At 42.4% G+C, this 288,358-nt stretch overlaps 1 protein-coding gene across 1 annotated transcript; it reads right to left on the minus strand.

The window, feature by feature from the left end:
* Positions 1-52,515: 52,515 nt before the first annotated feature.
* MED13L (mediator complex subunit 13L) lies at positions 52,516-220,101 on the minus strand. Its single transcript, XM_021549848.2, has 31 exons — positions 219,973-220,101; positions 201,002-201,239; positions 140,437-140,521; positions 136,020-136,103; positions 98,745-98,890; positions 97,470-97,664; positions 96,892-97,083; positions 92,795-92,957; positions 91,864-91,968; positions 88,860-89,588; positions 87,976-88,198; positions 87,436-87,541; positions 86,546-86,670; positions 85,327-85,426; positions 81,849-82,069; positions 78,599-78,804; positions 75,399-76,345; positions 74,556-74,735; positions 72,776-72,999; positions 71,981-72,173; positions 70,008-70,455; positions 68,478-68,697; positions 65,978-66,166; positions 64,368-64,591; positions 63,785-63,927; positions 62,444-62,602; positions 61,050-61,226; positions 58,809-58,963; positions 56,814-56,975; positions 56,397-56,509; positions 52,516-55,372 (listed from the first exon to the last, which is right to left on the minus strand). Exons 1-31 carry the CDS (start codon positions 220,042-220,044, stop codon positions 55,240-55,242), a joined length of 6,657 nt encoding a protein of 2,218 aa, XP_021405523.2. The 5' UTR covers positions 220,045-220,101; the 3' UTR covers positions 52,516-55,239.
* Between the last annotated feature and the right edge of the window lie 68,257 nt (positions 220,102-288,358).

The following is a 288,358-nucleotide window of genomic DNA, read 5'->3' on the forward strand; positions in this document are numbered from 1 at the left end:
TGCAGATACTTTATTTTCTCTCAGGAGTCCACAAAAATCTCTCTGTGCAGGCACTAGAGAGCTGGGCCAAGACACCATGTTAAAATAACCAAGCTTTGGGTTTTAGTTTTCACCCAGAGAAGGAAGTACGTCCCATGCTTTGCTGTTTCCAGGCCTTTCTCTGAAAATCCTTTATTTTCTTTAAATAACAAGGGGTAGCAGTCAAGTGAAAGCAAGGGCTACTTGATCCATTGTTTGGCCCCCAGCCAGGTTCTGCTGGTCCCGCTTTCCTACTCAACCACCCGTTTTTCTATCGGTCCTGTAATTTGGGGAGATTAAGATGTATAGCCTGTAAATTGGCTAAACTTTTCCAGGCTGCTTTAATGAGACTTCATATAATAGGGTTGGCTTTTTTTTTTTTTTTAATATTTTCCTTAACGTGACCCATATGGAAATAAAAAGATATATTTTTTAATGTATGCTAGATTACGGCCGACATTTTCCTCAAATTAAAATCCATGCTTCAGCAGCAGCATACATTTTCAATGATGTCAAATATATTTTTTCAGCCAACTGGCTGGGGTCACCCTTATAACTCAAAGTTTAAGTGTGTTGGATAATCAGTAGAACATGCGAGACTCTGTAGGGCACTGTGGCTGCCTCGGTGCCTGCTCAGGAGCACACAGGGCCTTTTCTACTCCAAGGCACTTGAGGCAGGAGATACGGAATAAGACAAGGATAAAACTCTGCCTCGGAATGGGCTGACAGCACATGGCTCACAGCAGGAACCATGTGGCTCCAGCCCAGGCTGGCATCAAGCTCTTCCAGCAGAGATCACCACACTCAGCTATAGGCTAAGACTGAATTTACAGGCTGAGCTAAACCCACCAGCACTTCTCCATTGACAGATGGAGTGTCCTCTGTTCAGAGATGCCATACAAACCTTGTCAACCATTCCTGTTATCATTTTATTGGGGATGACTCCCAGTGGGAGCAGTCACAACCTAAACAAGGGCTGTTCCTAGCTTTGTTCGTAACATTTACATCACAGAAGTACTTATCTACCTGATCTTCCCACCTTAAGAATACAGTCAGAATATTACCTACAGCATAGCAAATGTTTAAGCACTGTGTTGCTCAAACACTATGTTTTTAAACCTTATTTTAAGGTTTGACACTATGTTTTTAAACCTTATTTTAAAACAATTGCACAGAGTGCAACTAAGGCTGAATCATCATTTAAATAAATTAAATAAATTTAATTAAATTTAATTAAACAAATTTCAACTGACATATCTGTAGAGGCTAAATTCAAACAACTTGGAGAAACATTTTCCAAATGCTAAAGCAAAAGAGAGAACTGTAACAATTTCCATGCAGAAGTTCAGTTTTCTAACAACTCTTTTAACTTGCAAGTAGATGATAATGAATCCACAATTGCGTGGGGAACCACAAGAAACACTGGGCTTTCAGCTTCAAATGGGTTTCCCTCTTTGTTGTTTTTTTTTTGTTGTTGTTGGTTTTTTTTGTTTTGTTTTGTTTTGTTTTGTTTTTGGTTTTGTTTTTTTTTTTTTTAATTCCACACTTTGTGGTTAGAAATTGCATTGTCATACAATTCAGTCCAAAATTTCCCATTTCCATCAAAAGGATGTCCATTCAGCTTTACAGAAAAATGTGGTTTAAGTCATTTTATAGCTAGCACAGGTAGCAATAGCTTAGAATGGAAAACTGAAACCTGGCCTACATATAAAAGTTGCATAAGAATACTGGTATTGACTGGGTGTAGAGAGCTACTCCTGTAAACCTAATATGGATGAATTAAAAAATGGGCAAAAAATCCAAAAGCAAACCACCAAAGTCAATTTGCTTCCAGGGCTTGCCTCGGGCATGAGGAAATCCTTATAAACTATGTAGACAAATGGTTCTTTTAAGGCCGTGGCTCCACTCAGAAGTTTTGGTGATACAATTGTATCAGGGCATTTATGGCAGAAAATACTTTGTAGTTAATACATAAAAACCCACCAAAACCTCATTTACAGTTGAAATGACAGGTAATTAAGGTACAAGGGATTGTGTCACTTCAAATAAGATTCAAAAAGGTTATGGGATACAAGTATCAGGCTTCCCCCATAAATAAATTTGTTCAGTCACACCTGGTTTGCCCAACCCCATCTTCCCATCACTATTCTGTTCCTCTTCTGTTTAAAGATACATCCTGTGAAACATTCATTTTTAGCACAGATCGCAGAGAAATTGAGCCCTCTGGAGCCTTGCTCTATCACTCTAGAATTCTAATGGTGTTTTGACTAAACAGCAACGAAGTTATAACTAAATGACTGTACTAAGAATATATTTGTGACTGCATAGATTCAGATTTCCTGGAGAAGCCAGTGCTGCCTTACTGTTTCCCAGATGAGCCACCAAAGGCTCTGGAGCAATTTTATCCCAGGACGCAGAGGACACAGTGGGAATTAAGGAGAAAATCACATCACCCTAAAGTATGGATGTGCTGAACAAGAATAAAAGAGTTTTGATATAAACTCTCTATAGTTATAAGCAGAAACAACCATAGTTTTGGAAATGCAGACTAGGACACAACCAATACTTTAGGCAGGTTTTTACTGAAATGAACATGAAATTGACTGAATACTGAAACAGATAACGAAGAATTTCAGTCATTTGTAGCATTTCACAAACAATACCTACACAAAAGGCCATAAACTACAACACAGGAAGTTCCACCTCAGCATGAGGAAGAACTTCTTTCCACGGAGGGTGGCAGAGCTGGAACACCTGAAATCCCTCTCTGGAGACATTCTAAACCCACTTGAACACGTTCCTTTGTCACCTGCACCAGGCGATCCTGCCTTGCAAGGGAGTGTGACTGGGCGATCTGCAGAGATCCCTTCCCACCCTAATTTCTGAACCTGTGAAAGCCGCGTCTACTGATTCATTCCTTAACCTCAACCTCCTCCCGCCGCCAGCGGTCCCTGAGGGGCGGCATCACTGCTGCGCCTCAGAGGTGTCCCTCCGCGCCTCAGGGCGCATCACCGCGCCTCGTGTCCCTCCGCGCCTCGCGTCCCTCCGCGCCTCGCGTCCCTCCGCGCCTCGTGTCCCTCCGCGCCTCACGGCTTCGCGCCTCAGGGCCGCATCACCGCGCCTTGTGTCCCTCTGCCCCTCAGGACCGCATCACCGCGCCTCGTGTCCCTCCGCGCCTCGTGTCCCTCTGCCCCTCAGGACCGCATCACCGCGCCTCGTGTCCCTCCGCGCCTCACAGCTTCGCGCTGTTGGGCGTCAGGGCAGCATCACCTGAGTCCTTTCGCCGCCGTCGCATTGCCCTCCCTGTCCCAAACAGGTCACCCGTGTCCTGCCAGGAGCACATTCCAGCGCTAGGGATATCCCAGGTCGGTTTGACGAAGCGATCCTCTCGAGTGTTAGAGAGTCACAGAATGGTTTGGGTTGGAAGGGATCTGTACGTTTCATCTCACCCAAAGCCCTGCCATGGGCAGAGACACATTCCACTATCCCAGGTTGCTACAAGCCCCTTCCAGCCTGGCTTTGGGCATTTCCATGGATGGGGCAGCCGCAGCTTCCCTGGGCATCCTGTGCCAGGGCTTCACCTCACAGGATTGGGCCCTGGAAAAGGTAGGAGGTGAGGGTGACAATTATTTTCCAAACTCAGCTTTGTGGCATTCTATTAAACTCACTCATGGCATTGAGTCAAATAAAATAAATTTAATTCATTAAATAGATTTGTCACCAGAAAGTAACAGAAAATGCCTTGGTTTCTTCTCCCATTGTGAGAGCTTGAGTGGCCTTTCCCCATCTCCTGGTCTACACTGGCACTAGGAAGATTGAAGCATTCAGATAATACTAAAGGCAAAAATTAAGGCAACTAACAAGAATCTAAATTATTCCAAATAAAATTAGCTCCACTCTTGGTTACAGCTTTGTTTCAGTAACATCAAGGTTGTAGGGTCTATCCCTGTACTGGCCATATATATTTAAGTATCGGACTTAATGATCCTTGTAGGTACCTTCCAACTCAGAATATTCTATCAATCAAAATCAGTGTTTACTCTATACTGTCATGTTTGTTGAAATGAAGCAAAAATACAGAAGGTAATTCAGGCAGTTTCCTGAAAATCAGAAAATTCTCCCTGGGGTTCTCATTGTTCTGAAGTTTGTTCTCCTGTGTTTCGCTCTAAACTCTGTATTTACTCAACTTATTGTCATTGATCAGCCATACTAAAGCAAGGCTGCAGTTCTGATTGGATATTACTGCATTTTAGCTGAGCACCAGAAACATTTCTTCATGATAAGACCTGTTAGACAGTTGAACTCTATTCCAATGGAACTCACATAGGCCCTGTTATTACAGACAGTGGTAAATCTATTCTACAAAATACTCTGTAGGCAGCAGTTTCAGGACAAAACTAAACTGATGTTCTCTCTCCAGGATTTTGGAGAGTTGTTCTATGAGCCATGGGAGCCTTGAAAAAGCTGGGATTTCCTAGCTGCCTTGCCTAGATTGCTTACACCTGTGAATAATTAAGAGTTCAGGTCTATAAGCTCTTCAGAACTTTCTGGAAGGTTATAAGAGCTTTGGCTTACCAAATCATTGAAATTGTTCAATTTTCAGTGGCAGAGAAGGGTTATATCTACAGAATCAGGTTCCTAATAAAATACAGGAATGGGCAAGAGCAGTCTTGATTCAAAATTTGAATATAGCATTGATATATTTATTTTGATAGTGAATATTTTCACACTCTACAGTAATAACAAAAGCGTTAAATGTGCATTTAAATCTCCTTATTCCATAGCTAACACACTGAACTGTGAAAAATATTCCAGGCTATTTTTTCTCAGATCGTTTCTAGGTGTCCTGTATCTGCTGGTTTCATTTAGGAACTGAAGGATGAAATGGAACTAAAAACCAAGAGTGGTATCTTGAAATTGCCTGATACCCAGATATACCAGAAATCTCATTAAAATCTTATGTATTAGAGTTCCATGAAGTGTTTTCAATCAAACAGGTCTATGGAAATATCCCTAACTATCAAAGTAGGGTACAGAAAAGGGTGAAGGAAGTGGAGGATGCAGATTTTTAAAGAACTTTGGGAATGCTGAACAGAATAAATCTCCAGTAGGAAACAGGAAAAAAAAAAAATCAAGTAATTATTTTTGTCTCAACACAAATATTACAGAAATACCCTGCTTTGGCTGATGAGAGGAAAAGAGAGGGACACAGAAGATGTTTTGAATGTTCACTGCCCAGGCAGTGGAGTGATTTGAAATGTGCTCTGGTGCAGCTGTGTTTTGTCACACAGCCATGTGCAGGCAGCTTTGGCCTGACTGCCAGGACACGCAGGTAAGAGTGAGCAGTGTCACCTCCTGCCACCTCCCAGCCCTGGCTGTGCACAGCAGGTGCTGCAGGCTCCTGCCAGCTGAAAGCCACTTTGTTTTCCCAGTTAGGCATTCCACAGGGTTACTGGAAAACTGCTTCAAGTGGCCATCCAGTTCTAGGGAGTGTTTTTCACAACATCAACTGATTCTAATGCACCCTAGAGGGCAACTGGTACTTTCTAGTATTTGCTATGGTGCTTCAGGAATGAAGATAACTCTTGCCAGACTAAACAAGGCTAAATTAAATGAAAAAAGATCCTGTCTCTAGGACAAGTGCCATAACTTGTAGTTATAGGGCAGTGGAGGAACTGACAGAATAGTTTCTTTTGGATATGATGATGTCACATTGCACAGCTTTGGTCTGTTGACTGAGGTGGATTTTGTATTCCCATGTATCTTATCATCAGCACTTTCAAATCAGTTTTACCCCTGTGAGGAAGGGAAGTGAGAGTTGGAGGTTGGATTTTTATTAGGCACAGCTGGTCCAAGGGACGTCATTTATTCCTAAAGCCGGGGCTGTCTTTCATATGAAGCCATTGGGTGGATGGTGGGCAGGGGGAATCATTCGAAGTAGTTTCAACAGCTGGGGGTCAAATTATAGGGAAAAGTGGAGAGAAGGGAAATTTATAATCTATAATTTGAAACCAAAATAAGAATGAGACAAGCTTATTTGAAGGACTGGAAGGAAAAGGATGTGATATATGGCCTGATACAGCCAAGCAAAATGAACACTGCCATTGCACTATTACTTTGCAGACAATCCAAAAAAACCAAAAGGGCCTATTAAGGCTGTCTCTGTGGAGATCTAATTAGGTCATACAAACAATCTCTGTTGTTAATAGGACCCTTTAACGATACATGGACACCTTAAGAAGTCTGTAGCAGATATAGGAAAGATTCTGATCCATGATGGGAATAAGAAGTGAACAAAAGTAAAGAAATAACAGATGAGAAATTGGCATAGGAATAAAAAAGGTCTATAAATAGAATTATTGAAGTAGGAGAGGAAAATGTGAGCCTTATTCTTCCCTAGAGGTGATATCCTATTCTGTGAGACATGATTTGCTTTGTTTGCTTGAAGTTAAGGGAATGGAGAAGAGGAATTGGTAGGAAACAATGCATTTTGAGGGGGAAGAAAAAGCTTCCAAGGGAAAGTGTGGGAAAGATCATGTTGAAAGAATGTGTTTGCTTAGGATGACTGATAGCAGTGACTACCTGTGTCATCCTAGTGAAGGAGATCTAGAGGACAGTTGGGTGTAAATTAAAATAGAATCACAACAAGGGCAATGGGACCATTTCTGGCTTCAGGACATCATGTAAGGAAGTGTCAAAGGTGTGTGGGTCTTCACTCAGTGCAGATTGGACTTGCCGAGACAACAGCACCAAGTGACCCACTCACCCTTACACTGAAGGTGTGGTCTCTCTTTACACTTATCTTCTCTCCCTCCTAAGTTTCCTGGTAGCAAATAACTCTTTCACACCTGTTATTCCCATTATGTCTCAATAATATCCTGACCTCTTCTCTAGCACAGAACCCCACTCCTGTACTTTTTATAGCTAAGGGTTGAGTAATATGTTTATGAACATATCCCATAATCTTGAAAGAGTTATGGACTTAATCATAGCAGGATACTCCGGGCCAGCAAATGTTTATTGTATATAGCAGTGTTACCTGGATAAGGGAGAATTTAATATCTGAATTTCTGCAGAAAGCACACACTGAATGAGCAGTTGTTCATGGTATACTTGGAATGTGCTATTCAGTCACCAGTAGGTGTACAGTATTTCTGTCACCTCAGTCCTGTAACTGGCTCACTTGGGGTGAATTTGCAGGTGGGATATTCACAGTGGCCTGGTTTGAGCTATTTGCAACAAGCAATATTGCACACTAACACTTACAGGTAGTAAAGCATCTGAAATTTCAGAATGTCACAATCCACTTACCATTGGCTCAATACTATAAAGAGGCTAATTCAGTATTCAGACAGAATCTTCCCTTGGGTATTTAAGTCCCACTGAATCAGATGCTAAGAGAGTCAAAATTATGAGGAAAGACCACTTTGGACACCTTTATATGCATTTCAATCCAGCAGTGCATGGCCCTACAGCATTTTATCAGCAGTATTTAAGCTCAATACCCATATGAAAACCAGAGGGGTCATACGGCTTTGCTTAGGCTGTGCTGAATAATTTCCTAAAGATTGTGTAGGTAACCTGTAGTTTAGCAGTAAAAAGTATCCCATCCCAATCCTTCACTCCTCATTGAGGAAGATTACAAGTAGAGCTGTCCCACGGAAAGAGGTGGCTTAGGACATTTGTTAGGCTTCCTTTCTGGCCTGTTTTCTATGACTCTGTGCTGTGTTCCATAAAATAATTCTGACACTCCACTGCTTGGATTTTGGGGCAGCCAAGTTATAACTAGTTGAAAAATCCCAGTGAAGGGACTGTGTCTACTCATCACCCTGGATAGTTTTTAGATATGTTGCCTAGAACCAAGGGTAAGATTGGAATACTGCTACTGGAAGCCAGGAATTTTAGATGCAGCATTGAAAATAAGATGAGCTACCTGTAGCAGAATTTCTTCAAACTCAACTACATCTGCATAGGAGTCTACAGAAAAGTATCCTCATTTTAGATCACTTTATTCACAAATCTGTCATCTGTTGCTGTATATGCAAAGGAAGCAGTCAAAGAGCTGCCTGGGAGCTCACCGTGCCACAACTGAGCTGCATATCACTTTAGATTGGGATGGAACTTCTTTACAATAGATCTCTGTCTACTGCAAAAGTTTGTCACCAGGGGTTTCAAGAAGGCTAAAAAAAAAAAAAAAAAAAAAAAAAAGAGTTCAAAAGCTAATTTTAAGTATTTATTACAAAATAAGTAATCTATATTCCAGTTATATACAGGTACCCTGCATATAAGCAGGTGCTACCACATACAGGAAACTCAAGGCAGTGATTTGGTAGCAAACCAACTGAGCTGATACTGTGTTTTGCTGGTGACATCATCACTGCTGGATGGCTCTTTGGGATAAATAACCTCTTCTACATGTCCCTAAGCACACAGCTCCCAAAATAAATTTCAATTGCTGTAAGGCTCAAGGACATCCTAAATCACCTTGGGTTAATAAGCAGCAGAAATAGAGAAGGAAGGAATCCAGGATTTGTTTTTATTTCACTAGAAATACTTCAGATGAAGCAATTGTTAAATGCATTAAATACTAATCAGGGCAAGCAGGAAATAAAAGCATGAAGGTGGGAAAGATGTTTATATCAGATTAAAATACTGAAAACCTGGCAGGAAATACTACTCTAACTTGTGTATTGCCAGACTGCTTTGGTGAGTCAAAGCAGCATTCAAGATAGGTTGAGGTTCTATAACTGTTTAATGAGCACTGGTTTTGTCAGGAGTCTTTGCAGAGGGTTGTGTTAAATATTTCAGAGTACAGAGGAAGTTTAATGTGAAACTTCCCTGAGGAGAGAAAACCCCACAAGAATACTTGCATTCTCACTCACAAACAGCAAAATTAATTCCCAAGCAGATGATCAGTGAAGGATGAACAAATATAACTTCCACTTAGACCTAATCTGTAATTCCAGAGTGTAAATGGTGCCTTTATCTCTTGCTCTGAACAAGGAGAATTCAAGTATGAATAGATGTGTTATGGATGAGTAATGCCAGCTTATTTAGAAGTGTCCAGAGCAGTTGATCTTCCAGGAACTAACAGGTGAAAATGAGTCCATAGCCAATTTATGCTGGTTCTCTTTATAAAGGAGTTGGATTTAATTATTCTGATGTGGTCTTTGCTTATCAGTCTGTAATACTGTCTAGAGACACTTTTGCATTTAACATGCCCTGTCATTGCAGCAAAAGGTAAACTCTATTTTAATACTCAGCTTGTGTTTCACTGAATTTTTGAGAATTTTGGCTGCTGCTTCAAGCCTTGTACATCTGTGTGATGCACCACAGAGAATAGCATGGTTGCATTCCCTGAAACTTTCTGAAGCTGGAATTTTATTTAAATAATAATTTGAATGTTATTAATATTAAGTTCCAGTTTCTAAAGACATGCAAAGGATAAGGATTAGAGGTGTAAATAAATTGTGAGTGCACAATATACAAAACATCTTGTCCCTAGAGCTAGAGAAGAGATTTCTCTCTGAATGTAGTGGATGCTTTCTAAACATCAGGTTTGCCTTCTCTCTATGCCCCGCTATGGTTTTTTTCTTCTTACAACAGATAATTACAAAACATAAAAACACAAGAACCTGCCCTGAGTAGTGTTTTACCTTAAGACTTATAGAGAAACCATTTACAGGAGTTGCTACTTCTGTACAAATCTAAGAAGGAAATAAAAAGCTCATGAAATTGGAACCATCTTTCTGCTTTTTGTGAGAAAAACCAGGCTTAGCTTACAAATGAAATGGGAGAAGTGACCAGGGTCCAACACAGATTCCCTTCTTCTTTTTTACATGTTGTATTATGGAGCACAACACCATTTTGGTTCATGAGAGAAAGTTAAAAAGAAAGACAACAAATGTAAAAAAACCACTTGCTAACCTAAGTGGTGGGTGGATTTTGATTGGTATCATTTGGCATGTCTGATGGTGTGCAGCTGAAATGGACTGAGAAGCTGTGACAGGCAGGCTTTCGGAGAAGCAGCACATTCAGAAGTCCCATTACACAACTCATCTCTGCTGATTATTTCCTCACAATGCAGTGTTTTCTCTTGTTCTTTGTTCGGTGCTGTCTTAAAACAATTTGAACATCATAGTTTCACAAGTCCCTTGCAGACTGCACTTGTCATTCTGCATTTCATCCCATCCTACTTGTTCTACTCCCCAGAGAAGCTGAGGCAATCCCTTCCACTGCCTGGTGTGTTCCCCTTGCCCACCACGGCTGGGGCAGCTGCCAGAGGTGGAGGTGAGCAGGAAGCAGTGATGGAGAGAGCAGAAGGGAGCATCTGGCACTGTGAGATCACACTAGTAAGAGCTGGTTTAAAATTTCTGTCGATGACAGGCAGTTCAGAGACACTTGACAGTTTTATCACAGCAGAGCACACTGTAATTTCACTGTTTACATGGTGCATATGCTTGCATTTTACTGGCATTTTTCTCCCTCCCCACCACAGTTACCTGAATGCAGTGACTTGAGGCACAAAGTTACTTTGCTCTCATTCTCTCTGTCCTATACCACACCACACTGAAAATCCAGTAGGGAAGAATGCTATCTATTTGTCCCGTCTCCCAGGAAATACTGGCAAAGGCTGGATATTAAAAACTCTGAATAGCACAGGAGTTTTGAGTGTACCACTTAAGTGGAATTTTCATGTCAGGTGCATTTTTTTTAGAGACTTGTGCCCTTTATGAGCGTTTCACCGCATACTTGCTGTGTAGAAATGGTTTTCCCTGTCCCAAATCCAACTTCATATCCTTTGTCCCACCTCTCATGTTTACAGAGAATGCCATAATTATATGGTGCTAGTATTGTGCCTGTCACAAAGCAGATATGTTTAAATGGCAGCCTTTCAGGCTTTTAGCTCCCTTTTCTAGAAAACTGCAGTTGCAATTGTTTTCAGCTGCATATCCTCAGCTCAAATTAGCTGAGATAGAGACCTTGGCAATCATTTCTCAGAAGTGCCAAGAATGCCTGCATTGAGGCAGATTTTTGTAAGCCTTTATCTGTTCCACAGTCCTTCCACACACAGTGAGGCTTGTGTGGCAAACTCTAAATATGTGAGTCAAGATTATTAGCATCTGACACCACCCCCATGCTTTTCCACAGCAGCAGGGCACAGTGCCTGGGACACTGAGGGAGCAGAGCTGGTGGCTGACCAGGGTGTGCTCCCTGACCTCCCAAGAAGAGACCCCAAGTAGTCTCTGACAAGCCTCGTCCTTCACACCCCAAGACCTTGCTGTAAGCACTGTTCTTCCAGACCAGTCAGGGCAGCAAGAGGAGGGCTGGGACAGAGGACAGCAAGCCCAGGGAAGTTTAGTTTAGCAGGCAATAAATCCTCCTTCCCCTCCTCCCTTCTTTATTGCCTGTCTTTGGAAAACACAATCCGATATAAACCAGAGAGAGTGGAAGCAGGGCAATAAAACTGTACGGCAGGAGCACGAGTGTCACAGGGGTGTTAAATTACTGGCATTCCAAGTGGCTGATGTCAGGCAGTGAGCAGCAGGACCCACAAACCCACGAGGGAAAAGAAATGTCCCAACTGTCCTTTGTGGCCCTGTGACATCCCTTTCCTTCAGATCCATTCTCAACTCTTATACTATTCACCTCTCCTGCCCTTTGCTACTCCTAAGTCCTTGCGTTACGGTGTCAGGGATTCTGGTTTTCAGGCTGTTCAAGTTGAGCACTCGGGCCTTTTGACCAGGAGTTAAGATACTCTTGAAACGCATGGTGTGTTGTCTGATCCATGGGTAACGGGATCAGCAGTGCCACACATACAAAAATGATTTATTGATGTGCACATGGCTGGATTAAAATATATGTGTACTGATTTATTTTAAAGTTAATTTATGCAAACTCAACTCTTTTTAGATAGGGTCAAGAGTATCAAAACTGGTTAGCAGTTCTGAATGCCCTACATGAGTGATGGTTTTCACAGGACTGGTTTCCAGCATTTTCTGAAAACTAGATCCCTTTAAGGTACAATTAATTGTGCACTTAGAAGAGTTTTCAACTGTCTTTTCAATGTTTGCTGTGAAAAATTGAAGGAAAGACGCTTAACCACAAGTTCCAAGGTATAAATATTGTTCAGAAATTCAGATGTACTTCCATTCATAGGAGCTGGCACGAGTACGATTTCTTGGGGCTAAGTTTCTTTCTCCTCAATTCTCTTCAGTTAGGTGTTTTCTATAAATTAATTTGCAAAGCTCATAGAATTGGTAGACTGAAAGAAATATCTCTGGCAAAGAATTCATCCTGCCTTTTTTTTGGATACGGTCGCACAATCAAAATTAAGCCAGCTTAAGTCAAGATGCATAACTTATGTTTTTCTCTCTCTTCTTGTTGTTGGTATTGTTTAGAGTTGGTTTGGGTTGGATCAGTTTCCCGACTTGATTTGTTCCGCGGCTGTATGAATGCTTGCTGGCACTTGAAACATGGGGAAACATGCAGCTAAGGACAAGGGAATATGAGGTGAATTTTGGGGACAACCTCCCCTTATGTGGATCTACAGCAGCCTGTAGACAACCCTGTAACAGCAGCTTCAGAGATGTCTGCCATGATGGCTTTGTCATCCTCTGGGTTTGCACATCTTTCTGTGGAGTTAGGACATGTAACAAACTTAGAAACCTCACTCTGGGCAAACAAAGTTTGGTGAGGTGAATCTCACCATATATCATTTAAGTATATTCCAGTTCTGAGGGCTACTCAGCAGTGCCAATATGCTTATTGAAATGGTATATTCTGAGTGTAGATTCACAGAGCCCTGTGCTTGAATTTTCCTGCCATTTTATAAATATATCACATGTACTCTGGGGTAGCTTCGGAGCATGTTAGGAAAAAATATCCAAATTAACTTTCGAAGTGGACCAATTAAAGTATAGTAAATCCCTGTGTAGACATTCTTCCTGAGTGTCAAAGAGGCATTAATTCAGGTCAACCTAATTTATTTTGTATTGAAGTAAAACAAATCAAATAAAGGTCCCTTTAATCCTAAATGAGAGTGCCTGTGCAGGCGGGTGGAGGGGGCTTAACGCTATTCAGAATTTAATGGCATTTGATAGCAATTACTTAGAATAATCTCCTTTATGAGGTTTTTGGACACTCCTCTCAAATTCAGTTGCACTGTTTGTTTAATTATATGAAATAAAGTTGACATTGAAGAGTTAACATTGGAAATTGAATTCCAAAGGGTTTGCTGTACATAAAATGTTGAGATTTTGAATGATCAAGGAAGAAGGAAAAGGACGTGGTTATCTCACAATTATAGATATGCATTGCTCTTCATCTCATTTATTTCTACACATTTCCTCAAGTCTGCATAGCACTGATTTTTAGATCTCAGTTAACTTTTTGGTTCAACACAGCACTGATAAAAGAAAACTATTAGATTAATGATTGAATTTCCTGGTCTGCATATGAAGGGAGGTTCTATTCATTCCTTCTCCATCCAAATTTAATGTACAGAGTACCATGCTATTTTGCATAAACATGTAACACCTTTAATCCTGTGATCCTAAAGGGCCTTCCAAATGTCAGTGAACAAAGTCTCCATGCTGCTCCTGAGAAAATCAGAGAAGTGCCATTATCCCAGACTTACAGATAGGAAAGACACATCCTAAGAAGTGAATTGTCTTGCCTAAGGTCACACACAAGGACAGAATGACTGCACAGAATAAAACCAATTCTTCTAAATCTCTGTCTTGTGACTCAGTCACAAGACTGCCTTTCTCTATTGTTTTATAATAATAAACACAAGCCTTATTTCCACTATCTCCCCTTCCAGAAATTCTGCTGTCAATACAGTCCTTTCTGTGGTAGCCACATTGTCTGGCAGTATCTATTAGTAAAGATGGAGAAGTTACTGGTGGTATGCTTTAGGGCTGCCATGGCACTTGAGTGTGGTGGGGTCTTTCTGCTCCTAATCCATTGTATCAGCTCCTGGCAATTCAAGCCCTGTCTACTGAATTGCTGGGGGTGAAAGGTCAATGCATTAAGCATAGCAGATTAATACACTGCAGTAAATCCCAGAACCAGCACTTTAAGGAGCCAGTAATATTTCACACGTGATTGTTCTACCAATTGATTGCACCATCTTGTGAGTGTGTTGTGTGTGTGTATTTCTTTGACTCCATTTACGAGCTTTCCCAAGCTCCCCTGTTTAGTGGAGATTGCTGTGTCCCACACTGGTTGCACTTTGATCAGGGAAATTCAATACCTGAGGTCTGGGCTTTATAGGAAAGCAAGGTCCAGATTAAGGGAATTAGCCACAGTATATCACAACTAATAAAAGAGTGATTGAGCCCCACCACAGTGCTGCCCCAGGGGACGGGAGGAAAAAGGAGGGGGGGCAGTTAGTGGAGGGGGAGAAAGACTTGCAGATAAAGCCATGTCCATAATTAAAAATGAATAAACCTGCTATCACATCATGCCTCTTACTGTGCTAGCAGCCAAAGCAACATCTTTTCACAAAATGTTACAGCTATAGCCTTTACTTTTTTTGTTTCCTGTTTCTTCCTGTTGACCTTGTCCATTCCCACATTTTCAGTGCAACTAAATTACAAGCATTTTTAGGAATTTTGTGGAGAAATAAATTGCATATTTGACTGATTCTTATGTCCATTTCATGGCAGTGATTAAATGACTCAGGTCAGTAGGAGCTACAATTTCAGACACTTGACCAAAGCAGGAGTAGGAGCACCAACTATTGTCTGGATGCTGGGATTTCTCTCAAGATACGCCTTGAGAGTTTTGTAAAGGGCTGCTTGTTATCGTGAACCCAACCAGAATCATCAATCTTTCTTTATCCATACTGCTTTAAAGAAAATTTTAAAAAATCAAGCCAGATAGGAGCATGTAGTTTGCTCATGGACTAAGAAAATTACTGCAATAATTTTCTTGGAAGGTTTTCATAGTAATATGTCAAGACACAGTGTAACATCTGAATATCCAAATCAGAAGAATATAGGTTTCATTATTTTATAGACAGTGACTGAGGGAAGATTACTGATCATTCTATCAGAGGGAATCAGACTGCTGCAAAATCCAAACTGTTCAGTTGCAAAAAGATTTTGTATCTACTGTCTTCACTAGGGCTGTGAGCTTCACTTTGCTCTAATTTCCTTGTCCATTTTTTTCTGAGTTCTTAATCCAGTCCAAACTTCCCTTGAGTTTTTCTTATTATTTTTAAAGATATTTGCTTGAACTAGGAGTGGCAGAAAGACTAGAGAAAGACCCAACACATAACACATGTGTCTGGCATCTCCTTTGTCATACATACAGCTGGGGCTGGGTACACTGTTAGAATATGCAGTTGTACATGAGCTGCCCTGATTTGTTTCCAAAGCTAAACACTTGGGTTTTCATACTCTTTGTCTACAATATTTGTTTGGAAAACAAATATAGAAAAATACCTAATTTTATAGTATCTCTTTGCATTTAGAAGTCTGATAATGTAATGAATTTGGAGCTTCCTAATTTGAATCTCCAAAAGCATTTTAGCATATACATTATCTGACCTGTCGTGTGTTTTAGTTTTCCTGCAGTCAAACACAGGGCTAAGAGCTTCAGTGAGTCAGAGCCACAGCCATTTAAACTAGACACATAATGAAAGGAAGGGTGTGTTAAGCATCCTTAGTGCCTTGCAGAGTTTTAGGATTTCTGAGTGTTGGATAAACATCAATATCATCTCCAATGATAAATTCCTATCTTTTTTACTAAATCATTCCATTTCAATACTCTCTAGCATTCCAGCATGAACAATGGTTCAAGCCAATGAAGCCAATGGAAAGAGTCTGTTCAACTAAATGCATATTTGGTCAGGTTCTTAGAATCCATTTTCACCTATTATTTATTATTACTGTTTATTATTAAGGTACAAAGTAGATGGCTACATAAACAGATATTCTGTCTAATTAGGCTGGTCTGCCTGAAATCATCATTCATTTGCCAGGTAATGTATTTTCATGCAAGCAGCACAACAGTATTGATTAATCACAGTAACTCTTGACAGTGTTTTTAGAACACCTGACCATGCACAGTACTTTGAAAGCATACGCAATATTTTTTGTCCCCTTGTGCCAGCTAATTAAATTTACCCCAAGTTTTCAGAAGTACATAAAGTAATTTTCTTCCAGGATCAGGATTTCCTGCTTTCTAATACTTCTGTTTTCCTTAAGACCAGGAATTTTCATGCCAAAGCACACATTTGTGCTTGTCATGATCTCTCTAAGCAAACCAGCCTCCTCAGCTTTATTACAAGAGGAGATACAAAAAATGAACAGAAAAGAATATTCAATTCAAGTTTGTTATGTTATGAAAAGCTATCAATAATTCAAGACAAACGGTTGACTTATGCAGAAAATTTTGGTTAAATATCAGGTCCTAGAAAGATTTTTTTTTTCTGACACAATTGAGCCATCTCTTTGAATTGTCTGTCAAAAGTGGGCTAGACTCAAAAGCAAAATTATATGTATGAGTTGAGACAGTGACAGCTCTGAAATGTATTTAACTTGCTCAAATATGAGCAAACCCATTTTACTGTGGTACAGAAGTTAAACACTCAGGGACATACTATTTTATTTGAAATTAAAATGTAAATAAGATGGAGAATTTCAGTTTTGTAATCACCTGCTGTTAAAAACTTAAACCTAAACTTTGTGTCCCATAAAATCTTATTAGATCATGTGCTCTTATGTAGTCTGTTACCTCACAGTAATTAAAGACCAGCTCAAGCAACTTTGTGACAGCACAGCAACTCTTACTGAAGATGGTCAATGCTGAGCAGTTTTTCTCTCTCTAATCCCCCACTGTCACCTGTAATTTTGCTAGTTTAGATTATCTATTATTTCATCATTCACCTGCCAAATAACAGGGAAAAAAATATAAACCCCACTTTCTCTAAAAAACCCTCTAGCTGTCACATGAGAAGACACCATTAACCCAGTGTCCTCTGCATGAATGGATTGTGGATTTGGGTATCAGTGAGACAAAGTTGTTTAGGGAAATCATGTCAGTAAACAAACAGGGCAACTTGTTTGAGAAACCCATTTTAAATTAAATCAGCAATCAATGCACCTAATGCAGTTCAACTTTCCTTAGCATCCCCAGCCCAGTCCCTGATACCCCTCCAAGCTACAACTAGTATAAGTTCACTTCACAGTCCTGAAACTTTAACATTCTAATGAGGCAAAGCTTTATCCCATAGAAACTAAACTCTACCAGAAATGCCTAAGTAAGAGCCTGAAAATTTTTATGTACACAATAATTCTTTTTCATACAATACTGCCATACAGCTAAGAAATTTATTTCTTTCAGAAGAAAACAAGAGAGCAGCACCCATTAGTTCTTAGTTAAATATTAGATGAAATTACTTAAATGCAAAATTTATGGCATTCATTCAGTACAGGATTCAGACTAGTTTTTTAACTGCTTTGTTACTTTTTCCAATCCATGAACAATTTACATGGTGAGGGATTAGCTACCACTTCTTTAGGCATTTATTCCTGCTTCAAGTGAATGGTAAAATTTTGATAGGTTTGAACAATGAAGAATCAAGGCTGATATGAAGATTCCATCAATCCCCATAATCTTTGCAGCAGGATTCCACATGAGTGTAAACTTGAAGCAGCTCACTGGAGTTATTTAGAATAACCCAAAACAAGTCTGTTACTGTAACTTGAGCCTGGTTTATGAAGTGGCAGGAAATGAAGACAATGTTGATGGGCAGAATTCAGGAAATAGATTAAACCCCTCAAAATCTCTCTTTTGAGATCCATCTCCACAAGCAGCAGATGAATGCTACAAGTGATGATGAAATGCCAGTGAGCAGGGCCAGCCCACATCAACTGTTTCATGACTGCTTGCCAGACAAACAGACTGGTTGTCAGAGCAGCAGGAGAAATACTTGGACTGCCAATAACCAGAAGTTGAAAATCTGGCAAGGTCAGCTTCTCCCTCTGATCCCAATGCTCAGATACTGACTTCTGATCCCCCCTGACAATGTGATAAAATTCATATAAACTAAAACTGCTTTTAAAGTAGTTAGATAGGTAGCAGCTAGGCATTAAAATATATGTATGAAGATATCCTAAGCTTTGCCAAACAGAGTGCACATTGCTGTATGAAAGCTATCCAGACAGGACATTAAAGTTATTATGCTGTCATCTCCACATAGTCACTGAAGATACTTTTATGAGACTTCCACATGCAGCTTAGTTAGCATATCCCCAGTTCCAACTAGACTGTACCTTCCAGTAATGCTCTAAGTCCAGTCTCAGCTATCCAATAACTTTTATCTTTCATTTTAACACTTCTTATCCATTTATGTCAATATATGCCTTACAAAGAAAGCCCATTTGTCCTTATCATTTCATAAATAGGGACAAAATTATTTACTCAAAACACTCCAGTGGTAGAGCCAGCAGTAAATGCAGTTTCCTGCTCAATGCCCTTTTGCTGAACCACATTGTGCTAGTCTAACATTCCCTAATATCTGCAATCTTCTCCAGTAGCCTGGTTATCAAACCCCCATTATCTGTAACAACACATACTGCACTGTTTGGTTCTTCTAAGAAATGAGAGACTAGCAAATATTAGGTATAATTTTATGATTTTGATTACCATTGGTCTAAATGGATAGTATCATAGTTGCCACCTCCCCATCTCTCTGTTCCTACTCAATCATGTATTTTGCTAAATAAAACTTAACTCTACCAAAGGGTCTGGGGAGATTTTGGCCTATACAGTACTACTATTCTTTTTTATTTAAAACAGTCCCTTATTAAAAATGGGAACATCTACTTCAGTCCAGATTATCAGTATGGGTTCTATGTTCCTTTTACCTGCACTCCAGGTGTCTCTTCTCTGTATTTACAGAAACTGTAAACAGTTGTCACTGGGACAACCCAATGCAGACCTTTCGTCCATACAAGTGGATTTGTTCATCCTTCACTTGAGCTGGTACCACTTGTCGTCCCACTGTCACTGTCTGCCACAGCACATGGGGTACTAATGTTCTATAGGAACAGGTTCTCACTAAGCCCTCAGGCCTCCAGTTTTTCCTAAGGGACAAAGAACAGAACAGTCAGGGCTTTGGTTAATAGAAGGTGAGCAAAATGCTTCCCAGATCAGCTTGAAGTAAAATGTATTGAGGAATATTTTATTTGAATGTGTTCCCACAAGATACTCAGAATGTTTTCAGTGCTTCCAATGGCATAGTGTGCAAGGAGCTTCCTTGGCAATCACAGAATAGAAATCTTTGGTTTGGGAAGCTGACAGATCTTAAACCTTAGAGATGACTATCATTTTACCCTGGCAGCTTGTAGTTCTAGGCTGCCACATTTGGCATTGTTTCTTAGCACCATTATGCTCTGGTAGACAAAATACGTAACATTTTTAGTCAGGCTGCTGTGATGAAAAGCCTTTTCTACACAGTGATTCTGGCTGATCTCCTCTTGCCTGGGGTAATCCTAACAAATGAAGTGCTGCAGTCAGGAGTGAATGTCAGTATACACATGTTCAGAAAGGGCAAGTTTATTGCTAAAGGTAACATGGAAGCAGCACAGTGAAGTCAGTATCTAAGTGTGGTGATGCCCCCAGTATGGACTCCTGTAACTGCAGACTCAGGCACACAAAGCCTGCTATAACCTTCTATTAATTTGTTTTCATCTGGTTTCATTACCATTTGGCCCATGAGAACATGTGTATAGCCACAGACAGATCTGGTTTTCCTATGATTCTGATGATGTGGAGGATTGTGGAGTTTAGGAGGTTGCAGAAGAATCATCACAAAGGGGTGAAGGTTGTCTGACCTGAGCAATCTTTGATATTCTGGATGAGAGGCTAGTTTGAACTGAAAACAGAGATACAGGTGACTATAAAAAGCAGTCGTAGAGAGAGAAAAAATCTGCTCTTTGGGATCAATGTACTGGGATTTGCCATGGTGCTGTGTAAACAGCTAGAGAAATCCAATTTCCACTGTATAAATGAAGATAGCTTTTCCTGGGGAAATCTGGCCTGGCCTTCCATAGGCATGGAATGCCTTGAAGCAGCAATAGGAAGATGATAGAAAAGTCCAGTGAATAAAAAATTTAGATAGATACACCAAGAATTCATGTGATTGCACATGGGACATCAGAGGATCTGGGCAACCTTCAAAACTAGGAAAGCATGGGACAACTTGCAAATTGCCCTTCTGTCCTCCCAGTGGCACTGTGTCTTCTCCCTACTCCACTGTTGGGTGATGGCACTTCCACACAGTTTCCACAGAAGTTGGTTGCCCAAGAGGAAGACTCAGAGAAGTGAGTCCTCAAGGCCATACTGAGATAAACTGAGTGCTTACCACTTCACTGTGATTCTGTGAAATTTTCCAGCAGGTACTCAGAAAAATATTTCACTGCCCTTAAGGCAGGTTCTTAATTTACTTCCTGCCCTGCACGGTGTCTCACTCTTGCTTGTGTTTTTCTCTTTATTTTGAGAGTAGGGGACTGGGTTTTTATGGTGGCCATGTTAATCGTATCCCTGGTGGTCACAAAGGAGTTTAATAAAAGGGGTGGGTGGCTGGGTTAATTATTTTTTCCATCTGTCTTAGGAGAAGAGTGTTTTAAATAAATACAGCTCTGTTGGAGCAGAGGGGTTGCAAGGGTAACGTTTTTTGTTTGCCTTCCTTTGTCAATCCACCACTCTCCTTCTCACCCCCCACTTTATTTCCTGCTGTGGAGACAAGTGACTTAATAAACTATTATTTATTTGTTAAAGATGTCTCTTTCCAGCACTAGCTTTCCTGCTGGAGAGATGACTGTCTATAAAATATTTCCAAAGGTGTACCTCCTTTAAAGATTTAGTGTGTTTCCCAATAGCTTACTCCAAGTCCTGCTGCTGTAAAAGTTGCTGGCTGTTTATTTTTCAACATGTCCAAGAAACTGAGTGATGGAACAAAAGGAAAGTTTTGTTCTTCCATGATTTTTTTAATCTGCTTCTACTTTGAGTCTCAGTTCTGTACAGCAGGCGCAAACTGCCAAGCCAGCACTGAGCCCTATTTTGTTTAACAAGGCTCTGGTTTAGCTCAACTTTATACCATGCAGATTTGCTAAGCAGGATTGAGACCTTCATTTTAAACAACTTTGTGAACAGTTGCTGAGCAGGGAGGCTTGAAGTTAAACTCTGGGCTGGAAGGCGCTGGGCCACAGATCTCAGTATCACAGTGGCCAACTCAGTTTCTTTAATGTTGCAAGACAAGTTATATTTTTACTACACCAGCATCTACAGAGGAGACTGAATACAGTATGTTCCTGCTGGGAAAAAAGTCAGCATGGACTTTTTTTCACCACTGACACATCACTTAATTTTTTAAAAGCAGACTTTAATTTCTAGTTTTTGCTCAAAAATTCATTCTGTCATGCTTAGTGCTGTGTCCAGCACCTTTCTGCTTTCCTGATAGAAATCAGTTGAATATACTACATAAATACTGCATTCTAAGAGTATATATCCTCACAAATCATATACAGTTTCTTCTCCAATACAACAGATTTTGGAATTACTACTGTAGGAATTATGCAATGTGTGTAACACAACCTTCAGATACATACAGCATTACAGCCTGGTGGCTAGACAAGTTTAACCTGCCAACTTCAGGAGCAATGATTCTGTACAATATCATCCTATTTGCTTTTTATAACCTCTCTGTATTGCATCAGTTCCAATGCTAGAGATGAAACCCCACCTTTGGGTCAATTTTTTCCTTGGGAGAAACCCTCAAAACTAATAGATTGGAGCTATGAGAACACCAACCAACCCAGTGTCTCTTTTGAGTGAAAACTTCTCATGTGGGGTTTTGGTCCAAGTTCTGGTTGTTCATTGCTAATGTTGGGCCTGTCACAACTTTTAAGCCTGGAGTTTGGCATATTTAGGAGCTACCTGAAGCAGGAGAATACTCAGGAACCTTCCAAAAGTAGGGAGCTCAATGTGGTTCTCTGCTTCCCCCAGGTGGAGGTATCTGTGCTGGCATCGTTCTGAGATGGGCATGGCCTCTGCTGAGAGCTTTCCTCAGCACAGGGGCGAATAAATCACTAGGGGGTCCATGAGACAAACTGGGTGGGAAGAGGAGGCTGCTGAACAGAAGTCTACTGGAGACATCAAGAAGGAAGAATTCCCAGCTTGGGAAGTAGGTAAGACTGAGATGCCCAAGGTATGACTGGGTATGACCAAGGTATGACTCTGTCCACTGTTCTTGGTGACCTGTATGTGAGCTTCTGCCTGACATCTTCATTGAGCAAAAATGCCATCTTGCCATCATAAGATGGGCTCAGCATTCTCTGTGTTTGTACATTACTGCTGAAAATGTTCCAAGAATATTTGTGTTCACCACTTAGATGAACTAAGAGGGAGAGAGCTATGCAGAGAGGAGATAGGGGGAGTACTAAGAAGATTTGAGAGAAGAATTGAAACATCACTAGAAAGAGGCAGACACTGCATTTAGTTCTTTTAAACCTGGCCTTACAGAGTTTGAGACAGCACATAGGACTCCTGCATCATCTCGCATTGTAAGATGGGCCTACTGGATTGCCTTGAGCTACAGGTCCACACTGGGCAGGTCACTCTGAATGTAGCTCCTTGGGACATTAATTCCTTCCAGTTTGTGAAAAGTTGCAGAGAGGTTGCTTCTCCACTAGGTGCAAGGGGAAGGAAGGATCCTGCAGAGGGAGCAGAAGATAGTTCAGGAGTGTAACTACTGAAAAGATGCAGTGGAATCATCTTGGGGAGTGCAGGGCTCAGTCCCCTGTGTAGATGACCTTGTGTTGAACAGAAAGAATGCCGAAAAAGTAGAGAAGTCTTGGAAGATGGTTATTTTTTGACATCTCAATTGTCTAATCTCAGGAGGGCCCTGAAGAGAGATGAACCAGTGCATGATAAGAAACCAAGAGAGTGGGTGTTGGAAGCAGACTGTTAGCCAGCAACGACTGACAGCTGTATAAAATTCTGGAGACAGCTAATTGGAATCAAGATTCAGTCCCACAGAGACCATTAGTTATGTGAATACAAACCAGAGCACAGATAACTGAATGGAAAAGAAATATTTCATTCCCGTATAAGACTGAGAAACAGCTAGGGAAAGTACATGAAGAGATGTCCTATGTACCATGAATGAAATTATTATGTTATTTGAAACTTCTAAGTTTCAGGCATTATTCAGCACTCTAACTATGTATACATCTACTCAGAGTGGCCTTATCTGCAAGGGCCACTTAGAGTTTGTGGTTTTACTGTTGCTCCAGATTTGCGTTATTTTGCTTACTCAAAACACGAGTGTGAAATTGGAGAATTCTGAAACATCCCTGGATTTAAAGCAGTGGAATCTGAAGTCAGGACCTTCCCTTAGCTTTGGCATTACCTTTCTCATTTTGTCCTCATTGATTTCAACAGTATTGCATGTGTAATAAAGTAAGCACGTTGAGATTTGGCCCATAGCAGGAGTCATAAATTCTTTGTTTTTGAAGGCCTGATCCTTCATCCACTGATGTTAATAGAGGAATTCTTATTTGACATCATTTGGGAGGAACAGATCCCAAGGCGTTTGTTCTTAGGCATATCAAAGCAACTATTTTGTATTGAAAGTAAATTAAAATGCAATATCCCTACATTTGCCAGGAGTGTAAATCTGAGCACCACAAATCAAATTAATCGTATATCTATGTCCAATATTTCAAATGAAACCTGCGACAGTCAGACAAGTTGTTCAATAATTGATCTTTTAAAAAAACATCAGAGCAAGATTATTCAAAGGATTACTTCAAACTACTCTTTAGTGACTGAAGCACAAAACGGTCTCGATTTAAAGTTTAAGTGTAGCAATTTAATTTGAAGTTTCTCTGTATTTTCTCAAGGATGCTTGAGGACAGAATGTCACCTGAATGAGCTACTCCCTACACTAACCAGAAGGTGACTGGACAATTTAATGTGTACTTATTGAAAGGAAGGCTAAAGAATCATTTTTGTTGGTGAGTCTTGCAACAATGTTATTATGTACATGTAAGGGAAAAAGAGGAAAAAAATTCTAAATTGTCTCTGATCATATCCAGCTTCAGAACAATGTGAGGATATCCAGGATAAATCTTGATGCATCATTTTTAAATCATTCCCCATTTAATTTAGCAATACACCCCCACCTCACTTTTGTTCAGTTTTTTTATAGAACATTTCTGTAAGAAACACTATAAATTCACTATTTAGGGTTGCATCCTTACTTCAGGAAGGAATAATTCCTTTGCTTGTCATGCTAATTCTTGGCTATTTTACATGATCTATGTGTTTTACTTGTTGTGGAAGTCTTAGTCTATTTGTGTGTATACACATACTACATCTATATATATATATAAGTAAATGAGTTTCTTTTCTGTTTTTCTGTAAAGTTTCTTTCTAGGGAAGGCTACTCTTTCTAGGTTTTTATAAGCTGATGGAACAGGCTTGTCAAATAGTCTTTATGAGAGAAGAAACAGGAAGATGGCTTGGTTTGCAGACAGAGGGTTATTGGGCAATTATGTTTTTTATAGAGCTGTTGTAGGACAAATCACGGGCCTGCTTTTGCCTTTGATGCTATGAGGCAGACGGCCCAATAAAGATCAGAACAAGGGAGGGCAAAGGGGGTCAGGGACAGAGCCTTCCCTTGGGGTCCCGCTTCTGCCGCTCGCCTCAGAAACCAGACACCCCTTCCAGATGCACCATAGCTCCACTGTGACCCTCCTGATGGGCTATGCTGGGAAACTGGGAAGTGTTCACCCTGCACAGCCAGCTCCAGGATTACATGGATGCTGGGGAGAAAGCTGCCCTCTGCGGTGTCCTGGCACACCCACAGAGATTGTTTGCTCCCATAACTATAAAAAGCCAACATAGAAGAAACTTTGTGTGGGAAAAAAACCAACTTAGCTTATGCAAAGTTGTATAACTGGCAAGACTCTCCCTGCATTTGTCCCTTTCTTGATATCTTTGTACTATTTCCTTTTGTACTTCTGAACCTTTCAGCCACTCTAGCTTTTCACAATTAAGAAGAATTTTCCTTGGGGTGAGTTGTCCTATCGATTTTTGTTTGTTTCCCCTTCATCTGTAGCAGTTGGGCCTGTGAGAGAATTATGGCTTACAAAAACTACAAGTTATTTGTCTATGCCAATTCTTTTATATATAGTTTATTAGCAAGGTGTTTTTATTTTGATAATGGAGATTCATCATATGCCCATGTAGGGGACACTGGGGAAATCTCATCTCTGGAGTGTTCCTAATCTTCAAACATTTCTCCTGCTATTTAGAGGTATTTCAGTTGGGCAGTTCATTCCAAATACAAAATAGATAAATAAATCTGGAAAAAAAAAGTGGTTGCACATTTTCATCATCTTTTTCTCATTATTCAGAGCACCACATGATATGAACCTGAGCTATTTCTGTTCTATTTACCTTTGAGACACGTTGGTGGCATTCATTAGGTAAAGACTATATCCAAATAAATGCTGTGAATATTGTACTGGAGTTATCTTTGGGAAAACCATGCTCTGCTCTCGGGGAGCTGGTGACTGGGATAAGTGTCAGAGCCTAGAACTGCATGGAAAGGAGCTCTGTACCTCTAATGCTTGACTGGCCAAAGCTATAAAATAAATACATGCATGGCAACACAGGTCCACCTAGGAAAGCTTGGGGCAGTAGATCTGTTAGAACCAAATTATTTCATAGGGTTAAAATTGTGGCTCAGTTACTTGAGACAGTTCCTGCACTAACACCTGGCACAGGCTTCCAAATTATCTATTTTGATCACGTTCACCAGTTTTTTCCTCACAAGGAAAGTGTGTTGTGTCATGGATATTGGAGAGACCAGAAAGAGGGGACTAAGGATGCTAGAATCACACAAGTAGATTCAGCGTACATTATGTCAGGGAAGATGGAAGTACTTAGTGTGCAAGTATCAGATTTTGACCCCTGACTTTCTCTGCAAAAAGTATTGACCCACCCTGCATCCTAAGGCTATCACAAAATTAGCTGTTTGGAATGAACTGAACTTAGAAAAAGGTAGGATTTATTAAAGACAAAATTGACTGACAAGGGTGGAAGCTCTTTCCCCTTCCTTCATGCCACTGATCTACTTGAATACCAATGGAAAGGGAAGAAAATTTATTGTTTAATGAAACTCACCAGTGTTTGCTGTTTATTTCTAAATGCTTGACCAGTTACAGAGAAAGTAGTGCACTGTTGAATTCTTATTCTTACTACCATTCTTAATCTTAATACCAGTGAGATTAGCTAGGGAATACCTAAAGATGGGTCATTCTGCCTGCTACACTTCCTTTTATTGTGACTAGTTTTCTTGTTTGATAAACCTGTAAGCTTTCCCTTTCCTCCACTACCAGTAACAATTAGGCTTTTCCAAAGACATCTGCTGCTTGTTTTTTGAGGAGTTCTTCAAATGATTGTTGGTCTGTGGCTATTTTCAAATGTCTGCTATAAAACCATGACATAACTAGCTGATGTTCATTGTTGTTATTCACAACTCAACATCAAAAATTAAGTCTCATTCTGCATTCTGACAGAGAGAGAGTTTTGAACCACAGCATTGGAATTGCCACCAGATTCAGAGCCCTATATCAGGACTCTGCAGGATATACGGGATTCTGTTTTCCATGTTTATAAGAAACCTAACTACTTCAACAGGTAAGACTTTATGGACAACTAATTAACATGTAGTGTATAAGAAAATAAAAGTTTAGGATTCAGAAGGGCGTCCTTAATGTGAACATTAGACATCTGAAGTCTAGAAGATGGCTCAGTACAGGGTTTACATCTTTTCCTCCTAGAGCTGAGGAATCCATATGCAGCCCATTGGCTGAGCAGCTGGTCCCTGACAATCAGGAGAATTCCTAGAGCAGTTCCTTAGGCCTCTTCCAGTAGAGTCACAGGCAAGAACCAGGCAGAAGCACCAAGCTCTGTGCCTGAGACATATTGAAGACTTAAATAACTGCACATTCCCTGCCTTCCTCTCTGCCTCTTCCCCCCAGTCATATTTCACCTACTTTGGGAAATCTGCAAAATTTCACCTGTGACAGCTCTGCTGACAAACAGGGCAGATCAGAGCTTTCATCTGGGTGATGAACTGCCAGGCTGTCAGAACAGCAGAGTATCTGTGCCGTGGTGAGACAGGTCAGGGCTGCCTCAGGGGCTCTGCATCCTGACCTTGGGAAGGCTCAGGGAGCACTCGGCTGTACCTGCTCCTGCCTCTCAGAGTCTGCAGGACAGTCATGGCGTGTGTTCCCTTACAAGGACACAAAGACAAACCAGAGACATCCCTGAGCACACACGTGGCTTGGAGAGTTGTCTAGGAATACACGCCGTTCCTCAAAGGAGGGCTTCCTGCACTGGGGGATTAACTGGCAGGTAGGTTAGAGAAACTGATAGTGAGGCAATTACATGTAAAATTAGGCTTTTTCATTTGAATACCTCACTGTGAAGCCATAGCATTGTATTTCCCCAGCTGTTATTCACCACAATTTGATGCACCTGAATTTTGGTACATTTATAAAGCACCAAGAACAGCAACTTGTTTTTCTGCATGACACCATATACAGAAGAGGACTATGTAAGTATTTAAGGAATTTCTCAATACGTCCTCTTCCAGCTTCACTGCATCTGATCTTTGAAAAGAGAAGAACATTTTGTGTCTACTTGTCTGGACATTTTGCTATCTACTAACATATATGTGGACTGGGTTGGGAAAATCCTGCATGGTTGTAACTTCCTGGATCAGTCCATAAAATTGGAACAGAAAAAGAATTTAGAAACCCCAGTTTCATGCCCCCTTTCTGTTTGAAGTAAGCTGAACCCATAGCTAATTCTCTGACTGGCCTGAACAGTGTACTTAAATCTTTCTTGTGCCTAGGCTAAATATTATATTTTAAAAAATGGAATAGAACTAAACCTGAGGATCAAGAATATCGCTATGTCCTCAAATATCCAACAGCCTTGTGTCAGTGCTTTAAGGAAGATGCAAGATCCAGGGTTCAGTCAAGAAGCAATGAGGGCTTTTAAGCCAGCTTATTAGTTCCAAGGATGAAGACTTTCTCAAGCCCTGAACTTTAACTCCTCCCTACAGATGAAGTCTTCTGTCATCTCAACATTAATTTCTGTCAACACATGGGGGAATTTTGCTGAGAAATTTTCCTATCTTAACACATTACAGATGCATTTTTCTGCAAACATCTTGACCACAGGGTAGCAGTTTCAAAGCAGAGACGAGAAGGTAGGAAAGGTGGGTCTCACTGCAGTGAAAGCCAGTTATGAGAACATTAGTCATCTAATCTGTAATTCCTGAGGGGACTGGGTTGGTATAAGATCACTTTATACTTGCCTTGTTTCTTACAAGCTTTCCATTTGCATCTACTAATGACCATTGTAACAGACAGGATGCTGGGATAGATTTAACTGTGATCTAATCCAATCTGACCCCTCTTGTGCGATTTGATAGTGGCTCCAAGACACTGTCTCTCCAGTGAGAAGATTTACAAGGTTTACCCAATTTGAGTAGTCCCCATCAGTGGAGTTAGGGAGCTGTGGTGCCTCTAAGTGCTTGACAGTAGGACACTGACTTCGTTCATCTGAAGTGGGACTGAGAGGCCTCTCGAGGCAAGTGCCTTAGTGAAGAGCAAGTGCTATCATTGTTCCCTTCTTGCTCCCTAAATTGAAGACACTGAACTGTTAAGATCAGTTGCCTGAGGTGAGACTGTTTCTCGGTGCTATAACAGGATTCTCTTCTCCTGGGGAAAGTACCGTGTCAGACCAGTTAGTACCTCCTTGCTGCTGGCAATTTATTTCTAATGGCAGGAGCCGGAATTCCCCTTTTTCCACAGGAGACAAGGAAGACAGGAGGCTCTGGCTGTTTGTTGGGTTTTCTTGCCTTTTCAAAATACTGTTTAATACTTTCTAGATGTAGTTTTGCTCATTCACAACACAGCAAGTCCTTCTACACCTATGTATGTTTCCTCTCCCCCATTCCTTCAACTGTACCAAGGAAATTCACAAGTGAATTGCAATTAGAGTGTGGATGCCAGGTTAGCTGGACCAGTAGTAAAATACAAAAAACCAGGATGCAGCAAGCTGTTGACTGCAGAGAGAATCGATGACCAGTAGAAGGTAGAGAGGGGAGAAAACCTTAGCATTGCTGATTTGTGTCTTTAGATATCACAGAATAGCCTCAATGAACTCTTAACTGCTTAAAATTTTAGAAATAGACTCTCCAATGTGTTTTGAACCTCTCTTCTGCTCTGTTGGCACATAATACCCTTGCAGGACTGGCAGTAAGGGCTCAGGGGCAGATTACTGCATGGGGTGCTCTCTCTCATCATCCAGTCTTGTATGAAGCTCTCTGAAACTTAAGAGTAATGGTAAAACAAGAGGAACACTGGAAAATAGGAGTAATACGAGTGTTTGGATGGTTCTACACTAATGCTGTGGAGCAGTCCCTGGAAATATGGTATAGTTAAAATGGAATAATGTGCAGGTCAGTGTCAAGGGCAAAGTGTAGTCTTCTGCATCTGTCCTTGCATTGGCAAAGGAACAAGAAAATCTGCTGAGCATCAGTTAAACATTTGGGTTTTTATTTTCTTTTCCAGTCACCCCTTGAATTTAGATATTTCAGATTTCAGATACATCCCAGAAATACTGCAGAATAGTGAAATACCATACTTACAGTGTTTGAGGAATCAAGGGGAAAGTGCTTAAACTGTTCAATTATCTGTTTTTCCTCTAATCTCCCTCCTTCTTGCTAATGTAAATTCCATCATATCAAACTCCCTGTTGCTGTGGGGACAAAGCTAAGTGCATAAGGGAAAGAGAGGGAAGGGAAGAGGAAGGGAAAGAATGAGATATTTGTGCGCTACTAAGTAAACAGGTCCAAAAAAGTCTTACATTTTACAGGAAATGCACAACATGCCAAGTCACCTGTCCCCTGCCACCTGCCTGCCCAGAGCACAAAGGGGAATCTCTTTACACACTCAATTTTATTTTGGGTTGTGTCACTAGACCCAAAAACTGATGGGAAGAAGACATAGGTAAAAGAACCTTTATCTTAAGGCAGGCCTCTTTATTCCCAGCTAAAAGTATCAAAGAGGGGCTTTCCTCTCTTTGTAGAGAGAGCAGAAATCCCATTTCAGCCTCCTGTTCAGAACTGCCTGCCTGTACCTGCTCCTCCTGCCTCTGCTGGTCTGCTCTGTGTGTTTGGAATGAAAGATTTTCCCTGCAAGCCCTGAACATCTTCCCTGGCCTGTCAGGCTCTTATCAGCACAGGTTCCTCAGTGGGCCACAATGATTTACTGTCCAAATAGTGCTGTTCTTTGTCAGAGATTGTGATCGGAAAGCCTTGCTTTGCAGCTAATAAGAAACTCTTACCTTTGCTTCATGTTTTTTTACCTTTCTTCAAATATTGTTTTACGAGCCCATTGCTTGCTATCTGCCTGACACAGAAGCTGTGCCTCAGGGCATCATTTTCTCACCTCTAAGCCAGAGGGTTGTTGCTTTGATGCTGGGTTTGAAGAGCTTGGAACAGCTCCATGAAGGGTATCTAGCCTGTCTCCCCAGGGCAATCTGCTCAGGTGAGGAAAGTTGCCTTCATGGTTCACACTGGCATTCTGCACATTGCTGTTTTGTTTTGTTTTTCCCTGACACAAAAGGAAAAACTTTTTATAAAGGGAGAGGGTTTGACATTTATCAGATGTTTGAAAATGGCAACATGAACAGGAATGGGAAAATGCCTGTTATTCACTGCATGTTTCTAAGGTTAAACTTCAAATGCTTGAGTACTTTGTTCTTAAGAGGTCAAAGTAGCAATCAGAGAAGGGAATTCTGGGCTGCAGTATACTTGCAAAAAAAATAGAAGACAACTATCCTTTCACTAGTCCACAACTTCAGTTGCTACTTGTCAACTTTCTTCCCATATAAGAAAGGTGATGTTTTCTTGTTGATATCAAGCAAACCAGATATTCTACTGCTTCATTTTCATTAGAAACTTCCTATTAATCATGCTATTTTCCAGAAAGATCCCATTTCCCATTAAACTAAGTCCTGTCCTGAGATGCTTTCAACCATGCAGGAGGATTTGATAGCATGAACACTGCAAATGCCTTTTCTGTTTAATTCAAGCACAAATACAACAAGACACACTCAGCTGAGATTATATTTCAAGCACAAGGCAATAGAGATGTCCAGACTACTCACAATTCCACTCTGAATTGATTTTTTTCCTTTTTCTTCTTACTTTACATAGAGACGCACAAGTGTGTATTTCACTATTTATCTTCATACTGTAGAAATGTGTATTTTACCTTATCATTTTTCTCAAATGCATGTTATTATCCTGGTGTACACCTGAATGGTGACTTGACAGCCTATCATTTTCACATGTTAGAACACATTTTAAAGTGTCTATCAAAGGAGCCTGTTCTTAGCACCAGCTCTGTCACCCTTCAGCAGGGCTGCTTATTAATCATCATTCACATAAAAAGCTGTTTCCTTTATGCAACAAACATGAGAAAAAGGGCAAAAAGGTAAAGATGCATAGATTCTTTGAGATTTAGTGAAGTGCAGTTGAAGTTTGCATGCCACCTCAAGATATCTTGATAGATTCCATACATTTTAAAAAGAATTCCAGAGCAATAAGCGATAAGAGCTCCCAAATCAATGCAGCACTGCAGGTAGTGAGGTAGACCAGCAGGATTTCTAAACATCCTGCAGCAGTCTTTGCAAGTACAGAGGTGCTAAATCTGACAACCTCTCCAAATTCCAGCTGTAATTGTTTTCTTTCCATTAATGTCTCATTGCATTTTCAATGGAGACATCATTCCTTGCTTTGTCCTGAGCTCATATGTAACATTCCTCCATCACATTAAACTGCTGCCAATTTCTGCCCTTAAGGGGGCTGCAATTAAGTGGAGGATTAATACTACTGCTTGTTTGACCCAAACACAAGCCTGGGTCCTTGATGAAGCAGAAATCTGCTCTGAATATACTCTTGAATTCATTGGTTCTTGAAAGAAAAAGCAAATGTGGCCTTCACACCTGGCTCGGAGTGTGTTCATACAAGAAAGTCCAGGGTACCTGTGTATACTCTTTGCTGTTTAACTGGAGGCCCAGAGGCTTCCTATGGTCCAAAATGGGCAAATTACTGATACAGAGTGCCAAACTTGACAAAACAGATCAGATTTAGCCATTTAGCTTCTTCTTCAAAGGAGTACTAAAACAGTATCTAGTGCAAGAAGAGCTCCTTCTTATACTCTTCATGTAGCTTCTAAGTCAAATTAAGAGCTTTTGGTGGCAGTGGAGTTTTGTTCCTTCAAGTCAGATTTAAATTTGATTTGTGTATGCCAAGCATTCGTGTGATCTGCCTGGAAGTGCTCAGCATCAGTGATTTTGGTTGAGAGATAGTTCTGTTTTTGTAGCTTTCAGAGGTGGTATTTCTCACCCTTTCCTGAACCTGAGCAGCACTTGAGAACCAAGACTTTAATTAATGATGGCATCTCAGGCAGCTGCTGGTGGCTGCCCTCTTGGAGCAGAGTACATCTCTGGTCACACTGACAGCAGAGGGGGCAGGGGAAGGGAAAACAAGGACACCCATGTGCACAGAATTGGAAACCTATCTTCTGCTTGATTGTGTTTTAGTAGTTAGAACTGAACTGTTTAGAACTGCTTAATTTTTTTAGGTTCTTAATTGTTGAACCAGCAGTTCAGCATTTCAGTCTCCTCTGCAGTTTTCACATTGCTTGTGTCAGAAGGGATGTCTCTCATCAGCCAAGTGCCCACTGGCACAGGCACCGAGAGTGTCCAAAACGCCAGCTGCAATTAAGCATTTCTGCTGTGAAGCTCCACAGTTTGTGCATGGTGAGAACAACTTCCCTCCCTGAGCACGAACTGGAGCCTACCAACCTCAGCAGCATGAAAACCACTCATCCTTCCTCAGGTACTCACAGGCACACAATACAGAGGCTCACATGTGGATTGAGCAATATATATATGACCATCCTGTGCATCCATCCAGTGCTCACAGAGTACAGAGGCAGAACTGACCTCAGTGCTGTCCTTAGATTTCTCTCTAAACTAATAGTCTACTATGTGACTGCTTACTTGACGGCCTTGCTCCCTCTCCATTACCAGTTGTATTCAAATTCAGATTTTTTGTTTTATCTTAAACCCCCGTTACCCCTGAATAACAAGTACAGTCAAGAAAATATTGCATTTTTTTCACTGAATCTTTTGCTGATGTCACAGAGCTTACACATGTTTTACTTTTGTCCATAACTTTGTACACAGACAATATGTGATGGTGTAGTTTGGCACCAGACTATAAATCTGAGCTGAGGGAGGCTGAGGCAGCTTCCCCTCACATTTCAGTGTGAAGCCCTGCTCATCTGCATTTAGCCTGAGTTTGCAGAGCCAGCAGTTCAAGTTGCCATCACTTCAATTACAGAGACAGCACATTTGAGCTGTGGTCTATGGAATGCAACACAGAACAATGATCCCTTCTCACTGGGGAATGGGTCAAACGGCTCCTGCTCAAATCTCAGGGTTTATGTGGGACTTAGAATTATCACCTCAGGTGGCTTGACCCACTTGGTTGTGACCTCCAGCTAATACAGTCCTTCATCCTACACAAACAGAGGGTTTTTCTCCTTGCTACAGAGCAAACAGGTTTAGATAGTGCAGATTTGCTTCTTCAGGGCTGAAGGACACAGAAGGCTGGAGCAATAAAATCCATAATATATATAATTTTGTATCTCCTTATCATGAACTCCTAAGAAAGGGACCTAAGAGGATCACTACTGAGAAAAGCACTATAATTGTATCTCCTGAGCACCACGTGGAGAAAATTGCCAAGGCAACCAATCATTCCACAGCAAGGGCAGAGGTAGTTGAGTTAAGATGAGGTTGTTACAAACCCCTGCTGTGCATAATCATATAGTAAGCAAAATTTTTAAAAGGCTCTTGTAAAAAATAGGATAGAGTGGAAAGGAACAAGAGAAATTAATTTGTCCTATTTTTCTGCTTGTTCACTGATTGAGGTATAAGAGCAAATTATATGTGTGCCCTGCACCTGATGACACTGGGGACTAGCAGGGAACAGCTGCTTCCTTCAAAACAATTCAGATCATCTGACACATAAGCTGCTGGGCTGGTTTTACCTGAAAAAAAAATATACATTTGTTTCTAATGTATTTTAAAATATGAAATCTGGACAAAACTGCTCTTCTAATGAAGAAGCTTAAGTCTTGGGGGATTTGTTTGAAGTCAACAAGACCTTTATGAATAGGATTTACTTCTGAAGGAAGAGATTTGCAGATCAAATCTTTGAAAATTAAAAGGGTGTATCCACAGCATCCTTCCACCATCAGCAAACTCCTCTGAAGCAAATCTTTCCCTGGATTCCTCCATCCCATTACTCCAAGCTATTTATCTGAGCTGCTAGAAATCAGCTGTATAGCAGTACAGCGATTTACATGGCTGGATCATCAACTGAAGTAGGTAATTTTATTTTTTGTTTAAATTGACCTTTCCAGGCAGATGTATCAGTGGTTCAGCCTGTACTGCTGCCCCACAAACAGTTAACCAGGACAACAAAGCCATGGCCAAGGCTAGGTACCCCAAGTACAAACAACTGCCAAAAAAATCTGCCGCAATAGTTCAGTGAACAGCACTTGTCACTTCTCCAATTCTAGACAGTGCTTTCCTCCAGTGACCTTCTACTTACACAAGGAATAATTACTGCCTCACAAATGCCTTTTTCCATTGGGTTTGCTTCTTTTTTGTTTCGAGCCGTGCTGGCTCCTGCTCAATAGTTTGCAGACCAGACTGGAAGAGTTCTAGAACCACTTGTGCAGATTCCAATTTCCACAAGGTGAACTGACCCTGGTTTCTGTAGCTGAAACTGTGTCCATCATACATGTCAGCATCGGAAGTGGGGGTTCACCTGGGACTGTCCCACAGTGATTTGTTCTTGTAGCAGGGAACAAACCAAAAACATAACCTACAAAACAAAAGCTCTATTATCTGTCTTTATTTGTATGACCTGAAACCAGACAACTACAATTAGTACACTCTGAAAAACTGAGCATAAAACTTTGTGGAAGATCAGATGCCAGCTGGAAAGCTGAAGAACCACACTAGCCTGTGCTGTTGTGTGAAATTTTGCCTCAGAAAAGTCACATGTGATAAATACAATACTGATCTTTGCTTTATTGGCAATTAGCAGGGGTGATTTTTATTCAGGCTGGTATCTAGTGGCAGACTACAGAGCTCTCCTGCAGTGTGGTCTGATTTAGTGATGTTACAGCTAAAAACCAAATAACACTTGCCCAGACCTTTCTTTTACTAAAATTAAACTCCAGCTCATTCCTAAATAAGTTTGAACTCTGTATGTTTGCCCTTCCATACCCTCCAAATGAAAACTGACATTCAAGGAACTGAAAAACAAATCCTTTAGTTAGTACAGGACCCTCAAACAAAGTGTTTTTTCCATGCACATGAGGTGACCAGAGAGATGGATGTCTCTCTTCTGTGATATTCTGAACATATGGAAGGATGTTTGCTTGTCCTGCCATTCAGGATTCACTTCAATATTGATGTTTTAAGCCCCCACCCCTTTAATGGTCCTCACACTAATCTGTATATCTTTTCATTGATAGATTCAGCTCTTTCCCAACCTTCATTTCAGTAGATGAGTCCCAATTTCACTGTTTCACTCTTGCTTTTAAAATATCTTTCCTGTTTTATACATTGCCTTCAGCCTGCAATACCACATCTTTCCATAAAGAATTTAGGTGTGGGGTTTGTTTGGTTTGCTGAGGAAGGATGCTTTTATGTCAAGGCAGACAACTGCAGTTGAGGGTATTTAGGTTGTGCCCACAGGGCTTCTCACAGAGTGAGCAGTGTGGGTAGCAAGTTATTACTTGACTTCTATGGTATTGCTAAAAAAGATAGGGATAATACTTCACTATTTCAAGGTGATACAAAACTAGAGTAGCGCTTGAAATCATGCTGAAACAGCCTCTTTTCCCTCAAATAGAAGGTGTAATGGAGGCAGCAGTTTGTTATTATTATGTATTTACCCAATCTCATCTAGATTTTACATGTTTTTGCCCTGTGGTTATGTCAAATAGGGAAGAATACAGGAAATATGATTATATGCTGTGAAGTAAATTGCTCTTATCTGCTGTTTTATCCATAAAAGCTTCCTGGGGGAGCTAGGAGCTCACAGGTAATTTTAGCTATGTCAGAGAGAGGTTTGTGCACCAATGAAAGCATTATCCTCTTCCCTGTCCTCTTTGCAACCAGAAAGTGATTTGGGTTCCCCCTCTCCTTCTCCACCAGGTTGGCAGGTTGGCGGGGCTAACTGAGCTACTCAGAGCTAATTTGCTTATGAGCTGCACTTGCAAATTCATCTATGGAAACACAAGCTCAGAACTTGGCATGACCCATCTTTGGGACACAATGACTCTCCCTTTGCTTGAAGCTGACCACAGCCAAGTTTCCTTCTGGTATCACTTTGAATTACTGTGTTTGACAGAAATTGTATAAATAGTATTTGTACAAAACGGTTCTGTGCCCACCTTGTTTTTCTGCAGCCTTAGGATAAGAATTGGACATCACTACAGTCATTGAGCTGGTGCTGCTTGGGCACTTCTGGAACTGAGCCATTGATCAGTGGGCTCCTTTCTGGCAACCTTTTGCCACCCCTGCTTAGTTACTACGCTTTGCTTTACTCCAATTTCCACACAAATTGTGCCTAAGTGTGCAGAAGTCTTGAACAAAGCTAGAGAAGTCATGCCTGGTTTTTCTGGCTTTACAGTTCCAGTCCTACACATGTGTTCCTGGAAGCCTGTCCTAGTGGCTTGGACTGAGGGAGCAAGACTCTCCTGGAGGCCTGGTGTTACAACTTTGGCTTGGCTCAGGGAAGTCAAGAGATTGTCAGTGCTCCTCTTGAGGCTGAAAACAGTATTCCCAGTCCAAGGAGCAAAGAGTGAGAGACAAACCAAGGTGTTGTACACACATCAACACAAGGCACTTTGTTCAGATTATTCCAGACAAAGAGCGTTATGTTTATGCCTGTGAAGTTTCACCATGAAATGAGAACCTCTTTCCCTTCCCTTAGATTTGAAACAATGCAGATGCAGCTCCAGGTTATCAGTCCTGAGATGTGCAGACCTGTCTTTTTTATCACTTCAAAGCTGTACATTCTGATGTCTCTCAGGTCAACCTTTATCTCCTGAAATATATTATAGGAGCAAAAGAAGTTATTAAACTCTGGGGAGAAACTGGTTCCTTTCCTGTGAGACTTTGTTCACTCTCCCATTCCCTATGAATGTCATTGTATCTGCTGTTTGCTGAGCAGGAAATGCATTATTAAAGCAGTTTCTCCTCCATAAACTGCTTTGCATCTGACTGTCCCATTGTAAATCTGTAGCCACAAAGTCAGGCCACCTTGGGATAACCCAACATGAAATCTGACCTGATGAAAATGGTTCATGCCTCCCAGCCTGCATTGCAACCTGTGAGAAGGGCTTTTATTATTTATTCAAAACCTGTTTAAATCCCCCTTTTTCTGAAACAACCATTTTAAAAATATTAAAACACCACAGCTAAGCTGGGAGATTAAACAACTTTAAACCTTATCATTGCAGGTGGGATATTAGTCCAATAAAATGAGGAGGGATGGCAGGCTGCATGGTAACTGGAGCCCCTTCTACTCAGTAACTAATCACCGAGAAAGCATTTGGGGAAGGGGGGGAGAGGGGATGAGGGACTGACACAAACAATGCATCCAGGCTCCTGACAACCCTCTCTGTTTACCATGGTGATGCACAAAAGGAAGAATGCCACACAGAGTAGCAGACCTGGATCTGTCCCCATAACACTTGCCCTAGATTCAAGTGCTCTGAGAGGCTGAAAATGTGACCTTCAGATATTTTTTCTGATGGGTGATGCTGCAGCTGGACAACACTGTTTCAAAGCTGTCAAAAGGCTGCAGAATATTTGCCTACATTTCTTCCATTACACATTTTTCTTTTACATCTTTAGCTATCAGTGTCTCTCTTCCACATTTCCACTCTTGTACTGACACTTTTTAAGGAGAGCCAAGTCTTTCTGTGGGCTTTATTCACTCAAAAGTGTAACTTCATTAAAAGTATTTGAATTAAAACCCATCAAAGTCCAAAGTTTTCAGGTGAGGGATGGCTATTTAAAATAATATTCTTCTTTCTTGAGAGTAGTATATTCTAATAGGCCATTCATGTTCTAAGGTACCCTAACTTCTGTTTTCCAGTCAGGAGTAGATTATGGGAACAACTTCAGTGTTCTACAGCTGGATCAGCCCTTCCCTCCTGTCCCCAGACTTCAGTCCCATGATGCAGGAGGACCACAAGTGGAGGTACAGCCTGGGGAGCCCCAGCAAGAGATGAGGCACTTCTAAACCTGAGGCACAAATGTGCCAAACAGGAGAATCCTGAACTGCTCAACAAGATGATAAAAAAGGAGTTTATCAGTACAGGTACTTGACCATCTGAGTGGTGAGAGAATCATTTAATGCTAAGAGAAATAACATTGGTTGCTTACAAGTTTAATCTCTTTTTGTCACCAGCATTGAGACTGATGAAGCTGGTCCCTTTCTAGGGCATCTTTACACAGACATAGACATACAGTGGAGAGGATCCAATGTAAAAGAAAAAAAAAAACAAACAAAACAAACAGTGCAAGCAAGATTTTCAGGGCTATATAATTGTCCTGAATGAGGGGCAGTAATCACTCAGTGATATTTCAGTAATTCAAGTTAGGGAGGCAGTGTTCACTGTATAAACCCACATCATAAAATGGCCCTTGGCCACTGCTTAAAGTGAGACAAGTATCTGCCTGAGCTATATACTTAAATGTTTAAGAGAGGAAAAAAAGAGAGACAGAGTTAATAGAAATCTCAGAGCACCAATAATGCAAATGTAACTCCTAGAAGGTGAGCTACTGAATGGTGCATCCAGAAATACTTAGGAGGAATCTAAAAATAGTGAACAAGGTGCTTTGAAGGGGTCACCAGTGGGTGTGAAGGACAAACACAGTGTTAAGAGACTGATGGGGAAAACCCTCAAACCTTGCTAGGTTGCCTTAGACCAGAGCCAGGGGGAGAACAGATCCAGAGCAGGTGTGAGATGGTCCAGCTTTCAGGTATTTTTGAACACACTTGCCTGTAAGCCTGCTGCCCATGTTCCCAGCTCTTGATGATTGCATCTGCGTCTCCTTGTCATTAACACACTTCGTTTGGTGGGAATTGTAAAGAAACATTTAATTGTGACTGAAGGAAGTGTGAGTGTGAGAAGGGAATGTGAGAAGGCTCATTTCATTGAATTAGAGATTTCCATGAGATTCTAAGGAGTAGCACAGAAGTGAATATACAGGGATGGTCTATATGGGCCACAGAACATCTATTCCTTTTGGAGGACGAGCTTTCTACTCATTATGTAGTTCAGGTATGTTTCTAGCTCTCAGCTCCAAAAGATTAGAGTGATTCCCAGTGGTTTGGGGTTGTGTTAGCATTCTTGGATTCTTTGGGGTTTATTTAACCTCCCTCCCACTAAGTATGGCCTCTGCAGTCTGAGATGTTTCCTTTTTCTGAGAGTGAGCAGGCAGTTCATCCCCTTTCAGTATTCCTATATACAGTTAAATTTTATGTGAGGCATAATCATCACTTTCTATCTCAGCTACATTAGTCTCTTCCTGTGTATACCAACTTATAATCACTATACGTTTGGGATATAATACAAGTTTAAAGCTTGCTGCTAAAATATTCTTGCATCAGAGGTGTACAGAAAATGTCCCAGTCTGATGTGTGTGGCTACATGTTCCCACACTACATTGTCCAGTAGTGCCCAGTTTGTACTTTGCAAACAGCACCAGACCAGCCAGTGCTGAGCCTCTGTTCCACTGGCTGCTGTATTTTCAAGTATAACAAAGGGGTACCTTTGATGACCACAAACACAAGTGCTTGCATTTATATCTCATTCAAGTCTAATGGCACTCAAGATGCCCAAAAATCAAGTTAATTATATGGTGCACAAGATGCTCAATACTGCCTTCCCCTCTCAGGACACAGTCCTAATATTCTACACCAACCATGTCTTCAGTGAAAGCCTCTTTAAATATGTCTTCCTTAATACAACTAAGGCAGCTCCTTATCAGATCTCTCCGTACATGTAGTCTCAGGGGTTTTTGGGGTTTGTTTTGTTTTGTTTTTGGGGTGTTTTTTTGTTTTTTTTCCTCAGACCAAATCCAAAATCCCTCTGATTTTGAACATTTATTAGCGCAAAGGTCACCCACAGAACACAACCCAGCTGGCTGCGGGGAGAGCCCCTCGCCCTCAGCCCTGCTGCAGGTGAAGCCCCAGGTGCGCCCGGGGAGCGCTGACAGCGGGGAACGTGGGAATGAGATGGGAATGAGATGGGCAAGGGGAGCCTCAGCTTGCTGCTGCCAGAGATCACGTAGGAGGTGTCGCTGGAGTCTGATTCTGCCACCTGAGGCTGAGGTGTCCCCTCAGCCAGTGTCCCGGCACAGTGGGGACGCAGCATGTGAGGATGCAGCCATTGTGTCCTGCTCCGTCGAGCCTTGGGCTGCGGCGACACCTCCCGGGAGCTGATGGCACAGGAGCAGCACCCACTGCTCCTGTCCGATCCACCCGAGACAGCCTTTTGATTTTTAACATGGGGTCCAGAAACTTTCCCTGTTTGACATTTGTTACGTTCATTCCTCAAAGAATTCTCCCTTTGTTTTACTACCAGGAAAGCTCCTGATCTTGCACACAACACCATTATTAAGCTTGTAGAAGACAAGATTCTAAGCTCTTTTCTATAGAAGGTACCTGGAATTTAACTGCAAAGTGGTGAAAAGTGTTTGAACAGTGGTAGTTAAGAGCCCTTTTTGCTTCTTAACCCAGTCAAATATGCCTAGAACATTTACCTGTATGGACAAACGCTGGCGCTGGTGGTTCCTGGAAATGGATCATAGGAATCAATAAATACCTGCACTCACTAGGAAAGCTGTTATGCCCCAGTTCAGCCCAAAGACTCCCCAGATTATACAAAGCCTTTGTTCTGTTTATGATGTTTGAAAGGTGATGTGTGAGAAAGGAGGACTCTCTTGGGGAATCCTTTGGTAAGTCAGTTGTGGTATGACTGGGTAAGCATTCCCACTGTCACACTCCAGAGAGTACTGAGAAATTAAAACCCCTGCAAAGGCAGAAGCTTCCAAAATCTAAGCAGCAAGGAAGAACACTAAATGACCTTATCTTACTGCTGATGACTTGGGCTCAGTAAAACAAAATGCCCTCTGTAGTTCCTCACACCCCAATGGGATGCCAGTCCTTTACCAGGGGAGCAGCCTGAAAACTCCAGGACAGAAGCCTCACAGTCCTAGCTGGCTCTTTGGGGGAATTCCAGTGTTTGTACACCAACAGAGATCTAAGGATGCAAAATTATCCTGCTAAGCTCCCTTTGTAAGCAAAACCTGGGATTTCACACAGACTCAAGTTGTGGGGACACCAGCAACTGAGAACAAGAAATAGGACTGACTTCTTCATGTCACTGCAGAGATCCCTCCTATCAGATCAGTCACATCCTGTCTCCTGAGCATGTTTCATTCAGGAAAGAATGGTTCTTGCTACACTTCAGAAACAAATACATAGTGGTATCATTACATTCAGACATAAAAAAGCAGATTAAATCATCTGAGTTCAAGCTGAAGTGGGACTTTAAAGTGTTCTACCAGGTTGGGCTCTTGCTGTCAGTTGCTGTGCAGTGGGCAGTGGGACAGGACAGTATCTAAGCACTCTCACTACCTTTTCCCCAGAAATGAGTGCTAGAGATGTAACAGCAAGAGTATTCCTAGATGCTTGTTTTTCAGTCTCAGCTCTTGGCCATAAGGGGTTTTTCCCCTCCTTAACAGAATGGCACAGTCTTCAGCCTCCTCCCCTGGTTCCCATCTTCTTTGGAAAATAAACAGCTCTGATTGTTGTGCACTTGAGATTATGAAAACATCAAGTCCATTAGTATTTGGCAAAGTGCTCTCTCATTTCCTTCTGATGTAATAATTGAGAGAGAGGGAGCGGAGACGGCAAAGATAGCACAAGGCACAAGTTAATGACCTTCTCGCATGTATGTGTGGGCTCTTTGAGAAGGAGCCTTTTCCAAGCCCCATCTCGCCTCCACTCATACTGTTTCAGCTGAAATACTGCTTCAATATGGCTTTTATTATTTGATCTGATGTCCCTTGGCCAGCCTTCAGAGGCAGCTAAATGGCAGGCAGGTGTGGGGGGCTAAGAGACAAAAAGCAAATGGAGCTAAATGTTCCAGCAGGCCTGCTGCACACAGGCCCTCAGCTCCAGCTCCACCAGCAAATGCCACTGGTGCCCAGCTCCTCTTGCCTGCTTTGGTTTCACTTACACATTTAAGTCTAGAGGGGGAATGCATCCTACTTCGCTCTCTGAGGGAGATTCTTTGGAAGACTGAAGGCCTGATAAAAATCAGGACGTGGGTGGAATGGCTGAGTGTAGAAAGAGATCAGTTGTAGAAAGAAAATTAACTGAGGTCAGTGATTGCTACTCTGTAGGTGTTGGATTGGCCACCCACTTGATTGCCAAATTTGTGGCTTCACTTTGAGTGCCTAGAGCCAAATTAAAGTGGGATAGATTCCACAGAAGGGTAGTGGAATTTTTCCATGTCCATAGTGTTCCTTGCTGACTTTCTCAAGACTTTACTTTAGTCTTTTGAAGTGCTTCTAGAAGCCTCCAGAGATGTGTAGCTTTCCACATTAGCTTAACTGGAACCTTAGCCAAAAATCTCATTTTATTTAAAAAAATAATCTGAATTTGACAGCTGAAGTTTTAGATTAATAAAAGAAAATAATGATTAGCCTTTGCCAAGTAGTCCCCTTTGAGGGCCCCACCTTAAAGTGACAAGTCCCTGGGCTACCTGAGGCAAAAGGTGATAATATGGATACTGCTCTTCCTCTAGGACATTGAAGCCAAATCCTTCCCTGTACCAAGTACCCCTCCTCCCACTGGATTCACACAATCAGCACTCTGGAAAGAGGAAGCCTGTGAAGGATCGCAAAGGGATTTCAGTGGGGTATTCCCTCCTGCAGCCAAGGGCTTCTGTCAAGGACTGACTGGAACTCTGAACAACCTCGTGTAGTGGAAGGTTCCCTGCCCATGGCAGGGGGATGGAACTGGAGGATCTTTAAGGTCCCTTCCAACCCAGGCCGTTCTGTGATAAAGGATTACTGATTTCTGTGAAGGATTGACAGCAGTGCCTGAGGGCAATTCCACACTTCCTGGTGCCAATAGAAGGAGTCCTTCCCCTTTCCCCACAAGTAAGGTTATCCACCTCTTCCCTCTGTACCTGAAAGTGTTGCAGTGGGTGAGTTAAGCAAGTTAATTTGATGTAATCCAAGTCTCAGCAGGTTTGAGCTGGCCCCTGTTTGCCACCACAGCACCCTGGACTTATGTTCCAAAGCAAACCATGTGTTCTTTGTGCAGCAGCATTGGAAGACTGCTGGGTGGGGATAAGTTTTACCATCTTTTCACCTCCCATTCAAAAAGGAACTGACAAATGAATTATAGGTTTGATCGGTATCAGAAGACACATTATTTTTAAGAGGCCCTTTTGAAGGTCCCCTAGTTGGTTTCTGGGATTTGTAGCAGTCCTTCCCTGTCAATCTAATACACCTTTATATTTGATAATAAAAAATTTCATATCACAAAAATATGCTTTTCCAGACCTAGCTGCAAGGATAGCTGTTTCCTTCCTCCCTGTACATTTCCTCCCCTCATATTTTATACATGCAAAGGCATATACATTCTTACTCCTTTCTGCCATCCTTACATGGCTATAGTTTTGATTTCATTGATTGCACACACCAGTGTCTGCAGAGCTACCTTAAGTAAGTCAAAGCCCTTGGAAATTCAAGGTGAATACATTTTTCTCCTTCAGATACTTTGTTTTAGTTAAAAGCCATTGCGGCTGCTCCATAACAAAACCAGACACAGTGGGCCCCATTGTCCGGCTCTTGGCCAAGGTAGCATGTATGGATTAAGTGATGAATTGCAAAAAGGGCCTAAAAGCCAAGCTGTAACTTCACAAAAAGGCCATTAAAGGTGAGCACTGTCAGTGAAGTGCCCATTCAGAAGGGCTTTTATGACCCTCGGTGTTCCAGAGATGCTCAGGAGCTACAAATGGTTCAGGCTCCCAGACTTGCTGTCCAAGTGACACATCCTCAGCTGAACCTGGCTGGGAGAGCTGCTCCTTGCAGGGATGGGGATGGGACACCGGCACTATCTACACCCAGCAGGTGAGGAAAAGCAGCACTTTGGTCCTGCTCAGACATAAGAAGTCATGAATTTAACCTCAAGGTAAAAAAACTGGGGAGAACCAAAAAGAACAGAAAATGAAAGCACACACTTTTGGGGATACTTTTACCTCCTAAACTTCACCCTCATCAATTTTGAATAAAATCTAATTTTGTCTCTTTTCATACATTCCTTCATATGGTTTTCAGTGTGTCTCTAAAGCATCATCATTTCAATTATTGACACTTATTTAAGCATGTCTAAGAATTTTGTGTAGAGTGGAGGGGTCTGCATAGCTTAGGTGACAGAAAATAGCTCACCTGTGGACTGTGATGTGCACATCCTTTAGTGGCATAAAGCTGCTAGAGGCAAATTGTGCCTGAGTTCCCTTACACTCCATATTAGTCTCTGAAAGATGAAGGAGAATTAATTAAACTTGAGCCTGATTGTTTCTATCAAGCTTTAAAAACACAGTTCATAGAGCAGCAGATTCATTACAAATATTTTGATTGATCCCTGAAAGAAAAACATGCAACTTTATTCTTCATAGGGGAACTGAAAGGAGTGGTTTGTTGACTTCTTTGTGGTGCTTTGAAATCTGCAATTCAGTGCACTTGTGAAATGTTGGATGATGGTGGTTTGAAATAATTTCAACTCAAAGTAAGTAAATCTACCCAGGCTGGAGCATTGGCTACCTCATACAGCTGAAGTGAGCAGTCATTTCTCACCTGGAATCCAAAGCTGAGAGGTGTTTTGGGGCAACTGCAGTTTAGCTTGAACTACATTCAGCTCTTGGCTGAATTTAGTGTTTCAGACAAGACATTTATTTTCTCCACAGCAGCGGCTGCTTTTCTAGTACTGCTTTTCTGAGATCTGAGCTGCCTTTGCTAAGATATCCTTACTTGGGCTTGCACTGGCCCTTAAACCCCAAGCTCCTGCTTTAGTCCAGTTGTAATGGTGAGCTGAGCTATCTCTCTCTCTTTGGCTGAGAAAAGACAAGGCTGGAAGCAGCTGGGTGAACTTTTACCAGTTTGGTTGCAGTTATTTGCTGTGATGCTGCTGCTCCTCCATCAGCAGCTCTCTCCCCAGCACCCAGCCAGACACAGGCTCTGCTCAGCCCTGAGGAAACAGCTCCCCTGGCAGTGTGCCTGTGTTTGGGGCTTCACTCTGACATGTCATAGCCTCACACATTGCTGGGGAGGTGTTGGAAAGGCACCGCAGCCTCTCTCTGAGCGGTGCTCTTTAAACTTTCTACTGATTAGGGGCCTTTTAGCACTCAGCTGGCTTTTCCTAATGGATTTTGCCTTTTCATTGAGACTATTTTTTTTGCAGGCGTTGCCAAAGTAAACAGTCATGGATGGCTATTTGGAAAGCAGGGGAGAGAAGAAAGGGACACAGAGTCAGGACTGGTCCAAATGTGTCCAGACAAGCACTATACATCAGCTGATATGTGCTGGGGGCCAAGTGCTGCCAGAGTTAAAATTTCTGAGAAAAGGAATCCATTTGTTGAGAGACAGGCACAACAGATACAATTGCAAGGTCTTCTTTTGGATCAAAGATGCCATGTCTGAATTCTTGAGCCTTTAGGGGGAGCAGGGTGTGAGCTTGGCATTAATCAGCCCACCTATGATGTATTTCCAAAGTCTTGAAGTCAGAGGAGGTGTTTGAGTAATTCCAAGTTTACAGAGTTCAAGCATATCAATCCTTCACTGCTCTGAAGCAGATAATTTAGCCTTCAGCCAGCTCACTGTGTGGGAACCTATCAGACACTGTCCTAAATGAAACTCCCTTCCTCTGCACTGTTCTGGTCCGTGGATATTGCACATCTCTGCAGAAGTTCAGAATTTGATCCAAGGCAGCAAAGAAAACTGGGTACAGTGGCTCTGTCCCCAGCTGGATCAGTGTACCTGGAAACTTTTGTTTAGGCTCTGGATGCACTGCAGAAGTGTTTTAGGGATGTAGTATATTTATGGCCTGCATTTTATATCAGGCTCTGAAAAGAGCTCTGGATTTTACAGTTCCTTCTCTGCTGCCTTGATATGAACTATGAGAGGAACAAAGCAGACCTTTTGTGTAGGAATATCTTCTTTTCCTGTCCCATCTCTGCACTGATTTACTCCTTAGTTCAGCCAGCTACTGAATGTCTGCTCTTCTTCCTCCTCAGATTAACTACAAGAGTTCAGCCTTCTCGCCTTCAGCTGGGACGTGTTCCTTGCTGGAAGCTTCGGGTTTGTTTCATCTTACAAAGCAGTGAGGGTTCACCTGGCTCCTTCTGGTCAGATGAGCATAATTCATGGACAGAGCTTGGGCTACTGACAGCTAGACCTGATCTGATGTCTCAAGTGCTTAGGAGTCCTGCAGCCTCCTCTCCCCACAGCAGAGTCACCAGAACGTCCAGGGGCAGGCTCTCATGTGACTTTGATCCATGCCAGGGATGGATTCCAGATGGATACTTCCCCAGCGTTGGCCTACAGGCATGTTTCACACAGCATTGATGGGGTGTTAACGATGCTAAAATTTCAGCCAAGCTCCTCAGACATGCTGGGCTGGGAATGAGGAGAGGAGCTCTTTAATAAAAACCTGATGTAGACTGGGCACTTCTACCTGTAGTGCAGCCAGAGGAGCCATCAGGGCACCTGGAAGAGGGAAGTGAAGGTGTAGCCCCTGCCTGTCACCAACTCACTGAAGCACCAGTGGATCTCGGCATTCCCAAGACTCTGGCTGGAATCAGGTCTGGGATGAAACCATTTTTTGGATGGTGCAGGGTGGTGTGCAAGTGGTGGCTTCATCCTGTGGGGTCTGGAGGGGATTTGCCACTGGGAGCTGCGAGGTGGCCCAGGGAAAGGGGAGCTGAGGGAAGGATCAGGCACATCCCCATGGAGCTGTGGCTGCAGTCCTGCTTCCAGCTCCCCACAGGGCCTGCAATGCTCTGGGACATACACAGAGCTCAGAGCAGTCCGGGGAAGGGGCTCAGGGTTTGCTTTCCCCTGCCCTCAAGTCCTGCCTGATTCCTGGAGGGATATGCCCCAGGTAGAATGGAGCTGAGCCATTGGGCTGGGCTTGGGCTGCCTCAATGGCATTACCACACACCTGCTGGGGTAATTTTTGGCTCAGACATCCCACTTCTTTTTTCATGGAGTGAATGATCCTGATCTGCATCCTAGTTTAGAGGCCATTCCACATTTATGTGTTTGGCTTAGTGTTTTAGGTTTTGTGTATATGTGTGTGTGTGTGTGTGTGTGTGTGTGTGTGTGTGTGTGTGTGTGTGTGTGTGTGTCTTACTATGAATTCCTTCTGATATTTTATTGGCCAGTTCCACAATATTCTGGGATCTCTCTGTAAATCTTTGCAGAAGGCTGTAGTTTTTGTTGTCCTAAATAATTTTATATGCTCTTGACTAAAGTGCAAGCTAATGCTCTGCTTTCTGCTGCCTGAGAGCCTTAAAATGAACCAGAGCTCCAGTGAGCCAGTGGCATTGATTGTTACACAGGCAAGGAGTAGCAAAGTCAACAGTTTGCCCAAAATCCTGCATTGGTTTGGGCAGCTTTAGAGTTTTGATCTTTCCTCTCCTCTCAATCCCTTTAGCGTGCCTTCCTTACTTGCTTATTAAATCTGGAGCTGGTCTCCTAATTAACTGCACCCTTAATAACTACAAAGCCATTGCTTAGGAGGTTGAAGGGGTGGCAGTAGTTGCACAGAAACCTGGAACAGCAGTTCCATTCCATGAATGCTGGCCTCAGGCATTCTGAGGTTATGCATTAACACTGAGTGCCAGTGCCCCTCACCTGCACAGGCACTCCTGGCTGCCATCTCCAAGTCTCCAAAGGAACAGGGAACTGGGGTGGAGGAGCCTACACCAGAGTGCTGCACAAGGAACAGAGGTCACCCAAAGTACCCCTCTCTGATTAGGAATCTGTAGACTATACAGCAAAGGATTTGTGCTCCCAAATGGACAGGGCACTCATCCAAGTCACCTAAATAACAAAAGCAAAGAGATTATGGGAAAATGAGAAAAACATCCTCTCAACTTCTGGCTGAATTTGTTTAGGGAGGGAAGGTTGTATTTTGTGGAAAGGGATGCTCACTTGTGTGTGATATTTCTTTTAAATAAAAGTAATATTTCACTACTGAAACGTCCCAACATCAAAAAACAAGTCAGCAACACAAAGTGCAAAGTGAAGGGCAAACCAGTGATGATGAGGGGAATCTCCAAGCAAAAGAGGGGTGTCTGTCCCTCTATTGCCAAAAAAGCAAAAGGGCCCTTGGTGGTATGAGTTGTTTTCCACTTGGGTTCTCCCTGTTCTTTACAGCTCAAGTCACCCTGAGACCAGGCTTGGGCCCATGCAGATCCCTTTTCTGTCCCCTGCCTGTCCCTGGGTACTCAGGCAGTGCAGCAGTGCCATTCCTGAATGGAGCACTGCAGTGTGTGCCATTGCAGCGTGGGGCACTGCAGCATGGGGCACTGCCATGTGTCCATTGCAGCATGGGGCACTGCCGTGTGTGCCATTGCAGCAGAACCCTTCCCCACACACTGCAGCCTAACAGGGGGAAAGAAATCCAAGGGCAATTACTTGGACCTGAAATGTTGCTGAAGCCAGGAGGCTGGAGAGCTGCTCGCAGCACCATTCTTTTAGCACTTCCATGGGCCATTACCCTGCTGGGTTTAAGAGCCCCCTGCCCTGCCATGCTCACCCTGCCCCATCACCTGCGTCTCCCAGCCTCTCTTTTCCCCAGGCACTAATGAAATTACCACCGAGACTGATTACAAGTGGGGTGGAGCACTTTGACCAATGAACCCACACCTGCTCGCGTGGTTGACCTTTAACGATGCAGCTCCGTAGCTCTGCAGTTTAATTTGGTTTTTTAAAGCCTAGTTTAGGGAGAAGCTGGAGTTTCATTTGCCATCAAAACGTGACCCCTGCTGGAGGACCGAGGATGTGACTTCCAGTTATTCATATGGACAACCCCACACACAGAACGGCACAGATGTGATTAATGTGATATGATACAGCTGTCACTGGCTGCAGGCAATCACAAACAACTAAAGAAAGGTTGGCTTAAAGAGACTTCTTATTCACCCAACTGCAAAGGTAAAAAAGGTTTTCTGGATATTGTTTTTTTGGTTGGTTGGTTGGTTGTGGTTTTGGTTTTATTTTTGTTTTTTTTTTTTCATGCATGGGATTGTGTTTTACAGAATTGCAGGAACCAGTGAGTTTTTCCTGCAGGGCTCTGTGTGTATAATCTTTTTTTTTTTAATGGGGGTTCTGGATATCAAATTTTCTGGCAGAAAGTTCTCCAAACACTTGTAGTAGCAGCAGTGCATTTGAGGATGTAGTTTGTTCCTAAAGTTATACCAACCTGACATTTTTCCAAAGGAAAAATATTTAAATAAAAACAGAGTGTCAGGCTGGTAGGAGTTTTGTAAACATATGTCTAATTTAGTGTGTAAGGAAAATAAATTCCACTTGTTGGGGCCTAGGTCTGCCCTGGTTGCCACGTGGGCTGTTGCAGTTCCCTGCTGGCCTGGCTGTGTCTTTTAAAAGGGCCAGCTGGAGTGAGCATCACTGCCTGGGGAGCAGCTGATGTTGCTGAGTAGATGACAGAAGTCCTGCAGGGGCAGATGTTGCTGAAATGAAACACCTGTCCAAGAGGAGAAGGTGCGTGTGCTACGGGAAGGAGCCCACATGCCTGGGATGTGAAGGTAGAGGTGGCTGGGTACCAGGGGTTGGCTAAGAGCTGAAATCTTTGGGGAACAGAGGTGTCAACCACAGAGGCTGCTGTAGTATCCTAGAGCCACATGAGAGTGGCAGTGGGATGGGACCAGACCCTGTGGAGCAACCAGAAGGAGCCAGTGAATTCCAGCAGGTGTTGCAGGACCACAGAATGTGTTCCTGTAGAGAGTCCCCAACAGTGCCATGTCCTGCAGGTTTGCTGCAAAGGGGCCCTTGTGCTAATCTGGTTTCTAACCATGATTCTGAAAGGTTTCAGTTAGTAGCTCTTGTAGGGAAAAGCTGATGTTAATCAGATAAAGGAGCATGCAGTATGGTTTTGTACTGGAGATGCATGCCCATGATTGCAATGGCTGACAGGGCCCAGTGTGGTAGTGGAGCAGGAGCTGCTCATTCAGAATGGCTCAGACTGGAGCCTGCCCTGCCTGGAGCAGAGCTCTTGTGAGATCCCAGCACTGACAGCTCAGGGCAGCCTGAATTCCCAGCTGGCCTCACACAGACACTGGGGCCATCCTCTTCCAGGCCTCTGTGGAGTATTTCAGGTTGCAAACAGCCCTGAGGTTTCCATATCCTGTGCAGTGTGCTGAGGGATCGCTCCTTTGGTACCTGGCAGGGGAACAGCCACTGAAGCACAAACCAGCAGTGCCACATCAACTTTTGTCCAAGGGTTAAGTGTCAGAACAGGGAAGTGGAAGCTGCATAATTTTATAAATCCTGCTTTGTTGTCAAAAACCAAATACTTCCTGTTTGGGGATGCAGGGCTGTTTCCATTTCCATTGTAAATGGTGAGAGACTGCCCATAAACCTCACGTTTACTTCACTATTTCTGATGCTTTCTACATGTGCTGAAACAACTTTCAGGTGGCCATGACATTTTGTCAAAAATAGAGATGGCAGATGGGAAAGGAAAAGTAGTTTCATGTCAGCCTAATTTAAAAAGCATTTTCTTTATTGGAGTTAAAAAGAGTTGAGTCCATCACCAGTGTTGTACATTTGTTGTAGAAATTCTATTATTGTTACAAAGCAACTGAGATTTCAGTGTTTTCATTAGTTCTTCCTTAAAGTCCTCATGGAATGGAGTATTTAATTGATGTTTTGTCTGTGAAGCCAGTGAATTAGCCACAAAGTAATCTCCATGTAACAAATACTGCTCTGCAGTAATTCTAGGTACTTGCAGCTCTCACAGGAGAAACCAAAATGTAAATGTTCTGTACAAACTTGGATAGGGTAATTGAACAGTATCATTTAGTACCATAATTTACAGTAATACAGTGAACTAAAATATACAAGCTTGAAAGTTTTTTAAAAAAAGGTAAAATCTTAGGGACTATTTCTGTAACTATCTGAATTCAGAACTAAGATGCACAAAAATTCAAGTGGACAAGAATGAACATCTACTGAGGAAATCCCAAATGGCCATTAAAGAGCCATGGAGTGGCAGTTCCTCCATCCAGTCACTGGAACTGTTATGGAAAATTAGTTTGTTTAGGATACTTTTTAAGGGAGTAAACCACAAAGATCAGCTGTGACACTCTTGGAGTCTGAAGAAACTCCCCCATCCCCTTTTGCCAATCATCACTGCTGTAACAGGGGCTGTCCCTGCAGCCTGGGATGGCACAGCTGGCTCCAGCCACCCCCCACATCCCAGGCTGGCACAGCTGGCTCCAGCCACCCCACACATCCTAGGCTGGCACAGCTGGCTCCAGCTCCCACCCCCACATTCTGGGGTGTCACAATTGATCATTAAATGTCATTTTCGGCACTTGTGTGTTTTGGAATGACTCTGCTAAACCCAGTGTGTCTCACTCTGCAGAGACCAACCCAGCCCTGCCCACAGCAGTTACACTTAGCACAGAATTCACAATTAGCACAGAATCTCAGAGTATGCTGAGCTGGGAGGGACCCACAAGGATCATGGAGTCCAGCTCCTGTGGGCTGGGGATTCTGCAGATGCTCTGGGAAGCCTGAGGCCACGTCTCTGCTCCCTCAGCCAGGGCTGTCCTGCAGCCACCACGGCCCTGTCCCTGTCCCTGTCAGCTCCTGCAGGAGACTCACCTGCTGCACACGGAGTTCATCCAGCACTGATGGAGCCCTGCCTCTGGAGCTGCCATAGAAAGCAGCTCCCGTGGCATTGGATTATCCCAGGCTGCTCCCACCCACCCCTCTGCAGGATTTTCCATCCTTACCACTAGTGACACCCAATGTCCCCTCACAACAGCCACAGTTTGAAACATTTCATTTCAGTTCCATTCACATTCCTGGATCTGCACCTTGCAATTCCTTTCCTGGTAATGCCAAAACTCAGAGCTCAATACAAGAATAAAACTGCACCAACAGTTTCAGTAATTCAATAATTTATTCATCTAAAAAAGTGTGTAAAAGTATATAGCTCTCATCCACAAGGTATATATGAATGACATTTAAAATGGAGGTCTTTTATTATTATTGTTTCTTTTTATCAAAGTCTTTTTTAGTGTATTGTACCAGCGATATACTGTAGATTTAAAATGAACTTCACATTTTTTTTTGTTTTCTTTCAAATTGTCGGCTATATATAAAAGAAGCTCACTGCAAAATGCTCAGAGGAAAAAAAAAAAAAAAAGAAAACAAAAAGAAATTCAGAACTCCCCAGAAATGTACAGCTTTTACATTTAAAAAAGGTTCTGAAATATACATACAAGCATGCTGGACATTCCCCACCCTCCCACTCCCTTTAGCTCAAACAACTGTAATAATAATTCTGATTTAGGCATGATTTTTCAAAGTTAGAAATAAAAAAAAAAAAATAATAACTTTCTTCACTCTGTAGGAAAGCCAGGGCTTGTACATTTCAGATTAATTCAGTAAAAAACTCACAAGTAAAATAATGCATATTTAAGAGAAATATTATACAGAACTTCTCACACTGAAGTACATAAGAATTTTCTTTAAAATCTATTGCCATTCATTTATTTTGCACAAAAACGTATAAATATGTCACCAGCTTCTCTTAACTTAAAAAAATTAAATAAAAGACACCAGATGAAAACTACTCCTTGCTGCCCTTTTTTTTAATTTCTAATTTTTGCTTAGAACCAGGTTTGTGGGGAAGAAACACCCCTGGATAAAAACAGCCCATTTAAAAACAATAAGGAAAATAATAATCCAAAGTTCAGATGAATCCTGGGAACAAATAACCCCCAAATGGTAAAAGTTTACAAATGTCTACTTTACATTGTTTTCCTCCCCAAGTTAAATTTTTTTATACAAGTTTACAATCTTCATCTTTTTATGCTCTTCAAAAGGCCTTGAGAATTTTCTTTTCTGATTAAGAAAAAATAGTACTGCAATATTTTTAAAGTCAATTTTACACTGTACACATTAGATACAAATGGTTTGATATCAGATTTTTTTTAACCTATACATTGCAAAGAGGACACCCACACGGAGGGGTGGAGCAAGGAAAGAAATAATCCATTTACAGGTTCCTCTCCTGCCTTCACCTTCTCATTACACAAGCAATTCTTTTTTTTTTTCTTTTATTATTTTATATAATTTGTTTTAAACGTTACATTATCTCAAGAAAAATACTTTTTAAAATCATAGAATTTCATTTTTTTTAACCAGAACATGAAAGTCTTTTGGAAGAACTCTAAACTTGGTAGTTTTTCTTCACAGCCAGGGGAGGGGTCACCCAGCCTGGTCCAAGTGCCTGACCCTGGCCCCCTCCTGCTGCCCAGTGCACCCCCAGAAATGAGGGAAGGGGCTGGAATAGGAACCCCTGGGAGCCTGGAATGAAGGAGTCATAAAAATACTTCAATTAGCCATTAACTTTCCCAATGGCGATCATTTCACAAAACAAAGTAACTTTGCCACCACAGTGGTGTAACTTCAAGTACTAATTTAATGATATAATTTTTAAAAATTATTTCTTTGAAATAATATTCCTATAGTCAGAAAAAATACACCAGATTTGTGACTGATTTAGTGTAAACAAAAACCGTATTTTTGGATATGTACATGGACGAGTCTGCCCAGAATTAAAGGGCGACTTGGCTTGCAGTAAATACTTTTCTAGCATCACTAAATTTACTGGAAATATATTTAAATCATAGCTTTACAATAGATTAATCTGTCACTTTCCACTTGCCCTGAACTGGGCTTTAAAGTATTTTTTCCTCCCTACCTCCCTCTCACTCTTCTCCCTTAGGTAGTGTTATCCTTCATTAAACACTGGCCATTCCTTGCTTTAACCAGGCTAAACACAGGGGAGAATTCCTTAAAATACAATATACCCTTACCAGAACATGCTTCCCTTCCCCAACTTTGATTGTTATGAGCTTCTTTTGATTTCCAGGTCAGAAGAGTGAGAGGTCTGTAGATAAATAACCCTACAGTGGAACGGAGCTGGATTTTTAAGGTATTTCTACTGTTCCTGGTCCTTTATAATTTAATCCCTCCCCTCCCCAAACCTAAAAATAAATAAAGTATCTCCAGACCATTCATATCTACATGGACAGGTAACAAATGCATGCATTCATCCCAATCCACTCTGACAGGAACTCCAGGTAGACAGAAAACTCCAATATTTATACGAGACTACAACTGTGTGGTTTTGTGTTTGTGGTTTTTTCCTCCTGCAAAGTCCCAGTTTACAACGATCAAACAAACAAAACACCTGAACTGGTCACTACAAGGTGGTTTTTACTTGGAGGGCTGACACTGCTCATGGGTCTTTATCAGTTCCTAATGCAAAAAGATCCTGTAGTCTTCCTTAAAAAAATAAAATATTAAAAAAAATAATCACGCTGACCAGCAGTTACCGAGCCACCAAACTAACACTGGCTTGAGGTTACTCTGTGTTCACTGTTCTTGGATGTTCCCAGATTTTGGACTGAAGCTGCCAGAGATGTTAATGGGTAGTTTAATTTTGAACACTGCAGAATTCACATGTGCTTTTGGAGGAAAAGAAGCACAGCACAGGACTGGTCTGAAGAGAAGCAAACGGAGCTCTTTGCAGGTCGTGGCACGTTCCCGGGCAGGGGGGAGAAGCAGCCAGAAGAACAAGTGCTTGTGTGTGTCCTACAGGATGTTCATGATGGCGTTGTAGAGCTGGGTGAGCACCACGAAGTGCACGGGCAGGCAGGAGCTGCGGTCCTGCGTGGCCGGGTTACACGTGAGCCAGGACAGGGCGTTGTACTGCTCCAGCACGAACCTGCACAGGGAGGCACAGACATCACAGCCTGCCTGGGGCTGTTCTGTTAATGGCTCTCCTGCACCTACACCCTGACAGAGCTGCCAGTGTTTTGGCAAAGGAGGAACCTCACTGAAAAGCAGGAGGGTTTAGCTTTGCTATGTCTGAAGTATTTCCATAAAGGCCCTCCCAAACACACACAGATTCTGGACTCACAGTGGTTCAAATGACACTGCTGTCAAAGTCTTGGGGATTGAACAGCTCTGCCTCTCTGGGCACCCTGTACCAGTATTTGCTCACACTGTTCCTGTGATCCTCTATCTAATTGCAATTTCTCATCTCGTAACTTTTGTCTGTTGCCTCTCATCCTTTCCCTGTCCACTGCATTCTTGTTTTACTCAATACCTGGGACACCTGTGAGAGCTCAGTCCTCCAAGAGGACGCAAATTCAGATCTTCTAGAATAGTACACCCCCAGTTTCCTTAGATTAAACATTCCTGTTCTTTGCTGATCTTTGTACACTGTGTGCTCTCATCACACAGATCTGCGTTCAGTCCCCAAAGGTGGGATGGAGGCAAACAGGCCCCACATCATCCTGGACAATAAAACACACACCCTACCTGCATTCAGGAACAGTGTCTCCTTTATAGCCCAATGCTAGCACAGTAGTATCAGGGAGTGCTTTTATCTCCTCCTACAAATCCACTGGGTTCCATGAGGTAAGATAATGAGTGGCACAGCTCAGATTAGATGCCAGGGGAACAGAGCAATCTGGGTAGGGGGCAAACCATGATGTTCCCCTGGCAAGGCTGAGCTGTTCTGAGTTTGCTTGGCATCATTATGCACAGCAGAGGGAAACCCACAGAATTCCCCCTCAAAGCCCTGCTCTGGCATCTTGGAGGAGGAAATGCCCCAAGACATATAGGGCATGGCGGGGCTAAAAAGTGCTGATAAGTAACTGTGATAGGTTGGAACGGTTACTCTGAAACCGCTGAGCTCAGTTCCCAAATGTTTAGGGCAGAAATGAAAACCTAAAGGGTGTTACCTCAAGACATCTGATGTAGTTTTAGAGTCAAGGGGGTGAGGAACTCGCTGAGAATTTCTGGCAGGTAGAAGCTCGTCTGTCTGCGCTACAGAGATGTGGTGATGGAGAGAGGCCTGCACAGAGGGAAAGTGCAAAAATTAACTCCTCATACAGGAGGTACTACTAAGGATTCCCAAGAAACATCCGTTGTGCATCACCTCAGGACAGCGTGGGAAGTTGGCAATTCTGCGTTGAACCCCCCCATGACCACGTGTATTTCCAAATTAACAGTAACATTTTTAAATAAACGGACTGGAGTTCTGCAGTTCTGGCGTGGAATGTCTCAGGTTCACTATGGCACTACAGACTCCAACTGCAACTTTTACAGGCATGGAAATAGCAATGGATAATGAGTGCTCCATGTGGAGCATGACAGACCTTCAGGAAGAGGGGACACTGGTTCTGTGCCTGAGGACAGGAGGACCAGAACCACTGCGGGAGGTTCTCCGCTTTGGCAGTTGACACGAAGTACCCCAGAGCCAGAGGCTGCTGCTTCAACTCTTCGGGGGCTTCTCTGGAGAGGAGACGTTCACCTTGGCTCTGCAAGACAAGGAAAAGGCAGCTCTGGGGTGTTGTCAATACAGCCTACTCCTGGAAGGGTGACTTCATTTGCTAATTACTCAGGAATCTTAGTCAAAGTTACCCAGGCCGTGCCTTATTCCCCTGTAGTTGGGTCCCCCAGGCTTATGCTTCAGAAGCACTGTAGATTCCCAAACAGCTGGGAAAGCAGTTCACTTCATCCATAAATGTCAACAGGTTAAGAAAAAAAGGCAAAGATTCCACTGCACAAAAAGCAGCTCAATTACAAATCCTTCCCTGCCAATCTCTTCCAGTGGGTCTGGAGAGGAATCCAAGGCAGGAAAAAAGCCTGGAGCAGGCAGCACTGGGAGCCTGGCACAAGGGGCTGGTGCCCAGCCATCAATTATTGCCCTGACCCTGGGCCCACGGGGGGATGATCACACACTGCTGCTCTGCTAAAGCCAAACATTACACTGCAATTACCAGGCCTGGCTTAATGGTTAATGGGAATTACTCGGGTTCAGCTGGAAAGGGCTTGTCCAGGGCTCTGGGCTCAGGCCATGAACCTCCCAGGGCTATTCCCAATGGATGCAGCTCCATAGAAGTGGCAAAGAATGGATTGCTGAGGGAACTGGGGAGAGGGAAAGTGAGGAGTTCTGATTTATGGCTGCAACGTTTGGCAGCAGAATTTAGAAGTTTTCATTTGCCCACACACCAGTTTGAAATAACTGGGACAGCAGTGTGGTGGTACCGAGCCTTTGATGGGAGAATTGCACAATCCACACAAGGTGGTTGTGGACTGAGCTCACAAAATACAGGATTAGTATTTCTGTGGCTAAGGCAGGAGGTATTTCTCCCTCACTGACTGTATTAAAGCTCCACTGAGGCATTTTGGCAGACTTTGCAAGGGAAATACAGGTAGGACTTTCTACTTCCAGGGGTGAGACTACCACCATTTAGTCAGTCATGTTCAGGAGTTAGAATTCTGATCTGCAGACATCTCATTGATGTGTCAAAAATGGTATAAAAGATACCCTGTTTCTCTCATAAAATACTGTATTATTTAGTAAAGAAGTAATATGCTACTACTTCAAAGTTAGTATTTCTAGAACAAAACTTCACAGAAACTTGCAAAGCAGAAAACTTCAATCTAATTGTGATGGAAACCATTTTAAGAGAACTGCTCAGTCTTACATGATTAAATGTAGGAGTGAAAAAGTTCCATCAAACCTGATCCAAGCTAAGCCAATTCAAAAAAAATAACTTGAACTACCGAAAACAATTTGCATTTTAAGTAATCAGTGATGTTGGAACTGACTTTATAAAAGCCACTTCAAACAAAAATAACTGCCAAACGCTGTGTGCTCTGGGCTAAATATTCCTAAGAAAACAACATCTGCATAACCATCCAGCACCTGCAGAGTTTCCATAGGCAGAGTTTCATCACAGGGAGAATTCTCTCCCTCTTGCCTCCCCTGAAATCCATGGGAACAGGGCTGTCACAGCTTCCCTTCTCTCAAAGACTTGTCACTTCATGCCAGAGACATTCCATAGGATTTTCCAGGAAAGAAAGGATGAGTACAGATTAAATCTATGCAGGGTCATCAGCTATGGATGTGCCACACAAAAATAAAGCTGCTCTCTCCCCCTCAATTATCGACCAACAATTAACTTGGAGGGTGCAAACAGAGACATCTCCAGCAGTATTTAACCTTCAATTTCAACCTAATTTTTGTTTGCTGTTGAGCTAATTATGTGTCAGGATCTAGGAAGGAAAAACATTTTGTTGGAGGATTTGGGTCTTTTTTTTGTATTTTATTTTAAACACTGTTCCCTATGGTCCTCCAGCCTTACCCTACTGTGATGGTAGTGAGATCCCACTCCAGTGCCAGATGGTGATCCAGGGGAAGGAACTGGGGAGGAATTTGGTGAAGAGTGAAGATTCCCTGTTATCAAAATTCTAATGTCATTGTCCATGTCATCTGGAAATGGGAGGTCAAACATGTCATCTGAAAAGGAAAAGAAAGGAAAATAATTTCCAATGTGCTATACTATTTTCTCCAAGAATTTTTTATAATTTACTACCTTTCCCTTTAATTTATTGTCTTTACCTTTTTTCTTTAACATACTCCCAAGACAGATGAAAGCAGAGATAAAGATTTTAATGTTTAATCCCCCCTAGAACCTTTGACTGCAACCACACAGACATGAAAGGGAGAGTTGGCAGACAGCTATTGGGATAATGAATTTTTAGCAGTGGCCACAGAGTGAACCGAATTCCCATTGTAGCAACTCCATAAAATCCAGACTGAATTTTGTAACGCAACAACTGACACCTCTGCAGCTGGCCACAGAGACCCCTAAACAAAACACTTGGAATCATCACACACAGCTCCAAGTGCTGCTCCTCAGGCTCCCAGAGCTGCGCACCAGCTCCAGCCTCCCTGCACAGGGAACAGCCCTGGCAGCTCCAGGGAAACTGCCCCTGGAATCTGTGAGGACAGCAAGGCCTTCCTCACTGCACAGCACTCCTGATTCTTTCAGGTACTGCACCAGGATCCCCAACAAAGTAGCCCTTATATCCCCCTTTCACCTCAGGAGTTCCACACATCTCAATAGCATAATTGGCTGGATTAATTTGGTTTATGTTAATACAGGGGTAGGGCTAAAAATACAGAGAAGATGTGTTTGCCTTATGCATTCCATTACTCATCATCTGCACACAGGTTACAATACTCTGAGTAAGTTATGGGAGAGAAAGACAAGGCACCATCAACACAGCCAAAAATTACAGTATCACAATATGGTTAGAGGGGTTTTTCTTATCCAGATTTCTCAGCAGGCAAAGAAATCCAAGTTTATAATGACATTTAAAGTACATTTTAGTGGGTAGACAGGGACAGTGGGAGCTGTCTGAATTAACTGTATTAATTAGAATTGTAAATAAATTTATACTAAAACACGTAGCCCTAAATAGAAGTCATGCATCCTACATATAATAAACAATACCAATTTCTCTTGAAAAAGATGAATTTACGCCATATAAAATGGAAAAGTATCTGTGTTCTGAACTAATTTCACCTGAAACCCCAGTATTGAAAGAGGCAGGTGGTTGTTTTCCTTCATCTCCCAAAGAGAACCTCTGGATTGCTGGAGCAATGCTTTAACTGAAGTTTATTAACTTGTGTCCTACGGCCTCAGTAAACAAACCAGAGCTAATATCATGCTCTGCTTGGCCCCTAGAGCAGAAATGAGCTGGCTAATGGCAGCAGGAAGCAGCTTAATCATTAAGTAGAGCAGAGTTAAGAAAATTAAATTTAACACCATTTTGGAAAAGGCCATTCTTGTACCTGACTCTAATTAACATCTGCAGCACCAACAGGCAGGTTAATGCAGGTTAATGTTTGTCATGTTCAGGAGGGATCCCGGTGCCTCCTGGGACAGGGATTGAGAGGGGCAACTTCCCTTCAGAGGCCCTGGGACATCCCAGGAGGGACAGATCAAAGCCTTAAAAGCAGTAGCCTGCCTTCCTCTCCAGCCCAACTGCCCTCCTCATTAACACAGCCACTGTACGTGTTCGCAGCTACTTTTAGTTTAAATTGCTTTGCACTCATTTAAAGGATTTGGGACAAAGCAGGAAAATGCTTATTTGGATATAAAGCATTAACCAGAGTCTTGCTGACTCAAACTGCAGGTTTAGTGTAAAAGCACTCCAGGGGCACCAGAAAATCTCAGGTTGGGATATTTTCCCTACTCAACCACAAGTGCCTCCTTCGTGTCAGCTCTGCACACAACAGGGCACGATGTGAAGCACGACTGGAAAACAGCGGCTGGTCTGAGCAAGTCACAACAAGACAAAGCACGTTGTGGTCTGTGCATGTGGTGCATTGCCTGGTCCTTGTCCCTTTGGGAATAAACCAGTGTGACTCTGAGAATACACTAGGGAGAGCACCGTGTAGCTAAAGCCCTGCATGGTTCCCTTGCTGGGGTGGTGTGGGGTCTGTGCAGAACCCCAGCCCCCTCAGGGTTTATTCCTGCCCAGCTCAGCTCTGCTGATGCCCTGGAAAAGCCCCAGGGGATTTCCCCCTCACTCACCGTTGGTGGGGCTGAAGCCATCCTCGTTGGGGTAATTTGCAGGTGCCACCTGGATGGTGGCAGAGGTGGGGAACACCAGGATGTGTGTGCAGGAGGCGTCCTGGGGGGTGTTGAGCTGGGACGACTGCAGGTTCAGCGCCGTGCTGCGCCCGAACACCGAGCCCATCGTCACCGCGTCTGTGGGGACAGACACAACGGCACAGGTGGTCACTGCATCACCTCCCAGACACGTGCTCTGTGCCCAGGGACACCTCTACCCGTCCCACTTGCTCTGCAAACGCACAGACACAGCTGAAAGGCCTTATCTTCAAAGATTGCATTGCTGCAAGAGCTTGACATTAAGATCACCAGCCCCACCTCTCCTGTCATTCTGCTGGCCCTTAATCAAATATTTACTTGTAAAATGAGCACGTTAAATTGATTTTTCGCACACATCTCTGTAGAATTATGAAATACACCCCACTTTGGTCGATATGAACACGAACACAAAAATAAAGCCATACAACAATAAAGTTTCTCTCTCCTCCTCCTTTATTCTTCTCAATTATCCTCCAGCAATTAACTTGGAAGGTGCAAATAGTCAATGCAGAGACACATTCTTCAGCAGTATTTAACCAGCACCTTTAATTTTAACCTAATTTTTGCTTGCTGTTGACCTAATTATGCATCAAGATCTAAAGGAAAAAAAAAATTCTGTTGAAGGATTTGGGTCTTTGTGTTTTACTGTGATACGAAAAAGCCTCATTTGCCATCTGTTTTCTCACATTACAAAATCTCTGCTTTGAAAATATTCTACATGATAAGTAATTTTCAAGCTCAATTAATTCTGCTCTGTATTAGTCTTTTCTTTCTAAAAAAACCCCATAGTGGTTTGTAAGGGTATGTTAAGGATGTGTCACCACATACATTAAAAAGTAAATGCTTGGGTAAAACCACAAAAGGAACCTCAGCATTAAATTTCACTTCAACTTAAGCCCATGGACTGCTGCTTCTAAGTGAACACTCTAAATACCTTCAGCATGTGAGAAGGCAAGTGGGCTTATTCTGATTCCCATTTCCACAGGCTCCTACTCATTCCCACTGCAGCCTCCTCCAGGCACAAGAGTCTCTGACACCACTTCCAGCCCATGGGAACTGGGCTGCCTGAGCCCATGGGCTCCCCAGGGAACACATCAGCACTTTGGCAGTGGTCTGCAGCAACCTTCCCTCAGGAGACTGCTCTCCCCACATAGCATCTCTCCATGATATTTTGGGGGATTCTGCTGGCTCAACCTATTTTCTGCCACACATAGCCATGCTAGTCAAGCTCTTCACAGAAATCCCAAGATTAATGTGCCTAGGTGTGAAATGTGATAGGAGTTTTGCTGGCATTGCCATAGTTGGCTAAAACATACCTGGCATCACCACGAATGATCCCTGTGGCTCCATGGCAACGAGGCAGGCACTGAGGATGGAGGGGGAATCTGCTGCAGAGATGCCACACATGCGGCAAACCTCCTTCAGCTGTTTGCTGATTGTCTGCAGGGAGCACTCCCCGAGCAGGATACTCCAGTCTGCAAGGGAAAAGCATCATGGGAGGACAGAGCTGATGCAGAGCCAGCACCCACCTGGAAACAGCAAAACATTCCCAACACTTGGCATTTCCCTAATCCCAAACTCTCAAGGACTGACTCCTGTGCACACGAGGGGTCTGGCCCCACAAACTGAGTGCTCAAGGAGTTCCTGTGGAATGTTTTTAGTCCATTGCAGTCTGTTGGCTTTTCTTTGTTCAATACATTTTTTCCCAAGGCTTTTTTGTATGTTTACTGATGTTTAAGTTGAGGAATCACAACTGAATCCTATCTCTACCCCTGTGTCAGGATAACTTTGTTCAGAACTTTCTCTAACCTCTGATAAGGCCCCCAACTTCCCTTGGAAGGACAGTGTGCAAATCCTGCACAACACGAGGGAGCAGCATCAGACCCAGGGCACAAGCAAGGAAAGGTTTATGGAAACCAATACAGGAATTCAGTGCCAGGGCAGGACTGCAGCCAGCTCCCCTGTAATCCATGCTGTCATGGCCCAGGAAATTCCAATTTGGAGGATCCTGGTGATTTCTCTGCCAGGTACTTTACACTCAGATCCACTTGTTCAAGTGGGCATCACTATCAAAACAACAATGGGGACAAGGGGAGAGAAAGGACTTCAGCAGCTCTGGTGTTGATTATAGACTCCTAAGGAGCCCTGCCTGGGAAGCCTGGGTATCTGGCTTCCCATCCATGTTTGCCCTCACTAAACTCTGGCAAAATAAACAACAGTCTGTCCTGTCTCTGATAGAATTTGGCACACCTTGTTTACCTTTTGTAAGGTCATGACTCTAGGAAGCAGAGACAGGACTTGGAAAGGGTTAAGCCAAATTCACCCCATCTAATGACACTGTGTGATGGCAGAGTCTCAGCAAGTCTGGAGGTGATACAAAACAGAGGAATGGCTGGGTCCCCATCCCTGGAAGTGTTCAAAGCCTGTGCAGATGTGGCACTTGGGGACATGGATCAGTGGTGGCTTCAGCAGTACTGGAGGACAGTTGGACTTCATGAACTCAGAGGGCTTTTCCAATCTAAACAATTCTGTGGTTATGTGATTATCACTCTCCATTTTGAAAGGTTTGTGATCAGGTCAGAACAATCCTGCCTTGCACCCCGGGTCTCCCTGTTGCACTCCACACCTTGGGAGTGGCAGCCCTGACAACTGCACACCTTTCAGCTCGCCATGGCCCAGCCGGCCCAGGCGCCCGATGACGACTCTCCATGGCAGGGATGTCATCTGGACAATGCCAATGCACCATTCCCAGAGCTTCTGCAGCCCGATCTTCCGGGCAGACAACTTGCTCCTCCTGGACCTGCAGGGGAAGCAATTAAACACAAGAGTGAGACAATCAAGGACAATATTCAGATTTCTGTTCTCTCTAATTGCATCACTGTTTACCACCTACAGAGTTCTGGGCAGTCCCTATCTTACCTTTTACTACTACTAACAAGAAAAACTATGTCTGCTTTCAATACTGTTACTGCCTGTGCCATCAAACTGATGAGCAACACACCAGGTGTTCCTCAAGGTAAGATTTGTAAGCAAAATAAAATTAAAACAGATTGTAAAACAAGTGTAACTCATTCAGTTTTCCCTGTGCAGATCTGAAAATCTGGAAGTGCCAAGTGAAGTATTCTCACTCTAACAGCAGCATGATCTCCTGAGCGGAAAGGGGATGGAAGGGATGTGCAGGGAGCTGGTGAGGGATGACTCCAGACATGGATCCATGGAGAAGCCAAGGGCAGTGAGTACCTGCTGGGCAGGTCAATGTTGACGATGCAGGTCTCCAGCAGCTCCCCGTGCAGGTCGGTGCAGGACGCCAGGAGCCAGCGCTGGTCATGGGACAGGCAGTACCCGACAAAGAGCACGTTGTATTTCTGACTGGCCTCTCCAAACGTCTCTCCCAGCTCTGTCTGCTTGTCTTTGATGGGGGCCAGGATGAAAGGAGGTGAGTACAGCTGGATTGGGCTGGGCCTCTGCAATAGAGTCAGCACAACCATCAGGAGATAGATCAGAAACTACTGAACACAAGGAACACACACACACACACTGGCAGCAAGTAAAGAGACAGGCAAGCGTGAAACAATGAGTAAATTCAAAGCATTCCTAGTCAGGAGGGAGACTGAGAAAAGGGGGGTTATAGACAATTCACTGCTGCCAGTTAAAGCTGATGCACTTCATACCCTATCTGAAGATTTCTTTTTATGTACACGTAACTCAGGGTATGAAAGCAGTCTTTGGACCAGTCTCTGACACAGGCAGGAGTTTAAACCCCCTCAGCTGTCAGATCCTCCTTTCCCTCAATCATCTTTAGGCCCTCAGCTAGATTTGCTCCAGTGCATCCGAGTTTCTTGTTCTGAGGAGCCCAGAAGGGAGGAGGACAAGACCTCCCTAGCTGTGCTGCAGCACCTTCCTAAGGCAGCCCAACTGCTGCTTCTTGGGAGCATCCATCACGTCCAACAGGACCTCCAGGTCATCTTCTGCAAAGCTGCTTCCCACATGGGCACCCAAACCCATCTTTGCCTTGGAACTTCTCTCTGAAGAGCACACAGGAGGAGCCCCACCAAACATGTTTCATAATTAAAAAACCATCTGGATGTTTTCTTAATTCTTCAGCAAAGTTTGGGAGTCTGCAATGCAGACTGAGAGACAACGTATAAAATGCAATAAACAGAGATTAATTAAATGCAGTAAGTAAATGCCAATAGGTTTGGCTTTGCAAGTAGGTTTTTAACCCCCCCCAAGCAGCTCTTTATGCCAAGGTAAATGTTTAATTATTTTGTTGGTCCATTAGATCTAATGGATTCACAGTTATCTTTCAAAGAATGCAAAACCTTCATAGAAAGTAGGATGGATTAGTCTTCCTTTGAAATCCCTGAAATTCCAGAATCAGGGCTTTAATATTTACAGTTTAAAACAGATAAAAGATAAGCCCATCGAAGAGGGGGATTTCTCCATTACCTCAGGGAATTAATATAACATCTGCAATTAGGCACAGGAACTTATTTCATATATATGCATATATATGTGAATAAAGGTTGGGTTTAAACTCTGGTTGGAGCACTATAGATTGAAACCACAAAATGACTCAGAATCCCAACTAGCAATGTTCATTTTCCTTCACACTTTAACTTTTTACTTTATGAGTCAAAACCAAAAACTTAAAATGTTTTGAAAGCAAGTTAGCCTGATGTTTTTGTTACTATTTTCTAGTCCGTATTAGCTTGCTTTTTCCCTTTATATCATCGTCTCCTATATCTTGAAAAAAATCCCCCAACAAGTAGTTTCTCTACTCTTTGATATTTGAGGAAAGTGGTTACAGTTTATGAACAGACTTTGATTTTCTTGCCACCAATACCAACCTCAGGATTTTTGAGGGTCATCTCAATGCTGGCAGCTGGCCCAAAGCCTGTGAGGGACTTGATGTGGATCTGTGTGGGCAGGGGCCTCCTGCACTGGCAGTACACAGAGAACGCCAGAGACTTCAAGTGCTGAATGTAGAAAACCTGTTCATCCTTCATTGTCTGCAGCATGTACTGGCAAGGCACAATCTGTGGAATTCAGACACACAATAAAACAGGGCTGAGAGGCTTCCAGGAGCTGCTCATTAATATCCAACCAGATCTACACAGTCATTAGTCACCAAACACCCAGCACACTTTGGGATGCTCCACGATTTGCATTACAGGTCCCTTGGCAGGAGTGGCTGCAGCAGGCAGGGACTGCATTCTCTGGGACAAAACTGCTTCCATCACAATGAAAGCGAATTTTAATCCATAAAACCCAAACATTTGTATTCAAACTCCCTGAATTTTTTACAAGTGTTTTTCTGGGCAACATCTTCACTTGCAGGTGGCCTGAACCACACAGTCCCTGAACGTTGTGTTCAGGTGGGTTTGGCTCCATGGCTCGTGGTCAGGAACTGTTTGCTGTCCTTGTGAGAACTGGCACTATGGTGTCATCCTTACAGAGGGGTGTAGAGGGCACAATTAAGATTCTGTCACAATGATTTGTGTGGTTATTTCCCCTTTTCAATTTAGTGGCCAGTGGAAGCTCGGCAGCCTCAGCTGCTGCTCCGTTTCAAAAAGTCAAGGGAAGCAGCCCACAAGGATTCAGAGTTTCAACCAGCAAGAACTAGAGTACAGGGAGATTTGCCCGGGAGATGAGTTTGGGGGTTAAGACCCAACTACACAACAAGAGCAGGAAGGAGAAATGGCACAACACTCCTTCAGAAGGAAACAAAGCACAACAAAAACCTGGTTTTCTGATCAAACCTATTTTAAAATTAGAATTTAATCACTGTAACCTCACTGTTTTTATCTACTGGTTTTATTGTACAAGTCCTACTTGTGGCTGTTAAAGTGTCTTTCCTTTTACAGTGAGATCTTTGGAGCAGAAGCTGTCCATATAAAACATTTACATTGTTGCCAACACTACAGGACCCAAACAAACTCTTTCAGCAAATATTTTCAGTAGTAATAAAACTTAAAGCATCACAAAACTTTAACTACTTTATAGTTCTTGCTTGAACCTTCAGAACCTTAGCAGCACATTCTGCTTACTAAATGTGCCTGTGTGTTTTTAAAAGCCAGCTTTACCCAAGGATTTCAGGAGCTGGGCCTTCCCCCTCTGTACAGGAACAGTAATAAAGCTGCAAACATTTGGGTTTGATTCATTTTGAAATAACTGCATGTTGAATGTGCTGTGGTACAGCTGTGAGAATACAGGGCTGGAACTGGATCACGTTTCCCTTGACTTCAGAGAAAATTGCTGTTTTGACTTCAACTGGCAAAATGTATTTTGAGGAACAAAGAGTGAATGTGGAAACAAACAGCACTGAGGAAAAGGGTCAGCATGCTACAGCCCCAGCTCCAATGGCAGTGCAGAGGTTACACAGTTCTTGTGTTTCAGACACCATGGTAGCAGTGGCTGCTTTGGTTTTAGTGCCTCTAGGTCTGGATCAATCAGCTGCCTGCAGCCTACCACAGTATGAACTTGTGGATCTGATTTTCAGTTCACTCCCAAGCCTGAAATATTTTGGTGACAGTTTGCCCCATCCTTTCAGGGGACAATGAGGTCAAAACTATCAAAAACAACAGTTTTCCTTGGCCAGCTTGAGACACAAGAACTTCCAATTTTTTTTTTTTTTAACTAATTTGAAATACTGTTAAACCAAGGTGAGACATGGATTAGGTGCACAGAAATCCTTCTCACACTGTTCCTGCCTGTGCCCTCTGGCCTCCCATTCCCCCCACATTTATGGAGGCTCAGCCTCTGTGACAGGAGGCCTGGCAAAATGCAGCCAGCCTGGGCAAGAGGCCAAGAGCTGCCTCTGGCTACACAAATTCTTCAGCAATTCCATAGTAAGTAACTGTTTTTATATGCCAAGTTACATGGTAAATTATTTTTTAAGAAGCAGATAATAACAATACAATAGTTATATTATACATTAAATGTCTGGTTTCACATACTTATTCTGGATTAAATAGTATAAATCAAGTATAAACAACTCAACATGTAAAGCAATCAAAGGAACAACTGGCCAGTTTTGGCAATGGCAACTCGAGTTACAACTTAAATAATTGAAATCCCTCTCCAGGAAGCACCGAGCAGATAGGATTGCTAGGACCATGGGACATATTCGATGCAGGGATACTGTGGCTGCTCTAATTAATTTCCTCATCAAAACAAACACAAGGGGTTGTTTTTTTTATAGACTTGCACTCTCAACAAAATAATTTGTAAATGCCACCTACATTTCATGCATTATCTGTCATTTATCTGTTTTAGCACAGTGTCCATATCACAGGTGTGCTGTGCCACAGAGACTCAGTGTGAAGCCACAGAGGAAGGCAGAATTACCTGGAGAATGAAAGAATTCCTCATATTCTCAGGCAAGTTGTCCAACATTTCTGTGTAGCATCTCATGAGGCTCAGGAGCCAGAAGTTGGTGGAGGCAGACTCCTCGTCAGCAGTGTAGGTGAAGGGGTCCACCATGTAGATGACCACGGCGGGGGGGTAGGCGTTGCTGTCCGCAGCGTCCGGCTCCGTGGGGACCCCGATCCGCTCCCGCTCCGACGTGCTGGGGGCAGAGCCACAGCGTCAGTACTGCTTGTGTCTGGGGCCAGGCTGAGCCAGAGGGAGGGAAAGCACGAGCAATTCTGGCACCCAGAAACAAAACCAAAACCCATGAGGACAGGCATTGAGATGAGCTGCGCTCACAGCAGCTCCTAATCCAAAATACCTGGGGTTAATCAGGCATTAAAAGTACCCCACAGTCTAACATCATCTCACTGAATGCAATCAGACCGGATTATACCTGAAGAATATGGAATACTCCTTAGCTGTGTATCTTTTCATGTAGGTGTGTGTCTGGGTTTCAGTGCAGTTTAAGGTTTGCTTTTGAGAGAGATGGAAGGGGAAGAGTAGGAGTTTAGAAGTGCCAAAGCAATTCATGGAGCCTGGGGTCCTGCTCAAGTCCGGGGAAGGCTCCACTGGCAACAGAATGAGCAATTGAGAATTTCTTACTTGGTAAAATGCCCCTCCCGTGCCTCAGCCAGGAGAGCGAGGCTCAACATCTGCAAGTGATCAAAGCACTCAGCCTCTGTCAGAAGCCCCTGCAGCTGCTCAAAGGGTGTTTTGCACAGATCAGGGAACAGATGTCTCAAGGACAAGCCCAGCTACAGCAGGATGTGGGCATTTCCCTCTCTGTAACACACACACCAGGACCATCAGCAATGTGCACTATTACAAGAGTAATGAAAAACATGCTGCCTCAGGAAGTTACTTACATACAATGCTAAAAACCTTTTCTTAATTTTTATGTGATGGATGGCTATTCATAATGAAGTCTTTAAAAAAGTTGTGTTGCCCAAATTTGTTTTAAAGTAACAGGACTACGATTGTGTCTCCTGACCTCAGTGTGCTTGCCTGAAAAACAACACCTAAAATGCAAAAAAATTAGGAAAAAAAAAATCCATGGTTTGCATTTTGCATGTGTTAATGTTGTAGGTGTGATGGAGTAAGAGACACTCAGCTCCTTGGGGTACCTGCAAGTGCCAAGCCACAGGTGTGGCACAGGACCTGACATACCCCTGTGCTCCTGGTTCTGCAAGGACAGGGCAGGTGGAGGGTCCTAAGGCAGCTCCACATCCATGCAGCTGAATCAGGCTGGGATTCTTGTGATGAAAAACCAGAGGGGTGTTTTTCCCAACTCCCCTTTGTCAGTGACTGCTTTACAGAGGAACAGGCCCTGCTCTGCTCCCACCTGCTCGGCTGTGCTGCACCTGTCAGAGAGGCCTCTCCTTCAAAGGGTTTCCCTAAGGCTTAGAGGCTGGCTGAGCACCGGACAGGGGATTAGAGAGCAGCACTCTGAGCCAGGTGAGCGCTTACCCTTCCTGTCCCTCCTGCTGCTGCTGTGGCAGGGTGGGGCCCGGCTCGGTGTCCGCCCCGGAGCCCGCGCCGCCCTGCGAGCGCTCGGCTGCGCCTCCCGCGGCGCCGCCGCCCTGCCCCGAGCCGGCGGTGCCGCTGAAGCCCGGCGTGGAGGAGGTGCCCATCTGGCTGGCGCCGGGCGTGGCAGAGGACGCGGAGAGCTGTGGCACCGAGGAGCCCGAGGAGGACGCGCTCCCTGCCGGAAGGCTCGTGGTGCCCGCGCTGGGCGTGGAGCTGAAGGAGCTGCCCGTGGCGGGGGCCCCAGCGGCGGCCGAGAGACACGAGGAGGCGCTGGACGGAGCGGGTCCCGAGCTCCCGGGAGCTGCCTGCGGCTGGCTCGGAGCCGGCGTTTGGTACTTGGGGGGCAGCAGAAGGCTGCTGTCCAGCTGCAGGGTGGCCAAGTAAGGTGCTGGAATGGCATGGAAAGAGGGATTAGTGACAGATCAAAGGAACCTGCATCAGCCTGCAAATAGGATGACGTTCCCTGCACTTTTACGACATTGTAAGAGTACACAAATGCTAAAAGAATTGACTCTCCATGACCACTGTTTGCTTTGGAATCCATTTCTCAGGGTGTCAATTCGAAGTAATATATATCATCTTTAAAATCAGGATTGACTTTGCAGGGCTTTGTAACTTTAAGCTGGTACTGACACATTCTGCTTTCTGGCCAAACTGTGGCAGTAACAGCATTGTACAGTACTCAGCTCTGCAGTCTCTGACAAGTTATCTCTGTCAGGCTGAAAACCTTAAAATCGTTTATATCTGAGCTACAATCATGGCAAACTTAAATGTAGTGATTTCTGCTGTGAGATACCACAGTGATAAATGAATATTATTTATTTGCTCCCCGAGGTGGTGTAAATCACCAGCAGGGAAGTTCCCAATGCTGCCCCTGCCAGATGCCTCAGGTGTGAACCGAGCAGCCCAGTTCTTTACCTGGCTGTGCACATGCTGCTGCATTCTGTGGGGATGCCTGAGGTACTTTCTTGGCTTGCCATAATTCCTGTGTCTCATGCTAAGATCCCAATTTTCAGTCACATACAATATATGTTGACTCTGGACCATTCTGGGAGGAAACAGCCATGTCTGTCCCCAGCTGAAATCAGGTGACTCTAGGGACTCAGCCAGGAGCACTTAGCTGATCCTACCCCAGGAAATGTTACACTCTTCCACACCCTCAGGTTCTACAGTCCCTCACTGAACAAGTGTTCCTGAGGTTGGTGTAGAACAGGGCAGGGTGCCATAACAAAACCAACCAAACTGATCTGTTAAAAGCGTCACTGTTTCAGGGGGGGAATAAGCATGAGGTCCACTTCAGAGTCATGTGGTTTCAAGGATCCACACACAGCAGACTGAGGCCGCAGGCACCAAGGACACCAGCACTTCCTCTTCTGCCCATGTTAACTGACTGCCTTTGCAGAGACCCAGTGACCTCCCCTCTCCTGTAAATACACCTTTACACTGGAAGGATGCATGACATGGCTCTGTCACACAGGTATGATGAGATTGTGTCAGCAGCAATAAACCAGATCCATGGACACCTTCAGTCTTGTGTGGAACACCTGCCCCATCCTGGGAAGTATTCAGGGCCAGGTTGCCGAAGATTTGAAACAATCTGGTCTGGTGAAAGGGTCCCAGGGGGTGGAACAGGATGAGTTTTATGGTCCCAACCAGACCAGACTGTAATTCTGTGATCTTTGTGATACACAAACACCTTATACCAAATTGACTTTTCTAGAAAGATAAAAATTTGAATCTATGACACAATTCCCCAGAGTGAAAATCAACTTTCTGAAGGAGGCAAATTTAACATGGAAGAATTTAATATAAAGCCTTGTAATATCTTTTAAATATTTAAACAGACCATAATCTGCACCCTGTGGGTTTGCACATGGCCCTCGCAGTCCCCAGAGCCGTGGGGCGTCACTCACCGAGGTGATGGCGGCAGACCTGCGCGTAGAGCTTGAGCCTGGAATGATTGTCACAGTCCTCGGAGCCCCAGGGCTGGCTGAACCACTCGCTCACCAGCTCGTCCGTCAGCTTCTGCGCCACGCTCTTGCCCACCCGCATGATCCCGTCCCGCAGCACCTTGCAGATGGGCTTGTGCTGCCCAAGTCTGCACATCTGCCAGGGGAGGGAAGGACAAATACCCGTAAGGAGATGCCAACCACCCCCGGATGGTACAGAGACTGGTTTGTGGCTTAAGCCGCTCATTCTCAGCACACAGCTAGGAGCTTCCTAATAAATATCTTTTAAAAAAGGGTTACATTTATCTGTTGGCTTGAACTGCACAGCAAAACTAAGGTTACAAAGGAATCAGACATGTTGGGGAGTACAAGCTAAAGAAATAATGCTGTTATCCCCAGCCTAGCAACTGTGAGAAAACAACACCTTCTTTAATGTGTTCCTTGCTCTTTAGGCTTAGTAGGGCCATCACAGGGAGGCTGCAGCTCTATTAATGTCACTGCTGCCTCCTCTGTGAAATTAATGTGTGCTGGGAAGAGCAGACAGCAACAAACACCCCAAAACACCCAGAGAATCCCAGTGTCACTCAGACAGCATTCTTGGGACTCTGAAAGTGCATAAAGCCCAAAATGAAAAAAAAAAAAAATCCCCTAATTCTAATAGTTGTTACTTTAAAGCCCATAGATTTTTCCCAGTGGACATGCACTGCAACAGCAATGACACTTAAGAAGCAATAATTCAGTGCGGTCCCTCTTTCCAACCTCGTATACAGCACTCAAGTCCCTGAAGAAAGTTTTGGCTCCGTCGAGCAAGGCCTCATTTTCCGGACACACCACGATGTAGGCGACATCCCGATGGCCCCCGTAGGGGTCCAGCAGGAGCCTCTCCCAGAAGGGCAGGGAGAACGGAGAGATTGTCAGGAAGTCCTTGTCATAGCCCACCAGCAGCGTCGGGATCGGGAGAGGCTCAGGAGATTCCTCAGAGCCTTCACAGGAGAAAAAACAAATAAAGAAAAAAAAGTTAAAATATCTGGCTTAACTGCAGTGGCTCTCTGTGGCCCAGGAAGTGGGTTCTTTTACAGGAATATTGGAAATCACTCATCCCTTTCTGTTCTGAGTGTCCTACACGTTTATCATGGAGTGGAAATGGTTATCAAGGGTGTGCCATGCCTGATAAACCATGTGCTTCCAGCCTTTCTTCTTGGAAAAGATATTTAATAAAGGAGAGGGAAGATTTATATCGTACTTAAGGAATGTCATATAATCAAAGTTGTTGGCCGAAGTAGAGGGAGCTGATCCAAGCACCACTTAAACTTTCCTAGAAAGCTGCAATAAAACATCTCCCAGTGTACTCCAAGCTCGTGTACTGCCCTTCCCAGGCTTCATCTCCTGGTTTTCCTTTGTCATATCCATAACCATAGCCATAGAGTTCCTGTTCAATCACAAGTAATAACAGGAACACAAAAGCTGACCTTACAACTCTTCATCCACCTCCACCTGGTTGTGCAAAATTCCCGATGCTTAGAGAAATTCATTCCCAGATATATAATACTACACAATGTTATAATTCTAAAAATTGCCTCCTGCCCTTCTCCATAGGATGTACTCCAAGCACTGCTGTCCCCACAGAGAGGATTATTACCCAGTGTAACAGGGTCTCTCCCAGATACTGCCTCAGTAGAAGAAATATTGCTGAAAATGTCAAGCTAAAATATACCCAGTAGCTCCTGCAGAATATAATTCAACTTTATTAAAAAGTCAGCATCCAGTAAAATTCACCGACTTTCCATCAAAGGTTCTGCTCTGCACTCTATGGGAATTTTGGTGCTACTCTCTGGTAACAATTGACAAATCCTAACTCTTCAAATTACAAATTCTGGGAAAATTATTAGAAGTGCTGCAGATGGGGCACAACAGCTTTAGACAGGAACTGGAGTTACCCCCAGTTGTCCCAGCCCCAAGGAAAGCAGAAATATATTATATACCAATAGAGAGCAAAATGTGGTAGAGCTGTAAGAAAAACATTAAACCAGACTGCACTGGTTAAGCCAGGTTGAAATGTCAGATGTTATTCTGCAAACCTACACAGTCAAAATCTGGTTTGTTACTGTGCATTTTACAGAAGTGCGAGGAGATACTGAGACTGAAATGTCTCATTAAGGCTACAAGAACCTGCGTGGAGAAAGCATTCCCAGTTTTTTGGGATTTGTAGTGTTCACACAGACTCTGTTCCCATTATGATGTGGCTCAAACAGCTCCCTCTGTTCCCATTTTCTCTATAGCAGATTGCTTTGGTCTGAGCCAGTCCCCCTTCAGGTTGTGGGGGCTGAGCCTTACTCACAGCTTCTGCTGCCTGTAAATGTGCATCACCTGGAGGGGTAAAACCTTCAGCAGGGTGAAGGCCTTTTGAGGCACTTTAAACCTCTGTGATGAGCCTCCCACCCCATGACCATATGAACAGCCCCTTTCTATCATTTCCAGGAGAAAGTGCCCATTTCTAGGAAGCTGCACTCTAACTTGGCACCAAGCCCAGTGTAGGTACCATAGGTCCCCCGTCCTGCCATCTTATGGAATTGCTGCCAGGTGAGTGGTCCCTGCACGTGCTGGATATTCTCCCAGGTCCTTCCTGTCCGCTTCTTCTGGATGGCATCCTGGAGAAAGGGCTGCAGGGAGAGCAGCATGCGCACCACGTCCTGGGAGGAGAGCATGCTGATGTCCAGCACTGCAAGGGACAAGGAGCAGCAATCACTTCAGGGAGGGACAGCAATCCCTCAGACACAGCAACAGCTTTTGTGGATTGTTCCTCGCATTGCTCTGCACATTGCCCATGGAATTTGGACAACTCTAATTAGCTGGATGGATGGTACTCAATGTGCAATTTCATGGCATTTTCAAAAACATTGCGGTCACCACAGCAATTTACACACACATTTCAGTATCACTGGTGTCCAGCTCAGGTCACAAGATGTCAGAGCTACATAGCTTCAGTATACAAACAAGTAATTTTTAATTCTAATTTCCCTCCCCCGCCCCGGACATTTTCCCCTTTTCCCCCTCTAACTCAAACAGAGCAATTCTCTTCTGCTGACTGCTTATACCCGTCTCTGAAATCAAAAAGGGCCCCTAATTTTGCCTCCCCCCAAATACCTGAATTTGCTTCAGATTTGTGAACTTCCACAGACTCATTCCCAATTTAGGCTACAAAGTCTGAGGACAACTAGATTATTGGTACTTCAGATGTAATTTACATATTCAGAAATCTACTTTATCTCCAGCATATTTTTAGTCCTGTCATTTCCCACATAAAGGTGATATGGATCACAACTAAACAAATTTACAGAGGTCACAAAACATTCAGAGACAAAAGGCTCAGCTGCGCATGTACCGTTGCTGTGAGGCCAGGAATGGACAGTGGCACTTCGGACAAGGGCTTCATCCACCTTGCCCCCCGTGGGGTTGTCCACGTACTGCCTGCCCTGCTCCAGGGCGTTGAAGCATTCCACCCAGGAGTCGTTGCTGTCAGCCTGCAGCCGGTCGTAGCTCAAGTTAACACAGGGCAGTGTCTGGCGGTTGTTGGAGGCCATGTAATCCAGGCAGCTCAGTGAGGTGAAGGGCTGCGTGTGCTGGTTCTGCAGCAGCAGCAGGAGGCTCATGGGAGGCTCCTGGCTCCTCCTGGCTCCCTCTCCCATCTGTGAGATCAAGTTGCTCTGGCAGATCATCAGTCGCCTTTCTGCAGCCTGGCCGATGTCCGAAGTCTTGCCGAAAATATCCAGCTCATCCTCGATGAAGAGCCCGGAGTTGTAGCCCAGCTTGCGGTTCATGATGGCGCTGAAGCCACAGGTGCAGCGGTACTGATCCTCGTTGGAGGAGTCGGGGATGTACAGCCCCACATCGGCGCCCTTGATGTTCATGTTGCAGGCGCAGATGCAGCAGCTGTCAAAGTTCCTGTCCTTGAAGATGTTGAGCACGGAGTCGGAGAGGATGAGGGTCACGTACAGGCTGTGCGCCTCCGGGATGGGCTGCACCGTGCCCGGCTCCACCGAGTTGAGCGGCCGCGTGGTGGAGGGGGTGGAGGCGGGGGAGCCCTGGTCCGTGCTGTCGTACTTGACGGAGCCCTGGCCGCTGGCGGTGCCCCCGCCTCGGGGAGTCCTGGGCGTGCGCGGCGTGCGCGGCGTGGGCACCGAGAAGCGCGGCGTGGCCGGGGACGGCAGCACCCCCGCGCCGCTGTTGCTGGCAGGGGCCGCGCTGTTGAGCATCACCGGCGTGCTCATCTGGGGCGTGCTCATCTGCAGGTAGTCCTGGTCCGCCAGGCTGCCCACGCTGGGCACGTTGCTGCAGGGAAGGGATGGGAACAGAGACCCGTTCTGTCAAAGCTCATTTTTAAATACAAGGAGATAGTGCAACCTGAAGGGTTTCATTGAAACTGCAGTAAAGAACACTCTGGTCATAACCTTGACTCATGGCTCTCAACAGAACTCAGAATTCTCACCACAAGCACCATTGTTTCTTATAATTGTGATAAAAAGTATTACTTCACCCTCTTAAAGATTATTCTTATGGCCTAAAACTCAAATGCTCTTGAGAACAATTTCTAGACAAATGATCAACTTAAGATTTAGAATGTTTGCAACTTTTTTAGGGACAAAAGAATAGAAACTTTTATTTTAAACACCACTATCTGTGAAGAGACACAGATTAGTAGGAATGAAAGTATCTCAGAGAGATAGAAATCTTTATTTTAGAAATGATCACTTGAAATAATTGTCAAAAATCATACATGTGGCTCTGATACATGGTGTCACCTCATGGACACGCTCTGTATGATTCTATAAATTCAAATCCTCATTTTGGATTACACAGTCTATGGCACAATGGGATATGTTCCATTACAAACTGTTAGTCCAGTAAAGCTAAGAATCATATTTTTGGGTCATCTCCATTCATGATTGAGTTTTATTACTCTGTTTTTGTCATTTCCTGCCAAATTCAAGTGACCAGAGAACAGTTTGTACATTCCCATGAGATCTGTCTTCCATCTGCAAGGACTCGATTCAAGAAACAGGTAATAAGGGGCTAATCAAAGAAAAGTATCTTATTTTCTCTTTCCAGATCACTTCTAACCTGCTTACTTTTCTTGTAATGTGTTAATTGCATATTAGAATGAGGAAAGAGTGTAAGATCTCAATGAGTCTCTAGATAAGGAAGGGAAAACAGGATTTTTCCATGTTTGTCCTCACAGTGTATTTTGTGTGTCATTGGAAAGGACTAGCATTTGAATGCCCACCTATCAATAGTGACTTGAAAAGGAAAACACTGAAGACCTCTTTCCTTACAACCATTTTATTACCTTGAACTGATGTATGTCCAACTCAAAGCTAGAGAGGACAAAATAATGAAGCAGAGTCTGAAGGAGCTGTGGAGCTGCAGCAGAGTGCGTGCCTCAGACTAATAAGAAAAGGTGACCTAGAAACCCTGATTGGCAATCACCACTCTGTCGGAAGCCTGCAGTAATAATCCTCACTCTAATTGGATTAGATTGAAAATGAAAGGGTTTTTTCCCCCAACAAATACCTGAAATTAATAACCAGCTCAGGCCTGGTGCATCAGTTACTATTATGAAAAAACCTGAGAATTAAATTGCTCCCTAGGTACTATATCAAGGGTTTACAATTTCTCCTTTGCAATTCTTTTGAGAACACTGAAGGACCCTCTGGGGCTGCAAAAGGACTGATTTAAAAGATTTACAGACTGATTTAAGGATACAGACTGCCTCCTCTAGAAGTGAAGTAGTGCAGCAGGAGACTTTTGTACTATTACTATGCTTTTTAAGAAGTTTTATTAATTTAATGGTGCAATTCTTGCTAGCATTCAAAACCTCCAGCAATGAATTTCCTCCATAAACATTGCTAATTTCTGAGAACTGAGTGAGGAATCCAAGCTTTGAAAATGAATGTCAGTTGTTCCCTGTAGGTCTCCTCTTTTGGTATCAGGAAGGGTGGGACAGGACAGGACATGGACCAACAGCTGTCTGATCAGCAGCTCCCCACAGCCCCACTCAGGGACACCACAGGAGCTCAGAGGAGCTCATGGGAACAGAGGCTGGGGAGTTCTCATAGGCCCTCATAACATTTCCAGAGTTTTCAGAATGGCAAACGGAGTCACCAGGACCAGAGATCACCAGGCTGGAGCTCAAAGTGACACAAGGGAACCTGGCTGGAGGCTGGATATGGAAATGGGAGAGCAGAGATGTGATGGCTTCAGTGCATTAATTTTGTTTCCCAACACTTGTGGTTTCTGTTGAATGACAATATTTTCCTGTATCAAAAATTACCATTAATTCAGGCACTGCATGTATCCTGTTCCTTTAAAAGCCCTGAGAATGGACCCACACTGGAACACCCCTGACTGCCAAAGCCAGGGTTAAATGTTCCTGCTATCAGAACTGTGTTGAACTCAGTCAATGACAAACCTAAAAGGTCTAAAATACATTTGCAGGTTAAAGCAGTGTCAATACAAACAAGCATTTTAGTTACCCAGCTTTAGGCATGGGCTTGACAGACCCATTTCCTGCAAGGCTGTACTTACTTGTAGCCATCTCTGATGAAAGTGGCTGCAGGTGGCAATGGAAGTTGTTCAATTTTCGGAGGAACAGCCCAAGAAGGCCTGAAGATGCAGGCATCTGGAATCTTCAGAGGTAGGAGGCACTGGCTGGGCAGAATCTTCAGTGGAGCAAACAGGGAAGAGCCCACGAAAGGTTGAAATGATGGAACTTTGTGCACATACGAAAAATCCTGCAACATCCAAGTGATCTTGGTTACAACAATGTGGTCATGCTGCTCTTTAAATATTTTTTAAAATTAAAATCTATTGAACTGTTTGAACCCTCTAAAATTACTACTTTTCCCCCCAAAATTAACTATATTTATTCCTTCTAGAAGGCATTCAAGAGCAGTTCCTTCAAGGAAACTCAGCTGAGGCTCCCTGTTATCCCGAGATGCTGCACAACTTTATGGCAGGAGGTTTCACAATTGGATCAGGCTCATTTCAGACAAGCTGTGCCTGAAACATGAGTAGTGCACTATGAAATTTTCACACTACCTAACTTTTAGCACCTCATTTAGGCACTTAAAAGATTGATCTTTGCAAGACTTCTCTACTGACAGTGGGGAGAGGCTGTCACAGTGTAAGGAACCCTGAGGTGCCTTGAGGCAGCCTCTAAATAACCCCCACTGTGGGGGATTCACATCACTTCAGCAATAACAGTGCACATCTTGCACATGCCAATCATTGCACAGAGTATTAAATACAAATATCTAAACAATCCAGCAAACACAGTATTAACTATCAGTGAAATTCAGCCCAGCTGGGCTTGCAGTGACTGTCACATTTTCTTGCAGCGAGTGATGACAAGAACTTCAGCCAGGGTTTCTAGAGCTATTCCAGCTCTTTCAGGAGAACAGATTTAGTCCTCTTGAGGCACTACTGCAAAGTAAAAATCAGCATGAAAACAGTAACATCAGTCTCAGTATTTAATATCTAATTAGAGCTTTGTATTTTTTTCCCTTGCACCTTGTCAAGCATTGAGGGATGAGGAATGTGTGGCTTTCTATCTCCAGCTGCAGAATGCTCAGCACAAGGAATCTACTTCCATGTTCTCAGAATGATCAGCAATGGGTTTAGTGCTCGTTTCCCCCACTGGTGTGTATAAGCAGGTGTGACACACACAGAAGCAAGTCAATTGTGCTGTTGGAATGTTCTCAGGCAGAATTGAAGTAAGTATTTTAATACTCCTGCAATGGCTGTGAGGGAGATTAAAATATCTTTGGTATCAATGATGCCCTGAAATCTGTTCCCACTCCAAAACCTTCAGCTCAACAAATTCCAAGACAGACCTTTTTTTTCCAGGCCCAAGTTATCCTATTCTTAAACAAACAATTTACTGCACAAGCAAAAGAAAAAAAACAGCAAGGTCTGTGGCAAGGCAAAAATCTTACAAACATTATAAAAAACTTATTTCAAACTCCTGTAGTGGTGTAACAGCTTGTGGATGCACCAACTCAAGATGGGCAATGGAGACTGTCCTGGAGCACTGAGAAGGTGCCTCTTCCCAATGTGCCTCCAAGTGAGAGGGAGGGAGCGGAAGAAGGGGAGGAAGGGAAGATCTGGCAGTACCAAAGCAGACTTGCCCCCTGTCCTGATATCCAGCTGGGTTATGCCATCAGGAGGGATTCTGGGAATTCATTCCCACATCTGCAAAGCCTCTTTCTAAGCTCCCTGCCAGCTCAGCCCTTGGCAGGAGAATGAGCTGGGAATTCTGGGGTCTGACTGGACACACTGGACTGACACAAAAACATGGGAGCACAACCCTGGAATGCTGTCCCACATGCTGTCCTGCTTCCTGCCAGGGACAAGGACTCCCTTCTCTTCCAGGGACAAAATTGAAAGCTCCTGTGGAAGAAGTCAGTCACCCTGTGGGATTTGCCACGGCCTCTCTTGCAATCTGCCTGAGGGATGCTGTTCCTGCTGGCAGGAAAATGTCCTGGTTGACAGCTGACCACATCATTTACACTGAACAAAGGCATCCATCAGTATCCTCACACCAACACAGAGCCACTTCTTGTCCACACAGCTGCAAGTGTGTCCCTGGCTCAGCAATGCAGATCCCTAAAAATCAGCCCTCAATCAGTTCCAACATGGGCACAAAGGAGAGGGAAGGAGGTGGTGCTGGAGAGAGAGATGGCTGCTGAAATAGAAGGAACAGGCTGTGGCACATGAGGGACAGAGTGGGTCTGAAGGAGAATTAGGCTAGACAGTCAAAGGATGGAGACTACCAGGAAGCCAGAGTTAGAGTGGGCATCTCCCATGTTATTCCCTGTGTAGAGAGCAGCTTGCTGCAGAACAACATGCTGTGCATTTCCACACAAAAAGTGCATTTTTTATTTTTAAAAAAATCCCTCAGGCTGTATGCATGGAAATATGGCAACAGTTCTGCTAACGGTGAGAAAAGGCAGCCCCAGAAGTTCAGTAATGCAGGACACACAAGCAGAATGATTTGTGCCCTACTCTAACCCTGTGATGGAACAATGACACAACCTATGTGTATCAGTGCTGATGCTGGGTCCCTCCATGGGATGCTATGGAGAAATGGCCACACTGGGATGTCACAAGAACCCAGAGTCCCCAGCTACAAACAGCTCTTTACTGAGACACTACAGGACTCGAGAGAGGAGGAACTAGGTGACATTACCTGACCTGTGTTATACAGAAAGTCAGATAAGAATGGTCCCATCTGGCCTTAAAACTTGTGAAGTAACATCAGCTGAAGAAGAAACAGAGCAAGTTCAACCCCTGGGCTTTCTCAGAGTTTCAACCCTAACCAAAAAAGGAACATTTCAGAGAGATAAAGGCAGCCTTTCTACATGCACCACTTTATCCCACTGTGTGACAGCCTGGCATCAGGGAGGGGGGCACAGCAAAGGTGCCATACAGAAATAATCTAAAGAAATACATCATTTAACAGCTACTTAGCCACAAGTGTGGAGTTTTTCCATACATGGACATTCTTTCTATTAGGCCCAGGGCTCATTTCACACACAATACTGTTTGTTTCCTGAGAACACCCAGAACCATTACAAACATAAAATTACAAAATGCCTACAGTTAAATCAGCGAAACTATTAAAAAACTCTTCTACTAGAGAAGAGTATTTTTCCAGCTCCTGGCTGACAGGTTCTTTACACAGTTCCAGCTCACATTTGTTAGTTGCTACAAACACTACATGTTTGTAAAATTCAAAGTGTACATTTGTAAAAATCCCACATTTGTGGCATGTTACCTTAATTTCTTCAGGTTTAGGGCTACCTAATCCATCCTCCACCTCCATTTTAAACTCAGCCAGCTGTGTTGGAACCATGTTGACCATAGGACTCTCCATCATTCCCAAGGCAGTCACAGTTTCTGAACTTATTCCATCTTTGTAACTCATCACTGGGGAGAAGGCAGGGTGCTGTTCTAAAGAGGGTGGTGTTGGGAACATCCTTTGGAGATCTGCCACAGCTGAAGAGGATGAAATAACACAGTTAATCATTCAAATACAAATTCTCAAGGAAATTCAGTAAAACAGAAGAGATCAATTCACTGTTAGCTTATTTCATTGGTTAAAAACTAGCAAAGCTTCTCCAGACTTACTGGGGTTTTGACAGCAGTGTAAGTGTAGGCCAAATGTTAACTCCTAGGGATAAATTCCCCAAATTCCTAGGGATACTCTGCAAGGTTATTGTTCAGCAGAAACAACAACCTGGTAGATTGACAAACAAATGTACAGTTTACCAGCAACTAATAAATCCTTCGTAACTGGGAGGTGAATTGACATTAACACCACGTTCACCTCAGTGACTTTCTAAGGAATCACAGAGGAGTTTCCTCCCTTTGCCAGAGCTGACCCAGCCCTAAACCAGGAGGCATTTGGAATTCATGTGCCCTGAGCTGGATTTCTCCACTCAGGCACTGTAGTCTTGTCTGGTCCATGGCAACACAACTCCTGCCACAAACATGGGCAGTTCTGCCCAGGAGCAGACTGTCAGGAATCCTGAAGTTCCAGTGCCAGAGAAGCCACAAAATTATCATTTTCCATCATAAGACATTAAGCCAGGAAGATCCCTAATTGACTTCTCAGGAAATGAACATAATGGAATCATCCATTGTCTATTTTTCTTCTTTAAGCAGAACCAACCCCAACAGAGAGGCTCTATACAGAGTAATGCAATCGAACACAAATCACAGAAAAGTCTTGCATGTTCTCCCCAGCTCCATTCTGCTTCCTTCCAGCTACAGCTTCCATTATTATTTTGTGTCACATTCAGCATAAATGCTCTCTTTTCCTGTCTTAAATTAGGACAGATCCTCTCTGGACAAAATCATCAGTGGTTAACTAATTAGAGAAGGGTGAATTCCCACAAGTGCCTCCTCTTAGATACTTCTTTGGACAGATTTAATGTCCAATCCCATTTCCATACCCAAGCTGATGGGACACAAGGACACTCTTATACTCAGTAACATCTGTAGCCTAAAGACTATGGAAAATTCATAAATTAATACAGATAGGTTTCTGACTGGTAAACACTGTGTTGTGGAAATCCAAACAGGTAAGAATTACTGTTCTCAAACACAAACAGAAAAAGGCAGAAGTAAGTGAAGAGATTAGAATTATCTATGGACTATGAATACCTGCACTAACAGCACATTTGTGTAGGATGCTGCAGCCTCAGGATGTGTCTCCACTCTGCCTTTACAGAGCCAGCCCTGCATGGGATGCCTTTGTGCTCAGAGATGACACAGCCAGGCTACTGAACTCTTTAGACAAAGGGATACCACTTAAATAGGGGCAGACCTCTTAAAATGCAGTTCTTTTGGTAATAGCTGTCCAAGCTGAACCCAGTCCTTCACAATCTGGAGTAGCAGAGTAAACAACGGGCTATAATTAGTCCCACTCTGTCCATATTCTTTTTTTCCCCACTCTCTCAGTATCTGAATTTTTAGAAGACTTTAGTCTTGTCCTGATACAGGATAAATCAAAGCTGAAAAGAAGTTAAGTGGAATGGAAGAAACTCCTTTCCACCAAATATTAGTATGGAATACAATGTGCAGGCTGGCAGCTGGATTGGCTCCCTCTGTTTCTCAGCAGAGGGAGGTGCTTTAGGCACTGGAGAGGGGACAGGGAGGAAGGTTAAAATGAAGCGTGGCCAGTAGGAATTTATGATGCTGTACAAGGCAATTCAGCTCTCCACAGACACTGCTGTACCTCCACAGCTGGTGGCAAGGCCACAGCTACAAGTGGAGTGTATCTGTTTAACTTCACACTACATCATTTTCTCACCTCCAGCTCACTCCACTTAGCAAAATTCTGCAGTGCAGATTCATAAAAAAGTTTAATTACAAAAAAATCCCCCAACCCTACAGCAACAGGCAACTATCATCATTCATTTTCATGTGTGTCATGCTTGAAAAAGCCTTGCATATTTTAAAAAGCTGTGGATCAACTAAACCTGTCAAAATTCAATCTCTGTATATTTCAGACTTCTACATTTGAGTAAATCAGCACAGCTTTTATGGGTCCATAAAATTCTGACTCATCTCCTTCAGACTGGCTTTTTTTCTTCACCTCAATTTGTTCTCATTACCAGCTGAAGTTAATGAGAAGGTATTAAAGAATGATTTGCAGAGAGATTGGATTTCTGCTTATAGTGGCCACAGAAATCAAACACTCTTCCTTCTCACCACAAAGTAATTCATAATTTGACTTGTTACTATTACACCAAAAATTCTCGCCTTCCTCCTGTCCCACAAACACAGACACATTTCTCCTTTGTCTCAAGAGAAATGCTACCTACCCCCATAGAGATCTGTTCAGGCTGGAAAAGCCCTCTGAGATCATTGACTCCAGCCACTCCCAGCACTGCCAAGGCCCCACTGACCCATGTCCCCAAGTGCCACATCCACAGGGCTGGTAAACCCCTCCAGAGATGGGGACTGCAGCACTGCCCCGGGTACCTGTGCCAGGGCTTTACAACCCTTTCAATGAAGGAATTTTCCCAATATCCACCCTGAGCCTCTCCTGGCAGAGACTGACCCTGCCCAGCTGCCCTCTCCTGTCAGGTGCAAGAAATGCGGGAAAGCCCTCAAACCTCAGAGTACAAGTTATTATTCCAAACAGATGGTGGCACAGTCCTTAGAAAAAAGCTCTATTGTTTTAATCTAATTTCATACAATTTCAGAAGCTTTCTGCACTCTCATAACTTCCCTTGTCCATGTGCAGAGCCTGCAAAAACATCACTACCACAACCACCTATAAAAGGTCCACATTATGCCTGCAGTTACAACCCAACACTTTGATTTTAATCATGTACTTCAAATCCAGATTAAACCCTGAAGGTGATTTTAGTTTTAATTTGTCAAATGTCCAATGCAATTTTCTTCCAAGACAGGCTGCACCATGATGGCCTTGGTTTTAAATTCTTCGATTTTGTTGAATAGAAGGATTAATACTTAAAACAGGGACTTGGTAATGGTGGAAGTGCCCAACAGTGAGCAGAGAATAGAGAGGAAAGCTTCCAAAGGAAGATTTGTAACAAACCCCTCCCATAGTTCCAGACTAAGACAACAATGTCAACAGAAGAGTTCCTGATGTATCAGCAGGCTCATTAAAAATCCATGTCTGTATTCCCACTGCCCTCATTAAAAGCTGGCAATTCCAGCACAGGAGCGCCCTGGTAAGCGCAGGGCGCGGGGTGGGAGCTGTGCAGCTCTGTACTCACTGGGCGGGTAGGGGACCGCAGTCCGGCTGTCCTTGCCCAGCGGCCGCTCCTCGGAGCCCGCTGCCGGCAGCTTGGAGGAGCGCAGGGCTGGGGACACGGCCTGCAACACCAAACACAGTCAGCACCGAGTGGCTGCTTCTCTACTCCCCCACCCGTGCCCCCAAGGAATATGGATATTTTTCCCCTCTTTCAACACTAAAAACAAAAAGAAATATTTGGCTATGTATCCCCTCATAAATTGACACATACGTATAACTATGTATTTTTATAGTTCTATGCACAGACAAGTTATATGCAAAATGCTTGAAATTCATGAGACTGCTCTATTTATTTCTACGTTTGGATTACTCCAAAGTAGTAATGGGACTATGACACTGAGAGTAAGCCCAACACAGGCAAATGTTAAGGCAGGAAAAACCTTGGGGCTGTCCAGGGCAGCTTCAGAGAAGAAATTTTTTATTTTGACAGAACAGTTCTGGTAGATTTGCATATTAACTGTGGCATCTGAAGTGCAGTTTGTGTGGAACCACAATAAGGGAACTGGTGCACTTATAAAGCCCTGCCAAGAACAAGGCATAAGACTTTTAAAGATTTTAACTACTAACAGTCACTTTAAGACCACCTTTGTATCATTATGATTCTGTAGCATATGCTTAAAGATAGTGCCTATCCAGATCTTTGCCTTCCCAGGCAATTTACCACCCCTCATAACTGATATAAATGTGCATTTCCCTCTGTACTTCCTAACATGCAACAGCTATTTCTCTTTGCACTGAAATAAAGTGCTTGGAGGAATATGAAGGAACATGAATCAGAGAATTACTGGAATCCTGGATGGAATTTATTTTTTTTGGGGCAGTTTCTAAGACAAGGTAAAACAATCCATCACCAATTAATAAAACTTGGATCTTTTCCACCATAATTATCAAACACAAGGTTCTGACTGAAGTCAGAACTGACTGAAGTCCAGGACACAGAACTAGATATAATGGATTTATAAAAAAATGGCATTGCTCTCCCTATGGAAGCTCCTTACAGCCTGTCCAAGCAGGACACATCTCCCGAAGGATCTCTCTCTTTGCCAGCAAGGAGCAAAACTCCAAGATAAAATCCAAGCCTGCCTACCTGGAAACACTCACTCTCTCTCTATTAGGGATAATCATTCCCACTAGGAGTCTGTTTCTTGGCCTACAGAACACCCATCCCCACAAGGACTCACCCCAAGCTCATCCTCGTCGGAGTTGTCGAAGATGTTGTCGAGGTCGTGCAGGGACGGGGCCAGATCGGTGACCTGGGTGAGGCTGCCGGAGCCGGCCCTGCCGGCAGCGCTGTCCTGCCGCGGGTCTGCGGCAGAAAGGGAGCACAGTCAGGGACCCGGAGCGCGGGCAGGGACACGGGAGCGTGGGCAGGGACACAGTCAGGGACCCGGGAGCGCGGGCAGGGACACGGTCAGGGACCCGGGAGCACGGGCAGGGACACAGGGACCCGGGAGCGCGGGCAGGGACCCGGGAGCACAGTCAGGGACCCGGGAGCACGGGCAGGGACACAGTCAGGGACCCGGGAGCGCGGGCAGGGACCCGGGAGCACAGTCAGGGACCCGGGAGCACAGTCAGGGACCCGGGAGCACGGGCAGGGACACAGTCAGGGACCCGGGAGCATGGGCAGGGACACGGTCAGGGACCCGGGAGCACGGGCAGGGACACGGTCAGGGACCCGGGAGCGCGGGCAGGGACCCGGGAGCACGGGCAGGGACCCGGGAGCACGGGCAGGGACACAGTCAGGGACCCGGGAGCGCGGGCAGGGACCCGGGAGCGCCTCTGCCCCGCAGCACTGAGCCCCTCTGCTCTGCTGGAGCCTTGCGGGCTGAGCAGCAACCACCGGGGGTCAGCTGAGAAAAAAGGAAGGAGCTGCTGCTGCTCATTTAATAGTCTAAAAAATGTATCATTTTTATAAAAAGGACAAGTAAAATCAAGTTTTTTCCAACCCAACCTGGGAGCTGCCTGTAGCTCTGATGTTACAGACAAAAGTTTAGATGTGATTTTTCCCTCCAGATGCCATGGCTTATAGGTATTTTTACTTTGCAGACCTAATCAAAGAGCTTTAACTCACCAGTTTTAGGAGCAGAACTGAAAATGGACATGGCATCTTTTCCGTCAGGAACTGATGTGGAATGGCCTGTTGGGGGGATTTCCTTGGAACCAATTCCATCTTCTGACTGTACAAAAAATCAAAGAGATTTTATGGCTATGAATTTAAGCAATGTAAGAACAAATGTTTTCCTATGTCCAGCCAGACTTAGGGATCTAAGCTAAATACAAGATTTACAAAGGATTCCATGGACATCATTGAACTCTGACAGCCAGCCCAGGTAATTAACCACCTCGAATTCTCCAGCAAAAAACATCTTTTAGAATGTTTGCTTGCACAGCCAAACACCAACACCAAAGCTCCTTAAAGGATAAGATACATAAGGAGCATCATGCAGGTGACAATATAAAATATTTTTTAAATTAAATATAAATATATGCATGTCTGATTTTGTTCTGTGGAACAGACTTGTGTCTTCCAGAGAGCTGAAGAGCAAACACTGTGTGCTACAGGATAAATCCCACAAGAGCATTAATGCCAAAGACTGGATTTACACCTTACCTTGTTCTTTTTCAAAAGATCTTTCTCAGCCCCAAGTTTGCATTTTTTATTGACAGTGAAACTGTATTTGATGTCTCCATCTTCGAAGGTGTAAGGATCACTGGTGTCTCCCCAGCCTTCTCCAGGGGGTTGTAGTAGAGGCAAGGGGTCAAGATAGTTCAGGGTCTGCACTGGTTTCTGCTCTTCCAAAATTTTAAACCGTTTATTAGGTTGTGCTAAGAGCCTGAAGTGAAAATAAAGCCAACATGAAACAAAACCAGCATGATCTGCAGCTGTCACACAAACACAGTCCATGGCTCACTCCATCTCCCTTGATCAAGTAGAAATGTTTTTTTCCTCAAATAAAGCATGTATTGGATACATTTAAATATTAAACACCTTACTCTATTAAGACCTACTTTGGGACAATGAAACAAGAATCAATTTTTTCACTGTATAAATGAAAACACTGTGTAGTCCAGCCTTCCCAGGCTATGTTTTTCAGGCTGAAACCCTTTTCAGCCTAGCAAACTCCATTGTAATTACCAAACCAAATAATCTTTTAATTCAATAACTCTTCCTCAATTAATTTTTCCTAACCATTTTCATTAACTACTCTCTCTGGTGCATTTTTTAAAATGCATTATCAAAATGCTATATAATTTTTAGGCTAGCACAAATACAAAAATAGGTTACAAAAAGATTGATCAGTTCTTGCAGTGTCCAACAGAAAGCCAGATATGGAAAAGGCAAGCATCCTGCACTAGAGTGTTTCTATTTAACAATTTGGTGCTCTCTGCAACATCTGTGGTGGTGAAGCCTTAGCCTTTCTCAGTTGAAAAGCAGACATTAGAGTTTGGTGATGATTAGAACTGTCCAGCTCCCCTCTCAGTGTGCCCTCTCACCTTTTCAGTGCAGTGCTGTCGGGGTTGATCTCCATCCTGCCATCATACCTCTCACACGGCAGCTCCGGCGGCCGGAACTCGGGGTCGTCACTAGAAGGGACACTGTAGGTCCTCCACACATCCACGGCCTCGTTGCTCTGAGTTATGCCACAATACAAGGCTGTCTCACTGACCTCTGCCATCAGAGGTAACCTCTGTCCCACCAGGACCGTCCTGTCATCTAAGCTGGGCAGTGGCTGCAGCTCCAGCCCGCTGCCGTAGAGTGCTGGGTTCACAGGAACAGAAGGGGGGTCCAGGTTCTCTGCCTCCTGACCTCTGGGCTGGGGGCTCAGGGTGGGAGGCAGAGGGGAAGTGGGAGAATGGGGTGAATCCATAGGATTCATATTAATTTGCTTGCTTGCATTTCTAGCAGGTAGCGAGAGCGGCTTCTCGTATTTCCTGGAACTGGGGACTTCCAACGTGGACTCCATCCCGGCCAGTCCCAGCTTCTGCCCGGCCGCGTCCTGCTCCATGCACAGCTCTTCAGTCACCGAGGGCCGATGGTGGAAGGGCATCAGGGGCCTTTTCTGCAGCTTCTCTCCCTTGTCCTGCCGCTCGGTGGTTTTGTGCTTTGAGGAAGCAGGAGGGGGCAGTGCCGAGGCCGCCGCCGTCCCCACGGCGAAGCCGGGCTGGGGCAGCGTTGGGGGCCGGCCCGAGGCACCGGTGCAGCGCTGCTTGAACACCTTGTGCCTGGAGAAGGAGGAGAAACCACTCACTGCATGCTCTGGGCAGTTACCGACCTCGGGGCAAAGCAAACCCAAAGAACAGCACTGAGAAACCTCCTGTCTGCTCCTGATCTTTCAACAGGCTTTTAATTTCTGCCTGATGGAGGAAGTCTGAATAAATACTTTGAAATTTTCAAAACAAAACAATGCAGTAACATACAATCTTATTACTGGCTTCATATGGCTTTTTTGACTTTGTATCAAGTATCTTTGAGACTGAGAAGCGCAGCATTGAATTTCAGTATTTCAGGTTCTGTTAAAAAGTAGTTTCATCATACTGATGATGATTTCCAAAGATGTGACAACAGGGATATAACTCTGCTCATACTTTTACTGGTATTTTTTGTTGTTAAGGGCTTTTTGTTTAGCTGTTTATTTGATTTTATTAAGCAAAATAGAAATTGAAATACGTGTTTCTGCTTAACAGTGAAATCTGTTTAAAAATAAATACCATTTCAAAATTAATCACTCCATCCCTATTCTGTGAACAACAGGACAACAAAAATCCATTTCAAAACATGTAATGTGCTTTTTATTTAAAAAGATAACCCACATGATCACAAGTGAAGTGGGCTACACTGGAGACACCCAACCCTGTCTACAGGTGCAGTTGTTGCAGTTTGTGCTTGCGGTCCTTGTTCCCTGGAAGCATCAGGCTGTGTGGGGTTATCCCAGCTTTCTGCAGGGCTTTGCTGTTCCCAGGACACGCTGCAAATTCCCTGCAGCAGCAGATGGTCTGTGCCTGCAATCACCCTAATGTGCAACTAATGCCCTGGTAACTGGAGATTTGCCTTAAGCATGTTCTTGTAACATTTCCTTGCCTAAATTCTCCATCATTCGCCATATTTTAACTGACTGCAGAGAACTATTTTAGACGTCCTGCTCTTCACACACCAAGCTGGGTCTGCAGGAGACTGAATTTGATGCTGAGTACCAGACAGCCCTTTGAGACTCCAGATCTAAGATCGTATCCTGACATTTATCCAGTACATGGAATGGGCACAGAAATGACTCCATTTCTAAATACCAGTAGCTGCTCAGGTTCTGCAGCTACACAGAAAACACTATTGCTGCTTGAAATCAGGTACTGCCTTCATTTTAAGGATGATGTTTCCATTTCCCAGCTGCTGTGTTTACCAACTCCAGCATGATGCAGTTATCACTGGAGGGATGAACAGATTGTGAAACTCCAAGTGCAGCTGATCCTATCTATAGAACCAGGCTCCCACTGCCCACTATTCATCCCATGCTTTCCAGGTAAAGCTAGACCTCGTTTTCCACTGGAAACACTTGGCATTCTGACAAAACATGTAGCTGTTCCAAATTCTTGAGTCTATAAACACAAACAATGTGTATAATCAGGGGGGAAGAGCTCCAGAAAGCATCCTCTCACTTGGGATAGAGCAGGGAATCTCCAGGTTGAACATTCCACCCTTGTAGGATGCACAGTGCCTTCATCCCTGCCTCTGACTACACAAAGAAGAACTGCATGCTTAAGGAATAACTTCTTTTGGTCAAAGTCGTTTTATCACCTATCTTCCAAGTAGATGGTGACCTTGGGAATTAAAAATTTCAGTAGAAGTGTTTCACAGGACTATTTCACTGCAAACTGGGGGCTTTTTCTAGCCCTGTAACATCTCTCTGATAGTTTTAAGAATGGTTAAGTATATCGGTGATGATGGTTTGCCTTTCCCGAGTGAGAAGTTCTGGAATTCTAACCACCCAAAGATGACAGATAACATTAATAAACCTCCTAAAGTGTTTGTGTGAGTGAGCTGTGAATTCTTTCTGATCCAGTGACAGTGGGTGACCAGGCTGCAAAGGTTTCATATTCTCTTGCATGGGTTTGGTGCCATGGCAGATTGACCAGAGGCACATGAAGTGATTTGTAGGGATGTTTTCCCTCTTCCTCCAAATATCAGGATGATCACAAACTTAGGCAGATCCTTAACCACTTAACCAAAGGTTACCGCTCTGAAAAGCTGCAGGATGAGTTCCTTATGAATGGGAACAGTTGGAGTAATCCTGGCCCCAATACCAGTTATTTTTCCATTTGGATTGGCTCCTGCTAGTGACAGTAGGTTGAGAGGCAGATGCATCCCCCAAATGTGATCACAGGTTTGATATCACAATTTCCTCTTGTCTCAGGTAAAGCATAACTCCCTTCTGTAAGTGCACCTCTGTCTGAATTAAGCAGAGCTCTCACAACATGACAAATGTTTATTCTTTTCAAAGCTCACCTGGAACAAGAACAACTGACTCTTTGGACTGGATCCACAAAATCCCATGAAACACTATTGTTAGGAACTTCCTCCTCCAAATTTGCAGTTGTAATTTGATTCCTCCTGAAGAAGAGAAAATTATTTTAGTAATCACCAACTTTTGAAGAACAAAATTTTTTAAATGTACTTAATTCATGTATGTTCTCCTCAGATACATTACTTCCTTCTACCTGATCTTTGAAATTGACAGCAGATCCCTCCACTACTCCTTAAATTTACAATTTGATTTATGTAGGAGAAAGGTCTCAGCTCTGTGTTAGACAACTCTGTCTGGAGTCTGAGCACAAGAAACAAGGGGAAAGCAATTTAAACTGTTCCCAGAAATTAGTCTGACATATCAAATGAGGAAATTGTGAGGAAACAGGAAAAAATGAAAATAAATATTTCAGGACTCGCCATGCCATGATACACTTTAAATCTCCTAAAAGTCTATGACACGAACATCAATTTATACACTCTTGTCAATTGAAATTTTAGTCCATCTCATGTAATGCTTCACAAATACTCCCCTTAGAACCCTAAATATCAAATATATACAATCTGTTCTGCAGTCACCCAGTTTTCAGTGTAGTAACTACCACAGGAGGTAGAAGCTGTCATTTCTAAATCTGAGAGCACTTGACTGAAGGCACATCCTATGGATGTGTGGCCTCAAGGATTATCACAATTAGGCACACAACTGGAAATTCAATGGGAAGTGTCAGGAGTTCTCAGCTGAACAGAGGTACAAATTTTCTTTGATAATAAAACATTTTCTTTGATAATGCTGTTCGGCATCGTTAGCTCTGATTGGTGGCAAAGGAATACTAACATTAAGGCAAACTATGACAATTTTAGTATTGTATATTATGTGTTATAAATAAGCAAAGCATGAGGACTGCTCCCATACTTGGACTGTGCCCTGTTGAGGATGCATTCTTTCCACACACGGTGAACAATACGGTTGTGAAATTTGGGAGTAATCTTGCTTGATTTCTTTGGACTGTGGACACTGACTGTCCCCTCCTGCACAGCTGGATGGCTGATGCTGCTCTGAGAGCAGCCACTTTCTCCTGCAAGAGAAATAAAGCATTAATGTCAGAACTGCTCTTCATATTGTCACTTGCTATTTTTTCCTGGAAGTCTCTTAGCAGGCTGCTGACTACACCAATGTACACATTCACTGGGGAATGCTCAGAGCATCCTTACAAAACACATTTCAAAGCAACACTCCCTTTGATGGCACTGGGTTGTACCACAGACATGGGCAATAGAATTGTGCAAGTACTGCACCTCATGTGGTGTGATAACACTCTGTATATTATATATCTCCATGTATCTATAAAAAATACACTCCCTAACAAATGGAGGTACTTTAGATGGCCCCTACAGCCCTGGACTGAATCACTAAGAAATAGTGAAGATAAAGCTTTTTCATTATTATCTTGTATGTTAAACTTGAATTTATATAGTCTTTGGTGAGTTGCTTTAAAGATGAAATTTACTGTAATATGGATAGTCCTAAAAGCATCTATTAAGAAAACTAATAATTTATGTAGACTATTTCAAAGCAAGGATCAGTTCTTTATACTCAATATTAAACCTCACTGAGGAAACGAATGGATCACTGATGCTTTCCTACAGACACAGGCTGGGAGAGCTGGGGGTGCTCACCTGGAGAGGAGAAGTCTCCAGGGAGAGCTCAGAGCCCCTTGCAGGGCCTAAAGCGGCTCCAGGAGAGCTGGAGAGTGACTGGGGACATGGGATGGAGGGACAGGACACAGGGAATGGCTTCCCAGTGTCAGAGGGCAGGGATGGATGGGCTATTGGGAAGGAATTGTTCCCTGGCAGGGTGGGGAGGCCCTGGCACAGGGTGCCCAGAGAAGCTGTGGCTGCCCCTGGCAGTGCCCAAGGCCAGGCTGGACAGGGCTTGGAGCAACCTGAGATAGTGGAAGGTGTCCCTGCCCATGGCAGGTGGATTGAGGCTGAGGTCCTTTCCAACCCAAATCACTCTGGGACTCTGTGCCATTTCTTTACAATATACCTGAATTGAAATACTAGAATCAGAACTGGCTTTGGTGAGATTTTCCAGTTGTGATCTTCACTACTACAGAAATTTCCAACAGCTTATCACCAGTAGATACGCTATTAACACAGCATATGACATTCTCAGTATGTATTTTCTGATGATTATCAAAGAGATAACAAATGAAGACATCACTTCAACATGTTTGAGAGCCTGAAAACTCTCTCCACTCCATTCCTTCCTGTGATGCAGCAGCTTTTACCAGCTATTGTACAAGCAGATGCTTCTTTTCTGCCCTGCAATGTGTTTCTGTTTAGCTGAACTGAACTCCAGCACATCCATCTTGCCAAGCCCGAGCTGCAGCAGCAGAGGGAGCTTTGGGTCCACTGGCCCGGGCAGGAGTCCCTGCTCTGGGCTGGAACAGCAAGGAGGGATATGCTGCATTTTCACAAGGTCACACCAGGGTACAGAACACTTCGTGCTCCTGCTGACGAAATCCAACAGCCTCAAGTGTGAAGTGCTGAAGGGACTCAGTGCTGCACATCACTGCAGTTACCAGGGAATCCTGCTGCTTGCCACCAGGTGACTTGCACAACACAACAACTGAAATGGTGCACAAGCTGCCTAACCCTACATCTTCTTTCATTCTTCATGTTATGTATTTCTTTCTCCAGTTAGATCTTCCCTGATTATCTTTTTGTAAAGTCAAACATGGAAACCCCAGGCCATACTGAGCCTTGTGCCTCTAACCATGTACTTCGCTGGCTTTCAAATGTTCTCCAACAAGTGGGAACTTGACAGATGATCAAAAAACAAACAGGTCAGAACTTCAGAACTGGCAAATGTGCCCTTCTTTGGAGAAGGGGAGAAGAAATGTGTGCATATACAAACATCACATGGACACATGCATCACATGTCAACAGCAGGAGGAAAATAAAGATGTCTGACGGGAAGGGAAGGACAGGAGGCATGAGAGGATAACCAACAAACTACCAGGGCTTTCAAGTTACATTGGAATGCATTAATTAATGCTTTCTATAATTATGTAGTATTTTTATACTGTACAGTACAGCGATATACAGCATAACAGGAGACGGAACTGCACAGCAGGCAAAACCACTCTGTTCTCACACACAGACACTAATTTTCATCCATGAATGTCCCTGGCACAGTCCTGGAACACACAGAGATACCTATGGCAGGTAATGGTACAGTGAATGGAGGACACAGCAGCCCCTCACCAGAGCCCACCACACAACCCCTGCAGCCCAGGCTGGTTCCACTGGTGAAAAATGCCATTCTCCAGTTCCAGCAACAGTTTGTTTTGTTACATACTTTAGACACAACTATGGAAAATATGATTAAAAGAGAACTGAAGAGATCATCTAGTCCAGTCCTTGCTTTAAAGCTGGATCAACAAATTTAACTAATCTGTTTCTTAAAAACAACCTTACAAAATGCCCCCACCAAACCTCCAAAAACACATCACCCCTCTGCCAATGGAACTTCTGTAGCTTCCCAACAGTCAGTTTATTCCAACATTTCATTATCCTTCCTCCGAGCAAGTTTTTCCTCCTGTTTAACCTAGTTTTGCTTTGCTCCAGTTTAGATTCTCTACATACTGGTTGGAGCGAAAAGCCTATTCTTTTTCTCCTTGAAATTCCACTTCTCCAGACTAAACCACCTCAGTTCTGTCCATCTTTTCCGGGAGGTCCTGTTTGCAAAATCCAGCATCACTCTCATTGTACTTTTCTGGTCTCCAGTCAATCTGTCCACATCTTTACATGCTCCAAACTGGACATGGCACTAAACTCACATTTTACATAGCATTGGGCAGAACTGAAGTATTACTCCCGTGCCTCACACTAACACAAGTTTAAGGGTCCCATTAGTGATTCTGGACTGCATGACAGGCTTTTCCAATCGATTTCTCCTGTTTTTCAAGGTTTTTTAATACAGTTTTTGATAAAAAAGAATTCTTTCATTGTTTGCTGGAGAGGCACCCCTCTGATACAAATTCATACTGCCTTCAAACAACAATAGCAGAGATCAAACAGAAGCAGTGACTGCCAGATTGGACAACATGAACACTTCTATATAAAAGATAGTTTATGAATATTTCAAAATAGAATCCCCCTTGTAATACTGACAAGTGTAACAGGGTTCTGAAAATCTTAAAAATACAATAGCACATTAAAATATGCATCAATACTTGAACACAGATTGTTATTTAAATGGTGATTCTCTTCCTTCAGTTAGTTATTAATTGGCTTCTTGCTTATTTTAACTCTCAGTTCCTTTGAAAAACACCATTCCAAGTGAATTTACATCTCATATTCTGACTTATTAGCAGTAATTACTAAATACTTTGATTGTTTTCATCTATAGGCTCTAATCATGGACAAGTGAATCCAGACATGTTTTCTTTGTCTTTGCATCAAGGTTCAAAGGTTGCACTTGATGATCTTAGAGGTCTGTTCCAACCTCAATGACTCTGTTATTCCAGGACTGACCCTGTTGATGTGACAGAACTATCCCAATAAAGGCCAAGCTTGGGAGCTCCTCAGTGAGGCTATAACAAAGATTCTTTATCCCCATCTGGCTGCACAGAAACTCACAGAAACTTATAGGGCCTTTGTGTCTTTGACACTTCTATTGCTCTGTGAAATTTAGTAAGCACTGCCCAACAGATTCAAAAAAATCTCCAAGCTCAAGCAGAAGGTTGCCCAGTAGTGAGAGGTTTGTGTTGCTTTGCCACACTGCACACAGATGTACCCAGAGGAAAGGGAGCTGAACTGAATTCACCCTGTTTTGTGTAAAGAGTTGTTCACAGCACTAGCTTTCCTTCACCACAGACCTACAAAGTCCTCCCACAACCCTCCTCCACTGCTTGCCTTCACCCTGCCCCTGCTAACACATGCACTCTGCAGGAGCTAAGCAAAACCCAGAGTCTGAGCCCATCTCCCCAGCCCACTGCTTACCCATAACAGCCTGCTCTGGAGAGGTGGGGGGAGTCAGGGGCATCCCACAGGTACTGACAGGATCCTTCACGCTTCCAAGCCCCTGCTGTCCCACATTTATATGGCCTGCAGCACTGGCAGCGCTCTGTGACACTGGGATGTCACTCTGGGAGATGAGAACAAAGGCTGAAGGATACACCATCCTCACACCCCCTGCAGAGAGACGGAAAACCACAAGTCTTAGACACACCTGATAATATCCAGCAATCACAGCTACTTCCACTTGTTTTCAATGTCAATTTGACAAAACTTATTATCTGAAATACAAAGAGCTAAGGAATTTCCATGCTAATATACATCCAGCCCTCTGTAACCAGTACGGAGCTGAAACAAGTAGCTCAATCCAGTGAATAATGGCATGTGGGATACAGGGAGTACAAAAGCTTGAGGCGACAACTACTCAGATGTTCTGGTGTCAAGAGAGCTACAAGAGAATATAGGAAAATTATAATGGCTCTTTCTGATTAATTAGATGAATTTTTTTTTTCAAGAAAAGGAAGGAAGGAAAATAATCCTTCAGGCAGAATATTGAAACTTACCAACAATGACTTCAACTGCCACAGGGAAATCGTTGTCATATCCCAGCTCTTTCTCCTCTTTCATGCCTTCCTTTTTCTTCAGCACCATGGGGTAGAAGTACTGCCACTCCTCCATCAGCTTCCGAGTGGCGGGGTCTGACATCTTGTAGGACTGGCCCGTCAGGGTCCCGTTCAAGCCGTAAGGACTCACCAGCACTGCAACACAGCAAACAGCAGCCCTGAAGGACTCAGCAGTGCTGCTGAGAACAAGCAACAGTCCCAGAGCAGGGCTGCTCCAGCTCTGCCTGAGCACTGAAGGGTGCAGGGAAAGCCACTGCAAAACCCAGCACAGGTATGAATCCAAACCTACAGAGCACCGAGCCCTCCTGAGCCAACACGGGACCCTGTGGTAGTTTGAGTTCATAATTTCCACAGCAAATGAAATTCCAGCAACCCCAGGGTAGTGAAACAGCATTCAGGAATGAGTACTCGTGGAAAGAAGAGAGGACAGGAACATTTGAGACTTCCCAGCAATGAAAAGGATAGATAATACATAAAGAAGAGTCACAACAAATAAGGAAAATTACTTGCTTAACAACAGGTATTTCCATTCTGACTCAATTTTGCTTTTAGTTGTAGTTGATTTGAGTCATGAATTCAGTTCACTGAAATAAAATGTATGACTAAAGTGCCTGAGCCTCTGTCAAAGCTTTACATGTAGACACAAAATGTTTTCAATAAAGCTTCTATAAATTAACATCTCTATAAATGATCATTTCATGTGTCTCTGGGTGGTTTTTTTACTCTATGTTGAACTTTACTAAGATTTCTTGTTTTAATTGCTTTGAAATTATAACTTCAGACTATAGTAAAGACAGCATAACACAATGACTCAAAATTCTTAATGTATTTCTTTTTTTTTTTTTTTAAGCATCACATTAAAATTTCATTATGAATTTACTAAGCCATCAACTTAATTCTGTAAAATTTTAATTTCTTACACTGGCAAATAAATAGTCACAGATGCTTAAAGTTTTTCATTGTTTCTGCTACATTTTCACACCCACCCACCCCTTGTTTTTCAAATAAAACAGTAAATAATTGCCAATGTATGAATGAAAAGCAGTCCTGAACCAGATAAGCTCAGTATTTGCATCCGCATGGGATTCACAGAGAAACCATGTCAGAAAAACACATGTGTGTACTGGCTTTGTTAAATACTAACTCTTTTATTTGGCATGTGAGGTTACCAACTAGTGAATAGAGAGCAAGTCCTGGAGAAGCACGCCACGGTACCTTGGAAGGGCGAGGGGGAGGACTGGGCCATCTGGATGTGCTCCTCGGTGATCAGGTAGATGGGCTGGTGCTGCGCGATCTCCACGCTCGTGCACACGTTGCTCTCCCCGTGCAGGAAGAAGGTGAAGGCACACGACAAGTGCTCACTGCAGGAGAGGAGACAAAAAGGAAACATTTATCGGTGCTAATGGGCTCCGGGAGGGAAATTCGGAGCTCGGAGGCCAAGCACACGCCCTCCTGTCCTGTTGTCAGGCTCACTGCCCGGCCGGTAATCATACGACAGAGGGATCTGTCACCAGACAAATAAGTGACAATGTTGGCAGCTGTCTCGTCGATGTGTTTCCCTACTTGTTTCATTACAAATAAATGGGATTTTAACCAGAATTCAAGCAATAAAATTATGGGTCTTTAGAAAGTCTTCGAAGTTCAACGAAGTCCAGCTGAAAAGGAACAACAGAGGAATAGGAAAGATGTTTGCATAACATCCAATTATAATCTTGATTTAAAAATATAAAAGCATGTGAATATTACAGAAAGTTGTCAATAACCTAAGGTGAACCATGGATTTGCCACTGCTGACCAAATTTAACTTGACATGAACTGTATTGAAAATGTTTTCACTTCATTCTACTCACAGAGTGACTCACATTACAGCAAATCATTTGCTTAAATATTCCTTGCTACAAAGTCACAAGAAAAAAAGAAAACAAAGCACATTTCATGTTTTTAATCCTCATTTTAATCAACTAAAAATGTACAGAGCTGCAGTAAGTGTGCAGAGATTTTTCTGTCCAGTTTTATGGGTGTTGGCTTTGGCACAGGGCCAGCCCTAACGGGACCTGTGTTTTACACACAGCTCTCACTACCTGCACCAAGACAAAAAACCAGAGGCAATTACACCCATTTCACTTCAGCGTTTAGGTTAACCAACTTCTGCTACTGCTGCCAGTTGTTTTTAAACAAAGGCACTGATGGTCTAAAATTGGGAGCTGCTCTAATCTCACTAAATCTCTGAATGATTTCACACATTGGGCAGAGTAAGCTGTCATCCTGTAGCCCAAGTTACTCTTCTGTGAGCCTCTAATCCTACCACAAAAACAGACCAGAAGAAAAAGTTCAGCTATGAAAAATCTGGAGAGAAAAGTTTACTGAAACAACAGGCAACAGCCACACTTCCTGATGCTGCCATCCACTATTCTGAAGGACTTTGTAACAATAATTCCACTAAATAAAAAGTTTCATTACGTTTCAATTTTCACAAAGGAAAGAAATTTCACTATCCTCAGTGATGAAGTGGTAAATGGATTGTTAAATTACATGGGGGAGAAAGGAGGGAACAGGACATGGGACAAAATGGGTCAGCCTCCAGGTATTTCTATCCTGCCCCAAGAAGAGAAGCAAATCAATTAATGTAATTAAACCTCCTGAATAGTGGATTTCTACACATACAAGAAATACAAAGTTACAGCAAAGTCCAATCATTTAATCCAATCCAATTAGTTTCCTTACACAGCATGAACACCTTTAATATATAGGTTTTAATAAATAAAAACCTCACAAGAAATCTGGTGTAAGATCAAGTGGGGATGATGTCTGCAGAGAGTTCATGTGGAGGTCAGCATTTCCAAAGCAGAGAGCAAAGCTGGTTTTTTCAGTTCCTGTCTTTAGGATACACACAGAAACACACTGGATTCTACAAGCTTCCTACAGGATTTAACTGCGTCTTGCTTGGCTGTTATTAAACTGAAGGGAAAAAATTGGGACCATCCAGGGACCCTCTCAAGTGTCTTGCAAAGTGCTCTGGGCATGAACAAATCATGTGAAATCTTATGCAACACTCACAGCTACCCATAAACACTGTGAGGATAAAGAATACACCAAATCAGAGTTTGAAAGTCAAAAGATTTGTTTGGGTTTTGGAGGGCAGGCAATGCATGCCACTAACTTTCAACTGAGAATCATCTAACAAAAGAATTACTAATTGAGATCACAGAATTAGATAGCTTCAGACTAAGAGTACAGACAACTAATTATGGGGGGAAGAGGTGTACAAATACAGTATCAGCCCATTTCTCTTCCCTGAATGCCAGATTAAAGAATAACAGTAATGAATGTTACTGCTCACGCCCAGCAATAAGGTCTTTATCAGTGAAAGACGGATCATTTCTAGCACTGGATCCAGCTCTAGGAAGAGTACAACAAATCTCAGTCAAGCAGTGCTTTCCTTCAGACCAGAGCTGGTGGAGCTGCTGGCACAAGCCCCTCTGCCCAGCAGGTCCAGCTCCAGCCAGACCCTGTGTCCTGCTGCGCTTCCTGACTCCCCACTGGCTTTGCCAGGGGAGAGGCACTGGCACACAAGTGCAGCTCCCTTCTGGTGCCAGTCACTGCTCAGCTTTCAAGACCAAAAATAATCAAGATCCAGGCCTGAGGACTTCCTGCAGTCCCCAGGTGAAAGTCTCCTTTAGTAACAAGTAAGAATTTGATTTGAGCACACGCTGCTGAGCTGTGTCCCACTCTGGCATGTGCCCCCAGCCTCCTGGCATTCCTGCATGCAGCACAGCTCACACCATTCCTGAAATACCAGCTCAAAGAAATCACTCTGGCTTCAAATGTGAGATAGGTCTTGGAATAAAATCCAAGCGGAGAAAACTCATCCAGCTCCAAGCAGCCAGCCCCAGCACAAGGCTTCACATGACCCACCACTGAGCTCCACTGTACATTCAACCTGTTCACATCACATCAAGTTCCAAAGCACACTAATTGTTCAGGTCCTCACCAGAGTCTTCCAACATACCAATACGCAGTTTTCCTACAAGATCCACTTGTCTTTGCACCAACAAAAAACTGAACACAAAATGCAGATCAGACCAGGGTTCCTAAAAACATTCAACATCATGTTCAGACTGATTTTTAAATTTTATTTACATTTATTTGAACCCAGTTCAAAAATTGAAGCTAACAGGCTTTTGAGAAGCCACTCCATATCTTTGCAGGTTTTTAATCAGTCTCATTTCTGTACTCTTTTCTGATCAGATGCTAAAACTATCAGACACCACCAGGAAGGCACATGAAATGGCTTCCAAATGATCTCCCTACTCCTCAGGGTCTGTTGGAATACCTCAAGCTGCCAGCTCAGGACAAGTACAACAATACAAATGTTGCTAATTTTGCATAGCTGTGCTATACATTCACTTTGCACACACTAATCAATTACGTCAGGAACAAAGGGCAGTCAAGAGGCACAGTTTGACTCCTTTGACTTTGTTTATAATAAATTTACTTTATACCTTTAAACTTGAGCCTGTTTTGCCCTTAAAGTGTTTTCTCCCAGTCCTTATCTCAACTAAGGAGCCTGTTTTTGTCCCCTCCTCTGCCCAGCTGTAGCAGAGGACAGTGAATGAACATTTTGTGGGCATCTGGCACTTCAGCCAGTGTGAAACCACAACAGAGTGCAAATCTGTGCCAGTACTCTGGTCACAAGGCGCAGGAACTCTATTTTACAGGTACTCTTTCAGAAACATTTCATTGCTTTCCTGGTGCCTGATGGCTGCCTTGGTTAGGATGCCATCTCCCCCAGTGGAATGTATAGAACATATACAGAAAATATGTTATTTCCAACTCTGGCTGCACAGAGGGTGAGGTGGGAAAAATGTTGAGCACTGGTCTACAGCCAGCAGAACACTTTGGCACACACCTTCCACAATATTTCCACAACATTCACTGAGACTTGTGTGCTAAAATTAAAACAACTGCTTAAATAAAAGGCATCTATTAACAGATATACAAAGAAATAGCAATGTCAAATAACTTTTTGTAACAAAAGATCTCTGTCCTTTTAAGTATTACAGGTACTTTTTTTCCATAACACAGAAAAATCAAGCCTTCACTTTGGCACCTAATAACCTGCAGCTGACATTATCTGTCTTTCAGGCATTACCTCTGGGACCTTAATTACCTCAAATAACTTTTGAGATGCCTAAAAATGTAGCTGAATACCTTGGCAATGCAATATTTAGGACTTCCTATAAACTTTATGAATGCAAATTCCTCAGTTACTATAAATGACTTAAAGAAAAAAACATTACATTATATTTACTTCCATATAAAAAATCAGATGAGAATTATGAAAACCTGACTACATTTAAACTCCACAACATTGGCAGAGAAAGGAAAACAACTGATGGATTTAGGTTTTGTTTCCATTTTTAGGAAGGTTTGGATAAATACCCAGTGGAAACCGTGCTGTTCTGCATTCAAACTGCACATGAAAAAATGTCAAGATATTGCAATTCCTAACAGTTTGGAATGTATGTACTAATATGTATCTTGTATAAAGTTAAACTGCACCCCACAGATTTCAAAATATACCACAAATGTGGAAATCAAACTGCCAGTAACAATTACTTTGGGATTTGGGGAAGAAGATGCTACAAAAAATTAATTGAACACGACTGATTCTTTTTCTTATTAGAGAGATATTAAAACAATAGTTTTATGGTATGAATTTTATCCTTATTATTTTAAGGACTTGAAACCATCCCTGAAAACCCCTTGCTGCCATGCAGTGCACAGTGTCTAAGCTTGCTTTGTCTCAAACACTGCAATCTCTGACACACCTGGAAAGTGCAGTTGAGAGCCAGATGCCAGGACTGACACTAAAGGTTCCTCAGAAAAACACAGTGAAAATTCAAGAATTTGTACATATCCATCCTATTTTCAGAAAAGTTTCAGGGCTGAGCATTTTTTAAATATTTATTTCTCTACAGAGAAATAAATACTCTCCCATACTCTGCTCTCCAGGCTGAAGACAACCTCTTGTTTCTCCTTTACTTATTAAGCAATCGTCCACCAAGCCACTGACTGTGTATGATTAATTGTATTTTCTGACCAATAAATTGTACGGCTGATTTAATTCTCCTCAAAGTTAAGACTGGGATCTAAAAGCCCTGAAATCACAGTTACCCCAAAATAGCTTCATCAAGTCTGGTGTCAGAAAAGAGGCAGCAGCAAGGCACAGGCATTAGGAAAACTGTCAAATCACTTGTTTGATGTGTATTACAAAAAAGAGGGCATCAAAAGGCAAATCTGAAACAGGAAAGTGAGTGCAAAATAAAATACTTTCCTTTAAAGTTGCTAAAGCAACAGGGCAGGAGCAGGTCACAGTGGAGTCTGGGCAGAAGATAGCATCACCTGGATACCCCTACAGTCAATAACATTCCCGACACTACAATAAATTAACAGTCCAGTATGTAAATCACCTCTTCTTAAATATGCTGGAAATAAATATCCCCAGAGAAGCCTGAGCTCCCTGAACTGAAGCCTGAACAGGCTCCCACTAAGGGAAGAGAAGAAAGCTGCCTGCTCTGATTTTAGAGAAGGCAGAGCCTCAGTCCCAGTGCAGAGTGGCCTTAAATGTGCCAGTGCCCAGTCAGGCACTTCCCCCAGCTGAGGGCAGGGATGCACTCCCAGAGCACCCAGATCCTCCAGGGCACACCATGGTCCAGGCAGGAGCTCCAGGGCCCTGGCAGGCCACTGTGTTGGCAGAGAAACCTTCCTCACACACACCAAGAGAGCAGAGGAGTACCTGGAGCAGCAAATAAAAAAGGCCAGGCCACTTTCTGGCCCTCAAGGGAAATCACACATTCAAAACCACAATTAAAGCTAACAGGAAAGCACTTCCAGGCATGAAACTCCAGAGTTTTCAGGACACCACAGCCTCCCAGGAGCATCCAGCCCCCATTTCTGCACCAGCATGGGACCCCCACAGCCAGGTTCTCTCTGCTGTGTGGCCCCAGTCACAGATCCACACTGAAATATGGAAACACCAACCTGGACTCTGCCTGGGGCTCTGTCACTCCACACATCAATCCCTGGGAAGCAAGGACTCCCTGCCCGACTGAACCCAGCATTCTCTGTGTGCAGGAGCCAGAACAGGGCTGAGGGCTGACACTGCCCAGCAGCTGGAGCTTGTCCCAAGGCTAATGAACAATTATATCACAGCACCTGAAACAACTTTTCTTCAGGTGAACACACTGCTGGCTCATGAAGAAGGGAAACTGAGGTCTGGTTATATATCACTGCCCAAAGTCACTAGTTTTTGTATGGCACTGAATAAAAATACAGGAGGCCAAACCGCAGATTAAATCATATTGCTTTGGCAATGACTCCTTGTCTCTTGATTTTGTTATCTCTTTCTCTTCCCCAACTCAAAGAAATAAAAAGAAGACCATGGAACAGAACATCAGTTGCCAAAACTACCAGATCTTTAATAATGGTATCTACAAGTCCATTTGTTGTCTTACATATTCAGTTGGATTTTTAAAAAAATGTATGAGATGCACAGACAAACTTTGTCTACATATTAAGTGCCTTTAATGTTTTTCCAGTAGTGAAGCAAAGCACTAAGATAAGAGTTTCACAATGCAGCAAGCATTTAGATAACATTATCTAAACGCTTGCTGTGTTACAGACTTATTGTCTCAACACTGGCTCAGTTGTCACCAGCAAAGCTCTTGCCAAGGCCAACACACACCTCCCTAAAGGATTCCCTCCCTGATCCCATCTCCAGCAAGCTGCCACCCTCCCCTGTGTATAAATGTGTGCATATTTATAGGATTTACAGGATAGGCTGACAGCCTGGGAGACTCGGGAGATTTGTTCCTCCAATGGATCCATCAACCTGCAGTGTGACAGGCTAAGAACAGCAGCACCTGCACGAGTCCAGGGGAGATGCTGCACATCCCACCAGCCCATTCTGAGCAGTAATTCCATTGCAGGAGCACTTGGAACAAGACCCACATCAAGCCTGTGCTGGAGGCAAGGTGACATCCAGCGGCTGTGACCTTCGATGGGAGCACAGGACAAACTGCTCCCATTTCCTCACATGTCTCAGGCTGGGAGAGCTCCAGGATTGGGATTTTTTGAAGATGCAGAACAGCAGAACAGCTTTGGCTGTGAGTAAATACCACAGTGACAGTGGCCTCAGTGCTCCTGCTGAGGAGTTTGCACCTTAGGGAAGCAGAGCTTTACCCCACAGCTCCTGCAGAGAGGAACAGGTTCTGCAGCAACAGCCATCCCATGTTTGCCCTGGAAACTACACATAGAAATAACCATATTTTTACACTGTATTGAAGCAATGTTCAGTATCTGGTCTCCTGGATCTCTGAAATAAATTTCCTGCAGTGAAATCCCAGTGAATATTCCCCCTTGGCAGAGGGATGGTGAGTGATGCAGTCAGGACTGTACCACGCCATGTAGCTCAAGGCACTGAGGATTACTGAGTCCATTATTTGTGACATTTGTGCCACACTTCAGAGCAGTGCTGATTTAGAACTACAACTATTTTGAATTATTTAAGATGTCAGTACCAAAAAGTGATTCTCCAAGTTTATTATATTCATTATGAATGAAAATTTATAGTGATGAGACACCGGGTCCTGCCCTATTTAGAAAACACAGAAGTTGCTGTGACCATATTTCTACTGTACTGCAGGATATAGACTTTAAAATACTATATAAATGCATACCAAAAAAGAAACATGGAGGTTATTATTTTCAGGTTAATGCCAAAACAAACACATATTTTTCACTGGAAATTCTGAGCTTTTTAAGATATATGTCCATAGGAATCAGGAACTTGCTTATATCTGTACCAGCATTACCAGGTATTCTAAAAACAATAGTACCAGCTGGTGAAAACTACAAAATGGATTATAATTAACTAGAAGACTGTCAGAATGGATGCAATATTTCTTGCTTTAGCATACTCAAAATACCAACACATCAGGAAAAATTGCATATAAAGCTTCTAAAATCCCTGATGTTATCACCCTCCTGCCATCTCTCTTTCTGTCTGAAGCACTGTGTTTCCACACAGAGTCTGAAATGGGTCCTTTGGAAAATTCATTTCCATGAAAGATCTGATACCCTTTCAAACAAGAATGCAGGCAGATAAGCTCATACATTCAATGTGCTCCATAAGTTATTCATGGCACATGAATAAGTTACACGTTAGTTATATGTGAAATCTCCCAAAAAGCTTCTTTTTATATGTGGAATCTCCCAAAACACTCTTTTTGGGCTGTTCATCTCAGCATTTCTTAAATACCATCCAGACCTCAGAACTGTCATGAGCAGTTGTGCTCTGGAGATCAGGACTGAAAAAAATCCTTTTGAATATTAATATCCCCAAACTCCAGCACGAGCCTGACGAGCACTGATGGAGGTTCACCAACCAACTATTGCCTTTTCTTTCAGCCTAAGGCATAAACTGACCTTTCCTTAACAGCTCAGCCCTGCAAAGTTTAAATGCTGGGTTCCCTTAAATTGAAGCTTTCTGTGGCAGTTTTATCTCAGATAACACAGCCATCAGTTACTCTGACTCACAACTCCAGCTGGATGGTTGACTGGCACAGTCAAAATGATTTGTCTGTGGGTCACAGACCCAAACAGAGCTGAAGCTTTAAAAAAAGGCTTCCCTCTACCCCTCATAAAGGGGTAAAAGTGTTATCCTTTCTATTGAGATTTGTGTTGCACACTGGCCATTGGTGGGCAGTTAACTTCCTCCAAATTAAGTCAGCCCTGACTCACACCTGAATTGCAGGAGTTGTGTGTGAAGTCAGTGATGAAATCACGTTCAGCAGAGAAACAAAAAGAGTATTTAACACTCAGGTATGGGGGAGTATCAAACCACATTTATGTTGGGAGCTTCATTTTCATAAATTAATGTTGCTCTATGAGTAAAGCCACAAGTCATCAGTGATCCCTTAGTAATTGCTTTAGACAATCCCTTACTTTAATATGTCCTTGTAGCACAGATTCACACAAAGCCACAGCTGAGTTTGTCACCAATATTTGCTCTGTGCTCTACTGGATTCAAAACTGCACATTTAAGAAGAGCATCAACATGGAATGTCACAGAAATGTATCTGTAACAAATTATCAAAAACTACCTAAATTCTGTCTTGATTTATATCACAATTAGCTCTGAAAGCTAGAAATTTAATGTATCTGATAGTCTGTTTTGGCTTGAAATGGCTTTGATCTCATTTGCTAGGAATGACTACTCTGGAACCCCAGTAAGCTGAATGAACACTGTGACATGGATAAGCATTGCTGTGTGTTTTACAGGACTACTCTGTTATTACAGAGGCAGAGTCTGAAAGGTCACATTATTTGTTTATGTAACACACGTGGTGTTCTTACAAATAACAGCTCTGGGTCCTTCAGAAACCAAACATTCCCTCACCTGGGAACACCGAGCTGGAACAACAGCCCAGTGCTCTGCACACAAGGCTAGGGAGACCTGAAAAAATTAAAAATGTGGGAACAAAACCAGCTGTCAATGCTCTACAAGAATCCTGACTAGTAGGTATGAGGTACAAAGGGAAATAATACGTACACATCACATCATTCTCAGACTGCTCACAGCATGGAGAAGAAAGTGAAGTAGCCATTGACACCTCTGCTTGCAACACGTGTTTAAATTAGGACATGTTTAAATTAGGGAGGGGTTGTGTGGAGTTTTAAAATTATTTTATCCAAATTCTTTCAAAGTAATCAGTTCTATACAAATCCTAAAAATGAAGCTCAAAAATAAGGGAAACCAAAATGCTATTAAAAAAAAAATACGTGTTTCTTAGAATCAAAGACCTAATTTCCTCACAAGCAGCCAGGCTTCTCTCCCTGCTTTGTAAGGTAAGCAGCACTGGCATGGTAACAGTGCCCAGTAATTCACAAGTTAACAGACACCACAATTCATTTGCTCCCTCCCAATTTAAATTCGTGCAGTCTCAGTCACAGGGATGCTCTCCAGACGTGCACACAGGCTCTGTCACGGCAGCCAGAGCACAACCGGGGCGCGTCCTGCCCGTGTCTGAGCTACACAAATAAAGCCCAGCCCAGCAGAGGCTCCTCCTCTGCTCTGCAGGGCCAGCACTGCCTTGTTCTTCCCGCCTGCTAATGTAGGTTAATGCACCCTTCTCCCCTTCACCCCATGGAGGCTGAGCTATTATCCAAAGGAGCATTATATTAGATTAAGGCCATTCAGGAAAGAGATTCCTGGGAAAAAAAAAACAGCAAACTGAAAGGGAAGAAGGGCCACACGTCCACTTCTTGTTTTCATTAAGTTCACTCCACATGAAATTAAATTAATTGGTTTCATTCACATCAACAGGGGGAACTATGGTTACCCAGGTTATTCAACACAGAAATAATAATAATAACTTTGTTCTCAAAATCTCAAAACTATTGATGCAGTTTTGATTTGTATTACTTACTGTGGGCTCCCCAAAGGAAAAGAAGTAAAGCATTATATTTTGAGTTTTATGTCATAGATTCACGTAACCTTAAAAAGAAATTCAGGCTCTCCAGGCATTAAATCCCTGCACCCACTCTCCAGTGTGAGCAAAGTTTAGTTTTTCTGGCAGGAGAACACCAGCACTGGGAGCTCTCCACTAAGGAAGCAGCCCTGCTTTCAGAATGTGATAGGTGGGGACCTCCTGACCATCTCACATCCATTTAGAAGTGGCAACTGGAACCAGGACTTGTAAGTGATGCAAGACTTGATCCCCTTCTAAATTAATTTCTTCCCACAAACCAAATCTTCTGATATCTTTACATGATTATAAATCTATAATAGTAACTCAGGTATTTTCAATTACAGAGCACAAAGAGAGGCGAATCCTGATGGAGAGCTTTAATATTCCCAGGACTTGCAGCTGAACCCTTAAATGTGACAGGACAACAGCACTACTGCAAAATAGAAGGAAATAATGCTCAACTGTACCCTGATAAAGTTAAGCAAAAAACCAAACCCCCTCACTCCCAAATGACAAACAAAGCCAAGAGCTTAAATGTCTCCACATTTCCTCACTCAGCACACCTTGCTTAAGCACTAAGGACTGAGCATAAAATGCCCTTCACACTACTGTGGAAGAGCACCAGGTTTAATGAGCTACACAGAAAGGAGACAAAGTTTTAAGAGATCTGAACCTCATTTTACAGCATGATCTCAGAGAAAATTTGCTCTCCTTTGCTGTATGGTGTGTAAAAGAGCCTGCAAAGGCTGTAAACACCTCCTAATGCACACTGAAATTTGTGCTGTAAGCCTGCTGCCAGCTGTCCTTTAGGAGGATGGCTGCACAAAATTATTTCACATGCGTCCATTATGCAGCATGATCACAATTAATGGAATAAATTTTATGATTCAAAACAAATTAAGCAACATGTAGAAAATTCTAAAACCATGAAAAATGCATTAATTTATTCATTGCCATGCATTTGTGATCTTTCCACTTTCGGAGTATGTTTTAATTGACTAGTTTAGAGACCAATTAATCCCTTTACATTTAAGTCAATCACTGAATCCTCTCCAAATAATTTAGCTCCAACATGCTGCCTTCCATTTGATGTCCCTGGAGAGTGACTGCAGTTGAAACAGGTGGCACACAAATCACATTTAGGAATGGAGAAAGAACTGCACTAGCAGGGATACAAAGCATTAAAGATGCACAGTTCAGTCAACCATGTTCACTCCCTGATCTCCACTACTTCAGGTCCTGAATGTTTGGGAGGCTTTAAATGACAACTGCAGGTCACACATAATTATTTTAATTTTTGTTGCTTTCTAGTCCTCACCTACCTACTGCTCCTCTCTTCATTTTTTTACAAGGCACATGGAAATAATTCAGTGTCAAAGATAGAGAGAGGTGGATTTGTCACCAAGGAAATAATTCCTCAGGTAGGGAACAGAGGTACTGGACACCAAACCAGTAACCTCCAGCATCACAATCCTAAGAGGAGGGAAAAATCCCAACATATTGAGGTTTTTTGCGTATTAAAATCATTCACAATCTCACCAATATTGGAATGGGACAGGACATTTTATTGTCTCACAAAATAACACCTTAAAAGGTATCAAAATGAAGGTAGAATTTCTCTATTTAAACAATAAAGTAAATCTGAAAATGAGCCAAGGACTTCACCTCTTCTATAAGGTGCTCAACCAAGTAAAAAAGCTTGAAAAATTATTTCAAATAAGCTAAAAAGAGCTCCTGAAACAACATTAGGCTCAAGTAGAAATGAAAGTATTATTTTTGTACATAAGTCCAAGGCTTGTTGCATTTAGACGTTTACATAGACATAACAAAGAAATTATCTGAAACATAAAGAAAGTATGTTCCAAGAACACAATTCATAAAAAATCATGGGAAGGAAAAATAATTATTCTTGTATCAAATATAAGATTTTGTGTTTTCACTTCCAAGTAATCTTGTAATATAAATTATTTTCTGCCTCATTTCCCTCTTGAATTAAGAACGAGTTTCTGTCAGAAAATGAGAAAAAAAACCCCAACCCTACCACTACAGAAAACATTTCTGCAGTTAAAAGTATTTTATAGAAATGCCTGAAATACCAATTCGGTGTCTTGGCAGGACTGAAACTCCACCCACATGAGTGAACCAGACAGAGTTCTGGTGACCAGCACCCACCCACCGTGGGCCACTGACACAGAGTGACCCCCAGAGGAAGGGAGACCAGGACTTTATCCATCCCCCACCTCCAGCAGCTCCTGATTTCTCCCTTCTGAGACCTGTGGGAGCTTTGTGAAGCCCTCAGTGGGCTCAGTCCCTGCAAGCCCCGGGCCTGTGCCCCGGCTGTGCTGCCAGAGTGCTGACTCAGGATCTCTGCCAGCCCAAACAATTCCTGAGGCAGGAATGTGCTGCAGCCGGGCTTTGTGCTGCATTCTCACCCACCAACACAAACTCAGTGCTTCAACTTTCAGGCTTGTTCTGTGGTGCTGCCTGTGCTGGTGGCACAGGTCTGTTTGATGTTCACAATGACTTCAATGCAAACATGGAAATAAAATTAAAGAAATCGCTCTAAAAGCCAGATTAGCCAATTAATTACCAGGCAGAAATTACACTGCTCTGCCATGTGTACACAGCTCTCCACATGGGCAATGCTGAGCATCAGTGCTCAATGCAAACCCACATATGGACAGCATGCAGGGAAAAAACCATGCAACTTGCCCTGATCTTCCAACCAGACCTCTTCTCAGCAGACTCAGCACTGGAAGGGAATGTACCCACAAGGAAAAGCTGAGATCCATGAACTCGGCTGTTAAAAGGTAAAGCAGCCATGCTTACATGGACTCCACAGTGTTCAAACAGTTCAAGTTCATGAAACTTAGCTCTGACAACCCCTAAAACATCATTATTTCTAACAGGTCACCGAGATTTGGCAGGATTTTCCTCAAGGTCACAAACACTCTCTTCAGGCTTTCAATTAAATGCTGTTGTTTTTTGACTGAATTCTAGGGTGAAGGAAAAGCAAATAGCCTCTTCCCAATTCTGGTTCTTCCTCCCTCAACCTGGTTACTTGACAGGTTGCCAAAATTTCTGAACATTTAAACTCCAGTGTGTGCTACAGTTATGACTGTTACCATCCTATTCCTGAAGGTTCCAGGAACAGAGAAAACACAGGATTTAGCAGTGAACATGGGAGAAGGGAAATGAGTTAGACTGAAGTAACAGTGATACCCCTCAGTGTAGTCTGCAGCTTCAGGATCCAAACTTTTCCTGCCTAGCCCAGAGAAACTCTCTCATACTGCAATTAATAAATGGAACCACAAGAAAAGGAATTTTATATCCATTTTCTCTCCTCTTTTTTAACATCAACAGGAGCCTGTGGTGGCTCTTCAAATGTCTCTGTGTTGGCACATCCTCCCGTCTGCGCTGTTCTGTGCCACGTGCAGCCTTACCCCATCCTCAATCTGCTCTCCAAGGAGATCTACCAGCCCTGACCTGTCTGCACCCAGCTCTGCTCCAAAGGGAAGACAGCTGAGAGCAGTAACCAGAAATTTTCTGGTAACACTGAATAGCTCTTTTTCACACCAGGCACCTGAAGACAGGCTGAGTCTTCATAATATTATGTTTACCTGACCTGTGAAAGAGGGGGTGGCTTCCTTTTGAAAATATTCTGGTAAACGGTGGGACTGGTCACCAGCCTGATCTCTATCAGGAAACGTGAGCAGGTTTTTGAGGGTGTGAGCACAATAGGCTGCAAAATCTCAGCACTGTTCCCACAGAGATGTCAGGCCTCTGTACACAGGCCTGGCTCAGGCTCCCTTGTTTCAGCACAATCAGCTACTGCAGGAGATACACTGACAATTCCAGAAAAAAACGCATGTAAATGCAGGTGAGCAGGAGAGCAAAGAGCAAAGTCAGAGTGAAGGTTATTTATAGTGCATGGTCTTTTGTATGGAATTGGTTAGAAATACTAAGATTGAAGATGAATGAAGTAAAAAACATGCAAATTATTTCACTTTTTCCTCAGTACCCAGGCTGCCCACCCAATCTACCATCAGCAAAACAAAAGCCTTCTTTGTTGATGCTCAGTGACTTATTCAAAACTCACAGTGTAAAATGAGATGTTTCAGGTGCTGCAGAAGGTCTTGAGAAGCAGAGATACCATTATTTACTGATGGCAGTGCTTACATCACACAAAAAGGGACCACGGAGGTCCTTTATTCTGTCTCAAAAACTTTCCTGACCTCACTGTCCTGGCAATGGCAGAACTGGCTTAGGGACACGTCCTCATCAAGAGAATGGCAGCAAGGGCAAGGCCCCACTTGCATTTCATTCCAGAACTGAAGTCTAACATGTAAGAGAAAATTGTTCCCCCCAAAATCACAGATTTAATAGAAAATCAAACTTCAAAATGGCCAAAATACAAGAAGAATGTTTACAAGTGCCACAAACATCACCCTAAAAGAGTATTTTTTAGTCCTGATTTTATTTTAAATTATTTTTAAAGCAATTAATCAGAAAGAGAAAATTCTCTTAGTACTCCCACTGAGAAAAAAAACTTCTGAATGGATCTGATATTTTCTGGGCAGGCAGAAAACATGACCTGTAAAATAGGCTACCAAGTTAAGGAGACACAGAACAAAGGAAAATACTAAGCTTGTAAAATATGTTTCTTTTTAGAGAGGGGAAAATCAAGATCCTTATTCTGGAAAGTGGAGTACAGCAGTTTTGTTTGTGGGGGTTTGCTGTATTTGTGGTTTTTTTGAGGTATAGAAACTGTGAATGTAGATTCAGAGTAAGTCAAGTGTTTGCTGCAAAGAAAATCACAGGAATGCTTTACATCCAAGAGCAGGGAACGTGTCATGAGCTGTAAAGGATCTGCTGCACTCCTGCTGGGAACTCTGCTTGCTCCACACACCATTCCTATAGTTATGTCTTATTTTGTTACTCCCTCAAACAACAGACTGCAGAAAGCACATCCCTGGGAACTGCACCTTCCTCTTTGGCACAGAAGACAAAAATAAACAATCCCACTGCAGCAGCTCTTGGGTCACTGATGGAATTGCCTGTTTGTATTTTAACCAGCATTGGCATAACAGAAATTAAAACTGCTCTTAAATAACAATATAGTCCAGTAAGCCCAACAATAGTGTAAATAAAATGTTTTGAATGTCTTAATTCAATATTTACCAATGAAGAACTTTTCATATACCTACACAGAGCAGAGAAATGCCACTTCCAACTATTAGTACTTTGCAACTTCCTATATAGAGCAATAAATCCACATAATGGAAACATGAGGAAAAATACAACTGCTCCTGGATGAGAGAAGCTAGAGAAAAAATCAGTTTAAAGAAAGCACCTGAACAACTGGCTTAAGAAATGTTTTCTAAGAAACAACACATTCTGTTTCAGCAAAGAAAAAAAATTAAGGCTCTGCCATTATTCTACATTCAGAAAAATTACTGCAAATTAGGAGTCAAAAAGGTAAACAAAAACAAGGCTCTAAAATGTCTCATTAAGATTCTACAGTAAGCGATCAAGCAAAATGCCCAAATGGAAGAAAATGGTTTTTTGCTCCCGCTCATCCTATTTCAAGAACAAAATCCAAAAGCAGATGCAGGAAATCACTCTTTAGATACACCCCTAAAGTTACATTCATGCTGTCTAACTGCACCAAGGCAGAGATAATGGCCTTGGTGCAGGAATCTCTTTAGGATGTGGCCAGCACTGAGGACAAGAACACAGACAAGCAATGAACAGCCTCACACAGGGTTTTGCTTCAGCTTGGTGCCCACTGTGGCACTGGCTGGCAATGCTGACCAGCTGACAAGGCAAGGGTGTCACCTCTCAGGTGTCTGTGTTCTTGGCACCTATGAGATACTTAAACATTCGCCCAACCCAAGAAATACATAAAAAGCTGTTCCTTCATTATTTTTCACTGGAGCAGGACTCCACGAGAAGCAAATTCCTACCCATGGAAGAGAAAAGGCTGAGGACATGAATGAATGAACTCAAAGAATTTCTGCAAAAACAGAGGATTGGCACTTTAATGAGAGAAATGAGAGCCTCAAAGGGCAGGCTGGATGATTAAAAGACTGGAGCTGGGAAAGAAAATGGATTTATATTCTCATCTCATCAATGTAACTTCTGGTCAAACACAACCACTTAGACTTAGGTACACAACTCCATCTACATTTCCCCATGAAATGAAGTGTATTAAGCAACTTCATGAAGTCCACAGAGAGCTCAAATGAAGAAAAAACAAACCAAGGAGCAGAACATTTATGATCTGGAGGAAGCAAAAGATCACATACTATGTCCCAAGCGCAAACGAGCAGAAGCAGCAGTGCAGCAGCTTGAAGTTATTAAATGTTATTGTGCTTCAATCTTCAGCAACAGAATTCGACAGGAATCAGTCAAACTTCAAAAAGAAGGGAAGGCCTCCATGCCCAACACAACCCCCAGCCACATTAACCAGAGGCAAGAGAGATTTCATACCCTCTTGGTACTCCAGTGGCCTAAAGATCCAAGTACCTACATTTCTTACGCATTCTGTGAACTACATCTTCCCTCTTTCACACACTAAGACATTTTTAAGACAGGATTTCAGAGGGAAAAAAAATTACCTGAGAGTACCAAAGAACACAGTTCTTATGTAAAAATTAAGTGTAAAGTTATCATTCATTAACATTAAAACCCCTCAAGTGAGAGGTTTGGTCACACTGGCCAATAATCCCTAAGTGACAGAAGCAGTGAACATTTTCTATTCAGCCAGCCAGCAATTTGCAGCAAGTATCAGCAACGAGAATTTGTTTCCATTGGTGCATCTGAATCACACAGAAATTGCTAACATCACATAAAAAGCTACCCTTTTATATTTTTCAGAAATGGAACTTTCAACAGGTATCTGCTAGAGTAAGACACATTTCCATGATGGAAAAGGAATGACGTGTTCGTGAAATTACTTCTGTCACACCGTCAGCTTCAAAGGGAGATCTGCATCCAAACTCCAGCAGGAATCTCCTGTTGTTCTACCCAGGAGGAATAGGGCATACGTTCTGTAATGGCCGGAAACTGTCAGCTTAGTGCCATGGATTGTTCTACAAGTAAGTTTGAGTGCACAGTGATGGAACACAATATTCTTATTTCAATCACACAACCAGTCCTACACCAGGCTTCCAGGGAAGCTGTTCTTTCTGGGACTCATAATAATATCCAGAGTGGCTTCAGAGATTCACAAGCAGCTCCTCTCATTCCAGACTTCTTGTCACTTCTGACTCAGTTCACTGATTTCTTCTTGGGAACAAAGTCCCACAAAAACATCAAGAGAACAAATACAATGACCCAGCTTAAGCTGAGATGAGCATGGAACACTTCAAGAGGCTTTTTAGGTGTAAAAATTCTAACAAAGCACAGCCAACCCTTGAGAACATTGGCTGATGTAAGGAGTAGAGCTCCTACCCATCTTCTCCTCACAGACACAATGATGCTGGCAAAAGCTCCACTGGAAATTAATCTGTATAACCCAGGAGCTCCCTTCTTCTGTTAATACAGCTTCTCAAGACCTGCTTTAAACTGTTAGAATGCCTTTTTTTTTTTTTTTTTTTCAAATTTAAACTACACCAGCATCAGGCAGGTTTAGTGGTTTTCATTTCTTCATAAACCCTAAATAGAGAGAGATTTTTCTGTAGTCCTACTTGTTGGGTCACTACAGTCACCATCTGAGATGGGATGGGTGAAGTGCTGCTGAAAACAAGACATCTGTCTTAGGGTTTTAAACACCTTGTCTGTGAAAATATACATACACTGATCCCACAGAGTACAGGTGAACTGTAAGGATAAGGTCAGCCAAGTGAGAAAATACATTTTCTGGATTCCATACAGCTTCATTTTTTCTTAACTAAACAATACCAAGATTCTCAAAGTACCTAAAAACATGTGTCTCATGAGAACTTTGCAGTTAACTGTGTTTTTGCTCACAATTTTTCCTTCTATAACATAAAGGCTGATGATAAGTAGTGCAATAGCAATCTAAGCCACCCCTGAAATTTCCATTTCTAAACCTTTCTCCATAAAGCGGAAAGGATTTCAATTTTCCAGCAGCCGTGGGAATTCAGAAGAGCGGGAGGGGGGGGAAATAATGTCAGATGCCAAATTTTATCACACGTGGAAGTCTGAATGAAATCTAAATCTAGGAAAAATTATTTAGAAAGAAGACACAGTATGGTTTTGTATAAACAGCAAAGATTTAATACCAAGGTAAGACACTGCCAACAAATGGCTTTAGCAGGTTCTGTCTTCCTTGTGTTGGGATCAATTCATGAGCTGAGCACAAGGGAAGACTTCCTTCAGGGTTGAAAGGGTAATTTAGTTTCTATGGTCCATTAATTTCTTGGCTTCTTTCCCCAGCCTGCTCATTAGTGTGAAGTGTGGTGACGAGGTTTAGAATATGGAAGTCGAAACAGCACCTACAAAATTTCTTCACACAATGATTGCAAAACATGTATCAGAATCAGCAGGCTTTCAGATGTTTTGACCTAAAATTCAGACTGGTGGCCTGCATCAATAACCAGTTCTACCTTTAAAGATGGCACCAAGTCAGTTAATGACATTATTAATGGCTCCTCACGATTATCCATTAGCGTTTGCTCACGCAGCCTCCAAACAGACAAACTAGTTTTACTTCAGCTGAATTAGTAACAGATGGAGAAGATGCATTACCCTCAATCACAAGGTTAAACAGATAATTATGAAAAAACACCCACAAGTCTCCGATATTATCTGATCCTATTAATGTTGCAAGCAACGGGGTAACACAGAGCCAAGCAGAGGAAGCAGGAGAATTATTTAGGTCACTTGAAGAAACAGACTTCTCTCTGATTTCTTTCTTTCCAGAAGCACAGACTGCAAGTGAAGCAGCCAAATTTGGCAGCATGGAGGCAGATAGAAACCTGGGTGTGAGTTCCAGACTCCCAGGAAAAGCTCCCACTCTGCAGCAGCATTTCCCTGGATTAAACACTAACAGGATTTGACCCTTCCCTTCCAGAGGGCAGGATGAAGAGGTTTATGTTTCATTCTGCTGGCCTGTGTAAGCCAACCCTGCCTTTCACCTTTGTATTCTTCATCTGTAACACACAAACAAGTGTCATCCCTTCCCACATGGAATTAAGTGGTTAAAAAGTATAACAACATTAAAGCATAACCACAAATATATTTAGGATTGTCCCTGATGCTATTCTCACCCTGTATTTCAAGGTAAGGGTGTTCAATTTCTTTTTGAAACCTGCAGTAAAAAAAGGTAAAACTCATAAACTAATAATTATTTTATTAGAGCCCACCTTAAATCTCAATATTTAAAGTAAATTCTCAGCAGAATAAAGGAAAAGTTTGAGTAAAACCAGACATACATTTTTAAAAAGTTGAATTCAATCACTTCCTAGAGCCTGGTTGCTTCACTGATAGCACTTGATGAAAGAATATAAACTTCACTAATTCCTGCAACCCAAGATGCACCATTCCTGACTCCAGGCACCTGGGTGGGTGCAAAGCCCACCCCACTCCTGGAGAAAGTGTCTGTTCCCTGCTCTGCACAGAACCCTGGCGTGCATTCCTCAGGGGAGGTTTCTGTGATTGCCTGGAGGCCAATCCTGTGTCACTGCTCCACACAACACTTCAGTCCATCTGACTGTGGAGAGGCAGGTATTAAATAAGAACTCTGCACTGGGGCAATTTATTTCTTTGGAAAAGGATCAGACTAGGTAATTCCTTTCTTACTTTCAACAACAAACACTCTCCCAATATTAAAATGGCCTGGGTGGAACAGCTCAGCTCACATTTTTCAACCATTAGGCAATGTTTTTGTAATGCTCCTGCTGAAAGACAAAATTTTAATAAAATCTGTTAAGATTCTTCAGATGCTACTGTCTGTTAAAAAGACTAGGTCAGAGCAAGTAGCAGACAAGAAAAATATAAATATTGACTTAAAATTATGTTACCTGGCCTTAAAATTGACACATAATATTAAGTTCCCAAAAATACAACTAAATATTTGAAGTGCTCCTTGAAATGCAAACTCTATTGTGTGCACTCTGCCAGCAAAGTAATCCCATGGAATCAATTAGAAAAAGCAAATACAACTGAGAAGAGACCATGGCATTTATAAATATACATACAGAGGTACATACACAGCCATTTCTCAGCAATCTCAAATAATCACCAGGCCAAAATCTAAAGGTCACCAGGGGAGTAGGGAGGAAGCAGCAAACTCCCTTCATCCTGTGGGGAAACACAGCCAAACACACTGTGTACTTTGGAAGTTATGATGGGAAGTGTCACAGAGGTGCATGGCTGGTATCAGATAAGTTAATCCCAAAAACATGTGAATATAAGCATTTAACACAAGACAGAAGGACAGGAATTCACAGTTCCTGTTTCTAAATGTGTTGGTACAGCAGGAGAGGATTTATTAATACCCATTCAGGATTGCTGAAGGGCTTTGCAAGTGGAAAGTCCAGCAGTGAATTAGGCAGCTTAGATGCTGGCTAAGCCCTCCCATCACATATTCTTCTATCCCAAACATAGCTAACACCTCCCTGAGGATGCAGGCCAAAAGTTGCCCAATTTTAAACAGAGCCATGGTTCCACATTCAGATCAGAAAGCTGGAGGATCCCTGGCAGCAGACCGGGCTGGGAAAATAATCTCTTTGAAGCTGCTCATGAGTTTGGAATGTACAAATGAAGACTGTACCCTAATTCAGCCAGACAGGGAAGGCAGGACATAGCTTTAAACAATCATGTGGTTACAACGGCTTCACCGGAATGTGATAGTCTGAAATTATGTGCAGCTCAAGTGTTTTTTAAATAAGAACTTGAAGGAATCCAACCGCAGGGAAGCAGGCAGAGCACTATTAAAGCAGCAGGCAGCACACACAGCCCTCTGTAGCTGCTGGCGCAGCCGAGCCACTCCGACTGCGCTGCCCAGCCCTCGCCCCCCCAGGTCACAGCTCCCTGCACTGCTGGCTGCTGCTCCCTGGGAGGAGTGCACCCCCAAAGCCTGGCTCCTGAGCACTGCCCTCACCACCTCACTTCACTTGTCATTACTCACAAGGTTTCCCTCAAACCTACAGCAACATTTCTTGTATTTCCAAGAAACTCACTTGAAAGACACTAACCTAAACTATGATTAAGTATTCCTTTGCTCTATGATTTTTAGTATCTTAGGACAAGCCTTCTGTTGTGTTTGGGGTTTGTTTGTAGTTGAAAACGCCAAGTTTTAGGGTGTTCTGGTACAGTAGGTTTGTGGTTGGGGTTTTTCAGCCCCAATCTACACAAGCATAATTTAATTTTTCAGACATACCTTAATAAAGTTTTATAAGTAACCCCAATGGAACTGTTGTCATGCAAAATGAACTAAGAGTGAAGTGTTCACCACATATTGATCTTGAAGTGATTCCATTAGGCTTAGGAAATTTAAATTAATTCTAATTGCTGTTCTTTCATTTTTTACAGAAAAAAATCTACAGAAAAAAATCCATTTATTCAACTACAAAACAGAAAAGAGGTTCTGTATAAGCACTTCAGTTTTCAACTAAAAATATTTGAAAGTTATTCTCCTTAACAAAAAATCTAGTTAAAAACAAGAGCAGCAACACATATCTATCTACAGGGATGATGTAATGTGTGTGCATATGCAGGAAGGATCTACAGGCACAGTCCAGCAGATCACATTTTTGTAGGCATCACATTTTTAGACTGCTTTTACAGTTTCAGTATAAAGGGCCTCTAAACTAATAAACAAAGCAAAAAACTAAGGGGTTGTTAAAAAGATAATCACATGCAGATATGCCATTTGTATTAAGGCAGAACATGAATCTCATTTGGTCAGAGCCATTCTTTGGAGCGTGGAAGGAGCAATCGCCTAGCTAGAAAAGCCATTATCACAGGAAATCCTTAGACTTCACTGACAACACAGATAAAAGCACCTCGTCGAGGGTCAGGTTTGCATGGTCAGCAAAAAAGAAAGTAAAACCAGCTTTCCACTCCCCCTTCTCCTGGGAAGGCCGAATATTAGGCTATTAGGTAGTCAGATACATTATTTTATAGCTTGCAAAGCCCTTGGGTAATAAAGAATGAGTGCAACTGCCACAGGCAGCTTTACAGGAAATTGTGTGAAACAATGACAGATGCTCCAGAATTGTTTTGAAACAAGAAAGCCAGGAAGAGCAGTGTGTCAGCTCAGGGGTTTTGCCCACAAACCATATTCCCTTAACATGCTGACAGAAACTGTGTGCATAAAATTTGTGCTTGGGATTATGTGCACATGCACACAAACAGCCCCATGAATGCAGACTAGAGCTAAATAATTCTATCCATAATGAAACATTTCAACAAATATGTATTTCTACTGTCAAAAACAGGTGGATTAGCCTCACTCATTTAACAGGAATTACTTGAGAAGCTACAAAGGAAAGTAAACAGGAGTGACAAAATTAAAGCTTTCATACTGAACTTTCAAAAGAAGTTGAAGTACTGGTCAAAAAGATGCCACTCAGGCTTTTAAAGTACTAAATCTCACAAATCTTCAGCTGGATTTAATATCCTTTACTCACTGAACACAGGACTTGCATCACAAACCAACTTTAGAGCTAGATTTTAAAAGCAACTGGTTGCTGTTAGGGGGGAAAAAGGCATCAAGCAGGATCTTTAAGAAACAAATAATGCCCAATTCCCACTGACAAACATGAACTAGATGCCTAGTGAAGCCAGCAAATCCTACAAGCAGCTACCTGCACATTAAATCACAGACATGCTCTTAACTGCCTCCAAAGCCAAGATTTTTAACTACAACATGAAAATCTCTTACAGATTTTGGAACAGTAGCACAGGGATGATTCTTTCACCCAGCCCAGGTGGCAATCTGCTGCTTTTGGCACAGTGACACTGATGTTATTTTGCAGTGCCATCTGACTGTTTAATAAATAGGGCTGCTTTTCTGTGATCTCCTGATCGGTTTGTGTGTGTAACTAACCTTATCTTTGTCTTGCTTAATACGTGTTTACATTTCCAATGTGCTTTTTACTATAAACTGCTTTAAACTATTTATTGGGTTTAACACGCTACCAATGCAGTATGTAAAAATTCACTTGACTGGCTTTTATAGGGACTTTTAGAAAATGTAATAATATTTAAAAGCTTAACAGTAGAATCACATCAATAAAGTCAGCTCAGTACTTTTTCAAACAAAGCAGAGGACTTCCAGTGCAGGATGCATCCACAAAGAGTAAAGACAGGTGAAATTACTGCAGCATTGCCAACTGCCTACATACTTGACTTCTGTGGTGATTCACATTGTTTATTAACATTTACAGGAAATATTGTTATTTTAAAAAGACTTTGGTCCAAATTATTTCTTCAAATTATCAGGGTCTTCATTTAAAGAATATTGCTGAACCCTCTCAAAAGACCTCAGAAACTCTTGGAAGTGTGAACCAACTGTATCCCCAAAGCTCTTGTAACCCAGCACAGTGAGGACAGAACATGCCCTGGTTCCAGAGGTAGTGGAAGTCACTTCTTCCTTGTTTAATCTCTGGAGTTTTACAGCAAGGAAATTGTGTGGTTGTCAAACCTTTATTAGAGCAGTTCAGATCAAAACAGGGAGCAAATTGCAAAAAATCCACCTCCAAGAAGCAGACGGGTCACACAAGCACGTCAGTGACACAAAGTACAGTGCCAGAAAAGCAGAGAGGCATCAGGACAGCCTAAAATAAAGCACTGCTATTTTTAGTTCTTTGTTGCTGTTCATTGCACTGTACCAGAAATAGACTCTAAAATAAGTATGGAGGTTTGGTGGAGACTTTATAGGTCCATCTGTTCTCCAGGAGACTTCAGTTTTTCTGTAATACTACACAAATGACAAAGACGCAGTACATGAAGATGTCCTTAAATATAAACATATAGGAAAAGATGCAATAAACCAAAGTCAGTCCAACCTCAAAACAGTGGTTTGCAGTTTGCAACTTGAGCAAAACAAAACCCCACCAAACTAACACTCTTATTTCAATATTTCTATTGTGACAGTGTATTGTAAAAGGATTAACTGGTTTATTTTTTAACTCAAAGTAAATCATTTCCACTCATGCAAAACCGTCATTCAAGATTGGAACATTAAATAGATTCCTCTTTTTATACTCTTGAACCGGTAATTTACATCCAAAATGAATCTTCAAAGATCATAAATGCTACATAAAGGGAAATGGAAATGCAGTTGAAATTACCAGTATGTGTGTGACACAAATGGGAACAATCATGGATTTGTGAGAAGAGTGGCCTTAAGAATAAATATCAAATCCTGCTATACAGCACCCTTTATTCCAAAGAACAGCCACTCTAACAGAAGAAGAGAGATTTGGTGTCACTGACAGAGTTAGCTCCTGTAAATAATGCACAGGGTGGGGAAATGAACAATTAAATTCACTGGCCAGTAGAATTTCCCAATCAACTGGTCCACAATATTTAACTCCTTTCTTAAGTTTGGACTGAACTGTATTAAACAGGTCTGTGTGGATAGTTCATAAAGTGCTCCAGCTTACTTTAATTAGTTCTTTTAATTCTCTCACTTATTCAAACACTACAGCTACTTAAGTGCCTCTCCTGAGATCACTTAGCCCTCTTTGCTTTCTTCCAGCATTGAGACACACAGTCCTTGACTTAACTTTGCATTTAAAAGAGACGTCACAATTATTAAGGCTAAATAATGAGAATTAAAAGAAGAAGGCTAACAGCAGAGAAACAAATTCTTCTCTGATTACTGATACTGGAAAAATTAGAATTTAAGGCAAAGAACTGCAGTACAACTTTAGAGAAGTCAGAGACTGGACGAGGGAAAAAAAAAAAATTAAATTAAATTGAAATAAAGAAAAGGAACAGGAGGCAAAAATAATAATTCTGCACAAAGAACATAAGGAGTTTTCATTGTGAAGGAGATGAAGTGAACAGAGGGAGCAGATGTGTACTAAAATCAAAAGGCTTGAGACAAAAAAGGATATAGAGTTACATTCTCTCCATCACACAGGAAGTAGGAGCCTTAAAGTACACAAATGAATGAAAAAATCAAACAAAAAATCCCAACCTTTTTTCCACCCATTGCATAGATGAGCTATGGCATTAATTACCAACAAGTATTTATGTAGGCTGAAATTCTGTGTGGGTTCAAACTCAATTAAATGCACAAAAGAAAAATTCATCAACAGTTGTTAAACATAAAAGTATGTCAAGTTGTATTGTCAAACCCAGCAGGAACCTGACCGAGTGTACAGAAAAACAACTGAATTCTTGACATGATCTGAAGACTCTTCCCTGAGCTGCCCCACTTCTGACCACTGCTGGAGACAATTTTTATAGTATGGGATTCTTTAGGATCTGGGTATATTAATTTTTAAGAAATTAGAAGCACATAATTGTATGCAGCTTCCTGAAATGCCAAGAGTAACTGTATTACACTGATTTTTATCTGACTTGGCCAAATGCTACATCTGTCTCATGGCTGGGGCCAAAGTAGGCAGAATCTGATACTCTTCAGGCAACATTTCCACTCCTTCCTAAATTAAATCTTTTTCTAGGAATTGGGCAGGGCAGTAAATAATTTCTCTGTATGTGTCTGTCCTAGGGAACTGTTCTGCAAAATGTCAGATCTAAACATGGTTTCAGCAACACTGTGTGCAAACATAGACATTCCTAGTTTTCAGATTATGTAGAAAAGAGAGAATTCTGTACATTAGACATCCAGTTCCATATTTTAGACTGTTGGATCCTTCAACAAGGAAAACAAAGGAAGATATTTTAATGTTCTTCCTTAAGCTCTTCTCCATCAGCTTTCCAGTCAGCAGATGGAAATTATATAATTAGATGTACTGACATCATCATCCAAAAAACACTTGCTGTTCCCCGTGTCTTTAACAGCTGGCAACATGAACAGATTAAAAAGAGATGAGATCCCTCAAAGCAATTCTTGCAGCTTGCTTTCCTCAGGAGACAGAAAATCCCTTTGGCTGGTGGAAAATTCAATCTACCTCTGCATTACCACCTTGTCCTTCAAGATTCCTCTCCCCACAGTCCTGCCATGCCTGCAGATATCCCAGCCGTCGGCTTTAGTCTCTCACTCAGCCATGTCACATCAATTGTGGGACTGTATTTTGGAAATCCTTGGATCCTTCACATAGGCACCCACAGTTCCCACTTCTCTTGGAATGCCTTCTCCTCCCACTCGTCCAGGGAGGAAACTCCGAAAATTGTCACCATGACATTCAGACTGACAGAAATCAGAGGAAGGCAACAGTCCTCCATGCAAGTTTCCATTTACCTAAATATTCCAGCATCTAGCAGTGCATTGCTGCACTTAAAAGATGGCCATCATTACACAATGCACAGTCAGAAAACTGTTTTTCAGTACAAAACTGGACTGGTTCTCAGAAATCCAGATAAAAGTGGAACAAGGCAAGAAGAAAGGATGGAAGGAAAAGGGAGAAGTCTACTCCTGCAGGAAGAAAGTATCTTGCAAGTCTCACACAGGCAAGTTTCACACAGGCATTGCTAAATCGAGTAATGCATGAGGAATTCCTGCTGGGTTTTTCCTGAGGGATCACCAAGGATTTAAAGGCACTGCCACAGGCATGGCCTGGGATCACAGGATGCCATTCCCTGGGCAGGTGAACCCTAACCAAAAAACTCACTGAGGCATCTCCACACACACAGTGTCAGGATTTAGAGCCTTTTCCCTCTGTAGTGCAAACTCTCTGTAACTCACATAAGCTACTCCAGAAGTAGTACTTCCCATCCTGAAGAACAGTATCCACATCCAAGCCTTCTAACAGCAAATCTGCAAAGATGTCATCACAGCAAAGAAGTCTGGACCACATGTGTTGCCACAGAGAAAAGCCATGGTTTGATCCCTGCTGCATCCCCAGAGCTGATGGCAGTAGATGGCAGCATCAAGCACAGTATTGGCAAAGATTTGTTTGGCAATGCTGAAGGAGTATTTTGCTGGGCACCTGGAAAAAAGGTCTGCTCCTTAGGAGTTATCCACTCTTAGCTTTATTAGCAGGGGAGAGTTGAGAGACTAAATGCAGTCTGATTCATTACAACATCATTTTATGCTTATTGATTTTTCAGAAAGAAAACTTGACATAAATGCACTGTGTGCCATGACTGTGGAGCAGAGGGCTGTCAGACAGGTGGGTCTATCCAACCTTGAGGAGTCCAGACAGCCCAGGCACACACACTGCTAGAGAATCCACTTCTTGTTTCCAAAATATTAGCCAGTCACTCGTCCAGGAATTCTCAACTTCCAAAGTGCAGAGACTCAGAACATAAAAAGTCACTTCTCTGCCCAAGTGAGAACACTTGAGAGCTGCCCAGCATTTGGGATTGAGAAAGGACCTGCTCCACACGTGTTCCTCACCCTGCCTCTGGCTCAGGCCACACAGAACTTGTGCAGAGTTCAGACTGAAGGAACAAGGTCTGCCCTGCACTCCCAAGCCAGAGGGAAAGAGGCTTTTTCCTGAGGATTTGCCCTTCAAAGGGCAAAATTTTTCAACAATTCACCCCAAAATCCCAGTTTGCCGGAGGTATGGCAGCACCCATCCATTGCCAGAACTGCTCCCTGCCTCCTCCTCCTGCCCCACTCTTTCCAATGAAAAAGCTATTTTTAACCATATGAGATCTCTCAAAGAGGAGAAATAAAAGCCCTGCCACCAGTCAGTACTTCTTCTACAACTCAGAGAGAGCATCCAAGAATAACAACCAGTGGCTTCTTAATGCATTTTACTAATCCAGCTCTACCCAGTTTGTCCCAGCAAACACCATTGCTCCAACTGCAGCTCCTCCCATTCTAGACGGGTTCAAAAATAAATATTACTGAGCTCGGGACAGAGTTTGGTAGAGTGATTATACAGGAGAAGAGAACAAGTCATTGGAAGCAACAGAAGGGAGAAGCAGTGAGCATTACTTCTGTCCTCTCAGCAACATACTGCAGCCAGAATTCAGAATTTTGCTTTCTCAGTTGCCAAGAGAGTTCACAAATGGTGATGCATTTTAAGATGGATCTGCTGAGTAATTGTTTGTATCAGCAGATTGGTCCTCTGCAATGTTCACTTCAGCCTTGGAAAAGCTGGCCTACTGCTCCCTGTTCACTGCTCAGACGTGAGTTTGTTTGTGCTACAGGCCCACCCAGAGAAACTGGTTTATACAGTCTTATTTAGATTATATAGGATATATACCAAGTGTTCTTTCAAGTTTGCTGTCTTCTAAACCAGCAGTAAATTTCTACCAAAGCTACTTTAAAGCTGTGCCATTATCCTCAATCTGACCATTTAGTAAGTTAAATCACTACAGGCATTCAGAAGATTTAACAGAGTTTTTGCTCAATGGTTCCAGACAATTAGTGTTTAAAAATAAGCATTTTTGTAACATTTTTGCTGCATAGCAGTCACAAAATAGCCCACTTATATTCCTATCATTTTAGGATTTCTTAAACGAGGGACCTGGTTGCACAACACCTAATCGATCATGTGGCATTCCACAAAAATCACATTATTTTGCAGTATTTAAAGGACTTATTCCACCCCCTGCCATGGGCAGGGACACCTTCGGTGCTCCAAGCCCCTCCAGCCTAGCCTTGGACAATTCCAGGGATCCAGGGGCAGCTAAAGCTTCTCTGGGCAATTTCTGCCAGGGTCTTCCCACTCTCGCAGGGGAGAATGTTTTCCTAACATTTAATTTAAACCTACTCTCAGTTTAAAACCATTCCCCTGTCACCATCATTTTAGTCTTAGTCTTCATAAAATAAGGGTTTGCAAAAATTTTTAAGGGAGCATAAGTCTTAGAAAACATAATTTGAGAACAGAGAACCTACATAACTGTTATGAAACAAAGTTTCACTTCAAAATTAAGTTATTTAAAAGAGATATAAAAGTGTTAGAAAAATAAATGGGAAAGGTATTATTATTGATGACAGAAGTAATTCAATGGAAATGATTTCCATTGAAGTTTTCTTTCCTGTTTCTGGAGAGAGATTGAAGATTTTTATTTTTTTTGCTTTGGACACCAATTTTATTTGTGAATATGAAAAAGTGTATTTACTGAATTGGACTGAAAACAAACCCCACAGTGGTACTGTTTTTGCAGAACTCACAAGACTATATATGAGGATTTTAAATCAGTCTAAGGCCTAAAGGCAGTTAAATTTTCAGAAACCCAGGCAAGCCATTCTCTCCTGTTCCTGGAGGCTCCTGCAGCACAGGGAGCAGAGCTGCACTGCACCTACAATTAGAGTTGCAACAGATTTAAATATTCCAAACTAAGGCCCTCTAAATATCTACAGAAGCCCTTAAGTCAATTCATTACTGATACAGTAAGTGACAACACTTGTGTTTGGCAGACAGTGCAACTGGGAGCCCTGACAAATCTCATTAACAGCACATCAGGGGCACTTAGATTATCCTTTACACACAGTGCCAGGACTGAGTGTATAATGGGAAAAGGAGCTTAAACTTTAGTGGGACTGCACTAATTGGTCACCAAGTCCTGATTAAGCCAGACTTCATATATAATTACTGAACTTCAAGTATCTGACACAAATGTATCCAAAAACACTTAATGAAGATAGTCACTTCTAAATTACACAAATAAAAATAAAGCATGAAAAAGGAAAGAAACAGAGAAATAGGCAACTTACTTACTTGAACTACCTGCCTGTTGTACACTCCTTGTGCAAAATATTTCAATCATTTAAATAACTATTTTTTAAATTATGAAAGTGTGAAGATAATATCTCAATTGCATTAAATATGCAAATATTTAGACTATATACAGGCATTCCAGTATATATAACTACTGTAGATATAAATAACATTGCCCAGAAAAAAACAACTTCAGGAGAAGGTTTTACAGCACCCAGAAGTTAAAGACCCACTTTATATATTTGTTAATTTACATTAATTAAATCAGTAAAGAAGATCCTTAACTGAAGAGACAACTCTTCTGCCTTATAAACTATAATCCACAAAAGTGTGTGCCAGCACATCCCCCCTAGATAGTAAAAGAGGAAACACGTAGAAACATACCCTAACACCCATATCCTGGATATCCTGGCTTCCTCTAAATCCTACAAGGAGGTGGTAGTTGCAAACACACACTGAAAGTAGATGGATTTTGTGTATTTCAGAGGGGCAAAGACAATCCAAAGACTTGGGTACCTCACAAAGATCAGACTGTGATACTGTGACAGCACCGTGAATGTCTATCCTGGCTCAAGCACAGCCCAGGAATGAGGGTGCCTTTGGAAGCAGCAGGCAGGATGGAATTCTTCTTTCTCAGGACTGAAAGGAATGAGAACTCTGCAACCAGTTCATTTCAGACTGGTGGATGTTGGTCAGGAGTATCTGTCTCCTGTGCTGGAAGCTCGTTAGGAGCCAAATACCTGGAGTTTACATAGATCCTTTTACAAGACTCTTCCACACCAGATTATTCTGCGAGTACCAACCCTGCTGCCTCCCGCTGGGAATTCCCGTGTGACAGGAGGGACCCCGATCTGCCTGCTGGCTGCCAGAGACACGCAGGCACTGCAGACACACCGGGCAAGTGCCCCATCGGCTGCAGCAGCACTGAGATGATCCAGCCAAGGAGGTCACTCCAGTCACAGAACCTCTCTTAGCAGGACAAGGGCGCACTTGTGAAGAAACCATTTCTACCTCACTTCTATCACCAAAATACAAGCTAGGACATGACTGAAGAGCCCCCAGCACACCTACTGACATCCTTGCTGCTTTATCTGAGGTGGCTGGCTCAAGTCCATGCCCTCAGCAAGCAGCAGGGTAAGACACTGCACAGCATCACCTGAATTGGCTGAAGCGAGGATATGCAGCAAACTGGAAGCACAGCTCCAGTGACATCTCACCAATGACCCCGTGCAGGGAGCCCTTCTATTGTTCCCAGGGCGTTATCCTGATTGGCAAGGGGCAAGGAATCTGAAGAATCGGTGCCTGGGGTTGCTGTGCTACCGCGTTTTTAACAGCTCTAGCCAGGAAAGGAGATGAAAAGGCCGTGCCCGAGGCTGGGGCCGGCAGCGCTCGGCTCCATTCCTGAAGGACGCCGCACAAAGCCCGGCCCCACGCCCCCATGCGCAGCTGGGCACAGCCTCTGCAAACTGGGTCACACATTTCAAACAGGCAATGGAAATTTTACAGCCTGCTCCAGCACGGTTCTTACCGGCTTTTAGAAAATACTGGTTTATTATTTTCATTATTCAATTAAAAAAAACAGTAAAAAGACAACTGAATACCAAATATCCCTTAATTTATAGCTTGTCTGGAAGGTTACTTTGGTGATAAAGCATGTGAACACTGAGATGTTCAGTTCAAAATTATTTTTCCCTGCACAGTATGCTAACATTTTTTATCAAGATTTTTACATACAAATTTCCAGAAATAGAAACACATAAAATAATCCAAGACCAGTAGTATATATAAGAATAGATAATAGCTATTTAAAAGGTACTGTTTTAATAGCCTTTTCCCAAACCATCTTAATAGTATCCTTAAGTAACCCTAAGCTGCTAATAATATTTTGCTGTTTGCCTATAAAACATAAACATATGTTATATTTATTAGTAGTATTAGATTAATACACTTGAATAAAATGATATTAAACTGTTTGGAAAAGTCCATAAACATAAGCATGTTGATATCAAGAACACCTTGATATCACCTTGATATATTTGCAGCTCTTGCCTAAAAAATCCATGTGAAAACACTTATTTAAAACACTTGTATTTTAGAACTATTCCTTCTGCTACAATACAAATGCAGACTATATCACATTGGGTACACTACACAATATTTCAGAGTAAGTAAGAGTTAATTCAGCTTTAGCAAACACAAGATTAGCAATTAAAATAACACCAGCCACAGATATAATACACCATGGTATTGGTGCATGGTTTTACTGAAATCATAAGTAATCCTCAGAAGAAACTCAGCATAGATGAACATAAAATTTCAGAAGTTAAACCTTGAAAATATGAAAATATTTCTCTGAGAACTAAGCCTCTTAAACTGAAATAGAAAAGCTTATTTTTACAGAGGTACAAAGAATTATTGGAAAATACACAGTATTTCTTATTACTCCATATTTCTATGACATTTATTTTGACAAGTCAGGAATAAGAACACATTTAAAATTAAGTCAGATTGATTTTTATTATTTTGCTGCTGAGTCTTCCCTCATTTATAATGGTGTTGGCAATACTGTACATATATATTACTATGGCATCACTAGACACCATTTTCAAGACACATATATGATCAGATTACTGAATTTTTTAAAATGGCTAAAATACAAGTACACAAATGTGCAGAACAAAAATAATATTTAAGACTTCTTTTTCTCAGAGTCAAGGAAATAAAACCCTCCTCACTCCATCACAGCAAACTGCTCATGCACAGTTACTTTTTCTCAGCTGAGGAATTCAAAGCTTCATAAAAATTTAAATAGAACACTTCAACTTATTTTACTGTGCTTTTACTGCACTATGTCACCATGTAATGAAATACCTGAGTGCCATTTGCCAGAAGACATTATCTGTGCCAGGAACAAAGCTCTATGTGGGATTCAGCCACAGTGCTCTGGTGCTTCCACTAGTTCCCAGCTGCTCCTGGCACAGCAGTTCCTCTCCAGGGCACCCCAACCCTGATGTTTTCACATGAAGACACTGACCTGACTGGCAGGAGTTCCTGGCATGGCACAAAGCAAATGCAGCTTGCAGCAATGCTCAGTGTCAACTATGGCATCATTGATCGAGGTATTCCTAGGACGAGTCCTATGGCTACTCCCAAGAAATTGAAGGCAATGATGATTTCAAGGATCTGAGAGAGGCAGCAGTGCTTTAAGTGTCTGCAGTCTTCAGATTTTGATGGCACTGATTAATGCCCAATTTTCATGCTCACATAGAAGTGAACACAGCTATTGACCAAAACTGCCTGTGGATGCATTGACTGAGGTGTTACAGAGGGAAAAGTTCCTGGATTATGTCTACAGGAGGAGAGCTGACATGGAATGCTCTGGATATTTATTAAGGTACCCATGCACTCATAACTCAAGAGATCTCTGTCTTCCAGTACATTACATGAGGTCGTCAAGTGTGGGACAGTGACAGCTAGAAACCTGTTTGTGAACTGCAGTCCAAGAGCTGCATGTCCCTGCAGCCTGACTGCAATGCCACTGCCCCATCCCTGCTGGCTCAGAGAGGGCACAGGGGCTGCCCGAACCCTGCTCCTACCTGTCAGCCTTCTCACCGAGTCATGAGCAGGAACATGCTCTAATTCTTAATATTCTACTGATGGAGTAGTTTTCTTCTTAAGGCTAAAAATATCCAGCACACTTTCAGAAGATGGGGGATGACCCATAAATAATTTAAGCTACAAAAAGCAACAATTATTTTTTCATGTATTCTTTACATTGAATTTAATTAAAACAGTGTAACAACTTAAGCTGCTCATACAGTTCAAAACAAACTGATTCCCCCCTGCCAATTTCCTACACACTAAGAAAACAACCACTAAAAGAACCAGGAAAGATTGTTAAATACAGTCATAATTTTTTCTTTTCAGTAAGTTGTTTAACACTTCATTGCGGTGCTTTCTTAAAAAAAAAAAAAAAACAAAACAAAACAAAAAAAAACCATATAGACTGTGAGAATGAATTTTCATCATACAGTGAAAGGCACTACCAATGCCTCAGATCAGACAAGTTCTGTGAACTCCAAACATACAGATCTCCTTTAGAAAGCTGTGTGAAAAAATAATCAGGTTTGCCATCTCCCAACAGTAGCATGAAATCTATTTTAGACACTGCTGTAGGATGACAATAAATGTGTATAATTATTTAGGAAGTGACACATAATACTGAAGATACTTGGGAAAGGAAACCCACAAGTTCTGCACTAAATTTCCTGTCAAAAGCATCTGGTCTGAAAGCAAAACAAAACACAAGCACACAGGGATCTGTCTGGAACTCCCTCTGCTGTTTCCTCAGTCCTCCTGGAAGAGCAGGAAAGCTCATCCTGCACTCAGCTCCCAGCAGTGCCTGGGAAGGCAGGCCAGGCCCTCTGTTGTTCTTAGGCCTCCCTCTCACATCTCAGCGTAAGTAGGTCATGGCCACTGCCATGCTCCACTTCATCTTTGACTTCATTCTGAAATCACAGCCCTCCCATCCTTCTCCTTTAATGCCATTCACAAAAACCACAGGCCCTGAAGGACTTTACTCCTTGAAAGGCAGCCCGTGACTTTTAAGTCCTGTTCATTTACACCCAGCCCAGGACTTCTCAGTGTATTCCAGAAATGGCGTCAGTAACGCGGGACATTGGAAACTTGAGATGAACAACTCTGCCACAAGCAAAAAAACAGAAAAGCAGACTTTAGAGATGGTTCTATTTCTTTAGCAGAAAGACACCTGCTGGTTTCCACCATTCAAGGGGGGATATATCCATACAGATCTCTTTCCACACTCAAGGAGAACAGAGCAGGTGTTTTCAACAGGGATTTGCAGTTCCCAGACTCCAATCTGATCACTGTACACACATGCATTTATTTCTATTACTTTATATAATAACACAGTTGTAAGTAATATTTTATAAAATGCCTTTTTTAGCTATTAAGGTTTTATGTTAAAATACCTAAACACCCTCAATTGGCCTCTTTTTCCTGCAATTATTCCTTATTGCTTTATCTAGAACAAGCTGCTGCTTAGACCAAGAGCTTCACAAAGAATTTATCTGGAATTAACATGAATCAATTTGTGAAGATAGCTTTTTGTGCTATGCTGAGAAAGAAAGCTTAAAATATTAAATAAAAGGTGTCTGGACAGATTAGTCCCCAAAGTCTCCTTCTACTTGTTGCTACTGTCCACAATTGACTTTACTGTCCATTTTTGCAATCTTTACTGCAATCTTTCAGGAAGATTAGTTAATTTAATGTTATATGTATAGCAAAAAAAAAAAAAAAAAAAAACCTGAAACTACAGAAAACCTATTTCAATTTAGGCATAATTATTATTGCTAAATAAACAATTTGAAATGGTGCATATCCAAAGGATCTATAGTGACAAGAACTTTACAAAAATAAACAGAGAAACCAACACCCCCCTCAACCAACAACAAACATTATCTTCTTCTTCAAATCAAGACCCTAAAATCCTCAGTGTTAGATTTATATATGGAATATTTTAAACACAAACAGATTTTAACATGAACTCAGGTTTTGTGACATCTTTCAGGCCACATTTCTGTATGTGCAGACTGTACTTCTGTTTACAAATGCAATTATCCCCTACAGAACCCTCACTGGGCAAGGCTGATTTGGTGTTACACATATGTAAATCAGACACAGGATTTACTAATCTGGCAGAATTCTAAGGTGATATTACCTCCCACACCAGTGCTGCTGCTGGTTTTGACAGACATCATCTACCGTATCAGATGCTTAATTTATTAAATTGATACACACCAGAAACAGGCAAGAGACTCACATGCACATTTAATCTGAGCACTCAGGCTGCAATGACGTGGATAAAACAAACAGCTTTTGCTGAAAGGAGCTGCCTCTCTTTTCCAGAAACTGGAATTGACCCCTACTTACGTCACTTAAGGGAATTAATCTTGCAGAAAATTAAGCTGATGTTCGTATGATCAGAAAAGCAGCAGGGAAAACACGAGGGAGAAAGGTGGTTACGCACAGCCAGGACAGGGACAGGTATGGAAAAATCTGGACCTTTCCATGGCTCCTTGCCATTAGATCAATGTGATATCAAAGGTTACACACACACAGTGACAGCCACAAAGTAAACAGTAACAAAACAGGTAACTCCAAGCTGCGCTAACACTTTTGGGTTTTAGAAAGGAGACAAATCCATGGTTAATTCTTGCATTCTCTCAAAACCAAATGCAGTTTCTAAGCAGCTGCTTTGCACCAAGTTTGCTACAGAAGGAAGCCAATGGTTTATAGCATTGCACTGTAACATTTCTGCAACTAAACCTTGCAGTGAGATCACAATGAGAAGGAAAAGACAGGTCTGATGGGCAGGATGATTTCCACCTGTCCCCACCCTGCCATCAGACACTGTGTGACTGCAGCTGTGTTGGATGGATGAAGAAGTTGCCACCCCATTTCATCTCCACTGCTCATTACCTTCAAATCTCCCAGCATAACTGCATGTTTAGTCACTTCCTAACCCAGTTCTGTCAAAATGATTCCCGTTAGAAAATCTGTGTTTCAGCTTAACTCAGATTATTTTTGACAGAACTTGTTCAGCGGATGACTATAAATGCAAGTACCAGAAGATCTGAGAACACTGTAACCTTTAGAGCTCGAGAGGAAATAGCGAGCATGGAGCCAGCTACCCCTGTTCCATGGCTGTGTTGCTGTGGGAGAAGCAGATTAATCACTCCTATAGGTCTGATGTGTCAGCTTGCCTGAGCAGGGAAAGCCATGTATCGAGGGTGGCATCTTTAAGGAAAATAAATCAGGAAATCTATGGACTAGTTTTTTACTGCTTAAAATGTCAGGTTGGGTTTTTGTGTCCAGAAATTAAAATAATTTGTTATAACTGCCTGCAATTCTGTTGTATAATGAGAGGAAAAGGCAGATGCTGCTCAAAAGATATTAATAAATGTGACATTTCTGTGGAGCTAATGGATAAATACCAACCTCGCCCTCTTATCTTAAATTATCATAACAAGGCCTGAAAACTTACTTAATTGCTTTTTATGTATTACTGATGCGAATACAGTGTCTATGTTTTTGCTTCTTACATGGCAAAAGAAGTGGGAAAACTACCACCAAAATTCAGCATCCAATTACCATCCCACAATCCACAACACTGACAGGAGCAGGACTTGATGTAGAGATCTCCTTACCTTTTATTAACAGGCTTCTCATCCTTGTCATAGGGCCGTATGAACCATTTCCCAATCCTTACAAAGTTTTTATCCATGAGGCATCTAGAAAACAATTACAGCAACAATTACTAGTTACATCTTAAAGCATAATTAAAAGGAGTCTTTGAAGACAGTGACTCTGAGGGATTAGGCAGCTGAATTCCAATCAGACTGAAATAAACATTTGTAGGTTTTGGGTTCCACTTTTTGTTTTCCCATATCAGTCATAGAAAATCCCTGTCCCATGTCATGAGGTTGTCACTGATACTGATCTTCACACATGCATTTTCGCCTCATCTTTGCCACAATCTCTTCCACTCTGTGCAACTCTTTTTGCTGACTGATCCTTCATTCTACTTTTCACACTCCTCTTGAACAAAGGCCATTCATTAGTACTGATTCTTTTCTATCCAGTCTTTAAGATTTTAGGTGATAAAGAATATGCATTCCCTTATTTTTGGCATGTAAATTGTACAGTATAGGAATGACAGAAAATTGCATTAAGGAAATATTAACAGTGATTTCCATTTTCCCTTCAAATGATCCCCAGCATGATTTCAGGTGCTGAAACTCCTATAATTACTGCTTCTTCTGTCAGAAACCTCACTTCATCAAATACACTCCCACATCACCAAAATTAGAGCAATAAGTTCCATTTTCTGTGGTCCCTTTGAAAGTCCACAGTTTCTTTTTAGAAACTGCATATTGCTCTTAAAAAAAAAACCCCAACAGTGAGGACTCAAAGTGATCAATATGCAATTTAAATGGACAAGGTAGGGAGTGCTTGGTGCCCTTCTAGGTCCACCTGTGCAGATGAATCACAGGAGCAATTTGCCAACCATGAGTATGCCTCATACATTAAACATATACTCAAACAAGCTGCCCCAGGGACCACACACAGAAATTCATAATTAAGGCATATTTTTCAGTAAGGTAAATAATACGCTTCAAAAACTCTGTAAAACTGGTTATTTGTTGCTAGTGGTTTATACACCATTACAAGTAATATGCAAGCCTTGCCCATACATCTCACATCTATTCAGTATTTTTTTATTTAAATGAAAGAACTGGATTTTTCCCCTCTTCTATGTTTTCCAATAGTTTATTTCTATAGCAGCTGCTAGAGATTAGCCAAAACAAAGGAGAAAAAACCCTAAAAATCACATGAAACTTTCTGGGCAAGTACTTTCTGCAAGGTTCAAAAAAGCCGTGTGATCTACACTTCAAAAGCATACCTAGAAGACACAGGAAATGGACGACTGACAACGTAAATACTAATATGCTCCTAATTTTTCTGCATAAACTTGGCAGGACTTTCTAAAGTTAAAAAAAAATCTGTTTCAGTTGAATAACCAATATCTTAAACTGCATATGAAAGCTAAGGCAGCAAAGATCTAAAGACATTGGTAGAGGGGGGGGAAAAAGCTTCAGCAGCTATTTCCCTAGGAAATATTTGCTATCAGAGAGTCTGTCAGAGGCAGCATGTTTTATACAAACAAAAGGAAGTCTGTGAAGTTTACATCAGATCCCTAAAGAAAATAATCTGTAGTAGCAAAAAACTGTAATAAACTCTTCCCATCACACACACTTCAATGCCATATCTCTGTGTCTCACCACAGCAGGTTTAACTGCCTCAAGCTAATGCTGCTTTCCTAGGAAAAAAGTCTTCATGGGAAGATTTGTCCTTAAAAATCAGTCAACCCTCCACGCTAAACTAAATCACGGGTTATTTAAGGAATAATCCTATATAAAATCAGAGGCATGCCTGCAGCAGTGCGGATCTCAGATGCGGCTGGGTGGACAGGTAACAATAGTATGGTTGTTTTTGCTGTATAAGCACTAAAGGTAACTAGTCTTACAGTGAGCTGTAACAATGGACCTGTGACCAAAAAAAAAAAAAAAAAAAAAAAAAAAAAAAAAAAAAAAGAGAAAATAAAAAAAAACAACAAAAACAAACAAACCCCCCCCCAATATATGGTCATAAAAAACAGTTAGTTGATGATATAAGGACATGAAACACCCCGCAGGTCCTGGCTTCTCTCCCTCCTCAGGGCTGGGCAATCCCTCCCGCAGCAGTGCAGCTGTTCCAGCACTTCACTTACGCCTGACCTCCTGCATTTCTGATTTTTTCCATGAAAAAATAACCTGCCAAGGGCACAGCAATCGTTACGAAATGACACCGTAATACTTTCAGTACTCATCCCTCAAATCTCATAATGTTTTCTATACTGCCAATTAACAAAAACTGAGCACTGGGGGGGTGGGGGGTGGGTGGGTGCGTGGAGGGAGAAGGAGGGAGGAGGGGGAAAAAAATAATCGAAAAATCCCACAATCAGTAGTGTAAAGGCCCTTTTTCACGCCTTTGCCAGGGTCAGGTAAAAGGTCCCTCGAGCTCCTCCAGGAGGGGCCGCGCCCCCCTCACGGCTCCTCCTCCGCCATTTCCTTCCCGCTGCGGCCGATCCCCCTCAGCCTCCAGCAAAATAAACACGAAATAAACCCCAAACCCTACAAATCCGCCGGCACCACCCCGGCACTGACGGGCCAGAAACGGATTCGAGCCTTCTTCTTTATTAATGGGGCTTTTCCTAAACACCGGGTAAAATAGGACTTTAAAGTTTAAAGTGCTATTTAATAAAGCCTGAACACGTGTTGCTATTACTTTAAATAAAGTATTATGTTAAGTTCCGATTTGGTACAGCAGACCAATTTAAAAAAAAAGTGAATAACTTGAATTAAATTCAACTATTAAAGTGTAAAATACGTAGTCAGCAGAGCAGCGAGAAGATGCTCATGTCCCAGAAGATGCTGGGACTGCAGCAGGACCTGTATCAGCTTCTCACGACATGAATCATATCAGCTTATCATAACATTAATCACATCATCTTATCACAACGTTAATCATATCAGCTTATCACAACATTAATCACATCATCTTATCACAACATTAATCACATCAGCTTATCATTACATTAATTTTTCCAGTTTATCAGGATATGACCTGAGGTGTGTTCGCTGACTACTGCTGGAAGAAAAAGACTTTCCAGTCACAGCTGGACAGAACAGTTCTGCTGACTCTGCTAACCTATTTCAATTAGGTTATATATTAAAAAAAATTAAATTTATTTCAGAAGTTTAAAGAGGTCCAAATAATAAAATTAGCTACTTTACACTTAAAAGTCAGCTGGCTGGGTACCACAGATTAATAAACACATATCAAATTAATTTTTCCTTTTATATTATAAAGCTACAAAAGAACTAATGAACATCCTAGACTTGGAATTTAATTTTTATATTTTTATTCATTCGAAGTAGCCTACAACTTTTATAAAAATCCCCTAAAGAGACTGATGGGATAGAAAACAGGGAATACAACAACTAATCCTTGTACCTGGGGATATGCACACAGGTAAGTCGGTCACCCCATGGAAACACAGCCTCAGGAACATAATGCAAACCTCATTACCAGTAAATCTACATCAAAGCAAACAGGATGCTAAATGAGACAAGATGAAAGTGTTTTCCATTTGCTTATTTTCTGAAAGAAAAAATATCCAAGGCTGCATTCTACAAAATTACTGCAACACAAAGGTGCATGTAGTTGTTGTTATTATTATTATTATAACCTCAGAGAAAGTGGGAATAGTCTAATGACATTTAATTCTAAGAAGATATCCAAATTTGTAAGAACTAAGATGCAATACAGGAAGGTGATGATGACCTGAAGAGCTGCAGAAACAGAAAGAATAAAATTATATAGCCCAAGATGCCATGTCCCACTCAATGGGCCTGGAGAACAAGATAATCTTCAGTAATCTTAAAAGGTGATAGCTGGTTTAAGAAGAAAAAGGGCATAAGCCTATTAACTAATAACAGAATAACTCTGCAGTCAAGTTTTATATATATATATGTGTGGTTCATCAGAGCCAGGATCTGTTAAGCTTCACCCTGAATATTTGAGTACTGTGCACAAATGTAGTCAAATTTTAACATTCACGTGACTAGGATAATTGAGAGAAGAGAGTTAAGAGCTTTTAAGATGTGTATCATTTAACCTCATCAAGGCACTGAAGGTCAGATACAATTACACTCTCTAGGCACTTCCAGAAGGTGAAAACTCCTACTTCTTTGCTTTTAAAACAGCTCCTTAGCAAAGATCCGAGCAGAAATATGTGGCAACGTTATTGTTTTTATGAGTGTTTAATTCGTTTGCACGGCATTTTATGATAAATTACCAGAGTCAATGACTTAAGAGACCTCCGTCCTGTTCTCTTGGATTCAAGGCCTAACTCTAAAAAAATGTAGTTTAATATCCATAATAATATAATTGCTCTGTAGGTATCCTGTATGATTTTAAGTATCAAAAATAAATATGTGAGAGCACTGGAGTTTTTCTTACCTTTCCAGAAGATTATGAATTGCTTTGAAGAGCAGGGTCCTACACTCATAGGAAAGTCCGTTCTCCCAGAATCCTTCTTCCACCACTACAAAAACACAAAATGTCAATATGCTCAGAATAGGGAAATACAAACATTTATCCAAAACATATCTTCAACAGCTTTAGTTTTCAAAGTAGAACGTTTCATTAAACTATTTCAACTATTACTTATATCACCCAAGCAGCTTTAATCTTTGCTTGCCGAAGACACAGCCTTTGAATTAAAAAAAACAAAAACCCAAACACAAAAGCATAAAAGCAAACCCATTTGTTTGTAGCATTCCGTATTGAAGTACAGGGGTGAGGAATGCACGATCATTCTTTGCCACCACTGCTGAGAGATCCTTTAAAACTTAACCACAGATGCCGACAATCAAGAAACAAAGTGAATCATTAAAGGTGTAAAATCAATTTACATAACTGAAACAACATGAAACAACTCCCCTGAACCACTCGCTGTCACACTCAAGTGCAATTCCTCCACTGTACTGCCTTCAACTATTGCAGTTTTAGCAATACACAGCAGATTTTATGCCAAAATAAAAACTGTACACTCAGTGCTGAACTGCAGAAATTTCAGAGTTTAAAAAAGTAAGTCTAATTATCTCTCATAGTAGAGAGCAGCCTGAATTAGACACCTGAAGGACAGACAACTCTCAGAAATATCTGCTGTCCTTACTCATGGCTTTTAGGTGCTAAAACAACCAGGAGTAGCACTATTTCTGGTATGCCTGTACCAGATTCTAAATCTTACTCAGCCAGAAGACGCGGAGTGAAAACAGATGATAAAACTACTTTTTCAAGGAGTAAGAATTTGTTAATTGTCTGAGTTCTGTCATTTCAATTTCACAGGAGTAGTCGGCAGATCTTTAAAAGTGCAAACATAAAATTCTACTGCACCTTAAAAGCAATGAATACTTCACACCCGTCCCTGGCCAATTTGCAGGACGAGACCTCCCAGCAGCGCGTCTATCGCACAGAGATGATTATCTCAGAATAGTTTACAACCATGTTTAAAGGCAAGCTTCTAACGAGTTAGTGCTCCATGGAAAATAGTAGTATTGTCAGCAGCCTCCAAAGCCTCGAGCCACTGTTCTGCTGCTTCTCCAGGAGCTGTAACTCACACACAGACAATAAAAGGCATCTTTTTTGCATTGTGCAATGTTGTGATATGTTAATGTCGGTAACAGAACCTCTTTCTCTGTGCAGAATGGAAAAGCCCGGTTTCAGTACCTAAAATGACCTTATGGGACAGCACAGGACTTGCCGGGAGGGTGGAGACACAGACCGGTGCCCCTGGGCACAAGCAGCAGCCGCGGAGCTTTTCCTCAGAAACCACTGCAGCCTTTAGTGCCTGCAAGCCTCCCTGACACCGAGGATGTAATGGGCCATGGCTATTTACTGCACAGAACTCTGCATGGCCTCGGCTTTCATGAGTAAAACACTGTGCTTAAGGCACTTAAAACACCCGTGCATGGTAAGAATTATTGATGGATAAATTCTCAACGGCTCAAACTACTGAAGCCCCAGAAGCTGCAAGACAGGTCGAGTCTTGCACTTAAAAATTCATAATTCTCAAATATATGAAAAGCTACATATTAGTTACACTATGAGAGATCACACCTGCATGACAATTCAATATTTTAATTAAAAAGTCTAATTTTTGGACAACATCATGAAGTTGACAGAACCTGTAAAAGTCAAAATAAATTCACTCTTACCCAGCAGTGAGTTCTTGTGCAGTTTCACCCTATCCTAGGCTGTACTGCCAGTACTGCCCCTGCTTTAGGAACTTGATGCAAAACAGGGGAGACAAGAATCAAATCTGATTTTACAGGAAAGTTCCCACTACTTCTGAAGTTCTCAATTCTAACTCCCTACCTGCTCTCAGGTATACACAGCAGACTAACAGGACCCTATCACAGCTTATAGCATCTCTCAGAACTATTTTCTGCAAGTATAATTTTGCCATTTCAGAAGAATTCAGATCAGATCATGCTGCTTTACTGTTACACTGAATGTAATATTCTGCAGAGTTGGGGTAATTTTAATTCAGAATTCTTTTGTGTTTGGACATCACCTGTGTTCTTTTTCCCAGCTCAGTTTCCCCGGGTTACCCTAGCTGTTATTCCTCCACAATCCCAGACATGAAAGCACTACACATCACAGCAGGAGGGACTGGATGAGGGAATGGAAACTGGCAGCACTCCCCCTCCCTTCCCACCACCACAGCTGCATCCATGGCTGTCCTGCACTCAGCAGAGGGAATGGTTGAGAAGAGGGTGTCCAAAATCCTAAGAAAAGCAGGGAAAAGCAACGTTAACCTTGCAGCCAAGTCCCAAGGGTCAAGTGTGCCATGAGGTCAGACTGGCTGAGGAGCAGCAGTGGAGTGGGACAGGGTAAAGGGGAAAATCTCGAATGGTATCAACCCTCAGTATTGTAATTTCCCAAACTGCCTTTCTTAGTACACAGAATTCACATAAATTATATATTAAATGGAAATAAAATTACTTCCCTATTAAATTTAACTCTAAGTATATCATAAGACATTGCCATAACCATTTTCCTATAATAAATAATGCCTTTAATTCCCAGATATATTAGAGCACTATACTTACTGTAATTATCTCTAATGCTTCTTTATCCTACTAAAAAAATACATCTTACAATTAAGAGCATATACATATGTCTGATGCCATAAAAATGAAGAGGAAAAATCAGAAGTGCAGCATTTCACTTCCTCTCTGCTCTTTGGCTCCCTGATCCAGATTCCTCAAGAAAAGTCTTGAAATTACTTGTGCAAGTTACAATTTCAGAAGGCATATGGTGACCAATAAAAAAGCTTGACAAAACACTAAAAATTACAATATCCCTGTAAATTCCAAAGTTCCTGACACTTATTATTTAACTAGATTTTGGATGTTGAAGAGTATTTTAAATTCCTTATAGCAAATTGAAGCCTAGGAAATAGTCTCTGTCTGTCTGCATGATGATTTCTAATGCTTTTAACACTCAAGAAGTTCAGCTCCAGCCCCTCTCAGCTTTCCCATGCTCCTGATAGCATTTCCAGGCACAGCCAGCAAAACACAGGTGTTGTGCAGGTTCCAAAACTTGGGAACACCTCTGGCCTGTCCTGGAGGCATTTCTGTTACTTCAGTTGAAATATTTCTCTTTAGACCCAACAAATGCAACACTGAACAACAGGTGTGAAAGGCATCTTTCAAAACAGAGAACTTCTAGGGGAACAATCAAGGACAGATGGAATGTTTAGTGAGAGAAAGCACAACAGAGCACAATTTTCCTCCACGGAAGTCAGAGCAGCGGACAAGAATTTGGAGAGGCAGCAAAGCAGAGGGGACAAACTGTGGGTCACTCCTTGCCAGGCCATGGGGGAGACAAAGCCATGGCTAATGTGATCCCTGTCTGCAGCAATCCCATCCTGGGCAGGTGTCAGGCTGGGTGACTTCCAGGAGCCCAGGCTCCTTCTCACCAGTGATCTGCTAGGTGACTGCTCCTCCACTGGGACAGGTTTATGCACACATGTAGCCAGAGCTCTGGGTATAAACATGTATTTCTGTGTATGTTAACTACCCTATTCAAGCTTCTGTACACTCTGGAAAAGGATGACACCTGGGAGAAGCTTTTACTTTAATAGGCAGCTCCATCCCCTCCTCACTGCCCTGCAACAGAGGGAGAACTTCACCACATCATTTCTCACCAAAAGAAGCAACTGCTTTCCTGTAGTTAAGTTTTTTGTATTTTTTTTTTTTTTATGAAATCATCTCCCACAATAAACCACTAAGTCTATTAATATTCTGTCTCTAAAAATTTGGATTCTCAGAAAAAAAAAAAAACCAAAACTATCAAGAATAGCAGAAAATCCAAAACAAGAAAAACGTGTATCTGACACTTATAATGGATTACAATGGAAGTACAATCTCACTGCTGGTGTTCAAATAGAATTGGAATTAATCAATAGCCTTCATATATAAAGTTTTTAGGCATTTGTTATGATTTTGTTTTCATAAGTTCAAAAAATGAATAAAATGTTTGTGTTGATTTTTATGTTTATTGTTGAAGATGAGATGTTAAAAGAATGAAAGGCAACTACAATAATTTAGACTTACATGGGAAATTTATAATTTAAACATACATTAATGAGCAATTACTTGGCTTGGATCTTTTTTTATTTTCAAGTCAGAGATATTAAGGTCTTCAAAGCGTCCAACAATTTTCATGAAGCTAGCCATGTTCTCAAAAAAAAAAAAATCCATTATAAAAATTTCAAGGAGAAAAGTCACAGCAAAATATCAAAGCAAATACTTCAATAATTTTAGGTCTCCCAGCAGAGATACTGGAAAGATAATAAGATCTCTGTTCTACTTCAGTGGCCAAACTGACATATTTTACTTAAAAGAAATATAGGAAGGAGAGGAGGCAAGTCGAGGCTGTGTCAGCGCTGCAGAGACAGTTATACCTTTAAGAAATCCAGCCACCCACATTTTAATAATTCAGGTCACACTGCCTTGTGCAGTTTAAAAGCAGAATTAGTTTCAAAGAATACATATTTCCTCAGAGCTATGTTACATATTTCCTTTTAATGTATCATATTGCAGCAACAGCTGAAATGAACGTCTAGACATCAAAAACAAGGCTTTATTCCCACCTACTGCTTTTTTACCTCAGGCATCAGAGCTAATGAAACCCATTATCCGGAACACTGCCCTCAGTTACCACATTGGCCACTGCAAATATGAAAAAACACTCTGGGACAGCACCAGTTATTCAGCCATTAAAATTACTGAAAATCAATTTCTTGCTGCACACTGCAGAAATACTGATAGATTAAAGCAGGACACATGGGACAAGGAGATTACTTCCAGGGAAGATTACTATGTCAAACTGCTGAGGACAGGGACTTACTCAGCTCCTCAAGATTCACGTTCTGAGCAGCACATGCTCCTTCCCAGTCTTTGATATTTTGCCTCCTCACTGCCATGAAATATGAAGTATGTAGGGTTTTTTAAATGTTTTAAAAACACATGGCTAAACAACTCCAACAAAATCAGACATAAAAATTACTAAAAGCGAGGATTTAATTTTTCATCTTTATTTTTATTAACGTACCCTTAAAACAATATTTCAAAAACCAACAAGCATTTTGAAGCATCATTTCTCCTAAAAAATTGAGTTAAGAGAGTAACAACACAATGCAATGGTACATTAATTCTGAAAAACTATATTATACCCATAAAAACCCAATTAAAGACAACGCCATTGATCGATCATTGCTATACTGCCATTGATCACCTTGTAAAATCTGCGTTTGAAGTCATTAGTGATTAAATTGACTTATTACTAAATCAGATTCAACCCACTTAGAGATCTAATTTCCTTGTGCTGGTTATGATCGTAGGGAAATTGTGCTGCTCACTCGTACAGGCCTGAGAATCCATCTTGGCTTCCTTTCCCAAGTCAGCTCATCACAAAATGAACCAAAACAGTGCAAATGCTCCCCAGAATGATTCATTTGTGTTCTCCTATTTTTAAATACAGGGAATATTCACTGGACATGCACAGAAGCATTTCCAATACATGTCCTCCCAAGGCATCCTTAACAGCTTCCAGGAAAATCAGAATATTAATGGAGACCATGGCTGGAGATTGCTGCTCAGGCACGGCCCGAGTTTGCATCTCAATGCACCGCAATTTTCGATATAAAAACCAACACTTGCAAGAAGAGTTGACTATGAAACTAAAATTGTTGCACTTCAGAAGGATAAATAAAACCTTCAAAGGCAACAGCTGTTGAATATCACAGGAATACTCCGAGGCTTTAATTGTTGCGCATTGAAACAGAAATTAGCATAATAGCTATTTATTGAAAAACAGATGGTAGGTAACTATCTGCACTTAGATTGTGTTAGCACTACTTAAAGTAATACTTTTATCGCTTCCTCAATCCCAGTAGGTATAGAGTTGTTTCTTATAAAATATACATTAAATGTTACATCCTCTCCCTGGCCCACACACTCACATTCCTGAGCTCCCTCACGGCCTCTCCTGCCTTTCACCGGAGCACGTCACAGCCAGATCTTCACAGGGAAGGTTTCTCAGCAGCTTGGTTAACCAAAATTATTATCTATGAAATCAGAACGAGCATTTCTTTGCAATTACAGCTCGAGTCTCCTCTCTCTGTAGGAATGCAGATAAGCTGTGTAGAGAGCTGAGCTGCTCGCTCCTGAGACAGGACAGATTCCAAATCAAACCATGGATTTGCCGTGTGGTTTTTGTTTTGAATGCTTTCTATAATCACCAGAAAGAGTAAAAGGAACAGAAATAAGGCACAATTTTATGTGGTTTACACAGCTTCCCAAAGCAAAGCATTGTGTGCAATGGGAAACCTGCTCTCGCATGCCAGAAAATCCCTCCAATCCCTGATTTACGCTGCTTCATTTGTCCTACCATGCGTTTGTGTTAAGCAGTCTTATTTCCAAGCAGCTTTATATTTCTTTGCAGAGGTATTTCCTATAAATGAAAAGCATAACTTGACCATAATGACAAGGCACTAAGGGTTTGGAGAGATTCTCACCATCATTTCCTAAAATGTACCAGGCTAAGAATGCCAGTAGAAAATAAGTATTTTCTTAACTTTACTCCTTGGAGTTTCTAGAATTTCCTCTCACATTTCTGAACTTTTCATTTTCCATTACATCTTCAACTCTTTGGAATAAAGACATTAAAGGCAGAAGAAGAACATAAAAGCAACCTAAAAAACTTTGAAGGTAAATACAGTTTTCAAAAGTATAATATGCTTTCCTAATCCCAGAAACAGCCTGTACTCTCCAAACTTGATTTGTTATTTCCTTTCCCCTTCCAAATCGCCTAAATTTTCTTAATTTCCATTTCCAGTGACGACCTGGGCCTTACAGCCAATGTGACCCTTAATTCCAGACATCAGCTGCAACCCCCACTTCTGCCTTTTGATCTCCCCAGGTTCAAAGAATATGGAATTCCTGCAGTGGCTGTGCAGCAGGGAGACCTTCCTCAGCACCATCAATGCGATGAGGAGGACTTGTATTTTTCCTCTGTAAACACAACTGCTGTTTACTAGCACTGATGGGACACTGACTGCATTCTCTGTTCCCAGAGCTCTCCTGGAGGTAACGGAATGTACCAGGGCAGCGAGTCTCTCCAGAGAAATCAGAGGAGCTCAGCCATCCCCGAGTAACACAGGGCTTGTTCTGAGGAAAAACGCCGTTCCTATTAATCCCTACTTGGAAAGCGAAAGGAAGCCGGAGCCTTCCCTCACTTCCCAAGTATGCAGGACGTCACCGCTGGGGCACAGCGCGGTTCGGAGCGCGGCACCGGGCTGAGCTCCCCCTGCCCTTCCACACGGCTTCGCCTCAGGAGCGCCCGCACGGCTCCACACGGGCGACTCCGCTCCGGTCTGCAGCCCCGGCCCCAATCCCACCGCGCCCTCCGGCCGTGCCTCCCGGCGATCCACCCCCGCATCCACAGGGCGATCCCAGGAGCTTCCCCCGGCCAAGGGGACATGGACAGCAGCCGCTGCCGTGCCCAAGGGGACATGGACAGGATTCACTGCCGTGCCCGAGGGGACACGGACAGGATTCACTGCCGTGCCCAAAGGGACACGGACAGGAGTCACCGCCGTGCCCGAGGGGACACGGACACGAGTCGCTGCCGTGCCCGAGGGGACACGGACACGAGTCACCGCCGTGCCCGAGGGGACACGGACACGAGTCGCTGTCGTGCCCAAAGGGACATGGACATGAGTCGCTGCCGTGCCCAAAGGGACATGGACACGAGTCGCTGCCGTGCCCAAAGGGACACGGACACGAGTCGCTGCCGTGCCCGAGGGGACACGGACACGAGCCGCCGCCGTGCCCGAGTCCCTGTCCGCAGTGGCCGCCACGGCGCCGCTTCCCGCCGCCGTCCAGGGAGGGCAGCGCGGCCCCGGCCCGAGGGCCGCGGCCAGGGAACCGGCCCCATCCTCACCCCGCAGCAAGGCAGCGCGGGCAGAAGTCCTCGCTGCTCCACGACTGCTGCGTGCCACAGCTTTAATCGATATGTTAGGATGACAGCTGGAGGAAAGACGAGATCTCCAACACATCCACGGAGACGGAGGAATCCCGGGTGTAACGTGCCCGGTCTCCCCAGGCCCCCGGAGCTCTGCTTCCACCCAGCTGGCCTCTGCTCTGCAGAACAAGAACTGGTGGTATTTCCACCTCAGCCTTATGCTGACTTAACCAAGTCAACATTTGGGTTTCCATCAGTTCAAATTTAACTTTACCCTTCTGCATAAAAATTAAGTATTGTGCTTCTTTTTCTGCAGTTCACATTTGCTTTTGGTCCTGTATCACTACTTGCAGCCCCCAGGCTCCTATTCTCTTCTATTTTTTCCCCCAACCTAATGGTTATAGAAATAACAACTTTCATTAGCAAATCTTATTTTCCTTAACTTACTTGTAATACTATATTGTGAGAAAACAAGATTTGGATTTAAGTAAGGGATACAGGAAATATTTTTAGAGCAGTTTCCGGTGTTAAATACACATAATGTTCCCCACACAAAATAGCCAAAGGTTGTACGTGTGAACTACAACATTAATTCCATTATACATGGAACATATTAGATTAGTCCTCTTCATGTTACTGTTGCGATGTGTGGAAAAGATGTGAATAAATATATTTTTTATAGGTTATACATACTTTAATGTTTTAAAGCTTATTTTACGACTTGTTTTCCTACCTCCCTGCTGGAATTTGCTATATTTTACAGGAATAATCAACAAAATTTACTTTTCAATTTGTGTACTTAAAACCTTGCTGCAGCAAAAGCTGAGGGACACAAAAAACCCAAACCCCAACTAACAATCCCCAAAAATACAAAAGTAAGGGTTAGCAGCAGGCAAACCCAAATTTAATATTGCTGGCAGGTTTTTTGAGTAGTAAAATTAAGCAAAGGTGCCTTCCAATCCAAACCATAACATGATCCTGTAGGTCTTCTCATATATGACTTTCAGCTTGTGATTTTTATCAATTAGAAAATAAATTTTAGCTTACAAGTTTTATATACTTCAGAAACAGGGTGAGGCTTGCACAATAACCAACATCAGTGCAAAAATGGTTATGGTCAGACTTGATGCTTGTAAATAAAACACTTGGAAAAAATATTTTCAAAAGAAAATACTCCTAGTTTTGCAACCATTTTTGGAAATAATTTGAAAAAACTGAAAATGCATCGTAAGTTAAGAAGAACAGCGTAAATGACGTATCTTTTTATAAATGTGCCAGTGAGAACCTTTCCACTCATATCTGCATCTTTTTGGAGAGGCCAGGAGCCTTTCAAAACCACAGGCACAGAATAAAAACGCAGAACAGACTTCAAAGATAAAACAAGCATATTTTTTTGTCGTTTTGTTTGTTCTTTACTCCCCATAAAACATGCCAAAATTCTTTGTGCTCTTCTGTAAGCAAATGTTTACTGGAGTTTGCTGCTACTTGAACAGAAGCAGAAGCAAAATAACAGTTTTGTGCTGAGCTCCGCCAGCGAAGGGCCTGAACTGGAGGCATCAGAATGGCAAGCAGGTTTTCAAGCAGGTTTTTAAATTTATTTTTGTCCTTTGAGGAAGCCAGCAGAGGGAGCTGGCTGGGACCCGGTCTGGGCTCTTCACCCAGGGGCTGCTTTTTCGATTAAGGAAAGGATCCAAGATCACACAGGCTAAAAATAAAACTTTGAGAGAGAAAAAATCGACCACGTGCAATAATAAACATATTAGGAGAGAGCAGGTTTGAGTGGGAACAGTGTAAGTACTCCTTTTAAAATAAAACCCTCTATATGAAACAACTTTGAAAGCAAAGAAACTTCCTTGAAAAATAATCTGATCAAATGTGTGATCCCTCGGGAAAGGCTCTGGAAGATCCCTGAAAATTCTGATGTCCATTAGTTCTGCTGGCTGAACAGATACTTGCCCCAAACAGCAAAAGCTCAGTGTAGGAAACAACTCTGCCTCCCCACCCCTGCCTTTCTAAGCAGGGACTACTGCAGATGCTCCTTCAGATGGGGACAGAAAAAAAAAATTCTTCAGCAGCACATTCTTATTTATAATAACATGTTTATTTACTCCTGTTTATAAACAGAAGGTATTACAGAGGAAAAATAATGAGGAAGACGCAACATGGCACTAGGAATGGAAAAAGCAAATTACTGAGGACTTGAAAGCTGTTCTGAAATAGAGGAGTCATTGGAATTCCACACAGTAATAAATTCAACTACAAGATTTTACAGACTGAGACTACCAAGTACTCGGCTTTTCTCATGATCTTTAAGGCTGAACATACATACAGCAATTATAAATTTAAAGCCAGACCTGCTGTGTTAGATCTCTCCTTTGAGTGTTACTGCAAACAAGAGCCCAATTGAGCAGGATTCCCTTGGGGATGAGCAGGCTCCCAGAGGAAAACACAGAAATAGAAAGTTGTGGTTTAACTTTCTATTCGATCAAAAAAAGTACTGCAACTTCTGATCTTTCTGCACTTGGGACTCCTTCTAAAGATCACTTTTATAAAATTTGAGCCAACTGACCACATTTGACCACTACAAAAGAATTCTCCTTCTGAGGCATCCCCTGTGCTCACTGCTGGAGTTCTTTCCCATATCCATATTTCAGCAGGAGCCGTCTCCCTCACTGCTGGTTCTGCAATGCAAATGCAATATGTTGTTCACTTTACAGGCTGTTGCCATGGATATTAATGTGATGTCATAAATTGTTACATCTTCATTGCAAAAACAAAATGAAAGGGCTTGGAAGCAGGAAAAGAATAAGAACTCATCTAACCAAGGATATTTAAGAATAAGCAACTGTTGTACAAATGACAAAGAAAAAAGAGTCACATAAATGTGTATTTTAATTTAGTGCTGTTGAATGTTTCTCTACGTAAGTGCTTCCAAATTCCCTATTGAAAAGATTCCAAATTCCCTATTGAATTTTTTACTGGACTGTTACCTGCACAGTGGGACCTCTTCAGCAACAGATGGAAAAACACTTCTGAAATTCAGCTTTTCACTTTGGTTGGAAATATATTTTTCTGTTGGAAACATCAGTTTCTTAACTCTATTTTGAATTATCACGCAGTGGCCAACCATCCCAGCAATGCCAACATGCCTTGTCCCTGCTTTTCCTTTCACTCCAGATACTTTTTGACTGACCAATTCTATTCATGGCATATGGGCTATTGGAAGTAATTAATTTTCAAAAAACCAGGGTTGTGGGCTGCCCTTAAAAATTATTACCAACAAGTATTCCTGAAGTTTTTCCTCCCCGAGGACTCCAGGAATCAACAGTAACAAAATGTTCCTTTGCCTTATTAAAACCACAGCTAAGATTACAATAAATTAATCTACTTTATCTGTAGATATACACATAGAGAAAAGAATTATTTAGCTTAGAGAAAAGCAGAACACAGTACAAAGCACACCCAGTGTTCACAGTAACAGAGGATTTCCCTCATTTTCAATTAGTCAAACTATCTGGTTTAATCTTTTTCCCAAACAGTTTAGCTTTGCTGGGAGTGGATTTAACTAAGTCAAAAGACATACAGCAAGTGGGGTATGAATGGGCACCTCTGCCTGCCCAGAGCTGCTGACCTGCCAAGGAATAACTGCCTGGGAATAGGGATAAACACATCCCACTCCCTTCCACTGTCACCCAACAGGCACCCAGAGCTGGGGCAGCAGTTGGCCAAGGAGAATCCTGGTGCTGTCTGACCCTCTCCAGACCACAGTGCCAGGAAACCCAGGCACTCCTCAGCTCCTGAGCATTTCTTTTGGCAGCTCCAACAGGGAAATAAAAGCACCTCACACCTGGCCTTAATTTCTGGGGTTTTGTGGCACTTCGAAGTCTACCCATTCAACAGTGAGGAAGTCATCCACTTACAGTGGAGAGGTATTCCTCCCATCTCCAAACTGCCTTGAGTTGCACATGGAATGGGATAGATCCACACCCTTCCATTGAAATAGAGCATCCCACACTCCCACAGTTCAGACAACAGAACAGATTTCATTTTAACAGCCCAAGAGTATCTTCCCTGGTCTTGTCTGTGGCTTCCACTTCCATATTCCATCTAATTAGGAGTCTTAACCTGTTCCTTCAAGTCTCTCACCCTTAACTCTCCATCATAATTCATTAAATACCTTTTGCTCCTACGACCTCACCCATTTAGGGGAGGAGGAATACTCATCAAAAGACATGCTCACCATTCCACTATCTCCAAGACTTAAAGGGCTACTGAACAACCAAACAAATAGAAAACAAAAATAAGTTTCTTGACATCTTTTCAAAAAAGGTGTTCTGTAATTGCAGCTATACTAGTTTGGGAGATGTTCAACTTTCTTGACTTTACCTGTTTAATTCACTTGCTTATGAGAGCTCCTGCTGCCAGTAAAACCCAGTGAATAGTCCCCCTCCCAGTTTAGCCCAGTCCCTCTCACCAGCTGCATTTCTTGGTGATGATACCACTCCCAGCTGACTCCATGGCAGCTGCACTGGTGCATCAGGTGTTTTGGGACAATGTGAACAATTCAGGCAACACAGGGGTAACCTGTACTCTGTGTTTCAAATCCCATTTTTAATTCAAGAGCTTAAAGGGCAAAACTGCCTCCAAACAACATCCCCCAGTCACCCATCTAGCCCTGCCCTCTGGCAGTGAGAAGCCATTCCCTATGTCCTGTCCCTCCATCCTTGTCCTAAGGTCCTTTCCAACTCTCCTGGAGCCCCTTTAGGCCCTAGAAGGCTGTTATAAGGTTTTCAGAGAAACCAAGGCTGCACATCCCCATTAATCACTCACTTCTGAAATACTTCTTGATTGGAACAGTTTAATTCAATTCCCAGACCCAGTGGGTCCCTATTCTGCGGGAGCCACCCAACACAGAAACGCTGCCATGGCCCTCTGCTCTGAACAGTTAAGCAATAGCTGCTATGTGAGCAATAATACTGAGAATTTATTATCCCTGAAGGATTTGTCTCCTACAATCCTACAGACTGAAAGTCCAGGGTCAAAGGGCAATAGAAGGTCAACAAGCACTACAGGGCAGCCTGAACACACCATAGCACCATGCTGGAACACCAGACAGGGGGATCAGATAGGAGCAGGGGCAGCATAGGTGTTGGAAGAACGCCCCTGGGATGATCAAATTCCCCACCCAGAGCATGCTCCTGAGGTGCATCCCACAGCTATCCAGGCAAATCCACCCAAGAACAGGGCTCTGCACACAGCACTCTGCAGCTTCTCTCTAAATCAGGATGGTTCTGTGCATGTAACCCAGGGGGTTCACTGCACAGGAGAACGCAAAATGCTATTTCTAAAATAAAAATAATTATAAATTGAGATTTTATTAAAAAACCTATATCTGTTTAAAAACACAGCTCTAAGAATATTACAGCTCAGCCTACTTAATTTCCCCATGGGCACAGTCTGCCCTGGACCCAGCCTGCCCTGGGCTCAGCCTCCACTGGGCACAGCCTCCCATGGGCTCAGCCTCCACTGGGCACAGCCTGCCCTGGGCACAGCATCTCCCGGGCACTGGCACAGCCCCTGGACACCTCGGTAAGGAGCCAGCCCTTGCAGGACCCTGAGCCGGTGTCACAGGGGTGCGTGGGATCATTCTCGGCAGGACAAGGAGGGAGGGATCTGCTGCCAGGCTGTGCCAGCTGCCATTTGGAACCTGCAATGGACATCAGCATTTTGCCTTTCTGTCAACAATTTTAGTGTCAAAAACCAAGCACACACATGGCTCCATCCCCACAGAGTGCCTGCAAAAACCACGGTTGTCCCTCGTGGAGCACAAACAAGCTGATTCCCCATCACTGATACATATTGCACTTCAGAACACCCACAGCCAAACCCAAATTCTCACCTACTTATCCCAGAAGCAGCAAAGCCAGACTTAATTGACTCTGACACGCTAGGGATGTAAAAAGCAATTCCTGACTGCTGCAAACAGTGGCTAAATACAAATCACAGCACTTGAGTTTCACTGCAAATTAACAGGGAAAAATCCTCCTGTGAAATTTCCCGGCACCCTGGCAGCCCCACCCAGCTCCATCTCTCTGGAGGCCAAAGAATTGCACTCCCTTGTAACATTTAAACATAATCCCACAACAAATGAAGCTTCAATTGAAGATTACAAAAACGCTGGGTTTGCTAACTTGTCCCCCCTCAAGTAGCATATAAAACAGCTGGAAAGAGATCCTCTTGGAAATGTACTCCATTATATATTCTTCATCCTGATAAAAGTTTTCAAATACAACCAACAAAGCAGTGACTGATGCTACTGACAATTTATTTTCTTTTATGCTTCCCTTCTTGTTTATGTGATACCCCCATGGCCTGTAAGAGGCCTTCGCCTTCAAGCACAAAGCTTCACAATAACTCCAGACATTATTTTGCTGGCATAAAATCCCAGCTACAATGCATTTAAATTTCCACAAAACATGTCTGGGTTGTTTAAAGAGGGTAGCAACAGGGAGATAATCCCAGTTTAATAACTCTGCATGTAATTGCTCTGAGCTACCATCTTAAGCTGTTTTACATAAAGCCCATGCCCTGGGTCACTCCTTGTGCCCCTCACCTTGGGAGCACACTTTGTGTCCAGCTGCACTCCCACCCCAGCTGTGCTCCATCCCCACCACCAGTGTCCTCCACCTCCCTGAGCTTTCCACATAATCATGGCAGAAATGGGCTCCCTCTAAACTAATTCTCAGGATTTTGTAGAAAGTGTCACATGAAAAGCAAAATAAATCTTGATTTCACATTGAATACCTAATATCTATGTTCTATGGTGCTTTATTTTTATTTCATTGCAGCATTAGGACACTAAAATTATCAACATGCAGCTTCTTTCTACTAAAATTGCTAGAGAGGATTTAATGTCAAAAATAACTGCACCACCTCTGTTTTAGTTAAAAATACAAAAATAAAGGTCTCTACTGCTGATGTTTAACCTTTATCTCTAAAACTTAACTTTCAGCAATAACAGCGGTGAGTTTCACCTGGGCTATAAGAAAGGAATAAAAGTCTGATCAGCGGGGATAATTCTGGAAAATTATTGGTATTTTTCATTTATGCAAAATAGAATCAATCAGGTTATGAAAACCTACAGGAACCTTAGTGGAAAATGCATGAAGTTCCTATGTTCAGGGAAAAGAAATAATTTCACCGTGCATGAGAATCGTTTTCCAAGACAGACCAGTAAGAGATAGACAAATTATTTAACCAGTCCTTCACTTCTACTGGGACATGTTTTGGCAAGAGATGTGTACCACAGTGGGAAAACATGTTTGATAAGCAGTGTTTTACACCTAAAATTCTCCTCATTCCCAACAATTTCCCCATGAATTGTCAGCAAATCTGTAAGGCAATAGATCCCTGTTCTCACTGCTGTCACTTTTGCATTTCACAGAAGTGGTCTGAATGTCTTTTCTTTGCCAAGACATCACCATTGGAATGCTGCATTTATTCTGCAGCTAAAATAAAATACACCCTACACAACCTCCTTTTGGTCTCTCTAAATTTCAAATGCATTTTCACTGACATCAGGCAAAAAATTAGCCCAGAAGACTTCAAAGTTCCTGCATTGTGTCCCTTGCTCAGATTCCAGCAGTACTGGGCAGCTTCTCCTTGCCCCACTCACCCCAAACGCTGGAGATGATAATTTCCAAGAGCTGAGCAGCCTGCCCAAGTGCCAGGGACTCCCTCCTGCAGCATCCCAGCCCCATGCTTATTTGTAAATAAGCTAATTTTGGTGAAAGTTACACAAATACACACAAGATTAGCTAAGAGGAAAAAACAAATTAACTTCTTGTTTGGCTCATTTTCAAACTCCAATTTAAGAAAGAAGTGGAAGTAACTGGTTTCATCCTACTGCTGTTTAATAAGCTCTTATTTTGGTGTATCAAAGGAACATAAGAGTCGTGTGTATATATATATATATATATATATATACACTCACGCGTATATATACAGAAGGATCTTATACTCTACACCAACCCTTTATAAACATTACAAAAATTCATTATTCTAGAAAAAATTATGGACAGCACCACAGATGCTTTTAAACACAATTTTTTACAAAGTACTTAAGTATTAAGTATTTCCAATGCTAAAGAATGATCCAAATTCAGATATTCACATCAAACCAGTGCACACCAGAACCATGTCACTTGAAGATTTTCATTTATTCGTGGCTGATTCCCCAGGAGATATCAGGATACATGTGAATCCAAGCAAGAGAATGGGAAGGAAGAAGTTCAGTAGCAATTTGGGATCGGTGAAAATTGAAATATTACCTCAATACAACAATAACATTTTCATTTTGGGAGCTCCCTGCAGTAACTGTTGCTCTTTGGTGTTGTTTGTATCCAAGAACCATCTTCCATGATGCTGCTGCTGAGCAACTACTGAAATCTCCACACTTGGACATTCCTTAAAATCTACCAAACCCACTGGATAAGCAACTGGGCAGCAGGAGCCAAACAAGGAATTAGACAGGGATGGTCAATGGGAAAAATAAGGCTGGAAGGCAAGGGAACCAAGGTTGGTGTTCCTCTGCTCCTGAGGCAGCACAGGTTGGGGATATCAGACCAGGCACCAGCACAAAGTGGTGTCACACAAAGTGTGAACAGCAAAATGAAAGGCATTTGTGATTGTATCTCCAAGATACAGCTCTCATCAGCATCTCCCAGTTTAACCCAGTTTAACTGGGGGCCATTTTTACAGCAAAATCACTCAGCAGAAAAAGCCCACCCCAAATGTGAGAGGAAGGGCTCAGGGTGAGTGTGCTGTCTGAGGGGCACATTTATCTCCTCATACTGTTCGAGAGGGTTTGCTGCTCATGGATAAGTTATTTATAGCTCATCTGGGCAGCATCCACATCTTTAATTCTGTAGCAGCTTCCCTTGACTTTTGAATTAAAAATTGAACTTTACTCTAACGGATTCTCAAGGGGAAAGCATTAAATGTGCCACATCCTGTTCTTTGTTTCAAAGCAGCAGTGTGAAATAATGTAAAGAGCTCACACAGCCCTGATGATTACTGCATATTTCATTACCACTCCAACACTCTTTGTCCCACTTAGAGCTGCCTACATGCCTTGGGCCATATGGAGCTGGTTAAGCAGGGCCTGTGATTACTACTTGGAAAAATCTACAACAATCATTCTCAGACAATTCTCAGCATTGTGATTATTTAGCTTCCATTTTTCTAAACCTAAAAAAGTAATTGACCGTGTCTGGAATCTAAATGAGCCCAAATTTTTCAAAATTTATTAAAAGGTGCAACTGATTATATAAATATGACACAACAAGTAACTGAGCAGAGGTGCAATGGGCTGTATTTATTTTTGCCCATCCTTTTGGGTAAGTTTGGGGAAATGTACAACTTCAAAGTCAGAAATGAGTGATCTTTTATAGCCAACACACATGGCTGGCAGGTGACACACATTATTTTGTTGTCCGTGCTGCCTAAAACCTCCAGACAGCTCAGTTTCACTGAATCACTTTTGGGTCTGTAACACAGCCAATGTTAAATCCATGGATGAATTTGTGGCTAAAACAATTTCACCTGGAGCCTTACACAGAACTGCCCAGTGACTCCATCCCACAGCCACAGAAAGCCTGAGTCCATCCCAGTGCCACCCCCGTGGCTCTGCAGGCCCCAGACACAGCAGCATCTGCTCCTGCTCTCAGACATGTCCCTCTGCCAGATCCTTTATTCCCACTGTCCAGATAAATTTAATTAATTACATCATGGTTGTGCAGCATCCAGGAAAAGGGAGATGCTGTTAATAATGTAACCTCAGTTGACAATTCTATTTCAGTTTTCATGGACCTCTACAGACCACGACACTCATCCCCTGCAGGCTTGGAAAAGCTTTCCAGGGAAAGTTTCCAAAGGAGAGGCTCCCCTGCTGCTCACACACACCTTGGTGAGAGAAAAGGACACATTTAAGGGCACCTGTCAGCAGAAGGATGATGGGCTGATCTTTCTGAGGGCTGGCTAATTCCATAAATTAATCCTGATCAATTCTCAGGATACACTGAAAGCACTCATCTTCCCTCTTCAAGGAGAGACCTTGGGAGGTTTAGGTTGGATACTGGGAAAAGGCTCTTCCCTCCAAAATTATCCAATAACATTGAATGAATCATCAATTACATGGACGTGTCCAGTGGTTTAATACCATCTAAATTCTACCAGCACATACTCTGTTTCACACCAGGTCCCTCACAGGCCTTCAGTGACATTCTGTTACTTCATGGCTTATTCTGTTCCCAGGATTATACTGGATACTGAAAAGCAAAAGTAAAGCATTTTATGCAGAAAAACAACACTTGCAGCATATGCAAAAGCTGGTTGCAGAGCAAGCCCAGAATTAGCTATACAGATATTTTTCCAAGTTTGACAGTTGAGCCTTCTGTGCTTGTCATGCATATGCCACATTAGAAAAATAATGTTCTTATGTAGTAGTGAACACATGTTTATTTAATGGCATCTGCCCAGAGGGATGAGATATTTGCTGGGAGCACTCACAGAACTGTTTCTCTCAACCCAAATCACGTTTGAAATATCTAGGTTAAAACCAATCTGGAATGAGTTGATTTCTGAAAAACAAGACCTTTTTAATTTCCAAGAATCCAAACTCAGGGTTTTTCTATACATAGCTAAATTTACTATGCAGGAAGATATCCCCATCTGAAAAGAGGGAGAGGAAATAAAATAAAATACTTTAAATATTATAACATTTATAAACAGAAAATATGGTTTCAAAGAATCTACTAGGAAATTTTATTCTTTCTGTTCCCCACAAACCACATTGTCTGTCCTGATCTATGTCTTTGGGCTACAGCCACTGGGAAACAGAAACTAATCCTTCAAATAAAAACAGATTTGCTTGGGTTTGCCTTGCATTTGTGGGCGGGTTTTGTGTGGGTTTGGGTTTTTTCCTTTGGGTGGGGTTTGGTTTTTTTAATAAAGCAATGGAATATTTACGACTTAGGGTATTTGTTAAAGGAAATCATCAAAATGCAGGAAGAAAAAGCTTTTTGTACTAGACTTAGTACCTTAAAAGATATTAAAAAAAAAATACAGGAAACAATGGGTAAGGCTCTAAAAATAAATAAAAATGAAAAAGCCTGTGTTCTATTCCTTCTCTTCTTCCCAAAGTGATGACTTCAGCTGAGTAACTTAGTATTTGTGCTTTGGCACCATCATCCATAAAGACCAAACAGAGTGAGTTCATTCATCTTAAAAACACACAAAAGAACTCCATCCTTTCCCATCCATGACTAACACACACGTGTAAGAGACTGCAGACACTCAAAATGGGATGGCATCATTCAAAAAATTAGGAACTACAGGGATTTTGGTGTCAAACCCAGACTGAGATCCGACTGAAACACGTGCCAGGGGTGCAGCAGTTATGGGGACCTGTGGGAAGGGACAAAACACCAGCAATTGTTCCAATCTTTGCATGGAATGAAGATTAAAGTAAACCTTGAACAGGCAAATTAGAAGATTTAGGTCTTCTTCACTTTCTAATGTTTTTAATCTGTTTATGCCAGAGATCCTTGTGGGGCAGCCTGGCTTGGCAGCAACAGGGGAGTTGCTGAGGCACATCTGGGCACAGCATTCAGGGATGCAGTTCTGTCTGAACTTTGGAGAAGCACTTGAGCCTCACTCTGAGTTTAGTGCTGTGCACTGAGGCCCTCAGGGTATTCCAAGATCTGCAATTTCCCAGAGTGCCATCCATGCCAGGGCCAGGCTGGACGTGGCTCCCTCGCCAGGGTGACATTCACTCCCCAGCTCCACAGCCTGACCGCTCTCAGGATCACCTTCTCTCCTATTTCTCTCCCATTCTTGCATCCCCACTTTCCCCTCAAACTTATTCTGCCAGCACAGAGACCTCTGGAGAGGTGCAGCCACCAACAGTGACAAAGACTGGGGCAGAAAAGACCAGCTGGGAGGAACTGGCCCACTTTTTTGGAAGCAGATCAGATTGAAATTCAGATGACCCTGCAAACACAACTGGAAGTATCTTCTAGAGGGAAAAGCACCCATGCCTTCCATCAGCACTTGGAATATGAGCTGAGGGGGAAATAATCTAGAAATAGGTAATAAATTGGCTGATCAATTGGTGTTTAATCAGAATTTCTGCTGTATACATGAGTGTTTTTCAGGGCTCCCATGCTGTAAGCAACATGTCCCTGTCCAGAACATTGAAACAAGCTGCACATGGAACACACACAGCAATTACAAATAAATGTTGTGTTTCTGCAGTGCCTAAAGGGCTTAAAAACAGCTCCCAGAGTATCTAAAAATATTGTAATTCTGCTTCAGTGGCAAAAAGCTGCAACACATAAATAACTGCTCTGCAGAGCATCCAGGCAGGCCTAAAATGGATATTCTATGTTATGTCATTTTTAGTGCTGTGTAAGAACAAACTTTGGATTTCTGCTGTTACAATGAGGACAAAAGTCAGGAGCCACATCCCCCCCTTGCCTGTTTGCTCTGCTTCCTCCTGGGAATGTGGCCAGAATGCACAGGAGAGCTGAAAAATCTCCATTGGTACAGGGATTTAGGAGCAATTCTTTGTCCTCGTATCAGAATTAGGATGAGGATTTTTGTCCATTTTGCACTATTTCCTATCATTTTACTGCTAAGCTAATAATAAATTGATGATGAGCTCCATGATCCATCATGTATTTCAGCTGGATAGCTGAAGCTGAGATGTTTGTCATCCATTAATTAATCTTTTGGAGGGTTTCAGGGATGAGAGAGAGAAACAATAAACTGCTGAATAAATGGGATTTAATTCCCTTCCCCTCTCATCTTCCATTACTCAGAACACACTCAGTAGGAGAAAGTCTATTTGACAAGAAGTATCAACATATTAAAGACACACAAAAGCCATCCATCCTGCCAGTGCTTCCTGCAGCAGCAGCCACTAACTGTGATTAATTTACACTAATTTGGAGTTTAAAGAAAGACACTGATAAAATAATGTTTCTCCCACCATCAAAAATATGGAGAAAAATACACAGAAGGCAGCCAGCAATTCAGCAGTGTGCAAGTCAAAGGTAAATTTACAAAAACTAAACTCAGTGTGTTATCACTGCCACACTGCACCTGAGGACTGTCAGCATTACAGGCACTGGCAAGGACATTTCACCAAGGCAAGTCCATCCCACACCTGGGTCTCACCCTCCTCAGAGGCTTTTTGCTTTCTGAATCTTAAGAGAACAGTTCAAAAGGAAGGAGGACACTGAACCTCCCCTGTGTGCAGGCAAACACAACCATTTATGAAAACTGCACATTTCTGGTTTTAATTTTTTACCTGCATTCAGTAGTTGCTGCTTAGTTTTTGTAGCTGGTCACCTTTTTTTTTCATGTAATGAAAAAAAAAGATCTTAAATGTTTTATTAGTGAGCGTTTGTCTAGTTACTTATGAATGTCTCATTTGCCAAAAAACAAAACCTAACTTTTAATTATTCATTCTCCTTCTGTACCACTCTGCCATCCCAAGGGCCAAGCTGGTTTTGATAAGAGAGATCATTCAGCAGCACTGCTCACACCCAAAGACTTGGAGGAGCTGACACCATTAGCTAGGGTATGTTCTCTTTCATGGAGAACAAAACTAGATGGTTTTATTTAATTGTGGCTTCCTTGCATCTTGCAAAAGGAAAACTTTGCATTATTAGTAAGATCGGAAGTTGTAATCCACACTGCACCACTAAAGCACTGGAATCCTTATCAGCCCAGAAGCAAATCAGAACTTACAGATAAACCTAACTTTTGAACTCCACAATGACTTAGTTAGGTGTGCCTTATCCTTCCACCTACACAATAAATTTAATTATTCAATTATTTTCCAGTATTACACTGATTTGGGTGGTTGTCAGGCAGCAATTCCACCTGCAAGGACACCAAAATCTGCTGTCCTCTTACAGCCAGCTGTGCACCCAACGAGCAGTGCCAAACCACATCCAGGTGGTGTTAAATCACAGCAAGAAAACAATCATTCAAGTTTTATATCCTTACCCCTTCCCTGGGGCCACAGCTCCAACCTATTTTTTATAAAGGCACATGTTACTGAAATTAGTTACAATACACAGATTATCTGTATGTTAGTTTGGGGGTTTGAGATAATATTTACTTTGTTTTCTCCTCTATCTCAACTCATTAAATTCTTTACAGTCATTAATCAGTGCAACAAGTGTCTGAAGCTATAAGAGAAATATTCCCTGTGGATCTCATCTGAAGTTTACCTATGGAAAAGAGATAAATCAACAAACAGGAAATCACCACTATCTTGTGCCAGGGCATCCAGAATTCCTGTAAGTCTTGCCCAAATTTAAGTTATTGGCTGCCCTGAGGCTCTAAAAACCAGGCACACTTTATTCTTGTGGAGTTTCATAATGTGGCATCAGAGCTACAATGAAAATCTGGGCCCAGGAGACAAAGTTGGCACAGAAAACTGAAGCAGAGGGAAAGGAGGAGTGGTCTGAGCCCTGGTGTAAATGTAAATGTAAATACTGCAGGTGCTGCCTGAGTTCTGTGCTTCTGGAATGGGAACTGCACTCCAGACACTGCTCACAGTGAGATTGTTCTGGGAAGACAATCAACACAAGAAAAGGGACCTTTTTTTTTTTTTAATTAGCATCTAATAATTCTGCAGGTTTCAGAATTGTTTGGAGGTGCTCTGTAGGTCACTCCGAAGTGAATTTCTTACCCATACCTCATTCCACAGCAATTTGAAGTCCAATTCACTATGCCTGTATAAAGTATAACAAGCTTCTAACCTTTCTTTTAATAATTTATATGCATGTTATCAATATAATATTTTCAAACACACAGTCCCTCCAACAGCTTTAGGATAACACAAAACATTGGAAGCAAAGCCCTCCCTCCATGGGAGCTCCCACAGGGGCTGAGTAACAACCAAATCCAACATTTCTTTAGTTATAAATCTCACACTTTACCCCACAAACCACTCCAGCTTCCCCAAAGGCACAGAGGGATATCCAAGTAACAAAGGATTTAACAAAAGCTCTCCTAAGCTGTTTTATCATAGCAAGAGGGATCCAGACCTGAGTCTGGCTGGCTGGGGATGTTCTGCCCCTTGGAATCAGCCCTGGCACCACCTGCAGAGAGTTTTATTCCCAGAGCAGGAGAGCACGACTGGACCCTGAGCTGAAATCAAACAGCACTTCAGGTCACAGCTCCAAGTTTCCTTCCACACAACAAATGATCCTAACGGCTTCTGAAGTTTTCTTGTGGCTCCAAAGGTAATTCGGATCATGGCTTGGGCTTGCCTGGCCCTCTGATACTTTCTCTGCCTCCCTAAAACCACCAGGGACATTCCTGCAGTGTTACGTCCAGGAAACCTTTCTTTCACCTTGCCTGGTGCAACTCTTGCTCAGCCTTTCCAAAATAATTATATATTAACAGAACTGATCTACAGCCACCCCAAACAGAAATATGGTTCTATTTAACCCTGACCTACCTTAAACTTGGGAGCTGCACTACATAAACCCAGCCCCACTCTTTAATTTCTCTTTAAGGATAAATTAATTGCTCCTTAATTTCAGTAACTTTTCCTCCCACAGAAGTGTACCAAGCAATGCCACTGGAGCTACCAAACCACTTTTCTTTGGACACTCAACAGTCTGTCTGCAAGCAAGGAACAACCAGTTCTGCCCCATGAAAATATCCAACACAAGAAAAGCCAGGATTTGGCTGTGCATTAAAAAGATTTATGGTTGTACTCTCACAACTCAACGTAAACTTGACAGGATGAATTGGCCTTTAAAGATAAGACAGGTTAAAATCCCATTTCTGCCTAATTAGCAACTTCCCCAAGAGCAGGAGCTGGTTTCAGAGAAGAAAATCCCAAGAAGGACCTTTACATGATGATAGTTCAGAGGAAATATTTTCCTGAAAGAGGAAGCAGATAACATGCTAAAAAAACATAGCTTGATTGTATCTCACAAATTATTTGCTCGCGCTTACCAACTTCCTGTCATTTTCTGACATGTAATTCTGAGGTGGAAAACAAAAGGAGCCCAGGATCTCATACTAACTGGCCACCACTACCAAAACAGCACGTTAAGCCATGTTAACAATAAGGGCCCCTCAAAGTATCTTTCTTATTTAAAAAGTTTATTAGAAATCACAGATGATCCTGATGTTTAAATTCCAGCAGGGAGGAGGAAGGCAACAGGGAATTAAGGCACCAACAGCATCCTTTCTCCAGGGAGGAAAGGAGATCTGGCACAGCACACACATCCCTGCTAGGCAGTGACCAGGTAACATGCCCCAGACTGGCTCAGGCATTTATAGTTTCAAGGTTTGGCTTGGAATTTTGATGTCTTTTATATAACCCAGTGGAAGAAACTCTTTTTGTTCAATTTACATCATCCTGAGTGCTGTACTGCAGGGAATTACAGTTCTAAATTCCACCAGAAAGCCCATTAAAAGGAAGAAAACAAGACTGAAAGGACAGAGGGATGGTAAATGCTGTACTCCTCCTTCCAGGCTGTATCATGGAATGGGAACAATGCTTTTTGGGATATAAAAAGGGTCAGAGCACAATGCATCACCACCAGTGAATGTTCCAAGAGCTCTAAATAGCAAACTGGGTGTCTCAGCTCAGAGAACTTTAATTTCTTTAAGATTCAAATACTCCAGGAAAAATGTTCCTGCCTCAGAAAACAAGTGAAATAAAAGGGGGAAGAGCCACACTGTGGCACAGAGGGCACCTGGCAGGGAAGCGTTATTCCTAATGTTGATTTGCTCCTTGTGTCCAATCTCTTGACAGTAATCTTGTACTAAACCAGAGCAGCTTCTTCCCACAGCCCAGGATTGCTTCCACAGCTCTTCTGGGCCACAACACTCCTTGACTGCAGTGGTGGCTTCCAAAAAGCAAAGGAATCATAGTAAAATTTAGCCCAGAACCTTCCTGAGGTCATGGCCTGTAACCAAATCACAAGTTAGCTAATGCTACTCACACAAGTCTGGAGCATCTCCAGGGATGAAGATTCCATAATCTCTCTGGACAACTTGTGCCAGTGTTTCAAGATCCTCCTTGGAAACAATACTCTGATCCAAAATGAAAATTTCTGCTCATTGAGGTAACTTTTTATGTTGTTTTTAATTTTCCTTGAGCACATCCAGAGCAGGAACCTGTTTCCCCCACCTGCTGCCCCCCCACCCCCCCCAGCCTGCCCACCTGAGGGGTTCCTATGGAACCCAGGGCTCCAGGTGGTCCCACTAGTGCCTAAGAATGAGCAACAAGCCATTCCCAGAACAGCAAGGAATTATCCACAGGGGAACTGCTACTGATCCATATTCAGGTCCTTGTCCACCACAAGCCCAGATCCTTCCCTACAAAAGCTGCTTTGTTGTCCCCAGGCTATAAGTGGTTATCAGTGCAGGATTTTATTCCACCTCAGGTGCAACACCTGGCATCAAACCCAGGACTGACTCTGGAGAAGGGTGTTGCTAACCAGAATGCCACCTGGACCCTGAACCACTCCCTCTTAGCCCAGCAGCTCAGCCTGTGCTCCATGCCAGAGACCAAAACCGTCCCAAAAACCCTGTTTGTCCAAAGTCAAGTCCAGAAGACAGCAGTGAAATCAGAAAATTCCAAGATCTCCATGTCCTGTTGCACCCCTTTGAAGGCTTTCCAGCTTTTTAAACCGGCCAGGCCAAAATTGCCCAGTAAGAACAAAATATTCCATGTAAAAGATGCAAACACATTTGGTACCACGCTCCTGCACTGAACAGATCTCCTTCCACCATACAGCAAGTTATGTATGCTAATATATGCTAATTAGGCAAGCTAATCCTCTGAGCTGAAAACCTGTTTCAAGAGGAGGTAAACTTCAAAACATTTCTCAAAAAAGCTTCTACTGAAATCCATATTCATTACTGCAGGCATGGATGTACCACAGCTTGGTACATTTGCAATTGGGCTCGACAGAAACCAAGTGCAGCCATTTGTCCAGAACTGATGGAGAAGATGGACTTGTGGAGGAAAAATCCTTTTCTCTTTAGAGCAGAAATGAGTCCACTCCAAAAATATTAAACACTGCCAGTCTCTCCTTATACAAAGCAAGGAAGCTGGGGAAGGTGACTCTCCCAAAGATTATTTTCCAAACCAACACTTCATAAATGCAAGGAATTTGTACCATGACTTCATTAATAGGTGGCACATACAAATGATGTTCTGCTCTGAGTTACACAATATTTACTGGATCACTGCAGAGGCTGTTCCCTAAGGAAGCAGCCATAGGAAATCCATCTCCATGAGCATTGTTAACATTCTGTACTCCAGGAAAAGCAAAGGGAATGCTGTGGCAGTGTCCACTGGGTGACCATGCATGTGTGTGTGTGCCCAGTCCCTGATTTCCATGGATACACAGGGAGCTGCACAGGCACATGGCAGAGGAGGCCCTGGAATCGCACAGGTTGTGCAGAAATGAGGAACTGTCACATAAAATCTGGAATCTGTTACCGATCCAACTGTTCCACTTAATCAAAAGCAAAGAGACTTCTAAGAGCTCTCTTGCTACTTCTGACAGCCAATTTCCCAAAGAAAGAGCAACTGTGCTAACAGATCTTAATAATTCACAGAGCCTGGAGAGCTTTTGCTTAAAAAAAAACAGGAGGGAGGGAGGGAGGCTTTTCTTTTTGACAAAAACCAGCAAATGGCCTCTTGAAACAGCAAGAAAAGAGTCTGCCCTGCCTATACGGAGTCTGCAGAGGAGAGGGAGCCAGAGCAGCGCCACATGCCTCATTCATTCCCTGGATTTAATGGCTTTTTCATGCCTGGAATGATGAACAACATGGCTGTCTCCAGTGGATTACCTGTCACACAAAGTACTTACCTCCAGGACTATACCCCTCTCTGCTGCTGCTGCAGCCTTTTATGGATGGTAATGTTCAGTGTATGACCTTGTTAGAAATTATTAAAAGAACAACTTCTACCACAGCTGATTAATCTGAATTTAAGCAAAAAAAAAAACCCAACTCTGGTAAGAGATTTATTTTCTCTCAACAACAGGAACAGTACATGCTACAACTTCAGAAGATTATGGTAAAGCCCTCCCAGAACAAGTAGTAACTATTGCCTAATTCTTGAAAGAATAACCAACAGAAATGGCTCAAATACAAAATTATTGAATATCACCCTGTCAGATAAAGCTTCCAGGCTCTGATAAAATGAAACTTGCAGAGGAATTTTTCTATAAAATAAACTAAATTTTATTACTAAACAGTAGAAAATTTCTAAAGATATTTGCAATAGAGTATACAGCTCCGAAGAAGTGTTCAACTTTATTCCTCCTTATATCAAAACCAGATGTTGCTGCAGAGGGAAAAGCAAGCCTAACTTGGGAGAGAAAAAAATTCACAGGATCCATAAAAAAACCCATAGGTATGGAAGTGGCGTTTGACAGCAAAGGTAGTGCAGCTGTGCACAGCCACCAAGAATTCCCCAAGCACGTCGATAAGATAACTTCATTGGAAAGGGATTTTTCTGTTCCAGACACTTTTCAAAAGGCACAAGTGCCACTGCTGGCTGAGCTGAGTGGCCCTGCAGCCAGGCACAAGTGGCAGAGGTCCCTGTCCTCAGGTGCCTCTCAGCCCCTCTCTGTGTGGAAGAAGCTCCCAGATCCGGCCTCCCAACAGGAAATGATTCCAGGCAGCAGATGCTGGCTGGGACAAAGCCCATTCCCTGCCAGGAATAACTCTGAAACACTTCAAACAATAACATTTTTACTTTTTTGAGCACTGCCCAAAGAAAAATAAGTACAAAGAGGCCTGGAAATGCTGGTGTGTTTATAGCAGAAAATAAACTACAATACAACCCAACCAACAGTGGTCACCAAAGTCTCCTTTCTCACAAAAAGGAGTTGTAAAGTTTTGGAAGCAAAAGCAAAAATAATAAGGTAAACAATCGTCATTAAAAAAATCCACATAGAGAAAATTATTTTCTCAGCTGTTTTATGAAGGAATAATAAGAGCAAAATAATAAGAACAGGAGCACGATAAATGAGGAATCTAAGACTGGCTGAAAGTCTGTTTTATAAATTAGTGGTAAATGTTTTGTTTGCTTGATTTCTTCCTTGATTTAAAAGCAGAAACATGCCACTGTTCATTTTCTGGCATTTCTGTTTATTTTGTTTTCTTTTACTTCTGGAGAAAGATAAGACATTTGTTGCCAAGCCTATAAATCACGAATGACTTCAGGGTCTCCTGTTGTCCACAGGCACTCCAAGCATCTCCTCTGCAAGGACACAGGCAGAGAAGGTGGAAGGGAAGGAGTCAGGAATATACCCCAAACCTGCCTGCTGCAGCTCCCCAAAAAAGAGCAGCACAGCACCACAGCTAAAATATCAGAAATAATTGTCATTAGTCCTTCAAGAGAGTTGAGGCAAATTAGTTTGATGTCCATATTAAAACTTCATCAGTTAAGCTCAGGATCTGCAGAATTCAGTGGAAATCATGTACGGTATCTCAGAACGGCCAAACCTCCCAAGCTGCATTAGCACTGCAACATTAGAGTCCGAATTTCACAGGTGTCACATTGCTGAACATGGAGTTTGAAGCTTTCAAGAAGAAATGTTTAAGCCAAGACTTCCATGAAGAGCATGGAGTGCATAGTGTGTGTTACACTGCACACTCTCTGCTGCTAGGGGAATTCAGGACTGAAATTCTGGGGCTCCCTGCAGTAGAAACTCAGCCACTGGCACCCAGAACTGTCAAGCACTGCCCAAAGAGGTGGCTGAGCTTTGATCCTCCAGCTCTGTGGAGCTGCCAGCCTTGCCACGGCTCTGTAAGGAACATGAGGTACCCCTTCCATGAGTTCAGACTTGGGAACAGAACAGGCAGCAGCAAACGGCAAAGGGCCCAGCACTTCAACTCCTTGACAGGCTCTGCTGCAAGCACAGGGAAGGGAAGAATTTTGTGAACAGAATCCCAAAGCCAAGCTGATAACTCCATCCTGTACAATAAATCAATTAATTCATCTGCCATTTTCATGTCAGGGATGGAAACTGTACACAAACTATCCCTGGCAGGACACACACTTTCATGTACTTCTACTCCATCTTTCCTGCAAACAAAGGAGATATTTAATATTTTCATACTCATTTGGAGTTCATACTTTGTCAGTAACAAAACTACTTCTGAAACTTGAAACGTTGAAAGTGTGAGCTAAAGCAGAAATGAAACATCTTCCAAAAGAAAGGTGTTCCTGTGGGAATGGCAGGACTGCCAATGCCTGCCCATTCCCACTCAGCCAATTCGCAGCAGTGAGTGATTCCAGTCTCTAAGTCAACATAATCCAAAAGCCAAGAGTTTGGCTGTTGCAGCTACAGAAAGGCTCTTTATCAGGCTTTTCTTTATCAGAAGATTATTACTGCACAGCGATTGATCTTGTGCAGTAAGCAATACAACCTATACAGAATTTACAATAACAATTAAATAATTATACTGTACATTATTATTATTGGCTAAAATAAAATTTTAGGTAATTTTTCAAAACAATTCATGGAATTCAGATATTCACTGCAATTCACGGGTGACTGCTTGCTCTGGACACCATTAATAATTCAACTTGAACTTATTCACAACTGCTTCTAATGGAGCTCTGTCAAAAACCTGCTGCACAATGCAATGAGGGTGTTTCTTCAACATACACCATTATTTCCAAACACACCTTCCACTAGTCCAGGCTGTTGTGACAATGTTAATAAAGTGTATTTTTCAAATAACCAAATAAAGAGTCTGTAAACAGAGGCTCATAAATAGAAGCAGCAGCACAGCTGATCATTGACTTCTGACATCACAGAAATTATCACTATTTCCACAAAAAAAAAAAAGTAAGAAAAAAGTAATGATTACAATAACAAAAGGCCACAAATTAAAGCTCATTCTCACCATTCAAGTAAAAGCATTAAAAATATGTACAGAAGGTTTAAGAGTATTTGAAGATCTTCTAGCCCCGACTATTCCTGACCCAGCCAGCACCAGTGTCTGAAACTCCCCAAAGCACTGGGGTTTGTCCTCAGCTTCACCTCAGCCCCCTCTCCAGAGCACTGAGCACAACTACTGTGAGAGCAGCAAATTTGATTTAACAGCACCAACTGACCTGTAATGCCATTAATGACAACAGTCAGTCTAATAAAACACTTAATGCCTCCAAACTCACATTCTGAGCCCATAAAGGCAGGAGAAAGGCAGATAATTAAACAACTTTCCTATAAAACCCAGCCCCATCTGGCTGCAGCTCATTTTCCCAACTGCAGGATCATCAAGCACAAGGCTCGCCTTTTCATAAGGATAAAGGGAATGGAAAACTGGTTTTGTTGCCTTGCAAAAAGGCACTGCCATCCATATGGATACCTGTGCTGGATTCCAGCTCAGCCTGAGCTACAGGTGTGCAATATCCCGAGCTGCAGGAGGGGCAGCTTACAGGGGAGCAGTTATTACTTTTTTGGAGCTTATCAAAAACCATCCGTGAAGGAGGATTTTTTGCTTTTTATGTTTCCCAAATCCCTGCCTGCATTATTTGATCACAAACAAATCCAACAAAACCTACTCACAGTATGCTTTTAACAGTTCATTTTAGCCTGATTTACATTTTAAAGAGTCCACCTACACATGACCATCTCTGCTAACTCTGAAAGATGATCCAACTTTTTCCATCAAGTCTGTGCCTGTTCAAACTCTTATTTTCAATTTTAACACTGAACAACACTTAAAATTTCCTAGTAAATTATATCATTGTGTTTGTTCCAGGTGAGCCACTCCATTTTTTTCAACAGGCAAGAGGGAAGGAGCATGAGAATTTCAAACAGAGTAGGTTTAAGTGGGATATTGATAAGGAATTGTTCCCTGGGAGGGTGGGGAGGGCCTGGCACAGGGTGTCCAGAGAAGCTGTGGCTGCCCCTGGAGCCCTGGAAGTGTCCAAGGCCAGGCTGGACAGCGTTTGGAGCAGCCTGGGATAGTGGAAGGTGCCTTTTGCAAGAACATACTGAAAAGTTACTAGGGATTAGAAGCATGAAGCATACCAGTTATGGAAGTTAAGAGAGGGTGAAATCCAACAGTCACGTTACACTTTTGCACTTGTTCCCCAAAAGTGAGTGACGCAAAGTAGAAATTGCAAACTTAGAATTAAACTAACACTGTGCTCATCTTCATCTCCAGGATTTCTTTTTTTTTAAAAGCAAAAAATCAGCAGCAGCATTTTAGGTTTCAAGAAATGATGACAGAGATCTCAGTACCTACAGACATTGCTCTCAGGGCCAGGAAGGCAATTGGCCATGCTTAAAATCCTTAAGAAATGCTTATCAGACTACATGAATTGCAATAAATATGAGGACACAGCTCCCAGGGGAGAGTATTGCCAAGGCTGCACTGGAAGGGTTATTTCATCTAACTCCAAGGGCAGTTTGCCTAATGAATCCACACCTCAGCCAGCAGGCCTTTATCTTGTCAGTCTTCCTGGGTTTCCCAGTAAAATTGGATTTGCTCTACAGGAAAAGCCTTTTTTTTGTTCTTAAAATGCAGCTCTGGGGCAGGAAGAAATTAAGAAGGTAAAGTCCACTGTGGAAGGGTCTGGCAGGGGAGACCAGGATGAACTCACCTTTCTGAAGTTGCAGGAATTCTAGAGGCTGCTTTGGAGCAGATGAAGGCTGGAATGGAAATGCTCCGATCAATGTGAAATTAAAGAGCACAGGAGGAGGGGTGGGTGTAAAATTATCCATTAAAAACAAAGAATGAGTTTTATCTCAGTCTCCTTTAGGACAGAAGGCACAGAGGGTATTTCCAGAGCTCCCTAGGGAAATTGGAGGAGGAAAGTGGTGCCTTCCCTGAGTGACTTCCCCAGTGATGGATTCACTTTTGCACCACCACATTTCTGAAACCAGTCTGTGTTCAGGAACACTGATGGCTCTCAAAGCCAGTGCCCACTTTACCGAGAGTGTCCCTGCCTGGACAGCCTGAGCAAAGCCTGGGCAAAGCCTGGCACTCTTGGCATCACGAGGCTTCTGGCAGAGAGGCCAAACACACTCAAACACGGGGGATAATTAAGCTCAGCATTTGTGTTACTGCCTCCAGCATCAATCTATAAAAGGTTTCATTTATAAAGTGTGATTTCAGCTGGCATTGTCCCTCCAGAAGCAGCATCAGTGGCCCAGCACTGGCCCAGCCACAACGTGCACAGGGAAGATGCTGCTGCACCAGCTGCCCCCCAAATGCCACTGAGCATCTCCAAAGTGTTCAAGGGTTTGCAAATTCCTGAGAAATGCACTAGAGGACTAGAGGAAGACACAATTATTTCTCATTTTCACAATCCAAGCAGATTTAAGCTGAGGAAATAAAAAATACAAAGAATATATCTGCAGTTATTTCGATCTCGGATCTCTCACCAACCCCAAAACCAGATAAAATTGTTTTATCAACACCTTTTCTGCTTCCACACAGACTAATTTTTGAGAAAGGTCAAAAAATGTTTGACTTCAGAAAGTCTCTAGGAATGCCTCATTGCAAATGAGAATGAGACCACCCCACCCCTTCAGAAAAGGCCAGTTTTGTCAATCATTTCTATATAAATAATCCTGCTTCCTCCATGAGTTTTGCTAAACTATACATTTATGGAGCAGTATATTATGTGCCATGCTGAGCCTCAACCCTGGGTGGAAATACAGACAGCACCATTAAACTGCAAGAAAAACCCAATGTTTCAATAAATCAACACCAACTCAATTTCATGGACTTGCTCAAGTGATCTAAAATTGTTCCACATAACTCTGATGGCTCCAGAAAATTGGTGTAGCTAAACCCACATACGGCCCAGGATAAAAAAGAAAAAGAGAAGAAAAAAGCAGTAAAAGCCAAGTCCCAGCACTACAATGCAAGGATTCAAAGCCTCAAACAGCTCATTAAGTAGCCAAATAAAGCTGGCATGGCCTGGCCAGGGAATCTGTTCCCTATGTTTTTATGTACCCTCCTCTTTTCCTAAAGAGATCCCAGTAAATGGAACAATTCCTGTCTGCAAGGCAAGGCCTTGGACAGGTGTAGTGACCAAATCCTTTGCTCACCTTTAATGCCCTTGGACAAAACCCCCCAAATTTCAGGGATTTCATTTACAATTCTGCACTGAAGATGATATTGCTTGGTCTGAGCTAACAAAGGGAGCCCATGGAGACACTTCAGCCATGGTTTTTTTTTTTTCTGCACGTTTTTTCTATAATAGCTGTAATGCAATAACACTGAGAACAACCATTGAAAAGCAGGTAATAAATAACTATTCAATAAATAAGTCTCATAAAAACAGCCATATAACATTTCCCTGATCATTTTAGCAACACCCTTCACATCCAGGGCAGCCTTGAAAGTGGATTCCCAACAAGTGTGTTTATGTCAAGGAGCAGTTCATTGTGTCAATGGTTTTATCTTTTGGCTGAGACTCAGACCTCACAGTTCACAGCATCAGCAACCCTCAGATCTGTGTTTTCCCAGAGGAAAAGCACCCAAAATGCAGCTCCTGCTCTCCTGCCTCACAGGGGCTGCTCTGCAGCCACACAGGGCAAGGCAGGGCGAGGCAGTAATAAAACTCTGAGCTGCACTTTTATGCAACAAATAAATTTTAGAAAAGGCTGTGGCTGCAGAATATTTCCCCCTCTTTCCTCCTCCTTCCTTACATGTCTTAAACGCATATATTTCTACCATGCCTTTATTAGTGCCGAGGACACCTGCAAATCACAATTAGTGCTTCCCACTCACCACTGCTATCAGCTATCTCTTATAGTGAGGGAATCCCTTTAAACCACTTCCATTAATTCTTAAAACAGAATTGTTAGATTTAACATGAGAATCATGTCATTACAAAAGTAAAAGCTATTGTTCAGCAGAAAGGTTGTTTTAATTACTTTTTAGCAGAGTGACTTACACCATCCATGAGGCCTTATTGCAAATGTTGTTAAAATTTAAGTAACCATGTATTTTTTCCCATTTTAAGCAGCAAGTTCTTACAGTTTTCCCTTAATTTTGCCTTATTGCAAATGTTGTTAAAATTTAAGTAACCATGTATTTTTTCCCATTTTAAGCAGCAAGTTCTTACAGTTTTCCCTTACACAGCACATCTGGATTAATACCTGTGAGATGCAACAAGGGGATCTCTAACACCCAACAGATTCAGGGCTTTAATCACTTGCCAGAAACCACCAAGTAGCAGATAAATATTGTAAACTGAGAGCAATTATGACAAATACAGTGCTTACACAACCGAAGTTACTAAAAATGCAAACAAAGACACTGCCATTTTGGATTTGGCTCACTCCAGGGAGTGCCAATTCCTCCCTGGAAAACATGACAGAGGATGTGGAACCTCCCTCCACGGAGCAGGATCCACACTGCTTAAGTGAAGTAAGGAATGGCAGCAGTTCAGTGAATTTGGATTAAACAAAGACCAATTATGCATGAAAATAAATCCCAGTGCCCCCATCCCAAAATCCCTGAGCACCCCGACTCTCCAGCTCTCCTGTAACTCCCCCAGTTCAGCCCAGACACTAAAACACTGCGTTTACAAACCAAAACAGGTCTTGTCATAGGATCTACAAACGTCACAAGCTGAATAATTAAAAATTTTGTTTACCCTTAACACAAAAAAAGCCCCCAATGTGACTCAACATCACTCGTGTTCATCTTCCACTCAGCCTTTTTCTAGAGACAGTATTTCTTTGTTTGAACAAATAAACATATTCTCAAAGTATAGTCAAATATTTTTACAGCTGACAAGATTCTTCCCTCATTTAAAATGAGAGTCAGAAGCAGAAAAACAATTAAGCAGGTTAAGAAAAAGAAAAAGCATCAGCTGTTCTGTGAATTGGGGCACCAATAACCATCAGATCCCAACACAGAGTAAATTAACCTACACAAATCTCCAAAAGCCACTTGTGTTTAAGCATTACGTGCTCAAGTTTCTGAAATAATATAAATTTAGCTTTGGAGTGTATCTCCTCTGACTGATGGGAAAACCTGCTAATTCTAGTTAAGGCAAACAAAAACCAGTCACCAGAGCTAGAGTTCTCACTCTAGCCCAGCCTCCCCAGGGCTGGAAAATAAAGCCCAATCCAAGTGGAACGCTGGAGCTGGGAAGGGATGGACTGTGCAGGACCCTGCCCTGAGAAGGAAAGCAAAGAGGGAACAATGGCCTGACAAAATACACATTTAACAAACAGAAATTCAAAGCAATAAAATTACTTGGAAGATTCTTTCTAAAGAAGCTTAGAGGGCTTGCTAGAATTTATTGAAGGAAGAGAATGCTCAGAAGATGGGGAACAGAGCCAGCACATTCCCTGAGACCATAGCAGCAGCACAGAGCAGGAGCTGGTATTTACTGACCCCCCAGATGCAAACAGCAAACTTGGGTGATGCACAAGGACATAGTGGCTACAGAAAAGGATGCAGAATTCCTCACATGCCAGGATACTTACTGTAAGAGCTGGATGGACTGGAAAACCAACTTATGAACAGTATTTTATGGTGAGAGGTAAATATTGCTGCTGCCCCAGGAATTTCTTTTCATTTGAGAAGTTCCAAGAAAGGCCATGAGTGTTGAAACACACAGACCCTGGGGGAGGCATCAGGGTATTTATTGCAGTAGCTTCTCCCTGTAAATAACCCCCTGCCAGGCTCAACTTGAGAGAAATTCTCAAATAATATCCAATCATCAACTTCTTTTTGGGTGGGATGAGGAACAACCATCAGCCCACTCCAGCACTGGAAATATTTCAATGCACTGAAGAAGCAGCGCCTGCAGGGGAGAGGCTCTTTGGCTCTGGGCTCTCTCTGGCACTTTCTGCTGCAAGGACATTCCCCTCTGGAGCCCACCCACAGCAGATGGACACTGCCCACAGGGGCTGGGGTGCAGAGGCACAGGCTGGGGGTGCTCCCCTCTGGCCAGCCCTGCTGGAAGGGGCATGGGCATGGGAAAGGCCCAAGATCCAGCCAAGTGCTGGAGGTGATGGGAACAGCCAGGGATGCAGCCCCAAACGGACTGATCTGAAGGTCTCTTCCATGCTGGATGAATCTGGGATTCAGGAATTGCCCCGGTCCAGGTGCAGTACCTGGCACTTGGCTTTGTGGGACCTCATGAAGTTATCGTAGTCCCACTTTTTGTCCAGGTCCCTGTGCATGGCCAAATCCTGCCATGGTGCCCCTGTCCTGCTCAGCTCCCCCATCCCTTGCAAACATGCTGAGGGGGAGTGTGCTCCACTGCCTATGTCATTGGGGAAGCCACAAAAGAGGCCCAGGGCCAAGGCAGAGCCCTGATGGACACCCCTCATCCCCAGCCTGCAGCTGCGCATGGAGCCACTGTCCACAAGTCCATCTGGCTGCATCCATCTGGCCAACGGCTCATGCCCAGAGTAGCCCACTCTCCAAAGGCAGGGCTCTGCAGGGTGTGGTGAGGCTGTCAAGTGGGACCGTGGCACAGTGGGTGCACTGTGGGACGGGCCTGGGCAACTGGGAAGACTACAGCGAGCCAGAGCTCCGAGAACTCCGAGCCGTTTCCACGGAGGAAGACAGCAGCAGCACAGACCTCACACAGGACAGCTGGGAACTCGTAAGCATCTTTAGCTTCGGACCCACTCCCTTGCTGTGGGAGGATGACGATGATTGGGACAAAGTCAGCAAGCTGTAGAAGGAGAAGGCAGAGCCCAAAGGCTACCAGTGCCCGTCCCTCAAGAGGCCTGGGTTGAGGCCAGGCATCAGAGTCACTCTGTGCCTCGCTTCCCTTCCTGCTCGGTGATGGCTCCGTGGGCCAGCAGGGCCCGGGGCAGGGACGCGGGGCCCGGGGCAGGGACCCGGGGCTCGGGGCAGGGACCCAGGGCTCGGGGCAGGGACCCAGGGCTCGGGGCAGGGACACTGGGCTCTCCCGGCACCTCAGCTCCCCAGCCCGGAGCCCGGGCAGCAGCCGGCTGCAACAGATAGCACTGAAAATGATAGGTAATGACAGCCTCCTAATCACCCCAATCCCTTCTCCCTTTTAAACTTTCTCTGACATAACCAAAAGAGCTCTTAAAATTCCTTTATCTTTGTCAATCACTGATCTTTTGAGAGTAGACTCAGGAAGAGAGCAAATGTTATTCAGACAAGGCTTGTTGTCCTTCTTTCTCTACTAAATCACAGCAGTAGATATTGAGAATAACCAGGTAACCTGAGGAATTTTTCCTGCAGCAAGTTATTTTCCTATCATGGTCCATCTGTAATTTTATTACTTATTAAAAGACCAATATAAATACAGTACAGCACCTTGCAATTACTCCCCCTTATATTTGTAAACCTCAAAGTCTTCCAGGTCTTAACAGGAAAAACCCTGTGACACCGTTTCAGGATATTAACATATTTAGGGTTTGGACACATCCTCTGCAGAACTAAGCAGGAAAACAGCTGAAGTTCCAGCAGATCCTTAATAAACTTTTGCCTTCTGGGTATCAGGAATAAAACTGTTATTTCAGTGTCTTGATTTTTTATGAATTTAGTTATTATCTATTAATTTCTTTTCTCTTTTTGACTTTTCAAAAGCTGATGTTACACAAAAAAGTGAGCTGTGGAAACCTGAAGCAAGCTGGGCAATTAGGACTGAACTGCTCCATCTGCTTCACAGAGAATTTTTATTTGACCCCAGGAATGCTGGTTACTCAAGCAGACTAAACAACTTTGATTCATTTCAGCATGTGAGGACTGGGGTGTGCAGCTCCAGGCCAGGCTGGCAGGGCTCAACAGGAATTCCCAAACTAGAGTCATGATCCCCTCAGCATCCCCTGCTCCATCCAGCCCCAGCCTACTGGGAATCCAACTCAGCAGTAAAAGCATGAATTCTGAATATTTCAGGATTGCTGTACAAGACAGAATGATCAAGCTTTGTGATTCCAAAGTACCATCTCAGGTTCTGATCTGGGCTAAAGGCTGTATTTTGGGTTAGGAACCTGGCCCCAACTCTCTGATAGTTATCAGCACCTGGCTGCTCTTGGAGTCTACAGGAGCACAGAGCCACAGATAAACCCTGCACCAATCTGTTTGCCTAGAGACAAAACTTATTTTCTTCTGCACACCGAAGTTCCTTTCATGCCACCTGGTTTATATAAGCTGCTCAAGTTTTGCCTGGTTGGGTTTGAACAGCTGCTCCCTGAAGATGAAGGGACAAGGCCAGGAATAGTTTATAACTTTCTTAACTGGAAACACTGTTGAATCATTCGTTTCCCTCCCCACAGATTGCGTAAAGCCTCCTCGGTGTTTGAGTCTAACCAAACTTTTAAGTGGAAATAGCAATCCTTTGCAGGATCTTCCTGTCCTGGCACCAGTTTCTCTCAGAAGTGTCCACCTGGCTTCTAGCCAGAGGTATAAACAGCATTTATTAAAGTCAAACTTTGAGATAGGGGAAGGTGTGGGTGGAAAATTCAAGACAACAAGTGAACTTTGAGTATTTTTATACCTACAAAGCACCAGGGTCATCTCTGTTTGCTAATGCACGTTATTTCCTATCCTGCTCATTCTCTATACCAAAAAAATTGTTCTCTGTTGGCTTTTGTAGCTTCAACTGCTCTGGTGTCTTTGTAGCTCTCCAAAGCCTCCAGTCTCAGACAGGACAGCTGATTTCTAAAATTCCACCCGAAGTATTCACATACACTCCTGCCCCAGCACCCCAGCCCTTCTCCACAGAGCTGATTCCCACAGGTCACCCCAGCCTCTGCTGGTGCTGGGCTTGTTCCTGCCCAGGTGCAGGACCTGCATTTGCCTTTGTGGGATTTCCAAAGGTTCCTCTCTGCCCATCTCTCACACCTCCCACCTGTGAAGGGCTGCACAGCCTCAGGGAATCAGCCACTCCTCCAAACCTTTTATTACCAGGGTCCTCCCTGAGGAGACATCAACCTCACAGTCATCAACCTCTGCCTGTCCTGCTCCAGCTCCCAGCTCACATCACCTCTTCTATGTTTATCACCATTCCAGTTGCTCTGTCTTTTCTTATAGAGCAAGAAAATAAGAAAAAAATCCAGGTGGATTAATGCCAAATTATGCTGGCATATTACAGAGCGCACGAAAGACAACAAAACTGACAATTTTCTAAAGCAAAAGCACTATTACAGTCACAATATCACCTATCAAGTAAAACTCTGTTCCCTAAAGTAAGGAATAAATTTTAATATAAAGTCCCATCAGCTCAAGGTGGTACCAATTAATCAAAACAATTCACTTGCATATTCTTCACAGTCACTGTTTTTTAAATGGTAATTCTTCTCTTACTTGCTATTCCAGTCTTGGCACAAAGGAGGTTTAAGCTGATTTTCATCCAATCTTAAAAAACAAATCATAACTGTAATTTAAAATAGTTGTGATTGTTTACTCCTCTTGATTCTATGAGCCAATTCAAATACTGAAAAAATGATCAAAAAACAGCACCACTGCCAAAATTAACACCTGAGAAATGCCAAAGTCACAATGCACAGTGCAGAGCAATACTAAAATCTCTGATTTTTAATATAGTATGAATAGCATACAATTAGCAAACTCCAAGTATTTTCTGGATTCACATGCCCACACACACTCCAAGTGTGCACCTTAATAAAATTAAATACTCATTAACCATGAACAGTCCTGGGTATTTTTATAAAGATGTTGAGTTGCTAATTGAATTTGAAGCACAACAGATGCTTAATACTCCAACCAAATGCTGCTTTTCTTATATATTAAATATATATATTTATGTGGATACATACAAACACTCCTCAGCTACTAAAGTAATTAAAAAATATCAGCCAAAGGGTTTCTGCTTCCCTATGGCTTAAGAACTCAAGCCATGAGCTAAAAACCTCAGCAATTCCAGAAAGGAAATACTGCAGTGATGCCACAGTAAACACCAATTCTGATTAAAACACCTGAATTTATAATGAACGTTTTTTTAAAAGTTGAAAAATATTTTTGGGCATGGCTTCTGAACAAAAATCCTCTTCCACGAGTCTGCCAACTACTACAGAGCTACTCAGGGTTTAAAGTGTTACTCCAGGTTGTGCCTGGGCCAGCAGGGCAGAGGTCAGAGCTCTGCAGTAAATTCCTGCCATCAGGCAGCAAGGAGATAAGGGTTGGGAAAAGAAAAAAGAAAACAAATACAACAAACCCCAAAGCCCCACTGGCCACATCTCCTTAGAGTCAGAGACCTTGTAAAATATCACCTTTGATTCTCCTGATGCCAAACTCCTGATGGGAGGTTCAGAACAAGGCACAGGGGGTGTGGAGAGAGGAACTGAACAAACGTAAGCCACAAAAATTGTCTTGGACTTTGTTTTTCGAGTGTTTTGCAGTTTTGCTCTCAGAAAGTCAAGCAAATTTCATGAAACTTCCATGGAATTTAAATCAAAGATTTAAGCTGTAATTTTTAGCTCTCTGCCTGAACACTGGTACCTGCACTTGTGTGCACACACTAAAATAGATAATTTCTTTGAAACTCTACTCCACAACACCAGGAATGGGAACAAAGCACGTCCATGTGCATCTGGCAGTGACAAAATGCACAGACCCACCTGGGGATGCTGCTGTCAGCCCTTATGCTCAGCAAAAACTCTTCTACCTGTTTCAGTCTTCAATATTAAATACTAAGCAAAAGAAAAAGCTGCAGATACTGCAAAGGCCATCTCTTGCAATTTCTCCTTGGTAGAGGTTTGTGCAGGACTGTCATCCTGGTGGAGAGGAGGCTGTTGCTGAGTATTCTTCCTCCTGAGCCTCTCAAGTGACAGGAATTTCAGTTGAGTTCACAGCTATTCACAGCTACCAAATCGGCTGTCACAGACCTGACAAAGTATTGGGGCAGGACACAGCAAGTTTCACACAAAAGACATTACAATCTCACAACATAAGAAGCCGCATATGGACAAGGAGAAAGGTTTGCTTTAAGCAATTTGCAAAGAAAATTCCGATTTAAGCACTGTAAAATGAGCTTTAAAATAACAAGGCTGCAACAGATGCTCATTTAATGAAATTACAGCAAACTTTCACATTTTCAAGTATCTGTTTAATCATAACACAGGTTCATCCTCACCATCGTCCACTAGATGACCACAGACATACTGCAGCTTCCTGAAAATGTCGTCTAATCATTTCCTCCGCAATCCCAATTAATTTCCCATAGCACAGCCCAGCTGGGCACAAGGAAGCTGTGACTGCTGCTTTGTTTCCTGAAGTTCAAGTGTATCCAACTCTGCCCGTGGTTACAGGTATTTTTTGTCACTGAATTCCAGAACCACGGACTGGGTTGGGGAGACCTTAAAGCCCATCCAGTGCCACCCCCTTCCATGGCAGGGACACCTCCCACTATCCCAGGCTGCTCCAAGCCCCATCCAGCCTGGCCTTGGGCACTGCCAGGGATCCAGGGGTAGCCACAGCTTCTCTGGACAAAGCATAAGTAAAGTGGTTGTGCTCCTCCACAGATGTGAGTCAACCACAGTGGCAATAAAGCCCTAGGCATAAGGATGTACTTAAAAACATCAGAGATGGTCCTTGTGCTTTTATAGGTAAAAGAGATCAAATGTTATATGAAAACATTCAGGACTTCAATGCGTTCAGAAAGGCCTTTCATGAATGTTAGGCAAGAGGACAGAAATTAGAAAATACCTTCAGCCAAGTAAAACTGGCTCCATTCACTGAAACTATAGTAACCATCTGCTTTTTGTTGCCTCTGTGCTCTTACAATACTGTTTAGAACGACCATGTCCAGAGAAAGTGAACACAGAGGGGGGGAAAAAAAAGAATTATTTACAGCAGTTCTACAGCCCTCCTTTTACTCTGATGCTCTATTTAAATATTCTGGCTGTTTCAAGTGCTTGGTAAAACTGGCTTTTGTAGACTGAACAGAAAAAATCAACAGAAGAAAAATGCAGCATTTTCCCCCCTCAGCCAGAATACAGTGAGAGCACAGTGGTTAAGCAGAGTAAACTAATTACCAAGTACACAGCTGCTCCTACCTGGCAGAAAGCAAAGGAAAAAAAAAAACCTATGAGTCATCAAATGCAGTTCCTAAATCTGGAAAAGCCTTACGAAAATAAACTTCCACGAAGAAGGGACCAGCTTCAGAGAAAAAAAAAATAAGTGATGCAGATCATAAAGATCATTATTTCAGAACAAAGAACTATTTCCAGTTTGAAAGGAAAAAGTTTTTTTGGCAAGACAACTACTCAATATGTCATCTAGTTAAAAACAGCTTCTCTTCTTGTGGTTTGTTGGGGCAGAATGAGCAAAGAGATCTTCTACCAGATTCTTTTTTTGTATCAAACACTGAAAGGGGGTGGGAAGGAGTAATTTCTAACCCAATTTAGAACAACTTTATTCCTCTCCATGATCATCAGCACTTTTTACATCCACCTTTAACACACACAGGGCTCCAGATAGTCACTAAGAATTCAGGTAAGTTTTATGTCCCACTTGAAACAGGAAGGATAATCCTGACTTCCCAGTTTTGCAGACACACAGGGATACAAATACACAACTGCTTATGCTTTGGCACAATTTCTGATTTGCAAAGCCCTCACTTGCGTAGTTTATAATCTAATTCAGAAAACAGCAAATGAGTTTCTAAATTACTAATAGCAAAACAAGAGAATTTGTAGCAAGCATTGCTTTAAATTTTTATTTTTCAGTTTTAAAGTTAATTTTAAAGTTTCCCTGAGTTCTTTTGCGAGTCCTTTCTTGCACTCACACATGGCTACTGCTGAAATTATATTACACTGGCCAATAAATTTCAAGGTATTTAAACTTAAAAAGTGAGGAGCTGAAAACTTCAAATCAGGTGTGAGCTGTTGAGGGGAGAAGCGTGTTGTGAGCTTTGTGTGTGTCGAGTTTTTAACTGGTTGTCAGAGGAGGCGAGTTCTGACCCACCTGTACTCATACACCAAATGAGCACTGACTGACACAAGATGTGTTATTGCCCACACATCCCCCCACCAAACCCAGGAAACCAAAACTGCATTTCCTTCAGTTTTTCAAATAGATTCTTTTGATCCAAAATTCAACAGTTTAATTAAAACTATTTCTGAGGAGAAATGCATCAGCTTCACAACCTGATGCCATGAGCGGGATCAGGGATCCATTGTAAGCTCCAAAATATGATCTCAAAAGTCTTTTTCAACCTAAATGATTGTGTGTCTCCGTGAAATACATTTAATATAACGCTAGGGAGTATTCTGAAGCAAAATCTTGCTTTCAATTATCTTCCAAACCATCTTAGAAATTGCAGTGGAAGTCTCCTTTCTGCCCAAATCACCAGATCCCCTTTCAACTACCCTAAGTTTCAGCTACTTTATACTCCCACCTCTCATTCCTCCTAATAACAGTTAGTAGAAATTTGCTTCAGGTTCATTTTAGAAGTAAATAATTAGATTTACAATTAACATTCCAAAGTATTTCTTGTGTAACATTTTCCCATTGCTAATCATTTACCCAGTGGCACAGGAATCCACACAGGGTGAGTGTGCAAGGACAAACAGCCAGGGGCTCTCAAAATGCAGCATTTAAAGTGAAAAAGGCCATGTTTTACAGGGAGAACGACAGTTTTCCAACTTCCTTTCAGACTGACCTGTAATTTCCAAATCTTTCATTTCCAAAAAAAAAACTGGCTGACTACTAATAAGTTTCCTTTTGATATTTTCTTTCCTTAATGTCTGGCTGGATTATCAGCAAAAAACAAGCTCCTTTTTTTCTTACTCAAAAAGTATTTGACTGCACAGCATCTCCCCAGAACAGGCAGCAGGAGACTGACACTTACAGAAGTAAAAATACAAACTCCAACAAAACAAGCAAAGAAGAAAAGAAATATAATCACACACATCATTATTGAGCAATGCTGTTTGATAAAAATAATTATTTATGCTCAATTGCAGTGTCATTCTTCCTTCACCTCTCCTGCATTTCACAAGGTTTTCTTAGCAGGTTTAATCAAAATTTCCAGAATCTTGTTGGATATTTAAATAATGACATGCCCACTTAATTTGCACAAAAGAAAAGGCATGGATTAAAGTTTGCTTTGATTCATTGGTTAAGCATTAAGTAATTAGATTTGCCTTGTTGTTAAGGAGAAGATAAACACGTTGCTCAGTTATGATCTAAACCCAAAGCTTCCCTTCTATGCTTTTTTGCCCTCCAAAAAGTTTCTTCTAAGTGGACACTCAGAGATGACCTAAATGAAACAAGGGCCTGGAGGGACAGGGCATGGGGAGCTGCTATCCACATGGGGAACTGCAGGGATAGATGGGATACTGGGGTGGAATTTTAAAAAGAAGTTTTAAATTAATGTGTTGTGCTCTTCTTCCAACACAACCACAAATCTTCACACAGATAGAAATTATTATCCCTGACTCTAAACCAGCTCTCATAAGTAAAAAAAAAAAAATGGAACTTGGCTTCAAAATTCTCTTTTTTCCATCCTGTTCTTACTATGTACTACTACACAAAACAAAACAAAAAAAAAGAAAAAAAAAAGATGACATCACCTTCTTGATTGCGCACACAGAGACAGCTCAAAAAAAGTAATTTATACACTGCAGGATCAAGTGAGGAATGGTGACACAGCCTAGAATTGAGAATAAACCGATCACCCTGTACAATAAAAAGAAAATTTGATGCTTATAAGTTAATGCACACCAGATTGTTCACAAAATACAGTGTCTAGAGACATCTTGTTCACAGCATTTACTACTGAAAAAAATCCACATAAAATAAATCTAAAAGCCTCATATCTCTCTCCTATAAATCCACTCCCAGAGCAGAGTTGCAAAGAACATTTGTACAGGGTTTGAGCTGGGGAAGGTTTCCACATTCACCCTACTTTATGCTTCCTGAAAATGTTTATTTAAGTTGCTATTTTCCATTGCTGTTGTGACTCCTGTCACTTGAAACACCACAGAAACAGCCACAAAGTGTCAGTACAAAGCCAGAAAAACAACAAGACAAAGCTCAGAAAGAACAAAGCCTGTTTTGAAATCTGAAGACACCGGTACAAATACTTTTTTTTTTTGAAGAAAAAGAACCCAAAACTTTTTCAAGTGAAAAATAACCCCTCCAAAAACATATAAATTCAAGTGAAACAGTCAAGATAAAAACAAGGAAGTTCAAATGCACTTATACTGGATAATAAAAGAATTGGTTTGTTTGCTATCTACAGTGATTTTTCCTAAGAAAACATTCACCAGAAGACAAATATTTAATATTACTCAAAAGCAACAGTCCCTGTTTAAAGCTGTTCTGTAAGACCAACAACTCTGTGGAGCAGGCAGTGTTTATAACAAAAACGTGCTTTTTATATCAGACAGTTTGTGCTAACTCGGCAACATTTCCAGCTCAGTACACTCTGTACCGGCAGGACTTGCCAGAAACTCAGCTCTCCACAAGCATTTTCCTATTTGTTAACTATTTCTTCCAAAAGAAAGGAACTAATCCCAGTGTTTTGAAATCCTCTTCCCAGCCATTTAACATGGAATTCATTTGCCTAACAAATACACAAGGAAATACTAAAGTAAATACAATAATGGTAAAATAATTTCTGCTATGTAAATCAGAGAATCCAGTGGTTTTGTTTTAAACCAGAACACAAAGCCAAGCATTACCACGTTTCCTGTAAGGCTAAATCAGAGAGGAATCCAAGAGGCACTAAAGGCTTCTTATCTTTTCCCAACTCTATTCCAGATAACAGCCAAAAAAGTCCCTTTACATTTGGATTCCATAGTGCTGGTAGGTTTCTATTTAATAAATATTGATGAAATGTTAAAATATTTATTAACTTGGAGAGAGAAGAGTGGTTGACGGTCTATCATAATGGATGGGCCAGGAGCACAGGCAGCCCTTCACAGAACCACTGCTGTTCAGAGAAAATCCATGGAATCGGAAGGAAACGTGCATCCACAGTCCGAACCTACACACGTCCAGTGCCTACATCTCTTCAAGCCTCAAAGCTATGCTGAAACACAGCGACTCCCAGCACTTCGGGGTGATTTGCAGCTGTGTGGCAGCTGCCCCCGACCCTGCAGAGGAGGAACTTGGCACAGCCAGCTCAGCTCAGCCACACGAGCTGAACACGCTTGCTGTGCTCGCACACCAAGGTCAGGGTGCAACACACCCAGACCAGGGCATGTGACACAAATACCTGTTGTCACAACAAACGGTGTCTCCTGAGGGGAAGAAGCACAGGGCCTTGTGCCACCCATGCAATGGACCCACTGCAGATGAGTGACAAACCCAATTATCACACTGGTACTGAGAAACAATAAATCCTGGGCAATCACCAATTCTCATCGCACTGCCCCTTCTGGTATGTACAAAATGGGTTCTTTCGTCAGCAATGAAATACTGACCTGTGAAAAACGGAATCCACTTCCACAAAAATCTGATGGGATTTCAGGTTATGATGGCTGTGCCTGCCACTTCCTTCGTGTCTCACCCTCTTGGACACTGCACAGCACAGTCAATTCTTTGCAAAGCTCCCATTAAATAAACTATCATTACATAAGCAGCCCCATTTTCACAGCACATATGGTTTTGAAAACTCCCTTTATCCACTGGGCAGCTGCGATGCTGAACAGAAGCTATGGTTAGAGTTATGGTACATGGCAGAAAGTTCTGTGAATCCCAAGTTTCTGATGCTTTTATTTGATTGCAGGATGTCAGATTTCTGACATATGATGGGGATTTACATCTGCAAATGCTCAACATGTCACAGTGACAGACTGGGGCCATGCTGACTGTGTGTTTTGTTAACACTGACAACAACCACAGCCAATAAAACTCTGGGAGTCTTTGTACTCCAAATGCAGTCTGTATTCTTTGCTAATACATTGTACAAAATATCTTAACTTCTTCCATTTTCCTCAAGCACTGTATATTCAAAGGCTTTAAAAAGTTACAGTTCATGGGATTTCAGGGTTGTATTTTCTTTTGTTCTTTTTCCTTTTCATTTATTTATTTATAATCTCATCCCAGATGTGGCATCAAATGCACACAGTGGGATGTCCTTAAGCAGTACTTTGTAGAGTTCTTTGTGTCACCATCCAACATTCTTAATCATGTGGAGATTAGCAGAAAGACTTAGCTGGGAGGAGTGTGAGCAATGGGAGGGGAAATTGGGTATCTCTGCTGGTTTAAAACAGTTCCACACCAGCCCCGTCTCCTTTTTCCAACTTCCCCAGCTCCCAGAACACGGAGACAAGGTGGAGCAATAACCAACCTTCCCTTCCATTCACTATCTGCATTGCCTGCTTGTTCAGCACAGCACTTAAACCAGGGCTCCCTCCTCCTCCTCTCCACATCCTGGACACGCATCCTGGATAACTTCACAGCTTAGAGCGGATGGCCGAGGGGAAAAGCTGAACACAAAAGCTTTGGCTGAGGCAGCTCCCAGTTCCTGGTTCCAGTCAGATCTGCAGCTCCAGATCCCAAAGCAAGAGCAGCCACTGGTGTGGTTTGCAAACCACTGCAGACAGCCAGGTGAGAGAAGGTGTAAGGATCGGAGAGTTCAGCATTCCCACAGAACTTGTCCACTGCACAAGGAAACCAGAACGCAAATAGTTCCATGTGTAAGACAGGCAAACAAGGGGGCTGGACTGATTATTGGCCCCACAGGCATTGGGAAGTTGTGGATTTCCATCACAGATCACTGTTCTTAAATCAAGACCACTTAGTATGTGCAAAGTAACCACAGAAAGGTTCTAACAAACTGTGCAGGTGACAAGAAAAGTAATTTTTAGGATGCAGCAATTAATTTCTCATCCTAACAGGTTAATTTAAATTGATACCTGGGATTAAGTGGCCTTAAGTCCAAAAATGCAGAAACTGCATTGTTAAGTGTAATAGGGAAACTCCAGAAAAGAAGTGGATCTGCTGACAACACAACTTCAAGCCAGAAGAGGGATGACAAATTTTGCCTCTGACATATAAGGACTAACAGGAAAACAAATTAACAACAGCCTGTTCTCACATGAAATTATGAGACAGCACAACAGTGTAAAAGTCATCTTATTTGCAGATCTCTTAAAACTGAATTAATAGAGGACTATTGCATAGTTACTGCTGGTTATAATTTGGAATATATTAAAACCTTTACTTCCCCAGACCAATATTTAAAATAAACAAGAAGCAGTGAACAGGCACAGCCACTTCATTAAAGCGATTACATAAACTCTCAAACCAAGACTTAATTTGAATAGTAAAGATAAAATTGAATGCATAAACACGCCATGCAGAAAGAATGAAGTTCTGAAAAGAATTAAGTGGTTTGATGATATCACATAGCAAACACCTGATGAATTCATTAAACACAAAGATGTAATGATACAGTGAGCAGTTCCTACTTGAAAAATCAGATGGATGTCAAACTTGCAAAAAGCTAGTGAGTCTTAATAGCTGCAGGACGCAGGCAGACATTCTGCAAAGCAGCAGCAAACTTTGAGCCCAAGACTGATACAGCCAAAGTATCAATACCAGACATGATTAGTTTCAATGAAGTTAATGCAGTGTTTGGTAGAACAGCTTCTATTTCTGCTTGGAAGTGACAGGGATTTCTCCTTTAGAATTGCCCTGTAGCTGAGATCCACTTTCCCCCAGGCACATTCCCAAGGGGAGACCCTCAGCTCATCGATTACATAAACTACTCTCTAGTCTTACTCACCTTAGCAGGGCAGCTAAATATATGCACCAAGACATAAAATCTGCAGAGCCATCAAAGCACTTCTGCTGGAACAGAAGAGCTGACAATTTATAGGCTCTTCAGTTGTGCCTGCTTTTATCAGGCTGGTTAGTTGAAAGAAAATGCACACATAATTACTTAATCCCATTAAAACAAAGACAAATGACAGCAGAGAACTCCCAAGCTCAGCAGTTTGAGCACAGGAAGATTCTGAAGTCACATAGAAATGAATCACAGAGCCTTCTCTGTGGGCAGCTCCTTCCACAGCCCCTCTTATTTTGGCTACATCAGCATCACAGCTCTGATATCCTGGTATTCCAGCCAGCCCCAGAAAATGGCATCTTGGACAATGAAGAGCTTCCAGGTTTCCCAATGTACCAGTAATCCAAGGTCTCCACTTTTTCAGTGATTACATGGCAATTAAACAAAGCAAGTAAATTCACAAGAAGCTACGAAAAAAACTGAGTTGCTTCTTCCAGCATTTGGGGAGCACAAGCAGGAATCCCAAAGAGGGAGCAAGCAGCAGTTTGGGGTTGATGCTTAATTTTAACATTTTGAGTTTCAGAAACTTACAGAAACTCCTGTTCAGTGCATTAATAACAAAATGTAAACTGTAGTCAGTACCTGAAGAGGGAAAATGCAGCAAATTAATGTTTCTCTAGGGGATTTATAACACAGGTTTTTTGGCGTGTTTACTACACAGGAACAAATAAATGTGTAAAACAATTGCAAGAACTCACTGAAGAACTGAAAACTGAACTGATGTAAATTCATATTAAACTCAAAAGTCACTTTTTAACGCAGTAATGATTTTTTAATACAAATATATATTTAGCATACCTCTGAGCACCCAGGTCTTTTGTCTCTGCTGTTCCTACACAATAATCTGAGCCCTTGAATGTGAGCAGTGTCTCACGTCCAGGCTCAACCATCCTACAGCAGCTGTCAGGGACAGGACAAGCAAACAGTGCTGAGTGTAATGTTTGCTCACCAATTATCCTTTTGTGGGCTCACTGGGAACCTCCCAGGACAAGGCCAGGCAGAAGCCCTTATCCCAAAAGGGGAGGGGATTAGGAATTCAGTACTAGAGTGCATTACTTTTGAGACTAAGCAGTAACAGTCTTGCAGGCAAAACATTTTTCTTCACACTTTCCAGGCCTTAACTGTGGTTTACAGCAAAAGAAAGAGTAATAAAATAATGCTTCCTGCAGTCTGGTTTAGTTTAGGAAAAAGGCAGAGAGGGACTGAGCCATAATTCCACATACACCCAGGACAAGGGATATCTGTCTGGAAGTTTTCCACTTCCAAGGACAGTTTGTCCAGGTACAAAGGCTCTCTGGGGAGCTCTCTCAAGCACGCTGTTGTTTGTTACTCTCAGCTTTACTTCACCTGCTTATTAGTTCCTGAATACACTGTTACCAAAAGAACAGGAATAAACAAGTGGGAACTCCTCCATTTGGACTGCAAAACCCTGCTGGGTATAAATGCCATGGGTTTGTGCAGAGGACCAGTGGGCCTTACTGAAGCTGGAAGCACCAACACCATCAGAGAAGCAGCCACAACGATGGTGACACCACTTCAGGACACCCCAGTTTTAGTTCATTTATTTTAGTATGGTGCAGCAGTGGAAATAGGACTTTGCTTTGCATAGAAAATCCAAATTAGACTCCCAAGTCAGGGCTGTTAGGAATGGCAAGAGAATCCTTAAGTTACTTGCAAGTTATTCAAACTGTAATTTTTGTACAAAAAAATAAAATGTTATCTTGCAATAAGCCAATTACACATTAAAGAAAACATATAAAGCTTTTGTCAGGAACACAGATTACTCCTGACCAGCAGCCAGTTAAAGTGGTAGAACTCTAAGGAATATCTCTGCAAAGGGCAGGATTGTCAGTTAAACCCTTCACCATTCTATCCCAGCACAGTCCTATATCACCTCCGCCCCTTAATAAGAGCAGAGGACATCATTCAAATACAGAAGCCAAACTTGCTTTACAGTCACACTACTCATTACCATAATATCAGAAATCACATCCTTTTCATACAGAAGAGACTAAAAAAAAATGACAGGGCAGACAAACACCATACACTTCCTCTTCAGCTGCCTTTGAGAATGAATTCCAGGGAATTTTGTTGACATATGTAGACAAGTATTGCACAGAATAAATTGTGTCAAACTCCAAAGGGGCCAAGAGATTTTCCTTCCAGCTCCCCAGAACCATAAACCCAGACTCCAAGCCCTGCTGCTCCCCTGTTGACACAATAACACTGTCCATACTTCCCATCTCTTTAGAGAGCTTAAAGAGTAAGTACAAAATTCTTAAAGCCATTCCAGTAACAAAAACCCTGTACAAGGACCCTTTCATCACCTATGACTGGAAGTTTCCCTGGTGGGAAACATGTTCTATTTCTTGTGTTTCAGAAGCAACCAGAATGTCATGGAACAACTACAAAATAGAAATGTTTTATCGCAATCTGATATTTATTTCCTGCTTGGAAACTGCCACACCTACCACCTTCTGCTCTTCTTTCCAAGACTAAGTTTATCAATATAAGCACTTTAACACAATAAATTCATACTTCAATTTCTCAAGGAATTTGAGGTGCTACCTTTGCCTTGTTATTTGTATGATCCACCCATCAATTTGTTATAGAAATCTGAAGCATTTCAGTTTGACTCCTGTGGCTCACTGACTATTTCAAAGCAATAAATGTCCCAGGATTTGGTGCAAATACTGGCAAACACTGTGCAGGAGGAGCAGACTATGAAGGTTGAGCAGGAATGGCTGTCGGGACAGCCAGGGAACACCGGTGGTGGCTGGGCCAGGGCCCAGCCCAGCACTGGGCCTGTGCCAAGGCAGAGTCAGGGCTGGGAAGAGGCAGAGGCAGCTCAGGAGCTCCCAGCCCTCAGCACAGAGCTGGAACAGAAACTGAAACTGTACCGGGCTCCCAGCAGCCCTGAGCTAAGGCAGCACAGGGACAGCTGCAGGGCACTGCCGGGACCAAAGCAGCAGTGCAGCCTTTGCTGCTGGGCCAGGCTCAGCACCCTGACCGGGGCTGCAGCTCCTGCTGCCTCTGCTCAGCTCCAAGAGTGGTTTACATCAACAAGAAGGCAAAAGCACTTCAGCTGTGCCCACCCTGCAGCTTGCCTTTCCTCTGGCTTCTACCTTCATTTCAAACTACTGAGAATTTCAGCCTTGGAAAATCAATTTTACACCATTCCACTCAAACCTCTACTTATCATTATAAGAGTCACTGCAACACACGGGTGCTTGGTTTGCTTGTATAGGTTTTTTTTAACCAAGAGACTAATATTTAACTAACAGCACAACTCCAGCCTTTTCCTTTTGAAACCCCCACTTCCCATGAGCAAAGAGCAAAGATAAGAATCCACCCTCATTCTTAACATATCCCATGTACTAAGTTGTTTTCCACTTGCTCCTCCTCTTCATTCCACACAGGAATAGGGTTTTGTTTGCTTCTTTGGAAAGGCTATAGTCCAGTTTCAGGGCCCTGACATTTCAATGAACATCAGGAACAAACTTCACATTTCCAAAGCTGCTTCCCTGCCATTTTCCTGGCTGATCACTGACACCCGAGCCATGGATCACATCTGGAATTGCCACATCGACACACTGCCAGGTATCCAAGGTACTTGTCCTGCAGATTACAGTCAAATCCCAGGATAAGTAAGTGCAGGTGTATAATGAAGCCCACTTAAAATGAAACCAGTCTCAGGCTTGGGGTACAAGAACACTGTAGAAAGATTTATGACCTTTAACAGGAACTTCATTATAAAGAAAGTGACTTTATATAATGAAAATCATTTCTCTCTTAAGAGGAATGATGTGTTAACATCAGCAGAGCTGTGTTTCAGTGTTTTCTGTTTGCAATCCAGCACCGTCATTGTCACTTAAAGTTCATTAATTATTCTAAGAACGCCATTACTGAAATACAATTGTATGCAATTTTTTAATAATTTTCTACAGAAGGTGGCATTTCATCTATTTTTAAAGTCTAAATTTTCCAGTAGAGCTTACCCTGTGTTCTTAGAATTACTCAATACATCAAAATACAAACATTAGTAATGAACCCTATTAATGCAGATTTCACTTCAAGCTAACTTAGATTTACTTCACACAGTTAAGTGAGTTCATTTCACTGAAAAAAGAGATTCCCTAAAGGAAAAAACATCAACTACTGTGGCTAATATGGCCCAGTACATTGCTGAAAAATAAATTCTATTTATTGGATTTTTTTTCTTTTCCTCCCTCCCTGAGCAGCACTTTTAAAAATACAGTCTTTTAATGATTGTTTAATTTTCATATAACTAGAATATAAATCCTTTACATACTCCTTTGCTGCAGCTGCAACATAATGTCTCGTTTTTCATGGAAAAAACCTAATTACGTGGTTCACCAAACTGCCTGTGGTAACACATCAATTTTATTTACATTCAAAATTTGGACTTGAATTCGTTCTCAGCACTCCAGTTAATTCCAAGCCCTTTTTACACAATAGTTCTCCTGGATTCATTAGTAACACCTCACTCTGCTGTTATTGGGAGGGATTCCCAGCTATTGGAACCTTGCTTCAGATTTCCAGCGCTTTCTGGGCAGTTCCACTTCCACAGTTCTCTCTCACTTTAAATATCCTGGATTTGCTCTAAGTCTGGCCTTGCTGAAACAGTTCTGCCTTGCTGAAACAGTTCTGCCAGAAGGCAGCTGTTAATATTGCCTCTGGAATACCAATTCCTTTTCCCACAAAAGCACCAGAGAAAAACAAGAACTGTTGTGTGGCAAATAAAACCTAAAGGTTAAATACTCACAATTTCAACTATTTCAGTCAAACTGAGCTTATATTTGGAAAGCAGAAAGATTATGAGGAAGTACATGGATTCAGTAGAGAATTTCTTGGCTTTGCCCGCCATCAGTGTCTTTCCTCTAAACTGTTTTCAGAAGGTAATTTGTTGCAATCAACAGAAAAAATTCCCAGCCATGAACAAAATTAAGATGCTAATTCTTGAGTGATATAAATAAAATAACACAACAAAAAGCATGAAAAAGCATGAGGCTTTTTTACAGCCCTTTGGTAGATTTCAGACTTTTTTATAACTTTTTAGCCTTGGATATTGCCAGCTGTAAGAAAAGGGTAAATGCACTATGTGAGAATGATCCATGGAATATCCTGAGCTGGAAGGGACCCACAAGGATCAGTAAGGTCCATTTCTTGACTAGAATTGGTAATGAATTCACACATGCCACATGTTCTCATTGGATCTCTCAACACTGAGATTCCCTGTTCATGTGGAGACAAAACCAAAGAAGCAAAGAGGAATTAAGGCAAAGGTAAGTGCTATCAGAATTCCAAGCAGGACATCCGTTTTAATTTTTTTAAAAGACTCCCATAAACCAACTTTCAAGTAAAAGGAGTAGAGGTGGTGGGAAGAACATTTATTTTTAAAAGAAAGCAAAACAAAATGAAGACATCTTGCCCAGACACAATAAGGCTCTTGTCAACTTCATGTGTATAAAAGGAGTTGGCATTTTCCCATGAAGCAATTCCTTAATCCCAAATGATGGCATAATAACCTCATTTAATATGCCTGCTTAAAAGAAAAAGTTTATTTTGTCTAAGCTGAACTTCAACTGGCAATCACTGGACACCAATTACCAGTGTCAGATATAAGGGTCACAGAACAATTCTGCAGGCTGAGAAAGTAGGAATTCACTTTTCAATCCCATCTTCTTGCCAAAAGAATGGAAAAGTTGAACTTTGTTTTCATGTCTTTGGGAATAATCTATGCTAGGCAATTAAGAAAATGCAAATTACTCATCTTATTGAAAATAATCAAGCCAGAAACATACTTTTCAGTAACTTAATATTCCAATAAAGTCTTCTGTCACAGGAACCTACTTGTTAATTCCACTCTGCGCTCAAGAACCGGCAATTAACCATTTTCAGATTTCACTTCAAATTATTAATAAGTGGTACTCAGCTGCTTGATATTCATTGCTGCTTTTTAAATGGAAAGCCTTCCAAAAGCCTTGCATTTCAGATCCTTTATTCCTTGTTCACGAACTGCTTTTCCACACCCTGGCTGCCCTCATTCATGGTACCACCGGGCATGACAAGAGTTCTGGGGTTTATGGAGTTACTCAGTATATAAAATTGTTGTAATACACATCCCATACTTTCACCAAAGCCCAGGGATCCCAGAAATAACATTTGGGCAAATCCAAGGAAGTCTTCAAGCCAGCTGTAATGAAATTCCAGCAGCAACTCCCTCCCTTCTTGCCCACTGCCATAATCTCATAGTAGAATGAAAAGACTGAGGAGCACTCTCATTTGAACACCCATTTCACAGCAAGGGGGCTCAGTCTTCATTTCACGCATTGCTTCACACATTAAAATATGTTTGAATAGACAGGAACATCTTCTCATTCAATAATTAACATATCTCACTACACAGAGCTTAGAAGATACTCTAATTCCTGACAGAGCTCCCAATTCCTCACAATTGCAGAAACAAGACAGTACCCTGAAAGACCCTTAAATAAGCTCAAATTGAAATGTAAAGTAGATATTTCACTACTTTATTCTTTTACATTACTGCAACCAAAAATTATCATTTTTCCAAGTTTTCTTATTATTTTTCTTTTAATCCCTACTAAATGTTGACAAGCACCAACTACTAAATATTTACAGGTTAAACATTTACTTAATTTAGAAGACTTGCAGTCCAACTGATTGTTAAATGAAACTTTGAAATCTGGCAGTTCATAAGGGAGCATACAGAACCCTTCTTAGCAGGAATAAAAAAAACTAGGTTGAGATCTGGGGCAAGTTGTTCTCCTCAGGAAAGATCCTTAAAAAAAGAGCTGACATGTTCAGCTTTCGTGTAGGTAAAAATCAGCCAATTTCAGGTAGAGAAACAATAGGACAAATTAATTTTGGGCACAGCCACATGGGTTAATGTGGGTGCCCTGCACACAGCTCTTCCTACAGGCAGCATTCTTCCCTCCTCACTTTTATCAGCACCAGGGGATTACGGCTGCGCCAGCCTGATATGCCAAGAATTCATAAACAGGAACGAGCCGAAGCTCCAGGTTTTTCCTGTCATAGCTCAAATTTCAGCTACATTTTTAAACTTACCAAGCTGCAAAAATCATGTACAATAATCTTTCAGGAAAGACTAATTCATTTAAGATCATCTATTCTTCATAAGCACTTCCATCCAAATTCTTATATTCTACACAGCAGAAAGTGAAATAGTATCATTTTTCTGGGGAAGCAGCTCCAGAAATTAATGGATCAAGTGCAATATATAGATGGAAATCCCAAATACCTACCAGAATCCGTGAGTTCAGGCACACAAGCTACTACACTGATAGAAGGATCTACTTTTACCTAAAGAACTATCAAACACCCAGAATTTATTCATTTTCAAGCCCCTGTCTCACATCCTGCCAGCCTTCCAGAGTCCACCTCCAGTGCTGTGCTTACAGTCACCAAACTGTATTCTCAGTAGTGGTACACATCATAATCCCTGCATTATCCCTGAGAATTCCAATATTCTGTACTACAAATGCAGCAAAGTGGAATATATCCATAAATCCAGTACAGAGATTATTAAATGATAGACAAAACTGTCAGAGAATTACAGAATATTCTGAGTTGAAAGGGACCCGCAGAATCATCAAGTCCAACCCTTGAAGTGGTTTAAAATGTCAGAGCAAAGTGCTCTTTGCAAAAGCAAAGAGGGGAACTGAAGAACAGATCCCCCTTCCCTATAATCTCTGTGGAACCCCGAGGGTCTAGGGCAAGAGTGGGAGAAGAGAGAAAACCCAAGAGTTGAGTCGAAATTCTCTGTGATGCTCCAGATGGTATTTGGTCACCAAATGCAAATGAGAGCTCTGTAACTTGCAAATCCACAATGTTCCTGTCAAAAGCGCTGCCAACAGTCAGACACTCCCTCCTCTCCTTCCACTTCTTCTGTTGGATGTACAAAAAAATGGATTTATGGGAAAAGGTACTGTGGCTGGAACAGTTGCCAAACCTCTCCAGGCAATATCATTAAATAGCATTTATCCTTCAGAAAACCAAACTTCAACAAACTTAATCACACCCAACTTTTTTAGACTTAGAATTACTCCAGTTTTTCCCCACTCACTGACCCCACCCCAATCAGCTTTTCCCACCAAGGATTAAATAAAGATCTTCAACCTCTCATTCCATTTTAAATGCTACCACAATAAAAACCAGAACACCAGAGTCAAGGCTAGCAGGAAGAAGAAATGTAGGAGAATGTGCAAGAGACACCTCTGAAGTTCCCAGCTGCCTGGTTAATCCAACCACTCCACTGATCTATAACTGCTTTGCAAATAATTGTTTTTACTTAATCTCCCGTGACAGCATTTAATTATCCACAGTTTTGGAAAGCTACTACACAAACAACTCTCCTCATACCTCCTGTTTACAACCACTAAGTTGTTTTCCCTATGACTATTTGAAATTCTTTTATTAATGGCAGACTTCTTGTTTACCAAATCTTCAATGCTATAAGGATTAAGAGTTCATGAGCAAAAGTTTTGAAGTGCTTCTGAAAGCAAAGCCTCATTTTGGACTTTTCCTCTGTTTACTGAAAACAGTAAATATCATACAGCACTATTGGATTGACTCTCTTATCCAGAAAAAAATAAAAAATTATAATTTAGAATTGAATTAATAAAACATAATATTTAAAATTAAATTCTTTAAAATTTAGTTATCACAAAAATATTTCATTTTCAAAGCACGAGTCCTAACAAGAAAAGAGAAATTCAAAACTTTATTCTTAATAAGAATTCATTATCTTACTAACAGGCATTATTCCCTATAGTCCCTATATCTCAGATGTCAATGTTTTGGATAGACTCCAGTCTTCCTCCTGGGATTTGCAGCAACAGATGCCTGGGACTTGTGCTCCTGAAGATGTGAATACAGCACAATAACAAAGTTCTGGCCTCTAGTCCTCTGGACTATGGAACTCTTAAGTCACAGTGATAATCCAACCTGTAGGAACATAATTTTAAGCTAAAGCAGCTCATTTCCTGAGCAGGTTATACCAGAAAAAGGCATCATGTTACCCTGGCCCAGCTGACAGGCAAGGAAAACTCTGCTTCAGTAACTTGGCTCTTTTCTGTTTGTATGCCCACATGGAAAAGCCCTTTATATTTTCAGGAAGCTAATTTCAGCTATCAAATACTTCAGTATTGTGGCCTATTTATACAATAAAAAGCAGAATAAACTTGTTCCTTTTGCCTTGTGGCTGCATGAAGCAGTGAACACAAACTGTGTCCTTTGTCCTGTCCCAAGGAATCAATGGACATAAATGCCTTGTTCTGGCAGAATTTGAGGCTAAATATTTTGTCAATACTGATGTTTGAACTCTAAAATGTACTGAACAGAGCCTAACAGCCCTATCAGCAGAAAATGTACAACACTTACACTATTTACATCACTTTGAACTATATCTGATAAGTCACTACAAGTGTTTCAATGTGCTTTTAATATAGAACAAGGAAATCTATCCTTGTAGGATTTACACACATGACAACAAGCAAGTTTCAGATTGAATTCCACTTTAAAAGTCCCTGCTTTGAAGGCTCCAGCCTGGATGCTGGAACACCTGGAGTGCTGTGTCCAGTTCTGAGCCCCTCAGCTTAGGGAGGACCTTGAGGGGCTGGAGCATGTCCAGGGAAGGGAACAGAGCTGGGGAAGGGGCTGGAGCCCCAGGAGAAGCTGAGGGAGCTGGGAAGGGCCTCATCCTGGAGAAAAGGAGGCTCAGGGGGGCCCTTCTGGCTCTGCACAACTCCTGACAGGAGGGGACAGCCGGGGGTGTCAGGCTCTGCTCCCAGGGAACAGGGACAGGAGGAGAGGGAACGGCCTCAGGTGCCAGGGGAGGCCCAGGTTGGACACCAGGAGGAATTTCTGCATGGAAAGGGTTAACCATTGGCTGGGGCTGCCTAGGGAGGTGGTGGAGTTCCCCATCCCTGGAGGTGTCCAAGGAACACCTGGACGTGGCACTCAGTGCTCTGGCTGAGGGATCAGGCACAGGCTGGACTCAATGACCTTGGAAGTCTTTTCCAAACTAAATAAGTCTGTTATTCCATACAATTTTGAACCAGGCAAACAATGTGTGACAGTGATGCTTTGCTATACTCTGTCCCATACTGCACCCAGCAGAAGCAGGTTCAGCTGTCCAGACATTTAAGTGGATTTCCATACCACCACCACTGGAAGCAGCATTGTTGTAACCAAGATGTCAGATATAAACAAGCTCCATCAATTTACAACAGAAACAGAAGCATCACCTGCAACTCCCCTCAAATAAAAAGACACTTAAGTCCCATCTACAGCATTTGAAATATTAAATAAACTATATTTCACTAAGAGAAAAGCATATATTATTAAAGCTTTGCTGGGTAAGTAGAAATATTACCCATTCCCTCATTCAAAACAGGTGCCTCATAAAAAATGAATGTCAGTGGAATGGCTCAGCACAGCTCTTGTGAGCCATCTCTTTAATTATACATGATCACAGGGCTACCTGCATGGAACACGCCCCAAGGTGCTCAGGCCTCCATATCTGTGATTTCACAGGCTCTGGTGCCAAATAAACAATCTGGCAGCCATTAAATCAGGAAGTTTGGAACAGTGCTTAGAACAGAATGAGAATAAATGAATATGCCATAATCCAGGAGTAAACAGTGCAGGGTACAGGTGGGAGATAAGGGACAACTCAAGCACACTCAATAAAATATTCTGTGTACTTGAAACAAATTTTATCACCAAGTCACCAGAAGGTCTAAAGGCCACAAGGATAAAAAATTATTGCAAGAAACCAGAACCTGATCCTTATGATTGTCTTGGGTTTTTTTAAATTACTGCTATTATTCCAGAACTGGTGAACTTCAGCTGTTTTCTTGCAAGACACAAGGTGAAAATGGAGGTAAAATTTATCAGGCTAATAAAATATCTTTTAGTTCAGGCAAACTAAGATTTGTCATAGCAACAATACACCAGTGAAGAGAAGAAAATAATTACTGGAGATAGTCAAACCCAAACAGGATCACAACAGACACAGCAGAAATAACTTTATCATGTTACAGCTTCACATTCTGGTGACTCTGAAGACAATCCCAGTTGCATAAAGCCTATAATCACCAACTTATCACTGTCACCTCTGACCTACCTGCCTCTTCCTGCCTCCTATTCCACTCACTTGTTGCAACTCGCCTTGGATCATGCTCAAATCCTGCAGCACGAGCACAGAGCAAGTCCTGACCTCACAGATTTACCTGGGGTGCCATGGAGTTCACCTGACTCTATAAGAGATGTGATTTATTCTATCAGCTACTACCTTATGCCAGAGCTGGGATATTATTATTAATATTATTATTATCATCCCTTGAACTAGAATTTACTCTACTTTCAGAGGTTCCACAAAAAATCCAAGTCATGATGTTGACTACCGGTCTCCTGAGTTCAAGTTTCACTTTGCATTTTATCACGTGGCAAAAAAAGTCAAATTTACAAGGATTTTTTGTCTTCCTGTAGGTCTTAAAACACAAACTATGACAAAAATCATATAAGGTAGCAAGTTAAAGCATTAAAAAAAAAAATCCTTTTTCACTGGGAAAAATGGAAGTAATTGAGAACCAAAGAGTGGCTTACTGTGCAGCTCGCGGTGGATGACATCGACCAGGTTGGGCTCGTCCCCCCACCAGAATATCCAGAGCTCCTTGCAGTCGGGTTTGACGTCCCGGCGCCACACACACAGCAGGTTGGCCTGCAGGCAGCGGATGAAGCTGAGCAGGATGGGATCATCCTGGGCTGGAGCTGAAATGATGGGCCCACAGTCCCCATGGCCTTCAAAGTTGTACCTACGCCATTTGATGCCCGTGAGTTCGGCCTACGGGAAACAAAAAGGAAGAAAAGAGTCATTGGATCACTTCATAATTTAGTTATAGTCATAGTTTGTTTCATTTTCATCAGTTAATTCAAGTTCAAAAATCCTCCTATTCATATATTTTCCTTTACTCCCCTTCAAGGAAAAGAATTTAAAAACGGCACTGAATAAACCTGGCTTACCCCTGCATTTAGATTTCCACCACAGCCTGACTCCCTTCTAGTCATTTCTATACTATTCATTTCCAACAGCTTCATTCAATTTCTAACTTTACTGTTATCTTATTGTCATCTTACAAGTTAGAAAGGAAAAAAAAAAAAAAAAAACATACAGGGAGAAGGAAGAAGATTCATTTCCCACAGGCTGCTTGCTGGCCAAAGGAGTTTAGCATCAACCCAAAAGTTAGCCACTTGAAAGTCACAAACAAAGTATCACAGTACTTAAGAAAACCAGTGACTTACTGGAAAAGCTGAAACAGTTTCACATCATGACATTACAGGTTTACTAAATGGGGTTTTTATGTTGTCCAAATGAACAAAAGCAGAATATGGAAAGTTGCCATTTACTGCCTCTCAACCAGACAGAATTCTCTTATTAGCCATCAAGGAAAAATGAATAGATTTTCTACCCAGACATTTGGGAAGGGTTTTCTTTGGGCACTGAACAGCTTCCCCAGGGAATGGGCATGGCCCCAAGGCTGCCAGAGCTCTAGAAGTGCTTGAACAATGCTTTCAAGGATGCACAGAGTGGGATTGTTGGGGTGTCCTGGGCAAGGCCAGGAGCTGGATTCAATGGTCCTGGTGGGTCACTTCCAACACAGGGTGTTCTGTGATTCTGAGATCTTCCTCCACTCCCAGTTTGCCCCATCCCTGCTGTAGCCTTCCCCTTTCTCTCCACTCTCCAGCACAGGACAGGGAATACCCCCCAGGGCAGTCTGGCTGTTATGAAACACAACTGGTGTGTGTATACTCTGCTCACAGTGGGCTTGTACTCTATTCTCTACCTGCTACCACATTCCTGCTGCTGCTGTTCCCTCCACTGCTTCATTTCCAGCGTTCACACCTTCCCGTGGCTGCCCAGAAGCAGCCGGTGCTCAGCTCCCAAGTGCTCCTGCAGGAACAGGTAGCCGGTCTGCCACAAGGCGTGCAAACACTCCAGGGCAGCAGCTACACCTCTGTCGAGAGAGGGAATTGCCAGAGACGGGGGAAAGGCCCAGCACTGGAAACACTGACTGCAGGAATGATTTTTACTCCTAAAGAAAACTAAAGACTTGTGGATCATGTATTCCTCCCATTGTCATCACCTGTGTAAGGACATTCAATTTCTCCTCCAAAACCCAAATTCTCCATCACACACAGAAGGATTTCCTTTTTCAAGTCCACAAACTTAGTCCATTTATAAGTCTAAACTCTAAAATTTACTTCTGTCCACCACAGTAGGTGGAAGGAGCCTGCCTGGTTCAAGAGCTGGCTGGTGAACTGCTGAGGAGCTGAAGGTGATGCTCATCATACCAACAACAGAGTAAAAACAACAAGCATTTCTTGGATTTTGTAAATGCATTCTCTGAAACAGTTTCACCTCATACCTGTATACTGCCTGGCACAGCAGGGCTCTGGCCCATGGCTACAGTTCCTGGGACTCTCCCTCAAGGACTGTTTCCCAAAACACTGATTATCCAGACTGCCCATTTACCCTGACCTCTGAAGAGGCCACACCAGGCACATGGTTACTCAGTACTGCACTGGGAAGGGGAAAAAAACCTATGGAACGCTGAACAGCAAGGAAATTTAGTTTATTGTTTGCAGGCCCCTAAACTACCAGGCATCTTTAGCTCTACAAGGAAGACAGGACACTACTACCCTATATCCTGCCAGCAGGACACCAGTCCTGGATTGTCTCAGCTGGAGGTTCCCTACAGCCAGCACTCAGATAGAAATGCTGATCAGCCATCCAAAGGGTGGAAACTATGGCAAAGGAAATGGGAAAAGACAGTCCAGAGTGGCTGAGATACACAGCCATGTGCCACCTTCCTAGCATGACAAGGGCAGGGGAATGCAAAGGAGGCAAAATGGAAGGAGTAAAGTTATTTTTTTCCATAGTAGGGTGATGGAACACCTCATACACTAAATAACAGTCTAAGAAAAAGCACTCCTTCAAACCATCTACATCTGTTCTTCATGTATCCCCAGCTATAGCTTGGAAAATGAATGGGCAGAGTTTCTGAAACAGGACAATGAATGTAACTACAAACCACAGAACACCAAGAATTAGTGCCAGCACAGGCAACCTGTGAAAAAATGATGTTAAATGTTTGTGCCATAACCAGCTAAGAACATATGCTAAGTCACAAAGAGCATGGAACAGGAAGATGATGAAAACCAAAACCAAAAAACCCAACTGAACAAAGGACATTACTCAACAGCAGCACTTGCTTGATCCACGCAGCAAAAGCCAGAGCTGAGCTGTTTTGAAGAGCAGAGAGGCTCCTGTGGCTTCCTGCCAGCTCAGAGGTATCACCCCAACATCCCCCCCAGAGGGGGGATGAAACAGAGTCAAGGAAAGCACAGTGAAATCAGCAGAGCTGCACCAAATTTAATTCTGCGCTAACTTCTGGAGTCTGTAATTCTGTGGACTGGGAGGAATTGTAAATTACTAACCTGGATCACAGCAGTGCCCACCCACACACAGAGAGACTCCCAAAAAAAGGGGGAGAGATGAGTCCTGGGGCTTTGGACTCAGTAGCAGCATTAAAGGAGGTCTCACACATCATTTCCTAGTTCTAGTTGCAGAGATGTGGTTCAGCACGTGTGTCGGGGTATGTCTGCTTCTGTTTAAATTTTTAATAGGTAAGCATCAGTACTAATCCCTCAGAATTTCTGGATTGTGTCCTCATGTTAATTAAAACTGAATTCAAATAGAAATTTAAATCCAGAAGGGATACATAAGAGCAGACTACACCCAAAACACTTACACACATTCTACGCCTCTACTGATGTTCTGTGTAAAGTATTTAACACACTATAGGGAGATCTGAATCCACATGGGGATTTATTTACATTAATTTCTTTAAACAAACCAACAGCCCTGGTTGGAAGAGGCCTCCATCTGTAGCAGGGTTTGCAGAGACAAGACAAGGCTGTGGTTCTGGGAACTGTTCTGAAGAGCCAAATGCAGTTTCATTTGTGCTTCATTGGCAGGGAGCACAGGCTGACCCAACACAGTCTCATCCTCCTCCTCCAGCCCAGCCATGCATTTCCATGTCCCAGTCTGACACTGGATCTACTGGTCATGGAATCACTTGGTGAATGGGATCACTTCACCAATTTAAACAAGAGAAAGACAAACATTTCCAGCCTTAGCACCCTGACAGCTCATCCTGCAGCCAGGGAATCACTGAGCAGCCCCACGAGAGGAGGGAGAGTGGAGTGGGCTCTCCCCTGTCAGGGACAGCTCCAATCAGATAAAAGAACCTTCAGTGCACCCAGACTGCTGTTCATGTACAGCTCAACCAACACAAGCAAGCACTGGTGCCAGAGCAGGCTTGGCCAGGGTGCCTTCCCTGCAGCACTCAGCTGCTGCTCAGACATTCACACTGAGCTGGGCTGACTCAAACCCAGAAGGGTTGGATTAAACTACTTTTTCCTCTACTCAGATCAGTCCCCACACCTGATTCATTAAACAGCCACAGAGATGCTTGTACCGGGAAGTCTGAGGACAGCAAAGCAGGTCAGGGAGGGCAGAGATGCTCTGATTAGTAAAACTGCTGGTTTGAAAGCAGACTGAAACACTGAGACAGAAACTGAAATTGCCAACCTGAGGACAAAACTGTGAACATGCTGTTTAACTCACAACTGCCTAGAGATGAATGCAGAACAAAGCAGAACTCTTGCCAGGTGATGTAACTGACTGTGTTTCTTGCATCTCTTCCCATATGCATGGTTTTGGCTTATTGCAGTTGCTACAATGTTTTTAAAACTAAAAAGCCTGACCAAAAAAACCAAGGAACTTACAAATACTTATTATTATCCGACACTATTAGCGAATCATGCATAAAATGAGATTTTTGCTTTGTTTTATAAAGGAAGGTGTTATGGAGGACTTTGCTGTGAAGGGTTTAACTGCTCAGATAAATGGGGCCGTTTTGAAATGGAGTTTTTTTTCCTAAGTTCAGCAACTGCATTTGGACACAGAATATTTGTCAGACGCCAGTTCTAAATGCACTGGGCCAAGCGTGTAAGGAAACAGAGAAATTGGATCTCTAACAGTAATACCCAAACCCTTCACTAACATCCAACTTCTTACAGAGTAATTCCCAAGACACAAAAAGATCTGTTTCTGATGTTTTCAAAAGCAGCTGTCAGGGTAGAAGAGTGTGTTCAAATTCCACACAGGCATCCAAAACCACCCAAAATATCCCCAAGAAATAGGCATTAATGAAAACAGTGCATTGCCAATGTCTTTATTCAGATGCATGGCCTCAGAGTGATCACACAGAGTCCCTTGGAAAGGGACACAAACTCAGGTTTCAGTGACCATCATCACACCCTGCAGAGTGAAACAGCCTCAAAAGAAATGAGCCGAGTGTTCAAACCTCTGATCCCCCCTGCACACACAGACAAGCAGAGAGACACAGAAAGCAAATTAGCACTTTCTTTCACACCCTGCTGCCCTAAATACAGACACCTCCACATGTACCTGCCACAGCTCAGGGCTCCAGGACACCATCTACGACTGAATTCCTAGGAGACAGAAAATCTAAGCTCTCATTCTTCTCCCCCTTCAAGCTTAAATCATAATAATAGGGAGGCTGGGAGGGTCTTCTGCTGATCTCATCGTGCTCCACTCAGATTGGTAGAGTTTAGGCTGCTAAAAATCACAATTCCCCAGTAACATTTCACAGTGCACAACTTGGTGCTGGCATGCTCCCAGCAGCCCTGAAGATATAATTAGTGCTGGGTAGCCACTGTGACTGCTTTCCTCTTCTGCAGCCCTTGCAGATGGAACACAAACAAACCCATCTTCCACCTCCTCTTTTATTTCCCATCTCCACCAAATGCTTTTTGGCCTCTGTTTTATGGGAAATGGACAGGCCAACTCTAAATTAACTTCTCCAGATCACTTGAGTAATTCCACCCATTTTAATATACAAAGCCCCCTTGGAGAGATTATACAATAATATAGACACAACAGAAGGAGAAAGAGGGAGAGTATCAAAAGTTTGAGAAATTCTTGTATTTGGCCACACCAAGTGTAAAGCAGAGCTACTTCTGAACTAGTTTGTGCTTCACTACATTTAAAACAATGACTAAAACAATATAAATGTGTTCTTTTCCCTGCTTCTTATCATACAGAAAAGTAAGAAAAGACAGAGTGAGGCTGCAAAGTGCAGAAAACCATCTGGTACTTTCAAAATAGGAAGGCTACATTGGAAAGGAGGTAAGATCATATGATGAATAAAAGAACCAGATATCAATCACACAGGCCCTCAGCTCCACACTTGCTTTCTAAAAGATTTTCAACATGGCAACATTCAGGTAATTTTATTTTTTGAGCTTCTCCAATTTGAAACAAAACAAAAACCAAGTATAAAAATACTTCCCAGTTGCCTGCCTAAAAGGTGCCACTCAGACAAATTCAGGTCTACCCATTGCTTCAGACATAACTTTAATGGTCATAAAAAAACAGTGCAAACAAAGTAAACCAAACCACACCTCATCACTTCTACAAACACATTTTGTTTAAACAAAGGAATATAAAAGCTTTCATTAAATGTCCTTCCATCCCAGGGGAAGATGTTAAGCTGCCCAGGGTACCTTAAAACATTGTATTTACCAATGAGCCTCTGAAGTTAGGCTCAGGCTAAACAATTCCTCTAATCTAGAATTTTGTTTGCTTCTACATAGGAAAGTAGTTGCCGAGCATCTTTAGTCTACAATTTATGCTCTAAATTGGAACATAAAACATGTAAATGCCATATATATGTTTGCCAGTTTTATTAGTGTCTCATCTTGAGAGCTTCATTCAAGTAAGTAGCTATTCTGAAGCCACCAGAGACTCATACTAAGGACTACTCACATGAGTGAAAATCTGCATAAGAAAGCCCTTAGTTCATAGTCCAAGAATTTAAACTGTAGTTAAAGGTGTCATGGGAATTACACCACCATTTTAATTAAATGCTGTAAGATCTTGCAGACAGACTCAAGATTAGCACCATCTGTTTTGGTTACAGTGTCTCATTTCACTACATCATCCTCACGCAGCAAGGAAATATCATTGCACACTCCACTCCAGCCATTTAAATACCAGATAAAAGTTATGTCATGTTGATACACTTCACTAGGAAGGAAGGACAAAAGGACAGGACAGAAGGACTGAAAACTACTCTGTAACAGTATGTTGCTTGTGGGGGAGGCAAACACCATCCTCTCTGGCAGTGAAATAAAGTATTTAGTAACATCTGCCTAAGCCTCTGTCAAGTGAATTGAAGGAATAGAGAAGATTGCTTAACTAAAAAATTCGTTTTCTTCACAGCTTTACAGAGTGTTTGTACACCCTGAGAGAGGCTCCTATTCCCACAGCACAACTGAGCAGTGCCAGCACCTGTCCACAGACATTCCCCATCTTTTCCGCTGGGTCTGAAGATCTCTGGGGTTTGAAAACCCACAGCAGACTGACCATCTCAGCCCTGCAGAGTCTCCTGAAATCAGATCATTCCCTGAACTACATATTAACATTCTCCTCTTCATGCTTTCCATTTTAAAAAAGCAAGGAATGGTTTGTATTCCCTTCCCTCAGGGCTTATCCCTTCTGCCCCTGTAAGAGGGAGGGATCACATGGCAGTGCAGAGGCCTTGCATGCACTGAATGAGCTTCAAAAGGACATTTCCGTGAGGCCAAGTATTGCCATAACTGCACAAAGTCCTCCAAACTTGCTCTGAAATCAAGAGCAGACCAAAACAGCACAACAAAAAATAGCTAATTCTGAAATGGGTGTCCCATGGCAGAAAAAACACCATGCCATGGTTTGTGCTTCAGAGCCCAGTGCTCAGCCCGCTTAGTATGCAACTGAGCAGCAGCAGAATGACATGTTTGACTTTAATCCTCTCCCTGCATAAGCACACAGTCAAGTGGCTAGAAAAAAAGGGATAAAGGGCAGCCACTAACAAGCTTTTAAAAATGAAGGATGAAAAAATTACCTTTTTTGTGTTGTTATTCCTTGGCTCTTAAAAACAACATGAAAGTGAACATGCCAGTGCATGCAGCACATGTGCCTAGAACAGCTTTCTGCTGGATAAATCCCTGCAATCCATGATGCCTCTTTCCCTCATGCCCCCTGGAACAGATTATCTAAATGCTCCTACTCTAGAGCTGTTTGTGACAAGCAGCAGTGTCAGGGCATTTGTGTGTCATCTTTTACTTTTGCAAGTCTCAGAGAAGGATTTAGCTGTAACCAAAATCCTATTATCAGGTATCTCTCTGATGGACTTCTGTACCTGGGGACATCTGAGATCCCCTATCACAGTATCTAAGACCAGCAAACCAAGGCATCTCTAAAATAATAGATTTCACATTATTAAAAGCCACAAACTAACAGCATGAGTTCTTATGCCTAAAAAGTAAACAACACTAACAGAAATGAGGTATTTTTTCCTCTTTCTCCCCAGCATGAGGGTGACTTTGCCCATGTAGGAGAGGAGCAGTCAGACAGATTAATTGCTCCTTTCAAAGAAACAAAAATCACATCCATCTCAAAAAGAATTTGAGATGGCAAACAAGTACCATCTTTCCCAGCGGAAAATATAAAAGGAGTCCAACACTAATGCTCAAATTTCAGCAGTTCTGGCAGATACGGGAGTTACCAACAAAGGCTTTTTGAGTGGCAAGCATAGAAGAAAGAGCAATCTGGTAAAAGCACCCAAATTACTGATATGGATCCAAACCCTCACAGAATTTCAAGGTTAAATACTAAAGTAGATGACTACAATCAAGCACAGCAGAAGGAAAATGAGCACACATTGACACACTGAAAAGAGAAAGTATCATCTTCTTCCAGTCCACTGCAAAAACAGGTTAGCAAAACAAAACAAATGTGAGAAATTCTTATGAAAGAAACAGAAGATGACACAGAAATTGAGGCCTTTACAATTCATCTGTAGCTCTGCAAATTCATCACAAACTGCAGCTCTTGTTTCACAATATCAAAACCAGAAGAATTACAGGAATGGTCAAAAAATATATATTCTATACAGTTAAAAAATCATCCAAGGATTAAGTCTGGTTGGTTTACAAGAGGGAAACTGAGGTTCTCTAGAGAACAGCTGCTGGTTTTCTTCCAGATATCAAATTAAATTAGCAGAACACAGACTTAAACCAAACTGAGGCGGCTGAATTTTTTGCACCAGGATAAAAACTTATGTATTAGTTTAGAATTTGTCTACAAAACATCTACCTGGTTCAAGAAACCTCTCAACCAAATACACAGACAGTCTGGGAGATAATTCAAGGGAGGCACAACTATATCCACTTCAGAAAATTCAGCAGGCCAAACAAACACTGGCCACCCCTGAGACAGGACACTTTGGTGGAATTATGATTCCACAACACTGTTCCATGCCCCTTCATTTAGCCAGGTACCAAGAGGTGTCTTGGAAATCTCATCAGCACATAACGCACTCAGTGGTCACCCTCAGAGCTGCCATGCTCAGCCAGGACCCAATGTCCACCTATAAAGCAGCTATAGTCATTCAGGACTAACCGCAAAAACTCAAAAATCATTTAAAAACAAAGAATTCAAGAGGATATTTTTGCTAAAAGTCCTTTGAGTTACATCAACATCTTTCACCTTCTGTGAAGGCTTTGTTTAGCAAATCTGTAGCCCTTATCCAATCCAGGAAATTCAGAACACAGTCCCATGCTGGTGCCTGGCTCAGCAGCTCCCCTCCACTGTCAAGGCTGTAATCCAGTCCATCAGAGATGGGAAAGGATAATGTGATAAGCAAGGCTGGAAGCTAAAGGGCTGAGACTCAGTCATCACTTGAAAAGATACTTTCAAGCCTAAAATATTCAAGGCATGAACATAAGGAAACAGAAAGATGGCAGCAGCACTGTCCCAGGTCAGCATGGCAGTGGGACTCACACAGGCACTTCCACACACGTGTCCTGCTGGCTCTTGCACCAACACAGCCACACAAAATGGGAAGCTGCTGTGCCAGAATCCCATCACCAGGAGTGAGAAAGGGAAACAGGAATGCCAATCTGCACAACAAAACAGAACAGGCAGGAATCTGGGGTTCAGAGGATATACAAACCCTACCCATGTCCAAATATCTACCCAGCAAAGCCATGGCAGCCAAAGTAACAAGTCATGACTGGGTTTTCTTTGGTTTGGGTACTATTTCTGGGAAAAGGGGAAGAAAAGGACTTGATTTCGGAGCTCTTTTCCAGCCTTAATAGTTGTACATGGAATGAAGTTTACCCATGGCAAAGCTGAACATTTACCCCTGTAGGCTGTATGGAAGCACACAATGCCTGGAAGCAAAATGCCATCTCCAAGACAAAAGACAGAAGTAATTGAAGAAATTCTTTTCATATTACCAAACCCCAGGTTAAGGTAGTGATCCACCCCACAGCTCAAGTCACAGACACTATTTCACAGAAAGGCATCTAAGTTCTCCATCACTTCAGACAGTTTCTTCACAAAAGGGAATAAATTGCATTTTAACTTTTGAGTAGATGGTTGAGAACAGGTAGTAAAATGGACACTACAACTGCAAGCTTCAATAGTACACAAAAAAAAGGCAAATAAAGATGCAACTTGCCAGCAGCCAGAGTATCCCTCCCTTGTTTTCAGACAGGGTGAAAGATGAGATTTGCCTTCTTTCTTCAGAAAGAATCAGAACTGACTGCCTATTTTCCAAATTTAAAAAGTCCCCTCTTGGAGAAAGCTGGACTACAGAAAAGCAGTCCAACACATGGAAAAAAAATGACAAAAGCAAATCTGCAATAAAACAAAAGAATCTTCTCTGTTCTTCCCAAATTTAACTTTCTTTTCTAGATTTTTTTTTTTTTTTTTACTGAAAGAGGAAGGAAATGTCAAACATCAGAGTCATACAATGGACTATCAGCTGTTTCCCAAACCAAGTAATCTGACATATGGGCAGAAAAAAACAGGGGGGAGGGTAGGCTGGAGGAAGTAACAAGCCGAGCAGAGTAAACTTTGGCACAGTGAGTTAAAGACTGCGGTTCCCTTTCTTCCATTATACAAAAAGCTGCACCGAGGACTCGGGAACATTCCTGTGCCCCACATCTGAGCAGCACAGCAGCTCCCACGGCTTTGCAGCTGTGTCCATCCCTGCCCAGCAAAGCTTGGTTTGAACCCACGTCCATCCCTGGCCTGCACACCTCTCTCCCTTCCCAAAGGGGCCCAACCCAGGCTCCTGCTGCAGGACAGAGGCAGGAACAGCACAGGAATCTCATCCCCCAGCCCTGGTTCTTCATCTCTGTCCTTATCACTGACACCCAGCAATGCCCAGCTTGTCAGGAGCAGCCAAAATTCCTCAGCCCTTCAAAACCCACCACCAGGAGAATGCTGGAGTCTGAATATTCTGTAATATGGAAAGTAGTAAATGAAGCCACTACATGACTGGTCATGTAGATTCACTTTGCCAGCTCCCTCAGTGTCATTCCTGCAAAGACAAGAATCCAGCACCTCCTACCAGAAGGGAATTATGGAAATTCACAGAGAGCTCCAGTCAAAATTTTATTAAAATACACACAGAAAATTAAATAACTAGAAACACTGGGCTAAAACTGAAGGCAGCTTTTTCAGAATAAAATCATTTAACCAATTCACCTTCTCTCTCAGCAAAGAAATTACTTTTTTTATAAAAATATTTGACATGGCCACTACAAAATATTTCTGGAATTAATTTTGTGTCTCACCAGAGCCACCTACAAATCCAGTAACCTTCTAGACGTACATGAAGTGAGACTCATAAAAGTCCAACACTAAGAGACTGCAGATATATTAAACTAGGTTTGAAAACTTCTTAGTAAATCAGAGACTCCTATGAGTAAAAAGTCAGGAGTCTATAATGTAAAAACCCAACACATTTTGAAACTTACAACTCATAGTTGTCAGCTATGAATGCATAGTTATCAAAAACTGGAAGTTTGTCAATGCCTGATCAATAGACAAAGAAGAGTTTTCCTTTAAATTTTGTTTTCAATCCTCTGTTCTCACAAAATATTGTATTTTATGGGCAAATATGGAGTCATAAGAACAGGCAACCACAAGGCTCTGACCACAGCATAGCTCTTTTAAAGCTAAGAGATGAATGAAATAAAGTTTTACTGAACAAGCTTTAAATTTCCTTCTCTAAGACACGGATTGTGGTTACAAAGCCACTTTGATCTCCGTTCAATCCATGCCACTGCCAAAACGTGGTGGGGAGAGAGGAATGAGGGGAACAGAAGAGCTGCCTTGGGAGAGAGAAGGGGGAAAAGATTTTCACTAGGTCAGCTCCACACTCCAGGCTTAAGTATGGATTTATGGACCTTTCTGGAGTCACCAAGGCATGGAAGTGGAGGAACAAAAATGAAAGGGGGGGAGGGAGGTGGAGAAACCAATTTTTTTCATCTCTAAGTATTATTTTCATAAACAAGAATACACTAAGCTGCAACACTGGCTGATTAAAGAAAGCTGAGGTAACTGACTCACAAGAAGTGATACAGAAATACACATATCACATCTTACTACTTTTTTAATAGAAGCCTGGCCATGTTTCTCCACTTTCATAAGCTGATTAAATACATTCCTTAATATAGGGACAAGGTCACTGTGTATGTTTGAGCTCATCTGTGTTAGTCAAATAAATGTAAATACTGCCTCAGGGCACCTTATATAACATGATCACACAATAAAATTCCCCATCTCAAAGAAACAAAAGCGAGGATGCCACTAAAAGTACTAGAAGCTCCAGCCACATTTTCACATGCACTACTGCAATTCTGCTCATGGATTTAGCCACACATGACTCAATGAGAAATAACATATTTTACAGATTAAGGTAGAAAGTGAGAGTCAGAATTCATCAAAATTAATGAAAATTCACGGCACAAACCAAAGGAAAGACTGCTTAAATCTTTTACACTTGTGAGTAAGGCAGTTCCTTACTACATGAGGAAATGCTGAGAACCCTCCCAATGTGAAAAGCTAAACTTCTTCCCGGGTATCAGAGTGGGTTCTGCTGAGCCCTCATCATTCTGCAGTGTTGGGATCACACAAATGCACAGCTCAGTACTGAGCTGGGCCACAGCAGGAAACAACACAAGCCGTCATTCCCAGTATCCCAGTCCCCTTATCCCTGCTCACTCCACTGCTGTGTGCACAGCGAGCCCAACACCAGCTTTTAGCCAGATTTTGAGGTCTACAGAGCAGAGTATTTTATTAGCTAGTTTCTCTTTAAAACTACCAGTTAATGTCAGGGAACTCAAGGAAAGAGGATCTATTTTTAAAGCAATACTTTGAGCTCAAAATGAAAGCAGTGGAACAGCCTGGTCTGAGGAACAAAGATGCCCCCATGTAAACACACACTCCTTATAAGCAAATCTTCTGGATTTGGGTTGGGATCTTCTGTTGGAAACACTTGTGCACTTTTAAAACTGGCAAGTTAATACTAAAACAAGCATGTTTTCAGTCAGAGCAGTATTTTTGCTTATTATTTGTGTTACTATGGCACCAACAAGATGCAAATGCCACCGTGACAGACTCTACACTATGAAGTGCACGACTCACCCACAGAACAGTAAATGAACACACACAGACTCCAAAGTTTTGTATAAACTACACTTGTCAGCCTTAACAACAGTGGGAACAGCCCAACCACCTATCCAATGTTACTGGGTTCTCCAGAGGATCCCACACAAGCTCAGGAAAAGGGGTTTTAAAGATCTATGGACATCAATTGTCACCTTCCACAGGTACCATGGATCAACTAGAAAAAATCATATGACATAAATTTACAATGAGGTGATCCTGGCATACACTGGAGCCAGCACTTAAGTTAAAATAAAAGGCAGAGAGGGAGCAAGTATATGAGCAGGGAGACAATGAAGGAATGCAGCAAGGTGCCAACCATTCCAGCTACGGGATGTGAGAAAAAATTTGTAGGTGCATCCCTGCTTCGATCAGAGCAAAACCAAACCCCGATAAAAGTGTGCTGCTACAACTACGATGCAGAAGTGGACTGGGGCACGTGGGGAGGTGGGTGTAATTCCATAGACAGATCAAGGAAAGTGGAGACAACAGGTGCATTCTCACTCAGTGAACAGGAAGCTTCAAACCAGCCCAGGTGTTCACCCCACCACAAAGTGCAACAGCCCCCTAACACTGATGGGGTTTGGTATTTAAAAGCAGTGCATCTGCATACACACATATCCTTTCATGTAATGAGAACTAGAGAGATGAAAAAATGAAAACAAAATCCATAAAGATTCCTTCTTCATCTAATGACCAAAGTTACTCAAGTTAACACACTCAGCAAATATATGCACCACACTTTTTTCCACCAAAGATCAAAACCTTCAGTTTCTTTAGATTTTCTTCAAAAGAACTGCATTGTCCAGAAGGAAAATAATAGAAGAAAGGATTAAAAAGTTCTATCTGTAGATCTTTATTCTTTCATATGAGGAAGCGCTCTCAGAAGAAGGCAAAAAAAATCCAAGATCAAATGAGTCAGGGTGGGGAGGGTGTTTCAGAACTGGGGTTATGATGTCAATTCTGCATTAAAAATGTAGAAAAATAGACAAATCTATTTCCAGATGGTGTTACAATAAATTAAAATTCCTGTTCCTAAGGTGTAGTTACCTAGGATATTTTTTAATACATCACCCTGATATTAGGGTATTCACTTTTTTGTGCTGATGTTCCCAACAGCAGTCACATGTCCAGACTCAGAGTGCCACCAGAATCAGGACAGACTCTCTGGGGAAGGATTTCCAGCCCCAGGACATGTGTACATTCACAAGATACTCAGGATTTCAAGGAAACCTCACTCAAATATTTCTTCATTATTAGCTTGGGCAGACTTATTCTGAGCTGCAAATGTCACTCCTGCACCCCCCATTTTCTTCAGGAATATTCCCAAAAGGTTGGTTATCCAACAGATGCCTCAATTCCCCTTCTCGAGCTGGGCATACTGGCTGAATGTCACTGTCCCAGTCTCCGCAAATCTGGGTCTGTGTTCTTCAAACCCTCTCCCTGGCACATCCCATTAAACTGTCAAATACTCTGACAGGACATAATAAAAACCTACCACTGAAGGGATTTAAAACTCGAGATAGTCTTTTATTAGCAAGAAGTGAACAAGCTTTCTAATGTCATCTCTCTACTTCTGTCTTGTTACCTAATAAAATTCAGGATAAAGATAACTAGAGAATCAAATACTTTTGCACAACTTGAGAGGTTAATTCCATTTCTTAATTATTTATGCATGTAAATTCACACCTACATAAAGTTCCAAATAAGCAAGATAGACACTGTGCAATGCTGAACATCCAGCATGCCAAAATCCCAGCCCACTGCTCAGAGCACTGCATTTATGAAAACACAACAAGCAAGGATTACTGGTTAATTCACTACTACTGAAGGAATTGAGCAATCAACATTTACTATGAAGTCCTTTACTGACAATCATGTAACACCAAGGAATAGCTCACAGCAGCCTCTACAACCTCCACTTTCTGTTACCATGAAGTTCCTCTAGGAGAATAAGCCAAATGCAACCATAGGTTGCTTTAATTCCTTTTATTTTATTCTGGAAACATCACTGATCAAAGGGGACAACTTCTGTTCCTGGATGTGAACTGCAAAAAGCAACAGTAGCAAAGGCCTTCACGGTTTTTAACTTTGCCTTTTAAACAAGAACACAATTCCCACTGCCTGGACCCTTCTTGCAGTGGGTTTCTGTAGGAATGCACTTCTACAAGAACATGGGACATCTTCCATAGCAGCTTCTATAACCTGGTCTCACTTCCCCAGAACACAATCCTGTCTTTTCGAACAGCATGAAGATTCCTACAGTACCAAATCTTTCAACCCCATGAAAACTCCAAATTTCAGGTCATTCCTGACACCCCTGGCTGTACTCTTTCCAGCTCAAATATATCCAATGTTATGCAACTTCACCCCGATTCCTCAAGACTGAGTTGTGCCTTTGGATCCACCATGGCACCAAAGCTTAGATAGTTGAGGAAACATCTTCATGAAAGCCCTTGCTGTCATATGAGTAACCCTTACTCACAGGAAAAGTCAAATTAATTTCAGTAAGACTACTTTTATGATTAAAGATTATTCACAGGAAGACTGCTTGCCAGCTGAGACTGAAGTTTTAATACAAAGCATATTACCTCAGAACATTTTGTCTCTAAATAGTTATTAGACAGCTCTTAATTAGTATTTAAATAAACTGGTCCATACAATGGCTTATTAAATACTGTTTCTCAAAACACACATTCTTTTCAGAAGCAGTAACAGACATTTTGACTACAGCAAAAACAGACTGAGGATAAATATAATTTTTCCTACTGCTGTGTCAGGAACAGCAAATTCATACAGAAAGGGTATTTTTAATGAACAAGGCTATTATACTCAGCAGATTAAACAAGTTATTATTTGAGGAATACTCTGATAACAAAGATGCAAAGTGGCCCTTCCACCACCTTACTGGGAAAAGGCTCCACACTTGGAGCAGGACTGGGGATATCTGTGCAGGCTGGCTGGGGTTTTTGCCTACCAGAGCACACCAGTATTAACCCATTTTCCAGAGCGTCGCTGGATCCCCGCGCTGCCGGAGAACACCACACACACTTGGTGCTGCCAAGCGCTGCAATCCAGAGGAACATCCCATGGAACCCAGCTCTGCCAGCCCAGCACCATCCCCAGCACCTGCACTGTCAAAGGAAACTTTAAAACCTCCACTTCAGACCATGCCCTCCCCTCAGGTGACACATTCAGAGCCCAGACCACTGAAGGCTTCCACTTGCTGGACATCACTGATAAAAGAGAATCGGTAACTAAAAGAAAACACTTCCCATCAAAAGATTCAGAAGCAGCAAAGGCTCCTAACCTCTCTAGCATGTCTACAGCTGACAGAAAAATGGCAATCATGAATCATTAAACAAACCCAAATCCACCACAGCAACCAGACACAGCTGACACAGAGCTCTGGCTTCTCCAGGGCAAGGAGACAGCATTCCTGCTTCCACAGAACAAATGTATGTGGCAAGAAATATTATTTAACCATGAACAAACAGTATCACGATAGACTACAATTATTTCAGAACTGTAATTCTCCACTCACGAACATTACTTCGTGATTCACACACAAAACAAAGCCTGCAGTTGAAAAACCCCCAACTTCTAATAGCAGAATCAATTTTCAAAACATTTGTAATCTACCTCACTGTTAAAGAATGAATGGATTCCCAACAGTTAGTCGTTTAGATTTTGTTCTGTTACACTGAAAAAGTAAATTATTAGCAAAAGTTTCTCTAACTACTAATCCACACTACTGTAGCTTTAACACTTCATAAATTTTGAAATGAATATGACAATCTGAGGTTAAAGGGTCAGTGGTGCTGGCTACATATTTTCAGTTAGTGTTTCCATTTTCAATATCTTTCTCTGCTACATAAATCCCAAAAAACACTAACACAATATTAAATAAATCTTCCTAATAGTTTTCACATAGGTTGTATTTTAAAAACACTACTACTTTATTCCTTTTTTTTTTTTTTTTTTTTTTTTGTAGAGCCACAATACAATAAAAACAGTTTCATACACAGGACCACATTAAGGCACAGATACCTCCCACAAAATTACATGGGAGATTAAAGGGCTGCACATTAAACTCATTATTAAAGCCAATTGCAAAAGAATTTCGTTTAACTTATTTCAGTGATATTACACACCCATTTAAAATTGAACATTTCCCTAGCCTAGTCAGGTGGGAGAAAAAAAGCAACCAAACCACAATAACTATGAAATAGCTTCACTTTATAATTTATGCTAATTGCATGCCAACAATTATTTTTACCAGTGACAGATTTGCAGATTGCAACTGCAGGAGAAGTTCCGCCTCTCCAAACACACACTCAAGTCTGCATTAATGAACGGGGACTTCACAACTCTGTGAGGAGCAAATCCTCCATTGCCTCCCTTCTACAATCAGATACGATTGTTCCCTTCATGCTTCCCGATTTATTTTCCTCCCCGGCTAAGAGCAGCTTAGTCAAAATCACCAGAACAATCCCCCAAATCACCTTTCCTGCATCTCCATACACAGAGCACTACTACGTATTTATAAATATTACTATATGCCTTCAAACAGAAGCACGGATACAAACTTACATAACGTAACAGTTCAATAAAAAGCCAGAGTAAGAAATGTATAATTCTTACAGAACAAGCTCGTGGAGCAGTTTTCTAGCAGTGGAAGACTACAGTTCTTGTTGCAGATTCTTAAGAGGTACAAGCAAAATATAGTATGTACATATACATATGCAGATTAAAAAAAAACCAAAGTCTGAGACAAAATAACAAATATACTACAATAACGTTTAAAAGCATAAAACAAAGAGCTTGATCATTTGCGTTTCTAAGTAATTTCCTTTTTTTTCTCTCTCCTTATTTTCATAAGGGAGCTAAAAACAATCTCTTCCGTTCCATCAGAAGAAGAACATATGCACCCACCTCCAATTCTGGCAGAGCTCTGCTGCGGGGAGGGGGCACTCACCACAACCCTTTCACACATGCTACCCCCAAAGTTGCATCACAAGGTTTTAACTCCACTACACCACGCACCGAACAAGTCCCTCCTCCCCTCCGACATTATCCCTGTAGCACTGGAAGGCTCCCGATGATCCAGCAGCCCTCTCACTCACTCAGCTGTTGCCCAGCCAGAAGGGATAATGTTCCTGTGCATGCCAGGTAAAATAAAGCAAAGTATTTCCGAATGACTCTGCCATTACACACAAATTGTTTTCGTATTCTAAATTTAAATTGCCGATCTATAAGCCAGCCAAAACTGCTACCATGATTCCTGCAACATTAAACCACGCAATCCACGTCGGAAGTTCCCAGTGAGATGGGCAGACAGCATCTATGCAAACAATCCGGCACACTACTGTCAGCCGCTGTTGTTCTTCACAGAAGAAAAAATTAAAAGGTTTGGCTTTTTTTTTTTTTTTTTAACCTCTTGCCCCCGAGCACGATGTGTGCAAAGAGGTGAGCAGGCTGTAACAGCAGCTGACACGCCGTCACAGGAGCCCGGAGCTAAGTCCGACAGCCGATCACACTACATGAGCGTTCGCTGCTGCTGAAATGGCGTTTGTCATTGTGAGAGGAGAGAAAACCCCCCGGTTCGGTGGCACAAAGCGCACAGGGCACGGAGTGCCAAGGGAGGCGGGGAGAGGAGCCTGTTTACCCAGGGAAGATGGTCGTGCAAGGGACACAGAGCCTTCCCCTCCCCGCTCTCCAGCTGCGAGCGCGATACACGGACCCGCAGCAAACCACGCTAAAGAGCAAAATAAACACGGGGACCGGGCCGGGGGAGGGGCCAGCGCAGGAGCAGCCCCGGGCCCTGCCTATAAACCCCCGGCAGCTGCTCCCGACCGGCAAACCCGGCGCGGAGCCACCCTCGGGCGCCCACCCGCCCACCGCCCGCTCACTCACTCACCAGCGAGAAGAGGTTGGAGTGACAGTCCTCCAGGCTGGCCCCGTTCGCCACCCAGTTCGCTGCCGCAGTCATGATCCTCGGCGAGCCGGGCCGCCACGGCGGGGCATGTCTGGGGGGACGGCCGGGGGGCGAGGGGCAAGGCGGGCGGCCCCCGGGGCGACCCCCGTCACTGCCCGGGGCGGCCGCCGCGCTCCGGCCCCTCGGCCCCGCGGGGCCCCGCGGCCGGGAGGGGACGCGCCGAGGCCGGGGCGGGCGCGCTGCTCCTCGCTACCCGCCCCCGCGCCGATAATCCTCGAGCCGGGAGGCCCTTCTCCGGTGCAGGCGGGGGGGACGCGTCCCCCGCTCCTCCAGGCCGGGAGAAGAAGAGGAGGAAGGGGGGGCCCGGGGCCGCCCTTCCGCGTCCAGGTGCGGCCCCCCCCGGTCGGGGGTCGCGCGGAGGGCGGCGGGTCCGTGCGGGACGCGGGGCGGGCGAGGCGAGGGGGGGGCCCGGTCCCGGCCCCGTGCGGAGGCGTCGGCGGGCGGGGGGCGCTGTGTCCCCTCCCCGCCCCGCCCGGCCGCCCCTCGCTGCTGCCGCCGCTGGCTGTGCGTGGATGGTGTTTTCCTCCTCCCGCTCCTGCTGCCGGCGCCGCCGCCTCGTCGGCGCTGCCCACGGGGTGGCGGCGGTGCGGGCGCGGCCCGGCCCGGGCAGGGAGCGCTGTCCGCCCGCGCTGTGCCGGCCGTGCCCGCAGCGGCCGCAGCTCCGCGCCCGCTCTGCCTCCTGCGCTCTGACAGCAATGGCGCCCGGGCCCGCACCGCGCCGCGCCATTGGTCCGCGCCGCACCACGTGATGCGGACACGGGGGCGGAGCCCCGGCGCCGGGGCGCCTCCCGCCGCCGCTGCGCTGCGCCCGCCGCCCGCTGGGGGCGCTCGGGAGCGGCGCGGCCGTGGGGGGTCCCGGGCGCGGGTCCCGACCCTCGGAGCGGGAGCGCAGACAGACAGACAGACAGGGATGGCGGACGGACAGACAGACAGCGGCCAGGCAGTACGGACAGACAGTCAGACAGACAGGGAGTACGGACAGACAGACAGACAGGGATGGCGGACGGACAGACAGACAGGGAGTACGGACGGACAGACAGACAGACAGGGATGGCGGACGGACAGACTGACAGCGGCCAGGCAGTACGGACAGACAGACAGACAGACAGCGGCCAGGCAGTACGGACGGACAGACAACGGCCAGGGAGTACGGACAGACAGACAGACAGGGATGGCGGACGGACAGACAGACAGCGGCCAGGGAGTACGGACGGACAGACAGACAGGGATGGCGGACGGACAGACAGACAGCGGCCAGGGAGTACGGACAGACAGACAGACAGACAGGGATGGCGGACGGACAGACAGACAGCGGCCAGGGAGTACGGACGGACAGACAGCGGACAGGGAGCGCGGACAGACAGACAGACAGACAGCGGACAGGGAGTACGGACAGACAGACAGACAGGGATGGCGGACGGACAGACTGACAGCGGACAGGGAGTACGGACGGACAGACAGCGGACAGGGAGCGCGGACAGACAGACAGACAGGGATGGCGGACAGACAGACAGACAGCGGACAGGGAGTACGGACGTACAGACAGACAGACAGACAAGGAGCGCGGACAGACAGCGGCCAGGGAGAGCAGACAGACAGACAGGGAGCGCGGACAGACAGCCAGCGGCCAGGGAGAGCAGACAGACGGGGATGGTGGACAGACAGACAGCAAGCGGCCCGGCATCGCGGACGGACAGCGGCCCGGGAGCCGGCGGGGCTGTGCCGGGGAGGGGAGGCTGGCAGCAGCGCCAGGCTCTCCCCGCAGAGGTGGTCGGGCACTGAACGGGCTCCCCGGGGACCCCTTCAAAGTCACAAAGTACCGCAGGACATAAGAAAGCCAGTGTCTTACTGGAAAAGGTGAAACAGAGTTTCACGTGGTGATGCTGCAAGTTTACTAAGGGGCTTTTTTCTTTTTTCCCTAAATAAATAAAGAACAGGATAAGGAAAACTACCATTTACTGCCTCTGAACCAGGCAGAATTCCCTTATTAACCATTGAGGAAAAGCAGAAGGAATAAACATGCTACCCAGACATTTGGGAAAGGTTTTCTTTTTCTTCAGGCACTGCCCAGGCTCCCCAGGCAGCAGGCACAGCCCCAGGTTGCCAGAGTTCCAGGTACAGTCGGACAACGCTCTCAGGAACGCACAGGATGGGACTTTGGGGTGGCCCTGGCAGAGCCAGGAGCTGGGCTGGATGATCCTGGTGGGTCCCTTCCACCTCGGGATGTTCTGTGGCACGGGAACTGTATCCCATCCGTGGAGTCGCTCAGGATGCCAGTCACGGGGGAATCATGATCCCGAGCATTCCACGTTTCACCGGAGGGTTTTCTCAGCACCTGAGAGTGCTCAAAGTAATTTTTAAAAGGCCTCAAAGCTCATTTGTGGTCACGCTCCCCTTCCTAGCTGAGTTTAACCCCACACTCTGCACAGCCCTCAAGTCACCCCGTGCTCATCTGAAATAGCTTTGAAGATGTTAGCTGGCATTATTTTTTTTAAAGGGAGTTGGAAAACACCTGAGTTAGATAACCAAATGAAATTCATTCCCAAAATAATCATGGTCTGGAGAAGAGCCACAGATTTTTATTCTGAGTTGCAAGGGGCCCGCAAGGATCATGGAGTCCAACTCTTAAGTCAGTACTATGCAAGAAGAAGACACTTGGTTTAAAAGAGATAATTCATCACAAATAACGTTTTTACTGTTTGTAATGACCTGTTGATTTGAACCAGTGGGAGCAGAGAGTTTCTCCCTGCCTGAGTTTCTCCCTGACTGAAGAGTTCCACAGATGGTAGAAAGCAAATATTGTGCTTAACAATATTGAAGATATTGAGCATTTCAACTTAAGCTCTAATACAGAAATGCAGCACATTTTCAATGATGTAATTCAGTGGAAAAAGTTCTCACTCTGTACTCAGTGGCAGCTTTCCTTATCATGATTTTAATCTCATTTAAGTGTCTTTACTTTTTTGCAATTTACTTTTCTTGGCAATAAATTAAGATTAGCATCTCTTGCAATGGCTGACTGGAGTTTGTTTGGATTTACCTCATAGTAACAAATCTCTCCCACAAACAGGCATCACATTTACCTGAATTACGTACATAGAGTAAGAGACAGAATTTAAGCCAAACGAAAATTTCCACCCAGCTCAGAGTTCTTACTGTGTGTGTGTTTCCTCTGACAAATCCATCATCCATCAAATCCCTTCCCTGCCACACCGACCAGAAATTCTGACTTGCAAAGACTGGACCTATACTGTGAAGAAAAATGTTTTCAAATACAAATTATTCACATTCAGTTACAATTGCAATGTATTCAGTCCAAGCGTCACAGCCTTGAAACTGCTTCTTACATCCTGGCACCCTCAATCAGGGAAGTACTTTGGCCCATGCTACTCCCCTTCCTTTTGGCACAAGTCTTATAAACAGAGAACACAATCTGACACTTGTAAATATGTCAAGCAATGTGTATTAACCAACCCCAAACCACATCCTTCCGCATTAAAATAGTACAGCTATTGTAACTCCACTGCAGCACCACGCACCCATCCTATCACTACAGGAGGCCCAGGGACAACAAACCATTTGATGAAGTATCCATCCTATTTCTGGAATAAAAGAACATCCATTACCATAAAAAAATATAATTTTCTTATTATATAAAAATTTTTGCAATTGTGAATGGTGATATTACTTATCCAGATAAATACTGTGCAGGGTTGGACATTGCAGAATTCCTGTTGCTTCCATATGCTGCTTAGCCTCCAAATGGTATTTCCAGTCAGCACCATTCCTCTTATCTCGATCTTTCAATTACTGGCGACTGATTTTGCTTTATTTTGTCAGGAAAATGTGGGATCTAACAGATTATTCAGGTCCATTTTTGTGAGGAGAAATGTTAACATACTCATACTGTGCTGCTTTGGCCACCTTCCAGTACTTTTATGAATGTTAAATACTTTATACATTAAAAATTGTGAAATCATAGAACGGCCTGGGGGGGGGGGGGGGGGGCCTTAAAGCCCATCCAGTGCCACCCTCTGTCATGGGCAGGGACACCTTCCACTACTTCCACTATCCCAGGCTACTCCCAGCCCCATCCAACCTTGCATTGGACACTGCCAGGGATGGGGCAGCCACAGCTTCTCTGGGCAACCTGTGCCAGGGTCTCCTCATCCTCACCATAAGCAATTTCCTCCTACCATCTAATCTAAATCTCCCCTCCTTTAGTTTTACTAAAAATCATGTAATGTAATTCAATTACCTGTTTTGTGGCAATGTTCTGAAGTTGAGTAGGTGGTTCTTGCATTTTGGAAATGGTACTGGCCACAGATCTTGACCATGGCCCTGCGCTGCCAAGTCCATTTTGGCTTTAAACTGAAAGACAGGTAACATTTCTTTTCAAGCACCCTTTGCTAGGTTCTTGATTTATATTGCATTTGGTTATCACAGAGAAGGGAAATCATTACAATTCAATCCTTCCCTTCCCAGTACCAAACTAGGGAAGCTCCCTTGCTGTCTCTGACAGCAGCACTATTTCAAGCAGACACTGTTCCACTTACAGATATCACACACAAGTGGCACTTCCTTGTGCATAATTACCTGAGATGGTATGTGGTGGAACGTGTTCCTCAACTCAGGGCATTCCAGTTTTATTCCCTGTTTTCTTTTACCTCTTTTCAAAAATCAATTAACATGAACAGTAACATTGGAGTTTCTACTATACAAAATAACCATTTTCCATAGTGGGAAGATACAGTCTTAACTAATTCTGTCAATGGATTAATTTGCAATTCCAAAGTTTAGCCACTGAAAGTTCCCAAGCTTGTGGAGATCAGTTGGGTTATGCTCAGCCTTCAGCACACAGAGCTGGGAATGAGCCAGCCCTCATCTTGACAAAATTACTCCAAACAGTGGAGTAAATAGTAAATAAACTCAGCTTATTTCATTCTAGAACAACTTACCCAGAGCTCAGAGTAATGATGAAACCTGTTCTTCCAGCAGGATGGCTCAGCACTTCCATAGCCTTTGTTTTCACCAGCAGGTGCTGCTTAAACTTCAAACTAGACATGGGGGAAGACACAAAGGTGTCACAGGAGCCTCCAGGAAAGATGGAATAGTGAACAGGGGCTTGGCTTTGCTTTGTCCCAAAGTCTGGCCCCTTTGCTGTACATCCAATCCAAGGGAAGAGCATTTCCTGGAGGAATACGAGTGGCTGGAGCAGCAGGCTCAGACAGGGCTCTCCTGGCTCTGGGTGTAGAATTTGGCCCTTCTCACACCAGGAGCAGACCTGGAGTTCAGCCAAGCTTTGTCCATGTCAAATCTCAGCAGCATTGAACATTCCATGACAAAGACAACTCATGTCCAGGTGAAACATATTTTTCCATGTATTTGAGCTGAACATTATGGTTACTCACTAGAACAAAGTCCAGTGGCTGCAGTGCCACTAAGGACTGTCTTGTGTCTTATTTAATCAAGTGTTACTTTTACTGTTTTCTGTGTTTTCCTCCCTGGCAATGGAAAGAACAGGGAGGGGAGGATGATATGATACCCAAATTATGAATATCACACAAGCAAGTGCTTGCCAACTATTCTATATAGCAAAAAGCAAAAAATAAAACAATTCTGTTTATCCCTGCTCTTGGGTTGCCCTAAAATAAATTGTACTCAAGAGAGCAGGTTCATTGGCAAGGATTAAAAGTCACATAATTTTAGAAGGTTTTGACCATGAATTATGTAATTCCTTTTTGCATGTTCTCATGATACAGCACAGCTGATCAGCCTCACTCCATGTATGTTCTCAGTGGTCTCATTGTCCACTCTTTATGAGATTGCATAAATTTCTTAAGTCTTTCTCAATTCATCCAATGCTTACATTTTTTTGAAGTGTTTATAAACAACAACTCAATTTTCTTTTTTTTAACCAAAAAAATTTACTTCCACAAATTGAAGACTTAAGAGGGAAAAAATCCAAAACCAAACCAGCCAAATTAATTCACTGGCTTAATTAACAACAACTAATTTTAACATCAAAATAATTTTAAAATTCACAAAACAAACCAATACCCAATAGTTCTTTTTTTAAAACACTGATACAGATTGCCTGTAAACTCACATTTTCATTTTCATTTTATTAACATACAGGAATAGCTGCATTAGCAAGTTTATTTAATCCTGATAAAAATAAAAAAGTTATCTGATTTGTAAAAGAAGATACTGATTTTCTGAGGGGATGGGTACTTCAAGAAGAAAATTAAAAGCATCAGTAAAAGGTTTGTTTGTAGAGCAGTTGTCCATAGACCCATAGTTTAGGTCCTGCCAGTGCTCAGACTGTGGTCTTTGAATCAGCCAACCTTGTCAAGGGTTCCACATCCCCCTGAGAGTCATACACAGGAAAATTCCCTGAAAATTATTTTATTTGCTTGTGCCTATTACAGAGCAGTTTGAGGAAAGATTAATGACCTGGAAAGCAAATTTGGGGAAGTTTTTCCACCTCCAATATAATGTTGAAAGAAATCTGCAAACAGTTGTAGAGGACTTCCATTACCCGAAGGTCACATTATTAGGAAAGTGAGAAGAGAAAAAGTTCAAATTAATACTCGAGTTCTAATGACAAAAATGAGATGTCTAAGCTGACTCAGGAGCAGATATGCTCCCATATTTTTATCAAAAAACAGACAAATTATCTTAGAAGCTGCTTGTTCTTTGGGTTGTAAAAGACAGAAGAGAGGCAGGAAAGGAAGCAGTGGCAGGCAAGGGGAGATAAACAATCTTGCACTTTCTAGAAAGAGAAAAGATCATCTCTGACTGTTAGGGATGGAGGAGCAGCAGGAGCTCAGTGAGAGCAGGGAGGAGTGGGATGGACAAAGAGGGAACCGTGAAAGAAAGGAAGGTACCAAAGGTGCCCAACTCATTCTGAAGAGCAATGCTTGTAGCTGGGTGACTTTACTGGTGATGGAAGTGTGAGGCAGCCAGAGAAAAAGGATGGCTAAATTTGTCTGTGTGAAGTTTAAACTGCCAGCAATGAATCTGAGAAAATCTCTAGAAATGTGTCTGTGGATGAAAGGATAAAAACAGTGCAGGAGCAGAGTAGATTGATTCCTTTCCTACATCCCAGTGATATTTAGATGACATTTCAGGTATAACTGGTAGGGATGAAGCAAGTAGTAAATGCGAACTGTTACTTTCAAGCAAGTGTAATGCTAAAAAATAGAAGTTGCTGGAAATAGAGATAAGATTTAAAAACCAAGCTTCAGGCAGTCCCATATATGCTGACCCATTTGACAGTCAAAATGTGCTAAAACCTGTAAGCAGGTTTTCACTCGGGTTTTTTTTAAAGAAAGAATGAGAATGGTCTGTGTTTCACAGAGGCTTTGGGAGCTTCAGGTGCAAGTGGGACAGAGAACTGGCCAGAAGAGCTTGCAAGGAAGGAAGAGAAAGGAGTTTATTTTCAAGTGGAAGTGAGGAAGAGGTTTGTGCTCCAGCTTGTCCTGTTGGTCTCTGTGAGACACCCTTGCAACTTTACATTTAAATATTCTGTAGAACCAAAGCAAATGAGCTGCTTGGAAAAACAGAGAGAAGCAAATGACAGCTGAAACTACTCAGGAGTAAAAGAGGAGTGTGAATTAGGCAAAGCAAAATAGTAAATACTTTTAAATTGTAAATTATTTTTGCACTCAAAAGAGGAAAGAATGGTGATTTGGCAAGGTACCTTGCATTAGGAATAAACATACCTGAGTTTCTGAAGGATTTAATAATCTAACATGAAGTTCCCAGTAGCCCTGCAGGCAGAGGATGGGCCTGTTGGGTCATGGTTTCATACCATCAAAGAGAGAGATTTCATCTTTCAGATGTTGTTGTGCTCGCCTGGTAAGAATTCAGCTTATTAAAAGGTGTTAAATAAGATACAGGATAAAAATACTACAAGAGAAAAAAAATTAAGTCTAAAAGGCAAAGTAAATATGGAAATAACATTTGCAATACATTCTGAGAACAAAACTCAGAGTTTATTTGTTGGAATAGGTTGTGGGGTAACTCTGGATGGGTGATGCTGCTTGGTGTGCCATGACCCTGGATTCAGCCAGGCAGGCAACACCCTGTGCTGCACATGTGGAATGTGCAGCTTTTGGCATGGGAGCCCAAATATTAAAATTGGCCCATAAATCTGAGTACAGTTTTCAGGGTTTCTATCTGGATTAAAGTTCTCTTCCCCTCTGGCATTAGAAGGTGTTTATGACTGTAAAGACAAGAATAGAGAAGTATTGCACTGAAATATCTAAGGGCTTCTCCTGCCAAACTTACAAGGTTTACTTTGCAGTTTAAAATTAAAACAAACAAAAAAAAATTAATCTGCCAGTACAGCCTTTGTGGACAAAGTGAAAGAAAAGAATGGGCAAATTAAATTAATCACTCCAAATATTTTTTCAAATTCTAAATTCTAATTCAATTTTCCTTTCCTGTGGTGGGAAAAGATAAGGTGAAATTTTCCTTTTAAGTCCTAAGAAATCTTTGGGGTTTTTGAAAGTCATGTTCAAATAATGTTACAAAAAAGATGAATAAAAAAACTGTGGCTCCTGTCTGTGATCAGTGACCACATCAGAGCCTGGATTAATACTGCTCTTTGCCTTCTTTTATCTTCCAACAATTCTTCGTTCAAATATCCATAGGCGGAAACAGTTACTGCAACCTGGAAAGGTATTAAAAACACTCTCTAGGCAACAGCTCTGGAGTTTCAGGCCATTATCAACCACTGTGCAGATTATTTTGTTCAAATTCAGACCCTTGTAGGGACTATTTATTAGGAATTGCCAATTTCTCCTCTTCTCTTCCCTCTAGATTTATTTTTCCTGTCATTAAAACATATTTTATTGTTGTGCTCTCAAATTTTGTACATCTTGATTTCTGAGGGTACAAGGTTATGTTGTAAACTGAAAAGAGAACAAACCATTCTGCATGTTTGGGATCTGAAGAGAACAGTTGGGCAGTCAGTGAGCATTTATGGGACGGAGAGCAAAGGGTTTGGAGTAGATGTCCCTGCTAGGGACTTTACCATGTAAAGAGAGATTGAGGTTCAGGTCATACCCCTGGAAAAAACTCATCCACAGGGCAAACCAGCTGCTCAGTGTCAGAGCTACGGACCAAAATGCAAAGGAGACGTCCCTGCATTTTACTCAGGTGCACACATTACGATATTTGTAATCATTTCTACATTATTCACATTTAGGTCTCTTCTTCCTTCTGTCTTTGCTTCCTCTCACCCCATTCTGAACTGGAGCCTGAACTACCCAGTGGAGGCTCATCAGTAATAATGAGATTGAATAAGAAATGTTCTGTTTTACATTCTGTTACCACTGTGACCTCATTAAGGCCCTTTTGTTCTGGAACCTCAGTATCAGGACTTCCCTTCGGCCATGGAGCTGTCAAGTTCACTCACAGCTCACTTATAAGAAATGTAAATCAAAGCAAATAGTCAGCTCTGGCTAAATTCTGCCTTCAGAACATATATGAACTGTATTTTTATGGGAAACAAAACATGCAAAAAGCGAAGCTCACTCTGGTAAAGATCCAACCATTAAAATAATTTACTGGATATCTTTGATGTTCATTTTCTTCAGCTGTAAGCATTCAGTGATCCATCAACTGCAGATAAATGTTGTGCTGAAAGCTTTCACTGAAATTATGAGAAGGAATAAAGGAATTAGAGCTATAAGACTTCCAGAGATGCCCTGTGTTGACATCCCTGTTTCCAAGCCCTGTTAAATGAAACAATGCATTTCTGTGAGGTTTTAAGGTTGCACATGCCCTAATTTATAATGGAATTACAGAACAAAGCCTATTCAGCTACCACTCCTACTATCAAAAATTTTAAATATTCACCTTACAAGATAATATATACAATAAAACATTTCAACTGCTTTTAATTTAATCAACTGCTTTCTTGATTACTCAAGAAACTATCCATGCTTTAAAATGTTTGTGTAAAGGGAACCTATCTTTCAGCTCAGAGATATCTGTTCAGCCTTCTGTTTTTCTGCAGCCCAATGAATATTGCTTTTTTGGATTTTTTCTGACACTTGTTTCAGGAAGAAACTGAAATGTTTTTTTTTCCTTGACACATGAAGAAAGAAATTACACAGGGATATTTATTATTTTCCTATGTGGAGCCTGCAGCCTCTTGGCCTTGTTTAAGTCACACAACAGAACTAATACCCGCATTCCCTCTCAGCAAATCATTTTGGCTGAAAATCCTTTGACTGAGATTTATGCAGAAGGAGAAATAAAAATTTGAGTGGGTTTGCAAAGGAGATGGAAAAGGTAACACTGACCCAGTCCTGGCAGGAAATTGTCCCCTGGTCCAAACGAAGGAGCTGTCCCTGCTGCCCCAAGATTCACCTCCTGATCCAATAGGGAATAGTTCACATGAGCCCTGGATTTTCTGAAATCACAGAGGATCTTGGTCCAGTCTAATCAGAGGTGACCTTCAGTTTTCTGGCACATGGACATAAAATAGACAAAGACCAGCTCTGCTGATTTAAACAATCCCTCCTCCTCATATTCAGAAACAAGTGCTGTTTGCACTTGCTGATCTGTGGTTTGATGGATAAAAACTTATTCTGAAATGTGCTTGGTTTTGCTAACAGAGATTTTTAAAAAATGATTGACAAAGCTACAAGTCACAGTGCTCTGCAGAGCCTAAATTCTATTCTACACCTTCAAGATAATACAGTATTTTGACAAAAGACAGTTGGTGCTCCAAATCCGTATTTGAAAGAAATGTGTTTGTGTAAATCTAAGCTCACATCAGAGCTGCAGAGTTTGAGTAAAAGGAGAAACTTAGGAGTAGCTATTCTACTGAATCTCTAGATCTCAATATTAAGCCACTAAGACGGACTGGATGAAGGCACACAAATCATTGTTTTGTTGTTGTTTACATTGTAAATACACAAAATCTTTGCTAAGATTCAACTGGGTGCAGACCCCTGGGTTGCAGAAGGAGCACATTCCCAGTCTACATCCAGGCATTGGAATTATTTGCAGCTGGATGTCAGACACACCCCTTGTGTCCCTGTGGTACCTGCCAGGGAGGAGCTCCTCATCCTATCCCTCAGTGTGAACTATTCCAATCACTTACCAGAATACTGAAAACTTGGACGATGTCAAAATAGAAGGAAGGATCTGGAAGCATTAGAGCTGGGTAACAATTCCAGCACAACCCTCAGCTCACTTTGTGGTTTCAGGCAAGACTCCTGGCTGCCTGTCTGTGATACAGGTCAAATATTTTAGGTGCTACTCACAGATGTTAAATGAAGGATTACATTATTACTGTAACAAGTTACTCTAGAATACTATTTTTGAGTAATTACACTATTTATGAGCAAAAATCCAACTTTTACCCTTAGAGCCAATTTGTCCCTTTGCCATCAATTTTTAGCCCCTGTGTCGCAGTATCACACTTCTGTCCCAAGTTACTTCTTTAGGTCGAATTCTCCCATCACCAGTGCTGCCTGCTCTCTGTGTGCTCTGGCTCCAGCCTGGGATTAACCAGCTATCTTTCCACCCAGGACAGTCTGGGAATCACTACTCTGGACCTGACTCTCAGGCAAGGAGGGTACAATCCATGGGAGTTTCTGGCCTGTGAGCCCTCAGTGTTCCTTCAGGAGGTACCACACTTAATGGTGCCCCTTTAAATCCAGTTTTCAAATATAGTATGATCTGCGTGCTTTGACCTGACACAAAATTTACATTGAAGAAGTTGGAAAATCCCTCTATCCCTCTGGTCCATCTGCCCCTTATAATGGAATCTCCAGAAGATGCAGAAATATTCCATAGGCTGGAATAAGTGAGGTGATGTTCCACCTCACCTAAGGAGAACCCACTTATAATGAAGCAAAGTTTTCACATTTAATTTAAACAAAGCAGCACAGCCCAAAAGTATGTCTGTGTATCACACCCAGTGCTTGGTGAGCTGCACTCCTTCTCTGGGAACAGTAGGCAGGGAGTTGGGCAGTGCAGAAATAACTCCCAAACTCTGCTCTCTGGACTGCTCCTGTCTCTTGTAATTACTTCTACTTGGAGATGTCTGCCAAATTCTTCCCAGTGGACATATGGCCTCAGCAGGTAGGAACAGGCCGAAAGTGCTTTTCTTGCACTGACGTCAGTGGGGGAAGCGTGACTGAATGCAGCTCCCATGAAAATTAAATATTACCTGACTCCTGCCCTTTTATCAAGAGAATAGCAGCATGGCCTAGTTATTCCTACAGCTTCTTGAGAAATCTTCAGGCCTTTGCTTTCATATAGAAAGTGTCTTTACACTTAATTAGACGATAATGCCAGTCAGCTTCTGCTAATTATTTGTATTTTTGCTTAACGCTTATAAATCTACTTGTTCAGGTATTATTACAAGCTAATATTTGTCTTGTAACACACATTAGTCATTACAATTAGCAAGTAGAAATAGATTAGTCATGCGTAAACAATCTCATAAATGAAGTATTTATGCCCCCTTTGGGGATGGAAAGGAAGGTAATTTGAGCCTTTTATGATTATCAAGGGAAACCTGACTGGTATCTTCTATTCATACTGTTGTTTCAAGATTTCTTTTGGGGCAAACTCACTGGCTGGGGGCTTCCTTTAAAGTCCAGGAGCACCATAAGAAGTGTTACGGACTTAATGAAAACCATCAGGTGTTACCTTATCCTAAACTGCTGGTCTGCATTATGCAAAACATCACTTTTTTCTTTCAAAACTCTGTTTAGTTAATATTTCAGCTTTTTCTGTGGCTGCAGGTAAGCTTCCTTTCCTGTCTCTGAATTTAGATGTTTTGTGCAGTGAACAAGAACATTTATCCTCAGATTTAGGGCTTCTGTCATTTCTCTCTGAGAAAGACAGACTGGAGATTACAAAACTGTCACCCTGATCTGTGTGTTACCTGTGGCATGGAGAGCTCCCTGCTCAAAGCCAATCCAAGCCATTATCATGAACTTCAAGAGGTACCTTCCAAGATAAAGGTTATGCAATGGGTTGATCAAAAATGTGAGTTACCAAGTTTGCTTTGAGCAGCTGTAAAAGGAAAGTCTGCAGAATTCCATACTTTTTATTTCATGGCTTTTCTGTGTCTCTTTTACATAAAATTTCATCCTGTTTCTTTCCAGTTTGGTGAGCCACTCAAAGTCACTCTTTGTGTATATAAAATCTCCTAAAATTTCACTTTAAAAATAATTGGCCTAAGCCACTACATAAAGCCATTTTAAAATGAAAATTCCAAGTCATTTCATATAAGTGAATTTAACAGCTGTGGATTGTTTCTTCACTGGTTCCCTGCACTGGCCACAGGTGAGGGCACTGACCCTGATTGTAACAAACCATCCTATTCCATCCAGACCTTCCTTTTTCCCTTTGCTCTCTTTAATTTCATCTAATATTTCAATGCAAAAACAAACAGCTCACAGCTCTTCCTCAAGGAAACATTTTCTCCAACTAAAGAAGTTGTCAAGCTTCCCGAAGGAAGGTGGGAAGAAGGGAATATTTGTTGCTATGTTTAGCACAATTACAGAAATAGGTCACATACAGTTTCTGAAGGAAATAGATCACCAGCATAGAGGCCCCCACAACTCATCCTTGTCTCCCTCCCTCCACCCCCATACACAGTGCTTGAAGCAGTCCAACCTCCTTGCCAAATTCCCTCACAAATACTTTAATTCTTTACGTGCATGTCTCGTTCCATCTGTTCCACATGCTCTTTATGCCATTTACATTCACTGGCAGGGGCTGTGAGATGACACCACACAGTGTAAATATTCTGGGGTTTGAAGCAGTTTTGGGATCGCACGAGGGAAAAGCAGAGCAGCCCCAGATCTGGGGTTTGCTCCCTGAGCCCAGGGTTCGTCCAGCTCAGGGCAGAGTTGTGGGAGTGTCACCAGCAGGTTCTCACAGCAGTGCCTCCAGAATCAGGAGGAATAAAGCACTCTCCTGCAGAGGATTTGTGATGGGGCTGCAGGTGCAGGAGAATTTGTGCCCAAATAAACAACAATGACAAGGCAAGTGTGATGTAAAGGAGGAATAAAGGAATGTAGCACACAATGGGGAAGGTGGAATCAATTCTTAACAAATGCTTTCCATGTGCTCCTCCACCACAGGAACAAACCACAGCATGAGAGCCCTCAGGTTCTGCCTTTGGGAAGTATCCATTGGCTTTAGGATTTGGCAGTGTGGTCACCCCAGTTCAGAGTCAGCTGTAAAGTCTACAGAGAGGCCATTGCAAATGTCTGTGGGACACAGATTTAAGGGTATTTTCCAGGATAAGAATAAGGAAAAACCTCCAGCTCTTCAGGTTTCACTGTGGGGACATCCACACCACAAACCTACAGATCAGCTGTGCGTGCTTGGCCACAGGCCTTCAACTTGAATAAATTATATGACAGCCTCAAGCCCCAAAATTTCAATTATGCCATGAGTGCTAAACACCAAAAACAGCCACCAAACCTTTTCCTTCACTTCCATAACAGAACCTCAGATGAAAGAAACATGCACTTAAGGGGCACATAGGAGTCCAACAGAGATTACAGGAAAAAACACCAAAACTGTGAGGCTTGGGCACAGCCTGCTTTGTGGAAGGCACCTGCAGCAGCCCCCCAGGACCCCCATTGTATCCAGTATGAGGAGTTCGGTGTCCTGGCAGTGACAGCACAGCTGGAGTGCTGGAATGTGTTAGAAGTATCTATTTCTCAAACCATTATGCAATACAACTACTTACTGCTCTTATTAAGAGGTTGTGAAAGTACATGCTAGATTTCATCAGAGGTCAGTCAACAGTTCTAACCTTCCCTTTTCCCAAAGTGAGACAGCTCAGTTTGCTTACCTGGCAAAACAGATTTCTCAATCTTTACCTCTCCATTTTTCCACATTCCTTTTCTCATCTTAATTTTCCTGCTTAGCTTGTGTGCTCTATCCCATACCCTGTTATCTTCTACCCCATCTCTCTCTTTGCTCCCTGCCTGTTATTGCTACACTGTCTTTAATGTTTGCCTGCTCCCTTTTTCTGCCAAGTTCCACTTTTCAACCACTGTGAAAATGTTTGATTCACACAGTTCATTGTTTCTTCTTCAAAGGAGTCATCCTGAAAAATAACCTGCGTGTGCTGGAGCAAAGGCAGGGAAGGGAAACCTGGCATTCCCTGCTGACTCTCAGTTTGAAGCCTTGTGGGCAGCCACCCAGTGAATGAGGAAAATAAGGAAAATAACAGCCACTGTCCTGGAGGCGAAGGGAATTGAGTCTCTGCAGTACAGCACTGGAGTTTTGATCCAGACTTTCTCAGGTAAAGGGAAAAAAACTAACTAGATTCTGCATTGTCCAAACTCTCTTTCCTTTACACATGTCCCAAACTAACCTGGAATAATACATCTTGGATTCGTGAGCACTTCATACATTCCTGATAAATTGCAGCAAAGGGTCAAGAGTTTGAGGTGATGGCATGAACCTGTTGGTTTGGTCTGAGCTGAGAGCTCCCAGAGTTGTTAATCTGTCTGGGAAAGAGCTGAGGGAGAGCTTGCCATGGGGTCAGGCTTGTGCATCACTCTGCCCAAGGGGAAACACAGCTCTCTCAGGATTTCCTCTGCACACACATTCATGGGGAAAGTTTGGTTCCTCAGCGGATGGACAAAATATTCATGGAAACCCTGAAGGGAGGGGGGTGTTTGAAATGTCTTCCTCCAGCAAGGTTTAAACCTCCTGGTGCTCAGGTACAAAGTGCTGACCTCTGTGGCCACCTCTGCTCACCTCCCACAGAACTGGAGCTCCATCCAAGATCATTCCCCTCCAGTTTAGGTACCTGAGGTGGTCCTTGTTGAAAACATGCTCTGCAGACACTGGGGCAGTGTCCCCTGTCACTGCAGTAGCAGGGAAATGGGAGACATCTCTCTAAGGAGGTTCAAGCCCACATGTCCCATGGAAATGACCTCAGTAATAAATTATAGGGTGTTTGTTCCAGGTGGAGCATTCCCCACCCTTGCTTTGATGATAGCCCAGTGTGCAGCACTGTGAGAGATACATTGGGCAAAAGAGAAGAATTATTAAAGCCTAATGAGTAAAGCACAGACTTATTTTGCCTTCTTTTGCCACTGACTCTTTTACCTTATGACAGGTAAGGCCCTGTGCAAACACATCTCTTTGAACCACAGAACCACTGAAACCATGGGGAATAGGCTCATCCCATGAATTCCACTCACTTGTAAGGATATTTTCCTTCTAAGGTTGTTATTGCATCTTACAGATTTTTCTTTTCTTTTTAGGTGTCTGTCTTTACTAATTACTGCATTATCTTTACTTTTGGACATTTCATCCTTAGTATGTGCTGCTTGCAGAATTGTGGAAAGAAATCCCATTGTCAGCTCATTTAGTGTCCTGTTGGGGATAAGAAAACCAGGAGGGTGGGATTCAATAAATGTTCAGTAGAACCATCCAGGTAAGTGTGTCTCACTGGCTCCACTTCAACAAATTGAAGTGATTCTACATTACAAGTGATTTCCCTATTTTACCTTTTGTCTTCTTTCCAGACAGATTTGAAATTTTCACTTCTTCTCATCATAAAGTGTCACAGAACCATGTGTTATACACAGTATATATAATCTATAGTTTCTTTACTATTTTTGTGACCTTATAGTTGGAAGCCAGCACCACTTGAGAATGACAACTATGAGAAATACTTCCTTTTTTCCACCTAGGCTGCCAAGCACAAAACCAGAAAGATGGGTGAGAAAAGTTCCTAATAAAAATTTGTCCACAAAATCATCTGTGTCCTTAGAAAAATAATTCTCATTAAGAAGTAAATATGGAATAAAATCAGCACCCAAATAATTTACAAGTGAAATATCAGGAGCAAGGACACTGGGAACAGCAAGGCCACTTATTGTTTAGGGTAGAGTTTAAAGTCTCCTGTGGTTTAGGTACAAAAAAGTATTCTGAGAGGAGGGGGGAACTGTTCATGTGCAGAATAAGTAGAGGAGAAACAAGAGTAACCAGCTAAGACATGAAGAGAAGCTCCAGCCTTTGGAAAACACAGTGTGTATTCACACCAAGCACTAGGCACAGAGTAATCGAATAAAATAGTTCTGAGTAGTAATCCCAGTGGGACTTGGGCCAGAGGGTGAAAGGAAGAGAACACATTGGAGCTGTGATTCAAGATGTCCTGGAATCCTTCCTGACCCGCTGGGTCGGAATTTCTGACTCGACACCCTGCCTTTACTCAGAATAGGAAACTGGATCCTAACTGCAGGTTTCTTTTTATAGAGCACATTTATTGCCAACTTCCTTTGGAGCCCAGGTTTATCTCTCCTCGTCTTTAGGCACTACACCACTCACGAGACACAAGTGCAAGAGAACATGAGCTCTGTTCCCCAACATGACCAGCCATTCTCCAGAAGGCAAACAAGAGGCCCAGAGCTTGTCTTTATTCCCCGTGTAGGGAATACAGAATGCACTGAAGGGTTTAAAACCAGCTGGCTCATCTTTGGCCTCCTCCTTCTCCCTCTCTAAACTTGGCCAACATGAAAGGACAGCGACATGGGCCAAGAAATGCTTGCCAGAATTAGAAGCTAAATTAGAGATTTCTTGTGTAATGCAGTAACAGGCAGGGAATGGGAAATCATGCTCTGAGAGAGACCTTGATCACCAGGATTTTCACTGAATTTCTCCCACAGGACAGAGTCTGCCCTGGGGGATTGGACAAGACCCCTCTGATTTGGTTTGGGCACTGCAGCTGGTAAGTTTGCACACCACAGTCTGGGGTGTGTTCTAGCTCTGGTGTTGATTACAACTTAGAAAGGGAAAGCTTTGAAATAATTGTGGTTCCTTTTGTATTATTCTACAATTGAAAAGGGGAATTTTATCCCTTCATTTCCAATGAATGGTAAAGATCAATACAGCATTTAGAATATATTAATCATTTAAGCAAGGCAAAACCTCTCAGAACCTTTTTTGATGTTGAGACAGCACCTCCTCTTTTAAATCTATCCATGCACTTAAATCAATATTGATCATTTATTCCCATTGTATCTCACATGAACTTTTTGGAGTGAATTAATCCCAGAACACATGACATTAATTAATCTTGCAATTTCCTTCTTATTGAGGCAACTGCTCAAGTCTGTGACAAAGGCAGACTTAGCAGGCAGGTTCCAGCTCTTGGCACCCAGTTTGGGTTTGAATGAAATGCAGGTATTAAGTGACTTGCCCAAGGTTATGAAAAAAATTATAGAGGAGCAACCTAACACAGAAACCACAGAACCAAGTGAGGCACTTAATCAGAAAGGCCTCTTGTCTCATCCAAGAAATTTAAAAATAACATCTTTATAAAGAACAAAATTCCAGAAAAAGGTATATGTGATACCACATTTAACATTTGCTGTCCTATAAAGGAAATTCCTTTTAAGAAGTCAGACAGAAATTTAAGTAGTAAGCCAGTAATAAGAGGCAAAGAAAGTATTCATATTTTCCCCATAGAACCAAATTCTATGGATTTATGTAATAATATGTTTTCCAGAGGTAAGATCTTAGTTTTGGAAAACTGGAAGTGACTGCACCAGAACCATTTTCAGCACCAGTTCCCTCCATGGCTTTAGCCCCTTCTTCTGTTTGCAGCGTAAAAAGAGTTTGAATGTCAGGGATCTGTTTCATGACCTCCCCTGGACTGACTTCAGGCCTTGCACCAGGAGAAATAACATTTCAAAACTACTAAAATAACAGTGTCTAAAACTACTAATGTATCCAGGCCCTACTCATTTTTAGCAGGATGGCTCTGATCTCATTTTAACAAAAATTATTTTTCAAAATTTCCCCCTGTACCTTCAATTATTTGCCAAATCTGGCAAAGAAACCTGGACTAGGTGACTTTCTTCTCCCTCTTTTTCACAAATACAATAATTTAGGGAGAAGAAGGAAATTGCTTCCAACATGGCTGAACAAATGCTTCTGCTGGTAATTTTTACCAAAATAAATTTCCACCAGTGTCTGTGATTTTTGGTTTTTCACACTTTCCCAGGCATAGATGTTCATATACAAATTTATTTGTATGACTTTATAGCCAAAAAAAAAAAAAAAACCAAAAAAACACCAAAACAAACAAAAAAAATAACCCTGAAAAATCCAAACTACATCTAGGTGAGATTTGGGGGGGGTTATTTCAATTAATATTCACTGTTGCTATTTCATTAGATTTATTCATTCTAATTAGCAGTGATTTAAAGAGAAAATCCTGCTTTCATTGCCTCAAGGCACACAGAGCCAGCAACTGGGGCTGGCTTTAACACATTCTCCCTCCACAGGGAAAGGGACCTTCCCCAGTACAAATACCAAAAAGATTCAGATCCACTTCATCCTGAGGGTCTGCTCCCTGCAGGATTTTTCCACGTTGTCTTAGGCATGTGACAGATGGGATGTGTTGGGGGGACAGTGGTAGGATGGAAGAAATGGAAGGACACAAAGAACTTTAGGGCAGCACTGTGGGGAAATTAATTCTTCCTGCACACAACACAGACTGCTAGGATTTGGGTTTGATGGCAAATTTTCACTCGTAGGTTTGCAGAGCTGTCACCTCATTTCAGGAAAGGAAACCACTCACAGACTTGTGCAAAGCCTCGCCAAAATCCCAGCTTCTCCACCAGATCATGCTCAGTTATTCCGAGAAAATCTGATTGCAGAAGAAACAGCTTAAAATGGCTCCTCTCAGCATGAATTCAGTGTTTGTCCTGATTTGGTTCTGGACATGGGAGGTACATCAGGAGAATATTCTCCCCTGTGAGCCATTCCATGGAGCTCCCATGGAGGTCAGGGACGTTTTCTGCATGAGTTGAATGCAGGAAGGCGCTGGGAATTTGCTCTGCGGTGACAGCATCTGCATTGCAGATTGGAGAGGGGAATTTTGCCCTAAGTGCCAAATCTCATCTTTTAGAGCAAAACTATTTTTGTTTTATACAAGTGCAGAAAATGATCATCTGGGTAATACAGAACTGAGGAGTTTAGGAGTGAAAAAAACCAAGTAACTGCCCTGCCATTTTGCAAAGTAATTCAAAAATACTTTTTTCTATGTTATTTTTGTTCCCACGCATGTTTCTAAGACTAGCAGTGGTGACACAGGGCATATATATTTATTTTGTTGCTAATTTTCAAAGCTTGGAAAGCTTGACCCAATGTGTAGAGATAACTTCACTATTGATGTGGTAAAAGCCAGCACCATTCAGGAGCAAACTCTAATCAGCAAAGTTAGCAGAGATTTTATTCTGATAGGAATAGTGTGCAGTCATATCAATACAACATTTCCTGTCAGTTTAGAGCAAGAAGAGAATGCAATGTAAAATTTAAATGCTGAAATTACAGCAAGAATTAAGTTAGGGGTAAACACATTGTCCCTTGCTCAAGTTTTGGGATAAATTCCAGATTTAACACATTTGGTCAAGACTAGCTTAAGGGACCATGGAACATTCCATTCCACCTTTACAGTAACAGCCTGTGTTTGAAAAATAAAACCCTTCCTTTTTCTTTATTCCTACTCCAGACAGTGATTTGTCCTTCTCTCCCCCACCACCCCATAATATAAACCAAACATGTAATTTTCTGCCCTTTTAAAGTCCAGTTTAAGTATAGGTTTAACAAACACTGACAAGGAGCAGGTACATTTACTGATACACATGATGATCTGAAAAATAGCTACTTCTGCTTCCCCAGGAAGCGTGGTGGAAGCTGTGTGTTGTGTTTCAGCTGGAAATGCATTTCTTCAGTACAAATGTGTTTTGTAGCAATGGCTTGGAGTGAGGAGTGTGGTGGTGGAGCACTAAGAGGGGCAGCTTTGGCAGTGTCAGTGACCACAGAACTCAAAAGAATTTGCTTTGGCATACAAACTGCCTTTGAAAATTGAGAGCAGTGAGTCCATGCAAGAGGCTTCAGCCTCAAGTGCACTATCAAACAATCTGTGGTGAGAGTGGCAAAGGACAGCCTGGACAACACTTGGAGCAGTCCTGCTCCTCCTTTTCCATTAATTTTAAGATGGTGATTCCTTTAACCTGCACCATTGATAAATGATATTGTTCATATAGTTGTAAAACCCTTTGTGTGAGCAACCAGGTCTGAACACCTCCCCCCTGCCTGACCTCAAGAAATCTCAACAGATTTTTAGGTGGGCATTTGAGTCTGTGAATTGCAACTTATCCTGGCATCCACTGAGCAAACCAGTGTATGCAGCAAAGAGGTGAGAAGACCAGAGTCCCAGGTAATTCTGCTCCAAATCAGTGCTCAAATATGTTGTGTTTCACCACTGGGTTTTTCTTTCTCTGTTGGTATACATGCCCTTTAGGCTGACACTCCTCCCAACAACCTGTGTATTAATCCAGACTCTCTGTGGCTTGGATGAAGTAGATAATGACTTAATCTGAGATTTGGTGTAACAGCAAATAAAACTTAGCCTTGACACAAAAGCATTTGAGGGAAGGGACATAGTTGTAATAATTGCCTGTAGACAATCCATCAGCTCCCCTGAGAAAAGGCTTTTACAATGTTTTCAGTGTCCAATTTCACAAGATGGCATTCTGTGATGTCTTCTGTATGAGGTGGCTCTTCCACATCCCTCTTATACAGACCCTGAACTGTCAATTAATGAGCAAAGAAGTAATACCCACCTATCCACTAGGAACTGCCTGCACTTTTCTATCAGAGAAACAATTACCTCACTCTGCCTCAGAAAATGAAAACAAGGGAAGAAGGAACTCTTCCTGACATACTTGTTTTGGATACGGTGTGCATTTCTTCCATCCTGTATCAATACAGTTAGATCATGTTCTGTTTTCATCAGGTTACAGAACATTTCACTCTGTCAGCATGAGATAATTTTCAAGCAAGGTGATAGATCTCCCTTGCTGAAATAAAGGATCTTATCATGCTACTTAACAAAGCTCTGATTCTAATCACGTCTATCACTATTTGGTTCTAAAATTTGCTGGAGTATTTACATTAAGTAAAACAAAGTGATCTGCACAGACAATCTAAAAGGAAAAAAGAGGCTTTCAAGATTAAAACAATCAGCTACAGACAAACCCTTCAGAAAAGAACCCAGTAGGACTTTGAAAGTTGCCATTTAAACTCTTGCAGTAATCTCTCTTTCTAAGATTTAGCAAGGCAAAAAGGGTTTTGAAAAAGACAAATCAAAATTTAATTATGCTAAAATGACTTAAGAAATACTACACACTTCTCCTTTCATTTGGTCCAGGAATGATGGATGTCTTGCAAGAGCAGTGAGTCACAAGACAGGTGATGAATAAGATGTGGGAAACTCTTCTTTCAGTTAATACTGATTCGTTCTGAATGGGCTCAATCTATGCCTTTCTTACATGCAAATATTCATATTTCAGAGCCAAGAGAATTTTGGGTGTGCATCCAGGGAATGATGCACATAACCAAATTTGCAAAAGTTGATGTCTCTCATTGATATCTGTGTTTTGTAAGAAAATCCATTTGTGGATGAGAATGACCAAACTAGGCTCAAGTCACCTGTATTCATCTCTGTGAATTAATTTATAAGCAGCCTTTGGAATGCTACAATAACAGCTTTTCTGTGTAATAGTCCTTAAATTCTTTACAAGCACCAATTATGGTGTGGGGAGTGTTGCCCTCATTTCACATGCACACAAATGGAAGAATAAAGCCAAGCAAGAACTCTGCATCAGTGACAAAATCTGGATTAACTCATTATCTTCAGCTCAGAGAAGAGAAAATGAAGACAGAGATGTAAATCCCAAGTGCCATGGATAAAAAGCATGAAATATTATTATTTGCTGTTTCTCACATTACAATGATTAAGGAGCCGTGATGAAGAAATCTGATAAATCCGTTTTAAACGAGCCAAAACATGGATTTTTCTTCATAATTGAAACTGTGGGATTCACTGATGCAGGATGTTGTGTGCAGGATCTGAGAGGACTTAAGCTATTTCATGGAGGAGTAATCCACTGACAGTCATGAAACGCGATGGTTTATGTGCATCCCTCCTGTAGGGACACACATAAACCACCACCTGTCAGGAGCCAGGAGGATTCAGCAGTAGGATCTCATGCTATGCAGAACCCTTCTACAGCTCATGTTTTCCCAGTTACTGGGTTTATGTCATTTGTGTGCCATAGACACTGAGGTCAAAGGGGAGTCCTGGTATTCTCAGGGAGTTTTCAAAGAGTTTCTGCTTTGACCAGGAGTAGAGAAGACATGGAGCTGTTGAAATGAATCCAGATGGAGCAACTCTTCTACAAAGAAAGGCTGAAGCAATTGGAATTGTTCAGCTTGGGAAAGAGAAGTTTAGGGTAACCTGATTGTGGGCTTTTAATGCCTGAAGGGAGCAAGAAGGAACATGGAGACCATACACAAGAGCTTGGAGAGACAGGACACAGGGAATGGATTCCCACTGCCAGAGGGCAGGGTTAGATGGGATATTGGGAGGAAACCCTTCTCTGTGAGAGTGGTGAGGACCTGGCACAGGGTGCCCAGAGAAGCTGTGGCTATCCTTGGATCCCTGGAAGTGTCCAAGGCCAGATTGGATGGGTCTTGGAGCAACCTGGGATACTGGAAAATATCCCTGCCCATGGCATGGGGTTTGGAAATAGATGGTCTTTAAAGGTCCTTCCAACCTAACCATTCAATGATTCTGATTCTAGAATCAAGGATACAAATGCTTGTACCAAAACATCAGAAAGACATCTGGATTTGAATCAAGTCCACAGGATGGATTTGGATTCTATGTCCTGGCCCTGGGGAAGGAGCAGCAAAATATCACAAGAATATCCCACTTGAATTTCAAAGGCAATTTAACCTTTAAGTAAACAAACAAACAAACAAACCAAAACAACAAAACAAAAAAAAAAAAAACAAAAAAAACCCAACACAACACCACCAAAAAAACGGTTAAAAACATTTACACCGACAATTTCTAACCCAAAATTCATCTTAAACTTGACCTTCATCCAATTTTCTCCTTTTCTCCCTTAGCCTGTGTATAAATTCTTTAACTGGGAATGAGCAGTCACAGAGCTGTCCAGAAATCTTGATATATTTCCAGTATGGAGGACTTGCACATCTGAATATAGAGACCTTACAAAGTTTTTTCTGCCCACTCTGCTCCAGAGAACTTCAGAGAGGAAGGAAGACATCAAGTTCCTGGGAAGAAATGGTTCTGTAAATTTTGCATTTTTTTATCGAACCCAGTTGATGGCTATGTCCCACTTAGGAGAAATCATCCTTCCACAGCCCTTCAGAGAGGGTACCTCATGTCCAGCACTCAGGCAGAAGAAACTCTCTGCATTTCCCAGCTCCCTCTGTACTTTCGACCCCATTGTATACTGGAACCAGCAGGGTTATTTCCACAGCCTACTTTCTAATGTTTTCCTGCTGCAAAGTGACATGGCCCAAGTGCTACTCAATGCTGGGGTTTTAATGTGGCAGGAGCTGCTCAAGTGCCACCGACCAGGCTCCCAAGGGAATGAGCACGTCCCCAAGGCTGCCAGAGCTCTGGGATTATATGGACCATGCTCCCAGGCACAGGGTGGGATTGTTGGGGTGTCTATGCAGGGCCAGGGGTTGGACTCGATGGTGTTTTGGATCCCTTCAAGCTCAGTATATTATATGATTCTTTTAAATCTGTATGGAATGGCACAGCACTCATGAACTCTGTACAGATGCACAGCTATTATTTCCTACAAAAGAGCCATTAAAAAGCATGTTCTCTGCTACTGGAAGATCCCAAGACATCACAGCAAACAGATTCCGTGTAGTCCTCTGTTCCTCAGCCTCATCAACCCTGAAGTCAGAAAAGCAAGAAAAAAGCCAGACAGAATTTTCCTCATGGCTTTATTAATTAAGCATCTGTTCCTGTGGGATTAGCAGGCACACATCCTCCTCCAGAGGCAAATGTGTGCTCTGCCCTTGAAGCACAGCAAGGTATTGGTTGTACCACATGCAGCTGCCAGAAGAATGACTATGGTAAAGTGTCTTCTGTCCTACCTGGTTAAGGGATGAACTCTGATCCTTCCCATCGTCTATGGATACACTTTTTCAAGGTAGGCTGTCCTCAGATTGCCCTGGGCTCTGATGTTCATTGTTCCAGACACCCCAAACACTCTAAGGAATGGTACTGTTCCCTGTGGCCCTGCCTTTGGCCATGCAGAGCAATGGGACAGGTATGCTGGCTCCTTGGAAGGCTGAACTTTCCCAGGAAGATACACCACAGGAAAGGTGGGAGTTTCACCCATCTGCAGTGCTTTAATTCTGCCAGCCTCACTCTTGAATCAGTTTCACACACCAGGCTGTAGGTAATATGATTATATCAAAATTCCCAGGGAGAGATTAGGGAAGCCTCTTGTGATTCAGACAAGGACTAGAGACACCTCACAGCAGATCCCTGCGCCACACACGATGCAGGCAGAGAACAGAGGACCTGTGCTCCTGTACAAGTTTGGTGCTCGAGCCAAGAGCATTCCTGCTGAAATCAGTGAATTAACAATGGTGGAATGGAAAGACCAGCCACACACTGCTTTATCTGAGGGCTGGCTTTGGTTTCCTTATGCAATGAGTGGATTTTCCTGGTTACAGCTGTGTCTTCATTGGACATTTTATAATAGGTTTGTAAGTCAGGCAGGAGCTGACCCAGCATTGCAGTTTGACTGACACGTTTGAACTGACTTCTCTTCTATTTTAAGTTCATTTTTGAGATCAGAATAGCTGGGCTTTTCCTTGTAATTGTCAGTACAGCTTTAATTACTGTCTGAACAGCTCCCAGCAGCTTCTCCGCATTACTGCTGCTTGACAGGACTGTAAAAGCAGAGATATACCCGAGAGCAGGTGGTCCCTGCCTTTGTGGCCATTGGCCTCAACATTTAACAAGAGGGAAAAGAGGAATATATCCCAAGCACCTGACCAGGCTGGAGCCTTCTCTGGGCTTCAGTCACACAGTTTTCATCTTGTTTCATATGATGCCTCTTTGTTCCCCAGAAGTTTCTCCAGTCTCTAATACTACACACTCCCTATATTTCCTGATGGAGTCCTGAATCCTTCTGGAGTCCCCTGATGCCAGCCTGAACCCAGCCACTGTCCTTTAGCCCATGCTCTTCCCCTGTGCTTTCTTCTGCCACAGTTCCAACAGGCAACACCACTGACATTCAGTCCTTGCAATTCCCATCCCTCCACTGCCACCACTGCTCCTCATTTCTCTGTCCTCTCAGCACCAAAAAAAAGGCTACACTGCTCTTCATGTAAGAAAAAAGTCATCCTAGCATCTGCAAAAAAGGCAAATATCATGTAGGGATGCCCTCAAAAATAATTAGGTGTACATTTTTAAAAATATTATAAATTATTAAAATACTTTGTTTGTCCATGGGCAGTAACTGTTTCTGTTCCTTTGTGGTTTATGTTGAATAAATGCTCAAGGAACTCAGAGTTGTGTAAACCTAAAGGAATAATCTACACAGTTTTTTTCAAGAGAAGCCAAAAAGCAAGGACAAGCCATATGAGAAATTCTTGCATAAGAAAAACGTCTTTAGGTTATAATAAACCAAGAATTGCCATCAAGTCAAATTCATCCCCAAGTTTACACTGAGTGTTTTGCATCATTTAAGCACAAGTACAGGAGATTCATTCCATCCCCAGAATGTATAACACAACCCCAACACTCCTACTCCAAAGAACAGGTAGAGAAGTAGTCAGGATGAGAATTGTTAAGCTTGGAAAACACCTCCAAGGTCATCACATCCAATCTTTGACCCCCATGCTCACTAAAACACATCATGAAGAGCCCATAAGTCTCCACTGCTAGGGATGTTTACTCCACCCCTGCCTGCCCTGTAGAGTCTGTTCCAATGTTTAGCCACTCTTCCAGTGAAGAAAGTTTTCCTGATATCCAGCCTGAACAACCCCTGGTGTAACTTGAGACCGTTTCCCAGTGATGGGGATTTGAGGATGTCTGTGTCCTGAAGAAACATTTCCCAGGCTTTGTCCAAACCAGAGAATGAAATTGTTGGAATAACTCTGAAGCTTAATACTGGTTTACATTCAAAGACTTGTGTATTTGCAGAGGCTAAAGCACTTCCAAGCCTGGCTCATCTCAACAGTCAGGCCTGTGAGTTCAGAGCCTTCTGTGCACCCCTGCTGAACCCCCAGGCCAAGGCTGAGGAAGAGCCCCCCTTGGAAAACATGGGAGTCCAGGGGGGAACAGGTGACTTGTTTCAGCTACTTCACATCCCTGCAAATAGAGCAGGATAAAACAACATCCAGAAGGTGAAACTACTCTGAAAAATCTGAGGCAACACTCTAAAGAGTTCAGAGCACTTCTCTAGAGCGCAAGGAAACCCAGTAGCAGGATCTGTTTGTTCTTCCCTGGTAAACTTCTCTCCTGTGGAAATCCATAACAAACACTGTTTAAAGAGCTATAGCCCTGAGTAATCTCGATGGCACCCAGCCAGTATCACTGATTCTGTAGGAGGCCTCGTTGGAGACATATTTGGAACTAGTCTTGACTGACACTTATCCTTCTCCCTCGTGCTATAAAAAGAGTGCATTTGCCTGTGTTGTTTTTAAATGAACTATTCTTGTTCATGTTGTGGAGGAAAACCCAATGTACACATCATTAACGAGCCACTGAAAATAAGACAGTGGGACTGGAGTATCTACATTTCAAGTTTTTCATAACGCAAAGGAAAACACTAAAGTGGTTGGTTTATTGACATTGGAAAATACCAGAATTCATCACCAACTTTTGACTTGTGTTGTTTTTCCAAAATAGATGAGAAAAAAGAGTTCACACTGATGTTTTCTAGAGGCAGAACACGGACTGAGCACAGACCCCACACTACAGGAGGAGCTGCCTTGGCAGGGTGAAATGTCTGGGAGATATCTGTGCCTCAGGATTAGGCAGTGAATTGCCTTTCTTCTTATTCTTACTTCTCTAACCCTGCTTTTCCAACCCGTCTATCACCAAATACCCACATAAAGTTGCTCCCTTGTTTGTGAAGCAGAAAAATCAAAAATTTCTTGTAGTATCAACTTCATGATTCTTTTTGTTCTCCATAACAGGAGCATTTTCAGCACTCAGAAACTAGAAAATCTGTCATGAATTAAATGTGCTTAGGCTTAAATTATTTTAAAACACTCATTCCTTATAAAACTATTGTAGTAGTACAATTTTATGATATATATCATTAACTTACATTGTAAGTTCATTGAATGCTTTAATAAACATGGCATTTTGCTTTCTCCTTCTGCTCCAGTGCCAGCCAGCTCCAAAGTAGCCATTCCTGCACAAAGGGATATGAAATGTTTAGAGTCTGGGGTTGCAGGTGCACCAGAGAACACTGTGGGAATCAGAGTGCAGAGAAATTGCTGTTTTGTTCAGAAATCTGTCATGGCTCCAAACCCAATGTTCAGAGGAAGAACTGCCAAGCAGGAGTGGGTAGAGGAGAATGGTGAGTAAGAACTCTGAGCTGGAGTAGAAATCTTGGAGTGACATAACTAGGGATGTCAGTCTTTACAGTTTCAGTAAAACAGACATAAAATTTGTCTTCTTGAAATTCACTTTGTATTGCTGGGCTGTAAATAAATTCTTTTTTTCACAACACAATTTTGCTTACTGAATGTGAAGGGACAGGGGATTCCCTCTGCTCCCCACTACATTGGGGCATTCTCAGCATTACCTCTACTGGTGCTGGGGAACTCAAGACCAGGAGATCCAAAAAAAGGGTGTCAGGGGATAGAGAGCCACGTGCATCTCTCTTGGATAAGAACTCAAAGAACTCACTTATAAACCAAGTCTCAAGGGAATTTGCTTTTTCATCTGTGTTGCTACTTTTAGGCCTGAAAATCATAACATTATAAGGAGACTGGCCTGCAAAGACTGAGTGATTTAGGAACAGATGTGTCAAATTCTTATTCAGAATTCAAACAGCAAAAGAAAAGTAATAAAACCCCTAAACAAACATGGTTTTACTCCACCTTCTTCCATTCCCCTAGGAATAGGAAATCCATCCCTAAGTTCCCCTCTCTAAGCTGCTGATGCCAGGTTTTTCTCCTCTTACTTGATTCTACTGGCATTTCCATCATTCAAGAGCAGTTAATTTATGGCCCTTGAGTTTCCTTTCTTTCAGAGCCAATAATTTGAGCAGGGAAGGTTCAGCACCAGGTACTGCTGCCATCACTGCCATTGGTCTGTGCTGACCTTTGGCAAGTTATTTAACCTCCTGATGTCTCTATTTGCCAGCCTGATGAATGGTGATGAAAACCACCTCACGATAATGTACTTTTTTAAAAAAAGTTATTAAATACTTGGCAATTACTGGATAAAGATGATTCTTAGCCCTTCAACAAGGCTCCATCTCTTAGTAGATATTCAAAGTAGCTTTTGTCCATGCTTGGTGCCCAGCCACTTTTGAAGTGACAAGTTAATTTTCACAAGAGAACAACACCTTGTGCACATCTCAGTTGCCTGTCCTCCTTTCCCTGACACACAGCTTTTGCTGCACTTATTTCTCAAGCACAGTGAAATACACACAATCCTTGTTTCTAGGTCAGCTAACCATGACAGCTTATTTTAAATGGGAATAAAACAAAAGATGGGTGGATTTAATTTTTTAATGTATCGGTGTTCCATTCATTCCTCTTTTTACTTATCATTCACCTCCAAGAATCATCTTTGAGTTCACTTGCTCTTGTGTAATGCTCAAATTACCAACAGCTGGTCAAATAGCAGTTTCTAAGCAGTGACCCCAAATTCCTGGAGAACCACAGAAGACACAGAAATGTGACCTGACCTGCTTAACCCTGTCTGACCTCCCTGACCATGCAGCCTGCCCTGACCCCACTCCTTTTATTCCTCACAACACGCTTTAATAGATTCCACCAGAGGAAAGCAGTGGGGGGAGAAGGAGTCAGTCTGCCTTAATGTCTTATTTCAGAGAAGTGTTCCCTTAGCTAAACATCATAACTCTCAACAGTGATTTCCAGATTGCTGGAACATTACCTCCCACCTTGCCACAGCAATCACTGCTTTGCCTGGGATATTTAGGAGTATTCCAGATCCATTGTGTCTTTGCCAGCAGCACCTCAGAGTAAACACAACACATTCCTCAGCCCTCAGCAAGGATTTCTTGCTATCACAGAAAACTTCTTGTTCTGCAGAAAAGAGTGTTTGGGAATTTTATCTGTCAGTCTGATAGACACTGCCACTTCTGCTTGGATTTTTTGGGAGAGGACAGGGAGGTGTTAGTTTGCTGCCATATAATCCCCATCATAATGTAATAATAAATAGTCCCAGAGAGTTGTAAGAGCAAACTGTCCCTCATAAGACAGAGCCAGGATTAGCGTTGACCACACCTCTGGATTTCAGCCAGCGGCTCCTCATCACTTACTCCCTGTTTCCAGAGAATGGAGATCCTCCTTTCTTTTCAGGAGACCTGTATTTGCAGGCAGGCTTGGAAACTCAAAGACGTAACAGATGTCTCCCTCCCCTTTAAATTTCTGCTTTTCTCTCCACTTACATAATGCTAATTAATTTGGGCTGAAATCTCTCTGATTCCTTGCTTGCACAGCACACATTCCAGACTTGCTGCTCTCATAGGCAGTCTGAGCAGCATTACACTGAATGTCCCTGCCAAATTCACTGTGCTCTTGTAACTAAACCCCAGGTCTCCTCTTGCCCCCAGAATATTGAATATCCCTGGTTTTCAATAAGGAAGTAGTGTAGCATAGTCATTTCCACTGAGAGGTAAATGCTGTTTTCCAGAATAATAATTCAAAAGAATTTCTTAATTACTATAAAGAAAGTATTCTGTCATCCCAAGGAGAAAGATCTTTAAAATTAGTTGCACACACAAGGGAAATAAAACCACTGAAATGGAAGGAATCCATGCCAAGGAGATCCTATGTATGGAAATTCAGTCATCCAATGAAGTTCTACTGAAGGGTAGAGAGGAACTCATGGGAATGTCAAACATTTAATCTGAGAAAATGGGTTATCCCATGTCACTCTGCCGATCAGGATGATTCTATAATTTTGGCAACACAACATGTGTGGGAAGAGCTGGCAACATGAAGCTCTCCTGCTCTTCAGGCTCAGCTGGGAGCAAAATGGATGCTGGAAAATCCCAGTACATGATGACCAGAGACTTCAGCACATCCAGAGAGACAGAGCAGGGCTGAGGGAATCCAGCACCCAACGCTACCGTCAGCACTGTGGAAACTCATGTTAATTTTGAAGTGGGCCCCCAAGGGAGGTTTGGAAAACAATGCAGCCCTTCCAGCAATTAGAAGCAGACTTCTTTCAAAGAATATGAGAAAGCAAACCAGTTAATCAAAAGATGACTTCCAATGTCCAAGACTTTTACAAAATTTGTCCCAGTAATCCAGTAATAGAAGTGAAAAAAGTCATGGCATTGGGTAGGATACCTGATTTTGAAATTCCCAATGTCCACAGCATTGTGTTTGCCTTGCAACAGTTCTAAGCCCAAGGTAATGAACAAATCCCTATGATCAGCAAGAGTCTGAATATCTGTTTGACTGCTGAACTTGTGCACTGGGCTTTCCTTTATTTTGTCCACCCATTTGCTTCATATTGGAAATCTTCCAAGAAAGCTCAGTTTCTTGTTTGTAAAGCACAGGCCACAGAAATAGTGTCTTACTCCCATCAAGCCTTTTTTTCTGTGAAGAAAATCAACTTTAGCCAGTCAAAACACCTATCCAGCCCTAAAGAACAAATTTCTACAGTCTCTCTTTTCCTGAAATGCCTGTTCTTACTGATCCCTGGCCTGTTGTTCACTCAGAGCCTCTAGAATCTCCTCACAAATACCTGGTTCTTCACATTAAATAGGCATAGGCTGAAATGAAAATTATACTTCCTGAATCATTTAATAATTTGACATCAAAACTGTGGAGACAACCTCCCTCCTTAAGAGTCCTTCCAAAGCTGGCAGCAGGGCTCAAATGCACCTTTCTAATCACTCAATCAGTTGGGAGAAAACAATTTCTTGTTTGGAACTGATACTGGCAGGCTTGCCCACAGATTCCAGGCAGAGCTACTGTGGGAGAAGAAGAGGATATGTTTTCCTTCTCCACCACCCATTGTTTACACATGTACGCTCAGACAGAGCTTAACTGCTGCAGTGCATACCATTTTGAATGGGTCAAACAATTGCTGTATCTCTGCTAACAATTTGATTGGCATATCCCAAGAGATCATCAGTCCAGCTCCTGCTCCTGTACAGACACCCCAACAATCCCACCCTGTCTCTGAGTGTGTTGTCCAAAGGCTCCTGGAGCTCTGGCACCCTCAAGGCCGTGCCCATTCCATGGGGAGCCTGGGCAGTGCCCAGAACCCTTTGGGGGAAAAACCTTTTCCTGATATCCTACCTAAGTCTCCCTGACACAGCTCCAGCCTTTCCCTGTGCTCTGTTCCTGAGCTGAGATCAGAGCTGCTCTTGGGAAGAGTTACAGACTGATTTGAGGTCTCCCCTCAGTCTCCCCTTCCCCAGGATAATGAGAGTTGGGAACTCTGTGTCCCTGAAACTGCAGAGGGAATCTCAGCAGGCAAAATATAAGAACTTATGGCAGGCTGGAATCTGGCCAGCTACCAAATTTCTCATCCCTTGCAGAAAGTGCTAACACACAATGGGAGGTCAGAGCTCCAGTCTTAAGTCTCATTAGAAAAAAATGGCCCTGTCAGCAGCACGGGACCCTGTAACTCAGCAGTGACCTGTCTGGTTCCATCAGATGTTTCCCTTTGCTGCAGCTTTGCCACCATAACTCCCACACTGAACAGCACAGGCTGCTGGCACCAGCTGAGTTCAGATCCCCCCTTCCTGGGCTCCTGTGGCTTTTCCAGCACAGAGGCAAAGGCTTAAAGAGCGCTGCTGGAGCAGTCAGCTCAGTTTGTCAGGAGGAATAGGCTGTGCCCAATCCACCCAGCGCAAATCAGATGAATAATTACAGCAAAGGGCTTCAGGCAGTTCACAAAGAACCTGGTGCGTAAGGCTTTGTTCAGAGATGAAATTTCCTCCTTACCAAAGCTCATAAGTATCTTTCAAACCTTAAGCAAATAAATTTGCCATTTTTCTCTCATCATACAGAACCAGTTTTTCTCAGGGTGAAGCAGTGGTGGCTCAGTTCATACAGAAATGTGGGGTTTGCACTGTTCCAACTCAGGGGTTATCGATGGGGAGAGAGGAGGAGAGCACACAGCATTTCATGTTGGCATATCTGGTTCACTTGCTTTGTGCCTGTGGTTATTCTGGCACTGCAGAACACTTTAGATGTCTGGGACTGCTCCCTGAACACACTAAAGGGCAATGTCCTTGTCAGGCCTGTAAAAGAATCATGGTTTTGGTGGGATTAGTCCCTTAAGTCCAGTTTGTTCCCCACCCTGCCATGAGCACCTCCCACTAGCCCAGGTTGCCCCAAGCCCCATCTAACCTGGCCGCAGACACACTTCCAGGGATGGGTGTCACAGCTTCTCTGAGCAGCCTGTGCCAGGGCTTCTCCACTCTCACAGGGAAGAATTTTTCCTAATAGCCAACCTAACCCCACTTTCTGGCAGGAGAAAGGCATTCCTCTTTGCCCTGGCACTCCAGGGCCTTGTCCCAAGCTTCTCTTCTCCAGGCTGAACAATCCCAGCTCTCCCAGCTTTTTCTCCCAGCAGAGCTGCTCCATCCCTCTGCTCATCCTGGTGCCTCCTTTGGATGTGCTCCAGCAGCTCCAGCTCCTGCCTGTGCTGGGCCCAGGGCTGGGGCAGCTCTGCAGGTGGGGTCTCACCTGAGCAGGACTGAGGAGCAGAAAGGGAGCTACTAAAGCTGTTCAGCAATAACATCACAGCTGCTTTCACACAGACATTGAGCGGAAACTCAAGATATTTCTAGGCACAACCATCCAGGAAGATTGTATTGGAGCTGGAACTGCTCCTGGCTCACACTTCAGTCTCCAGCAGCAGCCAGACCATCCTTCTCCCAGTTTCCCACAAAACACTTACTGTATACTCACAAAATAAATTTTAAAATATGAATAATTAATAAGCAAAATATGTCTTAGAGTTTAACAGCTATGAAGGAGAACGTTCAGCCACAAAAGGTATGGTTTTAATAATTAATTGCTGCTTTATTTAGCACAGGAGAAAATGTCTTAGATCAGAATTAAAGCCTTGTAAGTGAATTCCTTGAAAATGGCCAAGCAAAAAGTGGGATAAAAACTTAGTCACAAAAAGCAAAAGAAGGAGAAAAGAGTTCTAGAAAAACCTAAACTTAACAAAAAAAAAAAAAAAAAAAAAAGGCTTATTTAAAGAAAAAACACATGAAAATTTGCTTCTTGGTTCCAAAGAATGGATGCTCATGGATTTATCCCACTTGTCATGGTCCTGTTTCCATGCCCTGCTGAAATGCCATTTCCTGGGCAGGCAGCACTACAGGAACACAAAGCCTTGCCTACTAGGACCCCCTGAGGTGAGCACAGAGCCCAGGCTGTGCCCACCCTGCTCCTCCCCAGCCCTTCCTCTCCCTCATCCAGCCATGCCTCCACCATCACCAGGTTTTGCTGGAAAAAAGCAGTTTTTGGGGCTGGAAGGAGACAAGGCAGCAGAATATCCCTCACCACAGGAAGCTGCAGGGAGGAGAATGGGACAGAGCACACAATAAATAGCATAGAAAGAGGAAGAAAATTTATTTTCTTGGTTACTTTCCAGTACATTAATAAAACCTGCTTACTTCATGTACCCCTGAGAATAGTAACATCTCAGATGTGTTTGCAACCCAGTTACCACAACACTGAGTTAGTGCATGGGACTGAGAAAGAGAAAATGTGTTAAAAACCTCCCTAATCCTGCTTTCTAGCTCCCTTAACCACTTCACAGGCTAAACTACACAAGTGTAGAGAAGAGAAATATCAGTAGTTACCAGTTTGTAGCAATAATTTATTTAGTATAAAAATTTGCAGCATAGCTACAAATTTTTACTGTTTATTTCTGTGTTTTTAGTTTCCAAGACTGAGCACAGAAGCACAATAACCTTTTTGTTTAAAGGATTCCTGCAAAGTAATGGAGGAGATGCCTTTTCCACTGCAGTCTATCCACAGCTAAAATGCAAAATATATTCTGCAAGCCCCCCAAAATTAAAAGGAAAGATGAAAAATATGAATGTACTTTCAGGACTGCATTCTCCCTCTCCTGAGCTTCATGTGAAAGGATGTTCAAACAGGAGTGAAGTCACAAAGTAGAAGCACAGTCCAGCCTAGGGACATATTTTTCAAACTGCAGTTTCACCTAAGCATTCATGGAAATAATTTTATGGTACTTTCCAGTAATTTCATTTGTTTAACCAATCTTCAGAATTTTATTTTTAGTTGTCTTTTTTCCTACATTTTCAATTATCATGTAGTCATTACTGCACATCATTTTCTGCACTCTCAAAACCAATTTGTGAGTCAATATAGACGGTAATCAAGTGGAAAAAAATATTGGAAAAACAAAGATATCCCTTAACAGAGAAGAACTGAAGGCCCATAACAATGCTTCTTCCTTAATGTTAAGAAAACACAGAACTGGCTGCTTCCTCCCTGTTTTGCTGTTTCTCAGGAGAAACTTTGTGGCTGATGCAAAAGGCAAGTTGTAAATCCAGCTCCAGGTGCACATGACAGAGGTGGGACTGGAATAACAGGGATATGCCAGTCTCAGGCTCAGAGAGAAAAGCAGGCACTGTATGGGAACCACAAGATGGGATTATAAGCGATGAAATAGCTCTGCAGAGTTGCAGGCAGCATTGCACGCAGGATTAGGGCTTGGGAAGAGAGAATTCCAGAGCTCCAGACCAGCAAGGAGAATGAGTTGAGGAGTTTGAATGTGCTTTCTTCCAGGAGTTCACAGTGAGCAGAAGATCCCTAAACTTTTTCTATGACTGATCACCTCGTTTGTGGCAGCTGGAAAAGAAGAGACAGGGACTGGTTGCAAAGGGGAGGAGTTTTCCTTATGAGATAATTCTGCTCATGAGAAATAAATTAGAAACATTTGGAAAATAGGGTGTGTAAGTTATTACTGCCTGAGGGCAGCAGGAAATTATGAGAATAATAGTGTATGCATGTCTTTGGCTATTATTTACCTTGGCATTCAATAAGCCATGGGGAGTTGCCAGAGCAACTTCTACATCAATGCTACAAAATCTCCATGAACATTATTTCTCCATCACAGAGACACCCACACCCACACACCCCAAAATATTGAAATGACAGGGTGATTTTGAGAAGGAACCCTGGAAGTAGTAGCCTCAGGAGGATCTCCTTCTTTTGCTGGAGTAAATAAATGACTTCAAGGAATTCCTTTGGCTGAAAAAATGTTCACTTCTAACCCAATTGTGAATGCTCTAAGTGCCTTTAGCTGGAACCTGAGAATGGCCATTGTGCCACAGAATATCTGCATTATCACACACTGTTAACCAACCTTTTCCTGCAGTAACTTATATAGTGAATCTTATACTGCTTACTGAATCCTCAGTAAATCATATTTCAATCAGACATCCCCTCTATCCTCTGCTTTCAGCCAATGATGACCTAAATTTTTCAAAGTCCAAACCAGAAAAGATATGGAAAATCATGAAAAGGGGGAAAGCACAGCAGCCAAGGACAGGGGCAGAACTGAACTGAGCAGCCCCTGATTTACACTCCACTGCATGCACCAAAGGGCCTGGTACCTCCACCTCAAAGGTCACACGTGGTTATTAACTTGATTTAGTAACCAAAGGGCTGAAGGGAGACTTGGAACTTGATTCACATTTCATTAATTTATTTTGAAAATTTATGGACAAGTAAAACATAATGATTTACATAGGACACCCTTCCCAAACTTAGATCCTTGTACACGCTTTACATAGCTGGAGATTTTGAGGGTGTTCCTGCAAACTGCTTGTGCAGGACAAAGCCACTCTGCAGAGGAATTTTGGATGAAAAGAAAAAAGCAGAGAAAGATATTAAAAATTAAGTGGGACGCAGAAGAAGGCCAAAATGAAAAAGAGACAACAAAAGTAGCTGCTGGAGATGGAACAGTTTTACATCTAACAATTCAGTGGGGATTGAGGTGGTGTTAGGAAAAGCAAATGCCTTAAGCTGTGGATGGGTTTATGAGTGTGGATTGAATATCCAGCAATGCCCAGCGGGTGCTTCCTGCAGTGCCAAAGGATGCTCACAACTGCAGTGCTGCAGCCATTCCAGCATTCCCTGAGCTGTGGGTGAGCACAAAGGACAAACATGCAGAGCAGGAGCTTGAGACAAAGAGCCCAGGCTCAGACTCCAAACCTAGAATGGCAGGGAGATGAATTTTATTTCCAAGCCTCACTGCACTGGGCTGGATAAGAAGTGTGTGCTGGGGAGGGACACCAGGGCAGTCCAGCAAAAAGGAAGAGAAGAACAAATCCCAGGTCTGCAGTGTCTGCGTGGTGCCAGCACCTCCCAGGAAACCTGCACCAGCTGGATAAAGCTGGGATGGAACTGAAACATTGCAAATTTACAACCAATGGACAAAACACTTCCTTTTCATTTGTAAATGATACCGCACAGCAAAGTTATCCTTCAAATTATGTTATTGAGTCTAAGAAAAACACTTAGATTCTGGACAGAAAAAGGGACACAATATAAAGATGAGAAAGAGTCTATTGAAAGACATAAATCAGTTATTACCAAATTTTTCATTCATTTTTCTCATACACAGTGAAGTTCACTTTCCCCAGACTCTCTGAACTTTATTTCTCATTTTGTGTTTGACCTTAGGATCTCAATTCAGTTTAGAAAAAGTATCAGACAGAAAGCAGATGGAGGACATTAGGACAAATAAATAACTTGAGGATTTTTTAATTTGGATTTTTTGTTTGTTTGTGGTGGGTTTTTTTTTCATTGCACTTTGGGTTTTTTGTGAATTTTCTCCCAAGCACTCACCATGTGTGGTATTTGGGTTTTTTGCTTTTCTTGTTGCGGAACCACAAGAGCTGTTCCATAGTGGCAAGTGCTTTGTCCACTCTCAAGGTCTTGTAATGAATTTCTGTTCTATGTTTTCTTTAAGCTCTAATTTCAGTGGCCACACAACTGGAACTTTCCTTTTAGAAAAATTAAAAGCAAATTTCTTCGATTTTTTTCCCTTCTGTTCTGGATGGTGGATAGAAAAGGGGGAAAAAATCATCAAATAATCACAGTTTCAATAATCCCATGGGGGGTTTTAATTCATTTTTTGAACATCCTTGCCATAATCCAGTTTAAAAAGTAGCATTCAGCAGGCAGATATTTATGAAAGATCATCACAAGATCAGAGCTCCAAACCTCAGCAGATGGTGAGGTCAGTGTAGGTGGCCAAATGAAAACAAATGAATATTTCACAAAATATGCCAATGAATGGAGAGAGATGCGATAGGAGGAATTAATTTTCTAGGGAGAGACAAAGCTCCAGGAAAAATGTCAGTGAGCTGAGGAGATTTCTGGAGGGACTCTGCAGCAGCTCCAGTCCATCTAAGAAATACTGAGCACAAAGGTCTGTTCCTCACTGCAGCTCAGTGTAACCAAGCACTCAAAAAGGACTCAAAATCCTTCCCTTGGTTTGTGAGCTGGGAAATTCAGCACCACAAAGGTGAGCTCAAACATCCTTGAAGCCTTACCTTCCATGTAAAAGAGGTAGGATGTCTTTCCTGGTGGACTGGGTTCTTTAGATATGTAACAGTTGTCAGATGGAAGAACAGAAATGAGGTAGCACAGGCACCTTTCTCCCTCACCTGCACACAGGGAAACAGTCCCCCAGGCTGTACCAGTCTGTTTGCGACAGATAAACCAACTTGTGACTTTGTTTCTTCTCTTGTGAAGATGGTAAATATTGATTTCACTGGATTCCCAGCATATTCCTATATCAGTCCTGAGATCTCTGACCCAAGACTTCAACCTCACTCTCTTACTTTCCAGAATGGACATTTTATCCCAGAGTGGAGCATGTTGAGCCTTGTTCTGAGCCCCTCATGACAAGGAGGACCTTGAGGGGCTGGAGCATGTCCAGGGAAGGGAACAGAGCTGGGGAAGGGGCTGGAGCCCCAGGAGAAGCTGAGGGAGCTGGGAAAGGAGCTCAGCCTGGAGAAAAGGAGGCTCAGGGGGGCCCTTCTGGCTTTGCACAACTCCTGACAGGAGGGGACAGCCAGGGGTGTCAGGCTCTGCTCCCAGGGAACAGGGACAGGAGAAGAGGGAACAGCCTTAACTTGTGCTGGGGAGTGGGGAGTGGGGGGAATGGAGGGTGGGTTAGGTTGGATAGTCTAAAAATTTCTTCATTGAAAGGTTGGTCAGGGTAGCACAGCTACCCGGGCAGTGCTGCAGTTCCCATCTCTAGAGGGATTTACCAGCCCTGTGGATGTGGCACTCGAGCACATAGGTCAGTAGTGTCCTTGGCAGTGCTGGGGAATGGTTGGAGCCCATGATCTCAGAGGGCTTTTCCAACCTTAATGGTTCCATGACTCTGACATGCTGCTGGCTCTTCCCAGTCTGGAGGAACTCAGTGTGACTCCTGTGCTCTCTGAGATACAAATTACCTTCTTTGCACTGTGCAAAATCAATGAAAATGCTGCAAGGGACTATGGCCACCAGCTGGGAAGTACTCAGGAGTGCTATTTACTGACAGAAAAGGGAATTTTCCTGCCTCTACCCTGCAGCTAAGGAGATCTGCAGGGCTGCTGGCTCAGCCATGCCTGGAGGAGTGGCACCACAAGGGGAGGGAGCCTAAAATCGACTGCTGAGTCCTTGGAACCTCCTTGGAATACAAGAGGTAAGAGTTCACCTGCACAGCTCCTGCTAAAAGAAGGGAGGAAGGAACAGGTCACATAAAAAATGGACTTGATGCTCATCTCAGATGACAATTGCAACTTTAAAGGCAATTGTCAAATTATTCCTGTTCAAATCAAGAGAGATCAAGACTGGGAGTTAAGTGGGGGCAGCAGCTGGAGAGCTCTTGCTGGCTGAGGCTGGAATTCAGCATCAGCCTGGCAATTATTTTTTCTCATGCACATATTGCAAAGCTTCTGAGAAGATTTCTGGAAAACACCCACAAAGGGAAGGATTCATTATTTGATGGAGACAATTTTTAGGCTGCGGCAAAAATCCAGTGTTGCCCAGTGGGTTGAACTGAATGTGATGCACATGGTTGCAGCCAAATCCAAATTTCTAAAGCACCATGTCTGGGGAGGCTTTCTCTCACTGGCTTTCCTGTTTTATCCATGGACACACTGAGAAACACCCATGTTTTACCTTTCAAAGCAGGATTTAGGGATCACAGGCATTACAGAACAGTGAGGGCTATGCACTGGCAAGCTGCCCATAGACTCCTGCTCTGATCCACAACCCTGTACTCTGCCCTGGAAATCCTGTCACTCATTCCCCTTTCATAGGAGAAGTATAAGATAGGGGAGAAAATGTCAAAACTAATTTTACCCAAATTAATTCTAAGGAAAGACTTGCATAGTACTGTCCGTGTGTTTTCCTCCCTAGCCCTATGTCATCCTGCATACTCTTAGGGGAAAAAAACATTATTATGAATGTGCAAAACAGTGGTGAAGAATTTAATCAAGATTTACAGTTATCATGATGGTCATAACCCAAGCATCACGGTTTTGGGCTTTTCTGGGGGAGCTGGTCTTGCTGTATTTTATACATTTTGTATTTCTCACAAAGACACAGTTCCTGGAATTAAGAAATTACTTACCAGTCTTCCCTGTCAACTACAAGATTGTAGAAAAGTCTAGAAAACTGAATCCTAAAGACCATCCAAAAAGTAAAATCCTGAACTCTGTTCCTGGGATCTGATTTATGACTTTGGTAGACCTTGAATGGTCTGTAGTCATATAAAAAAATTAAGTTGAAGTTTTTCCTCTTCTTTAAAAATCTGGTTTATAAATCAGTCAGAAGGAATGAAACTGCAATGTTCTAGGTTTTTCCTGTAGAAGAGTTAAGATAAAAGACTCAGCACATTCCAGAAATGATTCTTGCATGCAAACAGGGTCCTTAAAACTCCTTTCTATTTCTACACACTCTTCTGACTTCAGATTCTCAGCTGTGACTCTAAAAACACCAAAGCTTAGTCAATAATAATGTATTTTTATTACATCAGAGATCTAAAACACAGGTAACCCAACTCTGTCAACTCCATCAAGTACCAGTGGGAATGGTGTGGCCAAACATCCCTGTGTTAGTGTAGAAAGGACCATAGAAATTAAGAATCATTATATTCCCACAAAAACACAGCAAGAAGCAATAGCATTAGGAGGTAATAATATACCATTTACCATTTTCATGGTTCACCATGAAATTTCCTAGGACTAAAGAGAACAAAAACTAGACTTGAAAACAATGCCAGCACTGCTTTTCTGCGAGAATTCCTTTGTTCCCTCACCCCATCTGAAGCATTCCATATGGCAGAGCCCCCTGTCCTCTGACAGGATTCTTCCAGTATTGCTCCAGCCCATAAATCCATTGTGTCCCATCTCTCCCTGTGTGTCTGGCTGTAATCTCTTATCCTTACATCCACACTCAGAGTGGTTCTCTTCTCTGTAACCAGCAATCCTATACAGGATGCAAGGGATGTTAAAAATTAATTTTTTAACATTAATGGTTAGAAAAAGAACCAAACACAACCTTCTCAAAAATATGAACACAACCCTTCTCAAAAGAACCAAACAATTATGTTCATGCTGGTCATGAAGCATTAGGAAATCAGGGCCAGCCACAGGGCCTGGAGTGCCTGAATCACCCCAGCTGTTCTCTGACTCCAAGATGAAAGTTTTAAAATCTTTCCCTTTTTAGAACAGTGGCAAAATGATGGCTCACAACCAGCAGCAGAGAACAACTGCCCCACCCCAGAGATGAAAAACTGGAACGTTTACCTCCAGCTTCCTTCTTCATAAGACCTTTGTGGGAAATGGAGGGAATCGAAAATTCAAGTTCCCTCAGGTATCCCTGTCCTTTGAACTGCAGGGCACCCAATCTGCAGGGAATGCATAGGCATGTGGGACATACAAGTGACTCCCACACCCCACCATTTACCCTTCCCATTTCTTGAGGTAAAGTTTTAGCTTTAATTCTTTCCTGATAAGTGAATTTTTACAAATTTTCAGCTGACAGTTATACTCCTGTGTGGAAAAAAGAGGGGCTGACTTCAGCACAGGGATGTGGTATGGAAGGGCAACCAGAAATTGTTGTATCTGACACTGTATCTGATACAAAGTTGAGGGGCAGACACACAATTGCTCACAATGTGAAATACTGGGATTAACTGATGTATGCTGTGGGAGTCATTCTTGTTTCTCCTGTTCCTCATCTTTACACTTAATTCTGACATTTAAAATGCAGCCAGCTCTGGCTACATCCTGCCAGTAATTTTGTACAATATCAGCACCTCAGTGGATCAAAGCAAGCACTAAATTCAGCCCTGGAATTCTGCTTTGGACTAGGTTTAGCCTGGTTCCATGCACACAACAGCCCAGCTTTGTGCTTGCTTTAGGAGGATCTGCAAAACCAATCCTCGGTTTGGGTCTTTACATCCTGGCTGGAGGTTGTGCTATTCCTAAAGCATGTTTTATGTTTAAGTGCCACCAAAATAAACTGATTCAATGCATTCTAAACCTACTCCAATGCAGAGAAAGCAGACCTGATGAGGGGACTCCCTTCAAAAGTGCACTCTTGCTCCAAATCAAAACACTAATTCAGGTAAAGCTCCTTTCAGCTGAAAAGTAATCACTTAGCAAGTGGTGTTTGATAGGGGTTCATTATGATAGCCACAGACACTCCAGGGAATCCAAACAGGTCTGTACATTCTCACATGTTACCATCCTTAATTTCCTTAAATCCCCTGCAAATCTTCCCCCAAACACAGGAAAACCTCAGATTACACACAATGGAAGGAGGGATGGTATGTGGTAAACTGATGTCTGAACACACCATATCCCTTCCCTGAAAAACAGAAAGAGGAGGGACTATTTAAGAAAGTTCTTGAACATGTTCCCCTTGCTATGCATAGGATACGAGGACTCCAGAACAGTACAGTCTAGGCTTTGGATGAGAACCATCAGATTTAGGAATGTCCATCACATCAAATGTGAATGCAACACCCTAAGATGGCACAAAAGCAGGGATTACCCATTGAAAAGGTAACAAGATATGGAGGCAGAGCAGATTTGTAGTTCTTCCTCCATTAATTCTGGTCAATCAAGGAGTTTTCTCTGCTTCTACAGAATAAATTAACTGCATATTCCATGGGCTTCCAGTGCAGCAGTGGCCACAGGAATCCTTCACAGTCAGTACCTGTAGTCCTGAATCGGATATGTAACTGCCCCAAGGCAATATAAGGAGTTGACACCCCCAACAGAGGCCCCAAAACCCAAACCCCAGCTCAGAACCCACTCAGCAAAGGTGCCAGGTGCATGGCAAGGCTGGTACAATTGAGTCTTCACTGGCTTTGTTTCCTCAGAAACTCATTGTCCAAAAAACTCAGCTGTTTTTTGGACAAATGTGCATATTTGTATTGTACAAGACACTACTGGGGGAGCACAAGGTGAAACCTTTCCTTGGCAAAACCTCCTTTTGAGCTTCTAAGAAACTGTCTATGGGAAGAGCAGATTTAGCATTAGCATTTTACACCATAAGAAGACAAAGGCTTATGTATTAAAATTAAAAATTATTTCTCTACAATATGACACCTGCCCCTAAATGCACCCACTGCCAGCTGGACAGCAAACCCTACACGGTTCAGGCTGACTTAGTGATCCTCAAGGATTCTGTTCTGCTGAACATTCTCCCTCCAGCAGCAGCTCTCAAACCACCAAAGGGCAATGCTCTACTTTAGCACTGGCCTTGTTTAAGTGTCTGTATTTGTCAGCCATCCCCCACTTGGATGGAAAGAGATAAGACCCCAGATAAGAGCCTTTCAGGACAACTCCCTTCCCCTCACCCTCCTTCCCTGCCTACAGACCTGCCCTCAGCAAAGGACTTCTCAGTATTTCTCCTGTCCAACCCAATCAGACACTCAGAGTTCAATGCTCTCTTTTTATCCTTCCACATGACAGGGAAATGGGGAAAAGAGCTGAGGGGGCAAAGGAATAAGAATCCTGATGCTTTTGTGTGCAGTTAATATGAAAGGGAAGAGGGGATGCTCTGCTACTCTATGTTATTTTTATTAAACCCCTTCATAAACCTTAGCTTGTTTTCACAACTAATTTAAGATCCTCTTTTTCACCTATCAGAAATTCCCAGATACTGTAACCTGCTATTTCTGGTGCATCCTAGTATTCCACACAAAATGCTCCTCAGGTCTGAACACTACCCACTGGTGCACCAAAAAAAGATGCCTTTCCTTCAGGGCAGACATTCACTGCTTTACCTTTTTTTTCCCTAAGATCCCAAATGTGTTTCTTTTGTGCATCCTTCAATTGCTGATTAACAGCTAACTACTTCCACTCTGGAATATCAGCCTATGTATTCCTTGCATGCTGTACATCAGGCTGAGACTGTAAATTCCTCCAGGCAGGCATCTGCTTAACCTACGCGTTTGAAAAAAAAGGAGATTGGGTCAGACTGATTTTTCTCAGCTGACAAGCAGGAGCCAGGCAGAAATAAAGAAAGAAAATCACCATGAGGGCAAAAAGGGAAAACAAAGAATGGGGAATGAAGGTAAGGAAGGAAAAATTAAAATAAAAGGATTGCTGGAGAGTGGGAATAGAGAGCGAGCTAATATATTTGATGAAAATGCAACATTAGCAAGCACAGTGTGATTTGACAAGTGTGAACAAGCCTCCACCAATGTTAAAAAGCACTACATCTGGCAATGTGTCAATGTTTAAGCAGCACTTTCCTTCTCCTTCCCATGCTGGGATTCTGCATCCTTGATATTCCCTCAGATCCACTTCTAAGCTGTTTAGGTCTACAGGAATACATTTGTAGAGGTGGATTGGACAGAGAGCAGATATAAATGTGAAGTAATTACAGTCACTATCATTCTCTCTCTCCCCAGGTTACCTCATTACAAAGGAAAAGATCAGCAAAATATTGTGAAATGTTGATATCCATCCAAAGATGGGGAATCATTTAAAACAGGAACGTTGGGGTTAACCGTATGGCATTTAACCTACCTATCCCCTTGTGCATATTCCTTTTACTCCAGCAAATACATGGCAATGAGATCACTTGTCTTTCAAAATACAGCAACAGTGCTAGGGCACTGAATTCAGCAGCTGCAGAATCTTAACCAGGGCAGGATATATATGTGAAAGGAATTTTAAAATTTCCTCAAACAACTTTCTCTCAGAACCTGTGTTGATATTTTCCTTAAGGAAAACTGGGCTGTGTGTAGATACACATTCAGATTGGATTGTAGGACTTGGCAGTGCATGCTACCAGTGAGCTCATACATCACACACTTGCTATTTTTATTAATCTAAAACTACCAGATTTTCTCCATGTTAACTGTTAGTTTTTAGCAGGTTGATCCATGTCATTGTCAGCAGGGTTTGAGCATTATTCTACATTTTAATCATGCTTAATCACAGCATTTTGTTCTTTTTTACCTATGGGTACACTGGATCCATCATTCCTGCAGGGCTCAGTACAAATTAGAGAGCTCTAAATTTAATAACATGAACTACAAAATCTGTCATGAAATTTATCTTGGAGGTATTACAGAAGCAAAATATGAATCCTCAGTACTTAATTCTGCTAATTATACGTCATCAAATAAAGCAACCAAGCCCACAGCAACACAAACTTCCTGTTACTTGCTCCTGCATGGATTATATGAGCAGATAGTTGTTTCTCCTCATATGCTAAAGCATTTGGAAGCTATAATTCTTTTGGAGGGGGATACAAGAAAGGAAATTCCCAAGATTTTGCATGTAGAGAAAAATTCAATCCCTGATTAACAGGTGCAAGGGTTGTTTTTTTTGCCAGATTTATTTTTGTTTCTAGCAGGACAAAATCATGGGTCTAATAAAGCAGATTTATCATCTAGATAAAAATAGTTTCTTTATCCTCTGCACTCTGTGTCCCGTGCTGCTAAGGAGCTCTTCAAAATTCTTTTGTTTTTGACAATAAAATGGTTCCCATGGCAACACCATCTGATGTCACAGGAACAACACACATGAAGTCATAAATCCTTCAGAAGAAAAAATAAAAGCACAAAGGAGGCTCAAAATTTTACATATCTGTGATTTGAGTTTGATACTGCCTTCTTTGTTCTGTACAGCTTGGTTTCACTCTCTTGCCCTTCTTTTTTTCCCTCCTAAATATTTTATTAAAGAAAAAAAGTGGAAAGATTTGTCCCAGGAATTTCCTGTTGGCTGTTATTCAGAAAGCAGAGAATACCAGCAATAATGTGAACAATGCAAATTTCTCCTAGGCCTGCCTGGAGCACAATTCCAAACCCTTCTCAAAGTTGGCTGAGATTTGACAGTGCTTTGGAGAGGTTACTGGGCTCTGTAGCCAGAGTTTTTACAGAAAGATTTCAGTCTCTCTCCCGCTCCTTTCCCCTTCTCCAGATTCCAAGTTAGAGGAACCCAACAGTTCATGTTATGGAAATAAATATCCTACTACTGCATGGAGAGGAATCCTGTAAGCAAAGGGAATGGCAAGGGAAAAACAAGCTTGGATGTGGGATATGACAAAACCCAGGCCATGGCCAGTGTAGGGGAGGGAAGGGGATGAGGTACGACCATCAGCCAAGTATTGTGTCAGTGGTCAGTTCCAGGAGTTTAAATCCAAGAAAACCTGCAGAATGTCAGTAGTTGGGAAATAATTTACTCACCCTTTTTCCCTGCTCAGTGTTTCCTGTGCTTCCTGAAAGATCTGTGCTGGAACCACAGGCACACACTGACTTTTCCTACCTTTCCCTGCCGTTTTCCTCTCTCAGCTATTCCCTGTTCCTCCCTGCTCCTAACAATCAGGCAGCTCTGAAGGGGTTTGTGGAGTTAAAGGAAGAAATTAGGCAGCTCCTTGAGAATCTGACTTCAAGAGTCAAAAGAAACATCAGCAGATTTTCAGGTCACGTGATGAAGATTTTAAGGGCTGAATTTTTAATGTGCTTTATACATAAATGCATATTTAAGAGGACAGATGTGTTTTTCACAGCTTCCACCCAAAGATCTCAAAACATTTTTAAATAGATTTCTAGTTTAATCTTCAGTCTTTCATGAGGTATGGAAAGGATGTTCTACCAGTGACAGAGGGATATCCAAGCTACCAAATAGAGCACGGCAGCAAAAATAAACAAACAATACCTTGTTATCAAGTGCAAAACTTATAAGCCATGCTTAAGTTAGAGATTTCATTAAAAATAATATACCTTTAAATTACATTTTTCCCCAGTCTTACAGTGCACTGAGTTGCTAGTTCAGACTTTTCCCCAGCTGAGAAAACCAGAAGTGTGCCCTTTATGTAATGAAATAGAGTTCACATATTTGCATTGCTTCAGGAGCTGGGACTTTTTGAAAATACAGCTATCCTGAGACTCCATAAAATCAAAAGAACTGGCAGCCCTGAATTTTGGACAGAAGTAATGAATGGTAATGCTTTCACTCAGAACTCCGGGGATAGGTAGAACACAATTACTAAAGTATGAATTTACACCAGGCTGTGCTTAAATATGCTCCCTGAAAAAGAAAAAAGTCTCTTATTACCAGAAGAGGCCAAAGTTACCAGGTGTGTAATACATCATTATCAACAAATAGTTCATACTTCAGTGTCTCCTAGAGCTATGCAGGAGCTACAGGTCAGAACTGGCTTCAGGAATAGTTTCTACTCTGCCTTTGCTTCCTGCAATGTTTGGCATTCACCTGTGAAAACACTGACTCAGAGCAGGGCAGCTTAAGAGATAACAGGATCACAGCCCAAACTCTGTGGCTGCTACACTAGAGGGATGGGAGTAGAGTCAGGGAATATAGGCATGGAATGTATCCCTGCTGGAGTGACCAGTGCAGATACAACCCCATAGCAGCCCCTGTTGAATGCTGGAAGTGAAATCAAATATAACACAGAGTTGTGCCTACAGGTGCAATTTTCCATAACACTTTTCTGTAACAACCAAACTTCCTCAGGAGGTGACAGTGGATGGTGCTGAAGTGCTTGGCTGTGGATGTCAGAGAGCTCTGTCTGAGGTTTAGAATTCCAGCTGCCATCCTTTGGATGTTGGCAGCAGAGGGTAATTACCAGTGATGACCTAAGAGTGCTATATATACTTATACCACATATGTGGTTATGGGAACCGCCACAAAACTGCTGTATTTTCAAACCCATGATATAAATTTCCAACTATTATATAAAGTGGCTTTCTCTTTCACTGCTAGAGTGCACTAGCCTCTTTCTATACCATTCCCAGCATAGTTACTATAGTAACTAATACATTGCAAAAGAGAGGAAGAAGCTTAAAAAAACCCAAGAAACTTTACAAATTATGAAAACCAAATATGAGGATTGTCTTTACAAAACCTAAAAACACACTGTGAAGATTGCAGGCACAGTTGTGTGGCCATTTGTTTGGAACTGCCAGCTCCATTTCACTCAGGATCTTGTCACTTGATTCACATAAATGTTCAGCCCAACAGTTCTGTGGCCCTGAGCACTGCAGTACCAGACACTCCTGGACTGCATGAAACAAAGATTTTATTCCCTTCATCAACGTGCAGAACTGTAAAAAGAATTTCCTTCATACTCCAATTAATACTGCAAAGCTTTCAGATCCAGGAACATTTCTATAGCTTGCATCAAGTGATCGTCTTTAGGAGAAATGAGTGTCTGAGATCATGAAGAGTTTAAAATTTCACATTTTCAAGTTTCATGTGCGAAGCAACTGTCTTTGGCTTTAGCAGAGCAGTGTGGGAGTGACAGATCGACACACAAAGTAACAGAAACTGTTACATAATAGTACGTACTACTGAGAAGAAACCTCAACGGAACAGGGCTGTCGAAAGTCAGGCATAAAAGAACTTACAAGCATCACTTTACCTGTGTACGTGTGAATATTCATACAGTGCAGTCTGGTTTTCACCACCACATGCAAATTTTCATGTAAAATATCATTAGCTCAACCCCAGATTCACTCTGTTGCCATTCCACAGCTACAAAAAGAAAACCAGTCATAGGACAGTAAAACCAAACACAAGAATAAAAATTCAAGAGCTTCAACCTCATCAACATTCCCTTGCCTAAGGATATTCCTGATAAAACCTATAGCTCACTCTGTCAGCAGTTCTCTTCCCTCAACCTTCTCTGATATTTTCTTCTTAATAGCAAAGCCATCATCTAGCTGTTTGGGGTTTTTTGGGGGGATTTTATTTGTTTGTTTTTCTTTTTGTTTGGTTTGGTTTTGTGGGTTTTTTGGTCTAAATGTTATCTTCTTCTCTGGAGTCTCCATGACACTGTCAGGAAAAGCCACTCTCTCCATCATGTCCTGGAGAGTAATTTCAGGGATGCTTTCTGTAACTGACATTTCCCAAACACTTTTGAGAGAATGTGAAAAGCAGTAAAAATGGTTTCCACTAAATCTCTTCGGGCTGGATAGGTTGAGCCATCAGCTATTCAAAGGCTCTGGCAGCTGCTCCAAAGTCGCATGTCAGCCACACAAGTGAACCCGCTTGGCTCCAAAGCACAAAGAACACATGGAAAACTGCCAGCACAATCAATTCAAGAATAAAAACATAACAAACCAGTTGGAAATTTTTAAAAGACCTTCTTTCATTTTGCAAATATTTTTCAAACCTCAAAAAAAAAAACAAGGGAAGCTCAAAAATAAAGGGTTTGCCACTGGTTGTTTGGGCTGGCTGCAGGAAATGTGGCAATAAAACTCAGCTTCAGCCTGCTCTAGGTATTAAACCTCACAGAGAAGAGGAGAGAATAGAATCTCACTGAACTAATGTCTATACAAATAAACCTGGAACATCTGGGGAGGGAAGAAAGAACTACACAGAAACTTCACACTTATTCCCTTGTCTAGAAACTCACAGAAAGATCTTGGAATTTTAGAATGCAAAACCAAAGAAATTGCATTTCCTAATCAGCTAAATTACAGCACAAAAAGAGCATCTAACAAAGAGTTCTAAGCTTTTCCCAGTGAACCTGAATAGACAAGTTCACCTGTATTTCTCATTCCTTTTGATTTTCCTCTTTCCCTCAACACATAGAAAAGATAGCACATACTCTTCAGACAGTCTAATATTTTTTTAATCAAAAGGAAATTAAAGAAGAGGCAATGATGTACATTCCTTCTGGGGGAAAGTAGAAGCCTCATTCCTATCCTGTCTTAAAATAGCCTGATTGAACTACAATATTTGCATTACAATTCTGGGTCAGCTGCACCATGGGATTAGGCTGCAGATCAGAGGGTTGTTTAGTTTTTATTTTCAGCCTTGTAGATTTTTCACATTATACCCATTCTCCTGCACATTCCTCCTGATATTGTATATTGGTGCAATTTGGAACAATTGGAGATATTTACTCCCTGGATATTTGGAGGAAGAAACAAGCCTAGGGCAGTTTTATTCATTGGAAGTGAAATCTTTGCTGCAGAGTATCAGGTGTCAAAGTAGACAAAAGAGCCTTTGATTCTCTTCAAACATTGATTCAGATTCTGATATACTCTACTTCTGGGTCAAAATGCAGCATTCTTCACTCCAGTACTCTGGATTTCACCTGGACTATATAAAATGAGGACCAAATAATACTTATGAGGTGTCATCTTGCATAAAACCCTTTCTAACAAGAACAATTGAACACATGTCTACCACAGTTGAACACAAATTGCCAAATAATTTCACTTTCTTCACATATTACATGTCAAATTTTTGAACATATTTTTATCAGAACAATCTAAAAATTTATTCACTGGCAGGTCTTGGTGGCCAGTTCACATGTACAGTCGAGGCTGAGGTGTCTGGTTACCCAGACCAGGGGTTTTCCCATTTCTCTTTAGGCAGCACTGACTCAGCAGTGCCCAGACCTTGGAAAGGCCCATCCCTACAGAGCTGCACTTCACACTCCTCTCCCATCCCCTGCATGAGCAAGGAGCATAGCATTTGTTGATCACAAAGGGAATTAGAAGCATAATTTAAAGCTCTTTAAAATCATTTACTGAAAGGAGCTGCAAGAATATGAAATATTAGCTGCTATGTAGTGAAGTAGTGAACAAATCTTTGAGATTGAAGAGAGTATCTAGTCCCTAATCCTGATCAGTGCAGCAATTAAAGTATTCTAGGAATGATACTCAGTCCTAGTAAGTGGCTGTACATCTATCACATTTCTTAGAAATGTGCTCCTCTGTGTGTTGACTCAGTCAAGAACAGATTTCATAATCTCTTTTTACCTCAAGAAATTATATTCTTTTGTATCATCTTTAATAGATTTTCCCCAGAGTTTTTCCCTTTGGGTTTTATGTTGCATGTTCTGGGTTTTCTTTTGCTCACATCATTTGTGACTTTATGAAACATTTTACACTATCAGACCATTTCCCCTTTACATTTCTTTACCAAGTTATACATTAAAAAACTCTTTTGATTTGCCTTTATGAGTCAAGCCTCTAGATATTTCATGCTTTGAGTTGATGCTGATTTTTTCCCTACTTTGTAAAAATCTTTTCTTAGACTAGAACTTACACACATTATAATGCATACATTATTTAGGGAGAAAATCACTGGACAGGATCTGACTGGAACAAGGAACAACCTTTCCAAGGAAAAGTTAATGTTCCTGACTGTACCACAGAAAAAGATGTTTTATTTTCATCAGATAATTTCTCCTTATCACACCACTGTAATTTCAAAGTGACCTGATGGTGAATCTTCCTGTTCTGAGCAGTGAAAACACTTAGATTTATTTTGATAGCAAAAATATTTCCCTTTATTAGCATAAGAAATGGCCTAGACAAGACCAAGTGGCTGATGAGCTTGTAATTACTTTCATGATTGATTAATAATACAAGTGTATGTCCTGTTATTTTTGTTATTCTTTTCCTATCATCCCTGATACACAGGAACCTCAGTCTGATTTCTGTACCAGTGTGATCTGTCATGCAAACTGAGGAATTAAAAAGGGCCATCCAGTTTCAATTCTGTAGAAGATGTTTGATTTTCTGTGATAAGAAATTCTGATGAAGAAGCCAGAACATGACACACATTCCAACATGACACACACCAATTTGATTAAGAGCTGGCTGACAAGCCTGAAAATTTAACAATTTGGAAAAAAGCTCCCCTTCTCACCCTGCTTGACATGAGTCTCTGCTTTGAGTGTCTCCTAGATATGAAACATATATTCTACAAGAACAGAAAAGATTGGGTTTTTTTAAACTACCTACACATGGACACAAACCAACTCTCTTTCCCACTTCCCCTTCCCTTTTCTCTTTGTCTCTCCCACTTTCACACACACAGCTCAGACTTGAGATGGAAAAGCCCCAGTTACCTCCTCAACAGGAACAGCATTTCATGTATATTAATGAGGATGCATTAAACATCTTTTGCTATGACTGAGCAAAACAATGCTTGAAACCCAGAAGTTATTGAGAGGGGGAGAGAAAGAGAGCAATATAGAAACAAACAAAACAGTCTGAACATGCCAAGGGCAAAGCACAGATTTTCACCTCCTTCCTGGGAGCATTTGTAATGGAGAGAGCACATCCCAAGTCTCATCAGGATCTAGTGCTTGCTTGGAATACGACACTCCTGAGTACTTTTTTATGGCTTAATTTTGTTTAATGTTATTGTTGCTAATATCCACTTAGAAGCACGGAATTAAAATGGGTTTTGTTACTACTACCACCATATTTTTCTGTTTGGTGGGCTGATTATTTAGCCTTCCTTCCTAATGGGACCTGAAAGGAATATGATGTTTAATTTTTGTGCCCCAGGTTTTTCCCTGGGCGTCTCCATCCCACATTGCCCAGGGATGTTCAGTGTTACCTCACACTCCCTCTGCTGGCTCTCAGGCACTGGAGCAAAGAGACTGTTTTGGTTAGGTCCTACAAGCCCCAGATGCATTTATCATTAATTGTATATTAAAACAATAGTAGAATTTAAAGGTAATTCCTGCTAGGACCATTTAGTCTTCCTTCCAAGAGACCCTTCAGGGGATTTCACCAGCCATGGAGATAACATAAGTCCAGCAGCCAAACAGGCAACACTTCAACAGCCATTCCCAAATTAGATGTCTCAGAATCCTATATGCAACCAGATTTTCCCAAAGAAATATATTTGACACAGCTATCAGTCACAACTACAAAAAACTTTAGGAGAAAATCAGCAAGCCACAGTTTTAAAGAGATAAATATGAAAGATGGATGATAAACAAACCAATAGTGTGCAGAAGAAGGAGCCCAGTTAAGCCCCAGTTAAGGATAGCAAGGGGAGCTCAAATGGAAATATTCAGCTCTATGTGCCTACAAAAATATGTTGCCAACATCAAACATGATTCCTAGTGATAATACAACCCTCTTAGCCCATCACTCTCTTTTCTGTAATAATTGTGGAATTAGCGCACAAGAGCCAAGGATATTCTCAACCATTTGCAGCATTATGCAAGAACCACCTCACTATCTGCATCTCGAACACAAAGGTATTTTTCAACCTTCCAGCTGGCCCTTCTGCTCTTCCATCAGCATAGTTGACACAGCTGACAAGTTTATCTATCTTAACTGTGCTCTCCCTAGCTCAGCAATAATTGCTGACAAGTATCTCTGCTTTCAAAACAAGCTGAAGGCTGGGTTTGCTGCAAAATCATGGCTGGAGTGATGAAAGGATCCTGTACTCACCCAGAATCTATTTTCCAAGAGTCTAGGTTGATTTCAGCTATTCTTCATGATCCTCCCTAGAATTGCTGTCTCCAACAGAGAGACCAATTCTTCCCAGGCTGAGGATTCCCCACAATTCCTCCTCCCTACACAGGAGTGTGACAAGCACATTTCTCTCCCTCTCAGAATTTTTCATAGAGGTGCACAAAGAGAAATGAAAGAGAAAACAACTTCTATTTCTGCTCTTTGTTTTTCCTATGTGGAATGTGTTTGGAGAATTGTTTACCTGGAGTGAGTGCTTGATTGGATTCTGGTGAGGATTGTTTGAGCTTGATGGCCAACCCAATCCACCTGTGGCTGGACTCTCATGAGAGGGTCAGGAGTTGTGTTAGAGTTAGAGAAAGTAGTATGTAGTTTTAGCATCTTCCTTTCTGTATAGTATATTATTCCATTTTAGCCATAGTTATAATAAAGAAATCATTCAGCCTTCTGAATTGAGTCAGACATTGTAATTTCTTCCCATTGGGTTTGCCTGCTTTTACAAAACAGGACCCTGGGAATCTGCTGACAGGACTATGCAAGAACCTCCAGCCTTCTATCTCACCTTCTATGGGGACCCTCCTAATATTCTGAAGAGAACAACAACTCACATCTGAGTTTGTCAGATCAGTGTCTCAACAATGAAACAAAGGACTCTGGACCAAGTGATCTGAGCAGAGACCTGCTACAATATTCTCTCAGTATCTACAGCAATATGTACAAACAACCTGGTGGATATAAGAGGGAAGAGAAAGTTCAAACAGAAATACACGCTATTAACACCTTCTCATCACTTAGAACTCACACTTGTTCCTTCTAGGTGGTCTGTTTCCCAGTGGCAGGGTGCAGAGATGGGAAGAGTAGAAATGGTTCAGTCCCACTTGAAGAGTGGCCACCACCGGCTCAGGGATTGGTGAGAAGGGAAAAGTTCCCTGGAGCTGCAGAACCTGAGTGCCACAAAGACATGTCCAGAGACAAAGGTCATGGGAATGACAAACAGACCAAATGCATCCTGTTCAGGGCACAGCAAAATCCAGGCCTGGCACAGATCTGTTTTGAAGAATGGCATAAAGGCCTTGCTGAAAAGCTGCAGAGATATGCAATGAAAATAAAGTATTTTAGACTCTGTTTTTTAAAATGGATTTTTTTCTGCTTCTTAGATCAGAAAATTTCCTCAGGATTTCTGATTATTTCCTGGGAAAATCTTGAAATATTTTGGACTTAAAGGAAACAAACAAAATTAGAGCATGTCTCTATGTCAATCTGAAACATCCTTGTTCAGGAACTTTTTCATACATGTGGGAACTTTCTGAATATGGTCCATATTGCTGATCCCTGGTGGGAGTGTCTTTATAATAGAGTTCTGCATGCAGTGAGAGTGTGATTTAGGATAACTAAATGTTAATATTAACATCACCAGGTAGGTTAGTGCCCACTGCCTGCAGTTGCTGCTCCTACATGATGACTTTCTGCTCTCGTGAAGTGGAAGTAACATAATCCTGGCAAAGCGCACAGAATGGCTGAGAAAAATTTTACAGACACAGAACCACAACTCCCTTTAATACAATAAATGAAGCTGCCTTGAGGTAAAAAAATATTAAATCACACCCAGATGAACCTAATGTCACAGGTCTCTAAATAGGTAGAAGGAATATAATTTTTATGGGCCAAACACAAACCCATAGGTCATATAGATCATATATTCTTCAAAACCTACCTAAGGTCAGTGACACGGACAACCATGCATTAATAAATCAGTTTGTCTTAAAAGGAACCACAGTCATGTCTTGACTTCCCTCAGTAAGTGGTGCGTAGCGTGCAGCTGGAACCACCTGGCAGGTGCTGGTCCTGAAACATATCTGGATGGACAGTGCCTCACTGGAGGCTGATGCCAGTGCTGCCAGACTCCCAAGTGCTGGCACAAAGGCTGAGAAAGATTTGCTTAGCATTTACCTTGGCCTCACAGGATCCAGGTGGAAACTGTGCCAATGTGGGAACAGGCCAAGCATGTAAGCGCAGAGTTTAGAAACAGTTCTTTCTAAATTTCTCAGTCATCTTAAACTCATTGAGTTGGACTTTGGATTCCAGGCTGGGGCAAGAACAATCTGTGCCTAAATGGAGAGATGCACAAGAATAAGAAAGATGCACAAGAATAAACTTTCCTGGCTTTGTCCCATTCTGTCTCTGACAGATGGATAGAACTGGAGCAAAACAAATTCTGCAGCACAAGCCCAGGATTTTGCCCAAACTATAACCAAACCATAAAATTGTGGGATCATAGCCTGGAAGAGTCTTTCAATATAGTCCTTCTTGTTGTTCTGCAGTGAGATTAATTTGTCCTTATATAAATTCTTCTAAAAAGTTTTTCAACTTCCCTTAGAAATCCATTTCAGTACTTTATCGTCATTATCATTTGAAAAGGTTTCCTAAACTCTTGTCTGAGATTCCTTGCTTAAGTGTAGACTGTTTTTCTTCATTTATCCACCATAAAGAAAAATGTATCCCTTCTCTCTTTACATCAGACTTTTATATACTCTAATACTAGGTCCCTTTTATAGTTGAGTAAACAATTATATTTTGCTTTTGCTTCAGACATAGGACTGTATTCATAGTCTCCCCCAGGCTATTGAGCCATAAACCTGAATATTCAGGTAACTTCTCTTTGTTGCACTCCAGACACACTCCACCAGTTCAAGATCATGAAGATCTCTCAAAATCTTACTTCAAATTGAACCCCAGGCAGCAGGCCTTACTGGGAAAGAAGAAGGAATGTCACCTCTCAGGCCTGAGAAGCAAATTTACCATTACACTTTGCCAAGTTTGATTTCAGTGGAGCCAAAGATGTTTCTGGTAGTGTAACTTTCAACCCTGCTGTTCCAGCTGTTCCCTCAGCTGATGCCAAAGTGTAGCTGAAGACTTTGTGGTGTCTGAGATGGAGGTATTATATTCTCCAAAATTCTGTAGTTTGCTGCAAACAAATTGGACATGTGTGAACTGACAGATCCTCCGTCTTCTCTGAGGTGGAAAAGATCAGATGCCACAGTTGTGAAGATCCCAAAGGTCAGCTCAGGTCTGTGTTACTGTACAGCGCAAATACTATAGGGAAATATAACACAGACAGCTGGGAAATATCTCCTCAGTTCCAACTCCATTTTTTCTGTCATTCCAATCAGTGCATGTTGCATCTTTGTTCCAGCAGAAATAACTCTAATGAAGAAACTATTTCAGTTAATAATTCTGCTTTTTCAATTCTGTATTTATGCTGAAGGCTCAAAAATACTACATGAATGAGAAGCAGGATTGCAGTGATTGGTAGCAGGTCTGGCACCCAACTTCAACAGAAAAGACAGGAGAATGTGTGAGGACCAAATCAGTCAGTGTGTCAAAAAAAGTCCAAATGCACATTTTCAGGCTGGCCACTCTGTTCTGCTACTTTAGTCTTGTGAACCAACACTCTTCATGTGAATTCTTCTAAACTCCAGATTTGTTGAACTAGACACCTAATATTTTTAGAACCAAACCAGAGAAATAAAGGGTTAACATTTAAAGGTTTAAGGATTAACTAAGTTAAAGGGAGAACAGTGGTATTCCCAGTTGGACAGAAAATTGAAGGCAGGCATTATGCCTCACAATCTGCCCAAAATGAAACAAAAATCAGACTAATGCTGATGCACTAAGCCCAGCACTGTTTGCCCGCAGTGGTCCTTGAACACAGAGCATGTGAGTGTGGGGAGGGAGGGCTGGCGCTCTCCATGCAGTGCATTAGTGCTCCATCACCTCTGCCAAAGTGAGCCATTACTTACTCAAAGTGCCCCCCTGACAGGCCCCTTCTGGGACAGCCAGCCTAGCACTCTCTCTTTCGGAAGGGGAGTTTGGAGGATTCTTCCATTTTTGTTGGGCAGTCCCCTGGGTTTCCAAACCTCATGCATTATGGATAGGATCTTAATGGAGCCTGGCTGCCTAAGCTATGCTTGCTGAGCCTTTCAGATCAAGACAGTCACTGCTGCTCTGAGCTTTCTGCTTCTCCTTCCATCTTATGCAAACACAGATTTTATTTCTGTTCTATCTCTGTGAACCCTATTAAAAACCAATTCTGCTTATTACCAAGAGCTTTCTTTAAGCTCCTTTCCCTCTAAGGATTTTTCTGGGTTCAGGACAAATCAATCTGCCATGACCTGGCCTGCTGCCATCTGTGGCTGCTTGGACTAGTCCCCCAGTTTGCACTGGAAGAGCACCTCCAGCTCACTGTCACCTCTGTGGCACTACTGTGCAACCAGCCACTGTGTTGTCCCTCTGTGCCCAGGTCATCAAAATTGACAGTTCTTAGACATAAATGCCCTCAAATTACATCTCTCTCCTGTAATACAACACCACAATATTCTCTGTAGCACTTGCCCACAGGCTGTAGCTCTATTAGTGGTCTCTCATTGACAAATGCACCAGTGATCCAACTTCAGGCAGAAAAGAACTTGCTTATGAAATATTTGTCAGTATCAATAGAAAATTAATATCCAATAAACTCTTAATGAAGAGTCTCTGATTATGATGCAGCTTTGTAGCCATGTCCTAATCTTCTTTAGTTAAGAAACTTGGCATGCTTTATGAAGACTATGAAACCTCACCATCATTAGATATAGAGGAATGTGAATGAGTTCATGTCTTCTCTTACAGAAAAGAAAGGGGCAAAACAGAAATATTTTTCTTCCACACTAAAAATTTCAGTTTTGTATCAAATGAAAAAGCTTCAAGAGGGTGCAGTGAGGCTCCTCTTCTCATCTTTTCCTAGTGACAATTACAGTTGTTAAAAGCAGAAATCTGTTGTTTTGAAAACTATGTCAGTGTAGCTCAGTAATAGACAATAAAATTTTTCCCCCTCCACAAGGAGAGCATCTGCTGCCTTATGCTTAATGGTTACCTGTGCCTGGGCTTTCCCACAAGTGCATATGAACACTTTTTTGTTGCAGGCAGCACAGTGTTACAAACAATTGGAGACAGGAGGTACTCTAGATCTGGAGGAGACTCTCAAATGAAATTCTTGGAAATCTGTCAGTTTGAGTAATTCTTGAACTCCTGTCCATCGATGCTGAGGTTGTTTCCAGAGGCAGTGAGGACTGACGCAAACATGAGCACTCCTCCGCCCAAAGAGCTCTGTGGGGAAAAGGCTGATTCCTTGCTGGAGCTGGAGGAACTGGGGGCTTTGTGCAATGATCTCAGCTGGAAGTAGGTTTGCTGACATAATACCTGCTGAGGGGTACAGTTTATTTGTAATATTCTTTGTCTTCCTTCTTCTAACATGTTCCTCTAACCTCCCCTGAAGGTTTCTATATGGAGGGAATTCCCTTTTAATCATCCCCATTTTAACACCGGTAGAAACGTTTCCTGCTGTTAAACAGAAACAACATCCAGCCTTCCCTGAGCTGCTCTGCCTTTACTGCCTGGAATCTATCCATGAAGAAAGAACAGAATCAGACTAAAGTGACCAAAAAGCCATAATAGAGACATAGGCAGTAATTAAAACTTATTTTGTAGTTAGAAATGGTGAATTCATTGGAGAAAAAATGTGTCTAGCTCTTTTAAGAACTGTAAGGGGTCCTTGTTGTGCTTTATAACTGAGTAGCACATATACACAAGAGCTGGCACTAAATATAATGGTATTTTATAAAGTGTGTATACAAAATGGTAGCAAGATTAACTGTAAAAACAGACAATAAATCTTATTTTTCACTCAATCCTGACTACATCTCTTGTTTTCTGTACATAACCCTTCTCTCCAAGGATCCATTCAGACCTAACCACATCACTTGTGTTTGGTATGTAACCCTTCTCTCCAGGGATTTATTCTATTCCAGACTCCAGGAACAGTTAGAAAGACAGTTGCTATTTAAAATATAGAATGGGGGAAATGGCCATGGCCTGGTTTCCATTGATTTCTCTTCCTCTAGTTACACAGGCCCAACGTGCAAGATGCATAATAGTCCTTCTTGCATTAATGTTAAGATAAAATGTTTATAGCTTTAATCTTCAAGGACTGGATCTGGATGCCGTAACCCACCTTTCCCATGGCTGACAAGTCCAGGGAAAGGCATAATTCCTGGGAAAGGAGACACACAGCAATCTCAAGGCCTTTCCTTTCAGCCACAGGTTCCAGCTAACCCAAACTTCCTGCTTACATAATGATGAAGACACGTGGGGCCTTTGCTCTTCCCACAGGTAAACAATAAAACTTGGGTTTAACTGTGGCTGCAGCCTCTGGGCATCAGAAGAGTTCATGTGAGTTCAAAAAAAGGTAGGAAGCTGTATTTACTTTGGGGAAATCCTGAGTAAAAATAACATGTTTTTGTGCTCCTGACACATGCATGGTGAGCTTAACAGATATGAGGGGTGCAAGATCCTCCAGTGTATCTTGCTTGCAGCAGAACCCCCTGTTCTGACCCTGCTGCTGAACTGCTCAAACTGCATATGAATGGAAAAATATCCCCAAATATGACCCAAAAAATATAATTTTGGAGGGGGAAAAAAGAAGACCTAGTCAAGATGACACACATGTATGGGTTGTCTTAAGATAAGGGGATAATACACCATTTACTCCTTAGCTTAGGCAACGTCAAATACAAGATTCCTTGGAGCAACAGAATTTTCCTTTCTTATTTCCCTTCACTGGCCACCAGTGTTCCTTCCTTGAAGCTTTCAACACTTAAAGAACTCATATCCTCAAGGATAAGCATGACACGGACTTACTGCTGTAATAATATTACTCCCTAGGTGAATGTTTTTACACAGGAATAAGCATATCCACATGGTGAGATATGATGGAATGGATGGAGCACGGAAATTGTACCTCTGGTCAATCAGAAGAAGTTTCTCTGTGGACAAGGCCAGAAAGATTGGATCCATCATCCAGTCCAACAAAATCAGGTAACTCACTCTTCTCTGAAAATCCAGTAGCAAAGGCAGCCTTCCAGTGTTTTCTGCTTTTAAAATCATTAAGGAATATAATTGTGTAATCTTTTGTCCAGAGAAGCTGTGGCTGCCCCTGGATCCCTGGAAGTGTCCAAGGCCAGGCTGGATGGGGCTTGGAGCAACCTAGATAGTGGGAGGTGTCCCTGCCCATGGGAACCAGATTACCTTTAAGGTTTTTTCCAACCAAAACCATCCCATGATTCTGTTATGTCTTCCTGGTCTACACCCCCTATGATCCCCAACAATACAGAGTCAACCAACTTCTAATGAACTCCAAACCACTGGTTTCCAGGTCTGATAAATTTTTAAATGTCATCCTGATGATCAGATACAAAGGCACTTTGGAAATAATGTAAATGAAGATGCTTTCAAACAGTTCTGTGTATTATTATTCCCTGGCAATGCAGGTGGTGGGCAATACTGGAATGAAGAGACTGGACAGAAGAGCTGGACAGTGCAGTTTTCTCTGCCTTGGGAAGTTCTGTAGGCTCAAAAGGCAATCAGTAAGGTCAAGAAGATGGGTAAAAACAGGAATCGAAGCAGAAAGAGGGAAAAAATAAGTTTCTTGAGTAACACTCACAAATTTCCAAGGTCTCATTGCAAACCAGGACAGTGAGTTTTTTGCAGAGGGACATGAATTATACAACACTGAGCCATAATCACTGCACACAAAAACATGCACTAAGTGAATTACTGGTAAGTAAATCAGACATCAAGGGAAACAGAACACTGCCCAGGGACTCCTGCTGCTCTGTCCTTCCTTTGGACACATAGATGACATAACATTGTTTGGAGTGCTCAGAACCAAACGTTATCACATGTGAACACCACAGTCCCTTTATAGCAAAATGCCAGCACAGATTCCTTTTTAGCCCAGCAATGAAGAAGAGACTCAGTTTTTGGATCACGACAGTTCAAATTCTATCTCCAGTTGACCACAAAGCCCCAAGTGACTCTAAGATGCAGTAGTGACATCTCCACACAGCTTCAGAGGCCACAGATTGTTTCCGTATTCTAATTACTACATCTCATTATAATGAAGGAAAAGAACTTATTTTTTGAGTCACAGATGCAAAAGGAAGATCTTGTGGTTAAAGTAAAAGGATTCACAGAATCCAGAGGCCTTATTTCTTTTCTCCTTCCAATTCTGTTACAGACTTCTAGTGCAATAACATTCACTTTCTTCCACTGAGTGTTGGAAAACTTAGCAAATCTGTGCTCATGAGCATTTTGAGATCCTAATTTAAATGCCTTGCACTGTCACAAAATACATTAAATAGCTTACAAGAAGAATTTTTATTATAACAGATTAGAAAGTTTGGAACGGGGAGGCACTATATTGATTCTGCAGGGCTGATTTTTTTGTGTTAACTTTATTTTTAGAACATTGAGCAATTAGTGGATGCTACACAGTGTTTGAATTTCCAAAAATGTAATCCTCGATTAAATCATAGTTATTTGAAAGAAGTCTGTAGAAGGTAATGTTCAATTCATGCAGTTCTGGTAACTTCTCAGCCTCTCTAAGGCATCAAAGCTGCCTGAAAATCACAAACTTTGGTTCAGCCAGAAAAGAAATGCGACTGGTTTGATCAACCACACCGTCACAGTTTTTCAATCTAGTGTCACATCCTTCTAATATATTGATATTTAAACTTAACCCAGAAATAGACTGGGTATTTATATTGACAGGAAACTGTGATTCTTAAACAACAGTTCCATGTTGCAGCATCTTCTTTGGAAACCTGGGTTTCATGTGAATACTTGACCACAGCTGGCATGATAAGGCATGTATGCGTGTGTCCAAAACTGTGCACTGTGGGTGTGGTACAAGGGACAAGGTCAAAGGATGTGTCCCTTGCAGCCTCGGTACCAGCTAGAAAGTGCTTCCAGGTGCAGGAGAACTTACCTGGAGAAACACAGAAGAGCTCTTTGGAAAGGCTTTTCCATACCACATTACTCTGGAAGTCACTGGTGGACTGTCAAGAAAGTAATGAGATTTACTCAGAGTTTTAAAGGCACAAAAACCACAGGATGTGACTCTCCCACTGAACCTCTAGAGGCAGAATCCAAATTACTGTGAGAAAACCCCGGGGTGATGCTTTGTGGAACATAAGCAAATTAATTCATAGGACACTTCATGCCCACTCCTATCAAATGCTCCCCATGTAATAAAGGAGTTCTGCAGAACTGTGACCCAGCAGCTGCAAACTGAGGTGTTTCCCTGTTCCCTGTTCAACCTCTTTGTGCTGTGGTGGGGGATCTCCAAAGTGTGAGTCACCCTCAGTGAGCCACCACTTCTGGCCTACGGAACTCAAGAACTGGCCTAACTTGCTCTTGTCAGCAACCAGCACCCCGGGGGTTCACCCCTCTTCAATCCACAGTTATCCCTCCTCAAATGGAGCTCCCACGGATGTTCTGCAAAGCACAGTTAACTGCAAAGAGAGGGACATTATGGCAGTGACACCAGAGCTCTGCAACATGAACCCTCCAGCAGAAACAAAAAGCAGAAACGACGGCCCTGCCCCCTGAGCCTCAGCAGTGCCTGAAAAGAGCAAAGGCAGAGTTGCTTCGCTTATGGTCAAAAATAAATTCTGTGAGGAAGGGGCTGGAGGGCATTTTAGATTTCATGTTAAAGAAACAAAGCACAAATTGACTTTTTATAAAGGTCAAATGAAAAATTTGGTATCTTAAGGCTGCAGAGAATTTCTGCTCTCTGCTTAGTTCTGTTTACATTTATTTAAAAAAGGAGAAAAATATTGTCATGTCCAACTTAACAGATTATCTGGCTGGGACAAAGGAAAGGAAAAAAAAAACCTGCATTTGCAACAAAGTTTGGAATTTTAAATAATACTGTTTCTAGTAATGTTCCTCAATGGAAGCTATTATTTTGCCTTTTCACAAACCATTAAGACAGGAATAAAATCAGTTCAGTTTGTACATAACCTGAAGGTTCCAGCATTTGCCATATGCTTGTGAATTAGTGGGTTATGTGCTGAAACAGATATTTAGGATATATAATTCATCCTCTAGGCGAAAAATGCATAATGTAACAAATAATACCCATACTGAAAATTATATTTTACATTCCTTTCACATGGAATGAAACTGTGTCCCATGCAAACTGACTGCACAACTTTGTAGCAATTTTAAAAAAATTAAATCCTGATTCTGATGTTTTCACCTGAACAAGTTTTAATCATTATGCACCAGGTGACTTTGATACTAGAATGTGCTTTGTTCATGCCATTGCCAGATTCCTTGCTGGCTCAGTGCTCTGTGGTTCACCTCCTACCTGGGACATGAACATTAAGCCAAATGACACCAGGGAAGGGAAGGGAAGGGAAGGGAAGGGAAGGGAAGGGAAGGGAAGGGAAGGGAAGGGAAGGGAAGGGAAGGGAAGGGAAGGGAAGGGAAGGGAAGGGAAGGGAAGGGAAGGGAAGGGAAGGGAAGGGAAGGGAAGGGAAGGGAAGGGAAGGGAAGGGAAGGGAAGGGAAGGGAAGGGAAGGGAAGGGAAGGGAAGGGAAGGGAAGGGAAGGGAAGGGAAGGGAAGGGAAGGGAAGGGAAGGGAAGGGAAGGGAAGTGAGCAGCCCAGGGGGAAGAGGAGCAGCACTAATGGAAAAAACAAAAATTTGCATGATTGAAACACACAAACACAAAAAGCCTGGGCTGCCTCCTTCCCTGCAGCTCCTCAGTCCTTCCCGGTCCCTGCCACAGCTACTGGGAATTTGATGTGTTTGCTGGGAAGGAAGTTTTTTCCTGCCCAGGGATCACAACCAGATTTCACATAGGGCTGAACAAGCTCTTCAGAATAGGAGTTCATCCTCCTCCATCTGCACAAGCCCTTCCTTCCAGTCCCCTTTAAATTCCCTACTCAGGGAGCCCAGTGTTGTTTGGTCTTTAATCTCCTCCTTTCACATTTCACATACAAACCTTGGCTTCAATATTTGGATATATTTCCTGCCTCTTTTTTTTTTTTTTTTTTCATACTCTTTTGAAGCCAAGTTGCTGAGTGAATTTTAAAGGGGGAGAATTCCAAGAGCCTTAGTTTCTCTGCTGTTCCCAGGGCCTGTCTGGGCCAAAATAAACCCCCACTATGCCAGCAGCAGTTACTTACAGTCAAAGCCAGGCAGCATAGCCCTGCAGCTTCCCAGTCCGAGCCATCTCCCATTTCCCTTCAGAGATAAAGCCTCCACAGAGATTTTTCACTTCTCCAACTGCATCCCTTCCCACGTTTTCCTTGAGTCATAGAATAACCATCAGAAAAGAAAATGGTGAGAAAGTAAATATTCCGACATGGATTCAGGGAGTCTGTGTCCAGAACATATCCTGCTTTTCCATTCTCACTCTCATTTCTCCTTCTTGGGAAAGGGTATGTTCCCAGATTTGGAAACCAGTGATTTTCACTGTGCCTTCCCCTGCACCACTTCTGTTCTCATAGAAAACTTGGATGCCTCAATCAAATTCCTGCAACAGAGTTCAAGAAACAAATGGCCACTGCTTCACTGATCACAGAATTTCAGTGGGACAAGACTGATTTTTGACATCTGGGCAGAGCAGGAGATATGTCCACAGTCAGTTGTTACACAAAAAGAATGGAATTATTTTTACCCTCTGGAACGAAGCTTAATCTTGATGTCTCAGGCACATCATGTAATCTGTTTCAATTTCTATTTGATCAAATATAACTTATTACATCTTTAAAGATTTTTATAATATTTTAAAGAATTTCTACCATGTTTACTTCATTCTTCTACCCCATTTAGGTGAATTTGCACCAGTTGTGTTCACATCTATTTTACACAAGCATTTACATCACAAATTCTGGTGACTATCATGCTTGCAGAGAATGAATTTTGAATGTTTATGGGCAAAGGTCTATAGAGAAACTGTCTGAGCAATTTGATCAAGAAGCAAATATAAACAATACTGGGGCAATTAAAGTTTGGGTGATTGTCTTAATGCCATAAAACTCTACATAAGCAAGTCTGAGAGATATTAAGTTTCCCAAACTTTTGGGAAAAAAAATCATTCATACTGCAAAGACAACAAGTTACACAAAAAACCCTGTGTGTGTTAAAATGGCAAATTATTCCTACAGTTGCTTAGTCAGCTTGAGTACAGAGGGTAGAAATTAGAGAATGGGGCTTCCCAAGAGGTATGCCTGTAAATATTCCAGTAAATACTTCTGTCCTTCTAGTCAGAGACACCTTTTCCGTAATTTTTCCCTAACACATCTTTTTTCACATGTCTTTTTTTTCAACACTCCTGTCCAAGAGCAATCATTTCCTCCCTGGAAAGTCTGGTCTGAGAAACAAAAGACCTGAGCTGCTCTAGGCTGCTGTCCCCCCGAGGAGAGAACCCTCATTCCAATCACTTAGATTCTGACACAGCACCACAGCACTGCGCATCGCAGGCCTTCACATCCCTCAGGAACAAGGGCATGCATTTTCTCCCAGTTGCAGTCCCCTCTCACTTCCAGTCTGACCCTTTTTTCTATTCTATTCCTTCTGTATTTCTATATGAACCAGACTTCCCATTTCCCTTGCTCATGTTCCAGATCTTTCCCTTTCTCCCTGTGTCTCACTGTGGTGCTGGAACATGCAGCAGGAATATGATGGATGATCACCTGTCACAGCTTGTTGATTATAATTCAGACAATCAATTACACATCCCTAATGCCGTTTGTCCCGCTGGAAATTTACATGCTCAGCACAGACCAATGTGAAAATGGAATCTCATTTGCCAAATGTCTTTCTGTGGGTACAGCATGATGATTACAGCCTGGTTGTTTCAACAGTTGTGTGTGTCTGACAATGTCATCACTTACTGCTTGCCACGGGTCACATTGCTCCAAGGCATTATTTATTGTGCTGTGCAGGCTCAGGCTTTCAGAGGACAAAGATGCTGTTAAAGCCATAGGCTCAAGGCAAGGTGGTTCACACAGCAGGGGCAGCCCCAGCACCTGGCACCTGCCTTTGTTTCCACTGGTGGGAATCCTTGTACCCTCTCCACCTTTTTTCTTTCAAGGGTGACTTGTACTAAAGGGCTGGGGAACTCCTACACAGACAGGCAGGGTTTTTAAAGGCAAGTGCTGCTCCTGTAGTTAAATAATTCCAGGACAGCCAGTGATTTAATGAGAAGCAAAGAATTGTGGAAAAATGATACAAGGGGGAAAGCAAAGAGCACTTGGCTAAAATGCTGCGCAGCAGTAGGTGCTGAACACACTGAACCCACAGAAGGGTTAAGTGCATTTTACCAATAGAGTAGTTCTTCCATCTAGGTAGACTGGATGTGGAAAATAAGGTCCTACAGCAAAGAGGATGTAGAGTATGGACTGAGCAGCCCATCCTGGGCTTTACTTTGAAAACTGGATTTGGTCTGAAGTAGCCAGAACTTCAGGAAAAGGAGGGAGGATACATAAGATATGAAGGAAGTTTCTTCTCCCTTAACAGGGGGACAAGGCAGGGAAAGGAAGATATTTTTCCTCACTAGGAGCCAAATTTCTAGCACCTTCCTGTTAACTGGAAAGAAGGAACACGAATAGCCCCATCAAACCATGCTGCTGACTTAGGCTTGCTGTTTTCTCACACACCAGTCAGATGATTCCCTCCACCTCTTTCTGTACAACCCAGCCAGACTGGTTTGTGATTTGTACCGACCCTGCCTGTGCTCTCAAGCACCCACCAAACGAGTCATTCCTGGAAGATGCAGGTGTAGGATGGTGAGTAAACCTAACCAGACTTATTTTCTCATTGCCAATCTCAGTTGTGGAGCTGGTTGAACAATATAGCCAGATTAACCACTTCACTTAGTTAAAATTATTTGGAAGTGTTCAACATCTAAATGGTTAATCTAAAGGTCTGTGAGAACAAAAACATTAGCATAACTTGCAGAAAAGCCATGATATTTATTACACATACGGGAAAAACTTAGATTAAATAACAGGTTTCCACTCCTTCAATAAACAGGACTGACCTTGAAGGGAGATGGCTGTTTATCACAGTAGTTATCAAGGTATCAAGGTTGAGGTCAGGCAGTGAAACGGTGTAGTGATAACATTTTTTAGGATCTTATGAGCCACCTACAAGTGTTTTGTCAGTCCTGTGTGCACATGAGGGCAGAGAAGAGGCCCCTTATTCTCCCTCACTAAACAAGAGCAAAAGACAGTATTTAGCTTTCAGACAAGGGCTGTGTACCCTGTGTGAACAGAGGTACAAGATGGAGCTGCCTGTGATGCCAGAGGACTGGACAGATGAAGTGGGAAGACTCTCCGAAGCCTTCCTTCACAGTGACACTATTCAAATGTCCATAGGACAGGGTTCAACAAGTCTATGTGGAGCAGATCATGTTGGTTATTTATTCATATGTTAAAATCTCTGTCTCAGCAGCCCTGTGAGAACTAATATTGGTTGCAAATCCCGCTGAGTCAACCCAAATCATGACAAAGTGCTCTCACTCTCTCTGCATACACATATATATATATTACACACACATAAGCTCACTCACATGTAT

The sequence above is a fragment of the Lonchura striata genome, chromosome 18 (assembly GCF_046129695.1).
Source record: "Lonchura striata isolate bLonStr1 chromosome 18, bLonStr1.mat, whole genome shotgun sequence".
NCBI classification, from domain to species: domain Eukaryota; kingdom Metazoa; phylum Chordata; class Aves; order Passeriformes; family Estrildidae; genus Lonchura; species Lonchura striata.

Excerpts from the sequence above, each read along its gene's own strand:
- MED13L (XM_021549848.2), bottom strand. The coding sequence starts at position 220,044 with ATGACTGCGGCAGCGAACTGGGTGGCGAACGGGGCCAGCCTGGAGGAC. Across the intron at positions 88,199-88,859 it reads GACAGCACTGCACTGAAAAG|GCTCTTAGCACAACCTAATA; the intron begins GTGAGAGGGCAC and ends TTTTCACTTCAG. Across the intron at positions 56,976-58,808 it reads CTCACTACCATCACAGTAGG|AGCCAAGGTGAACGTCTCCT; the intron begins GTAAGGCTGGAG and ends CTTGTCTTGCAG.